At 52.0% G+C, this 224,876-nt stretch overlaps 14 protein-coding genes and 4 long non-coding RNA genes across 37 annotated transcripts; 10 read left to right on the forward strand and 8 right to left on the reverse strand.

The window, feature by feature from the left end:
* Positions 1 to 39,980: 39,980 nt before the first annotated feature.
* AGFG2 (ArfGAP with FG repeats 2) lies at positions 39,981 to 61,852 on the forward strand. 6 transcript variants are annotated; one of them, XM_014797122.2, is made up of 13 exons: positions 39,984 to 40,353; positions 48,474 to 48,567; positions 49,422 to 49,537; positions 50,672 to 50,825; positions 51,399 to 51,564; positions 52,270 to 52,395; positions 53,086 to 53,118; positions 58,161 to 58,281; positions 58,470 to 58,552; positions 58,744 to 58,827; positions 59,774 to 59,902; positions 60,227 to 60,312; positions 60,666 to 61,852. In XM_014797122.2, exons 1-13 carry the CDS (start codon positions 40,133 to 40,135, stop codon positions 60,723 to 60,725), a joined length of 1,473 nt encoding a protein of 490 aa, XP_014652608.1. In that variant the 5' UTR covers positions 39,984 to 40,132; the 3' UTR covers positions 60,726 to 61,852. The 6 variants fall into 6 exon arrangements, with proteins under 6 accessions (XP_087273778.1, XP_087273777.1, XP_087273779.1 ...); XM_087417649.1 differs by having other exon boundaries at positions 58,765 to 58,827; XM_004442869.3 differs by lacking the exon at positions 53,086 to 53,118.
* A 3,907-nt stretch (positions 61,853 to 65,759) lies between these two features.
* Positions 65,760 to 68,874, forward strand: LOC101402763 (uncharacterized). The gene is made up of 3 exons (XM_014797121.2): positions 65,760 to 66,749; positions 66,959 to 68,097; positions 68,483 to 68,874. Exons 1-3 carry the CDS (start codon positions 66,353 to 66,355, stop codon positions 68,543 to 68,545), a joined length of 1,599 nt encoding a protein of 532 aa, XP_014652607.1. The 5' UTR covers positions 65,760 to 66,352; the 3' UTR covers positions 68,546 to 68,874.
* SAP25 (Sin3A associated protein 25) lies at positions 68,845 to 70,709 on the reverse strand. 4 transcript variants are annotated; one of them, XM_087417657.1, is made up of 6 exons: positions 70,460 to 70,709; positions 70,157 to 70,257; positions 69,963 to 70,069; positions 69,714 to 69,867; positions 69,496 to 69,554; positions 68,846 to 69,414 (listed from the first exon to the last, which is right to left on the reverse strand). In XM_087417657.1, exons 1-6 carry the CDS (start codon positions 70,603 to 70,605, stop codon positions 69,112 to 69,114), a joined length of 870 nt encoding a protein of 289 aa, XP_087273783.1. In that variant the 5' UTR covers positions 70,606 to 70,709; the 3' UTR covers positions 68,846 to 69,111. The 4 variants fall into 4 exon arrangements, with proteins under 4 accessions (XP_087273781.1, XP_087273783.1, XP_087273780.1 ...); XM_087417656.1 differs by having other exon boundaries at positions 68,847 to 69,414; positions 69,496 to 69,593; XM_087417655.1 differs by having other exon boundaries at positions 68,845 to 69,554.
* Positions 70,710 to 70,853: 144 nt separating this feature from the next.
* Positions 70,854 to 82,012, reverse strand: LRCH4 (leucine rich repeats and calponin homology domain containing 4). Of its 2 annotated transcripts, none has more exons than XM_014797116.2 (18): positions 81,562 to 82,012; positions 77,912 to 78,056; positions 77,635 to 77,761; positions 77,339 to 77,444; positions 75,369 to 75,505; positions 75,109 to 75,224; positions 74,869 to 74,968; positions 74,530 to 74,620; positions 74,373 to 74,452; positions 74,229 to 74,290; positions 73,993 to 74,121; positions 73,844 to 73,912; positions 73,655 to 73,752; positions 73,452 to 73,535; positions 73,152 to 73,237; positions 72,847 to 72,984; positions 72,670 to 72,747; positions 70,854 to 71,361 (listed from the first exon to the last, which is right to left on the reverse strand). In XM_014797116.2, the coding sequence occupies exons 1-18, from the start codon at positions 81,779 to 81,781 to the stop codon at positions 71,257 to 71,259; spliced, it is 1,971 nt and encodes a 656-aa protein (XP_014652602.2). In that variant the 5' UTR covers positions 81,782 to 82,012; the 3' UTR covers positions 70,854 to 71,256. The 2 variants fall into 2 exon arrangements, with proteins under 2 accessions (XP_014652602.2, XP_014652601.2); XM_014797115.2 differs by lacking the exon at positions 70,854 to 71,361 and adding an exon at positions 71,742 to 72,357 and having other exon boundaries at positions 81,562 to 82,004.
* A 328-nt stretch (positions 82,013 to 82,340) lies between these two features.
* LOC147913670 (uncharacterized) lies at positions 82,341 to 91,413 on the reverse strand. The gene is made up of 4 exons (XR_015548622.1): positions 91,302 to 91,413; positions 90,182 to 90,285; positions 86,707 to 88,926; positions 82,341 to 82,949 (listed from the first exon to the last, which is right to left on the reverse strand). It is a non-coding gene; the product is annotated as an uncharacterized LOC147913670 (long non-coding RNA).
* FBXO24 (F-box protein 24) lies at positions 83,693 to 91,549 on the forward strand. Its single transcript, XM_004442873.3, has 10 exons — positions 83,693 to 84,202; positions 84,475 to 84,570; positions 85,040 to 85,223; positions 86,201 to 86,439; positions 86,665 to 86,899; positions 87,553 to 87,711; positions 87,976 to 88,097; positions 88,356 to 88,487; positions 90,608 to 90,778; positions 91,113 to 91,549. The coding sequence occupies exons 1-10, from the start codon at positions 83,969 to 83,971 to the stop codon at positions 91,473 to 91,475; spliced, it is 1,935 nt and encodes a 644-aa protein (XP_004442930.2). The 5' UTR covers positions 83,693 to 83,968; the 3' UTR covers positions 91,476 to 91,549.
* Positions 91,550 to 92,620: 1,071 nt separating this feature from the next.
* On the forward strand, positions 92,621 to 97,849 carry PCOLCE (procollagen C-endopeptidase enhancer). The gene is made up of 9 exons (XM_004442874.3): positions 92,621 to 92,931; positions 93,804 to 93,912; positions 94,359 to 94,617; positions 95,469 to 95,593; positions 96,106 to 96,242; positions 96,582 to 96,853; positions 97,094 to 97,171; positions 97,303 to 97,473; positions 97,615 to 97,849. Exons 1-9 carry the CDS (start codon positions 92,621 to 92,623, stop codon positions 97,746 to 97,748), a joined length of 1,596 nt encoding a protein of 531 aa, XP_004442931.3. The 3' UTR covers positions 97,749 to 97,849.
* A 246-nt stretch (positions 97,850 to 98,095) lies between these two features.
* LOC147913671 (uncharacterized) lies at positions 98,096 to 99,277 on the reverse strand. The gene is made up of 2 exons (XR_015548623.1): positions 99,187 to 99,277; positions 98,096 to 98,601 (listed from the first exon to the last, which is right to left on the reverse strand). It is a non-coding gene; the product is annotated as an uncharacterized LOC147913671 (long non-coding RNA).
* Positions 99,202 to 101,889, forward strand: MOSPD3 (motile sperm domain containing 3). 3 transcript variants are annotated; one of them, XM_087417658.1, is made up of 6 exons: positions 99,202 to 99,307; positions 99,772 to 100,039; positions 100,272 to 100,347; positions 100,584 to 100,813; positions 101,333 to 101,566; positions 101,659 to 101,889. In XM_087417658.1, exons 2-6 carry the CDS (start codon positions 99,835 to 99,837, stop codon positions 101,688 to 101,690), a joined length of 777 nt encoding a protein of 258 aa, XP_087273784.1. In that variant the 5' UTR covers positions 99,202 to 99,307; positions 99,772 to 99,834; the 3' UTR covers positions 101,691 to 101,889. The 3 variants fall into 3 exon arrangements, with proteins under 3 accessions (XP_087273784.1, XP_087273785.1, XP_004442933.1); XM_004442876.3 differs by lacking the exon at positions 99,202 to 99,307 and having other exon boundaries at positions 99,650 to 100,039; positions 101,402 to 101,566; XM_087417659.1 differs by lacking the exons at positions 99,202 to 99,307; positions 100,584 to 100,813 and having other exon boundaries at positions 99,643 to 100,039; positions 101,402 to 101,566.
* A 2,250-nt stretch (positions 101,890 to 104,139) lies between these two features.
* TFR2 (transferrin receptor 2) lies at positions 104,140 to 119,310 on the reverse strand. Of its 2 annotated transcripts, none has more exons than XM_087417660.1 (18): positions 119,256 to 119,310; positions 118,757 to 119,009; positions 118,470 to 118,656; positions 114,234 to 114,374; positions 114,053 to 114,164; positions 113,836 to 113,958; positions 113,351 to 113,467; positions 113,085 to 113,224; positions 112,566 to 112,729; positions 111,591 to 111,700; positions 111,170 to 111,214; positions 110,990 to 111,053; positions 110,823 to 110,890; positions 110,666 to 110,742; positions 110,488 to 110,572; positions 110,172 to 110,399; positions 109,677 to 109,817; positions 104,140 to 106,469 (listed from the first exon to the last, which is right to left on the reverse strand). In XM_087417660.1, the coding sequence occupies exons 1-18, from the start codon at positions 119,286 to 119,288 to the stop codon at positions 106,182 to 106,184; spliced, it is 2,376 nt and encodes a 791-aa protein (XP_087273786.1). In that variant the 5' UTR covers positions 119,289 to 119,310; the 3' UTR covers positions 104,140 to 106,181. The 2 variants fall into 2 exon arrangements, with proteins under 2 accessions (XP_087273786.1, XP_004442935.1); XM_004442878.3 differs by having other exon boundaries at positions 111,132 to 111,214; positions 111,581 to 111,700.
* A 1,540-nt stretch (positions 119,311 to 120,850) lies between these two features.
* On the reverse strand, positions 120,851 to 131,651 carry ACTL6B (actin like 6B). Of its 2 annotated transcripts, none has more exons than XM_004442879.2 (14): positions 131,627 to 131,651; positions 131,085 to 131,161; positions 130,715 to 130,880; positions 130,326 to 130,426; positions 126,347 to 126,444; positions 125,605 to 125,699; positions 125,433 to 125,539; positions 124,640 to 124,729; positions 124,429 to 124,490; positions 124,202 to 124,316; positions 124,009 to 124,089; positions 123,814 to 123,909; positions 123,524 to 123,610; positions 120,851 to 121,110 (listed from the first exon to the last, which is right to left on the reverse strand). In XM_004442879.2, exons 1-14 carry the CDS (start codon positions 131,649 to 131,651, stop codon positions 121,030 to 121,032), a joined length of 1,281 nt encoding a protein of 426 aa, XP_004442936.1. In that variant the 3' UTR covers positions 120,851 to 121,029. The 2 variants fall into 2 exon arrangements, with proteins under 2 accessions (XP_004442936.1, XP_087305347.1); XM_087449221.1 differs by having other exon boundaries at positions 123,524 to 123,727.
* Positions 131,652 to 139,088: 7,437 nt separating this feature from the next.
* On the forward strand, positions 139,089 to 144,263 carry GNB2 (G protein subunit beta 2). 2 transcript variants are annotated; one of them, XM_004442880.3, is made up of 10 exons: positions 139,089 to 139,234; positions 141,449 to 141,594; positions 141,799 to 141,837; positions 141,955 to 142,061; positions 142,382 to 142,445; positions 142,529 to 142,691; positions 142,786 to 142,852; positions 143,191 to 143,392; positions 143,487 to 143,703; positions 143,786 to 144,263. In XM_004442880.3, the coding sequence occupies exons 2-10, from the start codon at positions 141,538 to 141,540 to the stop codon at positions 143,890 to 143,892; spliced, it is 1,023 nt and encodes a 340-aa protein (XP_004442937.1). In that variant the 5' UTR covers positions 139,089 to 139,234; positions 141,449 to 141,537; the 3' UTR covers positions 143,893 to 144,263. The 2 variants fall into 2 exon arrangements, with proteins under 2 accessions (XP_004442937.1, XP_087273790.1); XM_087417664.1 differs by having other exon boundaries at positions 139,135 to 139,234; positions 141,246 to 141,594.
* Positions 144,203 to 158,541, reverse strand: GIGYF1 (GRB10 interacting GYF protein 1). 6 transcript variants are annotated; one of them, XM_087417661.1, is made up of 28 exons: positions 156,077 to 158,541; positions 154,924 to 155,164; positions 154,073 to 154,218; positions 153,932 to 153,992; positions 153,691 to 153,816; positions 153,466 to 153,595; positions 153,271 to 153,366; positions 152,996 to 153,107; positions 152,725 to 152,884; positions 152,378 to 152,418; positions 151,988 to 152,158; positions 151,498 to 151,751; positions 151,259 to 151,367; positions 150,636 to 150,773; positions 150,328 to 150,428; positions 149,950 to 150,121; positions 149,677 to 149,843; positions 149,460 to 149,560; positions 149,258 to 149,374; positions 149,016 to 149,116; positions 148,720 to 148,802; positions 148,476 to 148,622; positions 148,168 to 148,395; positions 147,712 to 147,899; positions 147,457 to 147,617; positions 147,195 to 147,361; positions 146,983 to 147,112; positions 144,203 to 146,891 (listed from the first exon to the last, which is right to left on the reverse strand). In XM_087417661.1, the coding sequence occupies exons 5-28, from the start codon at positions 153,723 to 153,725 to the stop codon at positions 146,839 to 146,841; spliced, it is 3,162 nt and encodes a 1,053-aa protein (XP_087273787.1). In that variant the 5' UTR covers positions 153,726 to 153,816; positions 153,932 to 153,992; positions 154,073 to 154,218; positions 154,924 to 155,164; positions 156,077 to 158,541; the 3' UTR covers positions 144,203 to 146,838. The 6 variants fall into 6 exon arrangements, with proteins under 6 accessions (XP_087273787.1, XP_014652627.1, XP_014652626.1 ...); XM_014797141.2 differs by having other exon boundaries at positions 148,476 to 148,628; positions 152,776 to 152,884; positions 156,077 to 158,540; XM_014797140.2 differs by having other exon boundaries at positions 147,712 to 147,896; positions 148,476 to 148,628; positions 156,077 to 158,540.
* Positions 158,542 to 159,388: 847 nt separating this feature from the next.
* On the forward strand, positions 159,389 to 165,031 carry LOC147913672 (uncharacterized). The gene is made up of 2 exons (XR_015548624.1): positions 159,389 to 160,235; positions 161,252 to 165,031. It is a non-coding gene; the product is annotated as an uncharacterized LOC147913672 (long non-coding RNA).
* A 2,226-nt stretch (positions 165,032 to 167,257) lies between these two features.
* On the forward strand, positions 167,258 to 168,435 carry POP7 (POP7 ribonuclease P/MRP subunit). Its single transcript, XM_087417666.1, has 2 exons — positions 167,258 to 167,516; positions 167,734 to 168,435. Exon 2 carries the CDS (start codon positions 167,744 to 167,746, stop codon positions 168,164 to 168,166), a length of 423 nt encoding a protein of 140 aa, XP_087273792.1. The 5' UTR covers positions 167,258 to 167,516; positions 167,734 to 167,743; the 3' UTR covers positions 168,167 to 168,435.
* A 1,070-nt stretch (positions 168,436 to 169,505) lies between these two features.
* Positions 169,506 to 192,340, reverse strand: LOC147913673 (uncharacterized). The gene is made up of 4 exons (XR_015548625.1): positions 191,428 to 192,340; positions 189,684 to 189,885; positions 171,117 to 171,271; positions 169,506 to 170,873 (listed from the first exon to the last, which is right to left on the reverse strand). It is a non-coding gene; the product is annotated as an uncharacterized LOC147913673 (long non-coding RNA).
* Positions 176,710 to 179,616, forward strand: EPO (erythropoietin). Its single transcript, XM_087417792.1, has 7 exons — positions 176,710 to 176,862; positions 176,980 to 177,229; positions 177,330 to 177,487; positions 177,676 to 177,927; positions 178,189 to 178,275; positions 178,548 to 178,727; positions 178,897 to 179,616. The coding sequence occupies exons 1-7, from the start codon at positions 176,710 to 176,712 to the stop codon at positions 179,050 to 179,052; spliced, it is 1,236 nt and encodes a 411-aa protein (XP_087273918.1). The 3' UTR covers positions 179,053 to 179,616.
* Positions 187,286 to 223,124, forward strand: ZAN (zonadhesin). The gene is made up of 52 exons (XM_087417665.1): positions 187,286 to 187,362; positions 188,376 to 188,428; positions 188,905 to 189,051; positions 189,222 to 189,493; positions 189,648 to 189,735; positions 190,409 to 190,561; positions 192,993 to 193,157; positions 193,492 to 193,583; positions 193,761 to 193,839; positions 193,949 to 194,095; positions 194,615 to 194,886; positions 195,194 to 195,278; positions 195,764 to 196,115; positions 196,179 to 196,262; positions 196,326 to 196,577; positions 197,082 to 197,634; positions 197,729 to 197,958; positions 198,106 to 198,374; positions 199,086 to 199,270; positions 201,734 to 201,875; positions 202,054 to 202,170; positions 202,663 to 202,787; positions 203,040 to 203,185; positions 203,796 to 203,939; positions 204,314 to 204,421; positions 204,548 to 204,717; positions 205,388 to 205,590; positions 206,942 to 207,083; positions 207,337 to 207,584; positions 207,824 to 208,004; positions 208,294 to 208,405; positions 210,113 to 210,207; positions 210,780 to 210,956; positions 211,776 to 211,984; positions 212,224 to 212,365; positions 212,767 to 213,014; positions 213,111 to 213,275; positions 213,406 to 213,530; positions 213,869 to 214,167; positions 216,972 to 217,183; positions 217,675 to 217,816; positions 218,207 to 218,454; positions 218,948 to 219,077; positions 219,266 to 219,437; positions 219,751 to 219,921; positions 220,165 to 220,304; positions 220,752 to 220,951; positions 221,056 to 221,194; positions 221,697 to 221,837; positions 222,705 to 222,816; positions 222,911 to 222,954; positions 223,040 to 223,124. Exons 1-52 carry the CDS (start codon positions 187,286 to 187,288, stop codon positions 223,078 to 223,080), a joined length of 8,745 nt encoding a protein of 2,914 aa, XP_087273791.1. The 3' UTR covers positions 223,081 to 223,124.
* The last annotated feature ends 1,752 nt before the right edge of the window (positions 223,125 to 224,876 follow it).

Here is a 224,876-nt window from a genome sequence, read left to right on the forward strand (position 1 = left end):
AGGAAAATAAAGAGATGGAGAAGGAATCTGCAGATTATAAGAGACTAAAAAGACATATTGCCCATTGCAATCTATAGACCACATTTGGATCCTGATTCAATCAAACTTTTTAAAAAGCTCACTTCTTGCATTTATGAGACAACTGAGAAGATGACCACTAAATATTTGATGATATTAAGGAGTTATTAATTTTTATTAGGTGTGATAATGTATTGTAGTTATGTATTTTTAAGAGTCCTTAAAGAGATACTACTGAAATGTTAATGGGATAAATTATATAAGATTTGGGATTTGCTTCCAAACAAAATGGAAAGGGAGAAGGTGCAGGCGGGAAAAGATGAAACAAGAATGGCCATGATTTGATAATTATTGAGGCTGGATGAATGTTTTGTCTGCACTTGGGTCTGTTCGAAATTTTCCACAATAAAAAGCGTTGTTTTTTTTGAAGTCAGCGTGATGAGTCAAAAATTTTCCTCCTTTGAAAAAAATGAAGGTTGGGAGAAAATGATCTAGGAAACCCCTCCCGGCACATACTCTCTCCAATTAAAAATAACCTTTTATTTTTACAAAGAAACATATATGCATTGTGGGAAGTTATCAAGTAGTGAGAAGCAAAAATAAAATGCCATATTTACCACTCAGAGGTTACCATTTAACAGCTTACTGTTTAACATTACAGGACTTTTTTCTGAATATATATGTTTTTTAACAAAACGAGATCATCTTGCACATGCTGTTTTGAAAGCTGCTTTTCTCTGTTAATGGTCTCCACCTCCCCACATCAACAGATTTCCATCTGATCTAATACTCAGGCCATATATACATCTCCCTAATTATGCCCCAAAGGGTCCTAATGTCTTAGTCAGCTTGGGCTGCCATAACAAAATACCACAGACTGTGTGGCTTAAACAACAGACATCTATTTCTCACAGTTCTGGAGGCCGGGAAGTCCAAGATCAAGGTGCTGGCCAATTTGGTTCCTGGTGAGAGCCCTCTTCCGGGCTTGAAGACAAGCCACCTTCTCACTGTGTCTTCTCATGGCGGAGAGAGAGAGTTCTGGTCTTTTGCCCTCTTCTCAAGAGGACACTAATGCCCTCACAGGGAGCCTCACCCTCATGACCTCATCTAAACCTAATCACCTCCCAAAGGTCCCACTTCCAAATGCCATTGCCTTGGAGGTTAGGGCTTCAACATACGAATTTCAGACTGAGATTCTATCCAGAACCATGCATTGCATCTGGTTGTTATGTTTCTTCATCTCTTCTAATTTGACACATCATCTTTGCTTCTTTTGTTCCTATAACTCTGACTTGGAGGATAGCCTGGGCCAGCTGTCCTGTAGAATGTCACACTCCCTGCACATGCTTGGTGGCCTCCTCAAGGTACCTCTACAGTTTATAGAGATTGGGAGTTAGAGCTTCTCGGCACTTGCTGTTCAGACCCAGGTGCCACTAATGCCTGCGCCTTCAGAGTGGCAGCCCATTCTGGGGGTCCAGCTTCTATTGCTTCTCTGCCACCTCCAAACAGGCTCTAGGATGAAGTGAGGAGCATGTTGGCTGGGGACTCATCCAGACCACCCATTGGCCTCTGCCACCACCCTAGAGCAATCTTTTGCTACCAAAAATGGCTGGGAGCCAGAAACCATAGGCTGGGGCACCAGAGATGGTGTCACCATCATTTAAAAAAATTTCCACTGGGGCTGGCCCCGTGGCTTAGCAGTTAAGTGTGCGCACTCCACTACTGGTGGCCCAGGTTTGGATCCGGGCGCGCACCAAGGCACCGCTTGTCCAGCCATACTGAGGCGGCATCCCACATACAGCAACTAGCAGGATGTGCAACTACAACATACAACTATCTACTGGGGCTTTGGGGAGAAAAAGGGAAAAAAAAAAGGAGGAGGACTGGCCATAGATGTTAGCTCAGGGCCGGTCCTCCTCAGCAAAAAGAGGAAGATTGGCATGGATGTTAGCTCAGGGCTGATCTTCCTCACACACACACACAAAATTTCCACTGACCAAGTGGTGACCTTATGCTGACTGTGTCTGACATTCCTGCCTTAAAGCCCAGGGATGGGTGGGACGGCAAGATGTACACATTCCAGAAATTTCAGAGTAATGAGGGGAAACCTTCTGGAAAAATTAGAGACTAGAGGGAAATTTTTAAATACACATATTATTTATTTCCCTACTCATTGAGATCTGAAGTCACTTTGCTTGTTTAGTAACATAAAATGTACCCTTGCATTTGGGTCATAAAGCTGTTAGGGTTGGTCTACTTAGAGATATGGAAATCTGAAAAATGGAGAACACTTCCCCCCCATTTTGAGGTTGGGGCTGGGTGAGTGAAAAGGGGAAAAGTCCCCCTTGTCTCCTTTGTTTTCATTTCTTCCTTTCTCGCCCAGGAGGCCCTCAGGTAAGGGAATGAAGACAGCTCCTAATAGGAACTTCTCGCAGAGGCAACCCATATACCAGGGTGGGAAGGGCTCCTGACAACAACAAAGACTTGAGGAGGGACAGTTAGCTTCTGAAATTCCCTCCTGGGGTGGGGGGTCCACCTCCTTCCCAAGAAGAGAAGTAGGAGACCAACCTTGCCGCCCTCAATCATTGCTCTGAAAGAGACCTACCCCAGCCCACCCTTCCTGTGGTGGTGGAAGATTTCCCTTCCTTTGCCATTCTGAATGGGGGGAGGCTCTGTGGGAGAAGGGGCATTGCCCTTGTCCACTGACGGACCACTGCTCTTTACACCTTGGAGGGGGAGACCACTCAGGCTTTACAGTGGGGGGTGGGGTGGGGGAGGGTACTAGAGGACAGCAGAGAGGCCAGCCATTTATGCTGGAGGTGCAGATGAGGAAGCAGCATAGAACCACCAGACCGGGTGCAGAGAGAGGATGGATGGGGTGCAGTGGCGGAGACACCCTGCTAAGAAGCACCTGTCCCTCCCAGAAGGGTGAGTGGGATGAGGCCAGGTGGCCAGAAAGTGACCTAGGGATGCTCACCCACCCACTGGGTGGGCCCAGTGAACATGAGTCCCTGATTCTGGTCATATTGCAGCCCAAGAGGAGACTCTACCACCCAGGTGATGTACTAATCCATAGTTAGAGCATGGTTCTCAACCAGGTTATTTTGCCCCCCAGGGGACATCTAGCCATATTATTGGTTGTCACAACTGAGGTTGGGGTTGCTACTGGCATCTAGCAGGTAGAGGCCAGAGATGCTGCTAAACATCCTACAACGTGCAGCCCCCCACAACCACATGGTCTGAAAGAAGAATCTCGTCTGAAATGTCAATAGCCTGGAGGCTGAGAAACCTTGCATCTTGAGGTGGAGAAGCCCTGAGTATCTTAACACGGTACCTTGAAAGAATGCGGTACCTCAGGATTCCTATCGCAAAACCTAACAGCTTCATTCTGTCCACAGGTTTTTGTGTGTTTGTTTTTGAGTGTGTCAGTAAAACTTATTTCTAATTCAGACCAGGTGTGGGTGGAGAATTACACAAAACCTTCCTTATGTTCTAACCTTCATCACTTCAAGTCACTTCATGCTTGTTTACAATGCAACAAGCTCTGCATTTAATCTTCATACCACCTAAGAGCACTTCAAGTTTATATTATGTCTTGTTAACAGCTGGTTATTGACCCTTGATCTGTGCGTAATGACAGCTCTGAAATCACATTTCTATTTTTAAAAATCAGCTTTATGGAGATATAATTTACATACGATAAAATGTACCCATTTTAAGTCTACAGTTTGATAAGTTTTGGCAACTCTAGATACTTGCATCTACAAGTTTTAAAGGAAACTACGCTTAGATTTATGAAGTAGATGTTAGAAATGCAGACTTTGAAGTCAATCAGACCCGGGTTCAAATCCCAGCTCTGCCATTCCCTAGGTCTCATCAGTAAAATCAGATTAATAATATTCACCATGATGTCAGCATCATGGCGGAGTGAGCTTTCCAGTAAACTCTTGCCCCAGTAAGATACAACAAAAGGGTCAAGCATAGACTAACAAGAGACACTCACACTTCGCAGAGAGACATCAGAAAGACACACACTGCCGGACATCTGAGAGTGGACGTGCTGGGACCCCGGAGGAAGTGTGGAGAGGTAAGAAGATATCCTCTCCCTCCCCACCAGATCGGCGACTTGCGTTGCGCGGCTCCCAGAGAGAGGGGAGGGGAAGCCCTCTGCAGGGAAACCATAGCTCTTCGGGCTCTCTCAGCCAGTGAGAAACTCCACACAGAGGAGTCAGAACTGCTGCAGGGGTGCCATCAACATCTGAGCACCCCAGGAGAGCAGATAACAAGGGGTGAGTGAGAAGCCCCCCCCCACCCAGAGACCCAGCAAGCAAGGGAGAGAGCCCCTCGCTCCCCACTTGCCCGACACTGCAGCTCAGCCGACCAGTCTGAGCAGCCCCAGTGGAGTGCGGGTGGCCCGTGGCGGCGGCAGCGGTGGAGTAGCCGGGGTGGAGCCCAGGCAGCCCGCGGCAGTGGAATAGCCACAGCAGAGTGGAGCACGGGAAGCTGCAGTGGCGGAGTAGCTGGGGTGGAGCACAGGTGGCCCGTGGCAGTGGGAGGGCCATGGCGGAGCACAGGGGGCTCAGATTACACAGACTTTGACCCCCACACGGTGACGGCAGGTGGAAACTGCAATCAGATATTTCCAGGATGAGGAAAAACAAAGCCAATACAGCAACCACACTGCAAAAGTACCTTAAATCGCCATACCAGAAAGAAAATGACAAGCACCCAGGAATCAACCCTGAGGGCACAGAAATCCATAACCTAAATGACAGATAACTCAAAATAGCTATTATAAAGAAGCTCAACAAAATACAAGAAAACACAGATAAACAATTCAATGAGATAAGGAGTTTCTTCACAAAAGAGATAGAAATCATAAAGAAAAACCAATCAGTATTGATGGAAATGAAGAACACAATGGAGGAGATAAAGGAGAATATGGAATCTTTAAAGAACAGAGCTGACAATATGGAAGAAAGAATTAGCATTATAGAGGATAGGAATACAGATATGCTCCAGATGGAGGAGGAGAGAGAACTAAGACTAAAAAGAAATGAAGAAAGTCTCCAAGAAATATCAGACTCAATTAGGAAATGTAACATAAGAATTATAGGTATTCCTGAGGGAGAAGAGAGGGAAAGAGGAACAGAGAACCTATTCAAGGAAATAATAGCTGAGAACGTCCCAAATCTGGGGAAGGAGCAGGAAATACCAGTAAGTGAAGCCAACAGGTCACCTAAATATGTCAACAGGCAAAGGCCCACTCCATGGCATATAGTAGTAAAACCGGCAAAGGTCAATGACAAAGAAACAATATTAAGGGCCGCTAGACAAAAACAAAGAATAACGTACAAAGGAACTCCCATCAGGCTCTCAACAGATTTCTCAACAGAAACTTTACAGGCTAGGAGAGAATGGAATGATATATTCAAAATAGTGAAAGACAAAAACTTTCAGCCAAGAATACTCTATCCAGCAAAAATATCCTTCAAATATGATGGAGAAATAAGAACTTTCCCAGATAAACAAAAGCTAAGGGAGTTCATGGCCACGAGACCCCCACTACAAGAAATGCTCAAGAAGACCCTCAGGCCTGAAAAAAAGAAAAGAAAGGGAATACAAAGTTTGGAGCAAGGAGAAAACTGGGTAGACAAAATCAGAAAAATAGTAGATCTTCACTGGAATAGGATAGCAACCATTTAAATACCAAAATCAAAGATCAAAGGAAGGAAATCATCAAAAATAAATATAACCTCATCACTTTAAACACACACCCACAACACAAGATAGAATAAGTTGTGACAAGAATAACTTAGAAGGGGAAGAGGAAAGAGATTGAATTGACTTAGTAAAAGGGAATAAGCAGCCATCAGATAATGGACTATCTCATACACAAGATTTTTTATACAAACCTCAAAGTAACCACTAAACAAATAATCAAAACAAAATCACATATGATAAATACAGAGAAAACTAGAAGAGTCATAAGACAGAATAACCAAACTGAACTGGCAGGCCGAAACACATAGGACAAGAAACTAAGGAAATGCAAAAGAACCAGAAAATAAGCGATAAAACAGCAACATTAAGCCCTCATATATCAATAATATCAATCAATCAGTAAATGGATTGAACGCTGCAGTCAAAAGATACAGAGTGGCAGGATGGATTAAAAAGCAAGACCCAACAATATGCTGCCTCCAGGAAACACATCTCAGCTCTAAAGACAAGCACAGGCTCAGAGTGAAAGGATGGAAGACAATACTCCAAGCTAATGGCAAACAAAAGAAAGCAGGTGTTGCCATACTCATATCAGACAAAGTAGACTTCAAGATAAAACAGATGAAGAGAGACAAAGAGCGGCAATATATAATGATAAAAAGGACACTCCACCAAGAAGACATATCAATTATAAATATATATGCACCCAACATAGGATCACCAAAGTACATAAAGCAACTATTAACAAACCTAAAGGAGATATTAACAACAACACAATAATAGTAGGGGATCTTAATACCCCACTTACATCAATGGATAGATCATCCACACAAAAACTCAATAAAGAAACAGTGGACTTAAATGAAAAACTGGATGAGATGGACCTAGTAGACATATACAGAGCACTCCATCCAAAAACAGCTGACTACACATTCTTCTCAAGTGCACATGGAACATTCTCAAGGATAGACCATATGTCAGGAAACAAGGCAAGCCTCAATAAATTCAAGAAGATTGAAATCATAACAAGCATTTTTTCAAACCATAATGCTGTGAAACTGGAAATCAACCATAAGAAATAAACTGGGAAAGTGACAAAGATGTGGAGATTAAACAACATGCTACTAACAACCAATGGATCATTGATGAAATTGAAGGAGAAATCAAAAAATATCTGGAAAAAACAAAAATGGAAATACAAGATACCAACTCATATGGGATGCAGCAAAAGCACTCCTGAGAGGGAAATTCTTAGCAATACAGGCCCACCTCAACAAACAAGAAAAAGACCAAATAAGCAACCTTAAATTACACCTAACAGAACTGGAAAAAGAAGAACAAACAAAGCCCAAAGTCAGCAAAAGGAGATAAATAATAAAAATTAGAGCAGAAATAAATGAAATCGAGACAAAAAAAAAAAACAGTAGAAAGGATTAATGAAACAAAGAGTTGGTTCTTTGAGAACATAAACAAAATTGACAAACCCTTAGCTAGATTTACTAAGAAAAAAAGAGAAAAGTCTCAAATAAAATTAGAAGTGAAAAAGGAGAAATTACAACAGATACCATGGAAATACAAAGGATTATAAGAGAATACTGTGAGAAACTATATGCCACCAAATTGGACAATCTAGAAGAAATGGATAAATTCTTAGACTCATACAACCTCCCAAAACTGAACCAAAAAGAAATATAGAATCTGAATAGACCAATCACAAGTAAAGAGATTGAAATAGTAATCAAAAACCTCCCAAAAAATAAAAGTTCAGGACAAGACGGCTTCTCTGGTGAATTTTACCAAACATTCAAAGAAGATCTAACACCCATCCTTCTCAAACTATTCTGAAAAATAGAGGAAGATGGAATACTTCCTAACTCATTCTATGAGGCCAAGATCACCCTGATACCAAAGCCACATAAAGACAATACAAACAAGGAAAATTACAGGCCAATATCGCTGATGAATATAGATGCAAAAATCCTCAACAAAATATTGGCAAACCGAATACAGCAATAGATTGAAAAGATCATACACCATGATCAGGTGGGATTTATACCTGGGACACAGGGATGGTTCAACATCCGCAAATCAATCAACGTGATACACCATATCAACAAAACGAGGAATAAAAACCACATGGTCATCTCAATAGCTGCAGAGAAGGCATTTGACAAGATTCAACATCCATTTATGATAAAAACTCTCATCAAAGTGGGTATAGAAGGAAAGTTCCTCAACATAATAAAGGCTATTTATGACAAACCCACAGCCAACATCATACTCAACAGGGAAAGTCTGAAAACCATTCCTCTGAGAACAGGAATGAGACAAGGCTGCCCACTCTCACCACTCTTATTCAACATAGTTCTGGAGGTTTGGGCCAGAGCAATTAGGCAAGAAAAAGGAATAAAAGGAATCCAAATAGGCAACGAAGAAGTGAAACTCTCACTATTTGCAGATGACATGATTTTATAAATAGAAAACCCTAAAGAATCCATTGGAAAACTATTAGAAATAATCAACAACTACAGCAAAATCGCAGGGTACAAAATGAACCTACAAAAATCAGTTGCATTTCTGTATGCTAATAACGAACTAACAGAAAGAGAGCTCAAAATGATAATATCATTTACAATTGCATCAAAAAGAATAAAATATCTAGGAATAAATCTCACCAAGGAAGTGAAAGAACTATACAATGAAAACTACAAGACATTATTGAAAGAAATCGATGATGACATAAAGAAATGGAAAGACATCCCATGCACATGGATTGCAAGAATAAACATAGTTAAAATTTCTATATTACCTAAAGCAATCTACAGATTCAATGCAATCCCAATCAGAATCCCAATGACATTCTTCACGGAAATAGAAAAAAGAATACTAAAATTCATTTGGGGCAACAAAAGACCCCGAATAGCTAAAGCAATCCTAAGAAAAAAGAACAAAGCTGGAGGCATCACAAGCTCTGACTTCAAAACGTACTACAAAGCAATAGTAATCAAAACAGCATGGTACTGGTACAAAAACAGACACACAGATCAATGGAACAGAATTGAAAGCCCAGAGATAAAACCACACATATACGGACAGCTAATTTTTGACAAAGGAGCTAAGAACATACAATGGAGAAAGGAAAGTCTCTTCCATAAACAGTGTTGGGAAAACTGGACAGCCACATGCAAAAGAATGAAAGTGGACCATCTGCTATCGCCATTCATAAAAATTAACTCAAAATGGATCAAAGACCTGAAGCTGAGACCTGAGACTATAAAACTCATAGAAGAAAATATAGGCAACACACTATTTGACACTGGTCATAAAGGAATCTTTTCAGATGCCATGCCTAGTCAGACTAGGGAAACTAAAGAAAAAATAAACAAGTGAGATTTCATCAGATTAAAGAGCTTCTACAAGACAAACAAAACCAGGATCAAAATGAATAGACAACCCACCAGCTGGGAGAAAATATTTGCAAAACATGTATCTGACAAGGGGTTAATCTCCATAATATATAAAGAACTCACACAACTGAACAACAGAAAAACAAACAACCCGATCAAAAAATGGGCAGAGGAAATGAACAGACACTTCTCCAAAGACGATATACAGATGGCCAATAGGCATATGAAAAGGTGTTCAACATCACTAATCATCAGGGAAATGCAAGTCAAAACAACACTAAGATATCACCTCACGCCTGTTAGAATAGCTATAATCACCAAAACAAAAACAACAAATGTCGGAGAGGATTTGGAGAAACGGGAACCCTCATACACAGCTGGTGGGAATGCAAACTGGTGCAGCCTCTATGGAAAATGGTATGGAGATACCTCAAAAAATTAGAAATAGAAATACCCTATGATCCAGCTATCCCACTACCGGCAATATATCCAACTAACCTGAAATCAACAATCCAAACAGGCTTATGCACCCCTATGCTCATTGCAGCATTATTGACTATAGCCAAGAAGTGGAAGCAACCCAAGTGTCCCTCGACTGATGACTGGATCAAGAAAATGTGGTATATATATACAATGGAATACTACTCAGCCATAAAAAAAGACAAAATTGTCCCATTTGCAACAACATGGATGGACCTGGAGGGTATTACATTAAGTGAAATAAGCCAGAAAGAGAAAGACAAACACTGCATGATTTCACTCATATGTGGAATATAAACAAACACATGGTCAGAAAGAATTGTTTTGTCGTTACCAGGGGCAAAGGGGGTGGGGGGTGGGCAAAGGGGTGAAGGGAGACATGTATATGGTGATTGACAAACAAAAATGTACAACCAAAATTTCACAATGTTATAAACTATTAAGACATCAATAAAACATGTGAATCAGCAAAAAAAAATTAATAATAATAATAATATTCACCAAAGGGGTTATCCTCAGGATTAAGTGACACACTTGAAATTTGGAGCTCCAAGCCTGCCTGGCGCCTGGTGAAGTGTTTCCTCGGTGGTAATAATCATCACGATTCTTAGTGTTCTCACTGTTTCACGATACACTTGGCTAAAGGAGTCTTTTTTTCTGTATCTGCACGTCTTCCCAGGATGACCACACCTTTCCAAGGTCACAATAGCCATACATACACATGTGATGCCCCAACTAGTTCCAGCCTCAACCTCTCTCCTGGGCTCCGGAAGAACAGGGCAGTTTCCCGTGGCCCACCTCAAACACAACCTGTCCGCAACCGCACTTATTATCCTCCTCCCCAACCCCCTGCCATGTCTTAGATGCCCGCCTCCCTCAGTGGCCTCACATCCAGTCTCCCGAGGCAGAAATCTCCTCGTAGAAATACCCTTCTCTCTCACACACACCCTTTATTCATTAGGATAGCAGTTTGCTGCAAAACAGACCCAAACAACAAATTAACCTAAACGAGAGGTTATGTCTTGATCATATAAGCATCTAGGCATAAGCAGTTCATAGCAGATCTTGAGGCTCCAGGATATCAGGGCCAGGCTCTTTCTGTTCGGTTGCTCTGCATTCCAAGGGTGTTGCCTTTGTTCCACAAGATCAGAGTCGCTTACTCCCAAGCCCACCTTTCATGCAGCAAGATGGTGCTTGTTTACGATGCAACAAGCTCTGCATTTAATCCTACCACCTAAGAGGCAGCAGTTTTATTGGGTTGAAACATATAAAATTGCTATTTTTGTGGGTCAAATATGGTAGAATATTCGTAATTTTATGTAATTCAACCCGATAGTATCTCTACTTTACAGATTAGGACTCTGACACACAGAGAAGTCAAGTAACTTGCCCAAAGTCACACAACAAGTGAATGGCAGAGAAGGAATTCAAATCCAGAGCCTCTCTGGAAGCTGGGACCATGGAAGATTCTTCAGTGAATCTTGGTTCTTCTGTCCTCAACACACTTATAATCTAGTTGAAGGGCAACATATGAACGTTGGAAAGCTAAATAGCAATTCAAGAGAGACACAGCAACAGCTTAATACAAGCATACCTTGTTTTATTGCACTTCACTTTATCACGCTTCGCCAATATTGTGTTTTTCACAAATTGAAGGTTTGTGTCAACCCTGCATCAAGCAAAGCTATTGGTGACATTTTTCCAACAGCATTTGCTCACTTCGTGTCTCTGTGTCACATTTTGTTAATTCTTGCAATATTTCAAACTTTTTCATTATTATTATATTTGTTATGGTGATCTGTGATCAGTGATCTTTGATGTTACTATTGTAATTGTTTTGGGGCACCACAAACCGCACCCATATAAGATGGCAAACTTAATCAATAAATGTTGTGTGTGTTCTGACTGCTCCACCAACCAGTTGGTCCTCCGTCTCCCTCTCCTCAGACTTCCCTATTCCCTGAGATACAACAATATTGAAATTAGGCCAATTAATAACCCTACAATGACTTCTAAGTGTGCAAGTGAAAGGAAGAGTCAACACATCTCTCGCTTTAAATCAAGAGCTAGAAATGATTAAGCTTAGTGAGAAAGGCATGTCAAAAGCCAAGACAGGCTGAAAGCTAGACCTCTTGCACCAAACAGTTAGCCAAGTTGTGAATACAAAGGAAAAGTTCTTAAAGGAAATTAAAAGTGATACCCCAGTGAACACACAAATGATAAGAAAGGGAAATACTGTTATTGCTGATGTGGAGAAAGTTTTAGTGGTCTGGATAGAAGATCAAACCAGCCACGACATTCCCTTAAGCCAAGGCTAACCCAGAGCAAGGCCCTAACTCTCTTCAATTCTATGAAAGCTGAGAGATGTGAGGAAGCTGCAAAAGAAAAGTGTGAAGCTACAGAGGTTGGTTCATAAGGTTTAAGGAAAGAAGCCGTCTCCATAACATAAAAGTGCAAGGTGAAGCAGCAATGCTGATGTAGAAGCTGCAGCAAGTTCTCCAGAAGATCTAGCTCGGATAATAAGTGAAGGTGGCTACACTAAGCAACAGATTTTCAGTGTAGATGAAACAGCCTTATATTGGAAGAAGATGCCATCTAGGACTTTCACAGCTAGAGAGGAGAAGTCAATGCCAGGGTTCAAAGCTTCAAAGGACAGGCTGACTCTCTTGTTAGGGGCTAATGCAGTTGGTGACTTTAAGTTGAAGCCAATGCTCATTTACCATTCCGAAAATCCTAAGGCCCTTAAGAATTATGCCAAATCTACTCTGCCTGTGCTCTATGAATGGAACAACAAAGCCTGGATGATAGCACATCTGTTTATAACATGGTTTACTGAATATTTTAAGTCCACTGTTGAGACCTACTGCTCAGAAAAAAAGATTGCTTTCAAAATATTACTGCTTATTGACAATGCACCTCTTGGGTCACCCAAGAGCTCTGAGGAAAAGGTACAATGAGATTAATGTTGTTTTCATGCCTGCTAAACCAACATCATTCTGTAGCTCATGGATCAAGGAGTCATTTCGACTTTCAAGTCTTATTATTTAAGAAATACTTTTCATAAGGCTATAGCTGCCATATATGGATCCTCTGATGGATCTGGGCAAAGTAAATTGAAACCTCCTGGAAAGGATTCACCATTCTAGATGCCATTAAGAACGTTCATGATTCATGAGAAGAGGTGAAAATATCAACATTAACAGGAGTTTGGAAGAAGTTGATTCCAACTCTCATGGATGACTTTGAGGAGTTCAAGACTCAGTGGAGGAAGTAACTGCGGATGTGATGGAAATAGCAAAAGAACTAGAATTAGAAGTGGAGCCTGAAGATGTGCCTGAATTGCTGCAATCTCATGATAAAACTTTAATGGATGAGGAGTTGTTTCTTATGGATGAGCAAAGAAAGAGGTTTCTTGAGATGGAATCTACTCCTGGTGAAGATGTGGGGAAGATTGTTGAAATGATAATGAAGGATTTAGACTGTCACATAAACTTAGTTGGTAAAACAGCAGCAGGGTTTGAGAGGATTGACTCCAATTTTGAAACAAATTCTACTGTGGGTAAAATGCTTCAAACAGTATCGCACACTACAGAGAAATCATTCCTGAAAGAATCAATCAATGCGGCAGACTTCATTGTTGTCTTAGTTTAAGAAATTGCCACAGTCAACTCAACCTTCGGCAACCACCACCCTGATCGGTCAGCAGCTATCGACATCGAGGCAAGACCCTCCACCAGGAAAAAGATTACAGCTCACTGAAGGCTCAGGTGATGGTTAGCATTTTTTAGCAATGAAGTATTTTTAATTAAGATATGTACATTGTTTTTTAGACATAATGCTATTGCACACTTAATAGACTACAGTATAGTGTAAACATAACTTTTATACGCACTGGGAAACCAAAAAATTCGTGTGACTCGCTTTGTGGCTGTGGTCTGGAACCGAACCCGCTATATAAGAATGTCACAAGTCCATCTATAAATTTGTTTTCCAAATGAATGGTAAGACAAGACATTCTTTTTCTATAAGTTGAGGAGACAGAGCAATGACTCCTGACTGGTGTGGCCTGGACGGCTCCTAAGAAGAGGGGAGATTTCAGCTGAGTCTTGAAAGCAGAGGAGGGTCAGTTCCATGGTGGTGGCAAGAGTGATATTTAGTAAGAAGCTCATTCTGTGCTGTTTAACTGAAGTCCGAGATGTTATCTATGAAGACTTGGGTCTCTGCCCTTACTTGGTTGTGTGTGCACATGCGGGTGTATATACTCAGCGTATCTGTGGATTTCCTCCTGTTAGTCTCTCCACGTTTCTCCCTTCATGTATGTGTGTCAGGGAGATGGCTTTTTGTGTCTCCATCTGTCTTTCTGTGTCTTGGCGTTTGTTTCCCTCTCTCCCTCCTCTACCTTCCTTTATTGTTCTATCACACACTCTCTCTCATCATCTATCTCTCCCCATCTTCGCTCTAAAATTGCTCCCATGTAAATCCTAAGTGTATCTTTTATTATTGATTGCACATTTTAAATAGTTTGGTGTGCCCGACCCCTAATATAAAATGCAAAGGGACAGAATGTTCCCTGGCTCCACCTAAATCTCTCTTCCATTTTATTGCTCCCTCCTCCTGGCCTTTTATTTAATTAATTTGTTTTTATTTTTATCAAGTTAGACCTATACATCATTCTAAAAGTTAAATACTAAATGACCAGTCCTGAAGAAAAGCAACTCCACCTCATTACGCTCTCTCGACCCGCTGCTCAGATTCCATAATGTTCACGTCTTTTGGCCGTCTCTCTGGTGTGTACTGCCCTGTTTCTAAATAACACACTGTACAGCTATTTCTTGATTTTTTTTTCAGTTTTAGATATGATTTCTTAAAACAGAAAGTGAGAATTTAACTCTTACATCTCCACCCACACACACAGCTTCTCCCATCCTCCCTAAAAAAGTTACATCTAATTTTTGGTCAGAGAAGAATTCAGTGTTTATAATATTGTTATTATATAAATATTCTTTACAGCTGAGCCATGTGGTAGACTATGATTATATTTTCTTTCTTGGAGTTTTCTTTCCCTGGAGTTAACTGTCTCATGTTTTTTGTTTGTCTAGTTTTCCAGGTCCCGATCACAAATTTGGTCCCTGCAGGTGATGAATCAGGCTAACTTTTTTCTTGGAGACATCCGTGCTGCAGCCCTGGATCCCAGTTTTCAATACGCTCTCGCCAGCTGGCTGTAGGTTGCAACACAGCTGCTGTCCTCGGACGCCTCGCGCCTCTCTCCCCACTCCTGTTCCTGAGTTCTGTGTTTCCTCTTTCTTGGACTATTCCCTCATTTGATGGGGGCCTATCCTCCAGGAGTTTTCTGTGAAAGTGTGCCAGTGAGATAATTTTTTTGAGACTTCACATACCTTTTACCCTAACTGGGTTGATATTTGGGCTAGGTACAGAATTCTGCACTTGCCATCATCCTTCCTCAGAAGTTTTTTTTTAATTTAGTTATCAGTCTCTTTTAATAATAGTTTTTCAACAAAAATGTATTAATACTAATATTGTATTTCTCCATGGAATGTTTGCTTTTTTTTTAACTTGAGCTATCATCGACATACAACATTATATTAGTTTTAGGTGTAAAATACAATGACTTGATATATGTATATTTCCTCCAAATTTTGAAGGCATTGCTTTATTGTCTTCTAGTTTGCAAGGTTGGTGAGAAGTCTGAAGTCGTTCTGATTCCCTGTTATTTCTCTCTATAAACTTGCAGGATCTTGGCTTTGGCTTCTGTGTTCTGAAATTTCAAATTAGTTTTCTTAATATGGGTTTATTTTAATCCATTATATTTAATACATATGGGGCCTCATTTTTCTAAGAGTTATTTTTTGATATTTTCTTCTCATTTAGTTTCCTCTTTATGAAAGTAACATTTTTTGATGTTGGATCAGTCTCCTAAATGGATTCTTGAATTTTCTTATTTTTTCTCTCTTCTTTTTTGTATCTTTGTCATTTGTTCCACCATCCAGGAGATTTTTTTCACCTTTATTTTTCAGCCTTTCTACTGAATTTTTCATTTTCAATACCATATTCTTAATTTTCAAGAACCTTTTTTTTGTTGTTGTTCTCTGAATGTTCCTTTTTTGTGGTCTTTTGTACTTGCTTCAAGGATGAAATAAATATCTGATTGTATCTATCCAACAACTAACAATTTCATGTTTTTCTTTAAGGTTTTCTTCTGCTCCTGCTTCTGCTTCTTCCAAAGTCATTTTCCTCTTTGTTGCTTTGGTTTCTGTCTTTCATGCCAAAGGCTGATGTGACCTTCAGCTCTCTATTTATAGATCAATATCCAAAGGTCTTTCTCTTGAGCCAGTCATCTACTCCAGAGAGGGCTCCCCAATCATCAGTGGGAGGTGGGGGAGAAGGAGGTCATCATCCTGGCTTCCAGCACTTAGAAAGGTGACGAAGGGAGCGGGGCTTACTGGAGGTCTCGCTTGCCCTTTTAGGGCCCCTGCCCTCAGCTGGGTTACGTCCTCTGGCCCAGAGTTCATCTCCAGAAAGTCAGCCTTAACATCATCAGCCTGGATTGGAGGAGGGACTGTCATCTTGTTCCAGGTGGAGAAGGGAAGCTGAGAATCTGTTTCTTTTATCAACTTTATTTTAATTGAGTTAAACTTAAGCGTTAAACACTTAACATAAAACATCATCTTAACCATCTTTAAGTGTACAGTTCAGTAATGTCGTATATTCACACTGTTGTGCAACCAACCTCCAGAACTCTCCATCTTGCAACACTGAAACTCTGTCCCTATTAAACAACAACTCCCCGTTCCCCACTCCCATCCCTTGGCAACCACCATTCTACTTTCTGTCTCTATTTGACTACTCTGGGTACCTCAGACCGGTAGAATCATACAGTATTTGTCTTTTTGTGACTGGCTTATTTTGCTCAGCATAATGTCCTCAAGGTCCACCCATGTTGTAGTAGGTATCAGAATCTCCTTCCTTTTTAAGGCTAAATAATATTCCATTGTATGTATGTACCGCATTTTGTTTATCCATTATCTGACGATGGATATTTGGGTTGCTTCTACCTTTTGGCTATTGTGGATAATGCTATGAACGTGGGTGTACAAATTTTTTATAAACTTTGATCTCTTTGTTCATCCCTATTTGCACTCCCACTTTCAGGAATACCTGGTATCTCTAACATCTGAGCCTTTCTGGGGTTCCATGATGCCAGTCTGCTTTCTACTGGGCTCCCCCATTGCTGGCTTACGTCTTAGCTTTCTTTGGTCTGCTGTGAATCAGTTACCATTGTCCGTCTGCTTTTCAACTTCAAAACATTTTGTTATAGTTTCTTCCTTTCTGTCTACAAGGTCTGTGAGGGTTTGTTTCTTAAAAGAAAATCTGTTACTATATTTTAGTGGGATTTCAGGAGGGAAAAGAGGTAAATGTGAGTGTACCTCCCTATTTACTCAAGGTCTCTAAATTGTGTTACTTCTGAGTAATATGATTTCTGATTTTTTTCCCCTTGTAGGTAAGTGGCTTTCAATTTTAAAAAAATATTATTTCCTCTGTGTAAAAATATATGTGATTATGAAAAACAGTTTGGCAGTTCCTCAAAAAGTTAAACATAGAGTTATCATGTCACCCAGCAATTCTACTCCCAGGCATATACCCAAGAGAATCGTCAACATATCTCCACACAAAAATGTATACATGAATGTTCATAGCAGCGTTATTAACAATAGGCAAAAGGCGGAAATAATTCGAATGTTCATTGGCAGAGGAATGGATAAACAAAATGTGGTACATCTATGTAATGGAATATTATTCAGCCATAAAAATGAATGAAGTACTGATACAAACAACATGGATGAACTTTGAAAATATTATGGTAAGTGAAAGGAGCCAGACACAAAAGATCACATATTGTTTGATTCCATTTATATGAAATGTCCAGAATTTGAAAATCTACAGAAACAGAATATAGACAAGTAGATTAGTGGTTGCTAGAGGATGGGGAAGAGGAAGAAATGGGGAGTGACTGCTAATGGGCACAGAGTTTCTTTTTTGTGACAAAAACATTCTGGAATTAGATGGTGATGATGGTTGCATAACCTTGTGAATATACCAGAAGCCACTAAACTGTACATTTTAAGATGGTGAATTTTGTGGTATGTGAATTATATCTCAAGTTTTTAAATGTCTGTGGTTAAGAATAGGGGTGAAAGTTAGGACAAAAAAATTGAAGTAAGCGACATAAAACTTCCATAATACATCGACTTCTTTTCTCATCGTGGATTGTGGAGAGGCGGAACGCAAAGATCAAGATCTCGGATGCAGGCTCAGCCTCTGTAGCTCACACAAGATTTAACCCCCACACAGCTGGGATCCATCACAATGCCGAGAAAGGAAGATGTTCTGGCAGGCAGCAGAGGAATAAGGCGGCCAGACCACAAATAGAAAGGAAGAAGCCAGGGTTCTAGTCTCACCTCTGTCCAGTGTGTCTCTTGTTCCCATCTGTCAAGTCAGAAGGTTGGATTACATCCTGAGCCCTACCCGGATAAGATTTAGTAGCTCTTGGTTGGGCCCCAGAAATCTGATTTTTTTTTTAAGTTCTCAGGTGATTCTGATTCTCACCTGGGTTTGGAAATCCGTTTTTAGAAAACAGAGTATTCCAATGGTAAAAAAGTTATGTCAAACTGTGTGTAGTCTGAGACTCTTGAACTTCTGAAAATCTTTTTATGAAAGGTCAACAGCTTGAAAAGTTCAGACACCCCATCGCATGCTAAGTATATTTGCCGATAGGAAACTTGTAACAAATATAGTTATTCGAGAGCAGAACTGGGTATCAAGCCCATTCATTTGGGACCCTACTCAAAGGGAGTAAGTTATATATGTAACTCAATCCCATACTCCATGCTATTTTAAGCCTCTCTCCTGTTCCCTCCCTATGCCTGGAATACCCTTCTGATTGTTCTGGGCAATTCTTAATGCACCCTTCAAGACTCTAAATTTCCCTTCCTTCAGAAAGCCTCCTAGACCTTCCTTATTGAACTAATTACCCATTCTTTGTGTTCCCTTGGTGTTCTGTGTTCACCTGCCACTGCTGTATTAGTTAGCTATTGCTGCATAACAATTTATTGCCAAACACAGTGGTTTAAAACAACAGTTATCATTTATTATCTCACAGTGTCTGTGGATCAGGAATTCAGGACATGGCGAGATTGGCTTGTTTCTGCACCACAATGTTTGGGGACTCAGCTGGAAGACTAGAAGGCTGGAGGGCTGAAGTCACCTGCAGGCTTGACTGAGGCTGGAAATCAATTTCCTAGATGGCTCATGCCCATGGCAAGCAAATTGGTGCTGGCTGTTGGAACAGGTCTCAGATCTTCGCTGTGTGGGCCTCTCCACAGGCTGCTTGGATGGCTCCATGATACGGCAGCTGGCTTCCCCAAGAGAGAGCAAGGTGGAAGCACAATATCTTTTATGACCTATCCTCAGAAGTCACATGCCATCTTTTCCATCACATTCTATTTGTTGGGAGGGATTGCCCAAGCCTTGCACTCATTCAAGGGGAAGGAAATTAGATTCCACTTTTTGGAGGGAGGAGCATCATAGAATATGTGGACTTATTTTAAGACCACCACAACCATTGTGCATTACGTGATATTTAATTACATGTTTCTCTGTGTATCTCCCACTAGTCTGTGGGCACCCCAGTACTAAGGCTCTGACACGGGGTTTGGCACTGCTGGGGCACTCAAAAGATATTTAACTAGTGTCTGGATATCAGAGAGTTTAACTGCCCTGACTGTGGAGAAGTTGGACCTTCTCTGGCTTCTGAGAATGGGCTCAAGAAACTTGATACAGTGGTCCAGGCTGTCTGACCTCTCCTCCAAACGCCCTCAACACTGTCCCAACAAATCCCTCAGGCTTGATTAGGACATTTCAAGTCCTAAGGTTTAGGGTGGGATATTGGTACAATGCGGCAGAGCTTAAAATCCAACATACATGTTCTAGAGACACAGTACACTCAACATGCCCAAATCGTGTGCCTGTCCCTCTCCCAAACCTGCTGCTCCCCTGGTGTGATCGTGCCAGTGAAGGACATCAAAAGCCTGGGCACCTTTCTGTATTCCCGCCTCTGCTTTCCGCCCAAAAACCACCCAGAGACTAAGTCCTGTAATGAGGGGCAGGGACCCAGGGGGAAACACACAGTTAGTGTAGAGGGGGTGTCTGGATCCATATGTATACTGAGTATTGTCTATGGACTGGATAAATGATGTGTCTCATATACACATATATAGTTTCAAATTTATATAACACGTTAAAGTACAAATTTACCTAAAATTGTTCCTATATTCAGAGCAGTCTTTTGTAATATGTATTTTTTCCATCAACAGGCAGCACAATTATCTTCATGGGGATCAGCAAAACTTTTTGGTGTTAAAGAGATTTCCCTAAAATCAGTGCCACAGATATACTTATACGTGTGTAAACTGTAAATAAATTATGGAATATCCACACAACAGAATACTAGACAGCCATGAAAAAGAATGAAGACGCTCTTTCGGGACTGATATGGAATGAAAAAATCAAGTTGCAAAAGCCATGGGCTACAAGTTGTATACATGCCCATGACAGTCATGGAGGCTCTGGTACATTTGGTTTTCCCCAGAGAAGAGGGCTAGGGGTGGAGCTCTGGACCACACAGTCTGGAAATTAGGGCTAAGGAGAGAGATTTTTCACAATACACCCTTAGCAATTTTTGGATTTTGAATGGTGTGACTGTATTGCCTATTTTTCAGAACCAAATTAAATTGAAATTTTAAGAAGGGAGAGTCCTCCCAATAGGTTGGAATCTATGGATTTAGATTCAGTCTCTTAACATCACTCACACACCCATCCAATCTTCTCTCATAAAATCCTTGAGTAGCTCCCCACTGCTTTTTGCATCAATTTCAAAGTCATCAACACAGCATTCACAGCCCTCATGATCTGGCCCTTTTCAGCTTTCTCTCTCTGCCCTCTCTTCCAAAATCTCTGGTTCAGCGCTGCTGACCTCCTTCCAGCTCCCCGAGGGGGCCGGGTTTCTCATACCTCCATGCTATTGCTCATGTCTCCTCTACTTGGAGCCCCCTTCCTCCAGGCTCCTCTCCACCACATTCCAGGATTTGACTCATGTGTTACATCGTCTAGGAAGTACTTCCTGCTCCTCCTCCAAGGTGAGTTCTCAATCATTCAGTCTTCTGTAAAGACTTATTGTCGCCACTTCTGGCGAGGGAGGACCCCAACTAGGTGCCGTAGGAACAGAAATTAAAAACATAGCCCCTGCTCTTAAGAAAAGAGCAGATTAGTGGAAAGGCATCCATTAGGATGAAACCAATGCCTCCTCACCAAGTTCCAAGCCCTCGGACTGAGAATTCAGCTTGAGTGTGGAATTTTCAATCTTTCGGCTGACTGAAGTTTCTACCTTCCTCCCCTGTCTTCCTAGGACACTATGTACACACCAGCCAGAGTATTACCACATTTAATACAGAACTCAATTGTCTCATTTATCTCCTCTCCCAGACTGTGTGCAGCAAGAGGGGGGAGTAAAAGAAAAAGAAAGGTTACAGAAGATGGTGGAATTATAATCAGACCTTGAAAAATGGAGATAATTTCAACCCTTGTTGTAGATGTGGAGGTGGAAGGACATTCCAACTTGAGAGAACAGGGTGAGGAAAGGCGGAATGTGTCAAGATCAAAGAAGACACAAGGTTCGCTGTTGCTGTAATGAACCGGGTATGTGGGTGCGCACACACGGTGGGGGAGAGGGATTTGTGGGAGAGCTGTGTGAGATAAACTGGTCAGATTCTTTGAAAGATTTTGAGAAAGAAAGTGACACAATTAGATCCGAGTTTTAGGAAGGAAACTATGGTGGTGTTTAGAAGATAGATTGAATGGGGAGTGTATCTTAGTCCATTCACAATGCTATAACAGAATACCACAGACTGGAGGGCTTATAAACAACAGAAATTTATTTCTCACAGTTCTGGAGGCTGAGAAGTCCAAGATCAAGGTGCCAGCAGATTCGGTGTCTAGTGAGGACCGCTTCATGGTTCATAGACAGCCGTCTTCTCACTGTGTCCTCACGTGGCAGAAGGGGCAAGGAGCTCTCTGCGGGTTCTTTTATAAGGGCACTATCACATTCATGAGGGCTCTCCTCCCAAAGGCCCCACCTCCCAATACATCACGCTGGGGTTAGGATTTCAACTCATGAATTTTAGGGGCATGCAAAATTCATTCTACAGCAGGGGGAGAGATAGGCAACAGGGAGATCTGTTAGGAGTCAGCAGCACTCCATAACTAACTGAACATGGAGAGCGAGGGAGAGTCATACTGGACCTTTCTCTTTCCCCAGTCCCCATCTGCATCAAATCACCACCTGCTGTTGATTTAGCACCTCCATTGCTGCCCCAGCTCAGCCTTCACCATCTTGGCCTCCTGTCTGAGGCAGGCTGCAAATCTTCAGGATGCCTTGCACTTACACTGCTCCCAACTGCTAAAATAAAGCAGCCTTGGTCTTTTTTTGTAACAGCTGTATTGAGATATAATTCACATACTATACAATTCACTCACTCAAAGTATACATTTCAATGGTTTTTAGTGCATTCGTAGAGCTGCACAACCATCACCACAATTGGTTTTAGAGCATTTTTTAAAATAGTTTATTTATTTATTTATTTGTTTGTTTGTTTATTATTTTGTGTGAGGAAGATTAGCCCTGAGCTAACATCCAATGCCAATCCTCCTCTTTTTGCTGAGGAGGACTGGCCCTGGGCTAACATCCATGCCCATCTTCCTCTACTTTATATGGGACGCCGCCACAGCATGGCCTGACAAGCGGTGCGTCGGTGCGCGCCCAGGATCTGAACCTGCAAACCGGAAGCCGCCAAAGGGGTTTTTAATCCCCAAAAGAAACCCCATACTCTTTAGCTGTCACTCCAGAGCCCCCATCCTCTCCCAGTCCTAGACAACCACTAATTTACTTTCTGTTTCTATAGATTGGTCTATTCTGACATTTCATATAAATGAAATCATACAATATGTGGTCTTTTTTGTGTCTGGCTTCCTTCACTTAGCATAATGTTTTCGAGTGTCATCCATGTTGTAGCATGCATCAGTTCCTCATTCCTTTTTATTGTCAAATAATATTCCATTGTATGACTATATCACATTTTGTTTATTCATTCATCAGTTGATGGACATTTGAATTGTTTCCACTTTTTGACTGTTATGCATAATGCTGCTATGAACATTCATGTACAAGTTTTTTGTGTGGACATATACTTTCAGTTCTCGTGGGTATATAACTAGAAGTAGAATGGCTGAGCCCTGAGTAACTGCCAGACCATTTTCCAAAGCAGCTGCACCATTTTACATTCCCACCAGCAGTGTGTGAGGGTTCCAATTTCTCTGCATCCTCACCAATACTTCTTATTTTTCATCTTTTTTATTATAGCCATCCTACTGAGTGTGAAGGAGTATCTCATTGATTTGTAGTTTTGATTTGCATTTCCATAATGATTAATGATGTTGAGCAACTTTTCATGTGCTTATTGACCATTTGTATATCTTCATTAGAGAAATGTCTATTCAGATCCTTTGTCCATTTTTAATTTGGTTGTCTTTTGATCATTGAGTTGTAACAGTTCTTTATATATTCTAGGTATGAATCCTTTATCAGACATATGATTTGCAAAAATATTTTCCCAGTCTGTGTGTTGTCTTTTTGTCTTTTGACAATGTTCTTTGGAACACAAAAGTTTTTAATTTTGATGAAGTCCAATTTATTTATTTTTTCTTTGGTTGCTTATGCTTTTGGTGCTATATCTAAGAAACCTTTGCCAAATACAAGGTCACAAAGATTTATGCCTATATTCTCTTCTAAGGGTTTTATAGTTTTAGCTCTTACATTTAGGTCTTTATTCCATTTTGAATTAATTTTTGTATACAGTATGAGGTAGGAGTCCAACTTCATTCTTTTGCATGTAGTTATCCAGTTGTCCCATTAATGTTTGTTGAAAAGACTATTCTTTCTCCATTTAGTTTTCTGGACACCCTTGTCAAAACTCAATTTACCATAAATATAAGCGTTTATTTCTGGGCTTCCAGTTCTATTCCATTGATTTATATGTTTATCCTTATGCCAGTACCACACTGTATTGCTTACTGTAGCTTTGTCATAAATTTTGAAATCATAAAGTGTGAGTCCTCCACCTTTGTTCTTCTTTTCCAACATTGTTTTGGCTCTTCAGAGTCCCTTGAATTTCCGTATGAATTTTAGGATCAGATTGTCAATTTCTGCAAAGAAGCCACCTGGGATTTTGTTAGGAATTGCATCAAATCTGTAGATCAATTTGGAAAGTACTGCCATCTTAACAATATTACGTCTTCTAACCCATGAATAGAGGATATCTTTCCACTTATTTCACTCTTAAATTCTTTCAACAGTGCTTTGTAGTTTTCAGAGTGTACATTTTGCACTTCTTTTGTTAAATTTATTCCTAAGTATTTTATTCTTTTTGATGCTATTGTAAATTGAATTATCTTAATTTCAATTTCAGATTGTTCATCACTAGTATACAGAAATACAATTGATTTTTGTCTGTTGGTCTTGTATCTTGCGACCTTGCTGAGCTCATTTATTAGTTTTGATAGTTTTTGAGTGGGTTGCTAGGGATTGTCTATATACAAGATCATGTCATCTGTGAATAGAGATAATTTTACTTCTTCCTTTCCAATCTATTTAATTTTCTTGCCTAATCGCCCTGGCTAGACCTCCAGTACAATGTTGAATAGAAGTAGTGAGAGAGGCATCCTTGTCTTGTTCCTGATCTTAGGGGAAAAGCATTCAGTCTTTCACCATTGAGTGTAATCTTAGCTGTAGGTTTTTTGTAGATTCCCTTTATCAGATTGGGAAAGTTCTCTCAATCCTAATTTGTTTAGTGTTTGTATCATGAAGGGGTGTTGGATTTTATAAAATACTTTTTCCACATCTATTGAGATGATCATATGGTTTTCGGTTTTTATCCTATTTTATCCTGATATCAGTAGGATAAAAACCGAAAACCATATGATCATTAATTGATTTTTGGATGTTAAACTTATCTAGCATTCCGGAGATAAATCCCACTTAGCTATGGTGTATAATCCTTTTTATATGTTTCTGGATTCAGTTTGCTCATATATTGTTGACAATTTTTGTGTCCATATTCATATTGGTCTAGTTTTCTTTTCTTTGATGTCTTCATCTGGTTTTGGTATCAGAGTAATACTGGCCTCATAGAATGAGTTGAGAAGTGTTCCCTCCTATTTTAGTCTTTGCAAGAGTCTATGAAGAACTGGTATTAATTCTTCTTTAAATGTTGGTAGAATTCACCAGTGAAAACATATGGGCCTGGTCGTTTCTTCCTGTGTAGTTTGTTTTGTAATTCAATCTCTTGTTACAGGTCTATTCAGATTTTGTATTTTTTTCTTGAATCAGTTTCCATATTTATGTGTTTCTAGGAATTTGTATGTTTCATATAAGTTATCTAGTTTTTTGGCATAGAACTGTTAAAAATATTGCCTTATAATCCTTTTTATTTCTGTTAGGTTGGCAAAAATGCCCCTCTTTCATTCCTAATTTCAGTAATTTGAGTCTTCCCTCTTTTTTCTTGCTTGAAGTACTTTAAAAAGCATAGGTACATGGGTTGCATCCGTAGAGATTCTGATTTAATTGTTCTGGGGCAGGGCCAGGGCATTAGGATTTTTCAAATCTCCCCAGATGATCCTAAAGTACATCAAAGTTTGAGAACCACTGCTTGAGAGACATCCTAAGGGAGTAAGAAGTATAAAAACTGTAGGGTTAAATGGACATTTTTCACAGCATTAGGTGATTTACATTAAGAAGGAACAAATTTTAGTCCCAAGAACCTGGGTAGAATCAGATAAAAATGTTCAAGGCCACTCTGTGGCCCTGCAACAGGAGACACCTGTTACTATTAGCCAGTGATTGGAAACCACTGAAAATTACAGTGGTTTCCCTAGAGTGAATATTGATCGTATTCTACTTCTTAACTTGAGTGGCAAGTTTACCAGTGTTCGTTTATTTTTATGCATAATATGTATTCTTTGTATATTTCCAAATGTTATCACAAAATTTTTCTGCCAAATATTTTATAATAAAAAGGATACTATAAATTGCCAAATTACAGCATTAACTAAGTTCACAACTGTGCTGGTTTTCTATGGTTAAAATTAAGGTCTTGATTATCAAAGACTGAAATCCTAGCAGTTGGAATAGCAACATCTTGAGGGGATGGAGCTCCCTGGTCTCCTGGGCCCCTCCAAATCATTTCTACTGCATTCACGATTGCCAAGCAAATGTGATGAGTCACCTCCTAACGAGGAACATCTGGTCATGGGAGTTAGGAAACACCGCGACACCAAGGATGATGTGCAGAATCCGAGCAGGGAAAAGAGGAATTGCAGGCAAAATGAATTGCAGGAATTTTCTAGGGAGTTGTTGCAGGAGTGACTATGTGGACTTGAATCCCATGGGTTCATAACCAAGGAAGAGGAATATATAAAGGAGGGTAGATTTTTACTTTATTTCCTTCCCCCCTCCTCCCTCCCTTTATTTCTCTCTGTCTCTGTCTCTGTCCCCTCCCCTGCCCCCCATTTTCCTTCTCTTCCTGCACACACTTTGGCTCATAATACTTTGTGGAGCTGACACTGAAGAGCCTGATGGCTCCTGGCACATTGTAGACAAATAAATACCAAGATTGAAGGAGAAGGGAATGACATTACGTCACCAATGACTTGCTAACAGCTGCTTCCCCCACTCACACCTCATCTTCTTCAGAAAAACTCACCACAGATGAAATACTAATTAGCAAAGGCTCTTTGTTGCAGGGAAAGGGGGTGGGGAGGCATGGGAAGAGTTGTCCCAGCCAAGAAAATGGAAGGAGGGTGGTTAACCAAAATGAAATTACTCATAACATTGGGAAAGCAGGAAACTAGGTGGTTAGACTCAAGAGGGGGAAGGTGTTTAAAGCAAAGTAGGTAGACCATCCAGTCTCTGTTCTTTGCTGAGACCAGGCTGACATTCTGCCTGTGGCCATACTGCTTGTTGAAATACTGAAATGTTTTCCTCTCAGTTGGTAAATTGCTGCCTAGTCTCCTGATGCCCCATGCCCATCTACCTGCCTCCAGGCCACCAGACCTCCCTCTCATCCCACAACTAAAGAGTTAACACCCAGCACAGCTGTTGGCCTCCTGGAATCTTAGTGCTAAAGTCAGTGTCTATTCTAATTAGCTGGTGGCCATGTGGTAACCAGCTGCTAAATATTTTGAATGTCACTCCTAGTTGTGGCCACAAAAAAGCAAAAGCCAAGTAGGCGTGGTAATTTTGGTGCAAGAAACGGCCTAACGTACCGAGTTGAGGTTTTGGCTTCTGCTTGAAGTGTTGGCAGGAACAGAACAGATGGGCAGGCCTGGGTTCTGCTTAATAATGCCTTAGTTTAACGAACAAAGATGTAACTCAAGCCAGCACACTACGTAGTCATATGCCCTCTGGCCATAACCACCCCTGCGTCAGTTAAAGACTCAGAGCTCCCTGAATAGGAGGACGGGAACCTTGGAGGAAGGCGGCTGCAACACCATTCAGTTCTCCAGGCTGGTTGGTACCAAAGATTGACAGGACTTGAAAAATAAAGGAGGGCTACCTCAAGCTTAATTAGATGGGTACTCGATATACGATAAAAGTATTTTTTTCTGTTTCTCTTTACCCACACCATCAGAAGCTATTTGTCTTCAGCTGGCAGGTGTAGCAGCGTATCTTCACATGGACCTAGTCTGCTTTACCTAGGTTGACCAGTTACTGGGTTTGCCTGGAACTGTCTGAAAGTTCTGCATCCCAGGAAACCCCTGAGTCCCTGGCAAACAGGGGTGGTTGATCACACTAATTTACTCCTCCATGAATGTCACCCTAATGTGCTACATTGATGATACTGTGCTGATTTGTCTTGGACATTAGCAAGTAGCAAGTATCTTTGATGTCTTGTTGAGACATGAATATAATGGGGATGTGAGGTAAAACTTGCAGAAATACAAGGGCCTGCCACATCAGTGAAGTTCTTAGGAGGTCATTGGAATAAAGTATAATAGAATATTTCCTTCAAAGTGAAGGGGAGGGGAAGGAGATGAAGGGCAATTTGCTACATTTTATACCCTTCCAACTAATAAGGAGTTTTGGAAGCAACCCATACCTCTATTTTAGCAGGACTTTTTTCACTGCAAGAAACAAAAGTTCACTCAATGAAGCTCAAGTAAGAGAAACAAATAGATGAGAGAATGAGAGAGACCAAATCTCCTAGACCTGAGGCCATAGTGGGCTCAGGCTTCGTGGAGATTGAAACCCAAGGAAGTTCTGGGGTCAGGAAAATGCCAGGAATAGGAATTTGTGGACTCTCTTCTATCCCAGATTGTTTATATGGCTTAGCCACTGTCTACCACTCCTGTTAGTGTTTGTCTCTGTCCAGCTGATTCCACATTTCTCACCCGAAAAGCCCAAGAGAATATGATTACTTTTTCTTTTTTAAAATTTTTAATAAAGTTTGACATATACATAAAGAGTTAAATACTTCCAAAGGCTTGTTAGAAAAAAAAAATAGAAGACCCCTTTCAACCCTTCTGCATTTCCAGCTCCTCAGAAGCAAGCACTTTTTCAGTTCTTGTAGCTGATTATTTTGGTATTTGGTATTTATCTACATATTTCCAAATAATATGGTTATATTTTGAATTCTTGATTTTTTCAGTTTTAGCCAGTATCTATTGACTTACCACTGTGGACAATGAGATCTAGCTCTCTTCACTTCCCAGTCACATACTCACACACTTCCCATGTCACCATCCTCTGAATATATATTTGTCATTTTAGTTAGAAAGATATTTAGGGTTATATTTTTATAACTATGTAAATGCTATTCACCATTCAGCCATATGTTATAATGTTATTACTTTTCCATTTGTTTTCCCTGGAGTTAATAATTTTCTTGTCTTTTTGTTTGCCTAGTTTTCCAGGTATTTATTCCTAATTGAACCCCTGATGTATAAATGTCTTCTCATTATGCTCAAATATATGGAGTAGACTGTCGCAGAAGTGAAGGTATATTGCTGTGCCTGCCAGGTGAAGGTAAACTATTAGGTCTTCTATCGGTTTCATCTTCTTAAAGAAATCCCTCCTAGAACCTTCTCGTCTTCTCCACTCTGTACTGACTGCCATCTAGGCCTGCAGGTCAGCTTTCATCTTGGAATCTCCTTTCACCAATACCCTGGGGATTCCCTTTATCTGTCTAGTGTTGGATACTCTCATTCACGGATCCCAAGTCTTCCTTTTTCTTGCTTCATCCCTTCACTTTGGTAGTATACTCCACCAGTGGCTTCCTGAGAAAGAGTGCTCAGAAAATGTTCAAGACTGGGTAGCAGGGACTGCTATTTATTCCATTCATATCTGTATTCTGTTTTTCCATAGTAATAGAGTTTTTAGCTGGGTACACAATCACCCAAAAAGAAGTTTATATTTCTACATTTTCCAGCCTCCCTTGCAGCTAGGTGTGGCCATTTGACCAAATTCTAACCAAGGGCATGTAAGCAGAAGTGTTCCTTGGCAGCTTCTGAGAAACTTCCTGAATAGATAGCTGGCAAATGCCCCTTGCTCCTTCTTCATCATCCCTTCCTCCATCTGGTGTCTGGTATGCAGATGCTACCATCCTGGACCATGAGGATGAGGGCCATACCCTGAGCATCGCAGAGTGGGGGCTGGAATGAACCTGGGTTGCTGTGACTTTCATGGAACAGAGCCATTCTAGTGACCTGGATTTTTATGTGAGAGAGAAAGAAAATTGTAACTATTGTTTTGGGTTTTCTGTCATTTGCATCTGAACCTTGAATTAATGACAATGTCCTTATTCTAGAGTAATTCATAATCATAGGTTGGCTGTGTATGAAATTGCAGCTTGGAAATTATTTCCCTACAGAATTTTTATTTCTTTGCTCCTTTGCCTTCTAGCTTTCAGAGTTGCTATTATAAATTCTAATTTGGATCATTTCTTTGTACCCTTAGAAACTTATATGGAAGTTTTTTTTTTTTTATCTCTACTCTTCTAAATTTCACAAGGATGTGCCTTGGTGAAGTTCTCAGTTTTTCTCAATTGTGCTGGGACACTTGATAGATCCTTTACATCTAGAAACTCACGCCCTTCCATTCTGGGAAACTTTCTTAATTTTTTTCAGTGATACTTTTCCCTCCATTTTTTCTCTTCTCATATTTCTTCATATTTTTAATTTCCAGGGTTTCTTTCTTGTTCTCTGAATATGCTTTTTTAAAGAGCATCCTATTTTTGTTTCACAAAAGTATTATCTTATCTTTTCAAGAATATTAATTATGGTGGGTTGTTTTGTAAAATTTTCTCTCTGCATCGTATCTGCTTCTTTCCAGTTGCTCTCAAGTTTTTTTTTTTTTCTTTTTTTAATTGATACCTTTCATATAAGAGGTTTTCCTCAGAAATACTCGTGATCCTTAGCTAGACACTAGAGGGAGTACTAAAAGTTGATTGGCAGCCCTGTGTGCCTGGGTGGAACTTCTCACCTGTGAGGTTCACTATAGGGTGATCCAGCTGAGCCATTTCCATGGAGAAACTCCAAAGTCAGTGTCTTTAAGTCTGTACTCTTGGGCTAGTCGTATTTCAGGAAAAATAGTTCTAAGCTTCTGCCTGGAGGATAAGCTACCAGCATTCTGGGAGCTGAGGCGGGTCTCAACGTTTGGTACACTAGCTTTCTTTAAATCCCCATATTTTCAACAAGGTACCCTCACCCTCAACTGGGCTTGTGTCCCACAGTCCAGAAAACCTCTATTTTACCTTCTTCAGGAATAAACTTCTAGTCTTCTTTCTTGGTGGAGAAGGGACAGTCATCCACCTGTGGGTTATAGGAGGGGAATCTAGTGGGCTAATGCCTTCTTTTAAATTGAGGTGAAATTCACATAACATAAAACTAACCATTTTAAAGTATACAGTTCAGTACACCCACTACCTCTATCTAGTTCTAAAGCATTTTCATGACCCTCAAAGAAAGTGCCATAGACATTAAGCAGTCACTCCTCATTCCCCTCTCCCCCAGCCCTGGCAACCACTAATATGCTTCTGTGTCTGTGGATTTACCTATTCTGGATATTTCATATAAATGGAATCATACCACGTGTGACCTTTTGTATCTGCATTCTTTTACTTAGCATAATGTTTTCGAGATTCCTCCACATTGTAGCATATATCAGCACTTCATTGCTTTTTACGGCTGAACAATATCCCATTGTGCTACGTTTATACCACAATTTTCTTTATCCATTCATCCATTGATGGACATTTGTGTTGTTTCACCTTTTGGCTATTGTGAAAAATGCTACTATGAATATTTGTGTACAAGCATTTGCTTGAGTACCTGTTTTCAATTCTTTTGGGTACTGTATATACCTAGGAGTGGAAGTGTTGAGTCATATGTTAATTCTGTATTTACCTTTTTGAGGAAATGCCAAACTGTTTTCCACAGTGGCTGCACCATTTTACATCCCCATCAGCAATGTACAAGGGTTCCAATTTCTCCCCATCCTCACTAACAACTGTCATTTTTCTTTTTCTTTTTTTTGAAAAATGATAGCCATCCTAGTGGGTGTGAAGTGGTTTTGATCTGCATTTCCCTAATGATTAATGATATTGAACATCTTTTCATGTGCTTTTTGGCCATTTGTATATCTTCTTTGGAGAAATGTCTATTCAAGTCTTTTGCCCATCTTTTAATTGAGTGGTTCTTCTTTTTGTTGTTGAGGCTAATGCCTTTCTAAAGTTTCAATTAATCTTCTTGTGTCCGCATTTACCCCACTTCCAAAAGTACCTGCTGCCACCAATTCCTGAGGGGACCACTTGCAGTTGTCCCAAAGCTTACTGATATTCTGTTTGTGGGATTTTTTTTCAGTCTTTTTTCTCCCTGTATTTCATTTTCCATAGTTTCTATTGGTATGTCTTCAGTTCATAATCTTTTCTTCTGTAGTGTCTAATCTGTTGTTAATCCCATCCACTGTACTTTTCATCTCAGACTATCGTTTTCATTTTAAGAAATGAAATGCTTCCCTCTACCTTCAAGTATAAGGTAACCCATGAAGTATATTTTTAATAGCTGTATAAGGTAACCCATGAAGTATATTTTTAATAGCTATATAAGGTAACCCATGAAGTATACTTTTAATAGCTGTTTTGATGTCCTTGTCTACTAATTTTATCATCTGTGTCATTTCTGGGTCTGTTTCTATTGTTTGATTTTCTCACCTAACCATGGGTCATGTTCTCCTGCCTCTTTGCATCTCTGATATTTTTTTATTGGATGCCAGACATTGTGAATTTTACATTTCAGTGCTGGATTTCTTTGTATTCCTCTAAATATGTTTTACCTCTCTGTTAGGATGCAGCTAAGCTATTTGGAAATATTTTGTGATTTTTTTAGCAAAGTTTTGTCAATGAGGACCAAAGTAGCCTTCAGAATGGGCTAATTTGGCTCTACTACTGAGGCAATACCTTTCGGAGTACTCTTGTGTGTGTGTGTGTGTGTGAGGAAGATCAGCCCTGAGCTAACATCTGTGCTAATCCTCCTCTTTTTGCTGAGGAAGACCGGCTCTGAGCTAACATCTATTGCAAATCCTCCTCCTTTTTTTCCCCCAAAGCCCCAGTAGATAGTTGTATGTCATAGTTGCACACTCTTCTAGTTGCTGTATGTGGGACGCGGCCTCAGCATGGCCAGAGAAGCGGTGCGTCGGTGTGGGCCCAGGATCTGAACCCGGGCCGCCAGTAGCGGAGCATGCGCACTTAACCGCTAAGCCACGGGGCCGGCCCTCGGAGTACTCTTAATGTCCTGTGTATTATGAGGTTTCCCCATTCTAGCTGTTAGGAGGGTGAACTATTCCCAGACTTTTGTGATTTCCAGAAATTGTTTCACCTATTCCTTTCTGGTAGTTCATTATCCAAGCCTTGAGTAGTTTCTGCATGCACATGTGATGAGAAGTACTCAGCTGAATACTCGAGAGGAACCCTCTGAAGGTCTTAGGAGCTCTTTCTCTGTCTCTGGACAGCTCTCCCTCCAATACGTTTCCTGGTAAACTTGAGCTCTCTTGACCTCTGCTCTGTCTCCAACTCAAGGTACCCAGTGGGATCTGTGTGGGTTCCCCTCCTTTTACTGCAGACTGGGAACTTTTTCCAGGCAGCAAGCTGGGGCAATGGTAGAACTGACATCATTCTTTTCTCTTTTCTCAGGGATCACTGTCCTGTGCTGCCCATTGTCCAGTGTCTGAAAACAATTGTTTTGTATACTTTGTCCATTTTTAAGTCATTTAACATGGAAGGGTGAATGTAGTCCCTATTATTCCATCATAGGCAGAAGCTGAAGTCTCCTTGCTTGTCTCTTTACATCAGAAAACTATAAAGGCCACGGGCCATGGTATGATTTGCCCGTTTTAGGACCATGGGTCTTCCCACCCTCCAATCAGCTACGACCAGGAAATTGTAGTACAAAATTCTATTGCTTCAGTGGGATGCCCACTCAGTGGGGGCTATGGGAAGACCAGTCGACTTCCTTAGAAGAATCTAGGGGTGTCGAAGGGCCCACAGCCAACATGCATAGAACAACCCTGCTTAGGAGTCCTTCTTTGACTCACTTACTGGTTGGCCTGAAAATATGTCCATTTGAGTGAGGAGAAGAAGAAAAAGGAAGTTTTGAAACTAGTCCAGGCTGCAGAACAAGATGCCCTTATGGCTTTGGCAACCCTGTGGTGCTGGAGGTGTCTAGCCCACCGAACCTTTGGCATGCTCAACAGAGCCACAGTGGGGCCCCCTGGGGTTTTGAAGCAAGACCACATTCAGCAGATAACTATTCTCCTTTCAGGAAACATCTTCTAGCTTGCTCCTGAAGTCTGGTGTAAATATCTGGGATGAAAAGTTACCATGAGACCTGAACTGAACATTGTTTAATCTATCTCGCCTCAAAATTGGACAACCCAGAAGCTTTCCATTATCAAGTAGACTCCAGATCCTAAAGGCCTAAGTAAGTTACTTGAACACGTTGTTCACGTCATTAGACCTTTCTCCCCTCCCCCGTCAAGTACGCTTTCACTCATCCATTGCTCCTCATCCTCAACATGAACCCACGGCTGCATGGGAGAGCGTCTCCTATGATTAATAAAACAAGGGCAAAAAGACTCTAGCCAGATTTACAGATGGTTCTATGTGGTATGATGGTATCACTCAGACATGGACTGGCTCAGCATTATTATATTAAAAGCCCATGGAAAGTTCCATTTTGAAGATGGTAGCATAAAAGCAACATTTCCCCTTTACCTTCTTGCAACCATCCAAGAGCAATGGGGAGAATAAGAAACAAAAATACAAGTTCCAATCTCAGAGAAACGATGAACTAGCTAAATCTTCAAACCAGAATTCAGGTGGAAGCGCTGCCGAAAGTAGTGGAGGTCTAGCAGAGGTGCATGTGGAAGGAAGGGTAGCAAGGTCATTGCTATGGCAGATCTCAAAAAGAGCCAGCACAATACATGTCCCAAGGGTAAGGGCATACCATGGGGCACAAAAGCCACTTCAGGGCCTGTCCCAGGTGTTTGAGATGGGAGAAATGAGCAGGCAGAGGGGCAGGCAGAAGCTTCCTGGACCTGGTTTGGCTCTGAGAAGCAGAAGAAATGGGGTGAATGACAATTAGAGAGGGAAGCCATTGCATGAGGCAGTCTCTGTCCGGGGTGGCAAGGTAAAGGAAGGACTTTACATTTAATGAAAAACTCTACAAGTAAGTAAGGAGTTGGATGACTTCAATAGAATAATTAATATGGTAGATCTGATATTATCAAACATACCTTAGTTTCAAATACCCAGAGAAAATTCACAAAAGTTGGCTATGTATTAGGCTACAAAGAAAGCTTCATTAAGTTGGAAAAAATAGAACTAATACATATGTCATTCTGTGATAATTAGGTAATATAACTAAACATTACATTAAAACTCGGGAAAAAATGTCCTTATCACCTGAATATTTTTTATTGTTATCTTTTATTTTTTTATTATTATTATTTTTTTTTGTGAGGAAGATCAGCCCTGAGCTAACATCTGTGCTAATCCTCCTCTTTTTGCTGAGGAAGACCAGCTCTGAGCTAACATCTATTGCCAATCCTCCTCCTTTTTTTTCCCCCCAAAGCCCCAGTAGATAGTTGTATGTCATAGCTGCACATCCTTCTAGTTGCTGTATGTGGGATGTGGCTTCAGCATGGCCGGAGAAGCGGTGCGTCAATGCGCGCCCGGGATCCGAACCCGGGCCGCCAGTAGCGGAGCGCGTGCACCTAACTGCTAAGCCACGGGGCTGGCCCCTATTGTTCTCTTTTAAAAGAAACTCTTGAATCAATAAAGAAATACAAATCAAAATGAAGAATATTTAGAAAGTAATAATAAAAATCATAACATATCGGAATCTATGAGATACAGCTGAAACAGTATGAAATGTATTTGGCCTTAATAAAAAATCAAAATAAAATAAGTAAGCACCCAACTCAAGAAATTAAAGAATAACAAAATCAACCTGAGAGGCAGAAGAAATAAATTAATAGTTACAATCATAAATTAAGTTAGAAAACAAAAAACAGTAAAACTAATAGATGAAATGGGAATAGATGGATGCTTCTTTAATATGATAAAATATATTTATGGTTTTATTTTGTTTGTGAGGAAGATCAGCCCTGAGCTAATATCCAATGCCAATTCTCCTCTTTTTGCTGAGGAAGATTGGCCCTGGGCTGTCATCCGTGCCCATCTTCCTCTATATGGGACGCTGCCACAGCATGGTTTGACAAGCGGTGCCTCCATGCGCGCCTGGGATCCAAACCTGCGAACCCCGGGCCGCCGAAGCAGAGTGCGTGCACTTAACCGCTGCGCCACTGGGCCGGCCCCTAAAATATAGTTGTGTTAACCCAAAAGTCAACATCAAGATTTAGGGGGAAATAAAGATACACTCCCATTAAAGTAAAGAATTTTAAGATCTTTAGTTTAAGATGGTCACAGGTGTCTGTGTCACTGTGGAGCCGTGCCTCTCCACTGCCTGCTGGACTGCGTGTGCTCCCTCCTCACTCCGCAGCCAGCAATAAGCACGCCCCCCTCACACACTCTGCGTATGGCCCACCTCCCAGCTCCCAGCCCTTCCTATAGTCTTTCGGAGGACACAGGCAATACTCTAAGACCCCTTACAGAAGGAGAAAAGATATTCACTATTATTTAACTAGTTCTAGATGTTCAAACAACTTAATTAGACAAGAGAAAGTAATTAGAAATGGAAAAAAAGAAGTTAAAACAATCATTAATTGAAGATCTCTAGCTGGAAAAATGCAAAAAATCATCTGAAAAAAGAAAGTATAAACAGTAAGTGAATTCAGTGGGAGGCTGGATACAGTCCTGAGGCCCTAACAGAGCACCGGGTCTCTTAGGAACCTGTCAGGAATCTACTGGCAGGTCAACTCTATCAGGTCCCTTCTGTAATAGAGGGTATGGTGATTCATACATTCCAGAAGAAACATTGATTCTGTATTTGGGTTTTCTTTCCCAGTAGGTCATGCCTCTGACTATTTCACCATCCCTGGAATTACTGACTTTGCATAACACAGGGTGGTCCAGACAAAATCGGGTCTAACCAAGAAACTCACTTATCAGTGAAAGAAATTGACAGTTGGCAAGCCATGGGCCATCATCATATTTCCCATCCACCAGAAGCAGTTGGCCGTATAGAACAATGAAATGGTGTTCTGAACACAGATCTGGCAGTATCCAGGAGACCACACCTGTGACGCTGGGACACTTGCTTGTAGAAAGTGATACGTGATCTCAAACAGTGACTAAAATGCAGTGTCAATATAGAGGTCAGCCAATATAGAGGTCCAGAAACCAAGGGCTGGGGTGTGTGTGTGGCAGGGGGGTGGTTGGCAGCTCTCACTATTACTTTTTCTCTCTAAAAATATTTGCTTTCCATCCCCCAAGTCACTCATGCTCTGTGGACTTAACTGTCCAAGGGCCAGGTGTTTCACTAAGGAACCCAGTGAGGGTTCCACCTGGCCGTTCAGGACTCCCACTAGGGCAATGGCCAAAAAGCGTGTTCCTGTGCTGGCTGCGCTCCCCCTGATTATGAAGGGGAAATAGGGTTGTTATTCCCTGATAGGGCCTGGGAGAGGCAGAGGTGGTTGCCTCCTTGCACCACCACACCCAGTGGCACAAATTAACAGCAAACTGTCACAATCTACATGAACGTTCTAATTTTCCTCCCCAACTATTGTAGGCATCAGGGTTTGGTGGTAGCTAAGTCTACCAATTTGTTCAAGGTTTTCGGATGATAAGAAATAACCCTTGGCTAACAAGAAACTATAGGAGGAATGGGCAGCACTCGGAAACTGTGAACTCTGACCCTTAGAAGGAACATTTAAAGTGGTCTGAGATGTCACATCTGCCTATCTGGATGTGACTTGCTGTTGCCTCCTTTTAGGGACGGTGAAGTGCATTTGTGGCTGTGATAACTGGAGAGGTGGAACAAAGTACACATTGGGGTGCCCAGGGCTTAGTTCTGAGCCCTCTTCTCTGTCTACATGCTGTGCATAAGCAACCTCATCCAGTCCTGTGGCTTTAAATAACTTCTGTATACTGATGACTTCTAAACCTTTCCAGCTCTAGCCTCACCTGAAAATCCAGCCTATATATCCTACCTGCCTATTTGATCCACTCGTTAGAGGCCTCATGAGGATCTCAAATCAACATGTCCAAAGAAAAACTACTGATTTCTGGCTATCAAGCATCCCCTAACCTGCTCCTGCTACAGTCTCTCTTTTTTCAATAAATATAACCATAAGTTACCCAATTGCTCAAAACAAAAATCTAGAACTGCCCTTTCCAATATGATAGCCACTAACCACATGTGGCTATTTAAATTTAAATGTAAATTAATTAAATAATAAATACAAATTTTTATTTTAATAAAAAATAAACTAAAATAAATACAAAAATATAAAAATAAAATAAATATTAAAATAAAATAAATATTAAAATATGAAATAAATAAAATAAATAAAAATTTATAAAATAAAAAATAATAATAATAATAAAAATTTCAGGTTCTCAGTTTTACTAACCACCTTTCAGGTGCTCAATAGCCACCTCTAGCTAGTAGCTACCATATTGGACAGTCAGGTACAGAACATTTCCATCATCACAGAGAATTATATTGACAGCGCTTCTCTAGAGAGGTTGCCATTGATTCCTCTTTCCGTCACCTCCCACGTGTAATCCATTAACAAATCCTATAAATTTTACCTCCAAAACATTTCCTGAATCAATCCATTTCTCTCCAACCCATTCCTACCACCCTGGTCTATGCCACCATCACCTTTCACCTGGACTGCCAAACTCACTTCTTAATTGCCTTAGTTCCAGTCTTCCCCACCTATAACCATATCCCCTATACTAGACAGAATGATTTTTTTCAAAGCTGAAAATCAGATCCTGTCCTTCCCCTGCTACAATCCTTCCAGTGGCTTCTGTGGCAGGGACTGTGGTTTTATCCTAATATCCTTTCTCTCCTTCCACCTCAGTAATAGAACCTCTGAAGTTTAGGGGAGCACATAAAAGCCCAAAATAAAGAATCCATTTTCCAGAGTCCCTCCTTGCACTTGGTCGTGTGACTGAGTTCTGACCAGTGAGAGCCAATGAGGTTGGGTGCAGTCTCCGGGCATATCCTGAAAAAGAGCAGGCTCTTCCCGCTGCTGTCACAGCCATGATGGCTGAGGCTGGAATAGCTGATGAGGTGAACTAGGGAGTGGAGGTAATGCACTATGGAGCAACAAGATAGAAGGAGCGTGGGTCCCTGACATCATGGAGCAACCCACCAGCCCTGGAACACCTACCTACACTTTTACATGAGAGAGAAATAAACTTCATCTTGTTTAAGCTCCAATTATTTGAGGTTTTCTATTAGAGTGGGGACCTAATTCTAAGTAATACAGCTTCCCATCACACTCAGAAGAAAATCCAAATTCCTTACCAAAGTCTGGAAGGTTCTACATGATCAGGTCCCGCTCCAGTATAAGTGCCTCCACTCCCCTCACTCACCATGCTCCAGTCACTCTGACTTTCTTTTTTGCCGCTTCACCACACCAAGCTTCTTCATGCTTTAGGGCCTTTGCACTTGCTTTCCCCTCTGCCTGGGTTGCTCCTCCTCAGATCTCCTCGTGGCTGACTCCTATTCAGGTCTCAGCTTAAATATCACTGCTTTAGAGACCATTCCCCTGCCCAATCTAAAACACCCAAGTCCCTCTCTTGTACAATACCTTATTTTAATTTTCTGCATAGAATTTAACACTAACCGATGGCTCTTAACTTGTTTATTGTCTGCCTCCCCCTATTAAAATGTAAGCTCCATGAGGATAGGAAATACAGAAATACTGCTGTATTTCCAGTGTCTAGAACAGTGCCTGAAACCTAATAGACACTCAAATAAGTACTTGTCAAATGAATGATCAAATACTATTTCAGGAATAAAGTGGTGGTTAACAGCAGGGTTTCTAAAGTCAGACGACCCGGATGAGAATCCTGGCTGGGCCACGTACCAGTTGCATTGTACAGTTGTATAACCAAGACTCTCTGTAAAATGAGATGACCCATGGCATAGGGTAGAAGTAAATGCAATGGCATTTATGAAGTACTCCCTCTCCTTCTCCCTCCTTCCTCTGAGACCTCCCTGCTTTCCTCCCTCCCCTGGGCCCCTCAAATTGTCACTTCTCTTCTGCTTTGCGTGCCTCTCTGCACAGTCTAGCTGAGACCAGGCCTTTGAAATTTGGCGGGAATTAACCTCACGATTTGGAAGGACCAGAGCTGCGCAAGCGCAGGACACCTACTTTTTCTCGCGCGCTAACTTTGCAGCCTCGACAGCCTATCAGAGTTAGCGTCAAAGCCCGAGTTCCGAGGACTCACCAATCGCATCTGGGAGGCGGGCCGCCGTGGAGGCAGTGGCGAGAGGGGGCGGGGACAAGGAGAGGGCACGCACAGCTCTCGCGGCCAGGGTTTCTGCGGGCCAATGGGAGAGGCCTGAGGTCTGAAGGCAATGGGGCGTGGCGTTGGCGGCTCCCGCAACCCGGGGCTGTCCAATGTCGGGCCAATCAGAGTGAGAAGGTGGGAGGAGACTAGCCAATCAGCGTGCAGGAAAGGCGAGGCAGGGGGTTGAGGAGACTCGCGCGGACGCCACCGGCTCCTGAGCTTCTGTCAGGGGAGCCCGGCGTGCGGAGGCGGCTGAGGAGGCGGGAAGGCGGCAGTGGTTGAAGGGGCGATTGCTGATTGCGGGGAGGAGGTCCGAGAGAGTGGGCAGCCATGGTGATGGCGGCGAAGAAGGGCCCAAGCCCGGGTGGCGGTGTCGGCGGGGGAAAGGCGGAGGCGGAGGCGGCCTCGGAGGTGTGGTGTCGCCGGGTGCGGGAGCTGGGCGGCTGCAGCCAGGCCGGGAACCGCCACTGCTTCGAGTGCGCCCAGCGCGGGGTCACCTACGTGGATATCACCGTGGGCAGCTTCGTCTGCACCACCTGCTCTGGCCTCCTGTGAGTGGACCGGCGCGGGGGCAGGGCTGGGAAGGAGCGGCACAGAACCGGCGTGGGGGACAGCGGGGACCCGGGGCGCAGGGACAGAGCCGAGGTGGGGGGCGGCGGGGAGGCCGGGGACGCGCCGGATGTGGCGAGAGGCCCGTGTGCTGCAGAGGTGTCATGGGGAAGGCACAGGGGCAGAGGAGACAGGACACACTTGAGGTCGCGTCGCAGGGGAAAGGAAGGACAGCGGACAGGAATGGAGAAACTCCCTAAGGGAGGCGAACTGAAAGTGGGGAGAATTGAAGGGGTCTGGGTGGCGGGGGGTGGGATAGAGATTTAAAGAGCCAGAGAATGACATACACCAGGAAAGGGAACTTCACGTAGGTGGAGGGCAAAAAGAAAAGAGATAGGGCAAGCTGGGCTCAAGATGAAGGTGTACCTTTCTTCCCTCTGGCTTTTGCCTATCCTGGAGTGTGAGATGGAGAAACCAACTTGAAATAGGTACGTTAACCCAGGTTGATGCATAGAGATAGCAGCAGGTAAAGTAAACATGTTCCAGTGTTTAGGTGCAGATCCTGATCTTGCAGGGCTCTGGAAGGCAACCCAGAGGTGGATTTCTTACAAATCTGAGATGAGAGCTGATGGGTTGCCCTGTTAGAGAGCTTAACTTTTCCAAAGGTGTGGGGATCTGGATGCACCATCCTTAAGTGTAATAATCTACATCTTTAAGCTCCTAGTTGCCATGGCTGGATCCTGGTAGTAGCATCCTGCAACTCATTCTAAATTTGGGGGAGTTTTGTTGTATAATCTGCAGTGCTACGCTTGGCGCTGGCACTGTATTTGGTCATGCCTGAGCTAATTCAGAGCCACAGTTCTAGCCCAGATTTCTGATTATATAGTAGTAAGGGCTTTTTTACCCCCTTAGGGAATTATTTGGCTAGCTGCATGATTAACGTTTGATACCAGGCCTGTGTCTCTATTTTTTATAAATTTATCAAGGGATTTATTTTTACTTTTTTAGTATTATTTTAATACATTGGTTTGTTTGGTTTGTTTTTAACAAGGAGCGCTTTCCTTGTTTCTTCTTACACTTTTAGGAGCTGAGGAGGGAGCAGTATTGTTCTTACATGACAGATGGGAGAACAGAAGCACATGGAGGTTTAATAACTTATCCAATGCCAACTGGGGTTGCTGTTTTCAGCATTTGTTGTTTGATGTTAGTTATGATCATGGCAGACCAGAAATGAAGAACCGAGTCTCCTAAGATACAGTTGAGGATTATTTTTTTATTCGGTTTTTACCTCCTCTGCCAAACTTCTATGTTCCAAGCAACCTTACTTGTGTGTTGTGAGGATGGACTTAACTTTGGTCTAAGTAAAAGCCATTATGGCTCTTGGAATAATGATTCCAAACTGGAATGTGTCAAACATCAAGATGGAATCTCAAATGAAGCAAAAAGATAGACATGAGACTGGGACAAGCACTCTGAGGAGGGCAGGAGCAAAATTTAGGAATATTTATGGCACAAAGTAGAAAGAGAGCAGATTCCTGAAGATCCTGTTATAAAAAGGAAAATCTGATTATAGAGTCTAAAGAGAAGTAAAGGGAAGCAGGGGTATAAAATTGATGGTATATCAGAGTCTAGGTCATAGGACGAAAATGTTAGGAAACAGTGTTAATTCATTCCCATGGTTAGCTGTGATGGGATGAAAGATAAAACACGGAATAAATGAGAAGTTCTGACATCATTATCATTATTTTGTGGATCTTGGTTTAAAGTCTCCCATAAATAACTTGTCCCTGCTATAATGAATATCCCTCAATCAGGACAGAAGGAGGGCCAAGGGATCTGGGACACACTAAAAACCTGGTTTCTTTTGCTGGAAAAGTTAACTCCTTAAATAGCAGTGCACAATTTGCAGAACTTTACTACTTTCCCCTGTGGTCATTGTTGTTATTCTCGTTAATGAAAAATCAAACACCTGTGATCTGGGCCGACACTGGGTGGAGATAACTATGGCCTGTGGATTGATTAGTTTAATAGAGAAGTACCCCAAGAGACCTGGCTCTGTCTGGGGTGTATGTACCTCAAATTGGGGGCTTAGCTCCTTAGGAACTTAAGTTCCCATGAGACCAAGTAGGAGGAATCTTTTTTCAGTTTCAGAAGATTCTAGAAAGGACATTTTGCCTTGTGTTTTGGTAAAGTATTATGAGAATCACTCAGAGTGATTCTTGAGGTGCTAGACTTTAGGGAACACATTTTGGTGGTTGGGAAATAAGAAGCTAGGCCAAAACTTTGTTAGCAGGAAGTGAGAGGAGAGTGGAGGATCAAGAGGCTGGGCCAATAAATGAAGCTGAACTGAAGGCATGTTGAGATTATAAAGTGAGAATATCAGAAGAAACTCTGCAAGAAAGCTGGGGTTTCCCTGGCTGTGCCTGTCTGCGTGGGTTCTGCTGGTACTTCTCATTTGCTAATTGGAGTTCTAATTAGCATGGACTAGGGCAAGGCAAATAAAGCTTTTAAAGAGGTCTTAAAGTATTACCTGTGTCCTCCGATGGACTGTGGGAAGGGCTGGGAGCTGGCAGGTGGGCCATAGGCAGAATGTGTGAGGGGGGCGTGCTTATTGCTGGCTGCAGAGTGAGGAGGGGGCACGCAGTCCAGCAGGCAGTGGAGAGGCACGGTTCCACAGTGACACAGACACCTGTGAACATCTTAAATCCACATGGTTGATTACCCATAGAATAGGATTTTGTGTTGTTGGGAAGTAAAAATTGTGGTAGGCCAAGAGACTGCACATTCATTCAGTCAGTCAGTCGACAAATATTTATTGAGTGCCTGTCAAGCCCCAGATGCTGTTTTAGGCACTGGAGATATGACAGTGAACAAAATTGACAAAGCACCCATCTTCATGTAGCTTACATCCTAGTGGAGGCCATGGACTCTAAATAAATCATTAAATATATAATTGCAGGTAGTGATAAATGCTGTGAAGTAAAATAAAGCTCAGCATGGGCTAGAGAGTGAAGGGAACTCATATTGAGGTGTGATGATGAAAAGAGAAGAAATATTCTTTGTTAAAATGAAGAGGATATTGAGGGGGAAAAATTGAAGTATGGTACTTAGTACCATAGCCAGAAAAAGGAGACAGAAGGACTGGCTTTATTTTGAAAGCCGGTTTTCTGTTGAGTGTGTTACAAATATGTCTGCCTCTTAGGGGGATGGAGTGTTCCGGAGGCAGTGAGCAGAATTACCAGAGTTCCCAGCTGGCTGGATTGGCTGATGCAGCAAAATTGACTGTTCCAGCCAAAGTTGAATTTCCCAAGATATGAAGAAAAATTCAGATTTTAATATTGGTGGGTGGGTATGACTGTGCCTTCATCCCTACATGTGTGAACTCATTCTCATTCTCTCTTTTTTAATGAGAAGTATTTTCTCAGCTGTAGCAAAAACCCACAGCGTTGGTGTGAGGGCGTGGAAGAGAAGCCACTGCTTTCTGACGTTTCTAAATATACATACATGCTGCCACAATTGTAGGTCCCGAATTTGACCTAGTTTGATTCATTTGGTTTTCTTTCAAAAGCTTATTTCCTTAACCTGGATATAGATCCTTTTAATTTCCCCAATAAAAACATGTGCTTGTTTGTTTAGTTGTGTTTCCAACTCTTCCACTGGAGGATGAATCTGCCATTTGAAGCTAGGGTGGTAAAGATTGTTGCTAAAAAGGATTTATTGCCAAAGCAGTGCCTTAAATGTTCTTTCTTATTTTGGTTTGCTTGGATGCCTCAAAGGATCCAAGGATTTCTTTCTTTAGAAGGAAAATAGATGTTGAGGCCTGAGATCTCATGACATCAGGGATGGGCACTACCTTTGACACCCAAATTGTTCAGCAAAGTATGTGACAGGCTTCCATGACCCCGCTGTTTGGGTCCATCCTTTAGTCCGTGGTCCTTCAGGTCTCAGTAGTGGATACTTGTCTCTTCTCCTTCTGCACAGCTTTACTCTGATAATGGGACTAAGTCAGGATTAAGGTGGACAGAGCTCTGGGCTGGGTGTCAAGCAATGTGCTTGACAGCTCTTTATTTGTGACAAGTTCTTACCCTCCTTGTGCCTTAGTTTCCCCGTCTGGCTTGCTAGTAGCAGTTCCTAGTTGAAGTACTTTTATCTCCACGGAAGGAAAGGTGTAGTATGTTATTCAATAATTCAGTACTTCTCCATCTGTCTGGGCTGGAGAAGTAGACATGTCCCTTGCCCTTATTTTAGTCCCATCCCTCCATCCCCTCCCACCTCACCTTTCATATTCACCTCTGCCCAGCAGAGGTGGACAGAGTCTCACTAAATTACAGACTTAGGCACTTTATCTTACAGGGCCCTTAGACAACTTGAAAAGCCCCTAAGAAAATAATTAATTACCAAAGGAATGAGAAGAAAGGAAAAAAATGTTAAAGGATTGATATTGAGCCTGATGAGGAGGGCAGCTGTAATATCAGGATTCTACGTGGCTCTATATGAGAGGACAGCTGTTTGTCATTGTCACTGAGGAAGAACTGCAGGAAACGGGTTGAAGCAGGGGAATTTAGATTAGGAGGAAGTTTCCTAAAATTAGTGAAATTGACCCTGGAGCAGGATAATAGGGGAGCCTTCCAGTTGGGGACTGTTAAGAGTCTGTAATAGAGACTCTTTTTGGTGATGTTTGGGTTCAAAATAAGAGCTAAACTGGGTTAGCTGAACGCAGCTCAGAGGCAGAGGAATGGAATCCCAGGAGCAAAGAAACACAGTCTGAGCTGTATGAATTTAAACACAAATATTCAGAGGTAAGGAATTCCCAAGTCCAAATTTGGCACAAATGAAAGAACTTTGGTGCTGGGTGGAACTGTTTTTTTCCATTGTTGACCTGGCAGAACCTTCTTATCTGAGCAGCTGAGCAGGTTTGAGGCTTTTATGAAGCAAGATAGAATCAAAATAGGGGCCAGTTTGAGGGTGTGACCACAGAGAAACAAAAGGTATGGTATTTGTAGAAATAGTAGTATGCTTAATAGAACCTGAGGGAGAAGAGGGAGAGGCAAAGAGAGAGAGAGAACTGGGCAGACCTTAGGATCTCTGCACGTGGCTTCACTTGCCAAGCAATTCATCGTACTTCAAAGAGTGATTCAGAGTACTTCAAATGCCATTTAGGTGCCCTGTGAAAAAGATATCATGACTCTGCTGAAGGCTTGGGTCCTAGGAATGTACTTGCCTTCATTTGGAAAAACTTGCCCTATTCTGGGCAAATAAATTTATCTTTACATTTCCCCAGCACCTCCTGGTTAGAAATAACAGAATGGATTTGCTGTGATAACTGGAGGCAGTGCCTCCTAGCTCTCACTTCTTTTGGGGAGAACCTGAGAGTTATGTTGGGGAGGCTGGATGCAAGTTGGAGAGTTAGGTCTGTTTAATTCCAGGCCAGTGACTCATATCTGGCCCATTGCATGACCCTGGTATGTACCCAGCAAAAGCAACACTCCTAGAGGAGAAGGGCTCTTGTTTCTAAATTGCTTCTCTCAGCAGCAGTGGACTCTGTGATTCAGAAGCAAATGCTCTGACTCATAGGCCATGTAACTAGGCGTCTTTTTGGGCTGCAGAGTGTTGCCTTGTCAAGAATTCTCCCTGCCCCCAAACTGTGGTTCTGGTTTTACATAATCCAGCCTACAGACATCAAGGTCAGAGCAGTGCTTTTTGTACTGTGCTACGGAAACATCCTGTTCCATCAGATTCATTTGGCCCAAAGACCTAAATCACTTATTTTCTCTGCCTTCCCTTCATCCTACTCCACCGCCCCCCAAAAAAACTTCCAGTCCAAGTTCAGCTGTAGGAAGTTCTGTTTTTCTAAGCATCCGCTCTAGATTGATGTGTGGGTCAAGTCTCTCCCCCTCCGCCTACAAGGAAGCACACCTCCCTGTTTACACTTTGCTAGCAGTTCCTGCTTGTCCTTTCAGGAAATGTCAATGACCTTTTTGTGATAGGCTTAGAATCTGTTTTTCTAGTGTAAACATAATATGTTTTACTTTTCCCATAACCATTTCTCTTCCTTCCCCCACTGCTGCATCCTGGTGCCACATTCTCCCTGATCCTTCTGTGTGCCTAAATGGCACTCTATTTCACTGAGAAGGTCCCTGGGTCCATCTTGTAAGCAAGTGCCTGGTGATCGAGGACTAGGTCCTATAATTTTTGTATCCCCCAAAGTGCCTACCACAATGCCTTGTATTTTGGCAAAGTAAATATTTGTTAGTGGCAAATGAAGAAGAGGACTGAGGACATGGGGACAGAGAGGTCTGCTCTGGCTAGACCTCCAAAAGGCATGGCATTCTGAGGAAGAAGAGCCTAGTGGTTAAAGGGAGAAAAGGCAAGGGAAAGAGTATAAAAGCAGGCTGTCTGGACTTCAAAACTAAATGTAACCAAGCCATTAGTAGGGGAGGCTTTAGGAGAGAAAACTGAAATACCTCTGAAATATGATCAGAAGAGAGTCTTCAGGGCAGATCAGGTTGAAGAGCTATTGTTTGACATGTAGTAACAAAGCCTTGCTTTTGGTTTTCCCTGCTCTTATCTTTCCTTGGGGCATCAATCCTCTTTGATATTGCTTGTCTTTTAAAGGGGTATCTTGAGACCCTTTACTTAAAAGTCTAGCAGCAGAATTGCTAAAAACGCCCTCAATTGTAGCCTCCAGTGTCCTGTGCTTTGTTAGAATCCCATGATCGGTCATTTATCATCCAGAAGGGCTGCTGTCCTTCACTGTTCCCTCTGCGCTGTGTCAATTGCCTCCGGCCCCCGCGGCCTTCACTTACACTAACGCAGCCTTCACTTACACTAACACATACTCTGCCCTACTTCCAGGCTTGGCAGGGTACCTTTATTCTGCGTGTGCACCTGTAAGCGCGAATATGTGTTTTCCCCACTTTCCTCTGGGGTTTCCATTTGGTAAATTTTGTCTCTTCCTTCTCCCTTTGCTTTCCTGAGGGCATCACCTAGGACCCTATTCTAGAGTTACTTTTATTTTCACATCTTGATTTGCCCGTTTTTCCCAGGGGCATAAACATCTAAAGAGGCCGCAGCAGTTGAGACTGTCTTTCCTGCATGTGCCTGTGGTCTTTCACTCCTGGTCCCAGGGTCTAGTTTCTTTGTTTTGGTTCAGCCAGTTTTGTTTTCATCTGATGAGGGCAGTAGGTCTAGACCAGAGTAAAACTTAAGGTGTGAAGAAAGGGGAACCTATGGAACCCTGCCTGGCTTAGCTCCAAGTTTCCCCTGCTAGAACACTCCGGAGGGCAGTGAGTGGGGGCAAGGAAGGGACAAGGAAGACTTCTCTGCTGTAATCTCCACAGGGCTTCTGTGGGCAGAGCTGGACTCCCAGGGAGTTAACAGAACACCCAGAGCTGGCAAAAAAGCATCGCTACAGGATATATATTCCTGACTCATGTCAATCTCATATCTCATAGTTGAACCTGACTTCCTCCTGCTTCACTGAAAGATCTAGAAATGAGAAAGTCTAGAATATTTCTTTTTCCAGAGATCTCTTCCTGAAAGAGAGGGACCCTTGCATCCCTACCCCCACTCCAGCCTTCTGTGTGGACGAGAGGAGGAGCAGCCAGCCGAGGGACCCTGGGTTTTGTCTCCAAGTCTCATCTTTGTTAGTGTAATCAGGAATAGTCATGGGCCTTCATTTTTGACTTTCCTCATGCTTGAGGGATTTGTGTCTTCATGGGCTCTGGAACCTTGAGGATGTGCTGTCTGTCAAAACAATGAGAAAGCGGGAAATGGGAAGTGGTTGCACCTCTGAGTTCCCAGAAGTACCCCTCAGCCTGAGCACTGAACTCTTGGGGTCTGAGCCAAAGTAGAAGATGCTTCTGGATGGGCAGGCTCTGCCATCCTCTCCAGAACGACTGGGATCACAATATGTTCCTGACTCTGTCCTTCCTGTCTCTCATTAGAAGCCTCCAAATATTCTTGCTTCCCTTCTTCCCTTGAATTAGGAAGTTGCTTCAGGCAGGGAATTCTACCTGAGCTTAATTGATGCGTTGTTTTACCCTTTCTCCCTCCCGCTCCTCCCATGAACAAGACCTGCAGTGCTAACTGCATTATACTTCTTTCTATTTCTCTCCCACAGGAGAGGCCTGAACCCCCCACATCGAGTCAAGTCCATCTCCATGACAACTTTCACTGAGCCTGAAGTTGTATTCCTGCAGTCCCGTGGGAATGAGGTGAGCTGCCACTGACAGAGTGGTTACATGCTGGAGTTGCCCTATCTGCCTGCAGAGCTTTGCCTCAAGATTATAGAAAAACCCTACAGTTTTCTTTTTTGGTCAAGTGTCTCTTATTTTTTTAGCATGTCAGATTTCTTGTCTCATGTATATTTGTATATTCACGGACTCTTAGTTACACAAATTGTGGTTTGTCTAGGCCCCTTGTTGGAGGAATCAGGGGAAGGAGCAAAATCTGTGTAGGGGGTGGCCCCTGGGCACTCGAGGGGTAAAACGGGTAGAGCGCCAGTTGATGAGCATTCAGAGTTGATTGGGCCCACCCCTCTGAGTAAGATCTCCTGGAGCCAGTTCTGCTGACCCGAGCATGAGCAACCCAGGTTAAGTCCATGTCATTTACTTGAAAGTGAGTTAAACCCCTTCCCAGCTAAATCTGCTGGTGGGAAGTTGCCATCCTTGGTGTTAGCAGTACCCCTAGCTTACGGTGATTGGCTTACCTGGGGGTACAAATGAGGGCCTCTGGAGGGTTTTCCGGAAGTCACAGCTCTGAACATTGTCCCTGACCCCACCCCCATCCAAATTTAGTTCCCCATAATTCTCATGGCCCCCTATTTTCTTTTGTAAGATGTGCCACAATATGTAATTATAAATTTATTTTTACTTATCTAAGGCATGACCTTCCGTTAGATGATCAGCTCTGTGAGGACAAGGATCACGTCTCTTTTGTAGGTCTACCCAGATCCTCACACTGGGTCCACGCTCAATAAATAGTGATTGATGAAGAAATTGGAAGTGGGATCATTGCCATCTCATGCTTTCTGCTTCAACTCCTCTGTCACCTGACTCCATTCCTTTAGGTTTGCAGGAAGATTTGGCTGGGTCTTTTTGATGCTCGGACATCTTTAATACCAGATTCCAGGGATCCTCAGAAGGTGAAGGAGTTTCTCCAGGAGAAATATGAGAAGAAGAGATGGTAAGGAGGAGGAAAGAGATTGCTGTGGAGACATGTGTCCACGGCATACCGCATCTGACAGTCAGTTTGCAGAGTTGAATTAGGGCTTCTCTCAAAGGCTAGACTTGGGCTGAGTCTGTTCCATTCCGATTCAGTTAGTGCTAAATTCTGATTTCAAAATAATAAAGCTACGTGAAAGGACAACTTGTTTTTGATCACTAACCTTGCAGATTTGATATCCCCTCTTTTGGGAAAGTGATTGGAGGGGGAGTTAGGCCTGTGGGACTGTGGGTTAGTTTTTATAGCTCAGCTGATTTCAGGTATGGAGAGAGGTGTCTAGAAGCACCTGTCCTATAGCTTTATGCTTTTAAGACATCGTTTCGTTCATGATTTATATGTATTCTGTTTTCCTGATGATGAAAACAGCATCTCTGTTCTCTCTTGCCTTTTTTCTCCCCAGGTGTCACTTCCTATTGTTTGATCTCTAGGGTGTGTGCAAGGGCGGGGGGGTGCCTGGATGGTAACTATAGGGTGGGGAAGAGAATGCAGAGAGCAAGGAGATTGATGTAGAGAAAACAGCATTTTTGAGTCCCTCCTGAGGGTGTCCTCAGGATAAAGAAGATACTTCCAGAGTAGGGACCACATACACGGTAATGGAAGAGGGTTTTATCAGAAGTAGCAGGAGCTGGCAGGATAGGCTGTGAGCACTCAGAAGAGGAGGTGGCAGAAACTTTTTCTATGGGACAGAGAAAGAGGAATCTGAAGAAACACCCAGGAAGTAAAAAGAGGGACCTTGAGTAGGAAGTTGGAAAATAAGATCGCCTATCTGTCCGCATTTTGCAGGTCTTATTACTTGAAACCCAGATGGTTTGACGTGTCAGAAAGCAGAGGGAGAGAGGAGGGAAAAATAGACACAAGCCAGAGCAAACTGAACATTCCTGCAGGAAAAAATGAGCATCTGACAGTAAAGGGGAAGCTCAAGAAAGACAGAACTTTTCTAAGTTGCTAAATTCTCTTTAATTCAAAAAAGAGAATTAGTAGGGAAAAATGAGAAAGGACTTTGACTGCTGTAACCTATGTTTTCCCAAACACCTAAGTTGAGCCTGGGCCGAGGTTTTACCCCTGTCCTTTCAGCCTAACTATTCTTTCTCAAAGGTATGTCCCCCCAGACCAAGTCAAGGGGCCCGCTTATACCAAAGGCAGTGCCTCCACCCCTATCCAGGGCTCCATCCCAGAAGGGAAGCCCCTGAGAACGCTTCTGGGGGATCCTGTGCCATCTCTCTCAGCTGCTGCCTCCAGCTCGAGCCAGGTAACTCTCAGATCTGCCCTTCAAGATTATTTTGGGATTTGGGAGACAGGGCTATTAGTTTCCTAAATCAAGTCCCCTGGACTTAGCATACAGCAGGACAGGAGGTGTGAGTTGGTTACCTATGTCTTGCATCTGTCACCTTGGACTCGTATCTTTTGGAAGAAAAAACCCAACAGGAAGTGGTATTTAGGGAAGTCAGAGTATCATCTTCAAACCTGGCCTTTCCTCCAAGGAAACACAGAAGGGACTGAGACACTGCTTCAAGCACCTGGGAAAGATGAGGAGGTGACCACTCCATGGGGACTGTTGGGCGACATCCCTGTATATCTCATGGTTGCCTTGACCGATAGGCTCTCAAATGTGTGGTTCCGGGAGCTGGTATACTGAGAAGATGGAGGAATTAGGTATGAGAGGGGCTAAGGCAACTTCTGCCCAGAAAGCCTCTTGGTTGAGGGCAGTTTATCCCTCTCTTCTCTCTCTACTTGCCTCTCTGGGGGCAGCCTGGGGAGCCACGCAGGGGCCTGGGTCATGTCTGGGATTCCAAGTGCTCTATGTAATGCCTTCTCCTCCAAGTCTGTCAGTCAGTCTCAGCCTCGGACATCCCAGCCCCGGAGCTCTCAGCCACCCCCTCACTCCTCGGTCAAGAAAGCCAGTGCTGACCTGCTGGCTGACATTGGTGGAGACCCCTTCGCTGCTCCCCAGGTGGCACCAGCTTTTGCTGCATTCCCAGCCTTTGGGGGTAAGTGGGACTTGGAATGAGAACCTTCCTACAACGTATATAACCCATAACACAAGGCGTTCACTCCCTTGGGGTGAGCAAGTTTCATGTGGCTCTCTCTCTCTTCACACAAATGAACATGAGGGTAATTCTGAAGCATCAAGGCTAGGAGGGTTGGGGTCAAGTGAGTACGGCCAGGATTATGTTTGGGAGTTTGACCATAAAGCATTACGGTTGGGGGCTCCTAGTCCTTCCTTTTAGAACACTGGAAATAGCCCTTTTATTTCTTTCTCTCTCTATTAAAATGGGGGCAGGGGGATTATCATGTGTTCCATTTCCCCTGCCCTCTCCCCAAAGATCAGCAATAGGCAAGGGAAGGTTGAATAAAGTGGTATCTAGTTTCCCTTTTTCCTTTTCAAGACCCTTCTCCCATGCAAAAAGTTTTGTTTCACATGACTCTGCCCAAACTAGGCCCTGACAAAAATGTTGATACCTCATAGAGTAAGGATAAAAGATGGTAGGGGGTGAACTTGGAGGCTTCTGAGATCCCCTTTCCCCTGCATGTTCTGGCTCTCTGCCCTAGGCCACTGCCGTATCCCTCTGAAGAGGACCCTGTGGAAAGGCAGATGTCCCATCGGGTGGCCTTTGGCCTTTAGAATTTGTGTATATTATATAGATTACCTATACATTGTATACATATAAGCTTTGTATTCCCTCCATCTCTAGGCCAGACACCTTCCCATGGGGGCTTTGCCAACTTCGATGCCTTTGGCGGTAGCCCCAGCTCCTCTGCGTTTGGAAGCATTCCTCCAGCTGGCCAAGCCCCGTTCCAGACCCAGCAAGCACCCCCAGGTGAACTCTGCCCTACCGCTCTCCTTTCTCTCTTGCGCTGCCTCCAGCTGTCCACCTCCATACATCACCCTTCATTCACATCTGCACCAACCTAAGGAACTGTGAAAGGAAACAAAAGACAAAGAGAAGAAGCTCCAGGAAAGGATGAAGGGAGTCTGATGAGATTCTGTCAGGAAGAGGGGGCTCTATTGTTCTATTTTTCACATAAGGAAAGTGGCTAAAATTGCAGTATGAGTTGTGTGGGTTGTGCGCTAGATTTCTGATTGGGAAGTATGGGAGACCTAAGTCCTAGACAAATTGAGAACGGCCCTGACCTTTTCTCTAGAGTGCTCTGATTGTCTGTGTTGTATACTGCCCAAAAGGCAAGGCCTGGTCAGAGTCCAAGGTAGTCTGCCGAAGTCCTCACCCCTCCCTCTTAGCAGAAGCCTGTAAACTCGATGTTGTGTTGGTTCTGTTGTGCAGTTGAAAGAGAGTCTAAAGGCCACCTTAAAGCATTCAGTTCCTAAGCTCCCAGACATCGAGTCTTCACTGCCTTTGGGCTGCCCCTCTTCATTTGGACTTTCTGGAAGCAAGGGAGAACAGCTGGAGCGCTGTCAAGACCATATGTCTGGGGAAAGCCAGTGACTTACTCTCTCTCTTTCTCCCTTCCCCCACCTGCCCGCCCTTTCCCTGCTCCACCCTCACTGCCAGCCAGTCGGATGCTCACTGGAAGTTACAGCTTTGGTAAGTTATCCTTCCCACCCCACAGCTTACCCAAGGTAGGAGCCTATGGCAGGTCCTCTGATCCTAGAGTTTGGAGGTCTGGAAGGAATCCTTCAAGTTTAGCCATTTTATAGATGAGGCAGAGGGGCAGAGCTCAGCCCAGAGCCCAAACTTCCTGACTCTCCCTCTGCCTACAGCCTTCCCACTGTGCCACTGTGAACTGGTTGGTTAGTTTTGTTTTTATTTTATTTTAATTTTTTTCGAATGGGAGAAAAAGAAGCATTTTATATTGCTAAAAGTTAAAATTCACAAAGAAGTTCTCACATCATGAACTTAAAGTAACTGATAGGGTAGCCTTGAAATTCATAAAGCAAAAGCTTTTAGACACAATGAAAAGCTAATAAACCAATGGACAGGAAGACTATAATAGATTCTCTCCCAAGATTAATAGATAAAGTACATAGACAAGTAAGGAAGAAAGTGGACGATTTGAGTAACACTTTAACAAGTTTGACATAAGAAATATAAGTAGAACTTTGTGACAAAAAGTCAGAATATATATGATTTTCGAACATATTACCCTTTTATAATTTGACCATATACTAGAAAACAAAATCTCCATAAATTCTAACAAGTAGAAATTGCATAGGTCACGTTCTATATGATAAAAGATGTCCTAATCAAAACTGTCCTAAAAGATGTCCCAAAACAATGTTTCACGTCCTTAAAGGCATGAAACAGAGAGGGAGAAGATCATTACAACGTGGAAAACAGACAAAAAGCTGATAGGCATAATGTGTTTTTTAAACTCCTATAAATAAGAAAGAAAGAAGAGAATAATGGACAAGGGATACAAGCAGATAATACCCAGAAAAAATATGAAAATGTCCTCAACCTGACTAATCAGGGAAAATGCAAAGTAGGAGAAGAGAATAATTGTGCACATTAAATTCACACAAATTGTACAGATTGATAAAGGCCAGTATTATGTGGGGGAAATGGGCCCTGTGGTATGCTGTTGGCAAGAATGTAGATTGGTACAAGAATATTCAATTGAGCGAGAGGAAAGTTTCTGGGAACAGGAAAGTGAAAGGAAACAGCCTATACAAGGTGGTTATAAATTGAGCCATTCAGAAATGCATTTCTAGCCCGACCAATTGCCTTAATGAGAGAGGTTAAAGGGCCACCCTTTATAGGAGAGAAGGAAGGCGTCAGCTCTGGAGCATCCCAGGCTGAATCTGGGATGAAGCTTTTGTCCAGTGTCTGGTTATCTCAAAAAGCAGACAGTCTGCAGCCAGATCCAGAGCCCACCAGCATTTATTTATAAGGCTCTTGCCATTGCTAGGAGCGTCCACACATTAGTCTCCGTGAGGGAGGAGAGAACTCCATTTTGCAGTTGAGGAAACTGACTCAACTTCGCCAGTGACTTGGCCAAAATCGAATAGCTGATAAGTGGCAGATCCCATTCACTTTCCACCACACCATGATCACGAGGGTGTTTCTTTGTGACATAAAGAACTACTGGGTATGAAGTAGGGAGATTTTGGTGAGAGGTGGGTGTCTCTTCTGACAGCCTGGTTGTATTTTTATATTTCTGAGGGGGAGTATGGAGAAGGGAGGTTTCTAAAACTGCAGTTTCCCCTGAAGCTGCTATAAGGCATGTATACCCGCCCAGCTGTGTGGAGTGAGGCTCTGGAATTGTAGAAGAAGCGGACAAGAGCACAGGTATTCCTCGCTGGCCTCCTTTCTGAGAATGTGCTGTCTGCAGGGTGCCGCCCCCACCGGAGCAAAGGCTGGCTCTGCCCTCTAGTGTTGGAAGGAGGCACACAGCACTCACTGCCTGCAGACAGGAGGACAGTCCTTCTCCCAGCCTGGAAGGGCTGAGGACCTGCTCATCACTGAGGGGAGCTCCCCGGCATGAAGGCCCAGAGCAGGACAGCAGAGTCTGACCTAAGTGAGGACAGGGAGCTGTGTTTGCTTGGAAATTCCATATACCCCGAGTCAGTCAGGAGAGGGAAAGGCTGGAGGCCTGAAATCAGAAGATCCACACCACCCTGCTGGCTTTCCAGCCTTCCTTACATTCTGTGGATTGGAGAGGATTGAAGAGCAAGTGTGCGTTTGCAGTGGCATTCAGGCCTAGTGCTTGTTCCTCTAGAAAGCCCAGGAGTTGGGGAGGGCGAGAGGCCGAGGAGAGCACTGTCTTTTAAGTCCTGGCACTCAAGAAGCAGCCATCTTTGGAACCTCGCAGCAGGCAGGCCCTGGGCTCCTGTCTTCCCTGCTGGATTCTCGGCTTCTCCAGGTTAGCGCCGGTCACTGTCGGTTCTGCTCGGGGCCTAGCACAGAGAAGATACCCTTAAAAACGGGTTTTAGATAAATAACAGCCTAACCCTTTAGAAAAGGAAGAGCATGGGGCCAGCCCCGTGGCTTAGCAGTTAAGTGCGCGCTCCGCTACTGGCAGCCCGGGTTCAGATCCCGGGCGCGTACCGATGCACCGCTTCTCCGGCCATGCTGAGGCCACGTCCCACATACAGCAACTAGAAGGATGTGCAACTATGACACACAACTATCTACTGGGGCTTTGGGGGGGAAAAAAAAAGGAGGAGGATTGGCAATAGATGTTAGCGCGAGCCGGTCTTCCTCAGCAAAAAAGAGGAGGATTAGTATGGATGTTATCTCAGGGCTGATCTTCCTGACAAAAAAAAAAAAAAGAAAGAAAGAAAAGGAAGAGCATGGAGATTCAAAATACAGTTCTGGGGCATTCATAAAAATGCCCAAAACTTTACTGACAAGAAGCCAGGCTGAGATTTGAGGGGCCAGGGAGCAGTGTGGATTTGAGAACCCAGCCTGGCTTTGCTGTTGCCTTCGCTGCCTCGTGACTTTGGCCTTCCCTTTCCCTCCTTCTTCTTCTCTCTCTGAGAAAGAAAAGGATCTTCTCTTGGGAGAAGATCCTCCCATCCTCATCCTTTCCCACTTTCTGCGGGGTTTTGTCCCATCAGCTTTCTTATCTGAATTTCACCTCCACTTTCTCCACCTCTGCTGGCATATTCCCTTTTTCCCACAAATATGCTTCAAGTTGCCCAACCTACAAAATGTTCCTGCAGCCTTACCCCTGCTCCTCTCTGTTGTCTCACCTCCTTCCACAGCCCTGCCTCTGGGAAGAGGAGCCTATGGCCTTCACTTACTCATTTTTTATTGTTTTCTCTTTTTTTTTTTTTTTACACATTTTATGGCATAATATACATATTGTTCTGCTCCTTGAATTTTTTTTAATTTAACAGCACTGTTAGACTTTTTTTTACCAGTACATTAAGAGCTTCCTCATTCCTTTTTTATAGCTGCACAATAGTCCAACTTATGTATATATCATAATTTATTTAATGAGTCCCCTGTTGAAGACTATTTAGGATGTTCCAGTCTTTTGCTATTAAACAATGCTGCAGTTAATAACAGTGTATATGTCATGTTTTGCACATTTGCAAGTTATATCTGTAAGAAAATTTCTGGCAGTTGAATTGGTCTATTGGGGACACAGTTGTTGCAGAAAGAAACAAAAATATCTCACTACAAATATGTCGAGTGCTAGGAAGGGAAAACACAAGGTGCTGTGAGAGGAAAACCAGGATCAAATTCACATTGTGGGTCAGGGAAGGCCCATTGGAAGACATGGTTCTGTTAAGCAGGCCAAGGCCATGGGTGGGGCCTCTTGTTCAAAGCGGAAGCAGAGCATGTGGGAAGGCCAGAGTTGAGGGTCCAGGGGAGGGCCTTGGTCACTTGTGTTTATCATCTGAGTCAGCCATCATGTGTTCCTTTGAGACTTTGTCTTGCTTTTCTGACCCTGGAAACAGTTTCTTATATCATAGGTATGATAATTCCTCACATTTGTGTTATGCTTTATAGATTTCAAAACATTTTCACCTACCTTAGAGGGTCTTTACAGCCTCTCTACGAGAGAGCTGGGAAAAAATGTGCTCAGGAGAGTGAGATGGTTTGCTCAAGTCACAGGGTTAGAAGTGGTAAAGCCACAACTAGAATCCAGTTCTTCTCACTCTGCCTATTCAGGTATTCATTCAGCATACAATTCTTGAGCACCGTCATGCGGCAGACACTACGCAGTGTATTTCCTTTCAGTAATAATGAGTCTTCCAGAACTCATAAAAATAAAGCTTTTGCCCATTTGTAGCCTGATTTTACCGTTGCAATAGCCCAGAGTGGTTGACAGGATCTCACTGTACAGACAAGATGTAGACACACAGATAAAGGGGCTTTATTAAAATGACGGGGCCTTGGGCCTCTTCCCATAACATGAGATTGCTCGGGATTTCCAGGACTTGCTCCTTGGGCTCCCACATGCAGCTTGTCCTCTTGTGCTTTTTCTTTTTAGATGTGAAGACCAGAGAGGGTAGCAGACCCTGCAGTCGGCCCTGCCCAGTGAGCAGTGTGCCCAAGCCCTGAGCTAAGCTCATAGCGTCAGGTGGCCTCCCTAGAGGGGACAGCTCTGATGGGAGTGGTGGAACGCTGGGAGTTCCAATGGAACAGTGGTGACGGCTGGAGATTCATGCTCATCACCCCCAGTGCCATCTCCACATTCTATGAGAGTCTCCCGAGGGTCCTCGGGCCCTTCTTCCCTTCACAGCTACTCCTCCACCCTCTCTACCTGCCCCTTCATATGATTTATCCATAAATGGAAATGCTGGTTTGAGGAAAGGACAGACTTTTCCATCTTTTGAGGAAAAAATGAGAAGTGTAAGTCAAACTAGAGCAGGAGGGACGATGGTCCAACACAAGGAAGAATGGCTTTTCTCTTAGCAGTGGCAGCTTTGAGCACTAGGGAGATTGAGGAAGGCTGAGTATCACGTTGCCTAGAATTCTGGGTGGAAGACAAGCCCTCTGAACTGGGTGATCCATGGGAAAATGGGCTGGCTCAGAGAAGCCAGTTGGTGCCTCTCATGCCATCACTCCACTCCTTCTGCACCACATCCTTGCCTCCATCTCTTCTCCTGCCCCTTCCATCCCGTCTCACCCCAGCGCCCCCCCACCCCGTTTTACTTCCTGTGATTGCCCAGGGAGCAGCCAGGTGACTCCATTTGGTGCCTCTCCTCTTGCACCTGCCAGTCAGCCCAACAGCCTCGCAGATATGGGCAGCCTCCTGGGAGCCGGGGCGTCAGCTGGAGGTGTCCCTAGCAGGTAGGTCTGGATGTCAAGGAGTTTGCCTTAGAGCTGGAGAGCCAGCCAAGAAACCTCAGCCTTGCTCTTCCCAGCCCGCTCAGCTCCTCCTGTCCAGCGGGACCGGGTTTACCATCTCCTGTGCCTTGCCCAGCTTGTCTCCTTGGTGCTGGATGACATGCATGCTGACTTCTCTCCCCATATTGCAGCATCTTCGGGATGGCCGGCCAGGTCCCCACGCTGCCATCGGCTATGACTGGTGGAGGCAGCAGCGCAGGGCTTTCCTTTGGAGGTAAGTCTTGCGTGTGGAGACCCAGGGAGGGGATCTGAGGCCAAGAGGAAACTGGGGACTCTGGACAGGGAGGGGAGTGGAAAGAGATGCACACCAAGATTTGGAGGAATGCTCAGTTATCACAATATCAACCAAATGAGAAAAAAAATAACCATGTCTTTCTCCCCCCTACCCCATTCCACGCTGAGCAGCCTTCACCAATCCTTTCACAGCTCCTGCTGCTCGCCCCCAGCTGCCTTCCACCAACCCATTCCAGCCCAATGGCCTGGCCACAGGTAAGCCTCCCAGACTGTCCCCTAGCCCTGACTCTCTCCAGGGCATAAATTCCCCTGCACCTCTCTCCCTTGACAGCCCCCCACACATACCCCCACTGTCAGGAGGAGTAGCAGGCAGCCTCAGCTGGCATTTGTAGTCCTCCCAAAACAAGTCCCCTTGTTCACCCTTTACCAGCCCAGGCCAGACCTGGTTTAATTTCCAGGCCACCTAGTGGGCAAAAAGTAGAAGCACCCAGGTCACAGAATCAGAATTAGAAAAAACAGACTGCTACTTACCTGAGCCAGTTCTGAGGTTTCATGTTGACTGATACTGTCAGTGATTCTCCTTTCTCCAGCCCTCAGCAGTGTCGCTCTGGGAGCCCAGCCTCTGTCCCTTCTGTGTCCCACCTGAAACCATGAATCTTGTTCTCTACCCTCATCAGCCAGAGTCCTGTGGTCTCCTCTTACCCTGGCCCTCCCCAGCCTCTGCTTTTCTCTCTTCAAACGTATGCCCTCCTCCTTTTTTTTCATTTTCAAAAACCTTGAGGCCAGGAAGAGAGTATAATAATGGCTACCAAGCTGACCCATGTGGCAGGCCCAATGCTGAGTGCTTTACATCATTATTTAATTTTCACAGCAGCCCTGGGAGATAGGTACAGTCCTCGTTTTAGAGATGAGAGAACTGAGTCACAGAGAGGGCTAATAATTTGCTTTAGTTTATGCAGTTTCATAGGTAGCCATGTCCATGCTCGTAACTACTGTGCTCTCCACGGGCAGGAGGAAGGCAGGTTTGGTAGGTTGTGTGGAAGCCAGAGAGTTCCATGGCTCATTCAGGGTACTTCCACAGGGTGCCTCTGGATAGGAATAAACTATATCCCATTTCTCCATCTTGGAGGGATTTAGGAAGAACTGTTCTCCAGCCTCCTTTCCAGAACTTCACCTGAGCCTCATGTGCCTCACCCCACAGGGCCCAGCTTTGGGATGAGCAGTGCTGGGCCTGGCTTCCCCCAGACAGTGCCACCCACCGGGGCCTTTGCCAGCACCTTTCCACCATCGATGTTCCCCACACAGACCTCAGTGACTCAGCAGCAGAATGGTAAGGGATTCAGACCTCACCCCCTTTCTTACCCCTATTCCTCACCCCCAGGGACTCTGTGTGTGTTTATGAAGGAATGTTAGGGAGCTAGACATCTGAGCTAGTTCCCTTTTGGACCAGTAGCAGGAACCAGGGAAGCAACAGCGTTGCCTGTGTCCTCTGACTCAGCTCCATTATTCCCTACTGTAAGAAAGCAGGCAGGCCTCCTCTTGCTGCCCGCCTGGGGAGGTTGCTGTGCCTGCCCTGCAGGGAGGTGGGCAAGCTGGTCAGCACCAGCACAAGGGGCAGGCTCATGGCAGCTGAATGTTCGCTCTTGGTTCCCAGGCTCTTCCTTCAGCAACTTAGGATCAGCCAAGCTGGGGCAGAGGCCACTGAGCCAGCCAGCGGGGATCTCCACCAACCCCTTCATGGTGAGTGCCCTTGTGTGGGCATGTGTGGGGTGTGGCCTTTCACTCTGGGGGTTGGGGACAGAATCCTTCCAGGAGAAGAGGGCGAAGTGGGGTGGAACTGATGCCCCTTTCTCTGAAGTTCTGCCTGGTCTATGCCGGGGAGGAGGGGGCTAGGTAATGGGCCTCAGCTCTTCCTGGCCCTGTCACCTCCACACTGCCCGCCCCCTCCACTGGCCTCTTAGCTCCCTCACTTTCCCACTGACCTCAACTCAGTAATTTTGAGGGAGAAAGGAATCCTGAACTGCATTTCTTCTGTGGCCTCCAGCTTTTCTCCACTAATCTAACAATTTGTGGTGGTTGTTGTTTCTTTCCAGACTGGATCCTCATCAAGCCCTTTTGCCTCCAAACCTCCGACCACCAACCCATTCTTGTAGCAGTGTGTCCTGGGGGGGGCCCTGTCCCTGCTCTCTGGGGCCCCTCTGCTGCCTGGAGCGCTGGTGACCACTTGACTGTGGCATTTCTGTGGGTCTGAGACCAGAATGGGCCTTGTTTTGCAGGGTGGGTGTCTTGGGGATGGTAGAGGTCCTGATGCTTTGCTTGGGGCTTGCAGATAAAAGGGCAGCTTCCCAGGTCAGCTGCCCCCAAGGCTTCCTCCCTTCCTCCCTCCAGCCCCCACCCAGGCAGGAGGCCCAGGAGGAGAGAAGGCGGGGCCTGGCCTAGAGGAGTGATGGTGTTTTATTTCTCAAATTATTCATTATGATGACAATAATCCTCCTCCTCTCCTGCCTTCAGCATACACAGCGCTCCCTTCACTCCCAGCCCTGTGGGCAGAGGAAGCTGTGGGCACAGACTGACCCGGTTGCCCCGTGGGAACAACTCTTCCCCCATGCCCAGCTTTCCAGCGCTGTTCTCCTCGTGGACAGAAGCACACTGGGAAAGTAGGGTAGAGGTGGAGATGAGGCGTGGTGTTGCCATAAGGGCCCCGGGGGCCAGAGTGCCCTTGGGGCCTGGCTTGGGCCAACACATCCTTTTCTCCCCACCCCCGCTGGAAAGGAGGCCCTCCATGGCTATGCTTCCCCAGCTCCCTTCCTCATCCTGGGCACTCAGGATGAATAGTTTTACCGACTTACTTAGACATGCCCAACTCCTGTCAAGCACTTTAGTTAGCCGTGGTGTCATGTTTGGATACCAGTGTTTTATATTTATACATAGAATTTTCTAATATAGCCTATTATATATATACACACACACACACACATACACACATAGAGAACTATATACACACATGCAGCCATTCTTCCGCTCCCAGACAGTACTTTTACGTGGGGAATGGGACAAACCCCCATCTGTGCCTCCACCAGCAAAGCCAGAGCTCCAGGGGGTGGGGGGGAGGGCAGTCACATGTCCTGTCCACCCCAGAGCCTGGGCTTTTCCAGGGAAAGGCTCTGTGCAATTGGCTGGTTTTTTTCTTTTTTCCACGTGCCTCCCCCGCCCCCAATCGCTGCACCAAAGCTGTTGCTGGCAATGTTGGAAAAGAACTGCGTTTGAAAGAAAAAGAAAATGGCTCTCGTGGTCTTGCTTTGGGCCTGCTTCAGGGGCCTCATGTCAGTCAATATGACTGCCTAGGTCAGTGACAATGCTGCCTGGCCAAAGACAGGACTGGTTGCTGGACAGAGCCAGTCCATGTCTGAACTGGAGTCCGGTGTCAGCGATGGGAGGAAGCACGGAGGGAGTTAAGTGGCTATGGCGGGGGAGTCGATTCCCACCGGGGCTGGGGTGGACAAGGGAGGAGGTGCCAGTGCGGAGACGGGAGTGGGCCTAATCCGAGTAGAGCTCCCCCTCTCCTGGGTTGGGGGCATTCTCAGCCCCTCCCCAGACTTTCCACCTGAGGATGTTGTGTCAACAGTAGTGGTACCTGCAGTGTTTGTGTGGTGACAAGACAGACGGCTTGGGTTAAACACCTCGCCTGGTGGAGGAGAGGCTCAGCCTTGCTGTCAGGAGAGCTTCCTCCCTTCTTCACTGTTGCCCAGGATCTCTGGCCCTTCAGCTATTCATTCTTTTTTTTTTTTTTTTTAATAATTTTATTTATTTATTTTTCCCCCAAAGCCCCAGTAGATAGTTGTATGTCATAGCTGCACATCCTTCCAGTTGCTGTATGTAGGACGCAGCCTCAGCATGGCCAGAGAAGCTGTGCGTCGGTGCGCGCCCGGGATCTGAACCCAGGCCGCCAGCAGCAGAGGGCGCGCACTTAACCGCTAAACCACAGGGCCGGCCCCAGCTGTTCATTCTTGAGATTTCTCTGGGTCTTTCCACCCCACGTCCTTTAACTGCATAACAGCAAGGGGGGGGAGGGGGGACTGTTATCACCTTATTTACTTTGAGGATTTTTCTGGAAATACCTCCAGCTGCTACTATTTGCCCAGCCAGGAATAGCCTCACCACCTTTCCAAGCTCAGTACCCATCCCGTCTTGTGTCTGTTCCCGTTCTCCCAGCTTCTACCCTCCTCCCATCTCCGGGTTGATCTCCCAGGGTGGACCACCATCCTTTTCTTCCAGGTTTTCATGTTCTGTCTGCTTGTCCCAGTATTTTTCTGTCACCCTTGTCTCTCTGTCCTTCTTCCTATCTCTGTTTCCCATTCTCTCTGCTTAGAGCCAGGGAGGGAGGGAAGCTGAAATCTGCTGTAGTAGAGAAGGAGGAGCCTTGTCTTCTTTTTCCCTAGCCCTCCCCCCACTTTCCTGGCCCACATGCTGAGGTTCAGAGGTGAGACTAAAGGCCCAGGAGCTGCAGCGCCTTTTCCTGCGTTTCAGTCACACTCCTCCTGTTTCCCAGGGCTCTCCTTATTGCTAGCTGCCTGGGCCCAGGACCCAGGACCTCCCTGCATTCCCCGCCCCACCCCCACCTCCTAGTCACTCTGTCCAACATGGACTCCAGCCCACTCACTGGCCAGAGCGGGAGGACGGACCAGTCAGAGAAGTTACGCAGGGTCAGCCTCCGACCCCAGGGCAGAAAAACCAAGAGTTCCCTGGGCACAGACCGAGACTGGGACTGCAGCTACCTCTCCTGGCATGGAACAGCCATAGTGCCGCCTCCGAAGGGCCTCCTCTCTCCAGGCAAGAGGCAAAGAATGGAAAAATCCCTGGCCTGACAGAAAATGTCTCAGCAACTGGGCTGTGTTCCTCCCGCCCCACCCCCTGCACGGCCCTGCCTGGCGGTTACAAATCTGAACCCCCCACACACCCACCATGGGGCTGGAGGACTCACCCAGGCTCCCACCAGGCTTCTGACCGAGTCCTCATGTTCCCCTGGCGAATGCTGTGACCACGCTCTGCAGACAACAGTGTCTGGCCTGGCCCCAGCCTTCAGCAGGTCACCTGTGGCTGGCTGTCCCTGTGGGTGAGGAAGCAGGAGCCAGTCCCCAGGACCTCTGTGAAGCACTCTGTTCTCTCCACATTGGAGCCTGGGCCATGGTGGGGGAGGGCTGAAGGAAGGGGCTGGGGGGGCATGCGGGAACAGCCTGGCCTTAGTACCCCAGCCTCCTCCCTGTAAGGTCCTCTCCCTGGTAACTAGATTCTTCCATAGGGGCTTAGAATGTGGAGATCCCATCCCACGGCTGCCTGCACCTGGCAGGGGGATGCACAGGTGGACTCCTCAGGTTGGGGGAGATGTTCTCACCCAGCCAAGCTGAGGTTCTGCCACTTCCTGTTTCTGGGGAGCAACTCCAGTTACCAGGGCAACAGGCTAAAATAAGTCTTGTCTGGGTAGGGCCAAGGGCAGTGTCTGTCATTGCTAGGGCAACTGATGAGGCCCATTGTTTGGCTCCAGGCTTTTCCTGGTACCCAGCATGCTAAATCACCTGGCATTGATTACCAGCCCACTCCACCACTGACTATTGCTTGCCCAGAACCTGGCACTCAGATCCCTGCTGCTTCCTGCTTTATCGTTACTCAGCACTTAGGGGCTCATTGACTCAAGATGGTCCACAGCTGGTCTCTGTGACAGCAGCTGTGATTTCACAAGGACTGGGGTGCGATAAGGTGGCCTGGTTGATGGGAAGCGGGAAGGAGTAGGTAAGAGATCCTCCTGTGGGTAGCTTCAGATCAAGCCTGGGGAGTAAGGCTGCAGGCCAGGAGCACAGCAGGTCTGGGGCCCTGTGGGTGCCCTGCTCCTTGAGGCAGCATCAAGGCTGGGAAGGTCTTTTTGTGTCCCCGCCACTTCACACATGGTGCATATGTCAAGGCCACACTGGAGGCTATGGCCTTGAACATACTTCTATTTTGGTGGCCACTTACGGATCGATCCATCACATACCTGCCTCTCCCTGGCCAACACCCACCAATGGTGGTGGCTGCCACTGGCCCCAGTGCACCACCTGAGCACCAGCACCTCTCCTGTACTTTGGGGGGACTTTGGCTGACCAGGAGTCACCTGGAATAGGCCCTGGGCACTGCCTGCCTGCTAGCCAGATGCCCATCCTCACTGGTTGGCTCCCTGCATCTCACTCTCAACATGACCCTTGAAAAGATGTTCGAGGATCCTAGCTCCCACGCACACGGCACCGCTGGCTTCTGCAGTATTCCAGCTCACAGACAAGCCCCCTCCTCCCAGGCCTGGGAAGTGGAGGAGCGCAGGTAGGAAGCTCTGGCCCTTGGACTAGTCTGAGAAAAGAGGCAGCTTCCCTTGCTTCAGGGCTCTTGTTCTAGCTCCTTCCTTACCTAACGGCTCTCTATCTTTAATAGGGGTCACAGTTGCCCTCATCCCCTCTGTGACCCTCAGCTCCCTCATGGAGATACCACATGGTATCTTACTTGCCATGAGAGTGATGTCACAAGGCCCTCTAAGGTCCCACCCATATGTCAACTGCTGGTTTGTCTTGCAGAGTGTGCACTGACCAGCACCATCACCCCCAATGTGAGTCAGGGGTCCTTGCAAGGATGAGAAGTGGGGTGTAAAATGTCTGAATCCCAACCCCATCTCAAACCTCAGGATGCAAGGGGCAAAGGGTACCTCCAACCAGAGAGTCTGCACTCCTGTGATCAGAGCCTTTGGCTGGCCCACGGTGGCATTTTTGGACAGTGGTGGTGAAGAGGGGCTGAAGGCAATGGGGCAGCAAGAGGGACGTGCCCCTGAGAGATGGTCTCTTCTTCCACAGGATCTCCTTCAGTGGCCACTTGACTGGGATTCTGGTGGGTATGGTCTGTGCACAGGGACCAATCCAGAAGTTAACTTATCCCAAGACACGTCCTATCGCCCCAAACCCACAGAGAAACTGAACCTCCAGCTCCTCTGAAATCAGCACAGCCCTATGCTTGAGGGGCTTGGCTCCTAGGATTACTTGGGAAGGAAGAGTACAGAACCAATCCTGGGTGGGAAGGGGGGGACACAGGCGTTGGACGCCTAGAGCCCAAGTGGGGAGTGGCGGGAGCTGGAAGGGGGTGCTGCTGGAGGGGTGGCCCGGCTTAGCCTCCCACTAATCGCCAGGACTGAGGACGCCGCCAGTGCGGTCACCGCGGACACAGTGCCATTCACATTATTCACATTCGCCTCACATCGTCGCCTTCTTGGCAGTCAGCTCAGAGCGGTGGAAACGCCCCCACACTCCCCGCCCCTGCAAAAGCCCAGTCCGAAGGGGTAGGGTCGGGTGGAGGCCGCCTCTCCTAGACTTCCCAGCTCAAACTCCACTCCCACGGCCTGGCGTACACAGCCCGGGGCGCGCGAGGGTTAACCTCGCGGGGGTGGGGACTCCAGAGCGGTCGGGTCGGGTCGACTGAGCGAGGGAGGGGAGAGGAGGCGACAGGAGGCGCACGGAGCCGGCCGGGGTTGAGCCCCGGAGGCCGTTGGAGCCCCGCGTGTCGCAGGCCACCGAGCAGCCACTGGGAAACACGCTGCACCCAGCGAGGGGCCACTGCAAACCCCCTGCCCCAAACTTCAAGTCGGAAGCAGGGGAGAGACGCCTGTCAGGACGCCCCCGTCCCCGGGGACCACCACCTCTACCCCACGTCTGCGGGCGTTTTCCAGCCGTCTCTGCCCCTTCTCCGGCCACTTTATTGCCTTTGGCCGGGGATGAAGCCTGGAGGCGGTGGCCCCATGGCGACCCCGGAGTCCGAGTCAGCCGACGTGACCCTGGGTCCGCCGCCGCCCTGGGCCTGCCCGGCTGACGTGCATCTCTGCGGCCACCTGCGGAAGCAGAAGTCCCAGCGCCGCCGCTTCTTCGTGCTCCGCGCGGACCCGCCGCGCCTCGAGTGCTACGAGAGCGAGAAGAAGTTCCGCGCCGGCCGAGCGCCGCCCAAGCTCAGCGTGAATCTGGCGGGCGCGTGCACCATCAGCAAGCGCGTGGACGCGCGCCAGCGCCACCTGATCGTCCTCTACACGCGCGACCGCAGCCTGGGCGTGGCGGCGGCCAGCGAGGCGGAGCAGCAGGCGTGGTACAGCGCCCTGCTCCAGGCGCGCGCTGCCGCCGGTGAGGCCAGAGCCCTGGGCGGGAGGAGACGGGGCTGGGGGGCGGGGGTCGGATGATCGCAGAATCGGTTTATCCGTAGGCTCTCCCTCCCCCTAAGTCTCTGAATTCAAGTTCAAACATGAAGAGTTCACAGGTTTTCAGTTCTTGGGGCACAGTGACTCCAAGTTCCCGGCCCAGGAGCCCCTGTGACCAGCCCATTGTCTCTCCAGATCCCAGCTCCCAAGAGGACCCCGGGACCTGGATCCTCGCTCCGTTTCAGGACATCTGGCCCGTGACGCTGCGGCCCAAGGGGTTGGGGCGGACACGAGGCCTGGGCAGCGGGGGCTACTGCCTGTGCCTGGGTTCTGGGGTACTGAGCCTGCTGCGGAAGCCCAGGGGCAGAGGCTCCGAGGACACCCAGGCATGGCCGCCGCCGCCGGCCCTGCGCCTGTCCCTGCTCAGCGTGCGCCGCTGCGGCCACGCAGACTCTTTCTTCTTCCTGGAGCTTGGCCGCTCGGCGCCCACGGGTCCCGGGGAGCTGTGGCTACAGGCGCCCGACGGTGTTGTGGCCCAAAGCATTCACGAGACAGTCCTGGCCGCCATGAAGCGACTCGGGGCCGGTGGTGCCGGTGGTAGGGCTGAGCCACTGCCAAGGGATCCCCCGACGAGCGCCTCCAGGCCCTCTGTCCCCCAACCTTACGAGACCCCGGCCTCCGCGGCCCAATCAATCAGCCTGAGCCGTCCGGGGTGCCTGGGTGAGAGGAGCGAGCAAGCAACCCTCAACACCCTGGTGACGCTGGGGGCAGCAGCCTCGTACCGCGAGGGGTGGGAGCGAAGAGGGGGCTACATAACCATGGGAGCCGGGAGTGACTATGAGCCCATGGGGGGCGGCGAAGCAGGCGGCTACATGGTGATGGCGTCCCCAGGCCTGCCGGCCGCCGTCAACACCGCTCCCCGCCAGTCACTCCAGGATTGGGGGGCCACTGAATACGTGCCCATGAGCCGCTTTGCACCAGGGCCCTTTTCCTCGAGCTCCTTGCCCCGTTCCTACAAGTCCGGAACGGGAGAGCCTGGACCCGAGCTCCAAGTCCCCTGTCTCCGCGTCGGGGATGGATGGGGACCAGCGGGGGCTCATCCCTGCTTGCAGGCGCCTTCTGAGCTAGCCGGGGAGTACGTGTGCATCCAGTACGCGGCCCCGGGCTACGTAGGAATGGGCACTGCCATACCGGAGCCCCTCGACGGCCGCCTCAACTACGTCGACCTGGACTTGGTCCATCCTCTGCAGGCGCGAGGCGAGGCCCCCGGGGCCAGCACGCACCGCCAGCACAGCTACGCAAGCATCGAGTTCCAGAACCTCGGGGAGGCTCGGGTAAGGAAACCGCGGCGCCCCGCCCTGTCTAGCTGACGGATGGATGGGGAGGAAGGGAGAGAAAATCAGGCACAGTTACCAATGCCTTCTCGCCCATCCCCCTCAACCCTCCTCCCCGACACCCGTCCCCACCGCGGAAGGGCTCTAAGGCCCAGATGCCCCTTAGGATGTGTGACCCGTAGAGGCCCTGAGCTGCCCCTTAGGGCCGGCTGCCCACTCTGCCCCTTCCAGCTGTGGTGCCTGGGAAATTTCCAGGAGGAGGTTCCCCAAGAAGTTGAATTCTTTTAAGAGGGAAAATTCTACAACTCCCCCCACCAGCAATAAAACCCTACAAACTTCTGTGCTTTCTTAGCCAAAACCCTGATCCTCTCTGTTTGCCCGGCAGAGTTCCTGCAGCATCGCTCCAGAATCTCAGGTCAGCCTTGGCCCCCCACCCTGCCTCCGATGACGACTCTCACATGGATCTGCCCCTTGCCGCCACACACCTGCAGTGCCAGCCTTGTGTCTCCTCCCAGCCAAAGAACTAACCTCCAGCCCAAGAGGGATGAAAGCACCAGGTATCTTACCACTAGTGCCCCCCCAAAAGTGAGGTGCCACCCCCTTACTCCCTAGCTTGCCTCTCCCAGTGCCAGCCACGTGCTCACACAACCCTCCCTTCTCCCAGGCCCAGCAGAGCTCATGGAATACCCACTTCCCATATACTTAGTCTGAGGGACTGTACTCTGGACATCTCCCCCACCCCGACCCCTGCCCCACGATTAAAGGTTCCCTGCTTGGTCAGCCTGGAAAGGTCTTAGATTCATCGATTCCCCCACCCCAGTGTAGGGGCTGGCCAATGAGTAATAAAAATTTGTGGGGAGGGCAGCCAAAGCTGTGGTGGAGGAAGAGACCCCATCCCTGCCTCCAGGCCCCACTCTGCTACCTGCCACGAGGAGCCTGTTTGCAAACCAACACTGTTTTATTGTCAACAGAATCTGCCTGGGGGAATAGGGGGCCCACTCTGCCCCAGAGGGGCTATGGACAATGAGTGTCTGGGGTCCGTGGGAGAGATGAGTCAGCGCAGTGAGAACAACTCTGGCCACCACTGGGGCCTGGGTGGTCAGAGACAGGGTCCGGGGGGCCACCAGGGGGCGTGGGAGCCCCAGAGGAGATGGAGGAGCTAGGTCCCGGCTCCCCCTGGCTCATCTGCAGGAGGCCAGTGAGGGCGATCAGCTCAGGCCCGCTGAGCCAGGCAGTGGAGCAGCCAGGGGATGAGGTGGGGAGGACCCAAGGGGACATAATAGGGGGTGGGAGCAGCAGCTTCAGAGAGCCCATCACCTGAGGAGAGAGGAAGGGGAATGTCTCCTCCCAGGCCGGCAGTGAAGGCTGGGCTGAGGCCAGGGCAGGAAGAGCGCTCACCTGCTGAGAGGCCTCAGACAGGTACACGGGAACACGCTGCCCAGGGGGCAGCAGAGGGTCTGAAAGGAAGACATCTTCACAGCATATCACCTGGAACCCTGGGGAGGAGAAGCAGCTAGGGTGGCAGGCTGGGGGTTCCTACACCAGCAAGCTCTGCACTGTTCCCTGCGGGGCTCGTGCAGCATCACTGTAAAGCCTGAGGGGACCAAAGGACGTACCTGCATCCCCGGGCGCCTGCTCTCCATTCTGATGTCCTGTTGCAGGGGCCAGGGGTCTGAGGCTCCTGCCTGAAGCTGCCTCGTACAGCGGCCAGAATGAGGGATGACACAAGGTCCGGCCTGAGAAGGCAACGCCAGATGCACAGCTGGGCCCCTGAAGAGGGGCAGAAAAGATCACTGGGGCTTCAGCCCCCTCCCAAGGCATTCCTGCCTCACCCTAGGCCAGAGCCATAGGCACCCCTAACTCACCCACACCAGCCGAGGTCCTGCTTTAGCCTCGTAGTGGAGGTCCCAGGGTGCTAGCAGGGTCATTCTTGAGGGGGCCATGTCCCAGGCCATCTGGGGGGAAAGGGGCACTGGGGGGGAAACTTGAAGAGATTACGACAGGCTCAGGGTCGGTGAAAGGGTCTTGGGGGGTAAGAGCAGCAAGGTCCTGTACCTACCTGGGGTTCCCCGGGGCTGCTCAGCAGCCAGGCCTGTGAGACCCTGGGGCAGCAGCTGCTCTCTCTGGATCCAGGAAGGTCTTCGGGACAGGGCATGAGGGCTGGGCAAGGGAGGTACGGAGATGCTCCTGTCACTGCCACCCTCACTCACCTTCCCAGCTCCCAGTCTGAATACGCCAAGGGCCAAGGGTGCCTGGTGCGGGAAGACTGATCACCCCCATTCTTGGTATGGACAATTGAGGTTTTCTCACACTGTGGCCCCACGTCGGATTTCCCCTACGTGCCTCGGGCCGAGCCCCTCACCTGTCCGGTGGGGGTGTTCCTGGCTCCCCAAGGGCTTCCTCTCCAGAGTCCCAGGCCTCGTCGGGGTCACTGCCTGCCCAGGGGCCTTCTTCCTGGGGTACCTGCTCCTCACCCGCGTCCCACCACGGAGGAGGCCAGGGCAACATGTCGCGTCTGGGGGGAGGGTAGGGCAGGGCCGCACCTCTGTGCCCCTCGCCCGCACCACCACCGGGCCTCCCGCCCGCCTCACCCCTCCTGGGGCCCCGCCGCAGCCCCCGCGGCCCACCCCCCTCCCTTGACGGGACGCCGCTGCCGCGAGCTCCGGACGTCGGCCCACCTCGCCAGGCCTCGTGGCGGCGCCGGCGCCCAGCGCGTTTCCGGGCCACGTGGCGCGCACTCCCTCCAGGATCCCGCGGGCGCCCCCGGGCGGCGGGGGTGGCGGGGCTCGCGCCGGCCCGACCGAGCAACGTGAATGTGGAGGCGCCCCGTTTCCCGAGGCGCCCCGCTCTCGTTCGCAGACACACACACACACCTGAGGGGCAACCTAGAGGGCTTCCGGCTTCTCTTTATTGCACTTGACACAACATCCGGCACCCCCGTCGTCCATCCCAGACCCTCAGCCACCTAGGAACGGCCAGCCACGCGCCTTGCGGGGGCGGCTTGCTTCCAAGCCCTCGGGCCGAAGGGTGCCCGAGGAACAGGGCCAGGCCCGAGGCCGCCCTCACCAGTCCTCGCTAGAGATCAGAGCCCAGGCGCATCCTTCTTCTCTGTTCCTGGGGTCTCGGCAGGGTGGGGGCCCTGAGCCCCTACCTCAACCCCTAAGACCGTTCCAGCAGTGCGTGGACGACAGCAGCGATGTAGGGGAGACCCCTTCCCGGGGCCCCCTCCTCTTCCAGGATGTGGTGGGGCTGGCACAGGGACTCCTGGGGGGAGGGGCCCAGGTTAAGTTCCCCTTGTCACCTTCCCCTCTCAGCTTCCCTGCTTGGCAGAGGGCAGGGTGGGAGACACCCTAAAGGAGCCTGGGCAAAGGGGCTGACAGGCTGGCCCTTCCAAGTGTAGGAGGCAAAGGTCAGGGGCACCCTGGACATGGCTTAGGGACAAATGAGATACAAGGAAGCTGCCAGCAGATAACAACAGAAAGGAGATGACACAAGGGGCCAAGGCTTCGGGGGGAGGAGAGACCTGTCATTTCCAGAGGGAAATGCTGGAGTTGGCAGGCTGGCACACAGAGCCCCAGGGCCATGGCCAGGGCTAGGCCTGGCCACAGCAGGAGCGGACGCAAACACACACACACAGAGGCAGCCACAGTCTGTACAATTTATACAAGAGACAGGGCCCCACCTGGGCCCCTGCATCCCCTACAAATATAGAGTTCTTTCTACAAAATATAGATAATTTAGCCCCCCATAGCACGGGGGGAGGGAAGGCTCAAGGAGGAAGGTTAAGGTCCGCCCCTCTGGGGGACAGAGAGCAGGGCAGGGAGAGGGCATGAAGGCACCATCAGCACCGAGAGGGGAGGGCCTACAGGAGGGCGGCCAGAGGCTGGGGGCCCAGGGTCTGGGGGCACCAGAGTGGGGCCTCTGAGGTCAGTGTTGGGAGGGGAGGGGGTTCACTAGTGTCTTTGGTAGGGGCTGAAGGCACCACTGGTGGGGACAGGGGTTGCACAGGAGTCTTATAAATAGAAATAGGGGGAGGGGGTGGGGGAGGGGTGACTTCAGGTCCTAGGAACCCAGGAGCCGAGTGTAGACGACATAGAGCAGCAGCATGAGGACCACGTAGAAGAGGATGAAGCCGCCCAGACCAGAGGGGGGCCAGAGGGGTGGGGGCGCCCTGCCCCCCACCCGCTTCACGGCCTCCAGGGTGGTCCACAGCCCCTGGGCGGTGCCCTGGAGGAGATCCGAGGGCGAGCACAGGTCAGCCTGGGAAAGGAGAGTAGGACAGATGGACAGGGACAAAGGACAGACGTCAGCAGCAGCAGCAAGACAATCCTTCCCACCCCCTGCCCTCATGCCAGGGCCAGAGCCACACCAACATGCAGAGTGCAAGGAAGGGAGGCATGCAGGGGAAGGCGACATGCAGCACAAGGGCCTGTGGACATGCTTCCTCCTGGGGAGCAGACGCCCCTTGAATGGAACCCTGCCATCCACGCAGAGTACTCAGCCGAGCCCAGGACGCCACCACTCTTTACAGGGGAGACCAGCCCTGGGCTCCTGAGAACACCCCCCTCATACCTCAGGCACCCCCATCTTTCGACAGGCTTCTAAGAAGCTCTCCACGTTCTTCCGAGACTTGAGGGTACTGAGTTTTGGCTGTGGGTGGGTAAGAAAGGAAAAAGAGAAGAGAGTAAGGGAGAGGCCATAGGAGTCCCCTGTCCCATCCGCTACTGCTGGCCCCGAGCCCCAACTGACCACAGCAGGCGAGGGCACATGAATGAAGGGCACGGAGCGGGGCCGCAGCTGGTTGGCCAGCTGGCAGAGGATGACGCCACTGGCCAGAGCCTCTGCCAGGTCCTCGGGCAGGGGCCGCTGCAGCCGTGACTCAAGGACCTGGGAGGCAAGGGAAGGAGCAGGGAGAGGTCAGGGTAAGCAGGAAACTCCCACCGGCCCCGTCTGTCCTCAGCAAGTTAGGCAAAGAGGGTGTGGAGGGAGGCCAGGGAACTCGAGGAGGCGCCATGCTGAGCCCAGGCCCTGCCCACACAGAGCCCACCTCTTACCTGGCGCAGCTGAGCCATCAGCTCCTTCTCATCCAGAAGCTGGGGGGGTCGCCGAGGTCTCAAGACAGAGTCTGGTGAGGAAGGGCCTGGAGAAGAAGGAGGGTATGTGGGCTGTCTCACCATCGACTTGGTAGCTGGGTCACAGTGTCTGGCACCCACATCTCCTGCCTCTGTGCTTGTGGGATTTTTCAACACAAAGGGACAATTGACCAGAGAATTCACAGGCCAGAAGGGGTGCCTGCAGCCCAGGGGGTAGTGCTGGGTCAGCACTGGGTTAGTCCTGGGGAGGGGGAGGCCCACCTGAGCCACTCTGAGAGGAAGAACGGAAGAGGAAGCTGTTTGGTCTCTGAATGGAGCCCAGCGGCCGGGGAGCAGGCACTGTCGCTGGGGGCCAGAGCAGAGAGACATCCCCTCAGTGTCCCACTCTTCCCCTAGGCCACAGGGTCCCAACCACCCCCTCACCTCCACAGGCCCCCATCCTCTTCCCAAAGCCCCTGTCCCACCTGGTCCAGCTGTAGGAAGGGGCTCCTGGGAGGTGGGGGCAGGGGCTCCCTGCCCCCCTGAAGCCCCCGGCTGGGTGGCATTGGACTTGGGCGTGCCGCTGAGGAGAGACGGGAGGGAATGAGAGGACGGCCAGGGGAAGGGTGTGCGGGGAGAGGACTCAGGGAGGTGGAGTCTGGGAGGACACATACTTGTAGGTGGCCTGAGTGGACGAGGCGGCAGCACCTCCACCAGCAGCCCTGCCCCCCAGCTTCAGAAAACTAGAAGGCGAAGAAGAGGTGGGGTCAGTAATGGGAGGCAGGGGCCCTGCCAACCCCAAGGAGGTCATTTCCAGGCCCACCTGTCCTTCCTGGGGGCCCCCCACACTCCACTCTGCTGCTGCTGCTGCTGCTGCTGCCGCCGCTCACGCTCCTGCCACAGCTGCAAGGTGTCAGGGCGCCGCCGCTCCTCCCCTGCCAGCTCCTCCCGCCTGGGGGGCAGAGGCAGGATGAGAGGTAGAGCCGAGGTAGAGCCGGGGCAGGGGGCAGGGCGAAGGAGTAAAGGGAGGAGGTGCCGGCTCGGGTGGCTCTGGGGTACCTGCTGCTTGGTGCCCTCTCCCCATCCCCTGCCACGGGGCTTAATTCTGGTGGCCGCTGCTCCTGAAAAAAGAACAGCAGGGGGCTGAGGGAGTGCCTATCGCCTCATGGCAGACAGACATACAGACACAGGCTGGCCCCTCACCTCGGCAGCAGCACCTCGCTCTTCGTCCTCCCCAGGTACATGGCTGTCGATGAAGTCAATCTGCTCAGGGTCTCCGTCAGCTGCAGAGGTCAGGGCACGTCAGCAAGCAGATGGGGGCCTTCTCCCCAGCTCCCAGGCCCCTGCCCCCACTACTCACCAGAGCCATCCTCCCTCCGCTCCTTGGGCCCCCGAGGCTCCCGGGCCAGCTCCGAGATCCGGAACGACAACTCCGAAAATTCATCTGTTGACTGTAAATGCAGAAATGCAAAGATGGGAGACAGCCTCTCTGTAGTGCCATGGGCTTGTGGGGTTCAGGGCCTTGGGGTCTGCTGCCAAGCCAGCCCTTCTCCGAGATACTCAGGTAAGAAAAGGAAGAGGACAGCTCCAGCCACCACCTGTCACTCTGAGATTTAGAGGTAGCAGGCAAAGTGTCCTGGCTCAGAGGTTCTCCCCCAGGGCTGAGACCCCCAATGTCCCTTGGAAAGGAGGCCCTTACCTCATTTCCAGACCACCTCTTGCTGCCACTGTCAACGCTGTGAAAGCCTGAGTCCAGCCCACCATCGTACCGACGTCCCGAAAATAAGTCCTCAGCTGGGCTGGGGCCAGCCAGGGAGAGTTGGTCAGTCCTGTTCTGGACAGCAACCCCCTCAACCTCCCGCCGGAAACCATGGTGTCCCTGGTGCCAGAAGGGGTGTTAAGTATGCAGTGGCTTCCTTCCTTCCCACTTGGGACTTACCAGGGACTGAAACTCGGGGGGCGGGAAGGGGCCAGGTCCCCCAGTGCAGAGCCCCCACGCCGCCCAGCCTCTGTTGACAAATACTTGAAGATGTGAAGTTTCCCCTTCAGGCAGATCTAGGTGTGAGGAGGCACATGATGGCGAGTTAAGGGAAGGGAGGTGAGCTCCCAGGTCCTGCTTGGCTACCAAAGAGACCCACCGCCCAACTCCTGCCCATTCTCAGCCCTGTCCCCATAGTCTACCCCAGGCCCACCCTTCACCTGGGCAGGCGGGCTCTGCAAGGGGTTGCTGTCCAGCAGAATGACCTGCAGGTGCCTGAGGCGGCAGAAGGAGACCGGGATGCAGGAGACACGATTACAGGAGAAATCCAGGCGGACAAGAGGAAGGTCCCCCAGCTCTGGGGGTGGGTGAGGGAAGAGTCAGGAGCAGGCCCAAAGCTGGGGCCTTGTGCTCACTTTCTCTGCCCTCTGCTCTGGCCAGCCAGTCACCCCTGGGTCCACCACAGCCTCTGCCCTGGCTGGCTGAAGGCACTCCCCAGGAACAACCTCCCTGCTCCTCTTCCCTCTCAAATCTGGTCCACCCTCAGGCCTCGCTCCCTCATCAGGCCTATCCGACTTCAGCTCTTGCCCGTCCCATGTGCTTCGCTGCTTTTTTCTGCCCTGCCCACTGCACACTTCAACTGCTCCTTCATTCTCAAGTGACCAGCACAAGACCCAAACCAAACTGTGACGCCGCGTTGCTCAAAAACCTTCCATGACCTGCAGCCAGGGCTGCTAAGGGTGAGTGGGCTGTGCCCAAAGGCACCCAGGCAGGAGGGGGCTGCAAGCCTGCTGCACTTCACTAGCCAAGCCCTGCCCCCTGGGCGAGTTGGTGCCCACCCACAGGAAAGGGTGCCTTTGTGCCTTCTCAAAGAGGTGCAGTTAGATCAGTGGTGGCCCGAGACGCAGACTGAAGGTCACTGCCCCCTGGTCGGGCACCACCAAGGCGTTCATGGTGGGGCTCTGCCCATGTTTCCCTCACTGCCTGCCCTCAGACCACATCAGACAACCCTCCAGCCCCTCGGCCTCTGGGCCTTTCCACATGCTTTTTGTTTAGCTGGGAGAAGGCCATTTTTCTGTCCATGCATCTTTCAAGGCACAACTCAAGTGTCACCTCCTCCATGAAATCTTTCTAGACACTAGGTTGGAACTCATTGCTCCTTCCTGTGTCCCCAGGGCATTTTGCTGAGGTCTCTTTTATGGCCCAGAGAGAATCCTGATCAAATGCTTATTTGTACCCCGACTTAGAAGGAAAGAGGGCCGGCGTAGGAGTAGGGGGGAGCGCAGAGAAACAGATGACCACCTGATTCCCCTCTTGTTCTTCAAAACCAAGGTTAGCGTGGCACAGGTCCTTCCTGCCCAGCCCTGGCTTGCTCTTCTAACCACATCCATGCTGGACCATGCTCCTTGCCACCTCCATGCTTTGCACATGGGGTTTCCTCTGCCTGGGATGCAGAAGGATGGAGAACTCCCCTTCAAAGGTCGGCTCCTGCTGCGCCCCCAGGGTGAAGTCTTCCTTAACTTCCCCAAGCAGAGCCATGTACCTCCCTCTAGCTCCTGCAGCTCTTTAAGGATCCTGTTCTAGCACTTCCCTCTGCTTGTCTCTCCCCACTCAGCCATGAAATCTTAAGAGTTGGCCCCAGATCTGAGTGACATCACTCATGTCTACCTGGTCCCCACCTAAAACACAGGAAACACACACAACAATGCTGGCTGAATAAAGGAAGGTGTGCCTGCTTCGGAGCAGAGGCGATCAAATGTTGGGGCACACCACAATTAATTAGCTCATTAAAATGGGGCTGCTTGGGCTCTAGCACACGGCCCTGCTGATTCAGAGTCTCTGGGGAGGTGGTGCAGGGCATCACATGACTCAGGTGTCTGAGCGCTCCTGCCAGGGTGAGTGGTGACACTGGGCGACCGTGAGATTCCACAGGCTGCCGACGCACACCCCTCTCCCCTCTCTGCGCCTTTTCCACATTTGTAAAATAGAGCTAATAACCCACGCCTCGCCAGCCTCAGAGGGCTGCTGGGCAGGAGCAAATAAAGTAATTTAGTTTGTTTTATATGCTGCAAAGCCTGGGGCAACTAAGGCATGATTCTTCTGTGAAGATTCCTTGTCTATGACTTCTCCAAGGTAGATACACACACACGCACGCACGCACGCACACCCTCCAGTTCTTCCTTTTCCTCACCATCAGGCAGGGTGCTGAGCTGGTTTCTCCGAACATTGAGATCCCGTAGGGAAGGGAGGCTACACAGCTCTGTGGGGAGGGACTGCAACTCATTGCTGCTCACATCCTGGAATTAGGAGAGAGGTAGGGAAGGAGCCAAGGGACCAGGAGCATCAGAAAGTGCCTCCTGTCTCTGGCTACCTCCTTGAGTCCTAACCTTCCCCTCGGGCACATCCTTCCTTTCCTCGACTTCCCCCTAAAAGGTCCCTGGTGCCTGGCTCAATGATCCCTCTTCCTGGCGCACCCCCCATGCTCACAAGCTGTCGCAGGCTTCCCAAGGCGCTGACGTCGGGAGGCAGGGCTCCTAGTCTGTTGTTGCTGACAATGAGCACCCGCAGGGGCAGCTGGCAGATGTAGGGTGGCAGCGATGACAGCTGGTTTCGGCTGTGGAAGGGAGAAAGGCAATGGGCTCACTCTCCAGGCATGGCGTCCCAGTGCCCTCCTTTCAGGGTCACCAGAAGGGTCACTCAGGGTACTGTGCCCTGTACTTGGGGCTGAAAAGGACAAGCCCCCCGCCCTGCCCTGCCTCCCTACCTGAGGTTGAGGTAGGTGAGAGCTGTGAGATTCCCCAAGGCTGGGTTCAGGCACCTCAAGCAATTGTGGTAGAGGCTCAGGCCCTCCAGGGACACCAGCTGGCACGCTGCCTCTGGCACCTCGGGGAACCGGTTCCGGGACAGGTCTAGGGGAAGCAAGTGTCAGGGCAGAGCTTGCAAAGGCCCAGCCCTGGACAGGAGGACCTCGAACTTCCCCAGAGCCGGCTGCCCAGCCCTCTACCTCCCCAGCTGACCTAAGGAATCAGACCTCTAAACCTGGGCTCCCTGGAGTGAGAATAAAGCCTTAGGCAAACTGGAGCACATTCCAAGGATGACCAAAGTGGCAAAGGCCTTGGGGTCACTGGACTGGAGAAGCCCAGTCCGGGGAGGGGGTCCAGCCATGAACACCATCTTCAAACACACAAACGAAGAGCTATCCTAGAAGGGTGGCTGGATTCTTTAACTCTTGTGGCTCCTGCTGTTCTGTGATACCAAGAGAGGTAGAAGGCAAAGATCGTAGGAGAGGGTTAGTGCTCCAAAGAAACTAGCAAGGTGATGGGCTGGGAGGCTCATGGTAAGAATATGGACAACCTCTGGGGCAGACCACTGACAGAGCCCATTCCTCCTGGGGGCCCTGTCTCCCAACCTCAATCTGTTTTCAACCCAGGGGAGAAACCAAGGGTCATTACAGCCTGGCTCTAGATATTACGTAATGCTCCTGATACTGGACAATGGTTTTTCACCAGCCCCTGGGACCAACAAGCCAGGCCCAAGGGACTACGAAGTTACAGATTCCCAAGGACCAGCAGGGGAAGGCAAGTGGACCAAGCTGGAGGTGGGAGCTGGAGTCCTCGGGTCCCTCCCATCCAGGCACACCTTCTTCAGGGCTGGCCTCCTTCCCAACCTTCTTCCAGCCCCACCAGCCCTCCTCCACTTCCTCTTACTGACCCAGACTTCAGGAGATCAGCTCCTCTGCCGGAGTCTAGGGCATGGGCGAGAGAGGAGAGGGTGGAAAGGAAGACAGAGTCTATGATCTCAAGCAGTGGCAGGCCAATTCCACTGCAAGCAGTCAGGCACCGAGTTCCCGCCAGTCTGGAGGCACTCACTGCCTCGACCTCTCCAAGCTGGGTTTGTTTCCTCTGCTCAGCCTGTACTGGGAGAGGCCCAGGGGCTGCTGGAGGAAGCCCTGGCAACAGAACTTGGGTGAGCTTCTTAGAGGGCCTTCCCCAGGGAGGAGTGAGCAAAAGCTGATGGGAGGGGAAGCTGGGGTATATCCCCCAAGGAAATGAGTCTTGTGACAGGAAATGTAGTAGAAACAATCTGTCAGGTTCTGTCTCTGGTGGGCCCTGTGTTTACCGGGGCGGATGAGAGCCTGCTGCCCCAGGAATCGTTCTCTCCCTCTCTGCTCCCAGCCCTGGTGCACACACATAGAAGACCTGTCACAGGAGAAGGAAGTTCCGGAGAGGGCGGGAGGACCAGATGCAGGCCTCCCACCCTCACCCTCCACCTGCCTGCTTTCTGAGTCTGCAAATGTGTGTGTGCGTGCGTGTGCACACATGTGGATGAAGGAAGTGGAGAACAAGTTATGATGGGGTAAGCAGGGCAAAAGCCAGGAGCGGAAGAGCCCAGGCTGGAGGAGGCAGGGCACAGGAGGCACAGGATGTGGTCTGTGAGAGAATGAGCTGCACTTCTCTTTTGTGAGAGCAGCCCCTCCCCCATCTCAGGATTCATCCTACTATCAGGGCCCCAGGAATGAGTCCAAGGCACATCAGAGACCTGCACCACTGGACACGTGCAAGGAAAACACTGGTTCAGAAAGAGCTGGGAAAGCAGGAGGAGAGGGTTCAAAATGATTTGGGCAGCAAAGCGCTGAAGCTTTCAGTCTGGGTTGAAGGGCAAGGAGGTGTGGAGGGCAATACTGTGTTTGTCACTTCCCCTTTCCACTCCAAGCTGTAAGCACCCCTTGGGGAGAGGGTACAGAGGAGAGAGTTCTGGACAAGATAGATCCCATCTGGCCTACAACCTGGACCCTGAAAGGACTGAGGATTCCTGTGTGGAGAGCAGGGCAGAGAGGGCTTCTCAGGGAGCTGGGATTGTCTCCCTTCACCATACAAGCTCACTCATGGAAGACTGGCTGCACCCGGCGCCCGGAATGCTGGGGGAGGAGCGGGGAGAGGGTAGGAGCTGGGAGGGGCCAGGGAGTTCCTGGTAGTTTTCCCCAGGAGTCCACTCACAGAGACAGAGCCCTAAGGAAGTAAAGAATAACATTTGGTCTTTGTCAAAAAACAAGCAAGGGGGAGGGGAAAGGGAACAGACGGCAAGTGTCACACAGCTGCTGAGGTCAATCTGGAGCTTGGGGGTTAGGCGGCTGGGGGAGCCGGAGAGGAACAGGAATGGCTGCTGGGGCTCACCCATTCCCTGAACTCACTCTGCATAGTGGGCAAGTTAGTTTACCTAACAACCCAAGAAAAGTGGAGACGTTTAAACTGGCTCTCCCCAGAAGAGGAAAGAGAGTATGTCTGTGCCCACTGGAGTGTTTGCAGGTGAGCAGACACCTGCTAGGGGAGAAATGCTAGGGGAGTCCCAGGGCAGTGTCATCAGGAGGACACTCTCCTCCAGCCCCAGGTCCCACCCTGGGCTAGGCTGGGGTGAGGCTCCGGGAATGCAGTCCTCCTCCCCTCTCCCAATCCCCACCCCCCCAGCTGCCAGCCCAAGGTCATAGGCTGCCTCCTGAGCAGCTGAGGCCTGACTCACCTGTCACAGTAGAGCCCCCCACACCCCACCATCAACAGACACTAGGGTGGAGGGAGCATGATTAGCGGGATCCTGAGGGTGAGGGAGTGGAAGGACAGTTGGACAGTCTCTAGCTTCCCAGCACTATCTAGGAGATAAGATTTCCTTCCTTTCAGCAACTGCCTCAAGGCCCTCCCCCTAGGGAAAACAGAAACTGAAATGGGAATTCTAGGGTCCCTGTGAGGTCACAGGCTCCATAATGACCTCACACACGCAGGAAGGAGGAGGAGTGGCAGATAAAGGGGGTCAAGGATAATAGGTGGAAGAGCTCCGGGAGAAGAGTTAGGGAACGTGGGAGATTTGCTTCTTTCCCATAGGCCGGCAGGGTGAAGAGTGGAGAGGGCCAGCGACCTTAGGGGGCGGGACTACAAAGTAAGCAGAAACATCAGGTTGTTAGGGGCAAATCGATGGGAAGGGGGGGGCCTGGGGCTGCTCAGATCTGGTGGAACGGGGGCAAGAGTTGGCGACGAAGTGAAGGAAGCGAAAGGAGTCATTAAAGGGGCTGGTGGGGGCTGCTTTACGGAACGATCAGAACTAAGGTTGAAGAGGCCATGCAAATGAGCAAACCAGGTGAGGGGCGGGACCATTCTATAGGTGCGCAGATATGCAAATAAACAGAAGCGGAGGGCCGGGGACCCTGGGCGTTCCGTGCAAACGAGAAATGCGTTCATCGTCTAGCAGCTCTTAAAGGGGGAGGGGGGAGCGGGGTGGTAGCAGGTTTGTGCAAACCGCAGGGTCGAGTACCCCGACAGCCAGGAGAAGGGGCGGGCCGCACTCCCGGGCCCGGACAGAAACAAGCGAGGGGGCGGGGCCATGCAAATGAGGGTCCAGGCCGGGCTCGGGGTCGGGCGCACTCACCAGCCTGGGTGATGTCTGACAGGTCGTAGCTGCGGGCCGCGCCCCGGGGGAAGTGCTTCAAGCGCCGGTTAGACAGGTTCAGGGTCCCGGTGGCCACGGCCTCCTCTAGGGCCCGCTCTGCACTGCGGCTCCCGGGCAGACCCGGAGCCCCTGGAACGGAGGTCGTGGCCGCCGCCTCCTCACCCCCGGCGGCGAGTGGGGCCGCTACCGCCGCCGCCATCCGCTCCTGGCGGCTCCCGCTGCCTGACTGACGGGACCGGCCGTCCCTCCTGTCCCCTCCCCCTCCTCGGAGCCGCCGTAGTCGCTTCAAGGGGGAGTAAGCGGGCTCAGGGACCCCGCGGACCAATCGCGGTCGCGAGACGCGTCGGAAGGGGCTAATCAGAACCCGCCGGGGAGGTGGAGACTCCGGCGCCGGAGAGAGGCGAGAGAAAGGAGGGGGACGAGAATGGAGCGCTCGCCAACGGCCGACGCTCCAGGCCGGCCCACCCCGTGCAGCCGCATCCAATCACAATGCTTAGGGCTGGAGATGGAGCCAATCAGGTCCAACCAGGAGGCGGGGACGCGGGCGTTCAACCAGAGGGGATAGAGAGACCGCAAGCCCTGGGCGCCTGGTCCTCTTCCAACGAAGACCAATCGCGAGCCAGACACAGGCGAGTGACTGTGAAGAAGGCCAATTAGATCCTCCAGAGGGAACCTGGCCCGGCCTCTTCTCTAAGGGACGGCTCTACCTACCAATAGCATGGGCGAGAAGGTGGTCCCTTCGCTAAGGAGGAGGCGAGTGAGCTAGAATTTGAGGTAAAGATTGTGAGCGCGGCGCGCCCGGCCGGCAGGGAGCAGCTGCAGGGCCCGGAGTCGTGTGTGCGAGCTGGGCGTGTTAGGGAGCGAGGCAGCTTTGAGGGCGTGAGGGAGACCGGGGGGTGCAAGACGACTGAGCAAGAGGCCAGTGCTCAGGGAGTCGTTGCGGCTGAAGGGACCGTGGAGGCCGCAGAGGCTGAGGCCCTGCGACGGTCTCTGGAGTCCGGGGCGGGGGCTTCCCAGAGACTGGAGATCCCCGGCTCAGCTCCTGGAAGGAGGGTCACGGGAGACGGGGAGCGAGCCTCGGCAGAAATCGGGATGGCAGGCCCTGGGGGGATTTAGTCTAGAAGGGACCGCTCACCTTGAAGAAGCCCTCTGATTTACAAATGAGGAGACTGAGGCAGAGGGCAGTTGATGAGTTGGCAGGAGCAGACAGCCAGTTACTGACAGCTTGCACTGGAAGCCAGCTTCCCACTGCATCAGCTTTTACAGTGGGCTTGTTCTGTTTGCACCCGCTTTGCCTCCCGAGGTGAGATGGAGTGGATCGAGGGGATCCAGATACAAGAGGAAGCTGACGATACTTTTTCTGTCTGCTGAGAGATCATAATATCCTCTTAGCTGGCATAAGGACCTAATGCAGGCCACTTAGTATGTTAATAGTTGCCTAACCACAAATAACTGAAGGGCCTTTCTCATCAGTCCCATCTCAGGGGTTGATATTCCTAACAATTATTGAATTACTAAAATTCCATCCTAGGTATCCCAAACCAGCTGTTTCCTAGTCATCACGAATAAGGGAGTTTGATTGGATGGTTGACAGCCTGTCAGCTAGCACAGTAAAAGATTGATTCTGTAATGCTGCACAGCTGAAGGCTGGTTGTCCAGGACTGGATTCCTTTGAGCCCCTGGAAGAGTCAGCTATCCTTGGATTTATTGGTATAGATCTTCTGCCCCTACCTGGACAGACATATAACCCCAACTCCTGCTATATCTCCTCCTAAATGTCACTCTCCTGTGTCCCCCCATAAAACTAAGTTCATAGCTTAGACTCTGGGAGATATCCTAAGCTTTCAGAGTACATCGATCCCTTTCTTCCACCTTAATAGGTTGCCCATCATATGCCATCATGTTAGTGTCCCAGGAAAGCAGTCAGCTTCTGGATGTTTTTCACGATCCTGTAAAGAGGTTGTGCGGAATTGTTCCCCCTTCCATCTGGTGCATGCTTTCATGAGCTAGATGGTCATTGGCAGGCTCGCCTCTCCCCTTCACCTGTCAAACTGAGTTTATACTTTTTTTTTTTTTTTTTTGGAGTTTGGAGGCCCTGGTCTGCTGAGACATGAAGAATTCACCAGTGTTTCTCTAAAGAGTTAGTGCTAAAAGGGCCTCAAGTGGAAAAACCCCCTACTACTCCCTGAAAGTAAAGGCTTCATCTACCAGTAGTGCACACTTTATTTCTCCTCTAAAATGCATATCCCTTGAGCCATTGGGTGGCTAAAGCTTAGCCTAGAACTGAGGATTTGTCTAAGAGAGAAAATCCCTGGCAAGGTTGGGGAAAATAGGTCACAGTGGCTGGGCCGTGAGGTCACAGAGAGGTTTGTCCACCCCAGACTCCATGGGGGAGGGGCCTAGGAGGCAGAGGGGCCCCAGAGGTCCCCCAAGCCCAGGCAGAGGACATGGTGTGGGAAAGGCAGCAGGGACGGGGGCCAGGGAGCTGAGTACTGGGGGCCAAGGGGCCCAGAGAGATGAGGGCAGGAGCAGGGCGGGAGTGGTCAGGATGGTGAGGAGAAGCCAGAGACGGAAGCTGCAAAAATTTACCGGGCTGTGCGGACAGGAGGAGGGGCTCAGGGTGAGGGGGGAGCAAGGCAAGGGAAGGGCAGGAAGATGGCAGCCAGAGATCGGGGGAGGGGTTATTTGGAGAAGTTGGACCAAGAAATAAGGCAAACAGGGAGTAGTGACTTATGGACCTAGAGAGAAAGATGGGAGGATTTGACAGCACAGGGCTGGAAGTCAGAGCTATGAGCCCCCAAGATAGTAGTTAATGAAAGACAAGCTGAGACAAGGGAGACAAAGAGGCATGACCCTCATGGAACCCCCATGCTCCCCCTTCTTCTTGAGTAGGTGAAGCGGAGCTGCCCTTCATGTGGCCCAGAGCCTGGGGGTGAAGACAAGGGGAGAGGGAACCCTATTTCGGTTCAGTTGTTCCCGCCAGAGCTGGTGAGTCCTTGGGGGGGAGGTATTAAGAATAAAGGAGTGGGGCCGGCCCTGTGGCTTAGTGGTTAAGTGCGTGCGCTCCGCTACTGGCAGCCCGGGTTCGGATCCTGGGTGCACACCGACGCACCGCTTCTCCGGCCATGCTGAGGCTGTGTCCCACATACAGCAACTAGAAGGATGTGCAACTATGACATACAACTATCTACTGGGGCTTTGGGGAAAAGAAAGGAGGAGGATTGGCAATAGATGTTAGCTCAGAGCCGGTCTTCCTCAGCAAAAAGAGGAGGATTAGCACAGATGTTAGCTCAGGGCTGATCTTCCTCACAAAAAAATAAATAAATAAATAAATAAAAATAAATAAATAAATAAAATTGAATCATTAAAAAAAAAAAAAAGAATAAAGGAGTGGTGGCCAGACCACTGAGGGAGGGGCCCCCTCAGTAACCCCTGCTTCCTCCCTCCTGCCCCCCAGGTGGAGCATATCATCTCATTCCTCCCAGTCAGAGATGTAGTCGCCCTAGGCCAGACCTGCCACTACTTCCGAGAAGTGTGCGACACTGAGGGCGTGTGGAGACGCATCTGTCACAGGCTCAGTCCTCGCCTACGAGAACAGGGTTCTGGGGTCCGGCCGTGGAAGAGAGCTGCCATTCTTAACTGTACACCTTCCCCAGAACCTCCAGTTCTATTTGCCTCTGTCCTACCTTATTCTGGGATCCCTCCTGCTCCATAAAATTGCCTGACGACCTCAGCATTCCCAGCAACCTTCCAGGGCCCCTTTCTCTGGAAGGGACTTGTTAGATTCAAACATATGCCATTGAGTATTTCAGGGCTCTAGAGCCACCCTCTGATAGATGTCCCACCCAGTGCCCCCATTATTAGCATCCCTGCCAAGTCTCCCTCTATATTCAAAGTCTCTTGCAAATCTTATCCTAGAGACATCCTCCACTCCCTAAACCTAGAGTTTTCCCTCCTCTAAACCAGGATTTCTCAACCTTGTCACTGTTGACATTTTGGGCCAAATAACTCTTTGAAGTGGAGAGCTGTCCTGTGCATTAGAGATGTTTAGCAGCATCCCTGATCTCCACCCACTAGATGCCAGTAGCACTTCTCCCAGTTGTAACAACCAGTGTCTCCTGAGGGACAAAATCACCCCCAGGTTGAGAAACATGCTCTAAACTCCCTCCCTTCCCAGGGAGCCCCAATCCAGTTACTTCATCTCACACACCAGAGATTAAGGGAGATCCAGATAGCAGATCCAGAGCTAGGGGGGAGGACTGGCTACTGGCCTTTCTCAGGCATTCCTTTCATTCCTCTTTCTGCTGCTTTTCTATGTATTTATTCTTGTATTTCCCTTTCTCTGATGCAAGGTTGGACCAAAGAATTGCTCACTTAGAAGCATGTTTTTGACCCTGAGCTGAGGTGGGGCAGAGAACTAAAGTTCAGATATGGGGTATAATTGAGGATATCTTCTAAACTTTCCATATGTCCTTTGGAATGGGTCTGTTCCCCAGACCTGCAAAGGGGAGGGAGCTAGATACCAGAGTATCTGAGAAATCTAGTTTGCCGAAGCTCTGATTCATCCCTCTCATGTCATCCCGACCCCTTGAACGTTCCATCTCCTTCCCTTCTCCAGACACGAAGGGCCTGTATTTCCAGGCATTTGGGGGCCGCCGCCGCTGTCTCAGCAAGAGTGTAGCCCCCCTGCTAGCCCATGGCTACCGCCGCTTTTTGCCCACCAAGGACCACGTCTTCATTCTTGACTACGTGGGGACCCTCTTCTTCCTGAAAAACGCCCTGGTCTCCTCCACCCTTGGCCAGATCCAGTGGAAGCGGGCCTGCCGCTATGTTGTGTTGTGTCGCGGAGCCAAGGATGTGAGTAGCAGAACCCTGGCAGCTGAGAATCCACCCCTTCTCCAGGGACCCAGTCCTGAGCTGTCCTTCTCAGGACAGCTGCCCTCCCATACCAGGAACTGGAAAACAAGTCCTCATTTCCCAGCTCTGTACCCAAGTCCAAGTCCTCCCCTGCAGGATCTAATTGCCCCAGCCTCATGCCACTCCAAGGCCTTAGATCCCAGACACCTTCATCTTTTCCTACAGTTTGCCTCGGACCCAAGATGTGACACAGTTTACCGTAAATACCTCTATGTATTGGCCACTCGGGAGCAGCCGGGAGTGGCAGGCACAACCGGCAGCCGGGCCTGTGACTGTGTCGAGGTCTATCTGCAGTCCAGTGGGCAGCGGGTCTTCAAGATGACCTTCCACCACTCCATGAGCTTCAAACAGATTGTGCTGGTTGGTCAGGAGACCCAGCGGGCTCTACTGCTCCTCACAGGTGTGGCCTTGAGCAGTGGTTTGCAGATTGTTTCCTGCAGATTCTTTTGGACCTGCTGTGGGGAGGGTTCTGCATGCCTCTTCATCTGGTCTCAAACCAAATAGCTCTGCTTTTGTCTGTCTCCTAGTCTAGGATTCTGCATATTTCCTATGAATAAAGGGCCCTACTGCAAAAAGTAGTTTGGAAACCACTGTTCTAGTGAATGCCTGGTTTTTTAAATTCTAATCACCCCAACCTCCATGCCAGTCATCTCAGTTTATACCCCAAACTGTCCTACTTTCTCAATGTCCCCTATATTTGACCACACTCCCAAGCCTGAGACCTTCTGGACTTCTTAATGCTAGGTAAGGCCCTGAATCCCCAGACATCATTCCCAACATTCAAATTGGATTCTGCCAAATCTACCTGCTAGGTTTTCGCTACTCACCTCTCACACTGAAGGACTTCCTTGATTTGTTTTTGGTGGTAAGGGGCTGGAGTCTGGGAAACTTGAGGTCGCTCTTCCCTTAGTTCATCTCCACCCTTTTTCTTTCAGCCCCACTCTAGGGCAGTAAGTGTTTCATCCTGTATGGCTTAGAGAGTCTAGTGGGAAGTTAATGTGGACATTGGAGGGTCTCATCCCCTACATAATTGTCTGCTCCCCCATCCCCCAGAGGAAGGAAAGATCTACTCTTTGGTAGTGAATGAAACCCAGCTGGACCAGCCACGCTCCTACACAGTTCAGCTGGCCCTGAGGAAGGTGTCCCATTGCCTGCCTCACCTGCGTGTGACCTGCATGGCTTCCAACCAGAGCAGTACTGTCTACATCACGGGTAAGAACCACCTCCCTTCTTCTCCAGACCCCAGCCTTGGACAGACCTTCCAAATATGGATACCCCCCCATCCTTATTCCAGCTCTGTGGTGGACCCTTAGGGCATCCTAGTGAAAAGATGTGTTTACGTTCCCAGACATCATAGCTGATGCATTTCTAGTGGTGTGAAACTCCCTAGATCTTGCAGCTTTCATCCCAGGTGGGGCCTTATCACTAGGAAATGGGTGCCTAAAGCTGCTGTGCTGAGGGCTCCCGACCCCCCAGACCAGGGGGGAGTGTATTTTGAGGTGCATACGCCAGGGGTGTATCGTGATCTCTTTGGGACCCTTCAAGCCTTTGATCCCCTGGACCAGCAGATGCCGCTTGCTCTCTCACTGCCTGCCAAGGTAGGATCCTGGAGGGATGGGGCAGATCAGAGGGGGAGGGGCTTTAGGGATTGAAAGGCACTAAAGGTCTGAAATATGAGCAGGAATCAAATGATTGATCAGGGAGGGACAGGGGACCGAGGGTGCGGGGTGACATAAGAGGGCAAGGCTGAAAGAGATGAGCTGGGGGTGGCAGGTTAGTGGTGGGGAGATTCTGGAGCTCAGGGTTCCTCTGGAGAGAACTGAATGCCCGTCTCCCCTCTGTGTCTTACCTCCTAGGTCCTTTTCTGTGCTCTTGGCTATAATCACCTTGGCCTGGTAGATGAATTTGGCCGAATCTTTATGCAGGGAAATAACAGATATGGGCAGCTGGGAACAGGGGACAAAATGGACCGAGGGGAACCCACACAGGTGAGAATGTTCCCCAGCAATCCTGACCCCCTTCCTACGATTCTCAAACCCCTGGATCTCCCCTCTTCTCCACTTTCCTTGGACTCTATCTCCTGTTCCCTAGGGAGGTTAGGCCAGCCGGTGTGTAGTGCCGGTCACACTGCTGCACATCCTACTGGCTGGCACTCCGAGGTCTGTCCTCTGCAGTACATGCTGTCAGTGTGCTAGGAATTGAGGAAAGCAGGAGACCTGGGTGGGCAGGGAGTAACTAGAATAGGTGAGATGTGAGCAGGGCCTAGTGGGTTAGATAGGATTCGGGTGGGTATAGGGAAAGGCATTCTGTGTGTTGGGGACGGAGATGAAGCTTGTACATACCTGGGACAGTGAAAAGGTGGGCCTGACTAAAGCAGAGAGGGTGTTTGGAAATTGGTGGATCTGAGGCGGTATAGGTGCTGCGAGCCTGGAGGGGTACAGATATGGGGAAGAGTGACTGCGGGTTCTGGAGCAGGAGAAGGCAACCCCCCCTGGGTGACTGAGGACGGGCCACTGGGCCATAGTGCACCGGAGGCTGTGGGTGAGAAGCCGGCTGGGAGGCTGTTGAGTGACGGCAGCACTTGAGACAAGTGCCTGGGCTGGTACAACGGCAGCAAGAATGGCAAGGAATGGATACATGAGATGTTTTGAAAGAAAATGAACAGGCCCTGGAAACTGATTAGATGTGAGGAGAGGGGTGTAGGACAAAGGTGGCTCTGGCAATAGATCCCTTGAAGAAAGATGGTATCACAACAAAAGTGTGAGCTGGAAAGGGAGGCTGGTTTGAGGAAAGAGGAAGAATGTGAATTTGGACTTTTTTGCAGTGAGAGTAAAACACTAAAGTGGAAATATCTCGCTGGCAATTAGATTCCAAATTGGAACAAAGTTGAAACGACAAAAGTAGAGATAGAGCAGCAGCCCTGGGCAGTAGCTGCCATTGTAGGCAGAGAGATGAAAAAGTTGTGTCTGGGACAGGAGGCACGCCCTCAAATGCCATATCCCAGAAGCCACCGGCACAGAAAGTTTCAAACAGGAGGGGGCGATGAATGGTGACAGAGTGATAATGTAGGAATGTACTTACTAACATGAAAAGATGGTAATACCATATTTTTAGGTGAAAAAAAGTTTAAAAAAGTTTATGAATGGTTTATATAGTATGATCCCATTTTTGTTTAAAAATATACAACTTAACGCCTATATATTTGAATAGGGAGCAGTGAAGAAGCATATCCAGCAAGATGTTAATAGTGGGTGGTGGGATTTCCAGTGATTTTTAAATTAATTTTGCTTGCCAATATTTTATAATTTTTCTATAATGACCGTAAGTTACTTATCTATGACTTCAAAATTAAAGCACGTACAGTTTCAGGAGAAAGCATGCAGGAGAGGCCTTGGGATTTGGCAGCTGGAGGGTCAAGTGCTTTCAGAGAGAACATATCAGTAGCATATGGAGAGAAGCCAGATCACAGAAGGTTCAGGCTGTGGTGAGAACAAGAATGCAGTCAACTTCAGGCTGGTCATGTAACCAGTTCTGCTGCCTAAAAGACAGAGGTAGGAAGCAGCAGGAATCAGGTGGAAATGTTTTTTCAAAATAGGGTGGAAAGATAATGATATGACAAAGTGAAAATGCTGGAGAGGGAAGGAAGGAGTAAGTGGAAGGAAAGTCCTTCCTGAGGACTCACCTGGAATTGCACTAGGAGGGAGAGTCTTTGAGCCCTGGGAAGAGGAAGGATATTCCTCCCCCTGAGGCTGGAAGGCAGGACTGAGAGGCTAGGCTGGCACAGGCCTGTGGGGTGAGAATAAGGGAATAGATAGCAGGCCCTGGCCTCAGGCCCTTGTTTTCTGGGGAGCAAAGATGAAGAACCACAAGTGCTAGACCCCATGTGGTCAGACTGTGTGGGGCTGCTGGAGAACCGAGGAGGGAGAATTGCTGCCCTCCGCATTCAGCAGGGCAGATCTCCTGGGGGTCGGTGGGGATGCTGGGTCCCATTTCTTCTCTCTCCTACTTTCCCTAGATTCTGCCCTGAGCCTTCCTGTCACCCTTCTCCAACCCGGGTCCCCAGTCGCTTGCTGTTCCCCACTTAGGGACCCTGGCCCTGTGTCCTCAGGTACATTATCTGCAATGCCCCATTGCCCTGTGGTGCGGCCTCAACCACTCCCTGGTGCTGAGCCAGGGCTTGGACTTCAGCAAGGAGCTGCTGGGCTGCGGCTGTGGGGCTGGAGGCCGCCTCCCCGGCTGGCCTAAGGGGAGTGCCTCCTTCGTCAAGCTCCACATCAAGGTCAGAGCAGGGTCGGGCAAGCAGGCAACCAGGGAGGGCAGGAGCAATGGCACCAGGTGGCCCCTAGGACTGTAGCCGGGGCTCCTGCAGGGACCCAGGGGTTCCAGTTCCCCACCATCACCCACCTCCCTTTCCTGCTGCACACCATGGCTCCTGGCTGTCTCCTTCAGCCGCCCCTGCTGGCCCTCTTTGACCTCACACAACCTTGGGGCTCAGCCAGCCCACTCACTTGATGGCTCAGGGCTGCTCTGAGAGGGAGGAACACGACAGCTCGGGCTTCCTGGGAACCCCTCAGGAAAGGCCCCACTCAGCCATGCCCCTTCTTTCCTCCAAGGTCCCTTTGTGTGCCTGCTCCCTCTGCTCTACCAGAGAGTGCCTCTACATGCTCTCTAGCCATGACATCGACCACCATCCCGCCTATCGGGACCTACCGGCCAGCAGGGTGGTGGGGACCCCCGAGTCCAGCCCGGGGGCTGGAGTACCCCAGGACCCCAGTGGGACAGCCCGGGCCTGTGAGGAGTACCTCAGCCAGATCTATAGTTGCTCCACGTGGCAAGACCGCATGGAAAAGATGAAGGAGATCGTGGGCTGGATGCCCTTGATGGCTGCACAGAAGGATTTCTTCTGGGAGGCCCTGGATATGCTGCAGATGACTGCTGGAGGGGTTGGAGAAGGTCCCCCAACCCCTGAGAGCTGACCCCTCTTTCCTTAGAGGGAGAGTCTGGCCCTGGGCCAGGGGCTAAGGAGAGATGGAGTGGTAGCAATGAACACTGTGTGTGTGCATGGGGAGGGGGCTGTAGCGGGGTGAGGACTGTTTTGTAAAATGTTCAGAGGGCTGCCCAGGAGGGGCCCCCAACCTGACTATCATGGACAAGAGATTTGATGGACAAATAGAATAAAGGCTGAAATGAGGCCTACTTTGGAACCCTGGGCCCTGGGAGGAACGTGGGGCAGGGGATGGGGGACCTGATGCCTGGCTGCTTGGCGCAGGAGGGCAGGAACAGGCGCAGGGGCAGGGGCAGGGGTAGGGGCAGGGGCAGGGCAGGCAGGGCAGAAGCGGCTCAGGTTCTCAGTTGCTGCAGAGCTGACAGCACCTGGATCCTTCAGCTGGCTTTCCCCTTCCACTCCCAAAACCCAACCCAGTCTTCCAGACTTGGAAGTCCTAGCCTTGCCTTCTGGAACAACTCAGTCAACATATGCGGCTTGGTTCCCGCACTTAGATCCTCTGTCTACCAGACTTAGTCCCATCCTGAGGAAGCCACTTCTTTCTGAATTCAGAAAGCTTCCTACCTATTTCCCTTCATCCCTATGAAGTCAACCCCCCTCCTCTCCTCCTCCTGTTTACCTTCAAGTCTGGTCTCACATGTTGTCCTTTTCCTGTACTTTCTACTCCATCCTCCTGTTCCTCAATAAGGGAGAGACCCTCTTTATCCACATCCTATGCCTCCATACCCCACTCCCATAACTCCAAATATTTGGGAGAGAAAATGAGTGAGCAGAATTCTTTCTCCTTTGCCTAGTCTGACCCGGGGAAGAAGAGAAGACAGTAGAAATTTGAAGTGGAAAATAAGCTAGAGCAGGGAGTGGTGAGGAAGGGGGTGAGTGGAGTGATTAGAGGTAGGGAGTCCAGGGAAGGACTTCCTCTGGGTACTGAGGAAGCAGGGACTGGGGAGGATCGTGGGGGGCTGGAGAGTCCTCGGGAAGGATCAGAGGCTGTGTTCGCAGGATGCTTGGGCACTGGACAGAGCAGGCTTCCAGATGATCTTGATAGCTGGATTATGAGTGAGGGCCTGATGCTCCCTCTGCCCTCCATTGCTCCACCCCCTACTTAGGTCAATATTTATGTGTCCTGGACCTAGAGAGGCCCCTGGACTCACCACTGTCCCGGCTCTACTCTCCCTGTCCCGCCTTCCCCGCCGCCCGCCCCACTGGCCAGTCCCCACGCCCACACACCCGAGGCTGCCTCATCTGGCACTGATTATCCTGCTGCTGCTGCCGCCGCTGCTAAACTCAGCTGCTGCCTCTGTCTCAAGGACCCCAGCGCCTCTCCCCCCAGCCATGCTGCCTGCTGCCACAGCCTCCCTCTTGGGGCCCCTCCTCACTGCCTGGGCTCTGCTGCCTTTCGCCCAGGGCCAGACCCCAAACTACACCAGGTAGGTCTCTTGGCACTTTCCAGAAGCTGGAGTCAGCTTCAAGAGCCCTGATTCCTGGGGTCTTATGCCTGTGGATCTTGTGGATTCTTTTACTAACACAGAACCCCCCAGATCTCCCACAGCCCCCACCCTTCTCTGGCCCCCAAGACCTCCCTCCCTGCTGCAAGACCACTGTCTCCTGAAGGTCACCACTGCTCTCCATTCCTCCACCCTCCATCCTCTAAGTCTCCCCATCCACCCAGATTCTTGGCCCCCCATGGAACCTGAGAGCTCCAAGACCTTGAACTTGCCTGGTAGCTAGACATCTGGATTCCAGGAGGGAATTATAGAGAGATTGCGGGGGGAAGAGGGGACACCAAGTGGGAGACCTGGGAGTCAGATACTCAAGTAGTTAGTTGGAACAGGAGCAGGGCAAAGGTTGGGGGCTCAGGGAGCCTGGTCTCCAGGTTCAATTTGAGGGCCGTCCCTGCTGCTTCTCCCTCATCTCTCCACCCCCTCCCCCCCATGGCCTCGTGGCTGTGTCCACATCTGGAAGTAGTTAGGCGGCTCCAGTCCCGGACTGCCAGGCAGGGCGAGGGGGGAGAGTGAGGAAGGGGGGGCCGAAGAGAATTCCGGGAATTCTTGTTGGGGTGGGGGTGGGGACTCTGGGGGGTTGAAGGTACAGCCAAGTTGCTAGCCCCACTTTTTCCTGATCCTCTGCTGGAGTATTTCCCACCTCAAGCCCATCCTGGCTGGCTGAGGCCACCCCAGATCCCTTAGCCTTTCTAGCTCATCCCCCTGGCTTCCCCTCCCTAGCCTCCCCATCCTCATTACCCTACCCCAAGCTCTCCATTACTTCCCCCCTCATGGCTGACCCCTCTTCTGTTCTCCAGACCCGTGTTCCTGTGCGGAGGGGATGTGACTGGGGAGTCAGGTTATGTGGCAAGTGAGGGTTTCCCCAACCTCTACCCCCCCAATAAGGAGTGCATCTGGACAATAACGGTGAGAAGGCCCCTCTGCTCACAACCCCCCTGTCAAAGTCTCCGAGGCCTGGGTCCAGGCAGCCAAAGGCCTGACTGCTAAGGGACCCCCACCACAGCACCACCTTCTCAACCTGGGGAAGTCCAAGCCCCTCCCCTCTGGTCACTGATGGCATCTGTGCCCACAATAACAAGCGGCAGGTGTCCTCACACCTTAGCTCAAATCCTGCTCCTCCACTCCCAACTTCATGCCTGCCCCCTCTAATCTCTCCACAGACCTCAGGCGCTGTCCCCTTGTACAAGCCACAAGCCCTTGGCAGAGCCCAGGCCCTCTACTCTGCACCCTGATGGGCTCCCTTCCCGTTCAGGCCGTTTCTGCTGGAAAAGCTTGGGGAACGGGAGGTGCCCTCTGTCTGGGTGGTGTATGGCCTGACTTTGCGGGTCCCCTGCCCCTGTCCCCACCATCAGGTCCCTGAGGGCCAGACTGTATCCCTCTCCTTCCGAGTCTTTGACCTGGAGCTGCACCCCGCCTGCCGTTACGATGCTCTGGAGGTCTTTGCCGGGTCTGGAACCTCGGGCCAGCGGCTCGGTCGCTTCTGCGGGACCTTCCGGCCAGCGCCCTTAGTCGCCCCCGGCAACCAGGTGACCCTGAGGATGACGGCGGACGAGGGCACGGGAGGACGCGGCTTCCTGCTCTGGTACAGCGGGCGGGCCACCTCGGGCACTGGTGAGACCTCCCTCACCTCCGCCTTCCCCCTCTCCTGGCCCCGCCCCCGGCGCAGGCCCCGCCCCCAGCCTTAACCTCCACCCCAAGAGCCTAGGGCCCCATTACCTCCCTTATCCTTTTTCCTCACTAACTGCCCCTTCAGTCCCTCCTCCCCGTCTTCTCTCCTTCCTCCCGCTCCCACCCACCCCCTCTTCCAGGCCCCCGCCCAGGCGCGAGGCGGAAATGGGTCACCGACCCGCGGGTGGAATGGGCGGCCTGGGGTTACTGGGACGGTGAGTAACTGCCCGCCCCCGTCCGCAATCGGGCTCCCTCAGACGGGCGAGAGGGGGCACCCCCGGGCTGGGGGACTAGGTTCCCCCGACCCGGAGCCCCCTACACCCAGCCCGGGGCTCCCGATTGCGGTCCCATCACCCCCTCCTGGCGGCAGAAGTCTCCCCAAAAATGTTTAAGGCAAGGACCTCCCCAAAGGCGCCTCGGAAGCTGTGCCCCAGTTTGAGGGCACCCTCACAGCGTGGGGACTCTCCAGGCTGCAAAGGGGACTTTTCTGCCGGGCCGGGGAGATGGGATCTCCCAGGGGAAGAGGAGCGATGTGGCTGCGGGTCAGAGGGAGGGGCAAGAAGGGAGCGTGTCCAGCCAATTCCTCCTCCTCCTTCCACCGCCCGCCTGGGCGCCCGGCGGTCCAAGACTTCCCTAAGCCCGGTTCTTCCAAGCCCCCTCTCTGCTAACCTACCCTTATTTTCTCCCCCTCTTCTGGTTCCCTCATCCTGAGACCCAGACATCTGAGCTTCCTGCACAGGCTCCCAGCCTAGAGCTCTCCTCTCCCCACCTCCGCTCCTCTCTCCCCTCCCCAGAGCACCAGTTTTGCGGGGGGCGGCTGGAGAAGGCCCAGGGAACCCTGACCACGCCCAACTGGCCCGAGTCCGATTACCCCCCGGGCATCAGCTGTTCCTGGCACATCATCGCGCCCCCGGACCAGGTACCGACCCCCTGCCCGGGCTGCCCTGGGGCCCCGGGCGGCGCCCTTCAGCATGCAGCCAGCAAAGATTTATTGATCATCTACTATGTCCCTAGCACTGCGCTTGCGCTGGTGGCGAGCAAAAACACACCCAGACCTGCTTGCACGCAAACAAAACATGTAAAATTACACCTGTGACGAGTCTCACGCGAGCGAGGTACACGAAGCTGGTATAAACTGTGTGTTGGGGGAGGGGGGTTCTGGATCTGTTTCTTGAGAAAGAGCCAGGACTTAACCTTGCCGACGACGGCGACGGACGCCTCTGCAGGGCTCCCACGGGTGTGTGCGATCCTCCGAGCTGTGGTGTGAATGCATTAAGAGGGCGGCTCGAGGGGACGCGGGAGATGGGGAGCAGGCTGCTGCAATCGTCCCGGAGGCGACGGCGGGCGGAGGAGGGGAGGGGTGCTGAGCCCCTGCGCCCTCGGGCTCCCGGGGTCCCGCCGCGCAGCCTCCGCCTCCCCCGCTGCCGCCAGGTGATCTCGCTGACCTTCGGGAAGTTTGACCTGGAGAGCGACACCTACTGCCGCTACGACTCGGTCAGCGTGTTCAACGGAGCCGTGAGCGACGACGCCAAGAGGCTGGGGAAGTTCTGCGGCGACACAGCCCCGGGGTGAGGGGGCGGCACCCGGGTGGGCGGCGGGGTTCGGGCGCCTGCACCTCCCCAGATCTGGGAGTGGGGGGACCGCGCTGCTGTTCAGAGGGGCGGGGCTTAGCTGAAGAGGCGGCATCTGAACCCCGGAACCCCAAACGAGCGGGCGGAGCAGGTAGGGGGCCAGGCAGAAGACGAGGCTTGGCGCCAGGCCTGGGGTCCGCGGATCCAGAGGCGAGGGGGGCCTGCGAAGTCGGGAAGCTAATGCAGCCCGAGGGCAGAGGTTAAAAGGCTACGGGCCTGGGTAGGGCCGGGGTGCAGGACCCGCCTGACGCCTCCCCCAATGCCCACCGCCCGCAGTCCCATCTCCTCCGAAGGGAACGAGCTCCTCGTCCAGTTCGTCTCGGACCTCAGCGTCACGGCCGACGGCTTCTCGGCCTCCTACAGGACCCTGCCACGGGGCGCCGCCAAAGAAGGGCCGGCCCAGAGTCCAGGGGAGGACGCCCGGCCGGGTCCTGCGCTCCTCAGCCCCGGCCCCAAGCCCGGAGCCGGCCCCAAAGTCAAGCCCAAACTCCCACCTGCAGAGAAACCAAAGGCCTCGCCTGAGGCCAAGGCAACTCCGGTGGGCCCCGGTGAGTCTGGGAAGGGGGAGGAAGAGGATGCAGACTGAAGGGAGCTGTTTCCAAGAGTGCCTTCCTGGGCTCATTCATTCATTCATACACCACCCACTGGCGGTGCCTCTATGGTCACGGCTGGTACTGATCTGGACAGGGCTCTGAACAAAGTTCACATCAATGAGGCTGTTATGGGGAAAGTGATCCTTCCTACCTGCTGGGTAGGTCACCCTCCTCAAACAGTGCCCCCTCTTCCAGATGCACCAGGCATCCCCTGCCCAAAGCAGTGCCGGCGGACAGGCACCTTGCAGAGCAACTTCTGTGCCAGCAACCTGGGTAAGGACCCTGTCCCCCAGCTGTGCTCTTCCAGCTCCTCTAACCTCCCCTCCTGTCCCCAAAATCCCCCCTCCCTCTGGTTCCAGCCCTGCCCTGCCCTGTCTCCTCACCTCACCCCCACTCTCCCACAGTGGTGACTGCAACAGTGAAGTCCATGGTTCGGGGCCCAGGGGAGGGCCTCACTGTCACTGTCAGTCTCATTGGTGCTTATAAAACTGGAGGCCTGGACCTGCCCTCTCCGCCCACCGACACCCTCCTGAAGTTTTATGTGCCCTGCAAGCAGTGCCCCCCCATGAAGAAAGGTAACAGATGTGGGAAATGGGAAGGGAGACTTGGACTCCTGCAAATGATAGAGATGGTAGAATCTGAGGGACTCAGATGAGGGGGTACACCTACAAAGTCTCAGTAGGTTAAGCTCTCAATCCCTCCCTCCCCTCCCCCAGGAGCCAGTTATCTGCTGATGGGCCAGGTGGAGGAGAACAGAGGTCCCGTCCTTCCTCCAGAGAGCTTCGTGGTTCTTTACCGGCCCACCCAGGACCAGATCCTCATCAACCTCAGCAAGAGGTGCCCCTCCTAGCCTGTTCAGCCTGCTGGGTCCCAGGCCTGACACCCCAGCCAGCCTCCAAGCCCCTGACCCTAGGGACCTCTTTCCTATCGAAATAAATGTTTCTTGACTGAGGAAGGGGTCACATCTCCATTTCTATGGTTTCGATCCCCATCTTGGGGATTTCTTTCCATACATTCATTAAACTCAACAGACATTTACTATATAGAATAATCTTTTACGAATGTAAGTCAGATCTGGTCACCCCTTGGCTCAAAACTCCCATATTCTCAACACACACACACACACACAACTATGTAGACATGATGGATTGATTGTGGTGATCTTTTCACAATGTATACATATATCAAAACATCAAGTTGTACACCTTAAACAATTTTTATTTGTCAAAGATATCTCAATAAAGCTGTTAAAAATTAAAAAAAAATTCTCCCATAGTTTCCCATCAGTCTCAGAATAAAATCCACAGTCCTGCTGTGGGCTCCATGGCACTAGGCAATCTGCATCCTCCCTCCCACCTCCTCTCATCTCTGACTATTGTCTCCCTCACAACCTCTGTTCCAGTCACACTGGCTCCTTGACCATTTCTAGTACACGTCTGCCGCAGGGCTTCGTCTTTGCTGTTCCCTCTTTCTGGGATTCTCTTCCATAGATATCTCATGGCTCCCTTCCTAATTTCAATCAGATCTCGGCTCAAAGTTCATCCTAGTCACTCTTTTACTTGTTCATTCCAAATGGCAGGCACTGTTTTAGGTGCCAAAGGCACAACAAAACAAAGTCTCTGCTCCTTTGGAGAGGAGAGTGCATTCCACTGGAGCAGAGATAAACAACAAAATAAACACATGACGTCAAGTCACCCCGAGTGCTGTGAAGAAAACAAAAGCAAGATAAGAAGACAGACAAAGGGGGACTCTACATTTCATAGGATGCTCAGGGAAGGCTTTCGGATAAGATCATTTGTTTTCGCTCCACTGCTAACCAATTCTGTGGCCAGGGGCGAGCTTCTTCACCTCGCCTGTTTCCTCATCTGTAAAAGTAGCTGAAGAGTCGGTGAATGATGTAAGTGGCAGGGTTGGTAAATCGTAACTCCCTGTGCAAATGTGAGTGACTTCCGAGTCCCGTGCAGGAAGGAGAGAACCAGGCGAGGAGCCCTGGGCTGAGATCCGAGTCCAGCTGGGAGCAAGCTAACCTAGTACTATGGAGAACGGCTCTGGCTGCTGCAGAGGCTTCTAGGGGAGCCGAGGACGGAAGTGGAGAAAGAGGGCTTCCTCGTGGGAGAGCTGCTGATTTGGACGGTCTCAGAGTTGGGGGGAAGGAACACCTCCCAGCCACGCCCCGCTCCCACCAAGTTACTCCAGGGCTAAAGTCCTAGCCAGAGCCCCCGGTCACGTTTCTACGCCCCCGGGAACAAGCCAATCGTCTCTAGGCGTACCAATCGGCGTACACTTACGGCGGAACGAGCCGCCCTGGCCAGTGACAAAGGCCGTACGGCGGAAGTGCCGAAACGGTTTCCCGGGAAGATGGCAGCCTCCGTCTGGCCGAAGTTGATTGACAGGTGCTGTGACCAGAAGGTGAGCATCATAGCACGAGCGGCCGTTCGGAGGCAGGAGCGCGGGCCCGAGCTCAGGAAGGGTCGGAGGCACACAGACAGGCCGGGGGAGCGGGAGGCGGAAAGGGCGGCTCCGGAGGCGTCCGCGGCGGGGCGGGGTCTGCCCGGAGAGAGCGGGCGGGAGCCCTGGGACACCCGAAAGGGGCGGGGCTTGTAGAGATCAGGAGCCGGGCCTGGAGAGCAGTACGGGGTTTGGAGCCGCGAGGGGCAGGGTTTGTGGGGTGGGCGTGACCATCGAGGTGGGGCTTGGGGGCGGGACCTAAAGGGACCTAGGGCAGAGCTGGCGAGGGGGAGAGTTTGCGGGGCCGGGGCCTGGGCCTGGTCTGCGGGAGCCTCATCTAGCAGGGTTCCCAGGCGGCAGCGGCATCGGTCCAGGCCCTGCCCCGCGATCTCATCCCGTTCCCTTTCGCCCCTCTCGCCTCCCAGCTCTAGACTCCAGGCCCTGTCCCCTGAGCTCTGCCCTCGGATGTCCCACCGTCCAGAGCCTGCATGCGCCGTGGGGCGCCCCAGGACCAGGAGCTGGTGGGTCCCGGGGCTCCTGGGCGGGGATCCCGGGGCGCCCCGCCTCCCTCGGGACCTGTTGTCCCGGTCCTCGTCTTTCCCCCGGACCTAGTATTCAGGGCGGACCAGCGGAGTGGACCCCGGCAGCTGCTGACCCTCTATAACCCCACGGGAGCTGCACTTCGCTTCCGAGGTGAAGGGATGGGCGCCGCATGCTAGGGATCTGGGGGCTGGCGGCAGGACACTGAGGGCTGTGAGGGCTGGAGGAGTCAGAGGAGTGCAGGCGGATGTCCAGCCTCGGAGCACTACAAGAGTCATGCCCAGCCCTGGGGTAGAAGGCAAGAGGGATTCTAGTGTCCCTCCAGGGACAAGGCTTGTAGGGTTTCTGAGGCAATAGTCGCTCTCTGTCTGCCTTTATCCCTCAGTCCTGTGCACAGCACCTGCCAAATACAGAGTGTTTGACTCAGAAGGATATGTGAAGCCTCAGTCCTGCATTGACATGTGAGTTGGGAGAGTGGGGAGGCAGAGGGAAGCAAGGGGTCACTGCCACCTTTCTCTGAGTTACCGTGCCGTGGTTTTAGGTCTGAGACCTGGTCCTCTTCAGCTTGTTTTCCCCACCCTCTGTCTGCCTTGTGCCCCTAACGGAAAGGCTCTGGGAGGGTGGGGCCTGGATCCCCTTGAATCACTGCCTCTCACTCACTTCCTCTCAATGGGCCTCTCTCCTATCTTGGGGCCAGTGTGATTCGCCACGTGGCCCCCATTCCCAGCCACTATGACATCCAGGACCGCTTCCGCATTGAGCTGTCTGAGGAGGGAGCTGAGGGCCGAGTGGTGGGGCGCAAGGACATCACTTCGGTTCTGAGAGCCCCAGCGTACCCCCTTGAGCTTCAGGGACAGCCCGACCCAACACCCCACCCAGGGCCTCCTTCCTGGACGGCACCACCCACGGACAGACACTTCCCGGAGAGTGAGTTGGCGGATGGGAATTCTTGAGTTGTGCAGGGAGGGAGGACCTAGCATTACCCTAGAGGTGAGCTCAGTTGGAGTTGAAGAGGTCTTCTAGTTCAGTCTTTTGCTTTTTGGTGGAAACATTCCTAGGAGTTGAGATTTTATATCAGGTTAGAGAAAAAGCAGACTGCAGTTTCCCTGGTTTCTGGCTTCTACTTAGAGGGAAAAGTTCTTCCTTAGCCCTAACTTCAGTACTTCCTATCATGTGCCAGCTCACTTCAGTTCAATAAGAAACCTGTATTGAGCAATTATGCTGAACCAAACTGTGTGCTGGGGATGGGAGCTAGAGGTCCCTGCCTGACAGACAGGTACACAGGAGCTATTAATCAAGGCCAGGTGAAGAGAGAAAAAGAATGCTGAGGGACCAGAGGAGAGAGGGTTTCTTGTGGCCACGGGGACAGAGGCCCCAGGGAGGAGAGGACACTTGGCAGTGTACCCCTGGAGGGCAATAAAAAGTAGATACACCTTCCATCTTCAGCCTCCTCCCTGGAGGACCCAGGGCTGGGCATGAGTGGGGCTGGAGCTTCTGACCAGCCTTCTTTCCCAGACCCCCGCCCACAATTGGCCACCAGCTCCTTCCTCCTCTTCTTGCTGACGGGCATCATCTCTGTGGCCTTCCTGCTGCTGCCGCTCCAGGACGAACTCGGCAGCCAGCTGCCCCAAATCCTGCACGTCTCCCTGGGACAAAAGTTGGTGGCAGCCTATGTCTTGGGTGAGCACAGTAGTGGCTAAGGGGGTGGGGGCCGGGAGGAGGGCTAACAGCCCCAGGACTGCACACACGACCTTCTCTTTCTCCCTCTCCAGGCCTCCTCACCATGGTGTTCCTCCGCACCTGAGCCCCCTGCTCAACCTCCACCCTCCTCCCGGCAGGGACTGGACTTGCAACAGCCACTGTGTGCTCATACCTTGCCTCAACTCCTGCTCCCTTCTTCCTCCTTCCTGCCCAGCTCCCCCCACTCCCAACCAAAAATACCCAGGGATTTGTATTCATTTTCCAAGTTGAATAAAATAAATTTTTTAAATTAAACTGAGAAATGTAAGGAATGTGCCCCTTTCTTCCTACTTCTTTTCCTCCAGTTCCTCCTACTCCCATTCACAGGGGGGCTAGGCACCTGGGCCAGTGAAGAGGCCCAGTGAGGATTTCGAAGCATTGGGTTCTGGTCCTGGTGCCGCACTGAAAAAGTTGTGTGACCTTGAGCAAATCATTTAATTTCTCTGAGCTTCCGTTTCTACCTCTAAAATGAAAGAACTGGGCAAGTTGATTCTTAAGATCCCCTTTAGCCCTAAAATAGGATCAAAGTCCCTCAGCTAAAAAGAAACAAACAAAAATACCACCTCGTCCCACCCGCTGTAGAACTCTGGTCTCGCTGTCTTGAGCCATCAGAGCCTCTTGTCAGGGCTGCCTGGATGCTTCCAATCCCCAGAATCGTTTTCTGCCTTTTTGCCCCCTTATCTGCTTTTATTTTGTCTCTTCCTTTAAGACTTCAATTCCCATGGGTCAGAAACACTAAGGTCCCTGCCAAGATGGAGGAAATGGCATTGCCTGACATAACCTCAACTTAACCAAGCAGGAGAAACTAAGGCACAAGAATAGAACAGGGTCCTCGAAAGGCAGGCTTCCAGCCTTCCTTCAGATGGGGGCAGGGTCGGGGGGCAGCCAGTGACACTGGCAGATTGTTGACTGGGGACAAAAATCAGCCAGATAACGTTGTAAAGACAGACTCAGTCTGTCATGCTGCTGGACGGTTATCAGTTGTTCCAGCTTTACTTTGGGGGCCTTGGGAACTGCCCCACTGCCTGGGGAGTCTTGTCCCTCCACACCCCAAGCTGGCCCCAGTGGGGTGTGGCCCCGATAGTGTGCAGAGAATGGCTCTGCAGCCTGTGTGTAGGAGTATGGGCGGAGCTCTCGCCATGGTCCAGCAAGCCCCTCGCAAAATTACATGTGTATGAGTGATAACCGTTCACACTGGGCTGGGGGGCCAGCCAGATGGCGCAGTGGTTAAGTGCACGCGCTCTGCTGCCGCGGCCCGGGGTTTGCAGGGCCCCTGGCGCACAGAGGCACCGCTTGTCAAGCCATGCTGTGGCGGCGTCCCATATAAAGTGGAGGAAGAGAGGCACTGTTGTTAGCCCAGGGCCAGTGTTCCTCAGCAAAAAAAAAAAGAGGAGGATTGGCATGGATGTTAGCTCAGGGCTGATCTTCCTCACACACACAAAAAAAAAAACACGAAAAAAGACACTGGGCTGGCTGTGCCCAGGACCCCAAAAAGGCGTTTGTGATACCACTCATTAATGACCCTGCTGGTGTGTGCTGTGAAAAGGCCTTGTTGCCAGTGGGATCAGGAAGTCTTTCTGAGACAGCTATGACGGGGCAGTAGAGGGATGGGAGGAGCTTGGGACACATGCTTTTTTTTTTAAATAAATTTTTTAGAAAGCATACTGAGGGGCCGGCCCGGTGGCGCAAGCGGTTAAGTGCACGCGCTCCGCTGCGGCGGCCCAGGGTTTGCTGGTTCGGATCCCGGGCGCGCACCAACGCACCGCTTGGCAAGCCATGCTGTGGCAGTGTCCCATATAAAGTGGAGGAAGATGGGCATGGATGTTAGCCCAGGGCCAGTCTTCCTCAGCAAAAAGAGAAGGATTGGCAGATGTCAGCTCAGGGCCGATCTTCTTCACCAAAAAAAAAAAAAAAGCATACTGAGCTTGTAGCAGTTGGAGTGGGCGTGTATTAGTTTCCTGTGGCTGCTGTAACAATTTATCACAAACTTAGTGGCTTAAAACAATGCAAATTAAATCTGTTATAGTTCTGGGGGTCAGAAATCCATAATGAGTCTTCTGGGGCTAAAATCAAGGTGTCAGCAGGGTTGCATCCCCTCTGGAGGCACCAGGGGAGAATCTGTTTTCTTGTCTTTTCCAGCTTCTAAGAGGCCATGTGCATTCCTTGGCTCATGGTCCCTTGCTCCATCTTTAAAGCCAGGGTGGAAATAATAAATGATCATTGTTTTAAATCACTAAAAAAAAAAATAACAGGAGTGTAGCATCTTCAAATCTCATCTCTGACTCTGACCCTCTACTTCTGTTATCACATCTCTGTTCTCTATCTCTGTTCCTCCTGCCTCCCCCAATCCAGGATAATCTCCCTGTGTTAGTTCACTAGGGCTGCCACAGACTGGGGGGCTTAAACAATAAAAATTTATTGTCTCACAGTTCTGGGGGCTGGAAGTCCAAGATCAAGGTATCAGCAGGTTTCATTTCTCCTGAAGCCTCTATCCGGGGCTTGTAGATGGCCCCCTTCTCGCTGTGTCCTCGCATGGGCTTTCCTCTGTGCACACGCATCCGTGGTGTCTTTCTGTGTGTCCAATTTCCTCTTCTTATAAGGACACCGGTCAGATTGGATTAGAGCCCACCCTAATGGCTTCATCATTTAAAGACCCTATCTCCAAATACAGACACATTCTGTATTCAGAGGTACCGAGGGCTTCAACATTTGAATTTGGGGGTACACAATTCAGCCCATAACACTCCCCATCTCAAGATCCTCAACTTAATCACATCTGCAGAGTCCTTTTTGTTGTGTAAGGTACCATTCACAAATTTCAGAGATTAGGAAGTGAACATCTTTATCCAGACCATCATTCTGTCTACTACAGGGAGCAAATGGACAGGTGAAGAAGAGCTGAGAAGCCACTTCGGGAAGTTTGTTCTGGACTGTATGTCAGGGAAGCAAATAGTCAAGGAGGTTTCTGACCCCACTCCAGTCTCCTGAGAACCCACCAAGTCAGCTCAGGGGGCTACAGAGGGGGCAGTTCCATCCTGGAACCCAGGGGCTGGGAGATCTCAAGCTGTAGATGAAGAGGCCCTCACTTCCCAGCGTCCTGAGGAGCTGGTAGGACATCTCCCACCATACTGGGACCAAGAGAAGCCCAAGGAGCCTGAGAGACGAGCCCTAGGATTTATGCAACTGCCCTAGGAGCGAAAGCTAGAGCCGAAGCCTCCAGAGACTGTCAGGAAAGATAAAGCGGTGCAGGCGGCACGTGGAAATCCCTGTCCTCCTGCAGCTCCCACCTCTCTGGGCAAAGATTGGCCAAAGGGGACCCTGGCGGGAGGGGCCCAAGGCTCAGCCAACCTAACAGGTGTGTGAGCACTCAGAGGGGGCCCCATGTTTGGGGGTTAATGCTATGTAGTTGCCATCCTGAAATTCCTAATGATTTGACTTCTGAATTTATGTTTTGGAAGTGCAGTCCAACGGGACCATGGAGCATGTGCTGGGAGTCCTACCTCCCCTGGATGGGTTCTCACCCGCCAGCTCCCTGCCCTCGCCCAGAGATAGCTGCCACCCTCCTTCCCCAGCAGGGACCTGGGCTCAGGCACAGGCACAGGGAAGGTCCAGGTCCAGGTCAGGGTCAGTACCAAATTGTGGGGCAGAACCCTGGGTGCCTGTGAGGATCTGCCCCAGGGTATTTCCCTGTCTAAGGAATCTGGACATTAATTAGCAAATAAAAAAACTACCATGACAGGTTGAGAGACTGTGGAAGAAAGGGAAAAGCTTTGTTCTTGCTTTGTGAAAAAAAGGCCCTGCATTTTCATTTTGCATCAGGTCTTGCAAATTATGTAGCCTTCCCCAGTCTCAGGAGAAGGTGCAGAGCCAGCCCCCCACCCCAAGGTGGTCTTTGGAGAAGGCCCTCCTTATTTCCTTAGGCAGTTTCCTTAGTCGCTCAGGTACCAGGAACAGCTCGGAGTTCTTCCTATGGAGTCAGCATTTCCACTGGCCACCTCTCTGGCTCCTTCTGCCCAACTCTTCCCTAGGTCTCAAGGGAGGGATGATTGGGTGGGGGAAGGGTGTGGAAGAAGCATAAAGGTGCTTATGCACAACAGATGCCACCAGGTGGTTTATTGAAGTCCAAACCCCCGCCCCTTCCACCACAGACCACTTTTTGACCATAAGGCTCTGGTCCCAGCCATCTTCCCCACTAAGAGGGTTGGCCAGGTCCCAGGGCCCAGGAAACCTTGCAGAGTGGTCTCTAGGTGTGGGGGACCCTGCTCCTGAAGGGGAAGGGACTGTGATAGAGGGAGCGGATGCTGCTCTCTGATTAGCTGACAGGATGACGGGCCCATTAAGGAAGGCACCACTCACCTACTCCTACATTGCAGGGCCAGGGTTGTGTGGGTGTCTGCACTGGAGACTGGGCCCCTAAGAGAGGGGAAGGGCTCACGGGACACGGGGCAGCAATGAGAGGTGGTGCGCGGGCACCTCGGTCACACAGCAATCCCTCAGGCGGAGAGAGCAGGAGCTCTCGGCAGGGGGCAGGGGCATGTGGGGGCGCGGGGGGGCCTCAGAAATTGTTATCGATATTCCAGACGTCCCCACTAAGCGCGTTGGCTGCCCCCTGCAGCGTCCAGGTGAGCAGGGCCAGCTGCCGTCGGAAGCGGCTCTCCTGGAAGCCCAGGCCGGGCGCCACACTGGAGGAGGCGGCCCCAGGGGCCCCGGCCCCGGAGCCGGAACGCAGCAGTCGCACATGGTCGAGCAGAGCACCCAGCGTGTGGTCTCCGCGGCCCAGGAAGATGTGGCGGAACGGGGAGTCGGCTGGCGACACGTACTGGGACAGGAAGTAGAACTCCACCTGCGCCGAGAAGAGGATCGGGTCAGGGTGGGGGCCGCGCCCGGGAGCGAAGGCCCGACAGCAATTCGCAACCAAGCTTAGGACCTCGTGCACGCGCTTAATAAACACTGTTGAGCAGCTTCTTGAAGTTCCGCCTCCATTTGGCCAACCAATCAGGAATTGCCATTCTGTGACGTCACCCATAGCCGGCTAGGATGCATCCTCCGGCTGTGGGTTGGGTTCCATCCCTTTCTTTCTATCCTTTGAGCCTCCAAACCTGCATCTAGGTCTCGCCAGTCTTCCTTTCTCACACATTCACCTCCCTGCCCAAAGCCACAAAGCACAGTCTGTTGTCCTGCTGTTCCTCACCTTCCCACCCCTAGTCATTCCACCCCAATGTCCACAGCCCAGAGTCAAAGGTCAAGGGGACCGGCCAGTCCTAATGAAGTGCCTGCCTCTTCATCCTCATCCTCTGACTCAGATGCTGTTGTCTTTCTTGAGATGGCCTTGCTCCTAGCCGGGTTCTCCTCCCACCTTTCTGCCAGCCTCTCTGGTTCCTTCTGCTCCCACCTGTGGGCAGGCCCAAGGTTCCACCTCCACCTTCTGCTCTTCCCTTTCCCTACAGTCCAGTGGTTTTCAACCCTGACTGCATTGAAAATCACTTGGGGAAGGTTTTTATTTAACCATTGCCTGGACACCACCACAGCAAAATCAGTCTCTGAGGGTGGTCTCACACACTCTTTATCTTTTTACACCTCTATCATTCGATCCAAGAGCTCATCCATGCCCCTGGCTTCAACCAGGACCTCTGTGGGGTCAGCTGCTAAGTCTATTCACCAAATCATCTACTGGAATCTTGCCCTCTAGCCTCCTGGACCTGCCCACTGGGGTAGGGGACACGTGGACACAGCCTCACACATGTTGGCACCAACTTCTTCCAAAACCTGGCCTTGTGAGCACCTACATTCCCTCGTGAGCACCATGGTCTTCCCCATGTGCCAGGCTCTCAGCCTCGATGGTGAGTGAGAGTGGGGTGAGCCCAGGCCTGGTTTCCAATTTTGGCTCCACCACTTACTATGTGATGTTGGATAAGTGAGCCTCTCTGAGCCTCAGTTTCTGTGTACAATACTAGCAACCTCACAGGATTTGGGGAGTCAATGAAGAAAAGCCCTAGCACATGGCAGCCCTCAGTAACTGGCAGCTGCTATCATTATTCTCCTCCTCTGTCCTCAGCACCCGGTCTGTCAACTTTGCCTTCCAAATGTCTCACATCCATCCAGTCCCCTCACCCACAGTAGCATCTGCTTCCATCTGCCACCCTCACCCAAAGCTCAGCCATCATTAACTTCATTCCCTTTCCAGGCCACTTTCACTCTGGCCAAATCCCTCCTAAAACTCCGCGTTGCCCACGTCATCTCCCTGCTCAAAAGCCTCCCTGATCTCCTTGATGCCCAGACCCTAAAAACCTAACTTCTAGTCCTGGAATTCAAGGCTCCCCAAAGGTGATCCCTAACCCGCTACTGGGTGCTCCTTTCTCCTCCGCTTCTCCACAGGGCTCCAGTCCAGGCTCTGCTGGTCCACACCCTTCTCTCAAGGACGGCCACGCCTGTTTCACTGCCACACCCTTATTCAGGGTCTCTCCACTGTGAAATATCTTTTCTTTGCACCAACCCAAGTTCTGTGCATGCTTCAAGACCCACATCACAGTCTAAAGCAGGGGTTAGCAAACTTTTCTGCAAAGAGCCAGATAGTAAATGCTTCAGGCTTTGCAGGCCATACTGCTTCTGTTGCAGCTGCTCAACTTTGCCGCTGTAGCACAAAAGCAGCCATAGATGATATGAAAACCGATAAGCATGGCCGTGTTGCAATAAAACTTTATTTACAAAAACAGAACGCAGGCCAAATTTGGCCCTCTGGCCATAGTTTACCAACCCCTGGTCTAGAGCTGCAAAGTTCCCTGTGTCTGGCCCAGCCCTGTGTTTCCAGTTCTGAAGTCCTGAGTCTGTTACTCTCTAGCCCTGAGTCTGAATCATGTCAGTCTGAATCATGTCCCTTACACACAGGCGCCCTTGATCCCTTGGGGAGCGCATGGCAACTTCAGGGGTCGGGTGAGGGGGGTGTCTTTGTGTTCCTGGAGTCTGGCACAGCAGGCGTTAAAGCCAGATCTGTGGATGAGAATGACCAGGCCCAATGTCTAGCCTCACCGCAGGGTCACATTTATCTCAGTGGAGGGGACAAAGGGAAGGGGGGGGAGGACGAATGGGACCGTGAGGAGAGAGGAGAACCAGAGAGACCAGGAGAAAGGAGCAAGGAGGATGGGTTTGTTAATAGAAGGAAGGAATGAGTGACGCCAAGGGAATCAGGCAAGGACACAACAGGAAAAAGCCAGGAGGAGAAAGAAGGCGAACCTGCAAGGGGCAGACATGTTCTCCCCAAACCGCGGGTGCATAGACTATGAGTTCCCTGTTCACCCCGCTCTCACTGAGGATGGTCCTGCTTACAGTTTTGCCCTACAGAATTTTTCCCACGCCCATAGTCCCTACCCATCCATTTCCTCAGATCCAATGATTGCAGGATTGAGTTCTTGGAGTGAGGAAATGGAAGGAAAAGGGGTTGGAACTGGAGATGGGGTGCGGGTTGCAAAGTATTCAAAGCTAAACAGGAGGAATTGGCGAGGGAATAAGGTCTTGTATAACTTTCACATGACACCTCCTCCAGGCAGCCTTTCTAGATTTGGTAACCCACCTCATTACCAGAAGGAAGACAGCTTTCTATGCTCTGAATTTCTTAAGCCTTTTGCGCCTCCCGGGAGGTAACCTTGTGCCTCTTGTACTGTGGACCATTGTAGACCTACTTTTTCTCTCCAGAGGGGTAGGGAAGCAGTGGGGAGCTGTGTGTGTGTGTGTTGGGGTGGGGGTGGGGGGTTGTCCCAGTTTTGCCACGCGTTGGCTCGGCGACTGTGGCCAAGAAGCTGGCCCTCCCTGATTCACCACTTTGCAGGGCCTGCTTCGGTGGTCGTTCCAGCCTGGTGCATCTGTGAGCACTGTGCGTCCAGCGCCCCGAGGACAGGGCGGAGTGAGGACAAATACAGGCACAGAGAGAGGCGACAGGAACGCAAGGGCGCGCGGGGCGGGTTAGAGGGGCCCCAGGTCGCGGAGGAGGGCGGGGCAGCGCGGCGGCGGGCGGGGCGGGGCCTGGGAGGGGGCGCGGCGGCGGGCGGGGCCTCACCCGCATCATGCGAACGTTGTACATGCGCATCAGCCGTTCGTCGCTCTCCTCCGAGCTGTAGATCTCCTTCCGCAGCTTCTCGGCCGCCCGGATGTAGTCCCCCCGCGCCGAGTACACCCACTGCAGGGTCAGCCCGCGGGCCTAAGAGCGGAGGTGCGGGCTGGGGCCGGCGGCAAGGGCCAGGACCGTGGCCTACGATGGGGGTCCAGGCTGGGGCTGGGACCCCAGGCTTGGCAGGAGTGGGGAGGTATAGGGGGACTGGATGCTGGGGCGGAATGAAGGGCGAGGGAACAACACGTGTGCGGTTGGGAGGTGCCAGCAGAGTCCTAGGGGCTTAGGTGACTGGGGCAGGAGTAAAGGGGCCAGACAGGCAGAGGGGACCTAGGCCCCAAGGACTGAGGGGAGGAGTGGCCAGACCCCCAGCCTGGGCAGCACTTTAAGGGGATATAGCGCCCCCCACCCCCAGAAGCCGGGAGCAGGGTTGGCATCCTGGACCTTAAGGTCCCCAGAGAACTCGCTGAGGCTGCCAATGTGCCTGAGGACCACGTCCCCGTAGCCGCCGAAGTCCAGGGGCAGCAGGTGATCATGGCTGAGCCGGATGAGGAGCTGGCCAGCGAGCTGAGCCACAGCCTGGGCCACGGCGGGCAGGCGGCCCCGCAGCACCTTGTGCAGGTTCTCATACGTGTCGTCCTTCGTGTGCAGAAACGGGTACCGGGCGCCATCCTGCCGGGACAGGGTGCGGGCTGGCGCAGGGGCAGGGTGCAGACCAGCTGAGGGACTGCTGCTCAGGGGCAGGGTCAGCAAGGCTCACCTCCACGAAGGAGAACTCCACGGCAGGGACCCCGGCAAAGGCCGTGAAGGAATAGGCACTGCTGTCCATGGGCAGAGGCCAGATCCTGGGGGTGGGCAGATTGGAGTGCTCTGTGGGTTTAGGCTCCCCGTCTACATGCACCCCCAGCTGTCTCCCTTCCCCCCTCGCCCCAGCTTACACCTCAGCATCCCAGCTCCGATTGTTGAACACCACCTGCTCGTACAGGGTCTGCCCGCTGTGGTTAGGAGAGTCCACCTGGGGGCAGGGCAGGGGGACCGGTCAGGCTCTGGCCCCCACCAGCTTCCCTTCCTCCCCTGCTCCTGGCCGGCTCTTGCCTGCTTCAGGATGTTCCCAATGAGGCTGATCAGAAGGGGGCTGGTCTTGGCGTGGAACTTGTCGTCCCCTGCAGAGAGCAAGGGGGAGGGATGCCAGGCTCAAGGCTGGGCCCGGAGGGTAGGGGTGCACCTGAGGGGGCCCAGGTGGTGGCACTGCCCCTGCTCACCCAGCACTGCGTTGTCCAGGCTCACATAGACTACGGCTTTGAGGTGCAGCACGCTGAGGTAGCCCTGTAGGTGAGGGGTGTGGAGTATGAACCCCCCCACCTCTTCCCCCTGCCTGACTGCCTGCCCAGGACCCCACATTACCTCCAGCCACTCCGTGGCGCCCACACTCCCAAAGTCACCTCCATCCCAGCTGATGAAGAGAAGACTTCTGCGGGGCCGGAAGCCTGGGGGCAGAGGGGGAAGGGAGGATGGGCTCAGCTGGGGGCCCAGCATAGACCCCCTCTTTGGCTTCCTCTGTCCTGGTCCCCTGGGGTCTCTCCTTCCCTCTCATCAAGGCCCCAACCCAGCCCATCCCACTGCCCCGACTCAACTGTAACAGTGATGGAGACTGCTTACATACGGAATCTCCTGCTTCATCTTCACTCAGGCCACGGACTAGTAATACTTTCGTGTTTAGAGGAGGAAACGGAGATGCAGTGACTTGCTCAGGGCCAGCTAGGGCCTGAGTGGCCGCCCTCCAGCCTGTGCTCCTAACTGCCTCTCTGCCCCGTCCTGGCTCCGCCCAGCCCAGGCCCAGGCCCTAACCTTACCATTGCTCACCATGGAGGAAAAGGTCCGCACCAGCTCCAGCAGTATGGCGGTCCCCACGGCGGACTTGGCCGCTCCTGGGCCCCATGCGTCCCTCTGGGCCCCGATGACAACATAGTGATCTGGGCGAGGGGATGTGTGGGGTCCACCTCTTACACTGGCAGTACCCAGAGGCTTTTTCCCCAATCCTGGGAGGGCGGGTGCTCCCAGGGGCTCACCACCATTTCTCCAGGCCCCCTACCATCTTCATCTCTCAGCTCGTCACATCTCTGTGACCCCGACCCTGCAGTCCCTGCTGTCCCTAAAAGGAGTGCCCCTCCTCCCCTTGGCCCTGCCCCAGTGAGGAGATAGCCTGCTCCTTCACTGGGATGCCTGGGCCCATTCTCACCTCCATTGCTGGGTCCTGACAGGTTTGCCCCTGTTAAATCTCCAACCCTTCTCCTCCACACTCCCACCACCAGCATCCTCATCTAAACTTCATCAGAAGCCTCCCTGCGCCTCTCCCTCTGTGCTGACAGGTACCACACTCCTCTTCCCAGAGAGCTGCTGTCGTGACCCCACTCTTAGGCCCAAGAACCCACTGTGATTCCCATGGCTATCCACATCTAGTTATGCTTGAAAGGCTCAGCTATGGAATCTGACTTCCCTTTCATGCTATAACATCACCCAGCTGATGCTTGCTCACCCCTAGCACTAGGGAGCTCACTACTGTGCAGAACGGCCCATTCCGTCTCTGGGCAGGTTTGACCGTGAGCTCTCCTCACTGTCACTCCCTTTGGTGCCAGTCCAGCCTCAACTTGCCAGCCTCCCTCCCTCCCTGCTAAGTCCTGCCGCACCCTCCACTTCAGTCAAAGCTGCCTCCCTCCCCTGGGCACCACTCTTGCCCACTCTCCTGGGTCTCCTGCTCCAGCCCCGTCTCCAGCTAGGGTGGGTTGTGAGCAGCCCCCCTCCCGCAGGCTGTAGGCGATGCTGGGCGAGGGAGCACACCTGGCTCAGAGCGGCCCTCGATGCAGCCAAAGATATTGCTGATGGGGGTGGAGGCCCTGTGGTTGTTGACCCCCAGGTGCAGGCATGGCCCAGGGCCCAGGCGATAAGGCGGGCCTGGGAGGCCCCCCTGCCATTCCTGGGGGGCCACAGGACCTTCAAGCTTCCTGGAGAGGGGTGGGGCAGAAAGGGTTGGAAGTGGCAGAGAGGCCAGGCTAGAGAGGAACCCAAAGCCCCCTCTTCACTCTTTCTCTCCCTCCCACCCTCTGGCTCCAGCTCTTTGCCTCTGCACCCTGCCTGCTACCTTGGACAGTTGTGCAGGTTGTGTCCTGCACAAGGGTACCCAGTGGAGATGGGTGTGACATCCACCTGGAGCTCCACTCACCAAATGGTGGGCTCTGGCAAGAGGCCGAGCCCACCCAGAAGAGCCACCTTTTCTAGTTCACCGAAAGGCACCTTATGGGCTAGCTGCAGCCTGCCTCTCCCTGCCTCCTCCTCTCCTGGTCCCCACATGCCCCTCACCTCAGTAGAAGGGAGGCAATGTTTGCACTGATGGGCTGGGCTGGGATGCTGGGGAGGCCCGAGGACTGCACTGGAGGGAACTGGGTTTGATTGAAGGAAGGGAAGCCAGGCGTGTAGGGGTCCCCAGTTCCCAGGTGCACCTGTGGAGAGAGGGGTGCCCACACAGAAACTGTGAGCGGGGCTCCCAGGACTAGCATGCCAGCCTTATCCTGGGCAAGGAGGTGCAGCTATGGGACCCCAGGAAGGCACTACGGGCCCAGACTCACATGTCCATATACAGCCCTGTGGCTGGACAGGCGGAGCTTGTGTGGGTCCTGGGAGAAGTCTGCTGGGTCGGGGTATATGAGCACACCTCGGGCCCCAAAGTCCTGGGCACTGGCCACCTGGGGAAGGGAGGCGGCTAAAGGACTCCTTGTTCCAGAGAAAACCGATTTAGAAGGGCAGGAAAAACAACTGCAACTGTGGAGCCACAGAGAGGCTGCAGGCACCACCTGGCCCGCATCTTCTGCCCTCCCACAGGGGCTTGGCAGCTCTCAGCCCCACTGTGCCCCACATTCCCCCATGTTTCTGTTTCCCACCCAAACCTCCTGATTTGTTTCCCGCCAACATTTTCTTACTACCCACTTGGTTCTTTCTGTTCTCTCTCTGACAGCCTCCCAGACCCTTCCCATTTGCCGCTATCCGATCCCTGGGTTCCCCAGCTCGTACCGTCCCCGCCGCACCCCATCCCCCCCAATCCGGGGACCCTCACCTTCTGGGCAAAGCTGATCACCCCCAAGCGCACCAGCAGGAGGCGCCCCGCCGGCTCCACGCCCCGGGCTCGCAGGTCCTGCAGGTCCTCCGGCCGCCCGTAGTGGGCGTACACCAGCTCTCCCTGGGGATGGGGAGGACGATGAGGCGCGCTCCCCGAGGCCCTCCTCCCCCACAAGGAAAGGGCGCGCGCCGCGGGCGGGGCCGGGGGCACTCACCGTGGCGTTGCCCGTAGCGCTGTAAGGACAGTAGACGTCAGGGTCCTCCAGCGGCAGCTGCTCCGCGGGCTTGCCGGCCGCATCGACCCAGTGCAGGGTGTTGGGGTGAGCCCTGAGGAGCGGGGGAGGTGAGCGTCCCCCCGCGTGCCGCCCGCCGCGCTCCCCGCCCCCACGCACTCACGGGTCCGGGAACTGCAGCCCGACGTAGTGCGTGTCCATCCATACGTGGTCCAGCTTCTGGCTGGAGAGCGCCACACGGATGTCCTGAGACAGAGCTGCCATCCCAGCCGAGCCGGCCACCCTTTTCCGAAGGCTGGTTTGCCTGAGCGGGGAGAGGTGGGATTGGGGCGCGGGAGGGGAGAGGGGCTGGGACTTCCAGGCGCCGGCCCGGGAGGAGAGGGAGGGAGGTGGGAAGGATGCCCTGGGCGGTGAGGGGCTGCCAAGTCTGTCTCTGACCTTGCCATCACCACCCACTCCATCACTACCAGGGCTGTGCAGGAGGGCACCAGTGCCTCCTGCTGTTTAAACCTTAGCTTCGGATAGCTAGGGTACTGTCCACCATCCCTTAGGTTCTTCCTGGCTCAGGCCAAAGTCACCAGTCTATCCACTGTCCCCTCTACACATACACACACTGGCCTGTGCTTTGCCCCAGGCAGGAAAACGCTTTTCTTCCAAAGCGCTTTCTGGGCAGAGGTGGCAGACCCTCCATCTCCCCCCTCCTCCACCTAGGCCTCATGGAGACACCTTACATCAAGGTTCCTCGTGGAATCTGGGGTCACTTGTCTCCTTGGAGACCTCACCCTGGCTTCTTCGATAGGCACCCCTGAACACTCCTTATTCTTCCATCTCACCTCTGCCACAGCCACCCCCGCGTGGCCTGCCTGTCAGCCCTCTCCACTTGTGCCCTTTCTGTGTCAAACAAACTGCTCCCTCCCCAGCATCCTCACTGCATACCCCTTCTGCCTTTTGCTCTGGCAGAAACCCAACTGTCCCTTAGACGCCAGGTCTCCCTGGAGACTTGGATGCTTTTTTTTTTTGGCAGAGAAGGATTCGCCCTGAGCTAATATCTGTTGCCAATCTTCCTTTTTTTTCCTCTCCCCAAAGCCCCCCAGTGCATGGTTGTATATCCTAGTTGTAAGTCCTACTAGTTCTCCTGTGTGAGCTGCCACAGCATGGCAACTGACAGATGGGTGGTGTGGTTCTGCCACCCGGAAGCGAACCCGGGCCACTGAAGCAGTGAGCACCAAATTTTAACCACTAGACCATCAGGGCTGGCCCCGGGGCACTCGTAAAGAAGGCAGCTCAGGTTCTCATCCCACCTGGGCTTGGAGTGGAGGCGTGTTCCTGGCCCCACTGTTCAAATTTCTGACCATTTCTCCTCCAGTAGAACACTTCTGGTGCCATCCAGCAGTCCCACCCTCTGTCCCTCCTCACTGTTATCTTTTAGCTAATTAGTCACTTATCTGCATTCATTGAGGACTTTGGCATCTGGCTTATCATTTTCCTTTCCCCACTGCGGTCCAGTAAGCTTCTGCACTATTTCAAAATCCATGTGGATGGTGCACCGCAGTCTCAGCCACCCTCTTCTCAGCTCTCTCGAGGACTTTTGCAATCCATGGTCCTAGTGACTTTCTCATCACCATTCCTGTTCCCCTCCCCCTCATCCAGTCCCCATCAAGGAGCTCTAGTGTTCGTTTGAAACTGCTCCTATCAATGCATCCATAAAATAATAGGCGAAGCACAAACTAGAGGTTCACACTGCAATATAGACAGACCTGGAAAACACAGTGTTAAGTTAAAAAGTTTATCTAAATTAAAAACATGCTAGAGATACCTATATCTGAATAGTGGTTCTTGGAGTGATTTTTTTTTTTTTACATTCTTCTTTGTATTTTTTGATGTTGCTTAAATTTTAAGATAATGAACATATAACATTTTACACAAACAATGTTTTGAAAAACCTACATATGCACATAAAACATTACATATATGACAAAGGCACATGCATATTTAAAGGCACGCAGCAAACATTAGCTGAGGTGCTTTGGGGGAGGGGGGTGGGGGTGCTCAGGGTTAGGAGGGAATTACACGGGAAGCCCCTTCACTCTCACCGACTGATGAGGGTACTACACTATGGGCTCAGGTGTCTGATCAACTTCTTCAAGCACCGATCTTAAAAAAAATCCTTTCTCCCACATTGATTGTGAGTCCATTGTTTGAAACTTCAGTTCTCTCTTTTTTCTCTTAGAACAAAATCCAGAACAGTTCATGTAGCCAGTAAGGCCCTTTAAGGCCTGAGCTATATGCATCTCGACAGTCACATGGACCTTCTTTCACTTCCTCCAAGAGGCCACGATCTTCCTGCTTCAGACCCTTTGCACGTGCTGTTCTCTGGCCTGAAATGCTTTTCCACTTTCTCTTTGCCTGGCGAAAGCCTGGTCTCAGCTTATCACTTCCTCAAGGAAGCTTTCCCTGACCCCCAATCTAAATCAGATCCCCTGGTTATAGTCATTCCTCACATCCTTTACTTTTCCTTCAAAGCAAAGATCCCAGTAATAATTACGTAGTCAGGATGTGATTATTAGATTAGTATTGATTTCCTCCAATAGACTGTTAGCTCCATAAGGGCGAGGTCCAGACTTTTGTTCTCTGCTATATCGCCACCACCTACTTAGCCCAGCGCCTGCCATAGTAGGTGCTCAAAAATATTTGTCGGATAATTGAATGAATGACGTCATCAGTGTCACCTCCAGTCCAGCCACCCATTCCCTGGCCACACCCTGGATCTTATTAGCCAGAACTCCATTTCTGGAATATTTATCTCGGAGGATTTACTGAAGACCTACTGAGCGCCAGGCACTGTGGTAGGTGCTGGAGACTCCAGGATCAATAGGACGCAGTTGATCAGACCAATGTTAAAAGTTCCAGAATCCCGCTTTCTGCCTAGAGCTTTTCAGGTTCCAACTTGATCCCTTACCCTCCTCTACCTGCTCTTCAACTGCATCGAACGCTCCAGACTGTCCAATTTCTCCAAGTCCATCAGCTCCTCCCTGGTTTCCCTTCCGTCCATCCAACTTAGAGTCACGAATCACTTCATTGCTTGCTGCCTCTCACTGTTCCCTCTTGCCTCCCTGCCCTTTGATGGCATCCACAGTGCCACACCCCACCTTTAGACCTGTCAAAACGTTCACCTGCTCGGCCTGTACCTGGACTACCAAGCGTTGCTCAAGAAAATAAAAAAAGCCCTGAGTGTCGTTGATGCCACAGATTTAAGGTCTTTGGCAAGGTGGATCCAGCAATGTTTCAGAAGAGTAATAATACACCTTGATCAAGTTTACGTTGATCTCAGGAAGACAAGGAAATCTATTAATACAAATTGCTACATAAACATTAAAGAAGAAAAATTATGTGATCATCTCAGTACATTCTAGAAAAATATTTGAAAAAAAAATTCCATACCTGTTCCTCCTTTCCTGATCATTAAAAAAAAAAAAACTCAGTAAGCTAGGAGTAGAAGGAAACTTCCTCAATTTAGTTTTAAAAAGTTATCCAGAGTCTGCAGCAAAGTTTATACTCAATGACAAAGTATTATAAAAATGTTCCCAGGAAAGTCAGGGAATAGTCAAGGATATCTAGTGTCATCATTACCTAAATTCATGTCCTCCCCAATGCAGTAAGACATGAGAATGACGTAAAAATATTAGCATTGGAAAAGAAGCTATGTGTCTCTCACTATCTATAGCTTATATAATTTTCTGCTTAGAAAACCCCGGAGAATCCACTGAAAAGTGATTCCTGACCTAAAAGAGGGCTATTGGTGGCCTGACCTGTCCTCTGGCCCTCCTGGGCAGCTCCTTCCCAGCAGGGAAAGGTGACCTCAGCAGGACAAGAGAAACGCTAGCCTGCTTGTGCTGTGCTGCGGGCCTGCACAGCCTGTGTCTGGCTGGCATCTCTCATGATGTAGCTGGGGGATGGTCTGTGCCCACAAATGCATTTGCTAGTTTTTCTGATTCCTTAAAATGGCCCTTCTCAGAACCTCCCAGAACTCCCTGCTGCCACAGGCCAAAATCCAAGCTCCTCAGGGTGGCATTCAAGACTTTTCTGGGTCTGTCCTACCTTATATCTGGATGCTGGACTCCCCTGTTCTCATTCAGACGGTCAGCTCCCTTCGCTCCCAAATGTGCCACCCTCAGAGCCTCGGCCCTCTGCAGTCTCATTTCCAGAGCCGCCCTCCCTCCTCTCAGCTCCAAGTGCCTGGCATCCTTCCAGGGGACCACTGAACAGGGAGCCACAGGGGCAGGTGGAAGGACTCAGAAGAAGAACCCCGAGACCAGGTCCTGGGTGAGGAGGAAGGGAGGTGGAGTCTGACTGGATGACTGCTTTTGGAGGGCCGGGAAGGGAGCAAGCTGATCCTTACCTGATGGCATCCTCCAGGGAGCCCTCCCCCAGGAGCTGCAGGAACATGGCCTGGAGGTCGCTCCAGTACAACGTGCCCTGATGGGAGTCTGGGCCCAGCTCATAGTTCACGTCCTCACTGACCACCAACACTTCGTCCCCGCATGCCTGGCAGGACCCTCGGAAGGCCACATAGCCGAGGAGGAAGGCTGGCGGGTGGCAAGATGGAGATTGTCCTTGTGCCCTCTCTGCACCCCAGCAATCTCCCGCAGCCCAGGCCCTTCACGGGGTGTGGAGGATGGTTCTCACCCACAGTGAAGATCAGCAGGGCCATCAGCACCAGGTAGGGGGTGGCTCTTCTTCCTGCTGCCGCCCAGAGTCCGAGGTTTTGCCGTCCTGGTCGAGAGCCCAGGGGCTCGGGGCCCCTCAGCTCCATGTGGCAGAAGTGGGTCTGTGGCTCGGCCCCCTCCTCCCTGTCCTCCTCTTCCTCCTCCAGGCGCCCCTCCTGAGTACCCTCCACACGCTTATAGATGGTCTGAGAGAGTCTTGGGGACAACCTTTGCTGTGGGGGGCATGGTGGGCATGAGATTGGGGAAAGAGGCCTGGGGGATAGGGAGGGATCGGACAATTATAGGGACAGTGACTTTGGGGTGCCCAATGAGCACAAGGTAGGGGAGAGGGTCCTGAGAGGCAGGCTGGAGGGGAGAGATGGAGGTGGAAAGGGGAGGGGCCGGCCTTGGGGTTGGGGAGGGGACTAAAGGATCCGGAGAGAAGGCCTAAGGTGTCCTCCAACCCCACTCTGTCTTACCGCTCTCTGGAGTAGACCCCAAAGCCGCTCCATGCTCACGCCCCCTCCTGGGCCCTGCAGGCTGTCCCCCCCCCCAGTGATAAACCGTTTGTGGGAGCCCCCAGAGGGCCTCTTATCAGCCCTGGCAGGCAGCCTGAGCCCAGGCAGTTCTTCGCCCCCTGCAAAGGGTGGGGGCACAGTCCTGGCCTCAGTCCAGCTTTCCAGACATGGCCCCCCAGCCCAGGCTAGAGGACAAGGGGCTGTGCCCTCCTCTGCCAATCCCTCCACAGTCCCACTCCTGCCCCCTTCTTGCAAAACAATCAATTTTTTGACCTTGGGGCAGACTTTGGCCTCCTAGTTCCCGTCATGGGTGGGGGAGGAGAGGTGATGGCTGGGGAGGGCGGAGATAGGGACGCCCCTCCCCTCTACTGCTTCCACCCCTCCCAGTGTCCTTGGGGACCCCTTCCTAAGCTCCCCATCATGAAAACCTCTGCCCCTTCCTCATCTGGCTTGCAGGCCCTCCAGTCAATGCCCAGGCCCTGTAACACATTATCTGCTCTCCCTGTTCAGATGCCTGCCCCAGTGGGATCCTAAGCTGAAGGTGTCACAGTGGTGTGACCTGGGGGTTTGGTCTGGCCATGTGGATGTCTGTCTCATTGGAGTCAGGCTGAAAGATGGGTCTCAGGCTCCTGCTGGCTGTTGGGGAGGGAGGGGCCTGGATAGGAGCACATGGTCAAGCAGGACCAGCGAGGGCTCCAGGATGGGGCTCCTGGAGTCAGGGACCTGCGGGTCAAGGCCCACCGGGCATTGGTGGGAAGAGTCCTGGCCAAGGCGTGGACACAGCTGGGTGACCTTGGACAAATCATAGTCCTCTCTGGGCACCTGCGCCTCTTTGGTGACCAAAGGACTTGGGCGACAAGGGGTTTCTACCTCTTTGGGGTCTGAGGACCCTAAGAACACATCACAGGCACAAATGGCTGAGTTTTACCTACAGTTTCAGGCAGAGGGCGCAGGGCCCCAAGCCCCGCAGAGGACCCAAAGACAAGTGGCTCTGGAATAGAAGGGCTCAGGGGCCCCGACTTGAGGGTCTCCCCTGGGAAACCTCAACTCCTACCCAAGTCGGGAGAGAAGTTCTGAGCTGCTGGGGCGCCCCAGTCCCCACCCCATTCCTGTCACCGCCAAGAGCCCCGGGAAGGAAGACAGCAGCGTAGCTCCAGCTCACCTGAGCTGCAGGTCCCGGGGTGCGTACGCCCTGCCTCTCTTGAGACCCAAGATCCGGCCCAACCCAGGGCCCTCCTCTGGCCCCGCCCAGGCCCGGCCCCCATCGGCTCCGCCCGGCCCCTGCCGCAGCATCCTCTCTCCAGCACCTCCTCTCGGATCGCACGGCTCTGCCGGGTCCTTGCTGAGTGATCCTCCCCGGATCGCGGCCCCTTTGACCCCTGAGGCATCGTGGCTCCTGGGGCTCGGCCCGACCCGCAGACCTTGCCCCGGCGTCCACCGTGGAATCACCAATGGATGTAGGTGTGGCCCTCCCCTCGCCTCCCCCAAGACCCCTGCCCTACTCCCCACCCCCAAGGAGGCCAAACTTTTTTTTTCTTAAAACATTTTTACTCCTTTCAACCCAGAAACATCACAATCTAAGAAGACGAGAGGGGAGGGGACGAGAAGGGGGCGAGGGGGGGTTGGGGGCTTCGATCTGCGCTTGCGGAGGCCGGGCTGGGGAAACCCTCTCCCCCCACTTCGCGTCCCCTCCCGCGCGGCTGCGGGCGGGCTTGTGGGTGGGGAGGGGGCGCCCTCAGGGGCACTTCCGCTCCACGCACTGCTTCCCGCCCTCCTCATATTCCTGCTTGGAGATCCACATCTGCTGGAAAGTGCCCTGGGTAGGGGGACGACATCGGCGGTCAGGGGTCAGGGCAGCCCTGGAGGAAGGGGGGACGCGCCTCCCCACATTCCACCCCTGCAGGCTCAGCCCCTTGAAACTCTCCTCCCGGCCTCTCCCGCCTCTTAGTCCTACATCTCTCCCGCAACGACCTCCCCGCCCCATCCTCCCGTCTCCTCCTTCATATTCAGAGGGTGAATATCCACCTTCGTATCGTTCAGTCCACGATTCATTCATTCAACGAGTATTTATTGAGCACCCGTCTGCCCCAGGCCAGGCGCTGTTCTCGAGCTGGGTGGGGAGCTTACAGCCCCAGGCAGGCCAACTAGCACCTCAACCCCGCCCCGCCACACACACACACACAGTCCTCCTGCACCAGGTATCCTGTTACTCTATCAGGCCTCACAAACTTGTCAAGTCTTCCTCATTCCCAAGAAAAATCCTTCCTCCACCCTCACCATTCCGGCACCGCCTAATATCTGGATGGAGTTGTCTTCACTCTGTGCTCCCCACCCTCCAACTGTTAAAACTTGCCCCTTGAGGGTCTCCTGCACTAGGCATCTCAGACTGTCCCTTCTCTGATGGTTGCTCTGGCTCTGCCTGAAAGTTACTGCCTGTGTCCCTGGTTCTGTCCCTGTTTCTCTCCTTGGCTCGCAGAACAAGCCTTCCTGGACCAGCTCATCCACTCCAGTGGCTTCTGCTCATGCGCTAAACCGCCCCCCCCCCCCCGCCCCGTTTCCCATGTGGACCTCGGAGCCAGGCATGAGACCCAATACTCAGCTGTCCTTTAGACACCTCTTCCTGAGCATCCCTCAGGACCTCAAACTCAACATGTCCACGACTGAGGTCACCATCTTCCCTCAGGTCTGCCCCAGACCTGCTTCTGTGGTCTTTCTCACCTTCTACACTAGTGCTGCCAATACAGCCACTAGCCACCTGTGGCTACTGAGCACTTGAAATGAGGCTAATCCAAATACACACCAGATATTGAAGACTAAGTCCAGAAAAAAGAATGTAAAATATCTCAATCGTTGTTATATTGATCACACATTAAAATGATATTTGTATATACTGGATTAAATAAAATATATTCTTTAAACTTAATTTCACCTGATTCTTTGGATTCTTTTTAAATATGTCTACTAGAAAATTAAAAATAGCACATGTGGCTCCCATTACGTTCCTGTTGGACAGAGCTGCCTGAAGCTAGAACCCTGGGCCTCATCCTGGACCCCTCCCCTCTTCCCTCTTGTATCCAAACAGTGCCCACATTCTGTCAGTTGGACCTCTGACTAGCTCCCAGTTCCACCCCTGATATCCACTCATCTCAAACCCATCACAGTGGAGACCACAGCAGCCCTCTCCAAGCCACTCTCCACTCTGCAGCCCAGTGAGCTTCCTAAACACAGAGCCACCACGTCTGCCCATCGCCTTTGGCCTTGCTGGCCTCTCCCCGTAGTCCAGGCACCCTCTCTCTCTCTTTGCCTCCTGAGTTCTTACTCAGTCTTCCCATCTCAGCTTGACTGCTCCTTAGATGCCCTTCACGACCCTTGAACTAGATCAGGTCCTCCCTTGAAAGAACACCCCCACACTTTGTGGTGACTTCCTGTTTAATGGTCTTGGCCTCTAGACTGTCCCTGCTCAGGGAGGCAGGGACTACGTCAGGCTGTCTCCCCTTCAGGCGCACAGGAGGCCCGCAATAACTGGGTGTGGCTGACATGCTCCCAGCACTGAGCTAACTTCGCACTGTCAGCCTCCTGTCTTTCGGACCCCCTTTCTGTCTCCTTGGGGGCTCCTCCTCTAGTGGACATCCTCCTTGTGCTGTCATGGCCCTGCTGTCCCCTCTGTGTGGCTGACACTCTCCAGATGCAGTTTGCATCTCCAGCTCCCTGCTCAACATCTTGCCTCTGCCCTGCAGCAGGTCCAGACTGAACTCACCACCTCCTGCCCCAGAACCAACCTGCCTGCCTCCCCTCTATTTGCCCCTTGCTCGCCACCCCATCCCGACTGATAGAAAGAGCCTCTTCACAAGGTCCCCTGGAGTCTGGCTCACACCCCAATCCCCAAACACTCAAGCCTGACACAGTCTCCCAAACAAGCATGTGACTGTCACATCGCCCTGCCCCAAACCTTCAGTGTCTCCCCTGTCCTAACTGAGTACAGTGGGTGCCTCTTCTTGGCACACAAGGCCACCACAATCCCATCCCAACCAACCTCTCCAGCCTCCTGTCCCTTCTGCTCCCTGATTTGTGTCCTGACAGAGCATTCACCCTTCTGGGAGCACTGACTGCCCTTTCTCAAAAATAAATGTTTGTTGAATGAACCAAGAAGGAGGCAGGCAAGGCAGTGGGGCCGTCTGGGTCTTCCCCTTTCCCATGGTCAGTGCTAGGCCAGGTCCCTTCCCTCTCACCAGTGAGGCCAAGATGGAGCCCCCAATCCAGGGGCTGAACTTGCGCTCCATGGTGCTGTTGCTGGCGATGAGCTTCAGTCGCATGCTCTGGGGGGAAAGAGGGGCTGGTGGAAGCAGACACCTGGGTTCTGGGAAGGGACAGGGCTGGGGATGGGGAAGACTGGGAAGCCACAGGGGAGGGGGTCTGCTCTGGTGGCCAGAATGCTCGTTGGGGAAGGAGGAAGAACTTAGTCTCAAAGGGCTACACCGGGACCAGAGTCCAGGGCCCTGGTTGGGGGGCTGGCTCCTACCGGTGGGGTCTTCTGGGAAAGCTCTCGATTGAGCCTATCAGTGAAGCCCTGGAGCAGCGTGTTCCCACCGGTGACAATGACACTGCCATATAGGCCCTGCGAGCAGAGAGGAGGACTGAGCCTGCAGGGAACAGCCCCTCCCTGTCTCCCCGCTACTCCTGGGCCCTTTTGCCCAGCCACAGGCTCAGGCCTCACCGGGCGAATGTCGATATCGCACATGCCAATGCTGGTGGTCACCACGTGGCCCACACCTAACATGGTGTTCCCTGACAGGCCCTGCGGAGAAAGGTGACCTGGGCTTTGGGCCCTCTGCTCCCTCACCCCAGACCCCTGTGATCCTTCCCAGCCTCCCCCACACCCAGGCATCAGGGACTCCAGCCAGCCCAACCTTGACATTGGAGGGATCAAACAAGCCCTCAGGGATGCGGAGCCGCTCAGCGCCGTAGTCTGTGTTGTAGCCATTGGGCATCTCATAGTGCACTGTGGGCATTTGTGCAGCCACCCTGCCCAGGAAGGAGCAAGACTCTGTCTGGGGGTACTCACAAAAGATCAGAGGTCCCCCCGAGTCTCAGGCCTGCCCTCTTTCCCACTCCCCCAGCCGTGGGCCCCACTCACTGCTCATCGTAAGGAGAGTCTGAGACCTGCAGCACGGAGGCCTGGAAGTCCTGGATCACCTCCTGAGAACCCAGGGTGGTGTGAGGGCCTGGGCTCCCTCCTCTGCCCCCCCCCACCTGCAGGGCTTCTCTCTCTTCCCCTCTACTCATAGTGGGGGACTAGGAGCTGGGGAGAGGCAGGGTGTTTCCGGGGACCCTCTCCAGCGCCTCACGTTGCACATGTAGTTGTGCCAAGACTTGGAAACCTGGGGTAGCTTCTCTTTCTTCTTCCAGTTTGGGGGGGCACCCTCCCGTACGGGCTCCTGTAGGGGCACAAACCATGAGCGCCTTCCCCAACCCACACTTGCCCACCCACCCTGACCACCCCTGCATTCCTAGCACTCGCTGGCTCTGTGCCAATAGGCACCGGGTTCTCTGCTCTGTTACCCACAAAAGGTGTTTCTCCCCCTTCCTTGTTGGAGGAAAGGGAATGGGGAGTGCCTTCCCTACGAATGCTACACATGTAGCTGATCGGGAAGGCCCCAGTTAGAGAAAGCTGAGGGCATGGGGAATACATGGGGAGACCAGAACCTTAAGGTAACAGCCTTTTACTGGGCCGTGTTCCATGTGGGGGTCCAGGGCGGACCCTTGCATGCAGCAACTCACTTAACACTCACGGCCGCCCTATGTGCTGTTATTCCACTTTACAGGAGAGGAAACTGAGGCTTGGGAGCTCCAGTCTTATGCTCTAGGTCACACAGCTCTTACATGGTAGAGACTGACCTTGAACCTGGGTCTATTGGATCCCACAGCCCACCACAGTGGCCCTCACACTTCTTGCTACCAGCTGGCCATGTGATCTCAGCCACGTCCCTCAGCCTGTCCGCATCTCTGATGCCTTGATTATAAACTGAGGAACTGGACCCAGGGCCCTCCAGGGGCTCTGTTGCTCCTCGCTCTGATATCTGATGGGTCAGTGGGTCAACAGTCACACGGTGAGTGCCCAGGACTCCTCAGAGGCCCCACCTTGGCTGCGATCATGTATGGTGGGATGATGTCAATGGCCATTTCCTGGAAGAGCTCCCGGCACTGCATGGAGATGAAGTCCCCTGCCAGGGGTGACTTGACGATGCCTGGAAGGGAAGGGGTGTCAGGGCCTGGTTCCCCAAGGCACCCCTGACCCCTGCTGAGGCCCCACCTTGCTGCAGGACGTAGCCATCATGCACTGGAATGGCCGTGGTGTGGGTGGCCCCGCTGTCCAGCACCAGGCCCGTGGAACGTCCGTTTGCAAAGCTGGCGTGGGATGGGTAGGTCAAAGAGACAACAGCAGCAAACGAGGGGGCTGGGACCCAGGCATGGCCTGATCACTCTCTGATCTCCTGGGGTCCAGCCCATTCCCAGTCTACAAATCTCTCCTTCTAGTATGTGACCCATCTGCTGGAGAAAGGTTCCTGGGACCCCTGTCTGAATCACAACTTCTTCCTCTATTCCTTCCTTCTGAGCTCCTAGTCTCTCTTGAATCTTGGTTCTATGTCTTATGGGATCCCTGAAATTAGAGGCCATATCACCCCAGTGCCTAACACAAGGTTCAATGCAAGGCAGATCCTTAAAAACATAAATGCTTATCGGCTGTTTGGGAAGGGAACTCCTCAGTGTCATATACCCCTCCCTCTTCTCTCCAGCCCCAGCCCCTGCTGTCTACTTGGCCCAACTCTCTCTCTCTTCTCAGCCTGATCCAAGGAATGAGAAAGGGCCGATGATCTGACCACTCTGGGGTCTAAGGCACTTAGCCCACCGGGGCCGTTTGCCCCAGGGACTCAGGAGGTGTCTGCCCATCCAGGACACTGATCTCCACTGAATCAGGCCCGCTCCCAGCTCAGCGCACAACACACCCCACCTTGGCCCTCCACCCAGGCAGAGCAGTTCAACCCAGAGGATACGCAGTGAGCACCGCCGTCTTGCACAAGAAGAAGGCAGGAATGTTGTACTGCTCGAACATCAGCTCTGTCAGCTTCTCCCGCTTGGCCCGTGTGTTCCACTGGGGAGAAAGTGCAGGAGGGGCGGATTCAGGAAGGGAGAGGCACAGACCCAGGTACACACACACACACACACACAACTTGGACGGAGGACAGAGGTCAGGCCCTTTGACTCACATAGACCTTTAGAATGTGAGAACTATAAAGAATTTTAAAGATCAAACTCAGCTGAAGAAAACAAAGCTCAGACAGGGATAGTGACTTGCCCAAGTATCATACAGAAAACTCTTGGTAGAACTGGGTCTAGAGTCTTGACTCCTGGCCCAGTGCTCCTTATTGTACAATACACACTTCAGGCTCCTCCCAGCCCCCAGCACATCCCTCTTCCCCATTCTAATCATCTCAGGCAAGAAAGCTGGGGAAGAGGATTTCTGGGTAAAAATGGTGAATTGAACACAAACATCTAATTTTATTCCCTTCCAAGATCCCAGCAAAACTATAATAAAGGGGTATTTTAAAAAGACATAAACCCACAAAAGCCAACCAGCACAGGAAAAGATGAACATTGTTGGCCATTAGGGAAATGCAAATCAAAAGCACAATGAGATACCACTTCATACCCATTAGGATGGTGATAATAATTTAAAACACACACACACACACACAAAATAGAAAATAAGAAGTGTTGGAAAGGATGTGGAGAAATTGAAACACTTGTACATTGCTGGTGGGAAAGTTAAATGGTCCAGCCACTGAGGAAAACAGTTGGCAGTTCCTCAAAAAGTTAAACATAGAATTACCATATGACCTGGCAACTCCACTCCTAGTTACATACCCAAAAGAATTGAAAACAGGTACCAAAACAAGTCCTTGTACACAACTGCTCATAGAAGCACTATCCACAATAGCCAAACGTGGAGACAATCCAAAAGTTCATCAATTAATGAATGGAAAAACAAATTGTGGTACATCCATTCAATGGAATATTAGTCATAATAAAGAATAAAGTAATGATAAATGCTACGACATGGATCAATCTTGAAAACATTGTGCTAAGTGAAAGAATACAGACACAAAAAGTCACATATCACATGATATCATTTATATGAAAGATCTAGAATAGATATATCCACAGAGACAGAAAGCAGATTGATGGTTGCCAAGGGCTAGGGGCAGGGGGAGTGGAGAGAAACGACTTAATGAAAATGGATTTTCTTTGGGAGTGATGAAAATGTTTTGGAAGCAGATAGAGGTGATGGTTGCACAACACTGTGAATGTATTAAATGCCACTGAATTGTTAACTTTAAAAAGGTTAACTTTATGTTATATGAATTTTACCTAAAGAGAGAGAGACATATACCCTCAAGGGTTGGGAATAATAAGAAAGGAGAAGACAGCAACAAATTTTTGAAGGTTGGAAATCAGATACATGAGTGCCAAGTGACTTAACGGATTCAAGAATGCTGATTCCTAAGCTGGTAGTGGAAAACGTCAGGAACAACCTGTGTTAAATTGCAGAATCCTCACAGGGATCAGGAATTGGTAGTTTCAGGTACTTCTGGAAGTGGAGGTAAAGGAAAAGCTAAAATAAGATTGTTTAAAGCTATTCAAATAACAGATCTCCAAACTCTCTCCCCAACTCCATGTCACTGGCCTAATGCCCACCCCAACTCCAGCAGAAGACTGGAAGTTTATTCTGTGGAGAGAGTAAGACTGAGAGTCTCTGAACTGGTGGGACACTTGACACATTTGGGAGTGAGGACATTATACTTAAAACAGGGGAATTAAGTGATGCCATGCATATTGAGTGCTGAGAACATCAGCCCTATTCCCTCACATGGCTCCCAGAAAAGGGGCAGCCAGGCCTGTCTTCAGGGTGGAAGTCTTCCCTGTGGGTTACATCAAAGATATAAAGATGCCAATTATCAGAGGCTGCCCAAAAAACATCCCAGTCAGATCATCCTATAGCAAAGATGGCAGTCAACTGGTCCCCTGGCCCACACAGCTTCCAATCAGCTTTAAAAAGCTGGTCCCCCACTCTTAAACATAAGCAGACAATCAAGGACTTGCAGAAATCTGAGAAAAACCTCTAAAATGAGATATAGACTCCAAAAAAAGGGCAGACAAAAGCAACTGGGAAGAACTGAAATTATACGGGGAGATGAAAACTTCCAAAAACAAACTTAGTAATACCCCTAGTGAGATAACAGATGATACTGCACGCATGAAATAAGAATAGGATGTTCTAAAAAGTAACATTCACGGAACAAAAAAAAGAGCTCTTGGAAAATAAAAACACAAGAGCAGAAATGAAAAACTTAATAGAAGAGTTGAAAAATAAAGTTGAGGGAATACCTTGAAAATTAGAGGAAAGATAAAGAGACAGAAAACATAAAGAGAAAAGATAATAAAATTAGGGGACAGTTCAGGAGGTGCAAAATCCAAATAAGAGGGTTTGGCAAAAAAGAGAACAGAGAAAATCAAGATAAATAAATCATCAAATAAGCAATTAAATTTTTTTCACTGACTTAAAGACTAGGTTTCCAGATTGAAGTGACATACTAAGTGTCTAGAGCAATGGATAAAAATAAACCAATATAATATTGTGAAATTATACAACACTGAGGACACAGTGAAAATTCTATAAACTTTCAGGAAGAGAAAAAATTACATCAAAGGATCAGGAATTATATGGTTTCAGCCTTCTTGATGGCAACAATAGATGCTGGAAGACAGTGGAGAAGCACCTTCAAGATTCCGAAGAAAAATGATTTCCAACCTGGAGTGTTATACTCAGCTAAGGTATCAATCTAAGGTTAGACATGCAAGGTCTCAAAAATCTTACTTCCCAAGACCTTTCTAAGGCAGTTACTGAAGGATGTACTCCATGAAAGCAAGGTAGTAACTCAAGAAAGGGAGTCATGAGATACAGGAAACAGGACTTCTAACACAGGAGAGAGGCAAAGGAATTCCCTAAAATGACAGTGAAGGGAGATGTCAGATGATAACTATGTCCTCCGCACAGAAGGCAACTAGTCCAAAACGGAGCAGATCAATGGGCTCCTGGAGAGATTTCCTCAAGATGATGAAATTGATAAAATTCCTAAAGGAATTAATGTCTTGAGAAAAGATATAGATAACCGATGAATGAATAATTTAGAGTCACATTTTTAAGTAGATAGAAAACTATGCAAAATAAAAACCAAGACAATTTTCAGTTCTAGGAAAAACAAAAAGCTGCATAAGAAAGGAAAAGTAGCCATTGTTTATTGCCCGCCTCAGCCCTGATTAGCATACATAATCAAAAGAGTGTAAATAACAAATATTGGTCTTAAACAAACCCTAAAATACAACTGTACTTAAAGATGGGGAATGAGAAATATGTGTGTGGGACTGGGGGAGGAAAGAGAGCTAAATGTTCACCTTCCAAGGGGGAAATCCACAGATAATGCCTAAAACTAAAAAATCAACAAGCAGCTATTGGAGTGTGATATTCAGAGATATGAAAGATATGACCAAAAAAATTAGCTAAAAGAGAGAAAAGCAGTTGCCTCTGGAAAAGCGGAAATGGAAGGAGGAGGGTAAGAATGGTAGTTTTTTTCTTAACATACTTTATAAAGCAAATTGATTTTTTATGTGCACATATAATATTGACAAAAATTTTAAGTTAAAAGGTCAAAAAGGGACTTTGGGAGGAAAAAAGGGCAGTGGATAAGGCCGACTGGAGGATGGGGGAGTAGATATAGTGGGAGGAGAGAGGGAAACATGGAGACTAAAACAGGGAGGAAGGAAAGTAGTTGAAGATGATGGAGTTGGAAGGAAAGTCTGAAAAGCCAAGTGGAGTGATTGATAGCAGTGGCTTGAGGGGCAAGGTGAAGGGTGGAAAGGAGATGCTGGGCTCAGGGCTGGACTAGAGGCTGGATGAGATGATGAGACACTTACCGGGGCCTCAGACATGAGCACTGGGTGCAGGTTTGGCTCAGATTTGACATGTTTGCTGTAGGTGTGGTCCAGGATGGCACGGAAGCACTCCCAGTCCTCGACTGGGGCCAGGAGACCAGTGTGGAGAGATGAAGATGGGCAGGCAGGGGTTCCGGGACAGGAAAGAAAGGGAGGAGGGAGGCCAAGTTCAGGGGAGGGGAAGGGAGACCCAGCTCCAACAGAAATCCCTCTTTCCCAGGAATCTGGTGGGGTTTCTGGGTTGGGAACCAGGTGGCTGTGGGAAGCAGTGAGGGGATCCCCGGGACTTGGGCAGCTGCAAGGAAGACTCTTGGGGTGGATGTGGGGTGCTCCAGGTCTATGTCAGGAGATGGTGAGTAAAGATCCCTTACTCATGCCATTCTTGAGAGGCGACATGACCTCCGCTCCATCCCGAGGCACGTGCAGGGCGTTGGTGTCGATGTGAAAGATCTTCCCTTTCTTCTCTTTCTCCCCCTCCAGTTCCAGCCCACCCCCCTCCTCCGCGGCCAGCAGCCCCACCGTGGTGGGGAAGTCAGCCTGGAAGGGGGGATGGTAAGGGAAAGGGATCAACCTCTTGCCCCTGTCCAGGCCCACGGCAAGGCCCTCAGCCCGCCCCTGGGTTTACTCCCACATTCCCGCTCAGCAGAGCTTTTCGCTGTGCATTGAGAGGCCTGGGCCACGGGAAAGCCTGGAGGGGAGTCCAGAGCCCCTAGGATTTGGGGAGGGGGCTTGAAGGCTCACCTTGGGGCAGTCCTCCCCAGCGTACCCAGCGCGGACTGAGAAGGAGCCAATGTCAAAGACCAGCGCCCCCACCTCATCTGTGCGGGGAGACAGGCGTGTAAGGGGGATCTCTCCCCAAATCTCTCCCCCGTGGATAGTCCGGAGAGGAGGTCAGGGCAGAGCTACAGTCTCGCCACCTTCAACGCCGGCCGGGGCAGGTGGGAGCTCGGCCTGGAGTCCGGGTCCTGGGAGTGGGGGTCAAACCTCCAGAGTCCCTTCTTGCCCAGTGGCCTTGTTCAGGCCACTCTCCTTGCTGGGAAGGAAGGGGCCGGGGACCAGGAGGAGGTGGGTTGAATGGCGGAAAGGGTGGGTCCAGTGCGCGAGAGCGTCCCGTGAGGGTTGAAGGTAGGAGTGGCGCAGGACCCAAACCCCGGGCTGGACCCGCTCGAGCGCCGAGGTGACAGGCCCCGGGTGCCCAGAGCTTGGGTCGCGCGGGTTCGGGGCGCGGGGCTGCGGGCAAGGCTGCGCCAGGCTGGGGAGCCTGAAGCCCGAGGCTCGCTCACCTCCGCCATAGACGCCCCCGCTCATAGTGCCCTTTCAGCGCTGCTCGCGGCCCGTGGGCGGCGGCGGGATCAGCACCGAGGAGGCCGGACAGCTCCCAGGATCGCGGGCGGGGCGGGGCACCAGGCGGCCAATCGGGAGGCCGGATCCACTGCCCCCAACGGCGCCGCCGATTGGCTGCGAGGCGAGACAATAACCCGGCCGGGGGCCGCTGCTTTAAAGGTGCAGACACCTCAACATTAGGCAGCCAGGAAGGAACTAGGTGGAGGATGGCAAGGACATCCAGACCGGCCCCTAGGGATAGGCAGGGTAGAGAGAAGGCATATGAAAGAAATGGAAACCTTGTCCATCCGGAAACCGGGACTCCGCAGGGTGACTGATGGGGACCCCTGCTCCTCGCTTTTTTAAATGGGGTCTAGGACAGGGCGCTATAGTCCCAGAGAGTCATCCATTCTCAGGCTCCTGAGTATGGTTTGCCATACCCAGGCCTGAATGATATCACCTGGAGAGGGAGGGAAGGGAAGAAAGAAAGAGAGAGGTGCGGGAGAAGGTGTGTCTCCATCTTCTCCCTGTTTCATTCCACCCTTGTCTTTCTGAGGGGCCCTCTTTTCCTCGCTGGTCCCCTCGTGCCTGGGCCTTATACATACACACGTGTACACACATTCACACATGGGCGCTCAGGTAACCCAGCTTTAGCTTCCTTTCTCTTTCCCTCTCTCTTCATCTGTTCTCCTCAGGAGGCATTTATCAAGCAAGTATGTTTTCCACTAGTTGGCTCCTCAGTTCTCCTAGGCTCCTGGCATGACCACACCTCCACAGCAGTTTTGACAGTGAAGGTGAAGGAGCAGCTCTGACAGCCTGGCTTAGCTGAGAGACTCTAATATGTGAGCATGTGTGTAGGTGTGTGCCTGTATATATGGTTTGTGTGTTGGTATATGTGTGCATGTGCATATGTATTTATGTATGTGTATATATGTGTGCATGTGAATACATGTGTGTTGAGGGCTCTCCTACCTACTTGTTTATGGGTAGAGGGAGCATTAAGACCAGAGATGGCAGGCCAGCCCCGTGGCATAGAGGTTAAGTGCGCACACTCCACTGTTGGCGACCCAGGTTCGGATCCCGGGCGTGCACCGACACACTGCTTGTCCAGCCATGCTGAGGCTGCGTCCCACATAAAGTGGAGGAAGATGGGCACAGATGTTAGTTCAGGGCCAGTCTTCCTCGGCAAAAAGAGGTGGATTGGCATGGATGTTAGCTCAGGGGTGATCTTCCTCACAAAAAAAAAAAAAAAAAGACCAGAGATGGCAGAGGAAGAGGGTACTGTATGATGGCTGCATGCCCCTGAAGGTTCTCTGCTCACCAGATGCCCACTCTTGAAGAGACTCCACCTGTCCCCAGCCAAAGGACAGATGGTTTGAGCTGGCTCATCAGTTACCCACTGGCAACAGTGGCATTTCACATGCCCAGGGTTGGTTCCAAGTCCAGCCTGGCTCCCCAGACTGGAGGAGTCCAGGCTTCAGGGGGAGGGGTGAGCTGTAGGGGACAGAGCTGACTAAGGAGCCAGGAAATTGCAATAGTCCTGAGTGACCCTAGGTCAGTCATTGGCCTCCCTATAAATTGAGGCCTGCATGAATTGGATGAGCCCTTTAACCTCCCAGTGCCTGCATTTCTTCATCTTTCCAAATGCGGAGGTGAGGATTAAGGGAACACTGGAGGAGAGGAAAGTGATTCTATTCATGGCCTGCAACTCTCCTTTTGTTGACAATGACGTTGCTTCCCTTCCCCTGTAAGTTCATCTTGTCAATTCCCACTACCTCTACCCCCTCCCCCACCCTACTCAGGATCTCAGATTCAGAAACTGCCTCCGTTGGGAGAAACCTTACTGATCATGGATCCAAACTCTGGGTTTTACAGGGGTTTCCCCAGATAGAAGCCAGGCCCTGTCTTGGGTCACACAGCCCACTGGGGCAGAGCCGGGACTCGAACTCACATCTCTTCTCAGCCAGTTGAGAGATGACCTTGTTCATAACACCTCTGTGTTCCTCTCCAAGCTTCACTGTCCCCATCTGTAAGATGGCCGGTGATGAGGACTCCATCTGATGCCAGAATCAAGTCCCTGGCTAACAGCTGGGCACCCAGGACCATCCAGTAAACACTGAGTCCTAAGAATGTCCCTGGGGAGTTTTTGAGGCTATCATATTATTATTCATAAATTAGAAATCTGTAGCCTACTTGGTAATGAGAAGTGGATTTTCCTCTCATGTAGGCTGACTATAGAACCTCCCAGTCAACTCTGGCCCGTTTTTATTTGTCATGGGATCTGACATGATAGTCTATTGTATTATGGAAGTGCCTAAGGTGAAGGTTATTAATATACTTCGTTCGTCCATTCATTGATTCAACAAACATCTTTTATGCGTACAGTGTGCCAGGCATTGCGAGAGGCATAGGAATACTGAGGTCATAAGAGATATCCTTGCTCTCAAGGAATTTTGGTGCAGTGGGGTGCTCAGACGTGCACAAAAGTGGGGTGAAATGGAGGCCCAGAGGAGGGAGGGGCTACCTGTCTCCGAGAGTCCAGGGAGGCTTCTAGCAGTGAAGTTCAAACTGAATTGTGAAGGATGAATAAGGGCTCACTGGTGAACAAGGTGGGGAAGGTCTTCCACACAGAGAAGAGCATGTGCAAAGACCTAGAGACGTGAACATTTCTGGCATATGTCGAAATAGTTAGGAGCTCAGTCTAGAAGGACAGTTGGCTATGAGCTGGTGACAGAGACCAATATCAGGGGGAGATGAGACTGGAAAAGTCATCAAAGACTAACTTGTTCATGCGTAAACCCTATTTTTATTTAGCAAACACAAAGCATCTACTCTGCCAGGCACTGTTATAAATGCTTTACAAATATTAAGTAATTTAGTCCTCATAATGACTCGATTATTATCCCCATTTTGCAGGGGAAACAGAGGCATGGAGAGGTTCAGTAATTTGCCCAAGGTCACTCAGCTGGTAAGTGATAGAGCTGAGATTTGAACTGTGGCATGTGAAAAGTACTGATCTGGGGAAAATGTTGCCATGCTTCTATTCATTTCATAGATGTTCTCTAGGTCCCTGATAGGCACTGGGAATAGAACGGCTCATATAACTTCGCATGGAGTGTAATGTCTCTCCTGGAAGATGGATGATTAAACAATTAACTCAATAAAATCATCTGGAGGTTCTCACATTCTAGGCCCACATTCAGTTGGCTGAGCACCTGGTAATGACGTCAAAGGTGGTAAGTCAGGACCCTCAGACCCCGCACCTTGGAAATGATTTGGCATCTTGTGAGGGTCTGTTCATTGCTTGGTGAGCTCTTACCTCTCCAGAGCCTCTGCCAGACACAGAGGTGTCTTGGCTTCATAGGGACCCCCTAGCGCAGGTGGCAAGTGCCCAGAAATGAACAGTCCAGTAAGGGCTGCAATCGGAAGGGAGCCAGCATTGCAGTGGGGCAGCAACAAGAGTGTGGCCAGGGAGGCAATATTTAAACTAAGCCTGAGAAAATGACCTGAATTTTCCTGGCTGACAAGGAAGTAGAGTTGGCGTGGGGATGGGAGGTATTCTGAGTAGAGGAGACAAGACCCAGCCTGTGTGCCATGCAAAGAAGTTTGGCCCTTCTCTTGGAATCAATAGGGAAATACTGCATGGCTTTTAACAGCTAAGGTATATGATCCAATTTGCATTTTAGAAAGATATCTCTGACAGCTATATGGTAGGTTGATTAGGGAGGGACTATTGTAAAGGCCAGGAAATAGGCAAGAACTAAGGTAACAGTAGTCGGCAGACAGTTGAAGGGATGGATTTAAGCAAAATTCCAGAGGGAGCACTGACAAGATGCATCCACCAATGACATAGACTGCTAGCCTCACATCAATAGCCATCTTCCATCTTTCTTTATTAAAAATGCTTTAGCTGGGTATATGGCTACAGACTACATTTCCCAGCCTTCCTTGCATCTGGCCAAATTCTAAGTAGAAGTTAGTGGTGTCCTTCAATAGGAAAGAACGTGTGCTTCCTCCCACCCCCCTCCCCTTCCCAATAGATGGCATTCAGATACAATAGTGGGAGCTTCCTGGGCAACTTTGGACACAGAGATGGAAGCTACATGTTGAGGATGGCAGAGATGCCCCCACAGTCCTGGAGGATCTATTTTGGGGTTGTCGCTTAAGCCACTGAATTTTTGGGACTCTTTGTTATAGCAGTTTTGACTACACCCTAACTAGTTGACTATCCTTTGGATATGGGGAATGAGGGAGTGAGAAGCTCCTGATTGGATGGTGGATGCTGTTAACTGGGCCAAGAGATTCAGAGAAGGGGTAGGGTTGGGCAGGGTAGGGTGAGGTCGAATAGGATTAATTTAGTTTTGAATATGTTGAGTGTAAGACGTCTGTGAACAGTGGTGTGTAGTAAATATTTTAACAACCAGCTCTTTGAGGAGATGGAGCCCTGATCTGAAGTATTTGCTGATTTCCATGGTGTAAATACTCCTACCATGTCAATTACAAGTTACTACTATCAACATGACTTCATTGAACAAGGAGTTGGGAAGAGAGGTATACAATGGGCTCTTGTGAGCTAGTCTGAGCTGGCACCAGCTGACTCCAGTACACCACTGTCCATGAGCATCCAGATGGAGATATTCAGTCTGCAGTTGGACAATCACCAAGTCTGCACATGGGGAGAGACATCTGGGCTAGAGATAGAGATTTGAGAGTTATGGCAATTAAGGGGTAAAGTCAGAGTAATGGATGATGTCACCAGTGAACAACATGGAGAGTGAGAAGAGGAGGCTGAAGTTGGGATCCTGGGAAAAACAATGTTTACAGAGCGCCCTGTGGAGGAGGAGAAGGCCAAGGAGAGGCTGAAAAAGAACAGTCAGAGGAAGGAGGAAGTGTCCTATGACCTGTCAGAGCCAGGTTCTCCACATGTGCTCCAGGGCTTCTGCCTTCTCAGAGAAACTGGTCATCCACTGGTCATTTCCTACCCGTCTGCATCCTTCACCTCTCTCTCCCTGCTCTCCTTTCCATTATCATCTAAACAAGCACCAGTAGGGGCCAGCTCTGTGGCCTAGTGGTTAAGCTCGGCATGCTCCACTTCAGTGGCAGGGGATTTGGTTCCTGGGCATGGACCTACACCATTTGTTGGCGGCAACCCACATACAAAATAGAGAAAGACTGGCACAGATATTAGCTCAGGGCACATCTTCCTCAGGAAAAAAAAAAGAAAAAAGCGCCAGTAGCTCCCATCAAAACACAAATATCTTGACTCCACATTCTCCTCCCCTGTTACCCCACCTTTCTACACCCCCTCCAAGCCAAGATTCCCAAAGCCTTGGCCACTTGGTTGTCTCCACTGCCTCATTTCTCACTCACCCCCAGCCCACTGCAAGCAGAGCATCTGCCAGTAGCCTCCACGTGATCCAATGCTGTGCATACTTCCCAGTCCAGTCTTGCTTCATCTCTGCAACATTCAACACAGTTGAATTCCCTTCTTGGAACGCTCTTTTCTTTTGGGTTCCAGAACTCCACATTCCCCTGACTTTCTTCTTAGCTCCCTGCCTTCTCCTTTGGCAGCTTGTTCTCCTCTGCCTGACCTCTAATGTTGGAGTTCCTCACGGCTTGGTCTTAGGCCATATTGTCTTTTCCCTGAACCTCTTTATGACTTCATCTGCTCTAAAACGCCACTCATTCCCAAGGCTCTCTTCCAACTCAGACTCTTCTGCTGAGCCCCAGACCTGCTTCAACAGCCACCTACTGAACATTCTTCCTTGCAACTCTCCTAGGTACCTCAAACCTAACACATCCCAACTTAAAACTCATGATTTTCCTCCCTAAATGTGTCCCCTCCTAAATGTTCTGCTCTCAGTAAATGGCACTTCCAAGCCACCAGCACTAATTGCCATTTCAATGATCACTTACCATCTGTCTCCTCTGTGGATTGTAACCTCCCTGTGGGCAGAGGAGGGTACACGTGTTCACAGCTGTATCCTCAGTGCCTAGGAGAGTGCCCGATACATCATTGGGACTCAATTAATATTTGCTGAATGAGTTAAAACAAGGAAGTATATTAGCACAGAAACCAAAGTGAGAGGAAGCAGTGTCAGATGCCCTATAGAGATTAACAAAATTGGGTTCTAGTCCTAGGCTGCTAGTTTTCTAAGTAATTTTAGGGAAGTCACTTTGCCCATCTGTAGATTGAGAGGAAATTGAAGTAAATTATCTATAAAGTTCCTTCCAGATTCTAAAGTCTAATTGATATCTATTATCTACTGCTAGTATATCACTGAATTGGTAAGTGCACATAAATGGAATTTGTGCATAGCTAAAAATATGGCTTTTCTTATTTCCTTTAAAAATTGTGTTTTGAAAACTATTTGTAATGTCTTCAACAGAGACTAAATGAAAATTGTCTGTTTTGATACTTTTACTTTTAAATTGCATGAGGATTCAATGAAGGCTATTCATTGACAAACTTTCCAAAGCATTTTTATAGTCCATGGGGATCTCATCACAATCCAAGGTGACTCGCACTGCAGGTAGCTGAATCAATACTCTCATTTTACAGGTGTGGAAACCGAGGCCTATACGTACATTCTCACCCCTTTACAGGGATGGTCCACAGAGAGTTATCAAGAGGCTAGTATTGATATCATCACACAGTAAAGTCGCTAATGCTGCCTTGGTTCATATCTCAACTCTGCAGCCCTAGGAATCTGTTTCCACAACTATAATATGGGGGCAATGCCAGTACTTAACTTCATAGTACTGTCGTGAGGATTAAATACGCATGGAACTCCATAAACATGAGTTGTTATCACAGTGTCATGCAGCCCTGTAAAGAGGTCTACAAAAGCCCACCGGGCAACGCTGGGGAACTGCCTGGGCAGGACCCTTCTCTCGGCCTTCCCAGGTTCCCACGGGCCTGCAGCGACCCCCACTCAGTCCTGCTCAGAGACTTTCAGAACTCCTGTTCTTTGCCTCTGCAGCCTTCGACGTCGCGAGCCGGGTCCTGCGCGGGTCGGGATCTCTCTAGCTCCGCCCTCCGCGGAGGGGCGTGGTCTCACTAGGGCGGGGGGTGTGGCCAACCCGAGAACTGGGGCGTCGAGCTCTCCTTCCCAGTCTGGAGCCGCCCAATCCGGGAGAGTAGGTCACGTGACCAGCGAGCGGTTTCACCCACCCTTATGCCGCTACCACCTCTGCCAGTCCCAGGGGGGATGTCTTCCGCCTTTTCGGAACGCAAAGCATTTATTTTGGTCCGTTTTGCGTCGAAATAGTGCGGACTAATATCTTTGTTGTGACGGGGTCAATCTTTGCTCCTTAAGTGGTATTTTCCCATCCGGCCTCCCCCCGCTCAGTAATTGGTATCGCCCAGCCGGGCCCTGGGCGCGGCGGCGACGGCCGCGTCACTGGCGGGTGGGATCCCTCCGCTCTGGTGAGAGCCGCGCTGGACGGTTGAGTTGGGCTGACTGAGGGAATCCATCCGCGTCGCCGACGCTGCCGCCTCCGCCGCGGAGGAAGACAGGACCGCCCGCGCTCCTGCAGCGACCCTTCGCAGAGTCCCACCGCCACAGGTACCTCCGCTGACAAAAGGAGTCCTCACCCCCCCCCAGCCCCAAATTCCCGACGGGGGAATCTGTCTGCCTTCTGTCTCCCGGGTCTGGCCTCTTGGGAGCGGACGTAACTCCCCAGACCTCCCCTCCTTTCCTCTGGCCCCGTCGCTCCCAAACCCGGAAGGGGAACTGGGGGACCCTCGCCCTCAGTGCACCCGCTCCCTGCACCATCGGGGCAATTTGCCTGACCTCAGTCCAGCCCCGCTTGCCTCTTGCTCCCTGGGAAGTTGGGGGGCTAAATTCGGGGCTTCTTCTAGGCCCCGTCCCGCCCCCTTTCCCCCCCCACCCCCGCCTGCCCCTGGGTGGCACCCCTTGTGTCCTCCCATTTCGCACCCCCGCCGGCATTCGCCTTGCAAAACTCCAGAATCCTCAGAGAGGCAGCAAGGCCGCGAGGCCACCCTTCCTCTCGTCTCCACCCTCGATTTGGGTTCTACCTGTGTTTTCTGGTCCCACTCCTCTGGACCGGAGACGTCGACACCCTATTCCCTTTGCAAGTCCTAACTTCAAGCCCAGCTCCCCTGCGCCCCCACCCCCGCCTAGCTTTCTTTTGGGCAAAATGGAGGTCTTGGGGGCCGAAGGGCCAGGCCCACTGCGCTTCGCAGCGCGGCACCGGCCCGCGCCTTCCAGCTGCCAGATCCGGGGACCCTCCCTGTCTCCTCCCCTTCGCCCCGCAAGACCTGTGGAGGCGGTGGCACCCCCGGTTCTCCTTGGGGCCCCAGCTGCCGTATGCCCAGAACCCAGGGGCCCTGAAGGGTGATGGGGACTGAGGGCTGGGAGCGTCGCCCCCGCCCCCAGCGGCTTCCTCCTGGCCTGCTTCCTTCTGCCTCGGGCCTCTGGCGTTGCCGCCCGGCCTGTGCTGCCGGCCGCTGGAAGGAAGGGGCTTTGTCCGGAGCTGGGGAGGTAGAGTGGGGTTTCAGCCCCCCTCCCTTTTCGGAGGGCCATCCCTGGTGCTGGCGTAGAAAGCTGAACTGACAGAGGGGAAATGTCGGTGGGGAAGAGGAACGCCCAGGGCCTGGGGGAAGTGGGAGAAGGGTGGGGGACGCTGGGTCGGTAGAGTGCAGTGTGCACGGCCGGATCACACAGGTGTCCAAAGGGGGGCAGGACTCCGGGCCCTTGGAGCGCAGCCAGCCAGGCCCCTGGGGCCCCGGCGCGGAGCCGCGGGCTGGGCTCCTGGGGTGCCGAGGGCGCAGGGGCCGGGCCGCCCGGGGCCGCCCGCCGGCGCCTGGGAGAGAGCAGCTCCGCGCCTCGGGGCCAGGGACCTCTCCTCGGAGCCCTAATTACTCGAGAGCCGCTCCCACGGGCTTTCTGCGGGCGCGCCGGTGCGGGAGGCTTCGGCGCTGGAGGGAGCAGCGGTTCGGAGCTGCCTTCCCCGCCACCCTCGCCTCCACCCGCCGCGGGCGGCTAATGGGACGCAGCCGGCCGGGGGATTATCCGGGGTGAGCCGTCCCGAACCTATTAGTGCCCAATCGGCTTTTCCCAAATCCTGTAAACAGCCACCCTGGCCGGTTCTGGGGAGGGGCGAGAGGCTGGGTCGGGCGGGGGCGATGGGGCCGGGGGTGGGGTCACCCACCCTACAGGTCTCTGCCGTGGATGCGGTTGCCTTGGCAACCGGGCTAGGGTGGGGGCACTTCACCAATGAGGTGCTCTCAGTTCGGGTGACGGTTGCCTAGGCAACCCCACGAACAGCCCAGCTTCCCCCTCTGGTCTACCCCCGCCCCAGTCGAAGCCGGGGGTGTGTGTGGAGGGTGTGCGGCGTGTGGGGGTGAATTTAAAGAGGCACCGCCCCTTTTAAAATTAGGTGCTAGGAGGGCGGGGCTCGGGCGGACGCCAGGTCTGTTTTCGAAGGGACTCTCCCCGCCTCCCCCCCCCCCCCCCCCAGTTCCTGCCGCGAGTGTCCCGCCCGGGCTGCTGTCCGAGGGAGGGGTTTCCCCTGCGCTTCCTCTTGCACTTCCCGCTCCATTTCCGGGGGCAGGAGGAAGATTGGGGAAGTCAGCTATTCCTCGGCACCATCTCTTCTGTGCCAGAGACCCACGCTCTGCCCGGGGCCGAGGCCACCGCTGCCACCCCCTCCCGCCTCGGACCGGTGCTCACCCCTTCCGGGCCGCGCTTCGACCCCGCCTTTCCCCACTTCTTCCCCCGAGGCCTTGGGCCTGACGTCAGCCCTGAATCCCCCAGGCCTCGGGCCAGCGGCGAGGAGCTGCCTCCCCCAGCCCCCGTCCCGCGGCCCCCAGCCGCCCCCAACCCCGCCCCACGGGCCCGGCGCCATGAGTGAGCTGGAGCAACTGAGACAGGAGGCTGAGCAGCTCCGGAACCAGATCCGGGTGAGGGGCTGGGGGGCGGGCGGGGGGGGGGTTGGTTGGGCAGAGCCAGGTGGCTTGTGTGTACTGGGCTGGGGAAGGGGTTTTGTGGGCAGGGCTACACTAATCTCTTACTGTCTCATCCTCTCCACTCCCCTGTTTCCTGTCCTCTTGGCCCCCTCCTGTCTTCTCTCCTGCCTCTCTCTGACTGGCTCTGCGATGTCATAGGATGCCCGAAAAGCATGTGGGGATTCCACGCTGACCCAGGTGAGATGAATCCAGGGCTGCACTGGGGGTTTAGGGAAGGAGCAAGGGTTTGAGGCATATTGCTGGGAGGGCCCTGTGGCCCGAACCTCCCTGAGCTGGTTCTGCTTCCACCTCCAGATCACAGCTGGGCTGGACCCAGTGGGGAGAATCCAGATGAGGACTCGGAGGACCCTCCGTGGGCACCTGGCAAAAATCTATGCCATGCACTGGGGGACAGACTCAAGGTGTGTGTGGGGTTGGGGCTGTGGGCTGAGCTTTTGTGTTTGCCTGGGGGCGGAGGTTATAGTGGGCAGGGTGGGGGGGCAGCCTTGCAGATCTGGTGGGAGAACGGGATGCCCACCTTGTCAGTATGTTTAGGGAGATCGTGACTCCTAGACAACCCCAGGGGTTGGAAAACAGGACCAGACTGACAGGAACTTCCAGGCTGCTGCTGGGAGTTCTCAGAAGGGCCTCCCACCAGATGGGAGAGGGGGAAGGGTGACCTGCCTCCAGAGGGGGCTTCCTGTTCTGACCCCTCCTCCTCTCCCCTGCCACTCTCTATCAGGCTGCTGGTCAGCGCTTCCCAGGATGGGAAGCTCATCATCTGGGATAGCTACACCACCAACAAGGTAGAGGTGGTGCCTGATGCTGGGTGGGGCTGAGTTGCAGGCCCTGGCTGGCTCTGACCCTGGGCACCGCTCCTCCTCCCTAGGTCCATGCCATCCCACTGCGCTCCTCCTGGGTCATGACCTGTGCCTACGCGCCCTCAGGGAACTTTGTGGCCTGTGGGGGGTTGGACAACATCTGCTCCATCTACAGTCTCAAGACCCGTGAGGGCAATGTCAGGGTCAGCCGGGAGCTGCCTGGCCACACTGGTAAGAGGGGCCTGGCAGGGCACTGGCACTGTTGCAGGGGGAGGGGCTGCGCTGCCCTGCCTTAGAGACCCGGCTGACCAGCCTCTTTCCCCAGGGTACCTGTCGTGCTGCCGCTTCCTGGATGACAACCAAATCATCACCAGCTCTGGGGACACCACCTGGTGAGGCCCTACCAAGGCTAGGCAGTCGGGGTTCACTCACACTTCCTCCTGGGGGGCCACTGCCTCAGTGCTCTCAGCATGTAGCATGCCTCCTGAGCCAGCAGGGGTGGAGCCCTCACTCTGAACACCTTGGCTTCCCTCTCCTGTAGCAGGAAGGATGGGGAAGGGGCCCCCCTCCCCAGCTGGGACAAGAGCAGGCTTCTGTGACCCAGTGGCTCCCAGCGCCCCTTCCATGGAGGCTCTATCAAGGCTGTGCTCACCGGGTGGAGGGGCGGGGAGGCACCAAATCTGTCCTGCCCCGTTCTCTGATACCTTCCTTCTTCCTGTTACTTCTTCAGTGCTCTGTGGGACATTGAGACAGGCCAGCAGACGGTGGGTTTTGCTGGACACAGTGGGGATGTGATGTCCCTGTCACTGGCCCCCGATGGACGCACCTTTGTGTCAGGTGCCTGTGACGCCTCCATCAAGCTGTGGGATGTACGGGATTCCATGTGCCGACAGACCTTCATTGGCCACGAGTCCGACATCAATGCCGTGGCTGTAAGTTCTGGGGTGAGCTGGGCTGGCCGTCTCTGCCAGGCCCGTGGCCCTGCCCTGTGTCCTCATTCCACTCTGGTCCTCCTCCATCCTGCAGTTCTTCCCCAACGGCTACGCCTTCACCACGGGCTCTGACGACGCCACATGCCGCCTCTTCGACCTGCGGGCCGACCAGGAGCTGCTCATGTACTCCCACGACAACATCATCTGCGGCATCACCTCTGTGGCCTTCTCGCGCAGCGGCCGGCTGCTGCTTGCTGGCTATGACGACTTCAACTGCAACATCTGGGATGCCATGAAGGGCGACCGTGCTGGTGAGCGTGCTGGTGACTGAGGGGGGCAGGCAGGGACCAGGAACCCAGGCTGGGGGAGTTCTGATGTGCCCCTCCCTCACAGGTGTTCTCGCTGGCCACGACAACCGCGTGAGCTGCCTCGGGGTCACTGACGATGGCATGGCTGTGGCCACAGGCTCCTGGGACTCCTTCCTCAAGATCTGGAACTAAGAGCCCCAACCCCAACTGGGCCCAGGCCAGGAGGGGCCCTGCCCACGCCCACACTACAGGCCAGGAGCTCTGGGGCTGGGTGCACGCCAAGCCTCCCGCCCCGGGCCCCGGGGCCCCGGGCCCCTGCTTCCCTACCCAGGTTTGGTTCCTCCCGGGGCCCCCACTGTGGAGATAAAGATGGGGATAGAACGGGGGAAGAGGAGGGGCAGAAAGCCCTCATCCTTTTGCTACCCTGGGGTGGGGGCCTCATCCCTCTGGAGGTCCAGAGGCAGGAGGTGGAAACTCCAGGAGCTGGCTTTTTTAAAACTGGTTTATTTTAATTTTTATTATATTTTCAGTTTTTCCATAAAGGAACCAATTCCAACTCTGTACCTGGTCTCCCCTTGCTTGTCTTCCTCACTCCAGGTCTGTCCCCAAGGGCAGACAGGGGGAGGATATGGGGCCCCACCAAGTAGGGAGCCAGAGAGGAGATCCCACTCCTCAGGCCAAAGTTGAAGTCATGGGCAGGAGGACCTTCTCTGCCCAGCAGGGTCATAGGTGTTCCTACACACGCCCGGCTCTCCAGTCTCCTGGTCCTGCCGATTAGGCTGTAGCCACTCCCTGCCAACAGCTCTCTGCCCCCAACTCTGAGCAGGCCCCTCATCCTCAATGCCCCCTCCCCCAAGAAAAGAGACAAGAGGGGAGAACACACACCAAGTTTTATTGGGGGGAAGGGGGGTATTTACAGGGGCAGGTAGAAGGGTATCACACCGGGTGAGGGTGGGGGAAAATTGCAGGTACAAGGCAGACAAGGGCACAGGAACGACCCCTGCACCCACCCCAACCCCAGGAAGGGTGGGAGAGCAGCTGGGGCCCAGGAAGACGGGCTGGGAAAGGACAGCAATGGGGCTGAGTCCCTGGGCTGGGGGGCTCAGGGGCTTGTAAACATTGACCACTCTCAGAAGGGGATGGGGGTGGGAGAGGGCTCCCCCTACACTTCCTCACAGGGTTAAGGCCTCTCCAGGCTCAAGGGCCCCCTAAGTTCAAAGTCGCTTTCGCTGGGGGGTGGGGGGAGGAGGAAGAGACAGGGAAGAGTGTCATCCCCCCTCCCCCTGCATTGGCTGCGGCAGGGGTGGGGGCGTTACATTCAGTCACAACAGTACTCCCCCCACACCTCTAATGCCGCCAAATACTGGCGCAAGGAAAGGGGGAGCTGGGGGGCCAGCAGCAGCAAGACATTTCCCCCTGGCCCATCACCCCCTTATTGCTTTAGAGAGAATATTGTCTTCTCACGGACGCTAACACTGTTGAAACCAGGGAGAAGCAGGTGGAGGGGGCCCCTCCACCCCCGAAGCCAGCTTTATCCCCCAACACTGACCCAGTTGCCACTTTGGTGCCAAAAAAAAAAAAAAAAAGTCACCTCTCTGGGGATGGATGGGTAAAGAAAACTAGGGCCACTCCCCATTTCCCCAGGGCAGGAAGGATAAATACATTCATGGAGGGGAGGCAGTGGCAGAATCTTGCCCTAATACTGCGCTCTGAGCAATGAGGTCGATGGGAGAAGTTAGATGAGAAACCCAAAAGATACAACTGTGAATAAAAAATAAAAAAATAAAAAAAAAAAAACACTAATGGAGACAAACCCAGGTAGGTGATTGGGAATACGAAGTCGGTGAGCAATAGAAGGGTGGCCTACCCCTGACCCAGGAGAGACAGACACTTCTATTCTTAAGCCCCCACCTTACCCAACATTAAAAACGCATCAGGGGAGCAGGAAGGGGAGAGGCCACTTGCTCCTCTCCCATTTGGTCAATGGAGGGGTTGGGGCAGAGCTGCGGGCTCCACACAGCCGGCTGCAGGTGGGGGTTCCCTTCTACCAGCCCCCACACTGCGACCCAAAGCCCGGAGCTGCCCACTCCCTTGGCCTCCTAGCCCCCTCCTCTTGCCTCTTCACAGGAGAAACAAGTCATCAAGTGGTGCCTCTCTCCAGCTGGAGGAGCTGCTCCACCCCCACCTTGCTCAGTGTTGAGGCAGGGGGCGCAGCAGGGGCTTGTGGCCCAAAGAATACATTCATGTGGCAAGGCAGGGAGCTGGGGCTCTCAGCTTCACCTCCAGGCCTTCCCCCAAATTGGCAGCAGTGGGGGAAGCCCCTCACGAGGGCCAGAGTGGAAGTCCTGCCGCCCCGACAGCCAGATGAGGTTGGCACCAGCCGGCCCTCTCCCGTCCACCCCGTCGGCCAGCACAGGCTGGCAGCCCCGGAGCTGAGGTGGCCGGCCCATTTGTGCAACTTTCCCCCAAAGCAGCAAAGCCCAGGGGCTACTTTGGCCCCCACCCCAGACACCTCTGCCACAGTCACAGCAACAAGGGAGCCGTTCACAGCTGGTCCGGCCGGCGGGGCTGAGGGGGCCTCGCTGTGCAAACTGCTGGCACCCCAGCTTCCAGTTACCCCAATGGCCCACCTTGCGTGGCAGGGAGGGTAAGTGCAGCTTTGGGGGCCAGGCAGGACAGGTCTGTGGGGCCCAGGTACCCACTGCCCCAAAATAACAGTGTGTTTTTTCTTTCAGTCTCCTAACCCTTTTTTCATTGTTTTTCTTTTTTCTTTAAAAAAAAAAAAAAAAAAAAGGAACCTCTGTGGACCTTCCATTGTCATCCCCACTATCCCCAGAGGGGGAAGGGGTACTTAGAGTCTAGTTTTCAACAATTTTTCTTTTGTCTCTCCTAACATTTTCTTCAATGCTGTTTAAAATTTTAAAAAAAGGAAAAAAAACCCCTTGCCCCCAATCTGTAAAGTGCCTCGTGGTGGGTGAGTTAAGGTGCATCGTGTGGTTTGTAACAAGTGCTGGGGACCCTGCCCCTGCTTCCTCCTATGCTCCTTGCGGGGAGCCTGCAGGCTGGAGACCCAAGGGTCCAAGCTGCTGCTGCTGCTGCCCCTGGCTGACAGCCCAGGGGGCTGGTGGGACGGGCTGGTCAGTAGTCATCCACGCTCTCAATCTCACCAGAAGGTCCGTGCAGGGAGTACCCTGAAGCCGGGGAGAAGCTAGGTGTGAACTCTCCCAGGATCCTGCCCCGCGCTGAGCAAGAGCCTCCTTCCTGGCCCCACCCGCCACTTACCCAGGATGCTGGGGTCCGAGTGCAGCATCAGTGCCCGCCTCTTGGCCTTGCTGCCCTCCCCGGGGCCGAGTTTGGTGCTGTGGTTGGTCTGAAAGGCTGTCTGCAGGGAGCTGCTGCTCAGCCATGCCTCCTGCAAGGCACCCGAGATGGAAGGTGAGCCAGAGGACAAGCCAGGAGGGCACCCCACCAGCCAGGGCTCTGGGAAACCTTACCTGCTGCTGCTGCTGCCGTTGTTGGCTGGCTTTCTGCTTGGCCCTCCGCTCCAGGAATTGTTTGGCAAATTCTTTGGCTTCCAGCGTGTCCCCCAGGCAGGAACGGATATAATCGTGGACATCATAGGGGGATTCCACCTCCTTGAGAATCGCTACAGCCATGGGCACTATGGGACAGGATGGGCTCTGTCAGGGCCCACTTGATGCAGGTCTGGAAGTCCAGCCCAGCCCAGCCCGGCCTCCCAGGGTCTGCCGCCTGTACCATCCAGGCTGCCCGTGGTGCTCAGCGTGTGCAGCATCTGCTCACACCACTGGGTGAAGCCATCCTGGGGCCTGGGAATGCCCTGCAGCAACTTCAGCAGCTTCTCTTCCTCCTCTGTCTTTTTGCGCACAGGCCGACCTGACAGGTGGCTGTACGAGTCACTGAGCGGGACAGTGAATCAGGCAAGGAATCAGCTCATGTTCCACATCCGTCTGGCCCCGGCCCTCGTGCGGACCCTGCAGCCCCGGTGGGTACCTGAGAGAGGGGCTGCTCCGGCTGTTCTTCAGGCCCAGGCTGCGGGCCAGGCTCCCGCTGCTCTTGAGGGTGTCCTCCCAGAGCCCCAGGCCGCCGCTGCTGCCCCCGCTCTTGTCGGGCCCGCCCCACAGCGGCCCAGCCTCAGATACCCACTGGTTCAGGGGGACAGCGCCCAGGCCACCAAGCTGCTACAGACGGCAGGAAGTCAGGGCAGCCCAAACAGGGACACACGGACTCAAGAAAGCTAAGTAGGTGGCTTGTTTAGGTGGTAAAGGGTGGCATGGTGAGGGCCACACAGAAGAGAAATCCTTCAGAGTCAGACACAGGCCAGCACTCAGGCTGGAAAGTCTGGGCTCACTGATCCCCCCACGCTGGGGTCAGCTGGGAGCTGAATGCAAGGGGTTCCCAAGGGCCTAAAAGGTGCCAGTCAACCAGGGAAGGGCCCGGCCTGCTCACCACACGGTGGTTGGGGGCCTGAGCCCGCGATGGCTCCCGAGGTGGGGGCTGCTTATGCAGCTGCCGCTCGCCCTCCAGCTGCAGCTCGAGCAGCGTCTTCATGGAGAGCCCTTGCTTGGCCAGGCCGGCCCACAGTGGGGGCGGGGAGCTGGGCGCAGGCGGCACGGGGACGCTGGCCAGTGCCTGCTGCTGCTGCAGCAGCTTCAGCAGAAGCTCCTGCTGCCGCACCTGAACCAAAGGGACACAGTGAAGGCGCACGCCCCGGCACCAGGCTCAGGCCAGCAGGCGAGGGCTGGCTGGACCCCCACCTGCTTGCGCCGAAACAACTCCTCTTCTTCCTGCCGCCGCTTCTGCTCCTCCTGCTGCTGCTGCTGCTGCTGCTGCCGCCGCTTCTCCTCCCGGCGCTTGCGCTCCTCCTCCTCCCGCTTCGCCCTGAGCTCCACTTCTCTGCGCTCCTGGAACTGACACGGTCATGAGATCAGACGTCAGGCCTGGGGCACCTGGCCTGCCCTGCCTCTGGCGGGCCCTTGACACCCAAGGACGCCTACTCACTTTATGTTGCAGCTGGAGTTGTTCTAGAATTGGACCCTGAGTCGAAGAGTTAATTGGTATGTCCCAAAGACTGGCCTCACCGCCTGCAGGAGGCAAAGGCAGCTGCAGGAGGGAGCTCAGGTCCCCGGCCCCGGAGCAGCGTGAGGGGAGGGGCAGACCCGCGCTTTTTCTGCTCACCCAGAGACCGCCAGGTGGGGGGCAGGGGGCATGGCAGACATGGCAGGCAGCATCGGGACTCAAGTCGGGCCAGGGAGGGAGAGCTCAAGGGCTGGGGCAGGGACTGGCTGGCCACACACCTGACTGTGATGAGGCTGAGGTATGTATGTCCCAGAGGGGACCCGAATCTGGCACCGACAAGGACCGGTTCATCGTCGGGAGCAGGTTCTGGTCCCCACCTCTGAGGAGCAAAGCACTGATCCTCAGCACCCTAAATGCATCTCCGATCTGCCCCATCTGCCCGCTTTACATACCCCAAGGGCTCGGACACACACGCAGCCACATAGAGACTGCGACGAGACGGACAGAGCAGCCCACAGACCTGGGGGGTTTGAGAGCTTGGAGCTGCTGCAGGAACGTGGTGAGCTGCTGCTGCTGTGGCAGCGTCAGGTCCCCCAGGGCTGCCTTTTCCCGGAGCGCACACTGCGGGAGCTGGCGGCTATAGAGACGCACACAGGTGTCGGGAGGCAGGCCACACAGCCAGGGCCTGGCCCCACTGACAAGCCCTTCCAGGCCCCCCATACCTGCTGACCAGCTGAAGGAACTGCTGGTGCTGCAGCTGCTGGTACAAGGCCGCCGCCGCCAGCTCCTGTTGCTTCTTCAGCCGCTCCTGGTCCATGTTTCCCTGAGAGAGAGGGAGAGCGTTCCCGTGGCTCTGACCTTGTCTTCCTCTGCACCACCTGCTGCCAGCCATGACTCCCGCCTCCCCTCCCTGCTCCATGCCAAGGGGGGTATGCTCACCAGCAGCGGGGGTGGTGAGGGCCCCGGGGCAAAGGGCACACGGCCCCACATCTTGATCACCTCACCCAGTGGCTGGAAGCCCTCATCACAGCCCCGCTTCACAAGCAGGGCCATGGAAAAATAGCCCGCCTGGAACCACTCCGCCATCTCCTGTGTCGTGAAAGGGCCTGGACAAGGGAAGGGGGACTGCAGTCAGATGTGCACCAGAGAAGCCCGGAACAAGAATGGTGTCCCCACGCCCCCTCCTGCATGCCCCCTGCCCCCCATGGGCACCTTGGATCTCCCCCTGTGGGTCCTTGTAGAACCACTTCCGGGCCGCGCCGTGGCTGAGGGGGAGGGCAGTGGCAGCTGCAGAGTGGCGCAGGCCCTGGGCCTGCATGGCGGCCGTGAACTGCTCCTCCTCCAATGAACTGTCCTGCAGGGAGGCCACCAGCTTCTCCGCCTCCTGGAAGCCCAGGGAGAGAAGGCTCAACCGCCCAACCCCAGCAACATGGGGATGGGGCTGGGCTATCAGCGTGGGGTCACGAGCTCAGGTTACGAACACAGCGTGACAGACAGGGAAATGCCTGGCATGGGGGCAAGGACAGATGGAACAGTGGCTCTCTGTCCCCGGTTGGGGAGGATCCCTAGAACCTTCTTAGGCCCCCACACCTGCTGCAGGTGCTTCAAGCCTTCATCATCTTCCAGATCTCCGGGTGGGCCAGGGGGTGAGCCCACCGCAGGACTTAGCTGCATTCCCCTCATATCATCTCCTAGAAGGAGCAAAGAAAGCAAAGTAGAATGTGGGGTCCGGAGAAGGAGGTGAGACAGTCCCCTATCCACCCTCGTTTCAGAAAAGCAGGCTCTAACTCTAGCCCCAACCAAAACAACCCGCGCACCTCCTTCCCAAAGGAAGGGAAGCGTTTTCCCCACCAGCCCCGGGCTCCAGGGAAAGGGCGGCCCCCGCCCTCTGGCTGTACCTTCAGCTGCCAGCAGGTCTTTCTCCACAGTGTCATCACCTTCCCCCTTAGCTCCCCAGAGTGGGCCCAAGGTAGGCAGTGGGGAGGGGGAGCTGGACTTCTCTTCCTGAGGAGGCAGAGGGGTCAGTTCCTTCCCACCTGAAAAAGAAGGGTAATTACCAGAATTCAAAACCAAAGAGCTGGAAGGCCTTAAAAATGATTTAGCACAAACCCTCCCTCTGTGGCCAAAACTTGGGCCTTAACTGAAGTTAACTCACCTAATAGTCAGTGAACTAACACCACAAACCCCACGGTGCACATTTACTCTTTTGCCCCTACGATACTGGACATGTGTCCACGTCACTGTCCAGGCCTGTATACATAATACCACAAGTGTAATACCGTCTTCTGCAGACTCTTCAAGGGATTTTCAAAGGTCATTCTGATTACCTTTGATGCTTGATTTTTATCTGCCACACTGCTTTTAAGACTGAGCCCTGCTGTTTCCGGGTTCCTCCCCACGTCTGCCAGCACTCGCTTTCCTGAGTTTCTAAAGCAGCCTTCTCCTCAAGGCGGATGGCCAGCCAGTGCCCAGGCTAGTGAGGGACCCTCAGGCCTCATCCGTGCCCCAGCCCCAGGCTTACCTGCCTCAGGCCCCTCCTGGTCCAGCCCTTCGGGAGGCTCTTCCTCCTCCTCCTCCAGGCCCTGGAAGTCGAGCTCCTGCTCCTCAGGAATGGGCTCCTTGGGGCCCTTCTGCATGGGGTTAGGGAACACGATGGGGAGATGAGGGGGAGAAGATGGACGAGGGGAGTGAGAGGACCCCATCAGGGCAGGTTCCCACCAACCTCTAATAGAAACCTTCCCCTCGCCTCCTCACAGATACCTTGAGAGGCAAGAAGGCCCCAGAGGCATCGAAAGTGCCCATCTCTTCATCCTCATCGTCCAGGCACCACTCCGGGAGCCCATCCTTGTCGTCATCAAAGCCGTCAGGCCCTCGGCACCTCCGGAGGTGAGAGCTGCCTCCCCCACCCCGCCCTTCCTCTTCACCACACCCTCCTCGATCCCCTCGCAAATCAAATTCAAACTTGCGACGCCGGTCCCCATGTTCCCGCCAGCCAGCAGAGCGGGGGCCGCCATCTGGGCAGGAAAAGTCGGAGGAGAAGGAGAATCGGTATCCTGGTCGAACCAGAGCCTCCATCTTCTGCTGCTCCCCAGGACCCCCGGGAACCCCGGCACTTCCAGGACTGCTCTCCCACCCACCCCCTCCCCCGCTCCAGAAAGCCTTCTGCTCCCCCCGCCTGGCCACCAGAGCCCACTTCCTGGGAAGCGCTTGCTGCCCACTGCCCACCTCATCCATCTAGCCCCCATCTCACCAGGGCTGGCTGAGCGCCAGCGGTCGCCATCTCGCCGGGGTCCTGCCCCAAGTCTCCAGCTGCCCTCCTCCTCTTCCTCTTGCTCCTCTCGGAGAGAACGCCAGTTCTCGCTATCTGAGCGGGCATGTTCCTTCCTCGGGCCAGACCCTCCCTCCTCAAACCCGGATCGTGCTTAGGGGCGGGGGAAGACACAGTCAGCGAATGGCAGCCATGGTCCCCAGAAGACTCTTACCATAAACCTTGCTGGTAAAGAAGAGCCCAGCTCTGGGTCCTCCTGCCCTCCCACCCGCCCCAGCAAACATCCCTCTAAGTGGGGTCACCCATTTCAATCCTCCCCCCACCTCTTAATGACCTTCAGGGCCTGGCCACCACCCTGGCCACACTCCATACCTCCATCCCTCCTGGCTGACTTCTCAAAGCGCCTCTCGCCTCTGCAGGAGGGAAAGATGCTGGTCAAAGGAAAGATCCCGCCCCGACCTGCAGGAGCTCTGCATGCGTTGCCCTTTCTGCCCTGGGATATGGGGGGGGGGGGACAGGAAACTACGGAAAAGTCAGGCTTGGGAGGGAGCCCAAGGGGGCACACAGAGCAGACGGTCCCAGGACAAACAGATACCACGAGAATCAGAAGGAAAAGGGCAGGGCCACAGACACCTCTGACCAGGGCTCATTGGTGGGGCTCCTGTCGTCCTATAACGACAGACCCAACCCTCCCACTCCAGGCAGCCCTGGGACCTAACCCCAGGGCTTCTCTCTGCTCTGCCTCGATGCCACCTCCTTCTAGCCTGCACCTGTCATCCCAACTCTGGCTACGCTGGATCTCCCTGGGGTTTCGGCCAAAGGCCCCATCGCCTTCTTCAATGCTTCTTTGGTAAAAGCAACTGTCACCGCGGCCGCGGCCTGGAGAAAGGATGAGAGGCACATGGGAAACCGCCAGATCATCCCTCTATATCCTTAAGACCACGGGCCCCACCTCTGCCGGCCCCTAGAACACATCATCACCCACTCTACCTCGGCTCCGTGTGCTGCCCCTGCCACGGGAGGTGCCACCGAGGGGGGGGCCAGCCCCTTTCCCCATCAGCCTCAGCACAGCCACACTGTTCACGGACAGGGAGAAGTTTCTCTGAGGAGGGAGCCAGGGGTGGCAGTGAGGACCCAGGCACCCGACCGCTCCCACCCCTGTCCAGAACCGCAACCTAGCCCCTGCCCGTCCACCCAACTCCAGCCCCTCACCAAGGTGGAGACCTAGCACCCTGACCCACAGCTGCCCCCCTGCCCAGCCCCACCTGCTCCTCCTCAGTCAGGGGCTCCAGAGCCAGGGGCTGCAGCGGCTCCTCCTGCAGCACCGCAGCAAACTCCTTGTCCTGCAGCTCATCGGGGACCTGTCAACAGGGCAGGAGAGCCGAGATACCACATGCTCCTGGGCCCTCTTCACTGCTGAGGCCAAAGACGCAAGGGGTACATACCCCCCCACCCCCTACCTTGTTCTCCTTGACATAGAGGGCCAGCATTTCCTCTCTTCCGTAGCGATAGTCAGCCAGCTTGTATTTGGGCATGGCGGGGGATGGGGGTGGGGAGGCCACACTGCCACCGCTGGAAAGGGCCCTCAGCCTAAAAAAGGGACACAAGGGAAGGAGAAAGACAGGAGTCTGAGCAACCCTATTCTTCCCAGCTTCTCCATGCCACCCAAAGCACATCTGACTCACCACTCAGGCCCAAAGTTGAGGGTCTCTGCTGCCATTGTGGAGCTGGCGGGGCAGGGGGGGGGCGGGTCCTAGAGGTCAGAGGGGCCGAGCAGAGGAGGGAGGACCTGGCGTTCACTCTCCAAACACCTAGGGAGGTATGGGGACACAGGGCCTTGGAGGCAGCATACCCAGAAAACCCCGAGAGAATGAGGAATAGGTCCCCACCTGGGTGGGCACAGTAATAGGTTCTAAAAGGACTCACCTAAGCCAGCCACGTGCCACTCACACCATGAGTCGACCAGAGAGTCACGATGCGGGGAGACCTGGGGAAAGGGAAGAAACAGGGCAACTAGGGCCCCTTCCAGCTTCCGCAGGGGGAACCCTCCTTCCACCCCAGACTCACCTGGCAGCGTTGCTCCAGGAAGCAGGTAGGGTGCGGGCTGGGCTCTCTTCAGGCAGGGGCCTATGCTGGAGTGAACCAGGGTCCCCAAGGGATGCTGGTCTGACCACAGTGGTGCCGGGGAGGGACCCTCACATTTGGGAAAGATCCTTAACAAGAGATGAGGGGAAGAAGGTGGGGTTAAATTAACGGGTCAGACAGGCCTCCCTGCTTCCGACCCACCTCTGTCCTGCATAACAGGGAGTCTCACAGCTGCCCGGAGGCTGCTGGTTATCCAGCACAGGGGACCACAGCCCCTCCTCCTCCTTTCTGTCCCCAACACGTCAGGCCTCAAGAGCAGTTCATTCACTCAGCAAAGCCCGAATGAGGAGCTAGTGGCGTGGCAGAAAATGCGCAGGCACCTCTCTAGGACCCAGCCCTCTCACCGTGTGGCACAGTATTCGGTAAGAGAGTGGTTAACGTGTGCACAGATGTTCAAGACAGAGATAAAACAGAAACAAGCAAAATCTCACTGGAGCCACAAATATTCTTGAGAAAAATGGTCAGTTATGGAAAGAAGGATTAGAAATTAATCTGGGAGTAAAATTACTTCCCTCCTGAAAAAACTCAGGGCTGGCTGCTTGGCAGCTAGAATCCAGGGACTCAGTTTGGGAAGAAACCCAGTACAGGGGAGTGGGGGGTATTCCTGAAGGACCCGGGCAGACAAGTCCAGCCAGTGCACCCATGGGCTGGTTGACCAAACAAGACTCAACACTTAGTCCCCTTCCCCAGGATCAGGAGGACCCTGATCGTAAGCACAAACGGCCAAGAGGGAACACGTTATTATGGTACAAGCTGGGAAGAAGGCTCCTCACCGTAAAGCAGAAATAAGCTCAGAGTTACTGAGGCTGACAGAAGCAGCAGCGGTGGCAGTGACCTGTCCCTTTAAAGAACAGTGCAAAAGACTCTCAGGAGGCGACTCATCCTTTGTGGTTCCAAGCAGAGGATGGGCGGGCAGGGTCCCAGGGAGCTGCACGAGGGCTGCCCTCACTGGCTGTGGGGGAGGCTGGACCAGAGCACCTCCACAATTCACATCAACTCCAAGACTGCACAACTCTGGGAAGGAAGGAAGAAGGGTTTCCACCAGAGAGGCCAAGGGAAAGAGGCTCTCACCCACAACAGCAGACAGGAAGACGAAGCAAACTCCATGACAGACAAAGGACCCACTCCCCAAATCCCAGCATCCTAGGGTGAAATGCAGCTTCTGAAACCATCTACAGTGGGGCTGACCTCCCCTGGCATGGGCATCTCTTCTACAACAGCCCCAGCTGGACGTTTCTGGTGATGGAGCAGGCACACACGGCCGGCAGAGAAGAGAAGTCTGCTGAAAAGCTCTTCCTTTCACTGGATTCAAGTAGGCCTCCCAGGACAGCAGAATAAGGTTAATCCTTTCTACATTACCACCTTTATGTAATTTGGCCAATACATGAACCTTGAAGCTGTTACACTAAGTGAAACAAACCAGTGACAAAAAAACCAATATTGTACGATTCCTCGTATATGAGATTCCTAGAGGAGTCAAATTCAGAGAGATAGAGAGTAGAATAGTGGGTGCCAGGGTTCGGGGGCAAGCAGAGTGAAGACCTGATGTTTAATGGGAACAGTTTCAGCTGAAATGGGGAAGATGAAAAAGTTCTAGAGACACATGGTAGTGATGGTTATACAACAACGTCAAAGTATTTAATGCTATAGAACTGTACACTTAAAAATGGTTAAAATGGGGTATATTTTACCACCACTAAAAAAAAAAGTTTAGGAAAAAAAAGACATTTGGGGATAGCAACTGCAGACCTAAGTCTTCCCTACTCCAAGAAAAACACCTCACATTCCTTCAAACAAACCTGTGCAGAGGCTGTTCTAAGCCTCCTCCAGTTCACTTCAAGAGAGGGACTTCTAGAGGGACAGAAGAGTCCTGTGGGCAGGGAAGGCTGCTGTGGGGACAGGGGAACAGAAAAGGGGACCACTCACCCCCCGCCCTTCCAGGGAGCGGTAAAGGCGGCTCAACGCGGTGCTCTCCACTTCCGGCCTTCCCCCTTCTGTCCTGGTTGTAAAGAGCAAACTGAGGAGAAGCGGCTCCCAAGGCAAGAAGCAGGGACACTGCAGAGGCAAGGGAGAGGCAGTCAGTGCAGAAAGGAAGCAGAGCAGCAGCTGGAGAGAAAGGCCCCGTCTCTGTGCAGGCCCAGCCACAGGAGGGCCTGGTCCTAGAAGCTGCTGGCTGCCTGGCCCTTCCTCAGGCTAAAGGAAGTACACATGCTGCCCCACAGTTTCCACCCCTCCAAACAGGTGTCTTTTCCACATGCTTCCTCAAAGCCTCCACCGGGACGACTCTGCTCCCCAGGAGACATCTGGCAATATCTGGAGACGTTTTTGGTTGGCATGACTGGGAAGTGCTCCTGGCATCTAGTGGGTGGAGGCCAGGGATGCTGCTAAACATCCTACGATGCACAGGACAGCACCCACCACCCCAACAGAGAATTATCTGGCCCAAAATATCAATAGTGTCACAGCTGAGAAACCCTTCTCTAGGCCCCAGCATAGGTAATGCTTAGTCTCTGTTTATGGGGAAGAATGGAAGACAAGAAAAACCAAATTTACTCTAGTTCATTCTCCCTTCTGAAGAACAAGGGAATCATCCCTAATTACACTGTCCCATGAGAGAAATCTCAAATCCTGCCAGGAGGGAAATCCTCGAGAAAAGAATAAATTAAAAAAAAAAGTGACTTAAGTTTCTCTATCACAAACTCTCAAAGCCAAGTGTTTGGATCCCTTTCCAGTGAAGGAAAGAGCAGGAGGGGTGGCAGGTAGAGGACTCGGGACAGCATCCTTTCCAGGCTACTTGATCCAAGGGTCTCCTCACAGGCTCATTCCAGCTTCGCCCCCAACCCTCAGCCCGCCCTACGCATCTGTCTGCCTAGTCCATCTGCTCCCTCCCAGGCCCTGTTTTTTCTCTCTGGCCTCAGTATACCCTCACTCCCCTTGCATCTGTATTGCTATTAAAAGGCTGCCCCCTGCCGGAGCCAAGGGGAGAGGACACACACTGGTCCTGGTGCTCACAAGAGGCTTGAGGGAACAGGAGCAGGGCCTGTTTTCTGGGGTTCAGAACTCATGGAAGAAGGAAAAGATCCACAGACGAAGCGGTCCCGGTACACACTAAGTTAAGAACATTATTTCCTCATTCCATCACCCCTAAAATTAGCCCCGATCCAAAGCAGTGTGCCTTGGCACGGAAAGGTATCACTATTAACAGAAGTAGAGGCCTAAATCCCCCAACGTCTGAGCAATGCCCAGCCCAAAGCCTGTTGGAGGTGACTCCACCCTTTCTCAAGATGGAAAGATTCTCCATGCGCGGTAGGATGAGAACTCTGAGGCTTAAAAGGGGTGCAAGCCTGCATGCCTCCCGGCAGGTCAGTTATCCCAGCTCTCCACTCTCTGAGACATCATGATAAATAACGCCCCTTGGCATCTGTCTGCTAGTTAACAGTTTTCAAAGCGCTTCCACACTTTACCTCATTTGATCCCTCTGCCCACTTGCCCAGTCTTGGGCTCCAGCCAGGTAAAACAAGGAAGGGAGGCTGCAGCTGCCGGGACGGGGGACCCCGATGGCCCCAAACACTCTATCCGAGGCTGGAGAAAGGGCTGCATAAGCAGCAGGAACCACCCTAAACTCGCAAGCATACTTTGTGAGTTTTAAACCACTTTAAACTTCTCGTTAGAATTTTTTAAATCCTTCCTATAGCCACCCCTTCTGCTCTCCTCTGCTCTAAAATGAGGCTCTTTTTTCCATCCTAAACTCCAACCACAGAAGTAAAATCGAAGGCAAACTAAGATCCTTTAATTCATCAAATCGCACACAAGACTCACGCTTCCACCGGCTGAAAAAGGCAGGCCAGAGGTCTAAGAACTCACTTGACGGTAATCACCAAAGAGACTCTTGAGGACCCTGGTCCCCAGGCCACAGCAGCAACACAAAGTTCAGATCCATCCCAAACCCTTCCCAATGCCATGAGAGACCCACAGTCTAGGAAAGAAAACTGGAGCCAGGGTGAGGGTGGGGGGGCCTGGGGCTGCACAGGGATCAGCACAGACAAAAAAGCCAGACGGCCAACTCCCGCACTGCGAGCGGGGAGTCAGGGGACCCGCCTGGTGGTACCCATGGTGTTTCAGCTGCAGAGATAAGGGGCGGGGGGCTAAGAAGCAACCGGGGTGTCAGCTCGGAGGGGCGGCGGAGAGGCTGTGCGGAGGCTGCTGGTCTTTTGGGAAAGCAGCCTTAAGAAGCAAGAGGGGAGTCAGATCGGCGAGGGCGGAGGAAAGAAGCGGCCAACAAGTATTGATTTAGCATCTCTCAGGGCCGGGCGCGCTGCTGGACCAGACCTGACAGCTTACTGGGAATTCTAGCCATGACCGGGTAAGAGGTGCGAGACGAGGGTCTCTTTAAAGTTAACTTGAAAAAATATTCAAGGCAAAGTGTGCGGGGCCAGGGGGCTGCTGCATCAGGGGAGAAGGGCTGGGAAGGGCCCAGCCTGGCGACGGGGAACGCTGAGGTGTGGGAGGAGACCCCAATGACCAAGCACTAACGCCGCTCGCTGGAGGGAAAGTGAGGCGAGGACCCGGCCGGAGAGCTCGAGGGCAGAGGAGAGGCTCCCCCGGCAGCCGAAGCCACCGAACGCCGGGACCGCAGCGCCGCAGGACCGGCCGTCGCCGACAAGCCCCCGGCGGCACGCTGGGGAGTCTCCGGGGCGCGCCGGGCCCTGGGGTCGGGCCTGGCGGGGGCCGGGCGGGGGCCCGAGGGGCGGCCGTTAGGGGCGCGGGGGAGGGCGGCGGGCGGCCTGAGGACGGCGTGCCCTTCAGGGAGGGGGCGGCGGGGGCGCGGGGCGACTGCGGCCGCCCCCCAGGGACCGGCCTCCCGCGGGGGCCGCCGGGCAGGCTCGGGCGGGCAGGGCCGGGGCGGGGGCGGCCTGCGGAGGGGCCGGGGAGGGTCCGCGCCGGCGACCCGCGCGCCGCCCGCCCGCTCTGGCTCTCGCAGGCTCGGCGCGGCCGCCGCGGCGTCGGGGGCGGGCCGGGCGGGGCGCGGGGGCCCGAGCGCTTACCGCGGCGGGGGCGGCGGCGGCGCGGGCTCCGGGCCGGGCGGAGGGCGGCGGCGGCGGCGGCGGCGGCGGGAGGGGGCGCTGGCGCTCCCGCGGCGGCCGCTCCTCTCTGTTTGTGTTTGTAGCAAGATGGCTGCCCGCCTCGCACCACGTGACGCGGACGCGGGGCCGCGGGGCCGCCCCCTCCTCCGCCGCCGCCGCCGCCGCCGCCTCCCTCCGCGGCTCCGGCCGCTCCGACCCGCCGGCCTCGCGCGCTCCCCGCCTGCCCAACGGGCGCGGCCCGGACGCCCGCCACCCCCGGACCCCTCGGCACGTGACCCGGGAGCCCGGCTCGTCACGTGACGTGGGGCCGGCTGCGGCCCCGGGGGGAGGGTGGGGTCCCCCGGGTGCACCCGGGTGCACCCTGCGCTGCCCCTCGGCACGTGACGCGCGACCATCGCGGCGGAGGCCGCCGACAGTGGCCTCGTCCGTCTCTCCCGGCCAGTCGACTTCCTCCAGGGAGCCCGCTTGGATTGAAGGAGACACCGGACACTCCAAGTGGTGTGTCCATCCGACGGCCTGGGATACATGAAATAAGTGAGGAACCGAACGATTTAGAAATAATCTGAGGTGGTACTGGCTGGTAAGACCTGGAGGTCGTCTGGCTCCGCCACTGACTAGCTCCTGGACCTCGGGCGCCAAGGAATTGATGCTTTTGAGCCTCAGTTTCTCTTTTATAGTGAGATGTTAATGCTGCTTTCCGTCGCATCCCCGGCCCCCATTCCACTCCGATCCCGGGGTGCTGAAAGCATTAGAATAGGTGAATGTGAAAGGCTTTGAAAAGAGAGAAACTACTATGCAGATATGCGACGTAGATTGACACCTCCTTTGTTTAGAAAAGAGGTTTTTGAGAATGACTTTTCCGGAACTTTTTAGGATGAAAAAGCTTTGTGTGTGTTTTCATCATTTTCCTTGGAAGTCATTCCAAAATGTATAGTCTACGTCCCAGCTTCCTAAAGCAGCGGTTACCAAATACACAGCAATCCTCCTCCAGACAGAGGAAGGTAAGTTCTGACCTGGAACTTGAGTCCCCACGGGGGACAGTTGTGCCCTAATGGAGCGCAGACCGCGGGAGCTCCCACGAAGGTCCTTTGTCCTGCGCCAGGTACCCCGCAGGCTTCTGTGCACTTGGAGTTTTAGCGTCTGCGTTTTTCAGTTCCCTCCAGTTTCCTGCAGCCAGGATTCCTGCTCCAGTGTTGTCAGTCAAGCTGCTTGCTCACAGGCTGGAAAGGCAATTGTTTAAAGCAAGGGCTCCAGTGCTGGTTCCATCCATTACTCACTGTGGCCTTGGGCACATTCATTAATCTCTCTCTCCTCTGGATTGTGTGATAAAGCACTTAACACGTGCGTGGCATAGGGCAGGCACTCCACGAATGTTAGCTAATAGGGGCTCCTGGTTCCACAGGATCCACAACCTTCAGGCTGTTAACACTGTTTGAAAATGTATCAACACAGACTTCTCCCAGGATAAAGTTCTTAACTTTATGACAGCTGTTTTTTCTTACTCAAAAGCTTTTGTTGTTGCTTTTTGTTTGTTTTTTAACTTTTCTAGATTGTGTTGGGGGTGGCTGAAGTTGCCGGCAGCCTAACCTCTAAATGAATGAGGTTTTAGCATGTTTTAATTGTTAATCAGCAAATATGAGATTGTAGATTATGGTAGACAAATGGTACAGAGGAAAAAGAAGGGGACCTCTGTAGAGTGGAAGCAACTGGGGACAGTTGTGGCCTGTGCTGAGCTGGAAAGAAGGGCAGGATTTGGGTAGATTTAGGAAAAGTGGGCATGGGCTTGAGAATAGCCACAATCCACCTGGTGGGAGAAGAGGACAAGAGTTGCCAGTTGGATGAGAAGTGAAGTGAACTTCAGTTGAGGGCCTCGAATGCCACCACGAAAATGTTTTTTCTTTTTTTGGTGAGGAAGATCAGCTCTGGGGTAACATACGTTGCCAATCTTCCTCTTTTTGCCGAGGAAGATGAGCTCTGAGCTAACATCTGCGCCCATCTTCCTCTATTTTGTACATAGGATGCCGCCACAGCATGGCGTGATCAGTGGTACATAGGTCTGCGCCCAGGATCCGAACCTGCAAACCCCGGGGCACTGAAGTGGAGCATGTGAACTTAACCACTACGCCACCCAGCCGGACCCATGAAAATGTTTTTGATTGGAGAATAGCACCTACTAGATGCAGCAAGACAAGAAGAGCACATTGGACTCCGGGGCCTCGGTTCCCTCTGGACCAGCTTGTGACCCTGGAGAAGTACTCTCCTCCACTGTAAAGTGGGAATGCTGCTGCTGCAGATGACGCTAGAAATTGAATCATAGGAGCGCCCTCTGAGAAAGGAAACTATGAAATCAGACTCTGAATGTCCCATACTGAACTTAAAAATTACAAAGAAATCACTTGGACCTAAACTATTTTTGTTTATTCAGGTGCAACACTGTAAAATGTCTCGGTCTGTGTTGTTTTAAATTTGCAAGCTTTTGAACTAAACAAAGAGATTTGGTTAGATGATTAACGGAGATGAAAGGGAGTTCTCCAGGAGGACTAAACAGCCGAGCTCTGCCCTTTTTCTTTCTTTCTTTTTATTTTTTTTTGGTGAGGAAGATTAGCCCTGAGCTAACAGCCATTGCCAACCCTCCTCTTTTTGCTGAGGAAGGTTGCCCTGGGCTAACATCTGTGCCCATCTTCCTCTACTTTATATGTGGGACGCCGCCACAGCATGGCTTGATGAGCAGTGCGTAGGTCTGAGCCTGGGATTGGAACCTGCAAACCCCAGGCCGCCGAAGCTGAGCACGCGAACTTAACTGCTATGCTGCCGGGCCGGCCCCCTGCCTTTTTCCTTAATGGCAGATTCCTCTGTGGTGTTCGCCTTGGATGAAATGCAAAAAGATAAGGACCATCTAGTGTCAAATTGGTTTATTACAGAGCCTGGCTTCACCCACCTAAACTGTGAACCTTCATATTTATCTGGATGTCAAAGTTTGGAAAACGTATTTTAGATACCATGAAAAGACACACAGCCTGAGTCATGGAGTGATAGTTCATAAACTGTGCTTACTGTTAATTATCAGACCAAATGGGCCCTAAAATTAATATATTGCATTCAGAATTACTTTCTGCCATGAGCTAAGTTCTTCGGTCAACCAAACGTAACTGCTTGTCTAGTCACCAATGACCTCCACATTGCTGAGTCCACTGGTCCATTATCTTATGTGGCTTGTCAACAGCATGTGACACAGCCGGTCACTCCGGTCCAGGAAGCGCTTTCTTCACCTGGCTTCCAGGACACTGTATTCCCTTGGTTTTCCTCCCACCTCACTAGCTGCTCCTGCTGAGTCCTTTGCTGGTTCCTCCTCTTCTCCCCTATCTCCCAGGGCTCAGTCCTTCCAGACGTCTCGGTTGTAACAGGAGGGACTGCACAGGATATGAGCCCCACTGCTAGACATTCCTGCCTCAGCTCAATCGTTGCTTCCTTTGGAAAACCTTAGATGCTCCAAGGTCATATTGGCTGTTCTTCTTTGGGGGTCCACCAAATCCTGTACGTGCTCCCTCCTGAGCACTGGTCACACTCTCTTGCACATCTCATTTGCCTTCCATGCTAAACTATGAGCTGCTTAGCACAGTATTCTATGATGTCACCAGTATTCCAACAGCCTAACAGGTCCCCTCAATCCAACTTTTATCATTGAGTGGTGTTTCATGGTATGGCTGTAGCACAGTTTGGTGAACCAGTCAGCCATTGAAAGACACCTGGGTTGTTTCCAGTTTGGGACTGTTACAAATAAAACTGCCATGCACATTTGTGGATATGTCTTTAAATGCCCAGGAGTGCTGTTGCTGAGTTGCATGGTGAGCGTATGTTCAGTTTTAGAAGAGACTGCCAAACTATTTTCTAGAGTAGCTGTGCCCTTTAACGTCTCCAAGCAGTGTATGAGAGATCCAGTTCCTCTGCATTCTCGTCAATACTTGGCATTGTCAAGGTTTTTCATTTTAGACATTCTAATAAGCATGTAGGGGTATCTCATCATGGTTTTAACTTGCATCTCCTTAATGGCTAATGATGTTGAAGATCTCATGTGTTTATCTGCCATCCTTAGATCATCTTTGCTAAAGTGTCTGTTCCAGACTTTTGCCCATTTTCTAATTGGGTTGTTTGTTTTCTAGCTTAAGTTTAGTTGAGTTTAGAGAGTTCTTTATGTAGTCAGGACACAAGTCTTTTGTCGGATATGTGATTTGCGATTACTTTCTCCCAGTCTGTGCCTTCTCCTTTCATCCTATTGATATGGTCTTTCACAGAGTACAAGTTTTTAATTTTGATGAAGTGCAGTTTATCATTTTTTCTTTAACGGATGGTGCTTTTGGAGTTGTGTCTAAGAACTCTTCACCCGACCCCATGTCATGAAGATGTTTTCCTCTGTTTTACAGTTTTACGTTTTATATTTAGATCTGCCGTCCATTTTGTGTTAATTTTTTGTGTACGGCTGAGCTTCAGTTCTTTGCCTATTTGCCCAATTGTTGCAAAGAACTGTCCTTTCCCCATTGAGCTGCTTTTGCACCTTTGTCGAAAATCAGCTGCCTGTACTTGTGTGAATCTGTTTCTGGGTTTTCTATTCCATTTAATTGATTTTTGTATCTATCCCTTGGCAGATACCACACTGTCTTGATTATTGTGTTTATAGAGTAAGTCTTAAGATCAGGTATTGTGACTCCAAGTTTTTCTTTTTCAAAATTGCTTTAACTATTTTACTTCCTTTGCCTTTCCACATAGATTTTAGAATAAATGCCTTTGCATATAGATTTTAGAATAAACTTGTCTATATCTACAAAAATTCTTGTTGGGCTTTTCATAGGAATTGCATTAAACCTAACCTACACATCAGTTTGGAGAGAATTGTTATCTTTACTATGTTGAATCTTCCAATACATGGATATGGTATATCTCTCTATTTACCTAGATCTTCTTTGGTTCCTTACATCAGCATTTTGTAGTTTTCAGCATACAGATTTTGTACATGTGTTGTTAGACTTACAACTAAATATTTCTCCCACCTCCCCCTCCCTCGGAGTGATTGTAAATGGTATCGTGTTTTAAATTTCTGTTTCCACTTGTTTATTGCCAGTGTATAGAAATATAATTGAATTTGTATGTCAATCTTGTATCCTGCAAACTTGCTAAACTCATTAATTCTGTGAGTTTTTTGCAGATTCCTTGGAATTTTTTTACATATACAATCATGCCATCTGCAAATAGAAACAGTTGTGTTTCTTCCTTCTCTTGCCTTATTGCCCTGGCTGGAACTTCCAACAATAAGAGTGGTGAAAGAAGACATCTTTGCCTTGTTCCTGATTTTAAGAGAAAGGTGTCTAGTCTTTTACCATTAAGTATAATGGTAGCTGTAGTTTTTTGTAGATGCTCTTTATCAGATTGAGGAATTTCCTTCTATTCCTTGTTTGCTGAGAATTTTTATCATAAATGGGTGCTAAATTCTTATGTTAAATGGTTTTTCTGCATCAATTGATATGATCATGTGATTTTTTAGCTCATTAATATGGTAGATAATATTGATTGGTTTTCTTATATTGAAACAGTCCTTCATCTTTGGAATAAACTGTACTTGGTTGTGGTGTGTAATTCATTTTATATACTGCTAGATTCAATTTGCTAACATCTTGTTGAGGATTTTTGCATCTTTGTTCATGAGAGATATTGGTCCGTAGTTTTCTTCTTTTGTATTGTCTTTTCTGGTTTTGGTCTCATAAAATTAGTTGGGAAATGTTCCTTCCTCTTCTGTTTTCTGGAAGAGATTGTGTAGAATTTGTGTTATTTCTTTTTTTGGTGGAATTCACCAGTGAAACCATGTGGGCCTAGATATTTCTTTTTCTAAAGATTTACCTATGAATTTAATTACTTTAATAGTGATAGGACTATTCAGATGATCTATTTCATCTTGAGGGAGTTTGGTAGTTTGTGGTTTTCTAGGAATTGGTCCATTTCATCTAAGTTCTCAAATTTATGGATGTAGAGTTGTTTGTATTATTCTCTAAGCATCCTTTAATGTATGAAGGACCTTTAGTGTTATCCCTTCTTTCATTTATGATAATCATAACTTACGTCTTCTTTCTCTTGTTCTCTTTTTTGCTAGAGGCTTATCAATTTTTTTTTTTTTTTTTTTTTTTTAAAGATTTTATTTATTTATTTTTTTCCCCCAAAGCCCCAGTAGATAGTTGTGTGTCATAGCTGCACATCCTTCTAGTTGCTGTATGTGGGACGCGGCCTCAGCATGGCCAGAGAAGCAGCGCGTCGGTGCGAGCCCGGGATCCGAACCCGGGTCGCCAGCAGTGGAGCGCGCTCACTTAACCACCAAGCCACGGGGCCGGCCCTTTTTTAATTTTTATTTATTTATTTTTCCCCCAAAGTCCCAGGAGAGAGTTGTATGTCATAGTTGCACATTCTTCTAGTTGCTGTATGTGGGACGCGGCCTCAGCGTGGCCAGAGAAGCAGTGCGTCTGTGCGTGCCCGGGATCCGAACCCGGGCCGCCTGCATTGGAGCGCACGCACTTAACCGCTAAGCCACAGGGCCAGCCCGGAGGCTTATCAATTTTAGTGATGTTTTCAAAGAACCAGCTTTTACTTTGAGTTTCTTTATTGTTTTTCATGGTCAGTTTCATTGATTTTTGCTCTTTATTATTTCCACCTTCTCACTTTGGCTTTATTTGGCTCTTCTTTTTCTAGTTCCTTGAGGTGGGAACTTAGATTATGCTTCCATTCTTTTTAAAATACTGTTCAGTGTTTCCAGAATACTTCTTGGTTCCCTGAAGAACTCCTGTTTATCCATCAAAACTCAGCTCAGATGTCACTTCTGAGGCAATTTGAATAGGGTTGTAGTCAGCCTTTCCTCCTCACCCCCGCATAACCCCCCAAATCTGTGATTAACCAAAGAATCTGAAGCTAAAAGGAGTACAGGATTTAAATGGTGCCGGGAGAGAAGTTCTCAGGAGTCCCACCTCTTTCCAGCCTCCAGTCAAATGGGGTCAGACTCCACCCTAGGCAACTAGAGAGGGGTCTGGAAGGAGCATAAAAATGCCAACGCACGTGTGTAGGCTTACAGTTTGCAAGGTTATACTGGGTTTCACGACCCAGTGGCAAGACAGGAATTGTCCCCATTTGAGTGATGGGGAAACTCAAGCGTAGAGTAGTTCCAGGTCCCCGATGCAGGTCTAACTCATATCCGAAGGACACTCTCCAGAAGCTACACCAATCTGGGCAGAGAATCCCCTCCCCGGCAGAGGAAACCCCTCCCACTGGCCTTGGGGAGCCACGACCCCCGCGCGCCACTTCACCCTGCCCGCCAGGGGGCGCACGTCCCTGCTCCCGGGTCGCGGGCAGCGGCAGAACTGGCTCGCGACGGTTGAGGAGTGTGGGTGGGTCAGCGTGCCCCAGGGGAGCCGCGGGTCCCCAAGGGCTGGCCTGGGGGTAGGGGGATCAGCTCGGCAAGCGATAGGGGAGAGGGATGGGTCCCTGTGAACTGCAAGGGAGTCGCGGGGCGCCGTCGGCCGAGGGCCCGGCGTCGCCAGTCAACTCCCCCCTCCGTCTTTGGGCAACAGGGACCTTGGCCCGGAGGTCAGCGCTGCCAACTCCGCCACGCCTCCTCTGACCACAGGAAGGAACTGTGATGGAGGCGGGAGTCCAGACTTGCCGTCAGGCCCTTCGGGATCACGTTCTCCTGAACTCGCCACCGTCTCTAACTTTAAAAGACCCTCCCTCAAATCCTCCACGTCCCTAGAATAGCCTCCTTCCCTCCTTTCACCCTTTCAAGACCCCTCCGCGGGCGGGACATTTGGACTGGCCTAAGGGAAGCGGGCCCTCCCCCTTCTAGGCCCTCCCCCGCTGCGACGTGGTACACGCCCCCTGCCCCCGCGCCCCGCCTCCCAGGCGTACACGTGGTAGACCCCGTCACCCCCGGAAGCCTCGCGTTACTCAGACACATCGCGCGGTCGCGCGAGCGCTCAGGAAAGGGGCGGGGAGGACGGAGGCCGGGAAGGCGAAACGTGGATCGCGCGGCCCTGGGCGGGGGACGAGGCACGTGCACTCTGCCACTGTTTCCAGGCGCCGACGGGGCGCTCGCGATCTGACGTTCCTGTTGCGCGACCCCTTCCTTCTCTTCCCTTCTTGGGGCCTGGGGGTCGCGGGCAGTGCCCTCTGTTCGGGCCGGTCGGCGCAACGCTTGAGTGGCCCGGCAGGGGAGCGGGCCGCCTGCGCGCGGAGAGTGCTGTGGACCGGAGAGAGTAGGCCCGGGGAACGGGCGGCGGGGGCCTGGGGTTGGGGTTGATGTCATGAATGAATAAGAACTGAGAACCGGGGGTGGGAGGGGACTGAGGCTGGAAGGGAAGAAGGGCGTCGAGTGCGCCCCCTCCCGGCTGCACCCTTTGGGCAGGAAACGGAGTAGGAAAGGAGGTGAAATCGCTTGTCACCCTTGCTAATCTCATCCCTTTCCCGTACCAGGGCACACAGCATGGCAGAAAACCGAGAGCCCCGCGGGGCCATCGAGGCTGAGCTGGACCCGGTGGAGTACACCCTTCGGAAGAGGCTGCCCCACCGCCTGCCCCGGAGGCCCAATGACATTTATGTCAACATGAAAACTGACTTTAAGGCCCAGTTGGCCCGCTGCCAGAAGCTGCTGGACGGCGGGGCACGGGGTCAGAATTCATGCACTGAGATCTACATTCACGGCTTGGGCCTGGCTATCAACCGAGCCATCAACATTGCCCTACAGCTGCAGGCAGGCAGCTTCGGGTCCTTGCAGGTGGCTGCCAATACCTCCACCGTGGAGCTTGTCGATGAGCTGGAACCAGAGACTGATACACGAGAGCCGCTGACCCGCATCCGCAACAACTCGGCCATCCACATCCGCGTCTTCAGGGTCACACCCAAGTAATTGAAATGAGGCCGGCTTGCCTTACCCACCCCCCTTCACACAGCTGAGCTCAGACGTGGCTCTCCTTGTGCTGAGTACTGTCATGGACCTCCCACGTGAGCCATGTAAGAAAAAGAAGCCTGTCCCCTCCCAGCCCAGAAGACTGAATTGACAGGGGGAGTACTGTCTCTTGTTGGGCCCAGGCAGGGGGTCTTCTGAATCTTTGTGGTCTGTAATCATTGTCCTATACAATAAAAACTATCACGTTGTGTTAGTATCTGGCCACCCCAGTGCCACTGCCTCTCCACTGTGTAAATTCTGTGTGTCTCTGGAAAGGAGAGCAGGAAACTTTTCAAGTATTTAGGTACAGGAGGGGAACCCGAGTGTTTCCTGCCTTCACACAGAGCATAGATCTACCACTGACAGTGTAACATAAAACAAATGAGTACAATACAGAAGCCAGACAATCCCAGTGTTTGCTTTAAAATTTCTTCTCAGAGGGAGGCCGGGCTGAGAAGGTGTCTGCCCTCGCCCGCTGAAGTACAGCTGGGATGGCTGTATGCTGGGGAAGCATCAGGCTCTCTGGTGGTGGTTCCCAGGCATGGGAAAGGTGAGGGTTTAAGGATGAAGGAAACAAACAAATACTGGGGCCTCCTTTGTGTCGGACTCTGTATTCTGGCCTGACACACGCTTCATTTGATTCCTGGTCCTGCGGGGCACAAACTGTTCCAAGCCGCTGTGGTCCAGAGCCCTTCAGACCCTTCTGGCTGGGCTGTTCTAGTGGGAAAGGAGAGCCTGCCCCAAATTACTGGGCACACAGGTAATAAATACTTTTTTGTTTGGATGTTTGGAAGAGGATCTGATTTCTTATGTTTATTCAACTGGAGTCATCTAAAGCAATGTTTATTAAAGCAGGTGGTGACCAGTTTGTGGGTCTTGAAATCAATTTAACGGCTCACGGCCTTTTTAAAAGCAACTAAAAAAAGAAGAAATGCAACTTAAATGGTAATGTTTTGTTGATGCTCTTTCAGTTATAGATGTGTATATATACATGTGTACTAGTTATGATGTAAATTGTTTTTTACTGTTGGTTGAGGTCACAAGAGTTTGAAAACCTCAGATCTAGGGCTGGCCCCATGGCTTAGCGGTTAGGTGCGCGTGCTCCGATACTGGCGGCCTGGGTTCGGATCCCGGGTGTGCACCGACGCACTGCTTCTTCGGCCATGCTGAGGCCGCGTCCCACATACAGCAACTAGAAGGATGTGCAGCTATGACATACAACTATCTACTGGGGCTTTGGGGGGAAAATAAATAAATAAAAGTTAAAAAAAGAAGAAAAAACCTCAGATCTAAAGGTTACTAACAGAATTTTACTCTAGTTCGCTCAAAGGCAGTTTGCTTTGCGGTTCTGAACATCAGGCTTCTCATTTATTGAAATCCCTCCCTCTGGCTTGAGAGTTCCTGTTGAGGGACTTTGATGCTGGGTGAGTGATTGCCGGCAACTCAGAAAAGCAGACTTCTTACAGAAGGACCAGCGCTTCATTCAAACAACACGTGCTGAGTGCCTACTGGGAGCCAAGGCCTGGCTGCGCCCTGCAGATACAAAGATGAGTACAGAATGGCCCCTGCCATCAAGGAGCTCACCATTTAATTGGGAAGGTGGATACACAAATTTTTGTGAATGAATAAGATGTGTTATGTAAGAAGTAAGAGTAGCCATGATATGGAAATGTGGGGAAGGCAACAGCTAACATCCTGGCGGGGTCCAAAATGGTTTCACATTTGACCTGGGTATTGAAGGATGAATAGGAGTTTGCCAGGCAAAAAAGAGGGGAGAAGACATATCTGGCAGAGGGGTCAGCATGCACAAGGGATTCATGAATAGGCAGGATGTGTTCTGGGACTGGAGGGTCACTGAGGGTGGCTAGAAAGCAGGAGGCACTGGGGAGACTTGAGGGAGACAAGACTGGAGACATTTCTATCAGAGCCCTGGAGGTTGTTCCCCACTTCCTTCGTCAGCCTTTACGGTAAGGCTCCCCGGCCCTGGAGCTCCCCAGTAGCAGAGCGGGGAGCCGCAGGGAGCTGGACGGAGCTCTGTGTCTCCCTGCACGTATGTGTTCTTATGTCGCTGCGCTCATGGCCCGGGCCCAGCCGAGGTGGTGGCAGGCAGCCCTTCAGCGTTTGGTTTATTTTGGCAGCTACCTCTCCCAGCCTATTTGTTTGTTGTTTCTACTCCATGTTCTCTCACTGCTTGCCAGTGGGGCTTCCCTCAGTGGCAGGTCTGCAGAAACAGCCCCTAGATGTTGCCACTGAAGGAAGAGAGGGTCTGGGGGCTCACCCTGTAGTGTGTGTGGGCAGGCGGGGGGAGTGGAAGGCTCCTGCCTCTATCAGAGTGCATGCACAGTGGGCGGGGCAGGGAACTCTGCTTTCCTCCTGCAGGGAGGCCAAGCCCGGCCTCTGTCCCCCTCCCTTCTACTGGGTCCCTGAAGTGTCTTCCATCAAAGCTTGGGAAACGGGAAGGGGATGGGGCAGCAGAGCCCACAGTGAGTGCAAAATGACCTCCTACTTCAAAAACAGATCCCCAGAGGCCAGAACTGAAATGCTTATCTTGGAGGAGGTTGTAGACATTCACTCTTCATCCGTAGCATATTGGGCATCCACTAGTTGTACAGATTGCGTTCGGTGCCAGGCCTGGCCGGACAGGTATAAACCATTGGTCCTGCAAAGTCTAATAGGAAGCAGGACAGATAGATTTAAAAAGACAAATCATTTACATAGTGCTTGGAATTGTCCTGGCATTTGTAAAGGCTCAAAAAATAGTAATGGCTACTACGGTCATATGAGACATTTTGCTAAGAAATGGTTTTGGGCCTCTTAATGGGGATGGGGGAGGGGAAAGAAGGTCATTCGTGTGTGTTTGATTTGCAAGGCTGGGTTATTAGTTCTGTGGGCTTTTACATTCGTGGCTCACCTGCAGGGCAGAAGACGGGCCCTGAGGACACAGGAACTGGTTTGCACGCACTGATGATCCTCCTGGGGAGGGCCCCGCACTCTGTCCTAGGTGAGTTCCTGGTGCTTGGTCAGGAGTTGGGGGAAGAAAGGCGTGTTCCACAAACCCTCGAACCTCTGGAGAAGTTGGACCAGAGTATATGTCAAATGTAGTTCCTTAGGGAACAGGTGTCCAACTGCACAGAGATTTGGGGTGAGGCAAAGGTTATCCCACCAAGAAAGAAGTCTGTGAAAATGACCACTGAAGACTTTATCTTCCTCATGGCATTATGGGTGCTTTTTAATTTATGTGTTTTGGGTTAGGCGTATTTTCTAGTTTTTCAATTCACATTTTGTTTTTGTAATAAGAAAAAGTTAATTTTTTACAAAGCCTGTTCCTTTGTTCTGTTGTCTAGGTGGCGTGATCAGGGGAGTTAGTTATCAAATGGATGAGATAACCTCAAGGAGAAGTGATTTCGTTGCCCAATCCAGCAACTAATAAATATCTGCCGAATGAATGAATAAATAGATGGATGGATGCATCGGTGGACGTACAGGAGGCCAGCTTGCTCTCTACTCTATAACAAGCCTCTATCCCCTTGAGAAACACCACTGTCTTGTCACTGGAACTATACAAGCAGAGAGTGGACCTTCACCTTCACAGGACCTCCTAGGTCCCTTTCAGCTCAGAGTCTATGAATCTTGTTTGCTCCAAGAAAAATATACTTTCCCAAAAGTACTAAAATTATTTGCTGATTCATGAAATAAAACATGAGCAGAAGGGTTACTTATATATAGATCAGGGGGATGCCTACGGGGTCAAGCAATAGATTCTTGTAATTTGCTGGTTCTCAGTGAACCATGAACAATTTGGGAAAATATTTGCTAAATTTGGATGTTTAAGAGTATGTCTAAGGCTTCTATAAACTTCTCTTGAGTAGATTTTGGCCTATATTCCTCCACGTAGGAAGAGCCTATAGGACCGCCCACTAGAGTTCATGCAAAATCCTTAGAAAGTCCCCGAGCACCATGTTAACAAAAGGAAACTTGTATTCACACCTGCAGAAGTCTTTTGTGGGAGAAAAACGTCACTCCCATTGGTGTTGCCAGGAGTGTTTTGTTTCGGTTAGGATTCTCTAGTTTTATTTTTGGACAGGAAAGCGACTCTGGCCAATCAGCAGCTCTGTCTTCTGATATAGGATGGGTGATACGGGAAGAGACTTAGGAATACTCAGCGATACCTGTGAGCTAGAGACCCTAGGATGTGGGCTGACACTTCTCACAGAAACCTGACCAGGGGAAGTAGTTGTGGAACTCGAGGCGGGGGTACTGGTGCTCGAAGAGCCCTCCTTCAAGGACTCAAGCACTGGGGGGGGGATTCAAGAGACAAGTAACCAAGGAAGGTGGCCCCGTAATGCTTCAAGGCTTGTCTAGGGTGGGCCCAAGAGCCTCATTCAGTCCAAGGTCTTTGGGGCTTCTCCGGCCTCCCTAGGAGGAGACCCAGATTGATGGGGCAAGAAATCCCTGGTTGGCCCCAGGCTTTGAATAAACTAAGTGTGAGACTTGTCTTGGTATCTGTCTTAACTCACCCCACCACCCGCAGTGACGCCATTTCACTCAACTGTGTTCGGGGGCAAGTTTCTCCAAAGTGCAGTCAATGTACACACCCAGGGATGCCTCCGTCCACACCCCACTATTCTCATGACCTTTTCCAATGAGTTGCTTGGTGGGGCAGCTACAATACCAGAGATAAGGTGCCATGAACCTGTGGCCAGCTCACCAGACAGAACAGTGGAGGATACTGGAGGAAGGCTGAAGAATATGCTGGAGATTTGGTTTCCAGGCCTCCAAAGTGAGGACAACTAGGAGGGGTAATAAAGCAGAGCATGCAGGATCACAGCTGCATTTACTCATTACCCTATGCCAGGCGTTACATAATCCCACGGCAGCCCGAGAAATCGAGGAAGAGGAAGCGATTACTATCATTTTCACCATCCCCAGCCTCAGAGATAAAGTCACTTGTCAAATTGGGGGCTAGTAAGTGGCAGAGCTCAGGCCACCAATCCAGGCTCCCTTGTTTTCCAGACACCCCCTTTAAGCCGCTGGGCCACAGAGCTGCTTTCTGAGAACAGAAGCCCAGATGTCTGCTTCTACTGGCTACTTTGTGCCCAAGAAAGCAGCCTTGCCTCAATTTCTCCAAATTGACCTTCGCACAGGACTTTCTTTGATTCTCCAGCAGGAATCCCTTCTATAGCGTTCTTGCTCCCTTCCCAGTTCCCCAGGGTGCAGGAAGCCCTCCCCCACCACACCCCCCATGGTCCCGGCCACCTCACTTCCCAGCACAGAAGGGCTTCTGGGCTGCTGGCTGAAATCCCGAGCAGAGCTGAGCAAGCCGAGAAGCCACTGCTTGGAAAGGAGGAAGGAGGAGAGGCCCAGAGGCCCCCCTTGTCCCCAACGCGACTGCAGGCAGCTGGGGCTTCGTGCTGCCTGGGGGTCTGGGACAGCTCAGGGGGGCTGTAAATTTGCCTTTCCTTGGATTTTCAATCTGAATTGGCTGCCAGGAAGACTTCATGGAACAGAGCCTGCCTCCACCCCCGCCATCCTCTGATCACAACTGTCTCTTTTCAGACCCTGCCTCAGTGGCTGCCTGCTCAGGAAGTGGATGGCGGCCTCACAAGCCCCCGAGATCCCAGAACTAGGTTGTCCAGGCGTGGCTCCAGCAAGCACTCAGAGGATGGGTAGCTCACTTCCCCCTCTAGGCCTCGCGTTCTCTGGCTGAGGTGTCTGGAGTGGACCACATAATGCACGCCACACAGGAGTGATGACTATAAACAGGCAACATGCTGGGTGCCTGGTGGGTACCAAGATGAACGAGACCTGCCATACACTGTCCTTTGCTCTCTTCTCCAATTAGCAGGACATCTGTGCTGCGTGACTCCAGAGAGTGCCCTTCTCATCAGAGTCTATATGAATGGTGCCCCCTGGAGTTGTGCAGTGCTCAACTCTGACAGTTGTACATGATGGCCTGGCCAGGAGAGGCCTAAGACATGTACGTAAAGGATGGCAGCACAGAGAAAGGAGACAACTTCCTGCTGGGGGATCAGGGAAGGCTTCGTAGAGGAGGTAATGCTTGGGTTTGGGCTTCAAAGAACAGGGGTAGGAGGTGTGGGAAGCACAGCATGAGCCAAGGGCAAGAAGCAGCAAACCATCTGAGCTCACATGACAGAGGAAGTGGAAATGAGCAAAGCAGGGGAATATGCTGGAAAGGTAGGTGGATGGAAGCACACAAAGGGTCTTAGTTCTGAGGCAACCGGGAGCCATTGCGGGCTCCTGCTTCAGAGTGACAGGAACGAGGCTATTTGATGGGAAAGTTAATCTAGGGGCAGGGTTGGGGATTAACTGAAGGGGTCAGCGAGGTCCAAGAGAGATCGTAGCTCTCTCTTCAAAAGCCCCAGATGATGAGCCAGCACCACCCCTGGCCAGCAGGTCCCAGCACCTAGGGGCCTGTGCTCAGGGCCCATCTCCCTTCCTTTCTCGAAGGCAGGGGCGTAGGGGCCTCTGACAAGTTGCTGTGAGGGGAGGAGCAGGTTCCACAGCCTGAAAGACTCCTCCTCTCCTCCGTCTCCTCAGGCTATGTCTACCCCCCATCTGTCCCTGGCCCCCTCTCCGTGGTCAGGTCAGGGCAGTGACGCAGGAGTCATGGGGCCAGGAGAGCAGAGCCTGGGAAGTGGGGGAGTCGGGGCAGAACGCATGTGCGGACGTGTGTGGACGTGAGTGTGCGTGTGCTTGTCCCACAGCTGGGGTCTGGGAAGGGAGCAGAAGCAGGCTCTGAGGGCCAAGAGGGGCTGGGAGGCTGCCTGGGTACTGAGAGGGAAGCTCGGTGCAGAGGGCATAGGGAGGCGTGCAGACACCAGGTTCGGGGAGAGCCCCAAGAGTAGGCTCAAGGTGAGCAGACGGCAGGAGAGCAGGGTCCGAGGGCCCCCATTACTTCCCTCCAGAAGCACACCAGCCTCTGTCTCCCCACCCCTCCCATTCATCTTTCCGAACCCCTCGTTGAACATGCTCTCCCCCTACCTTATGGCTCCCTCCTTCCCCTCTGTCAGGTCTTTATTCAGGTCACATTCTCAGCAGCATCCCTGCCTGACTCATCTAAAATTGCAACCTCCTCCAACACTCCTGCCCACCCCACCCCACTCCCCCACGCCCACCGGCCCCCTGCCCTGTGCCTGCTCTCCTTAGTCCTCACTGCCCTTGGAGAGCCTCTATCTTTTATTCATTTTTGTGTTTACCATCTGCCTCTCCCCTAGAACGTCCACTGCTCCAGGGCAGCCGTTCTTGCCTGTCTCATTCACTGCTCTGTCCCCAGGTCCCTGGCCAAGAGTAGGTCCTCCATGAATATTTCTTGAATGAATGAATGAATGAATGTTTCCCACTCTTTCCAAACAAAATCCAAATGCTTCAGAGTTTCACAACCTATCCCCTCGCTATCCAGCATTCTGGCCTCATCTCCACCGCTCCCTTCCATACCCTCCCCCCAACACGCCTGACCCTCCACTCACTTTGCTGGATCCAGACTCCCCCCACCCCGCCCCCTCACATCTCTTCCCATTGAAATCCTACCCGCCCACAAGGCTGAGCTCATTATCACCTCCTGTATCAAATCTTCCTTGATCCCCCAGCTAGAGGTGAGCTCTCCCGCTTCCAAACTCTTAAGGCTCAGCTCTGCACACTCAGTCCCCACACAGGACCCAGACCACCCATCTTCTCTCTATCGTAAGCTGCAAAGTCCAGGAGGTGCGAGTTAGGTCTCAACACACCTTTTTGTGCTGCAAAGTGTGTAGTCAAGTATCTTGCACCAAAAGGCACTGAATGCATGAATAAAATATCTCTCATATCATGGGACTGGGTAGAGAGTGAAGGAATACATATGTAACCACCTGTATTTGTAGGACTTCCCTGTCTTTTATGAACCCCGCATGGGAGGGGACTGGTCCTTGCAGCACACCCATTTGATAGGTGAGGGCACTTGTGCTCAGGGACTGAGGCCCCTTTCCAAGGTGTGAGAGGCCAGCCAGCCTTGGACTCCCGCTGCTCCAGGAAGCTTGCCCCCTGCCCCAGGGCTTCCCAGGAGCCACAGCGGCTTAGCTGCAAATTCGAACTGCCATCACTCTGGAGGTAGTGCTATTCCACGGTTCTTAAGAATTTTGCCACACAAGTGTTTAATCTATATCACAGGTCAAAAAAAGGGATGTGAAAGTGCATGTGTGTCCTGCACAGCATGCCATGTGCTCTGTGCTCTAAAAGTTCAGTGTCTGGGATTTCAGTGTCCTGGAAAGTGAGCAGTAGGGGGAGAAGACTCCCAAATTTCTTGCTCCATGCACCTCCATCAAATTCCTCAACACGAACAACACTGATTTCTAGGACAAGTACTGGGATTGAGAAGGAAGGCAACCTGACTTCCCCCGCCAGCACCTTCCCTGCTCCCTCGCAGGAACCCAGGCACTCCCAGCTCTGAGCTCCCGCCCAACACTGGGACGCCCCCCAGGGAGGCGTGCGGGTCCCCAGCCGTTCCCAGGATGGCACTCTTGTCCCAGGCGCTGGCATTCTGCCCCTCCCGCCGGTGCACGCCCAGCTGCACCTCCAGGCACCCGGGGGTCCGACGGGAGCACGGGGCCCCGCACCCGCGCCTGTGGCAGCTCTGCTTCCACCCCGGGGAGCCCCCGACCCAGGCGTCCTGCCCCCTGCTCTGACCCCTCTGGCCCCCACCTCCCGCGACCCCTCACGCGCACAGCCTCCCCCACACACGCACGCACACAGGCTGATAACAGCCCGACCCCCGGCCGCAGCCACAGTCCCCGGGCCAACCCCGGCCGGTCGCCTCGCCTGGCCGCGCCGTCCTCCGGACCCTGGCCAGGGGCCCTGCGCTCGCTCTGCCCCGACCCCGAGCTCGGCAGACCCTGGACAGCGGCCCCCTCCTTCGGGCCGCGGGGCTGGCGCTGCCCTGCCAAGCTTCCCGGGATGAGGGCTCCCGGCGCGGGCGCCGGCCAAGCCCCTGGTGTCTGACCGGCGGGCGAGGCACGGAGATGGGGGTGCGCGGTGAGTACTCTCAGGCTGGGGAGCTCCCGCCCGCCCCTGGCCCCTGTTTGAGGAGGGATTTACCGCTGGGGCTATTGGCCCTGAGGTGACTGGGTTCAAGGACTCACGACTGGCCAAGGACCCTGGAAGGGCAAGGGGGGTGGGGCAGCCTCCACGTGCCGGCAGGGCTCTTGGAGTCCCCGGGAGAGGCGAAAATCTGACCTGGAGATGGGGACGAGGTTTGGACGAGGTTTGGACGAGGAGAAGAGGGGCTGCCAGGTGGGTGGGGAGGAAGCTGATACCTAGGTCTCGGAGCAACAACCCGGATCTGCCAGAGGGGCAGCCGCTGTCACTCCGGGATTGAAGTTTGGCCGGGAGAAGTGGATGCCGGTCGCTGGGGGTGGGGTGTGCAGGCAGCAGCCGGATTGAATGAAGGCAGGGGAGGCAGAAGCTGAGCGCTGGGAAAGTTGGGAGGACTAGCTGGGGGCAGAGGAGCGAGATGTGGGAACCTGCGCCTCCAAACCAACCCTTTTTCTCCGCTCCCCGCCTCACACTCAGCCGAGCTCTCTTTTCTAGAATGTCCTGCCCTGCTGCTTCTGCTGTCCTTGCTGCTGCTTCCTCTGTGCCTCCCAGTCCTGGGCGCCCCCCCACGCCTCATCTGTGACAGCCGAGTCCTGGAGAGGTACATCCTGGAGGCCAGGGAGGCCGAAAATGTCACGGTGAGGTCCCCTCCCCAGGACATTCCACAGAACTCACTCTCGGGGTCCCAGGGTCTCTCCAAGATCTGGACATCTGGACTCCCTCCTGGCCTTGGTTCAGGGGTGGAGGTGGGAAGCCAGAGCCCTCAGTAAAAATGATAAAATTGGTAGCCCCCGAGGCATACCTGGAAGCTAGGTAAGGCGCAAAGCTGGAGGGTCCTCTGGCCTGTGGCCAGCGCTGGGAGCCCTCGGAGGCCCTGACTCCTGGGTTGTGCATTTCAGATGGGCTGTGCCGAAGGCGGCAGCTTTGGTGAGAATATCACCGTTCCAGACACCAAGGTTAACTTCTACACCTGGAAGAGGATGGAGGTGAGTTCATTTTTTCCTTCCTCTTGGGGAGTCTCATTTTGGGAACCTGATAGGGTAGGAGGGAGAATGATAGAGAGAGAAAAGAAATGAAGCAGCAAAGATAAGGGCTGAATGAAATATGTTCATACATTCATTGCTTCATTCATTCATTCACTCGCTCAACAAACCTTATTGCATGCCTTCTGTTTGCACAGCTTGGTGCTTGGGGCACTGAGAGGGAGGAGGGAAGGGGTGGCTTGGGCCAGCTGACTCTGAGTCTCTGCCCCCTTTAGGTTGAGCAGCAGGCCGTGGAAGTCCGGCAGGGCCTGGCCCTGCTCTCAGAAGCCATCCTGCAGGGCCAGGCCCTGTTGGTCAACTCGTCCCAGCTGTCCGAGACCCTGCGGCTGCACGTGGACAAAGCCGTCAGCAGCCTGCGCAGCCTCACCTCCCTGTTTCGGGCACTGGGAGCCCAGGTGTGTAGGACCCTCCCGCTTACTTCTGTTTGCCCTTTCTGTAAAATGGGAGAGGGGCTCTGCCAAGGAACACTGAGGCTCTCCTCATGCCCGCTCCAGTTCTATCCCAAATCCCCTCTCCCTCCGGGGTCCTCAGCACCACAGTAACCTTCTGTTCTCTCCTTGGTAGAAGGAATCCATCTCCCTTCCAGACACAGCCTCTGCTGCTCCACTCCGAACATTCACTGTTGATACTTTGTGCAAACTTTTCCGAATCTACTCCAATTTCCTGCGGGGAAAGCTGAAGCTGTACACAGGGGAGGCCTGCAGGAAAGGGGACAGGTGACCAGGTGCTCCCACCCTGGGCACGTCCACCACCTCGCTCACCACCACTGCCTGTGCCACGCCTTCCACGCCACCACTCCCAATCCCTGTCGACGGGCTATCAGCTCAGTGCCAGCCTGTCCCACGGACACTCCAGGGCCAGCGGTGACATTTCAGGGGCCAGAGGAACTGTCCAGAGCTCAACCTAGATCTAAGGATGTCACAGGGCCAGCCTGAGGCCTCGAAGCAGGAGGAGTTCAGAGGAGAGCAGCTTAAACTGGGGGACAGCGCCGTGCTGGGGAGATGCTGATCTCATCTCGGGGCCCAGCAGAACTGTGATGCCAGGACAAGCTGGAGAGCAAATACCTCTTTTTGCACCTACCAAGCAGGGACAGGATGGACTGGAGAATTTAGGTGGCAAGCCATGAATTCTCCAGGTCTCATGGGGACTCCCATGATAGCAAGAGCCCACTGGACGATGAGGGTGGTGGGAGCCGTGAAGGTGGGATGGGGGCTGGCTCCCGGCTCTCACAGGGTCCAAGTTTTGTGTCTTTTTCAATCTCATTGGCAAGAACTGAAACCACAACATGGCTGTTGGCTATTCTGTTTTCCTGACAGCACCCTACTTTCCTGGCTCTGCCCCCATCCTGGCAGCAGGCAGCAGGCCTGGGAAACTGGAGGGGGAGGGTGGAGGGCCCTACGTGCTGCCTCGCATGGCCTGTCTGACCTCTTGACCCCACTGGGCCTGAGGCCACAAGTTCTGCCCACACTGGTCAATAAGGTGGCCCCATTCAAGGCTGTTCTTCAGTAGGCAGCTGCCAACTGGCCCAGGACAAGTCTTTAGTGAGTCGGCTGCCACTGAGGAAGCAGGAGCCAGGAGGAGGGGCCCTTTGGGGGCCGCTGGACCCTTATTATTACCCGCCTCTTCTCTGTGGCCCCTTCGGCTAATGCCACATTCCCAGCATCAGCCTTTGCCACTTCAGTGCACAGACTCCCTCTGGATCCAGCAGACCTCTTTCTGTGTCTGGGGATGGTCTCCATTCATGATCTCCCTGAAACTTGCAGAAGGGGCAGAAGACAGCGGGGCAGCAGAAGCCACCTTCCCAGACAGCCCACTCACTGTGCACTCCTCTGGGTCCAGTGCAACTCTGGGTAGCTCACTTCTGTGACCTCATTTTGTTCCTCACACAGCCCTAAGAGAAAGGTATTGAGCTTATTCCCATTAAACAGATGAGAAAGTCAAGTAACTCGCCCAAGGCCAAGACAACAGGAATCCCCAATTCCCCCGGCACTCACCCTGCCCTGTTCCACATAATCGCTACCTGCCCCTGCTCTCTTGGGTGCCAGGACCCAGAACAAACTAACTCACCCTTCACTCCTGATCTCCACTTCTAATTTTACCCTTTACTCAGACAACCGACTTCAAATTCCTTCCCAGAAATAATGCTGCAAAGTACCTGCCCAAGACAGACCTGTGCAGACAGCAAAAGACGTCACAAAACTGTATCAGGACACTAATCCTGGCCACTATCCTCTATGTGGGAAATCAGTCTTTATGCTTCTATCACAAAACTGAGAGAAGTCAGCCTGGCGCCTGCACATATGCAATAGTGACAGAACGTTTGGCAATCTGCATCAGGAAAAATTATGGGCAGGTTGAGGGGTCGAAGGGTTGAAAAATTCAAAGCAGAATTTTCACACTGGCCAAACTGGCTGCTGGGCTACAGTGCCCTCTTCAGGCCGTATTGAGAAATGTTAGTGAAATCTACAAGCAACGGATTCCTTAGGGCTCTGACCGCCTATGTTCGAATAAAAATTTGTATTGTGGTTTCCACATGTGGCAGATGGCTCTTCTCCCACCGCTGTGAGTCAGTAAGGGAGGAATCCCTCTTCCTTGCTGGTGAAATTGAAGCTAAGGGACTTCTCCTGAAGCCCAAGGAATCCAGCTAACAAATGACCACTGGGAGCTGAATTTGCGATTTAGGGCTCATAACCCCAAAGCCTTGTCCACCTCTTTTTCGGCCTGATTGGCTATCTAGACACCCCCTGGCCCAGTTCCTGGCTCTTTTTTCCCCCAGAACTCAGGGCCACTGATCTTACTCCTTGACTTCTCTTCAGACTTCTTATTGCTTTCAAATAAAAAAGATACCAGAACCTGAACTACATATAGGACCTGGGCCAGGTGTGATGGGCGAGTATGTTAAGAACAGTTAAAACATGATTCATTTATTCCACATTTATGGAATGCCTGCTGTGTACCAGCCTTTGCACTAAGTACCACAAAAGATGAAACAGTCTGTGCCACTGTGCCACTCACTGCCCAGAGTCTTCTGAGAGTGGGCAGTCCCCTGGGGGCAAAAGGCGGGAGCTTGTTAATTTAGACATAGTCAGCTTGGTATGTGGCCGAGCGCTGAGACGTGGGGTGCTGAAAGGCCTAGAATGGAAAGAACCTGGTGAGGACCAGAGTCCCTGGGAAGAGACAGATACGCAAGGAGGGCATTGCCGGAGGGCATTGCCAGAGTGCAGACCAGGAGTGGGAACTTTCTTCTGTACCGTTACTGTTATGGTTAACAACACTCTAAACGTCTGGCACCTACATGATCTGCTGTGATTCCTGCCACAACTCCATGAAGCAGGACAATAAGCATCACCCCATTTGTCAGACGGGAAACTAAGTTCTGCCACGTGAGGACCGAGCCAGCTGTTCTGACTTCCTGGCGGGGCAGGAGCCAGTGCAGCCCACTTCTGAGTCAGCGGGTTACATAATTGTTTCATGGAGATGCCTTCTGTTTGTAGAGTGCTTTGCAATTTACAAGATGCTTTCCAGAGCATTCTCTCATTTGCTCTCCTAACCCCATGAGGAAGGCAGAGATGGTAGAGGATCCCCATTTTGCAGGGAAGGAAATCGAGGTCCAGAGAGCTCATGGGCCTTGCCCACGTCCTGAGACACTGAGAGGAAGCATCAGGAGCAGGAGCCAGGCGCTCTGACTTCCGGGCCCTCTTCTACCTGAAGCACGGATCATCGGGGAGAGGAGAGAGCAGAGGGAGTGGACACAGGGGAGGAAATGAGGCATTAGGCCCACCCATCTCTCGCTACCAACTCCTTCCCATTCTGTCCCCTGTCTTGGGCTCCCACTTGCTCCCTAGATAGGCAGAAGGTGCCTCCACCCTCCCTACCACCCAAATCTTGCGACACTAGGGGCCAACTCAGCCGCCTCCTGCAGTCCCAGCTCCCATTGAGTGCGGTCTCCCGGGCTTCGGTACTACTGGCCCAAATCCTCTCCCTGAGCTTGGGCATCAGGCTGACCAAGTGCACCTGCCTGATCCCAGCTCACAGGCCATCTAAGATTTTCCTACTCAGTCTAAAGGTCTCACCACAGCAGGCGATTGTTGCTGGAGCAGAGTTAGCTAAATGGGGCCTCTTACACATTGGAATCTAAGCTGAACGTTAACTATATTATTTCCAGCTGGTCAAGGCTAATTCTTCTGAAATTCCATCATAAAACTGTGACATTATGAAAGATTATTGGCAACAGACAAACAGCAGTACGGTTTCCCAACCTATGTGAGTCATGCCCACATGTCTATAAACTCCCTTCTTGATTTTTAAAAATGGATTACTAAAAAAATATGTGACCCACACAATTTCTGATTTTTAAAAAACCTTGGCTTTGCTAGTCTCCCCATCTTACAGACGGAAACTGAGGCCCAGGGAGGGAGAGCAAAGTGCCCAAGGATACACAGTGAAGCCAAGACTGGCTCCAGTTCTCTGGAGTGATTCCCAGGTTTTTCCACACCCCAGGGTCTCTCCTATTCCTGCAGCTGCCAGTCTTGTCAAGTGACAAGTGCTCTGGAGCCTTGCCCGTTCTTGACTCCCCAAAATGCAGAGCCCAGTGGTTCCCTCCCACCACCATCCCTTCCCGTCCTGCCTTGAGCACCAACCCCCACCTCCAGACAGGTTGGAAGCTGTGGCTGTCCAGCTCTGTGGCGCCAAAGGGAGGTCAGCAAAAGCAGCCTGCAAAGGCCTTATTGCCCAACCATGAGGGGTCAGTTGGCTTCCGCTGCTCCTTCCTGGGTTAACCATTTCCTGCCTCTGTCCTTCTATTGATCGCTCTTCTAACCTGGTGTGGAGGAAGGGTAGACCAGGGCTGGGGACCGGCATCCTTTATATCTCCAGCTTTGGTGTGAACGGGCAGAGGATCGCTCTCTCCCAGGATCTGACCCCTGCATGGGCCCTAATGGCGCTCATCTGGGCAGAAAGAGGCCCCAGGACTGCAAAGGGGTTTGGGACTTCCCTCTCGAAGCCTAGTGCACGGCTTTGCCAGCCCCTTCCTTACAGCTCATGAGAATGGTGGGCCCAGTATCGCTGTCACTTGTCAGGGGCAAAGGCCTGGTACCCTGGGCATAGATTTGATAGTAGGGAGTAGGGGGCTGCTGAGGTGAAGGGAATGCAACTGAAGGTTTCTAGGAACACCTGGGTGTGGTGGGATGCAGGAAATCTGGGCTCATAATAGCTCAGCTCACTGCTGGGCCAGCCCTCCAGCCTAGATCCAGCTGTGTATGTGCAATGAGATTCAACAGGGTTTTTTAAAGTGGTAAAACCACCCTTTTAGCTGCAATCTTATGTAGAATTGCCATTTATGAAACTGATAAAAGCAGAGCCGCTCCGGCTGTGGTGGGGCTGAGCCTGCCTCCATGTGGATACCCCCAACAGCCCCCGAGGGACACTTTGCAGAACTGCAGGACTCGGCAGGACACAGCGTGGGGACCGTCAGCACTGAGCTCTTATGCTGTGCAGTTGACTTCATTTCTCCAGAGCTCAGTTTCCATATGTGGAAAATGAGGACAATAATTTTCCCACGAAGAGGACATGAAATTCAGTTAGGTTAGCCTGCAAGAACTGCTATTTCCGGCTCCTGGAAAGCTCTCGATCCACTCATGTCCCCACTCCTGCTGCCTTGACATTACCGTCCATCAGCACCACCACTGCTCACTGTCTACAACCTCCGCTCCCGTCTCCCTAGCTCTGACAGCCTCTCTTTGACCCATATCCACTGAGGGCTGCTGGAGCAGCTTTTTGAAAATGCAAATGAGATCGTCACCCAATGGCTTAAAAACTTTTGGCAGCTCCTCAAATCTGTGGCACTCCACATCCTCCAAGACAGGGCAGGGCCCCTGCCTCCTCCCAGTGTTATATCTACTTACCCCTCCCCGCCCCCAGCCATTCTCCAAGTGTCGTGCTCCCTCTAAGCCTGGAACATTCCCTCTTCGTGGAAAGTGCTTTCCCAACTTCTTTGCCTAGTTATCATCTCTTTGTAGTTCAGAAAGCCCCTCAGGTGTCACCTCTTGCAAAAAGCCTTCCCTAACCAGCTCCCTTCCCTTCCTGTCACAGTCACCCAGGTCAGGGACTCCTTCCACATACTGCCTCTGAAAGACTCACCTACCAGCCACTGTCTGTCTGCCCACCAGAGGAACGCAGGTTGGACTGAGGTCTTGATGCAACTCGAGTGTGCTCAAAGGTGGGGAGGCGTGGGGCGGGGCGGAGAGCGCTGGCCGGTGTCAGCAACAGAAGGCAGGGATGAGCTGGCTGTGGGCAGGACTGGCATGGAGCTCGCCTGACTGGGGTACCACTGTGGCCTTCTTGCCACGGGACCTTCTCCATTCGCCTCCTACTTCACAGATAACACAAAGCTGCCCTTCTCACCCCCTCCCTTCACAGAGCTGGCTCGTCCCTCCTGTTGTCAGTGTTCTAGATTCTTCTCGCCTACCTTCTCAGGAGCCCCTTTCTCAACTCTTTCTGTGGTACCCTTCCCATGAGTATTTACACAGGCTCAAACTTCTCTTGTCTTGAAAAGAACCTACTTTGCCCCCAATTTCTGCACCTACTCTCTAGCTCTCCTCTCGGCCAAAAAGCTCTAAAATGTCCTTCCACTGAGATCCTGTTCTTCAATTTCTACTCCCTCCTCAAACCCTTCAGTCTGGCTTCCTCCCAACCAGGCCCCTCAAGTGGCTTTTACTAGGGTCTCAAAATGAACCAAATCTGTTACACAGGAAGGACTGGAAGCATGCCTGCTGTGTGCAGAAATATGTAGAACACGTGGAAATCCCGGCTGCCCCTTCCCAGAGGGAACCACTGCGCACAACTTGCTGGGGGTCCTTCTAGTTCCATCCCCACGCCTCAACCTAAACATATATACATGAACATATACCTTCGTTTGAGGATTTTACATAAATGGGATCATACTATAATTGTTGTTCTATGATTTATCTCTTTCACTTAATAATACAACCAGGGCTTCTTTCCACTATCAGAACACACATTTCCACCACCATTCCTTTTTTCTGTAAGTCAAGAATAAACTTTAGTACACAGTATTATACTATTAAGTAATATTTTTTAAATTATTTTTTAACTGTGGTAAAGTACACATAACAAAATTTACCTTCTTATCCATTTTTAAGTGTACACTTCAGTGGCATTAAGTGCAGCCCTCACCACCATCCATCTCCAGAACTTTTTATCTTCCCAAACTGAAACCCTGCCCCCATTAAACACTAACTCCTCATTCCCCGCCCCGTCAGCTTCCAGCAACCATCATTCTACTTTCCGTCTCTATGAATGACGACTCTAGGTACCCCACGTAAGCGGAATCATACAATATTTGTCCTTCTGTATAAGGCTTATTTCACTTAGCATAATGTCCTCAATATCGTAGCATGTATCAGAATTCCCTTCCTTTTAAAGGCTGAATAATATTTCATTGTACATATAGACCACATTTTCTTTATCCGTTCATCTGTCTATGGACAACCAGCCAGGAGACATTGGAAAAGATGTTCTGCTTCACTAGTGGTGAGGGAAATGCTAGTCAAAATGACAACTGTCATCCTGACAACTGTTTAAAAGACTGAAAGCCTTGAGTGTTGGCCAGGACGCGGGTTGCTGTCTCCTTTTGGCTACTGTGAATAATGCCACTATAAACATGGGTGTACAAGTATCTGTTCAAATTCCTGCTTTCAATTCTTTTGGGCATATACCCAGAAGAGGAATTGCTGGACCATACGGTAATTCTATTTTTAATTCTTTGAGGAGCACCATTCTTTTTAATATCTGCATAATATTCCTTCATATGAATAATATTCCTTAAATATGATCTGACAACTGCATATCTACTGGTAAACATTTAGGTAATCTCAATTTTTTTCCTATTGCAAACAACGCTGCAATAAACTTCTTTAAGGTAACTACATCTTTGTGCAAATATGCATGTATTTCTGTGGGAAGATTCCTAGAAAGGTAATGTTGGGTCAAAGACATGCACATTTGAAAGTTTAATAGTCATTGTCAAGTTACCTTCCAAGAAGTTTTCACCAACATACAGCCTTAGCACCCATGTGTTTGAGCGTGTCTACCCGCGTCCTGGCCAACACTCAAGGCTTTCAGTCTTTTAAACAGTTGTCAGGATGACAGTTGTCACTTTGACTAGCATTTCCCTCACCACTAGTGAAGCAGAACATCTTTTCCAACGTCTCCTGGCTGGTTGTATGTCTGCCTCTGTGACTTGTGTTTTTCAACTCTTCGCCAACAAGCATGTCCTGTTCTCACTGTCGTTGACCTTCCTCTGCCACTGTTGCCAGCTATAGAATTTTAGGTTTGAAATGATTTTCTGTTGGAATTCTGCAGACAATGTTCCAATGCCACTTAGAATCCATGGTTGCTGTTGGAAAGTTTGATGCCCTGCTGATGTCTGATCTTTAGTATGTGACCTGCTTTTTTCTGTCTGAAAGTGTTTAGGATCTTCTCTTCACCCCTGAGATTCTGAAATTTCATGACACGCCTTTCATGGGTCTCTTTGCACACACCGTACAAGACTCCTTTTAATCAAGAGACTCATATTTCCATTCTGGGAAATCTTCTTGTGTTTTTTCTCAAATAATTTCTTTTACTTTGTTCTTTCGTTTTTGAACACTTTTTGTTAGATGTTAGACTTCCTGGATTGATCCTTTAGTCTCTCTTTCTCTCCTTCGCTCTCTCTCATTTTATTTCTCTTAATTTCAGTCTATAACGCTTCCATTGGATTTTAAATTTCAGCCCTGGTAGTTTTCATTTCCCAGAGCGTTCTTGTGTTCTCTGATTGTCTAGTTTTCATGGTCTCCCCAGAAGGATGCCAAGCGAGGAGGGTCAGGGGTGTGTAGTACCTGGGCCCCTCACTATGCTTTCCCCCTCTCCCCTGAGAGCCACCTTGAGTTCCCGTATGGCTCCTCCAGTCTGGACTCTGGTGCTGCTGGTGGGGGCTGCCTGGGGCCAGGGCCACATGCCTGAGCCTGTCCGGTAAGCTGGGCTCAGGGCACGATTAGGGGTGGCTCTGAGGAAGAGCGAGGGACAAAGCTGGAGAGGGCAAGCAGGAGAGCGATGAAGGGCACAGCCCTGGGGGGGAAGGCGGGAGCCCGACAGCATGGGAAGAGGATGAAAAACAGGAATGGGGGGAACCCCACAGCCCTAGAACTGGAAACTGAGGGGTGCGAGAGCTCAGCTGGAGGGGGACAGAGAAGAAATATGAGCAAAGAGGGAGGAGGTGCAGAGCTGGGGAGACAGGTCTGAGGATGGCAGGGGAGGAGAGAGAGGTCAGAACCTCAGAAAATGGACAAAACCCAGGGCAGACCCAGAGGACAAGAGAGACTTCAAGAAGGAGGCAGCAAGAAATGATGGACAGCTTGGTGTCCTGGAGCTTGTTTGGGGGGATTTGAACAAGTAGAACTTGAACAACAAAACAAAGGGCTGTTTTACGTGCTCCGCGCCTCCTAGGGAGGGGCAGCTGGCTTCTCTGTGGCATTCATAAGGTGAGGAGGGTGAGCCCTGTGTTATTCATCTGCATGCTCAGCTGCATGTAGTTGGGACAATACCACCCCCACTACCCACCTGACAACACGGGACCCACATAGACTTGATGGGAAAACCTGGGCTGTAGCACAAGAAGACCTGAACCCAAAGGAAGGAGACTCCCCAGGTGTAAACCGGGTCCTCCTAACGTGAGTCTCAACCACACACGACATTTAGGGCACAGAGGGGTGGAGGGAACCGATGGGGATGTGAGGAGCTTGGAGGCGAGACACTTTTTAGGATATAGATGGGAACTTAAGGTGAGGAGGCTGTGGGTGACTTTTTTGAAAACCTTGAAGACAAATAAACATACATTCACTGCATACACATTGATACCATATGGATACAAAAAAAAAGGAAAAATCCTCCATAAATGACCACTCAGAAAGCTCACAATCATTGAGGCTTGTAATTCTTGACAGAGACAAGTATTACAGTTTTTCTTTCTCCAAATCAACCCCAAGGAAAGAGAAGCCTCCAGATGGGAAGCCAGTCCCTCGCAGCTCTATGGACAACTGTGAGTTTGATACCAGGACTGCTCAGACCTTCTGTCCTTTCTGGGGGCAGGGGACACCTCAAGTGCCCTTGGGGTTGGGCGATGACATAACATGTAATAAATGTGTGAAGAGCAGCCCTGAGATGATTGAGAGGGGAGGGGACTGTGGAGGAACAGAGCACAAGGCCTGCCTGAAAGATTCATGTTCAAATGAAGAATGTGTGCTGCCCAGACACAGCCTCTCTGCCCAGGCGAATCCTGCCCCTGGGAACTCAGTTTGCAACCCCTGACGTAGTCATTCTGCACCCCTCCCCCCACCCTAAATTTCTCCTAAGAGATGATTTATTTCTTGGACTCTCTTCTCCAAATCTCTGCTCTGAACCCCACATCTCAGCGGACGCCTTCTCTAAGCTTAGCAATCCTGCTACCCGCTCCCCCATTTGGCTCTGCAGCGGCCCTCCCACTCTCCCGGCCTCACAGCAGCCCTTTCTTCCCAGCCATTCTCACCCACTGTGATTTCGAGGATGACTCCAAACCCCTCTGTGACTGGACCCAAGTGTCCACAGATGACGGGGACTGGGCTCGAGCCAGCAGGCTCTCCGCCAGCGGCAGCACCAGCCCCCCTGGGGGGTACCCTGACGGTGGTGAGGAAGCCTAAGGTTTAGGGAGGCAGCTGGGAGGTGGGCACAGGCAGAGCTGGGTGCAGGGAGAAGGGAGGCAGCTGGAAGTGGATGCCTGGGCTCTGGGAAAGGGGTGGGAAGGGCAGCCCTCGGGGGTGACATGGCCTCACTGATCCGGACTCTGCCTCCCCCAGAAGGCTACTACCTGCACATGGACTCCAACACCTTTCCCCGGGGTGGGGCGGCCGGCTTGCGCAGCCCCCCGATATGGGAGCAAGGCCCCCTCTGCGTGCACTTTGCCTACCACATGTTCGGGCTGTCGCGGGGCGCCCAGCTCAAGCTGCTGCTGCTCATGGGCACCAAGGGCAGGCGCCCCAAACTGCTCTGGAAACACATGAACACCCAGAGCCCCTCCTGGGTGCCCACCACTGTCACGGTGCCTGCGAGGCTTGCCCTGCCCAGCCGGGTGAGGCCGAGGGCGGTGCCTGGGGAGGAGGGCCGGGAGGCGGGGGGGGGGGGGGGGGGGGGGGGGGGGGGGGGGCCATCTGAATTCAGGCTGGAAATTGGGAGCCCAAGGCAAAGCGGCTCACAGTGGGGGTGGTCCCTCCTCCCTCCCGCAGCTGATATTTGAAGGAGTGAGGGGCAGCACGGCTTACCTGGACATCGCTCTGGACGCCGTCTCTATCCGTCGGGGCTCCTGCAATCGGAGTGAGCCCCTGTCCGTTCTCTTTCTCCCCGCCCTGCACATCTGCCCAGGATGGCAGGAGCAGCTCAGGGACTGTGACCTGATTTCTCCCAGAGTTGGTGCTCCTTGCTTCCCTCTACCTCCACAGCCTTGGACTCCAGAAGCAGCCACACCTAAAGAGAGGTTCTCCTTCAACACAGAGCTGTGGTGATACCCGTCCTAGAGTGACCAACCACTCCGGCCTGCCCTGGGCTGTCCCATTCTTAGCACTGAAGGTCCTACATCTTGGGAAACCCTCAGTTCCAGGCAAACCTGGATGCTTGGTCATCCTGTTTCCCTAGATCCACCCAGAATTAGCCCTCTAAGCTGAAGTTAGAGACTCAAGGGGTGCAAATTCAAGCGAAGGAAAATTCCAGAAGCTGGGTGCAAGGAACTAACACTTACTGAGTAGAGGCACTGTAGTAGATGCTTCCCGCACATGATCTCATTCACAACAGGCGCCTACTCTTATTCCTGGTTTATAGATGAGGAAACTGAGGCTTGGGCAGGTTATGTAATCTGTGTCAGGAACACAGCCGCTAGGGAGCAGGACCGAATCTGATTCCAAAACCCTCAGAATGCTGACACCAGACTGAGCTTTTCTGAGCTGCCTCCTCTTAGAAAGAGCTAAATTCTCCCTCCTTTCTTTCCCCTCAGTCTGCATGATGCAAATGTGTAGCTTTGACACTCCAAATGATCTCTGCGGCTGGAGCTGGATCCCGACGGCCTCTGGGGCCAAGTGGGTCCAGAAGAAGGGGTCGTCGGGGGTGCTGAACGTGGGGCCTGAGGATGACTTCTCTAGCCCTGGCAGTAAGTAATGGCCACGCTCCCGTCCTCTGACTTTCTGGGCTTCTAGTGACCTCTGCGGGAGTTTACGATGTTTGTCTTACAACCCTACAGTAACTCCCTTGGACGGTCTGGGGGGAACCCCAGCCACCTCCAACCTCCATCAGCTCAAGCTCCCCGGCAGAAAGCAAACCCCATGCACGCAGCCAGCTTCCCCCACTGTTACCCCACAACCCTACCTGGCCGACCCAACACAGACTGCTCCTCACCTCCTTCCCCTGGCATCATTCATTCATTCATCTAATGAGTATTTATTGAGCACCAATGATGTGCCAGGTACCATTCCAGGCACTTAAGATACATCAGCTTACAAAACAGACAAGCAGTGGGGGCGGGGGTGGGGGGCGAGGGGCAGACAGTTCCTGAAACAATTGAGAAGTAAATTATATAGTTATAAAGTGAGCAGCGCTATGGGAAAAATAAGTTGAAAAAAGCAAGGGCATTGGGAATGCAGGGCGAGGGTGGGCTGGAGGTTTTAAATAAGGTGGTCAGGGTAGGTCTCATTTGGGTCACATTTGAGCCCAAACTTGAAGGAGGTGAGGGAGTGAGGCATGAAAATATCAAGGGGAAGAACATTCTAAGCAGAGGGGCCAGGCCTGCAAAGGCCCTGAGGTAGCAGTGGGCTGGGGGGAGGGGGAGATGTTGAGGTACAGCAAGGAGCCATGTGGCTGGGATGGAGAGGATGAGATCAGACGGCCACTGGGACGGGCAGATTACATGGAGCCTTGAAGGCCATTCTCAGGACTGCGGCTTTTATTCTACGGAATGAGGAGCCTTTGCAGGACCTGGAGCAGAGGAGTCACTTATCTGACCTATGTTCTAAGGATCACCTGTTTTTTGTGTTGAGAATCCGCTGATGGGAATGGGCAATGGCAGATACCAGGAGGCCATTTAGGAGGCTTCTGCAATAATTCAGGCGGTATTCTTTCTTCCTCTTCTGTTCCATCCATGTCCATCCCTAGCTTCTTTTCCACCACTTCCCTGTGCTCTTGGCTGGGCTTTTCTTCTTCTTTCTAGTGTTGGCCCCTTCCTTCCTTCCCTCCTTCCATTCCTCCTCTCTTCCTTCCCTCCTCCCTGCTCTCCAGCTCCTTCTCTCTCCCCCACAGCAGCCATCTCCTCTCTCAATCTTCACACAACACACATTTCCAGCCCTCACTGAGAACGTGTCATGCCAAGCTTCGCAGGTCAAACAGAGGATCACGCTCCCTAACTTCCTTCTGAGTTTCTACCTCTTCTCTCTCCCTTTGCCTCTCTCCACTCTCCAGCCTTTCCCTTCCTTCCACCTTTCCATTTTTATTTTCTTTTTTCTTCTTCTCCATCTTTCCCTCCCCTCACTACACAGCCCTTTCTGTCCCCCCAGCTCCATGCTCTCCTTCCTCTGAGCTTTCCCATTGCCTGAGGCTTGCCTTCTAGAAAGACCTTGAGAAACCCCCACCCTCCTTCGTTGTAGGCCCCTGGAGAGCAGGGCAGGGCTGCCCATCTTTGCATCCCCATCTCTGCATCCCCAACGCCCCCCCAGCCTTTAGCACGCATCCCAGGCCCAGCAGGTTCAGTACATGTTGATTGGTTTTTTTAAAAAAATGTTTCTCTGTCTTCCGCTTTCCATCTTGCCCGCTTCCTTGTATTTTTCGCCTTTCCCTTCTTTCTCTGCCGCTGCTTCTCCATTTCGCAGGCGTCCCAGCACCACCGCTCCTTGCGTTGTCTTTCCCCATTTACCACTTCCTTTCCTTCCCTTGCCCTCCTCCTTCCCTGTTGTTTCCTCTCTTTTCTCTTCCCTCCCACTCCCGCCCATTCCTTCAGCCCTCGTTTCTCCCTCACCGAAGCCCACCTTCCCCGTCCGCCCGACGGAAGCGTGCTCACCAGGCGGACCCGCTGGGAGTCGGGCACGTGAACGCACGCGCGCGCGCGCTGACGGCGGCCCCCTTACTTTTCTCCCTGGCTACCAGTTGCGTCATGGAGCGAGGTCCAGGCTGATTGGCTATCTGAGCTGGTGGCGGAGGTCGGGTGGGGATATGCCGGCTCCTCACTATCAGACTGGCTCTCTCACCGGTTTGTGTGAATCGGCTATGTCCAGTAGATCAAGAAAAGGAAAATGGTATGACTCTGGGGGATCTAAAAAGTCAGAACCCGAAGGACAAGGTTCTGGCTGCTTCTGAGAGGATGCCGCGCTTCATAGGGCGGCACCCATATCCTTACCCAGCCCTGCCAAGCACTTCTGGAAGAATCGAAGGCCTCGGCCAGTCGTGAGACCGGTGTAGGCCCAACTCAGCGCCGGGTGATTCTAGAAGCCGTTGGGGCTCCCCAGGGCCAGGCCCCCTCCCCTCGCAGGGCTCTCTTCCAGTACTGTACTCACCTAATTGCAGCCACCCCTCCTTACTGACCTTTTCCTTCGCAGGTGGCTTCTACATGCTCCTGGACCCCAAGGATGCCAAACCAAGGCAGAAATGTGCCCTCCTGAGCCCCCTGAGCCGGTCCTCTGGCTGTCTGAGTCTGTCCTTCCAATACACCCTCCATGGCCGGTCTCCTGGCGCAGCCCTCAACGTCTATGCTTCCGTCTTGGGTGAGAGTGGAGAAGTTACACATTTACACTGACCTGAGGCTCATCTCCCAGGCTTGGGTTGACAGGGAAATATGGGGCATCCCTCAGAGACTAGGGAAATCTGGCATATGAACAACGTTATGCCACAGAGGGGAATCGGGAAGCCGGGAGGGCACTGGGTTCTTGAAAAATAGGTAAAAGTGCCAGGAGAGTGAGAGAGAGGGAAGTGCTTGCATTGGGGGGAGGGGAATCCACTCCAAGTATTCCCTTTGCTGCTCATCCTTCTGCGTATAGGTTTGAAGTACTTTTGCAGGCCCCTTAATTTCACTTCTCTGTCGGATTCTTTCCATTGCAGGCAGCATCCGGAAACACACTCTCTTCTCAGGACACCCGAGACCCAACTGGCAGCCTGTTTCTGTCAATTACACAGGCCAGGGACAGGTTCAGGTACAGAGGAACAAGAGGTCAGGTTTCCTTGCACGTGGTAGGCACCCTGATATTGCAATGGACTGAGGGTCTGGGTGTGGGAGCAGCATGCCTGGGTCCCAGAATAGAGTAAAATCAGATGAGAGTTGGGCATCTGGGCTCTTTTCTCACTCCCAGCCCCTCTCCCTCTCTCTTCAGTTTACCGTGGTGGGCGTGTTTGGCAAGATCCCAGAGCCAGCTGTGGCAGTGGACGCAATCAGCATTGCTCCCTGTGGGGGTGAGAGCAAGGCCCTGGGAGGCTCAGATCCCTCAAAATCTGGGGTGGGATGGGGAAGGAATAGAGAGCATGGCCAGAATTTCTCAAATCTCCCATTTTGATCCTATAGAGAGCTTTCCTCAGTGTGACTTTGAAGATGATGCCCATCCCTTCTGTGACTGGACCCAGGCGTCAGGAGATGGTGGACACTGGACCCGGGGAAGTAAAAATGTGCCCCTTCAGGGTACAGGCCCCTTTGGAGTTTCCGTTAACACCGGTGAGGAGATTGAGGACCCCTCAAGCCAATGAATCACTGAATCTGCTCCCAGCTAGGGGGCTGGCTGGTGTGATTGATGGAAGAAGATGTTGTAGGGGATGAAGACCAGCCAGCAGGTGTTAATTGGGAAGGTGCCATGGGTCTAGAGCTGTGGGGATGATAGAGGTAGGGTGAGTTGAGGATTCTCAGGGCTGTGGGGTCACTGAAACCACAGAAAATCCAGGCATCTCACTTCAGTGAGCCCAAGGCTTCAAAATCCACTATCTCATTTTCAGTCAAGCCATTGACTTGTGCAGCTGACAAAGAAATCTGGGTTGCTGGTTTGTTTTTCCCTTTCTTTCTGATCCTGCCTTCTTCAGTTAGAAATCCAAATGAGCAGGAAAAAAACCCGCTGCAATGTGGGGGATTTGGGTGTTTGCATCAGACCCCCATTTGGAAAGCAAGGTGTTGCTAAAGAAAGCAGTGCTAGACTTGTCCTAGGGGGGTTTCTCATCTTGCTCCTTCCCTTCTTTTGCCCAGAAGGTCACTATATCTACCTCGAGGCTGGCAAATTCTCCCAGGCAGGCCAGTCTTCCAGACTGATGAGCCGGCCCTTCTGCGCCCCGGGTGCGATCTGTGTGGAGTTCAGCTACCACATGTATGGCCTCGGAGAGGGCGCTAAGCTCAAGCTGCTGCTGGGGAGTCCTGCAGGGAGTTCCCCCACTTCTCTCTGGCACCGCTTGGGGTCTCAGGGCCTTGACTGGCTGAACACCTCCATCACCGTCCCTTCAGGACGTCAACAGCCCATGCAGGTGAGAAGCAGAGAGGGCGGGCCCTGTAAGTGTCTACATGGGGCATGGTGAGGGGGACATGATGCCTGGGATCTGGGAGCTCAACCATGAGAAGATGAGATGCTGGAAAGGGAGCAGAGTGGATGTGAACTTGGTGTTCCCAAGAAGGATATCTAGCTCCTGAAAAGGGGCGAGGCAGAGTTGGACTGTCGAGGCTAGAACAAAGTGACATTTTGGCAGAGGACAGACTCTATGCCTGGCGGAGTCGCTGAGTTGCCAGGGATTCACCTTCATTTCTCTCTTCCGTCTGCTCCCTCATTACCTTCAGCTGATACTTGAGGCCATCAGGGGGACCAACACTGCCTTCGTCATCGCTGTGGGTTTTATCTTTATCAATCATGGGACCTGTCGAGGTAAGACAAAACCCAAGGCCCCAGAAAGGGGCCCATGCTCTGGGATGACCAGCTCTTGGGCTTCTCCACATGGCCTGCTTAAAAAGCAAGTCCTCTCTGTGCCTGAGTTCCCTCACAGCTTTTTTTTCTATAGTCTTCCCACCTCTACCTTCCCAGCCCCATCAGGATGCTTGCTTGAGTGAATGTGACTTTGATGCCATGAATATCTGTGGCTGGATCCAGAAGCTCTTACCTAGTGAACAGTGATCCTGATAGGAGGACCGATATCCTGTTCACTTTGTGTTTGCTCTGCTCAGCACAATATCTGACATAGGTTAGGAGCAGTGTTTCTTCAGTGTTTGTTAAGTGAGTGAAGGTTGGGATCGGGAGTAGAAGGAGAGATGTGAATAAGTAACCCCTTTGAGCCCACCCACTTTAATTAGATGTGAGTAAAGAGAGTGGTGGTATGATTTTGACTAAACTCCAGGGATTTGTTTTCTTTGCAGGACCTGCGCCAACAGTGCTTCCTTCCAAATCTCCAGTTCCCCTGACTGGCCCTTCTGAAACCCCTGTCTTCACAGGAAAACCTTTGGCCACCACAGAAAAACCCACTGTCCCCACTGAAAAACCCACAGTCTCCACAGAAAAACCCACTGTCCCTACAGAAAATCCCACCATCCCCACTGAAAAACCCACTGTTCCCACTGAAGAGACCACCATCCCCACAGAAAAACCCACTGTCCGCACTGAAAAGCCCACCGTCCTCACAGGGAAACCCACCATCCCCACAGAAAAGTCCACCGTCCCCACTGAAAAACCCACCGTCCCCACTGAAAGGACCACCATCCCCACAGAAAAGCCCACTGTCCCCACTGAAAAACCCACCACCCCCACAGAAAAGCCCATTGTCTACACTGAAAGGACCACTGTCCCTACAGAAAAGCCCACCATCCCCACAGAAAAGCCCACCATCCCCACTGAAAGGACCACCGTCCCCACAGAAAAGTCCACTGTCCTCACTGAAAAACCCACCATCCCCACAGAAAAGCCCATTGTCTACAATGAAAGGACCACTGTCCCTACAGAAAAGCCCACCATCCCCACTGAAAAACCCACCATCCCCACAGAAAAGCCCACTGTCCCCACTGAAAAACCCACCATCCCCACAGAAAAGCCCATTGTCTACACTGAAAGGACCACTGTCCCTACAGAAAAGCCCACCATCCCCACAGAAAAGCCCACCGTCCCCACTGAAAAACCCACCATCCCCACAGAAAAGCCCACCGTCCCCACTGAAAGGACCACCATCCCCACAGAAAAGTCCACTGTCCTCACTGAAAAACCCACCATCCCCACAAAAAAGCCCATTGTCTACGCTGAAAGGACCACTGTCCCTACAGAAAATCCCACCATCCCCACTGAAAAACCCACTGTTCCCACTGAAGAGACCACCATCCCCACAGAAAAACCCACTGTCCGCACTGAAAAGCCCACCGTCCACACTGAAAGGACTACCGTCCCCACAGAAAAGGCTATGATGCACACACAAAAAACTACCATCCTCACTGAAAAGCCCACCGTCCTCACCGGCAAACCCACCATCCCCACAGAAAAGTCCACTGTCCCCACTGAAAAACCCACCGTCCCCACTGAAAAACCCACCATCCCCACAGAAAAGCCTGCTGTTCCCACTGAAAAACCCACCATCCCCACAGAAAAGCCCACCGTCCCCACTGGAAAACCCACCATCCCCACAGAAAAGCCCACCATCCCCACTGAAAAGCTCACTGTCCCCGCAGAAAGGCCCACCATTTCCACTGAAAGGACCACTATTCCCACAGAAAAACCCACGGTCCCCACAAAAAAAACTACCATCCCCACTGAAAAGCCCACCATCCCCACTGAAAAACCCACCATCCCCACAGAAAAGCCCACCGTCCCCACTGAAAAACCCACCATCCCCACAGAAAAGCCCACCGTCCCCACTGAAAAACCCACCATCCCCACAGAAAAGCCCACCGTCCCCACTGAAAAACCCACCATCCCCACAGAAAAGCCCACCGTCCCCACTGAAAAACCCACCATCCCCACAGAAAAGCCCACCGTCCCCACTGAAAAACCCACCATCCCCACAGAAAAGCCCACCGTCCCCACTGAAAAACCCACCATCCCCACAGAAAAGCCCACCGTCCCCACTGAAAAACCCACCATCCCCACAGAAAAGCCCACCGTCCCCACTGAAAAACCCACCATCCCCACAGAAAAGCCCACCGTCCCCACTGAAAAACCCACCATCCCCACAGAAAAGCCCACCGTCCCCACTGAAAAACCCACCATCCCCACAGAAAAGCCCACCATCCCCACCGAAAAGCTCACTGTCCCCGCAAAAAGGACCACCATTTCCACTGAAAGGACCACTATTCCCACAGAAACCCACGGTCCCCACAAAAACTACCATCCCCACTGAAAAGCCCACCATCCCCACTGAAAAACCCACCATCCCCACAGAAAAGCCCACCGTCCCCACTGAAAAACCCACCATCCCCACAGAAAAGCCCACCGTCCCCACTGAAAAACCCACCATCCCCACAGAAAGGCCCACCGTCCCCACAGAAAGGACCACCATTCCCACTGAAAGGAGCACTATTCCCACAGAAAAACCCACGGTCCCCACGAACAAAACTACCATCCCCGCAGAAAAGCCCACTGTCCGCACTGAAAAACCCACCATCCTCACTGAAAGGACCACTGTTCCCACAGAAAAACCCACCATCCCCACAGAAAAGCCCACTGTCCCCACTGAAAAACCCACCATCCCCACTAAAAAGCCCACCATTCTCACTGAAAGGACCACTGTTCCCACAGAAAAACCCACCATCCCCACAGAAAAGCCCGCCATTCTCACTGAAAGGACCACTGTTCCCACAGAAAAACCCACCATCCCCACAGAAAAGCCCGCTGTCCCCACTGAAAAGCCCACAGCTCCTACGACACCCCAGCCCAGCCCAACACTTGTACCCACTAGGCCAGCAGTCTCGGTGATGCCTCCTAGTGCTCCAAGTACCTCCATGACCACTGTGTCCCTGGCCACCACTGCAGCCCCTAGACCTACTCCAGGTACGTGATGGAACACTGGACAAAGAGCTGAAAGTAGGAGACAGTGACTAGGAGAGAGAATTAGGGAAAGGGATGCTTCTAGTAGAAAACTGCAGTCTTAGAGGAGAGGTGAACAGACATGGTGACTGTAGAAGAAACGATGAGAACTGACGACCCTGAGCGAGAGGGTCAGCAGGGCATGGGTGGAGTGGGGCTTGTTGGGAACCAAGCACTAAGCTTACTTCTTGTTATATTTTTATTGAGATATAATTCATATATCATAAAATTCATCCTTTCAAAGTGTACAATTCAGTGGTTTCAGTATATTCACAAGATTGTGCAAACATCCTCACTCTCTAATTCCAGAACATGTTCATCACCCCAAAAAGAAAGCCCATACCCATTACAGTCACTTCTCATTCCCTCTCACCCCCTAATCCCCAGCAACCACTAATCTACTTTCTGTCTCTATGGATTTGCCTGTTCTGGACATTTCATACAAATGGTATCATATGACACATGGTCTCTTGTGACGGGCTTCTTTCGTTTAGCATAACGTGTTCAAGGTTCATCCATGTTGTAGTTTGTATCAGGACTTCATTCCTTTTTATGGCTGAATGATATAGGCCTACTTCTTAGAGAAGAACTTGAGTGTGGGGCAGAGGAGAGACAGGAAGTCTCTATGAGAAAAGCTGTAGAGTGGAGGCTTGACGGAGGCTGTTTTCACCTTAGCGAGCTGCCCCCCAAATGCCCACTACGAGCCCTGCGCCTGCCCTGCATCCTGTGAGAGCCCCAAGCCCACCTGCGAGCTCGTGTGCCAGCCCGGCTGTGTCTGCAACCCCGGTTTTCTGTTTAATGACTCCCGCTGCGTCGATGCCTCCTCCTGTAACTGCGTCTACAACAACAATTACTATAAGGTGAGACCACGGGGATGCCCACACCCCCTGAGGCAGATTGCAAACAGAACACCTGGGTTCTGGCTCCATCTGCTCCCCAGGGGAGAGGACTTTGGATCCATGGAACATTCCCAAGGGGTCAGGTCACAAGCAGTGGTTCCACAATGGTGGAGTCATTCATTCACATGTGGTTTTTGGTCATCATCTTGTTCATACAATAAATATTTGTTAAGCACCCGTTTTGGCCTGGCGTGATGCTAGGGTATGCAGAAGGTTCTGTCATCCCATGGCCCTGTGCTAAGTGCTCCTATCAATCTTGATATTTTTGTACTTCTCTGTCCCATCCTGGCAGCTTTGATGCATTAGACACTAGACCAGTCAAGTGGAGCAGGGCCTTCCTCTCCATCCTGAGGAAAGTCGGGGGTCCCTATTTATACAGAGAGCCCTGGACACCGGGTAGAGCTTCAGGCATGTTCAGGGCAGAATACAACATTCCAGAATCTTCTTCCAAAGGAACTTGCAAATCCTGATAGGATAGGTCAAAAGAGAGGAGTTACTGTTCCTATCTCCCCTAATTGATGGACTCCTGAGGAGATTGGACCATAGCAGAGGCTCTGAAGAGGCGCAGGCTCTGGGCTAGTGCTGTCCAAATACGCCACTTTGTGTTTCCTAATAGCCACATTAAAAAAAAGTAAAAGGATGGGCCAGCCCTGGTGGCCTAGTGCTTAAGTTCAGTGCGCTCTGCTTCAGTGGCCCAGGTTCAGTTCCTGGGCGTGGACCTACACCACTCGTCTGTTAGTGGACATGCTGTGGTGGCAGCTCACATACCAAAATAGGAGGATTGCCAACAGATGTTAGCTCCGTGCGAATCTTCTTCAGCAAAAAAAAAAATAATAATAATAATTCTCATTTCAACATGTAATCAATAGTTATTAATGAGCTATTTACATTCCTTTTTTTTTGATGTTAAGTCTTCAAAACTCAGTGTGTATCTTACACTTACAGTATCTCAATTTGGACTGGCCACATTTTGAGGGCCCAGTGGCCACATGTGGCTGGTGGCCACCGTATTGGACAGAACTGCCATGGAGTCAGGCCAATCTGAGCTTGAATCCCGGCTCCAGCACTGGTTCACTGGGTGCCCTTGGGCAGGCTTCTTTACCTCTTCGCGTCTGTCTCCGTGTCTATAAAATGTGCACAATAAGATTTCCTACCTCCTAAGATTGCTGTGAAGATGAAATTAGATCCTGACACAGGCCAATTACTTAATAAATATTAATTATTATTATTATTGTTAGAAATTTATGATAAATATCATATGCGACCTATTAATTAAAAGTGTTTTGGGCTGGCCCCGTGGCTTAGTGGTTAAGTGCGCGCACTCCGCTACTGGCGGCCCGGGTTCAGATCCTGGGTGCGCACCGACGCACCGCTTCTCCGGCCATGCTGAGGCTGCATCCCACATACAGCAACTAGAAGGATGTGCAACTATGACATACAACTATCTACTGGGGCTTTGGGGGAAAAAAGGAGGAGGATTGGCAATAGATGTTAGCTCAGAGCCGGTCTTCCTCAGCAAAAGGAGGAGGACTAGCATGGATGTTAGCTCAGGGCTGATCTTCCTCACAAAAAAAAAAAAAAAAGTGCATGAAGCTATTCATTAGTGTCCAGTGCCTCTTCTCAGCTCCAGGTTTCCTTCCCAGTGTCATCAGAGTTCCCACTTGTCTCTTCGGGGGTCACTTCCTCCCCAACCCCCTTTAACCAGCCTCCTGGGTGTCCCTGTGTCAATGTTAGGATTGGCTTCAGCTGCAGCCTGGGTAGAAAGATCTGTCACAGCCATGAGCATCTAACATCTCTTCCCTCTGCCCTGGGAGACATGTATTACCTTATTATATACTCATCTATCATTCGGCAAACGTTTGTTGAGTGCTTTCAGCTCTCCTGGCATTGGGGTCACCAGGAATAGGGCATGGGCCTTGCTCTCCTAATGCCGTTAGGTTCTGGGGGACACATTGGGTCTTGGTTCACTCTTTCATTCAGCAAGTATTTATTGAATAAGAGCTCTCTGCCAGGCTCACGTGTTGGGGCTAAGATAGTAAAGATAGACATGATCCCTCACAGGGGCGCTTACAATCAAACCATCACAGAAATAAATATAAATGTGTGGTTCTGGTAAGTTCTGGGAAAGAGAGGTACTCAGCTATGAGGATGACCTAGTCAGGGAGGTCTGTGAAGTCTTCCTGAGAAAGTAGTGATCCTTGAGCTGAACTCTGCTGGTTGCGTAGGAATGATTTAGAAAGAGGGAGAAGGAGGAGCATTCCAGGATGAGAGAACAGCATGTGCAGCTGTCCTGTGGTAGGCAGGAGTATCTAGTAGGTGGCAGGAAGAGGAAGAGTATGAGCGAGGTTAGGTCTGCAGGCGCAGTGGAGGAGAAGGGGGGTGCCCAGAGCTATAGTGCCGTGACTCCGGATCCCTTGCTCCCAGCCTGGGGTAGAGTGGTTCAGCCCCAACTGCACAGAACGTTGCCGCTGCTGGCCGGGCAGTCGGATGGAGTGCCAGCTCTCTCGGTGTGCGATACACACAGTGTGCCAGCTGAAGGATGGCCAGTACGGATGCCACCCCTATGGTGAGCCCCTCCCCTCATGCTGCCCCGCCTGCCAGCCTGCCAGAGTGGGTGTGACACCAGGGTGCCAATCCCTCCCTGACCTGAGGAGCAGGGGCGTTGCAGCAGGTGGGTGAGTGGCTGTGTGGGCCTGCCTGGAGGGCAGAGGATCCAGCTCACGCACTCCCCTGCCCCTCTGCAGGCACTGCCACCTGCTTTGTCTCTGGAGACCCTCATTATCTCACCTTTGACGGGAGGCACTTCAGCTTCATGGGCAAATGCACCTACATCTTGGCCCAGCCCTGTGGCAATCTGAAAGGTAGGGCCCTGGAGATGCCTCCCCGGCCCGGGCACAGGCCTGAGGTCAGAACAGGGGGATGTGGGAGCACTGTGGGTGGCAGGAAAGGGCCGGGAGCAGATGGGAGCAGGGCCTTCTGTAAAGTGAGGGTTGACACGCCCACCCCAGAAGCAGGACTTTCTCAGGCCCAGACGACCAGGGAAAATGCAGTTTAAGACACTTCTCTTTATCAGTAGCTTCCTTGGCCAGCATGTTTTGAGGGCCTGCCTGGCAGAGTGACAGTAAAGGGAGGAGAGAAGTTGCACAGACACCTGGAGGATGTCCCTGTGCACCGAGGGGAGGCAGATTCGCAGCAGCATTACACGCTGTTCTGGACGAGGCAGACAGTCCCCCTCCACTGCCGTTTGGGTGCTGCCTCCTTGCAGTGCCGGGCGTGGGCGCCACCCTCCGTGGGTGCTCAGAAACGCTTGTTGTATGAGCCCCTGGGCCCTCTTCACCCCTCTCCCCACCCAGAGCCATTCTTTAGGGTGACAGCAAAGAACGAGGAGCGAGGACAGGAAGGTGTGTCCTGCCTGAGCACAGTCTACGTCACTCTGCCCGAGACCACCGTTACCCTGCTCAAGGGCAGGCGCACACTGGTGAGTCCCGTGGGCTGCTGTGGCCTTGGTCCTGGCCAGCTCCTCTAGCCTCCAAACCCTCTCAGGGACGGGCTTAAATCAAATAAGGATGGCAGGTCCCTGTGTCAGCTCCAGAGCACTCCAAGTGGAAGGGGTTATTAGGGTTGCTGTGGAGGGTGTCGAGGTTTCCAGCATGGCTGTGGGAGTCTGCTGGGGGTTCTCCTTGACCCCCGGATCTGTCTCTCTGTCTCCTCCTTCGGTCCCGCCTTGCAGGTTGGGGGTCAACAAGTCACCCTCCCAGCCATGCCTTCTAAAGGTGTCTTCCTGGCTCCGAGTGGGCGATTTGTGGAGCTGCAGACAGCGTTTGGTTTGCGGGTGAGATGGGATGGTGACCAGCAGCTGTCTGTGAGTGTGCCCAGGTGAGGGGGAGACCTATGGAGGTAGCTGTCACTTCTTCCCGCCCTGCCCCTCCCTCTCCCAAGACCCTCCCCTTCCACCCCAGGCACTAATTCTCACTCGTGGGTAGGAAGCTCCTCACTCAACTGGCAGGCCTCCCTTTGGATGAGGAGACAGCAGGAAATGGGTTCAGCGCAGTGTGATAATAGCAGGATATACACACAATGCTTTGGCAATGTGCTGGAAGGAGTCGCTAATGGGCTGTGGGAACTTTCAGAAGAGTGGTCACTTGACCCCAGTCTTCATGGAAGAGTGGCTCCCCAAATGGACAACAAGGGAAAAAAGACTTTATAGAAATAGTAAACAGCAAACGCAAGGAGAAACTGGAATGTCTTAGGGCCAGCAAGACGTTTGTTATGGCTGGAAGATGGGGTGTGAGAAGAAGGGGGCGAGGGCTGTGAGGTCCTTGTGTGTCTGGCGCCCGGCGTGGAACCTTCCTCAGAATCTGCAACTCTTTGTCCTCCGCCTGCCTCTAGCCTGGGGCCCCCAGCTCATCCTCTCTCTGCTGTGGTCCCTCAGATGACTGAGGTCCCCTCTCTCCATTAACGCCTCCTCCGCTCCTGGCACCCCCAGCACCTACTCTAGCAAACTCTGTGGTTTGTGTGGCAACTATGACGGCGACAGTAGCAACGACAACCAGAAGCCGGATGGCAGCCCAGCACCAGACGAGGGGGAGCTGGGCCACAGCTGGCAGATGGTGGAGGATGAGGACAAGAAGTGAGTGGGGACATCCCCATCTCCATCTCCGCCCTCCTGCTCCTTTTCCCTTCTAAGAATCAAGCACCAAGAACCAGCATTACCCCTTTTCTCCCTGCCTGCACGCCCCCTCTTCTGTCCTTCTTTTCCCTGATCCTATGCCCGAGCAAGTGCACGAGCTCAACCGCCTCAATCACCCCAACTGTCGGTTGTCCTGAGGCGTTCTGAGCAGCCCTGCCTCTCGCCTGCCTGCTGCAGGTTTTCCCACCTCTTTTAGGACTTGGTGTTCACATGATCTCCACTAGGGGTGCCTGAGAGCTGGGAGACTGTGAGGGGAGGGGCCAGGATGGAGGCGAGCCTTGGCCCTTAGGGCGTTTGGGATGGGTCTCTTCCAGGTGCCAGAAGAACCACGCCAATCCCCCATCTTGTGACTCAGCCTTGCTGAACACTCTGTCGGGGCCGGAGTTCTGTGGACAGCTCGTGGCCTCCCATGGAGCCTTTGAGTATGAAGGAGGCCAGGAAGGGCCGTGCAGCAAGGGGCCACTTGGCACGTGGGGTGGTCCTCTGCGGGAGGTGGGAGGCTGGAGGTTCTGCCCTCTCATTCCCTCTGGCCTGGCCTCTCTCCTCAGGGCATGCCTGCCTCACCTCAGGGCCTCTTCCTTCTTCGAGAACTGCATGTTTGACATGTGTAACTTCCAGGGGCTGCAGCTGATGCTGTGTGCCCATATGGCGGCCTTGACTGAGACCTGCCAGGATGCTGGCTACGTGGTGAAGCCCTGGAGAGGACCCCAGTTCTGCCGTGAGTTGTGCCCCAGTTGTGCCAAGAGCAGGACCCCTTCTTCAGATGCATACGCGAGTGGAAGGCCAGCATCTAAGAGCGTTAGCTCAGGCCTGGGGGGCGCCTGGGTGAGCCCCTTGGCTTCCGCACCATCACAGGGAAATCTGTAGTCAGAAATGTCCACTGAGAAAATCACACAGCCACTCACAGACTCAGAAAGGCTTCCCAGCTACCGGAGGCTTTGCAGAGCAACGCGCATATACGTGTGCATGCACGCCCAGGTCACCAACACACATAAAATAGAGACGCGTGGCGTGGGAGGGCGCACAGTGACTGCTCACAGCCCCGGGTATGGCCCAGCTCTCTGGAGAGCCCGCCTGGGCGTTCCCCCTGCTCGCTTCCCCACCCCCCCACCCGGCCCCCCCGCTCTCGTAGGCGTGTCCACCCAGCAGCACTGTTGAGGCTCTTGGATGAGTCTCCTGCGGACCTGCGGCTCCCTGCATGTGGCTCCTCCAGGCCCTGGGGGAAGCTGAGCTCCTCAGCCAGCTTCTCCCAGTCGCTCTCTTCTTCTCAAGATTGGGCAGGAGCCGCTAGCTCAGGCCTTCTGAACTCTGGGCTGTGAACTATGACTTTCCTTCTCCTTTCCCCGTCCCACTTCATGCCCCTCTCACCTGCGCCCCTCCTCCCCCAGCTCTGGCCTGCCCACCCAACAGCAACTACACCCTGTGTGCCAGGCCGTGCCCCGACACCTGCCATTCCAGCTTCTCCGGCATGGCCTGCCAGGACCGATGCGTGGAGGGCTGCGAGTGCAACCCGGGCTTCGTCCTCAGTGGCCTCCAGTGCGTCCCCCAGTCCCAGTGTGGGTGCCTTGACCCCAGGGCGGGCTACTTCAAGGTGAGCGCTGGGGTTCGGCCGCTCAGCCATTCTGAAGTCTGTGTAAGCTCATGGGCAGAAGAGGGGGGGTGGGGGTGCCGGGGGATCATAGCACAGTTATTCCCCACACTGCCTGGCAGAGACTGAGACCCTGGGCTCTCTCCCCTTGCACCTCTCCTGAGTCATTTTTCCGGAGGGATTTTTCTCCTCTTCTGAAGGCCAAGGCACAGCTGTCTCTCACCTGCACCCTTGCCGAACACCGTCTCCTCTCCTACTAAGAGTCCCTTTCTCTGCTGAAGGACGTCGGCCCCTACCTGGGCCCTGTCTTCACAGTCTTCTCAGAGGCAGCATTTGGAGCCAGACCCTTGTCTAGGGTGCTTCTCTCTTCCTTCTTTGCCTGTCGCTCTCCCAAGACCGGGGAATGACACTGATGTCCGTCAAAGCCCTCTACCACCTGATGTCCCCTTGGCTCTCCTCCCCTCGGTGCCCCCACTTCCAGGCTGGCCCACTGAACGCTCTTTCTCCATGCCTGGCTCTCCTCTCAATTTCCCCTCCTCTGTGCCCCTTTTCACCCCGCTCTCCCTCGAAGCCTCCCACGCCTATTGGAATCCTTCACATCCTTTGAAGCCCTGTTGCCATGCTACCTCTTTTTTTTCTTTTTTTTTTTTGTGTGAGAAACATCAGCCCTGAGCTAACATCCGATGCCAATCCTCCTCTTTTTTTTCCTGAGGAAGATTGGCCCTGAGCTAACATCCATGCCCATCTTCCTCCACTTTATATGGGATGTCGCCACAGCATGGCTTGACAAGCGGTGCGTTGGTGCACGCCCACGATCCGAACTGTGAACCCCGGGCCGCCACAGCGGAGCGCGCACACTTAACCGCTTGCGCCCCCAGGCCAGCCCGTTTGCTACCTCGTCCTTGAAGCCTTCCTGATAAGCAAAGGCAGAAAGCATCCCTCTGAACTCTTGCAAGTGCTTATCGGCTGTGTCGATGGCAGGAGGCTCTCACTGGTTGCCCTGCTTGTCTTCTTTGGGTCCACATCATGTTGGAGCACACGGTCTGTTAGTTTACCTGTTTACCACCCCCACTGGACTGTGAGTTCTGTTAGGGCAGGGACGCCGTCCATCGAGTTCATGCCTGAATCCCTAATGCCTGGCACAGTGCAGACAGATAAATATCTGTAGAAGTAGTGAAGGAGCAAACACACAGGTTCCCTGAATGAGCGGGCCAGTGTCAGACTTGAGCAACTATGCCTGGAGCTTTGGGCTGACAGGGTGCCTCACCATTGGGCAGGCCAGTGATCTGAATATAGTGAGCTGAGAGTCAGACCTGGGAATAACCTCTTTCTCTTCCTTCCTTCCGTCCCCCAGATAGGGGAGCAGTGGTTCAAGCCAGGCTGCACGCAGCTCTGTATCTGCGAGGGCAGCAACAGAATCCGCTGTGTGCTCTGGAGGTGCCAGGCCCAGGAGGTCTGTGCTCTGCAGGATGGTGTCTATGGCTGCCACGCCCAAGGTGAGCAGGCATGTGGAATGAGCGAGGGCATGGCCCAGCCCTAAAGCAGGCTCCCCAGAGAGCTGGGCTGTAACCAGGGGCTGGAAGCGGTGACTTCAAGGACCCAGAGAGTGAGGTTGGGCCAGTCCCTGTCCTTGACCTCTCCAAGCCAAGCCAACAGCACCGATGAGCCATGGGTACTCTTCTGACGTGGACTTGCCAGGAGGGCAGCTCAGGGTTACTGCGTCTCTGAACTCCATCTCCTCCTCCCCAGGGACTGCCACCTGCACTGTCTCAGGGGACCCCCACTACCTGACGTTCGATGGAGCCCTGCACCACTTCATGGGCACCTGCACCTACGTCCTGACCCAGCTTTGCAGGTCTAGGTCCCTAGAGAACACCTTCGTCGTGAGTGCCACCAACGAGTTCCGCAGTGGGAACCTGGAGGTCTCCTACGTCAAGGCCGTCCACGTGCAGGTCTTCAACCTCAGAATCTCGCTGATCAAAGGCTACAAGGTCGTGGTGCGTGCCTCCACCCACCTCCTGGGCCCCACACCACCGCCGGCTCAGCATCTCTACTCTGCATCTCTTTGCCCACAGGCCCACTCGTCTGGCTTCTAGAGCCCCTTGGGGTAGCCCACAGCAGACCCAGCCCCTGTTCCTGAGACACTCCCGCCATCCCCCTCCTGCTCCCTGGTCTCGGCCCCTTCTCCTCCTTGTCCGAAGCGCCTTTCTCTACCGGGTCCTCCCTGCCTCTGTAGCTGGATGGTCGCCGGGTGGCCCTGCCTGTGTGGCCTGCAAGGGGCCGGGTGAGCATAAGGCCCAGTGGCTCCTTTATCCTCCTCTACACGGACTTTGGGCTTCAAGTTCGCTACGACGGGAACCACCTGGTCCAAGTGACAGTGCCCTCCACCTACGCTGGCCGGCTCTGCGGGCTGTGCGGTGCGTTCCCTGGGCACCTGCGGGCAAAGCTGGGATGATGGGCAGGAGCCTGTCCTGGTCCTGTTCATCCACACACTTGTTTAGGTGTCCTAAGTGCCCATCCACCCGTTAATTGGTTGAGGGCATTAATTGGTTGTGCGTGAGGGTAGGTGTTAGGGGAAGCCGAAGGAGAAGAAGAAGAAAGGGTTGACCTTGGTCTGTTGAGTGGAGTGAAGGAAGGTGGTGGTCCTGGGGCCGGGTCTGCTGGCAGGGCGCCTCTGTGGCCTCTGTTAACTGCTCCCTCCTCCAGGGAACTACAACAACAACAGTTTGGACGATATTCTGAGCTCAGATAGAAGGCCTGCAGGCAACTCTGTCCAGCTGGGGGTCTCCTGGAAATTAAATGAGTACTCTGAACCTGGGTGAGCTGGGAATGGGGGGCAGCCAGGCTTGGGGAGCTGGACCTGGGGAGGAGCCTCAGCAGGCAGCCTAGAGGTGTCCTTGTGTGTCCCAGTCTCTCCGAGACTGGGGTAGATGCAATGCTGTTCTGACCGCCCACCCCCCGCCTCTTGATTTCTCCCATGCTTACTGACCTCTCTTTGGAGAGCCCTCTTAGGAGATCTACCCTGAGATCTAACCTTTTTTTTTTTAATTGAGGTCACACTGGTTTATAACATGTAAATTTCAGGTGTACATCATTATATTTTGGCTTCTGTATAGACTGCATGGTGATCACCACCAAAAGTCTAGTTGCCATCCATCACTGTACACGTGTCCCTTTACCCCTTTCACCCTCCACCTGCCCCTTCCCCTTTGGTAACCACCAATCTATTCTGCTTATCTATGTGTTTGTTTGTTTATCTTCCGCATATGAGTGAAGTCATCCACCTTTGTCTGACTTATTTTGCTTAGCATAATACCCTCAAGGCCCATCCATGTTGTCACAAATGGCACGATTTTGTTTTTTTATGGCTGAATAGTATTCCATTGTGTATATATACCACAACTTCTTTTATCCATTCATCTGTTGATGGGCACTTGGGTTGCTTCCAAGTCTTGGCTATTTTGAATAATACTGCAATGAACATAGGGGTGCTTATATCTTTTCAAATTAGTGTTTTCATGTCCTTTGGATAAATACCCAGAAGTGGAATAGCTGGATCATATGGTATTTCTATTTTTAATTTTTAAGAAATCTCCATACTTTTCCCGTAGTGGCTGTACCAATTTGCATTCTCACCAGCAGTGTATGAGGGTTCCTTTTTCTCCAAATCCTCTCCAACATTTGTTATTTTTTTGTCTTTTTAATAGTAGCCATTCAGACAGGCGTGAGATGATATCTTATTGTAGTTTTGATTTGCATTTCCATAATAATTAGTGATGTGAACATCTTTTCATGTGCCTTTTGGCCATCTGTATATCTGCTTTGGATAAATGTCTTTTGCCCATTTTTTGGGCAAAAAGTCCTCTGTCCATTTTTTAATCGGGTTGTTTGTTTTTCTTGTTGAGTTGTATGAGTTCTTTATATATTTTGGATATTAACTCCTTACTGCATATATGATTTGAAAATATTTTCTCCCAGTTGGTAGGTTGCCTTTTCGTTTTGTTGATGGCTTCCTTTGCTGTGTAGAAGCTTTTTAGTTTGATGTGGTCACATTTGTTTATTTTTTTTATGTTTCCCTTGCCTGAGGAGACATGATATTCAAAAAGATACTGCTAAGACTTGATGTTAAAGAGCACACTGCCTGTGTTTTCTTCTAGGAGTTTTATGGTTTCAGGTCTTACATTCAAGTCTTTAATTCATTTTGGGTTAATTTTTGTGGGTGGTGTAAGATAATGGTCTACTTTCATTCTTTTGCACGTGGCTGTCCAGTTTTCCCAACACCGTTTATTGAAGAGACTTTCCTTTCTTCATTTTATGTTCTTGGCTCCTTTGTTGAAAATTAGCTGTCTGAGATCTAACATTCTTCCTTCCTGCTGCATCTTCTGACCTTGCTCCTTGAGGGCACCACCTTGTTCTCTTCTCCTGTCCTTCTTCCCCTCCCTGTCTCCCTCTCCACTTTTGCTTCAGTTTTTGGGAAGATCCCTCCAATCCTAAATTCCTGTCCCTTCCCCCTCTCCTTATCCAGCTGCTTTGTTGCTGGTGGCAAGCCCCCCAGATGCCAGGAGAATGAAGTGGCAGACACCTGGAATAAGAACTGTGATATCTTAATGAACCCTCTGGGTAAGCCGCATCCTCTGCTGGCCCCTTTGTCCTCCCCCAGGGCGGGAGACAGAGGAGGGGGACTGGCAGGGAGAGTGAGACACAAAATAGATGGATGGTCAGGAGGAAGGCAAATGGAATGCAGACGCAGCCTTCACTTTTTTGGGAGCCTGACGGATCAGTCCTTTTTTGCTTCTTAGGCAGTAGGTTCTTGATAAGTACAGATTTTGGGGGCCGGCCCGGTGGCGCAAGCGGTTAAGTGCACGAGTTCTGCTGCGGCGGGTCAGGGTTCACTGGTTCAGACCCCGCACGCGCACCGACGCACTGCTTGTAGAGCCATGCTATCTGTGGCGGCGTCCCATATAAAGTAGAGGAAGATGGGCATGGATGTTAGCTCAGGGCCAGTCTTCCTCAGCAAAAAGAGGAGGATTGGCAACAGATGTTAGCTCAGGGCTAATCTTCCTCACACACACACACAAAAATACAGATTTTGATCTAAGTGGATGTCGAATTCGCCCCAAAGCAGCTGCGTGGTTCTGCTCCCTTCCCAAGCTTCCTCTCCTCTCTCACGCCAGCATTGTTTCATCTTCCAGGTCCCTTCTCCCAGTGCCACAAGGTGGTGCCCCCGCACTCCAGCTTCACCAGTTGTGTGTATGGCCAGTGTGGGACCAAGGGCGACACTCTGACCCTGTGCCGCTCCCTGCAGGCCTACGCATCCCTGTGCGCCCAGGCCAGCCAGGCCCCTGCCTGGAGGAACAGCACCTTCTGCCGTGAGTGACCTGACACCCGCTCCTGCAGCTGGGAGGAGTGCCTTGGAACCCTGTTCTCTCTTCCTTTCCCTGAACTCTGCTCCTCCGCCCTTACCTCCACAGCCTGATCCTCAGCCCCCACGTGGGACCCTCTTCCGTTCTCCGATCTCCAGTCTCTCCAAGCCCAACTCCCATTCTACACTTGTCTTCCTGCACTGGGTGCCTCCTCCGTCTGATTCTCACCTCACCAGAAAATTCTGTCCTCATTTGGTTACTGCCTCCTTCCCCTCTTACCTGGGCCAGCTCAGTTCCCTTTCTTCCTCTCTTTCCCAGGAACTTTTATTTTTCAATTATGGTAAAATATACATAACATAAAATTTACCATTTTAACGATTTTTAAGTGTACTGTTCTGTGACATTAAATACATTCACCTTGTTGTGCAACCCTCACCACCATCATCTCTAGAACTTTTTCGTCTTCCTAAACTGTCCCCGTTAAACAGTAACTCCCCATCCCTCTCCCCCCAGCCCAGGGTGCCCACCATTCTCCTCTCTGACTCTATGAATTTGACGACTCTAGGGACCTCATATAAGTGGAATCACACAGTATTTGTCCTTTTGTGCCTGGCTTATTTCACTCAGCATAATATCCTCAAGGTTCATCCATTTTGCAGTGTAGCCAGAATTTCCTTCTTTTTAAGGCTGAATCATATTCCATTGTGTGGATAGACCCCATTTTGTTTATCCGTTCATCTGATGGATATTCCCAGGAATTCTTGATGCCCCAAGGTCAGGGAGAGGGAAATCAGTCTGCCCTTCCTAACAGTGGTTTCTTCTTAGCTCTGAAGTGCCCATCGGGCAGCAGCTACAGCTCCTGTGCTAACCCCTGCCCAGCCACCTGCCTCAGCCTGACCACCCCGAGAGACTGCCCGGCGGCGCTGCCCTGTGCTGAGGGCTGCGAATGCCAGAAAGGCCACGTCCTGAGCGGAACCTCCTGTGTGCCCCTCAGCCAGTGCGGCTGCACCGACCAGCGGGGCTCCTACCACCCGGTGAGAGCCAGACTGCAGCGGGTGCCCTGTCCTTCCTGGGCTCAGAGCCTGCGAAGGGGTGGGGCAGGCCAGTGCTGGGGGCTGAGGAGCAAGTCCAGAAGCCGAAAGGCTGAAAAAGGCTAGGGGTGGAGGCGAGCAGCCGGGTGAAGTGAGCCTCATGGGGGGCCCGGCGGGGGAGCCTCCCCTCCATCTCTGGCTTCCACGTTTCTTTTGGCTCTGCTGATGCCCGTGCCCCACAGGTCGGGGAGAGCTGGTACACAGACAACACCTGCTCCAGGCTCTGCTCCTGCTCCACCCACAACATCTCCTGCCTCCCGTCAGCCTGCAAGCCCGGCCAGATGTGCTGGCCTCTGGATGGGCTGATGCGCTGCCGGGCCACAGGTAGAAGGCCACTGAGCGCCAAGGAGGGCCCCGCAGCCACCAAGCCAAGCTCTCCCCATCTGCCCCCACACCCTCTCTGGGTTGGTAGCCCTGCTGTACTGAAGAGCTTCTGGCGGGGAAAGATGACCCCTGCGCTGTCTGGAAGGGCTCCTCTGGGTTCACTCATGGTTCTCCTGCAGCGGCTGTGAACTTGGATGGGATATGATACGTCTCTCCCCGGCAGAATACCACCCACTCCACCCCATGCCTCGCCAGCTGGCCCTTGTGCTTTGATTGTCTTCTTTTCTTTGTCTTCCTTCCCTTTGGAGGCTCCCTCACCTTCACATCCTTTCCTTGAAGGCGAGGAGAACGCCTGTTCTTGCTCGAGGCTGGGTCCCTCCTCAGCCCCCTCTCTCCTTCAGGTATGGGAATGTGCCGCATCTCCGATGACTCCCACTACATTAGCTTCGATGGCACTTACCACGCTCTCAAGAGCACCTGCACTTATGTCTTGGTCAAAGTGTGCCACTCCACCATGGACCTGCCTTTCTTCAAGATCAGTGGCAAGAATGGGAAGCGGGAAGGCCAAACTCCTGCTTTCTACCTCCGCCAGGTCAATGTCGACATCTTGGACTCCCTGGTCACCCTGCAGAAGGGCCACCGTGTGCTGGTGAGCTGGGTGGTGTGGCAGAGAGGGAGGAAGTGAGCTCAGGGGGAGAGGGCTCCGGTCCTTCTTCCTCCTCCCATGCCCTGCCCTCCTCTGTAGATCAATGGCACACAAGTCACCCTCCCCTCGACCTCCCGGATCCGGGGCATCAGTGTCACTGCCAGAGGCGCCTACACCGTGCTCAGCATTAATATCGGGGTGCAAGTCAAGTTCGATGGCAATGGTTTCTTAGAGATCGAACTCCCTGCAGCCTATTATGGAAAGGTGAGGAGTCAGCCTCCAGGGGCGGGGGCTGCACACCGAAGAGGTCACTCCCCAGAATGGAGGAGGACTGCGCCTTTCCCCTTACAGTGGAAGAGGGGGCGCCAATGAAAAATGCCCTGTGCCCACCCAGGTCTGTGGCATGTGCGGGAACTTCAACGGAGAAGAAGAGGACGAACTAATGATGCCCAGTGACGAGCTAGCCCAGAATGACAGGGACTTTGTGGACAGTTGGCAAGATAAGGAGTCCGACCCAAAGTAATTGTCCCCAGAGACTTTCTGCCTTTTCACAGAAGCGAGCTGGCATTCCAGACCGTTTGGTACACCTGGGACAGGAAGACCGGAGTGTTCCTTTATGTGTGTGACTTGGTGGGGATGGCTTCTGGGTCCCAGAAACCTATTTGGGGAAACATGAATGTTTTCCTTTCTTGGTTTTGAAACATGGGAGGAGCCCAGGTCTGCATGGAAGGCTGGCCAGAGCTCAGACCGGCTTCCCGGGGAAGACAAGAGAGGTCTTCGGGGTCATTTGGGAGCACCAAATCATTGTCATAGAGGGGGCAGTGGCTGTCCTTGTGAGGACCCTCTTCCTTTCCCAGATGCCAACAAGATGACCAGAAGGTGACCCAAGCAGAACAGCAGGAGAAACCGAATACAAACTGCAGGCCAGCTGACCTAGCAAGAGCCCAGGAACAATGCCAGGCGGCCTTTCAGGCTCCGGCCTGGGCTGAGTGCGCCACCCGCGTGGTCCTCAAACCCTTCCTGCTGGGCTGTACATACAAGCTCTGTGAGTTTGGAGGGCTAAACCGTGTCCTCTGCGAGTCTGTGCAAGCCTTCGGGGCCGCCTGCAAGGCCCAGGGGCTCAAGCCCCCCATCTGGAGAAACAGCAGCTTCTGCCGTGAGTGTTCCCTACAGTCACCCCAAAACTGCTCCCAAGCCCTGTTTCCCTCTGTGTATCCCTTAAAGCTCCCCGTTCTCCTTTCTGGTGGTTCCCGACCTATCTCTGACCTCATCGTCTCTGATGTGGACCGTTTATAATACCCTCTTAGCCAGGGCCCCTACCGCCAGGACAGCATGGGCTGCTTCTCATCTGCTCCTTCGCCAACGCTGTCTTTCCAAAGGAAGTGTAATCAAGTCACCCCCCTGCATAGCTGTTGCCTGCAAGATCAAGTCCAAGCTCCTCTCTGAGATGTCCGAGATCCTGCAAGCTGTCCCAGCCTCTCCTCTCTCACCCCTGTCCCTGTGCACCCGCGCCTCCCCTGCACCACACAAACCTGTTCCCCACTCAGGCCTTGCTTTCCACCCCTCCCTGCCTTTATACACACTGCTCCCTGCATCTGGAAGGTTCTTTCTTCTCCCCTCCTGGAAGACTCCTAGGCATCCTTCTGTAGCTCTTTCCTTAAAATTTAAAAAAATTATTCACATACCATAATATTCACCCATTTAAAAGTGTACAATTCACTGGTTTTTAGGATCTCTACCAGATTGTGCAACCATTACTGCTCTCTAATTCCAGAACTTTTTAAATTTTAAACCCATGATTAAAGTGTTTTTAGTATGTGATACATTCACATGGTTCAAAAACTTAAAAAGTATTTTAAAGCTTCCCAGTGAAAAGTCTCCCTCCCACCCTGACCCCGTGGGCCTAGTTCCCAGCCTGCTCTTCTCAGCATCTGAGTATTTTTCCAAAGATCTTCTATATATGCACATACAAACAAATGCAAATTTATTTTCCTTATTTTCTTACAAACAGCATACAAGACACAGTATTTTGCACTTTTTTTCACTTGACAATCCAGCTCACAGATCCTTCCACGTCAGATACTCTCTTCCATGTCAGATATCCACATCTCGTTCTCTTTTGTAGCTGATATTCCATTATTATATCATAACTCATTTATAATGATTTATTTAACTAGTCTCCTATTGGTGAACTTTCTAGTTGTTTCCAATCTTTTGCTATTGCAAACGGTGCTGCAGTGGATAATCTTATGCAGATAATGATTTTCTGTGTGTGTGTCTGTATCTGTGGGATAAATTCCTAGAAGTGGAATTGTGGGGTCAAGGACTGTGTGCCTTTGTGCTTTTGAGATGTTGCCAACTGGCTTGCCCCAGGGCTTGAGGAATATACCTTCTCACCCGCCACACAGGAGAGTGCCCATTTCCCCACAGCCTCACCAACACAAAGCATTATCATGCTTTTGGATTTTTGCCAATCTGATAAGTAAAAAACAAAAAGAGCCTTAATTTGCGTTTTTCCTATTATGAATGAGGTTGTGCATTCTTTGAAATGTTCAGCAGCCATTTGACTTTCCCTTTCTGTGAACCATCTCTTCCTCCCCATTCACCATTTCCACTGGTTTGTTGGTCTTTATTGGACTGTTTTACAGAAGTCCCTTATCTATTACAGAGAGTAGCCCTTTATTAGTGCTGTGAGTTACAGAAATTTTTCCAGTTGTTCTTTTCATCTTTGACGCTTTCTTTATTTTATTTTGTTTTGTTTTGACTCTTTCTTTTTGCCATGCAGAAAAACAATAGATATATATTTATGGGGTCAATTATATTAGTCTTTGTTTTATGGCTTCTGCACTTGAAGCCATAGTTACAAATGCCTTCTCTACTCTGAAGTTAAAAAAGAATTTGCCCACGTTTGGCTCTAGTATTTTTTTTTTTTTGGTGAGGAAGACCAGCCCTGAGCTAACATCTGATGCCAATCCTCCTCTTTTTTGCTGAGGAAGATTGGCCCTGAGCTAACATCCGTGCCCATCTTCCTCTACTTTATAGGGGATGCCGCCACAGCATGGCTCGACAAGCAGTGTGTCGGTGTGCGCCCGGGATCCAAACCGGCGAACCCCGGGCCGCCGCAGCAGAGCGCACGCACTTAACCGCTTGCGCCACCGGGCCAGCCCCTGGCTTTACTACTTTTATGGTTTCATTTTTTTTTATATTTAAATGTTTGATCCACGGGGATTTATCCTGGTGTGTAGTATGACATATGAATCAACTTAGTTTTTATTTTTTTCCAGCATTATTAAATGACCAGTCTGTCTTTTCCCACTGACTAAGATGCCACAATTTGTCCTATACTAAATCCCCACACGTATTTGGTCCCTACCCGGGCTTTTTCTCCTCTTCCATTGCTCCATCTGTCTTTACTTACTAGTAACCCAATGTTGTGACCAGAGAGTTTAAAGTGTGTTTTAATTTCTGATGGGGACATTCACTACCCACTGCTCTTTTTTTTGTTTTCTTTTGGGGCTTTCCTGGCTTTTCTGATTTGTTTATATCTTCATCTCCACTTTAATATCATCTTTTCCTATTAAAAAACAAAACAGAATCCTGTTGGTGTATTTCATTGGGATTATATTAAATGTGGAAATGAACTCAGGGAGAACTGACATCTTTATGTAGTGGGCTCTTCCTATCCCTGAACACGGCCGTTGGTTCACAACCACTTTTGCTGAAGGGGCTCTAACTCCTCCCACAGAGTGACCACCTCCCTGCTCTGAGCTCTCGTTACACCTCGTGCACACACGCCTGCCACCTGCTCACTGACCATACACATCAAGGGCACCCAGTGGCTGCTGGCCGACCTCTGTCTCTCACGGGGAACTGGGAGAGCCGTTGCTATTCATGTCTTTCCTTGGGGCCTGGCACGTGGCCACACTCAGTAAACGTCTCCCCCTCTCCCTCTTCCCCCAGCTCTGCAATGCCCCGCCTTCAGCACCTACACGACCTGCATTCCCTCCTGCTCACTGTCCTGCGGGGACCCGGAAGGCCAGTGCAAGGGCACTGAAGTCCCCGCCACCTGCAAGGAGGGCTGCGTTTGTCTGCCCGGCTACGTGCTCAGTGAGCAACGCTGTGTGCCCAGGAGTCAGTGCGGCTGCAAGGACGCCCAGGGTGGCTCCCTCCCAGTGAGTGGGGACAACACACCTGGAGGATGGAGCTTTCTCCTTTCCTGTGCCTCTGTCAGCCAGGGCACCCGTGTCTCTATGGGCCTGGGGTGTGGAGGCTGGGGACAGGGCAGGATGGCCTCCAGCCAGGCCTGGGGGTGGCGAGTAGGTCACGGTTTGGGTTTCAGACCTGAGGAATCCAAACAGCTGGGACACAGCACGGTGTAGCGGAAGGAGCTCGGCCTCGGTTTGATTCCTGACGGTACCAGTCACGGGTCAGGGGGCCTCTGCTACCTCAGCTTCCTCATCTGCAAGATTGATCCAGTGGTACCTCCTGAACAACATATGGAAGACACCAAGCACAATGCCTCTAGGGGGCAGTCCAGGGACACAAGCGTGTAGATGGCACCGTAACCGTTAAGCCACTCAGACTGTGGGCTTGGGCTGTAGTGGTGAGAGGAAGGACTGGCTCTTCCCTGCTTACTCCCTTGTTCTTCCTGTGGCTTCTACAGGCGGGTAAGACCTGGCTTTCCCGTGGCTGCACCCACAGATGTGCCTGCAGAGCAGGAGCCATTCAGTGCGGGCCCTTCACTTGCCCCTCTGGCTCCCACTGCCAGCCCAACTCCACCAGCACAGACAACTGCGCTCCTGACAGTAAGGAGGGCCCTCGCGGAGGTGGGGAGAGGTGTGCTCAGGGCTGGGAGGGGCTTCAGCCAGGAGGCTCTGGAGAGAGGAGGCACAGGCAGGGGTGGGTGGCTGCAGTCAGGGGCCCCAGTTCTCATCCTGGCTCACCCCAGCTCTGGGGCCGCCTGCAAGTCGTTACCCTCCCTGGGATTCACTACCTTCAGGGCAAAAAGAGGCAATGGGACAGGAGATCCTCTCAGGTTTTTAGTCGGGGCTGGGAGAGGGAGAAAGTTGAAGATCAAGTATCCAGGGAGCTCAGGGCTAAGAGTGAGGGCGACAGAGACGTCGAGGCGGGTGAGGGATTCTGGGGGCTGTAATATTTGGGCAGGGTGCCTTCTCAGTGTTGGCCCTTCTTGGCAGAGTCGGAACAATGCTCAGTTTTCGGGGACCCGCATTACCGCACATTTGATCGCCTCAGCTACCGCTTCCAGGGCCGCATGACCTACACTCTGGTCAAGACCGTGGACGTGCTCCCCGATGGGGTGGAGCCCCTGGTCGTGGAGGGACGCAACAAGATGTATCCGCCTTTCAGCTCAATCTTCCTGCAAGAAATCATCGTGATGGTCTACGGCTATACAGTCCAGCTCCAGGCTGAACTGGAGCTTGTGGTAAGAGCTGGCCTGGGCCGGGAGGCTCTGGGGAGACAGGCTGGGCTGTGGGAGGCTGCCTGGAGCAGGTGAAGCCAGGACTCAGCATTCCCTGGGAGGTTCCTGGCAGGGGCTGCCTAGTTATAGAAGTCAGAATCAGTGCCACATTCACCACATGGGGACGGGCAGAGGAGGGCAGTGGGATTAAGCAAAAGGTTGGAGAGAGATGGGTAGAGAGAGGAGAGAACATGCAGTGTGAAGGTGGAGTGAGGCTCAAGAAGTACCAGGGGCATCTACTTTGCCAATTATTTTGCAGGGAAGGGGCTGGGGCTGCAAAGGGGGCAGACCTCAGGGAGGCCTTTGCCACACGGGATAGCGAAGGCTACTGGGGTATCTCGTTCCACAGAGTGACGGCTCTGAGAGGTACTGAGGTGTGCAGAGAGATGCAGAGGCAAAAGTGGTAGAGGGTCAGGTTGATTCAGGATGCCCTGCGCTTCCTGTCTTCCTTCTCCAGGTCAACAACCAGAAGATGGCCATCCCCTACAAGGTCAATGAGCATCTGCGGGTTACCATGCGGAGCCATCGCCTGTATCTGATCACCAACTTTGAGTTGGTCGTCAGCTTTGATGGAAGGAATAACGCAGGTACCTGCGAATGGGGACAGGAGAGCAGAAGAGAAGTTTCTGGAATGGGGGAGGGAAAACCACATCTTAGGCCAAGCACAGTGAGAGTGGGCTGGGAGTGGGGCCCCGAGCTTCAGGGGAGGGGCCAGGACAGGTGGGAAAGAGAAGAGGTGGGGAGTCTCACTTCTGGACGCCCCCTCCTCCTGCAGTGATCTCCCTGCCCAGCATGTACGAGGGGCTTGTGCGCGGCCTGTGTGGGAACTATGACCAGAACCGGAAGAATGAGTTTATGCTGCCCAATGGCACCCTCACCCAGAACCTCAACACCTTTGGCAACAGTTGGGAGGTGAAGATCAAGGGAGACCATGTCCGATTCTCAAGGTGAGAAGGCTGGGGCTCTGAGCAGGGAGGCCCAGGCCCGGGGGTGAGTGGTGGGAGGGGTGGGGGAGGTAAGCAACAGCCTGATATCTGTCCATACCCCGCTTACCCCATATCCTCAGCAGAGGAGGACACCCAAGGCAGGAGCCCAGCCAGCCAGCTGTGCCTGATTCTCCTCAGACCGACTGTGGGGGCACCTGCCCTGGGGGTCCTAGTCTGTGCCATGTGCTCCCTTACGCCCCCTTCCCCGTTCTCCCTCCCCCCTAAGTTCACAGTCCTGGGGGCCTCACCTGGCCCTGCGCTGTCTCTGCCCCAGGGCCATACAAGAGGAGGAAGAGGGAGAGGAGGAGTCAGGCTTCCATGTGTCAGAATGCAGCCCCGAGCAGCTGGAGCTCAGCAACAGCACCCAGGCCTGTAGGGTGCTGATGGACTCCCAGGGCCCCTTTGCCACCTGTCACCAGACTGTGGCCCCAGAGCCCTTCCATGAGTGAGTCAAGGGCCCCAGACACGTGGGAATGGCCTTTCTCCAGGTCCTGCTGTCGTCTGGGACCCGCACTCCCTTTGGCTCCCTTCTTTCTCTCTGTGGCTTCTATGCCTTGTGACCTGCCCCCCCACACACACACACCTGGCCTGATGTCTTTCTGTTGGGCTTCCCGGCCCGCTTCTGCAGAGCTGGGTCTCCTGGCCTCCCCTCTCTGACAATCCCCCAACTGTCCCTGACACCCCCCAGGCACTGTGTGTTTGATCTGTGTGCCGCCCAGGACCCCAGACAGCGAGAGGAGCTGCGCTGCCAGGTCCTCAGTGGGTACGCCATCATCTGCCAGGAGGCGGGCACCGCCCTGGCCAGCTGGCGGGACTACACCCGCTGTGGTGAGGCACTGACCTTCCCCAGCAGCTGGCCCCTGACCCCCTCGGCCATTTCTACCCTCTGCTCAGCTCTGAGCCCCCACCACCGGCCCCACCTCTGGCTTCCCGCCTTGGTTCCCCCATCCTTCAACTTTCACCATGTCAACGTCCTTCCAACCTCATCCCCTCTGTGCCCCGACCTGGGAAGCCTCACCCCCACCCATGTTACCCCATCCCGCTCCTTCTCACCAATGCCCATCTTTGCTCCTCCATTTCCTTCATATGCTTTAATGTCACATACGAAAGACACTCGACCAAAGCCGGCCAGCTGTTCTGGCTTCCCTGCCCACATAGTGCTCCGTGTTCTGTTGGGTGACCTGGGTCCCTTTCCAGCTTCCAGCCCCACATTCCCCATACTTGTTGGGCTAGCTCCAGCCCAGCCACCTTCTGACTATGACTCTGTCCCCTCAGCCTTGGCATGTCCGGCCAATACTGTCTATCAGAGCTGTATGACACCCTGCCCCCCCTCCTGTGCCAACCTGGCGGCCCCTGGGGACTGCGAGGGCCCCTGCGTGGAAGGCTGTGCCAGCCTCCCAGGCTACATCTACAGTGGCGCTCAGAGCCTTCCCCTGGCCCACTGTGGCTGCACCCACAACGGCATCTACTACCAGGTCCGGGCTGGGAAGGGGAGGCCTTGGGGCGGTGGAGGTGCCAGCCAGATCAGGTAGGAAAACCAGATGTTCTCCTCCCGGCCTTTCTCCCCTCCTCTCTGCAGCAGGGTGACAGCTTTGTGACTGAGGATTGCTCTCAGCGCTGCACTTGTGCCAGCTTGGGGGTCCTGCTGTGTGAGCCCCTCAGCTGCGGTGCTGGGGAGATCTGCACCCTGGGGAACCTCACTCGTGGCTGCTTCCGAGGTGAGCCTGGACCGCCCCTTGGCTCAAGCTGCCCCCATACCCCAGGGGCCCTGGACTGAGGACCGTCTCTCCCAGTCCTCTGCCTGGGACTCCTCCCCATCGATGTGTGGAAGTCCATGCCATTTAATCCGGCTCTTTTCACTTAGGCCTTTCCTTTTTTGGGAGGGGCAAATGGAAAGGGGCATCTGCTCTCTGCCAGGCACTATGCTGGGCCCTTTTCCTAGCGTTAGCCTCCCGCGATCTCCTTTAGTCCTTACTCAGCAGTTGGGGGTAAGCATAGCATCCCCGTTTTATAGTAAAGAACATGCAGTTCAGAGCGGGTGAGTGATTTCCCCAGAGCCCAGGGCTAGTGAGTGTAGAGCCAGCACTGGAAACCAAGCCGGAGGACCCCAGCCTGTCTCTGTGACCCGCCTCTGTCTTCCTTGGGATCCCAGCCCCCAGCCCCTCTCCTGGCTGCGGGTGTCCTCCCAGAACCCCCTCCCAACCTCCTCCACCCCTGCAGAAAGCCCGTGTCTACGGAACCCCTGTCAGAATGATGGGCGGTGCCAGGAGCAGGGACCCTACTTCACCTGTGAGTGTGAACTTGGTTACGGGGGAGACCTTTGCACGGAGCCTCGGGATGTGCCACCCCCCGAAAAGCCAGGTAAGAACTTCATCCCAGGCCCTGTATCCTCACAGTCCCCTCCCCATCAGCAACCGCCACAGCATTATTCCATGTAGATAATATTAACATAGAGCAGGTATCTATTACAGATATATAACAGATAATATATGTTATGATGGATAATATGTTATTAATATAATATAGATTATATATGATATAATAATATGATCTGTAGAGATTAGCAGGACCAGGGTCCTCAAGGAATCTCTCTGCCCATCTCCTACCCACATTCTCTGGAATCTTCTCTCTGAACCCTAGCTCCCTTCTATGATCTGCCTGCCTCACCCTGCTGTTATTTCCCCCTCTCATATCCCTCTAAGCCTTCTCCAGTACCTTTTATTGTTTTACTCTATCCAAAACTATCATTCCCTTGAGCATCTGGGCCAGTGGTTCTCCAACTTGACCTTTTGCCCAAGATGGGCTGGGCAGGGTGGGCTGGAGAGGGCCTGTTTCCACATCATTCGGGGACTCACTCTCAGAGATCCAGATTTGGTGGGTCTGGAGTGGACCCAGAAATCCACATTTTTAACAAGCTCCCAGGTGACTGACAGACGCGATTCCAGAGCTGCCACTCTTTGCTGGTACCCTGGGCTCCAGGGAACCAGCCGGATGAACAGTCCCCAAGAAGGCGTATGGGAGTTGTGTGTCCAGAAACAGAAAGGGCTCCCCGGGGTGGTGCTAAGGCCTTGGAGCCCTGGGAGCGACAGCCTCCAGGAGGGAGAACCAGCCATATCCAGGGATTTAGGGGGATGCAGTCCCTTCCAGGTGGCAACTGAGGACCAAAAGGGAGTGTCTCCCCCCATTCTCTGCGCTCTCACGTCCCTGTTTCTGTGCCCTGCACCCCAGAAGCATTCACATTGGTGGCCATCCTATTGGGAATGCTGGTGCCCATGGTGGTCGTGGTGCCTGCAGTGACCAGAGAATGCATTTCCAGGAAGAGGAGGAGGAGGAGGAGGAGGTGAGTTCTGGATGCGGGATGAGGAGGGGCAGCTGGGGGTGCGTAAACATGGGGAGTGGGCGCCAACCCTTGTCTGTTCCTCACTGCCCCCTAGGGAGGAAATGCAGAGCCAGAACCAAGACCCGCTGGTGGACACAGGTAAGAACCAACCCCACCGTCCAGAACCTTGGCCGCCAGGAGTCGAGTGTGCCTCTTATACAGGTTTTCTCTCTTTCTTCCTCAGATTATGTTCCAGAGCTTGCCTTCAAAGTCACTCAGTTTTGAATTGTCCTCAAAAAAGAAGAGATAAAATAAAATTATTTATTATTGAGGTGTGAATTTCCACATCCTTATTGTGGAGGAAGGGTCTGTGAGGTGGGTCTTGGAGGGGAGATAGAAGGGAGACAGGTGTGCGGGGTCTCAGGCTGGGTGCTCTGCAAAATGTCCAGCGGGATGGGGACCCAAGGTCTGAGGAGGTGAGGGGCTATCTGTCCCTTAGACAAAGCCACGTGGAGGTGGGCCATCAGCCCTCTGGCTCCTGGGACACAGGAGAAGAGACGGCACTTTTCCTGTCTTCACCCAGGAAACCCAGTTCCTAGAGGACTTGGCTCCTCAGCTCCCCACCAGGGGCTGCAGGAGTTTTGCTGAGGAGAAGTTTTACATTTCTAAGGATGAGATTAATTGCTGGGTAGAGGCTAAGGCTGGGGAATGTGGGTTTTTTGAAAGGGTAAACCAGCCTGTGACCCTCTGGAGGGTCCCCCACCTTCTGCAGTCATCCATTTCCCAAAAGGGCCTGAGGGTTACTGTGGTAACTGAGGGTGGGGTCTGGGGGCCGGCCTGCTGAGGAGTTTTGAGCTCTATCCTGGTAGGTGACCCACACACCTCAGCCTGAGGCCAAAGGGCAAACATTCTGACCCCTCCTCCAGTGCCTGTACCTCCCACTGGGCAGGTCCTTGCTTGGGAGAGGGGGCTGGGACATCCTGCTTAGGCTCTAAGAAGGAAAGGAAGACTACCAATTGGGGGGGGGATGAGGATGCAGGACCCCAAGGGACAGGGGATGCCAAATCAGGCAGGACACTGGGTTCTAGAAAGGAATCCTTACTGTTTATTCTCTGAGATGACCCCAGCAGCCACCTTCATTTAAGGAAGTGAGACCCAACCTGGGTGGGGAAAGGACCCGGGGAAGGGAGGGGTGCCCTGACCAGGCCACCCTGCCCCTTAGCTGGCAGGGAGCAGCTCACACTCTGAGCATGGCAGGAAGGCTCTGGACAGTCTCTGGAACTAGGCTGCCCATGCTTTAACCTGGGCATCACAGGGCTCCCTGCCACACGCCTGCCCTGACCTTCACCTGGTCTTTGACCCTTTGCCTCTGTTCTTCATCTGTGCCCTGCTCCCTTGACCTCTGCATCTCCCCTTGCTAGCTAAGGTCACCTTATCTAGCCAGGATGTCTGGTTGGCAAGGGAAGGGGGTGGCCTGGGCCGGCATTCTCCAGATAGACCTCCCTCTGGACCCAAACCCTCTCCATTCTCGGCAGGACTAAGTTCCTCCCACCCTCTCTTGGGGTTTCAAAACATGGGCGGTATGTCATCGGGGTGGGGGGGGCCAGGATTCCAGAAGTATCAGGGACTCCAGAAGAGGGTTGTAGAGGCAGGAAATCTGGGACAAGATCTCTGCCTGAGGCTCCCTGGGCTGGGAGGGGCAGCAACTGTGATGTGGGGTCCTGCACCAACCCCAACACGACACCAGGGGGCAAGTGAGACACGGAGGGGGCAAGGCTGCGCCAGCTGAACAAAGCCAGCCGGGCCGGCTGGGCCCAGGCCTGCCCCTGCAGGTGTCCCGAGGGCAGGCACAGATTGGGAGCAAAGAAGGAAACAGAGGATGGTGAGAAAGACAACAGGGGACTGACCCCATCCTCATCTTCCTGTTTGGGAGGGAGAAGTTGAAGACATTCAGGTGGTTTTCCCCTCCCTTTCCCAGGAGGCTGGGAGAACCTGCCTGGGCAGCATCTTGAAAGGAGGAATTGTCCTCCCCACCCAGCCCAGCATCAATGAGTGTGAGTGTGTGTGTGTGTGTACGTGTA

This window comes from Ceratotherium simum, chromosome 26 (assembly GCF_057802395.1).
Source record: "Ceratotherium simum simum isolate JZ-2026a chromosome 26, ASM5780239v1, whole genome shotgun sequence".
NCBI lineage: Eukaryota > Metazoa > Chordata > Mammalia > Perissodactyla > Rhinocerotidae > Ceratotherium > Ceratotherium simum.

Bases quoted from the DNA above. Each gene is read 5' to 3' on its own strand.
- ACTL6B (XM_087449221.1), bottom strand. From the start codon at position 131,651: ATGAGCGGGGGCGTCTATGGCGGAG. The intron at 126,445-130,325 runs GTAAGTGTCTCA...CTTTCTCCCCAG, and splicing joins TGCTCATGTCTGAGGCCCCG to TGGAACACACGGGCCAAGCG. The intron at 123,728-123,813 runs GTAGGAGCCAGC...TTCCCCAACGAG, and splicing joins TTTCCCAGAAGACCCCACCG to CATTCTGGCCACCAGAGCAG.
- ZAN (XM_087417665.1), top strand. From the start codon at position 187,286: ATGGCTCCTCCAGTCTGGACTCTGGTGCTGCTGGTGGGGGCTGCCTGG. The intron at 195,279-195,763 runs GTAAGACAAAAC...TTTTCTTTGCAG, and splicing joins CAATCATGGGACCTGTCGAG to GACCTGCGCCAACAGTGCTT. The intron at 213,531-213,868 runs GTAATTGTCCCC...TTCCTTTCCCAG, and splicing joins GATAAGGAGTCCGACCCAAA to ATGCCAACAAGATGACCAGA.
- POP7 (XM_087417666.1), top strand. From the start codon at position 167,744: ATGGCAGAAAACCGAGAGCCCCGCGGGGCCATCGAGGCTGAGCTGGAC.
- TFR2 (XM_004442878.3), bottom strand. From the start codon at position 119,288: ATGGAGCGGCTTTGGGGTCTACTCCAGAGAGCG. The intron at 118,657-118,756 runs GTGAGAACCATC...GCCACCCGCCAG, and splicing joins CCTGCTGATCTTCACTGTGG to CCTTCCTCCTCGGCTATGTG. The intron at 113,225-113,350 runs GTGAGTCTGGGC...CTCTCTCCACAG, and splicing joins ACAGGGCTGTATATGGACAT to GTGCACCTGGGAACTGGGGA.
- EPO (XM_087417792.1), top strand. From the start codon at position 176,710: ATGGCACTCTTGTCCCAGGCGCTGGCATTCTGCCCCTCCCGCCGGTGC. The intron at 177,488-177,675 runs GTGGGTGGGGAG...GCGCTGGGAAAG, and splicing joins AGGAGAAGAGGGGCTGCCAG to TTGGGAGGACTAGCTGGGGG. The intron at 177,928-178,188 runs GTGAGGTCCCCT...TGTGCATTTCAG, and splicing joins GGGAGGCCGAAAATGTCACG to ATGGGCTGTGCCGAAGGCGG.
- LRCH4 (XM_014797115.2), bottom strand. From the start codon at position 81,781: ATGGCGGCGGCGGTAGCGGCCCCACTCGCCGCCGGGGGTGAGGAGGCG. The intron at 74,453-74,529 runs GTGAGTAGTGGG...TGACCTCTGCAG, and splicing joins GCGGAGGGAGGATGGCTCTG to CTGACGGAGACCCTGAGCAG. The intron at 72,748-72,846 runs GTCAGTTGGGGC...ACCCACCCACAG, and splicing joins ATGTGCCCTCGCCTGCTGTG to CCAAAACTCAGTACCCTCAA.
- GNB2 (XM_004442880.3), top strand. From the start codon at position 141,538: ATGAGTGAGCTGGAGCAACTGAGACAGGAGGCTGAGCAGCTCCGGAAC. The intron at 142,446-142,528 runs GTAGAGGTGGTG...CCTCCTCCCTAG, and splicing joins ATAGCTACACCACCAACAAG to GTCCATGCCATCCCACTGCG. The intron at 143,393-143,486 runs GTAAGTTCTGGG...TCCATCCTGCAG, and splicing joins CCGACATCAATGCCGTGGCT to TTCTTCCCCAACGGCTACGC.
- FBXO24 (XM_004442873.3), top strand. From the start codon at position 83,969: ATGGGGGAGGGGCCTAGGAGGCAGAGGGGCCCCAGAGGTCCCCCAAGC. The intron at 86,900-87,552 runs GTGTGGCCTTGA...CCCATCCCCCAG, and splicing joins GGCTCTACTGCTCCTCACAG to AGGAAGGAAAGATCTACTCT. The intron at 88,488-90,607 runs GTGAGAATGTTC...CTGTGTCCTCAG, and splicing joins ACCGAGGGGAACCCACACAG to GTACATTATCTGCAATGCCC.
- MOSPD3 (XM_087417658.1), top strand. From the start codon at position 99,835: ATGCGCCGTGGGGCGCCCCAGGACCAGGAGCTGGTGGGTCCCGGGGCT. The intron at 100,348-100,583 runs GTGAGTTGGGAG...TCTTGGGGCCAG, and splicing joins CCTCAGTCCTGCATTGACAT to TGTGATTCGCCACGTGGCCC. The intron at 101,567-101,658 runs GTGAGCACAGTA...CTCCCTCTCCAG, and splicing joins GGTGGCAGCCTATGTCTTGG to GCCTCCTCACCATGGTGTTC.
- AGFG2 (XM_014797122.2), top strand. From the start codon at position 40,133: ATGGTGATGGCGGCGAAGAAGGGCCCAAGCCCGGGTGGCGGTGTCGGC. The intron at 49,538-50,671 runs GTAAGGAGGAGG...TCTTTCTCAAAG, and splicing joins AAATATGAGAAGAAGAGATG to GTATGTCCCCCCAGACCAAG. The intron at 51,565-52,269 runs GTAAGTGGGACT...CTCCATCTCTAG, and splicing joins TGCATTCCCAGCCTTTGGGG to GCCAGACACCTTCCCATGGG.
- SAP25 (XM_087417654.1), bottom strand. From the start codon at position 70,605: ATGTTGCCCTGGCCTCCTCCGTGGTGGGACGCGGGTGAGGAGCAGGTA. The intron at 69,868-69,962 runs GTGAGTTAGGGG...GCCCCTCTTCAG, and splicing joins CAGGACCTCGGCTGGTGTGG to GGGCCCAGCTGTGCATCTGG. The intron at 69,594-69,713 runs GTACGTCCTTTG...TCTCCTCCCCAG, and splicing joins GCAGGCGCCCGGGGATGCAG to GGTTCCAGGTGATATGCTGT.
- PCOLCE (XM_004442874.3), top strand. From the start codon at position 92,621: ATGTGTCCTGGACCTAGAGAGGCCCCTGGACTCACCACTGTCCCGGCT. The intron at 93,913-94,358 runs GTGAGAAGGCCC...CCCCACCATCAG, and splicing joins AGTGCATCTGGACAATAACG to GTCCCTGAGGGCCAGACTGT. The intron at 96,243-96,581 runs GTGAGGGGGCGG...CACCGCCCGCAG, and splicing joins TGCGGCGACACAGCCCCGGG to TCCCATCTCCTCCGAAGGGA.
- LOC101402763 (XM_014797121.2), top strand. From the start codon at position 66,353: ATGAAGCCTGGAGGCGGTGGCCCCATGGCGACCCCGGAGTCCGAGTCA. The intron at 66,750-66,958 runs GTGAGGCCAGAG...TTGTCTCTCCAG, and splicing joins CCAGGCGCGCGCTGCCGCCG to ATCCCAGCTCCCAAGAGGAC. The intron at 68,098-68,482 runs GTAAGGAAACCG...TTTGCCCGGCAG, and splicing joins AGAACCTCGGGGAGGCTCGG to AGTTCCTGCAGCATCGCTCC.
- GIGYF1 (XM_014797138.2), bottom strand. From the start codon at position 153,725: ATGGCAGCAGAGACCCTCAACTTTGGGCCTGAGTG. The intron at 152,885-152,995 runs GTAGAGTGGGTG...TCCTTTCTCCAG, and splicing joins GGGCAGCACACGGAGCCGAG to GCCGCGGCCGCGGTGACAGT. The intron at 147,618-147,711 runs GTACCCACCGGG...TGTCCCGCTCAG, and splicing joins CGGAGCAGCCCCTCTCTCAG to TGACTCGTACAGCCACCTGT.